The following is a 271,257-nucleotide window of genomic DNA, read 5'->3' as shown; positions in this document are numbered from 1 at the left end:
CTTCGTATTGCATTATGGGACAATAAGAATCAAATAATTGTAACCAGAGCAACTTGCCCACGGAGAGTAACGCCCTTTAGGGCGGGGTTGATACGAGGAGGGGATAAGAAGGGTGGAACGTGACCTGTGCAGTCGTCTTTGATATTTTCGGCGAAAATGTTTCTGTACTGCAAAGTAATTCAACACCGTCAAAGATTCATCATACGAATGCTACTTTTATTTGAGATGTTAACTGTTTTTATGCACATGAGTTGTTCTTTTTCATCCTAATGTAAGATTATTAATTCTTGCTTCGACTAACTTTTATTGTATAAACTGATTGACAAATTACACTTCATCGACGTGAATAAACGATTATTCTGCATTTGAACAGTATAGCCACGACATAAATCGTGTTCTTACTGTCTTTTTTTTTTTTTTTTTAAGAACAGATTAGTTGTGATGCACTTATGACCAAGTCATAATTAGGGTATTGCTGCACCCGATTGTGTCATTGTTCCAATGGTAGCTTTTGAATTCCAGACATAGGCATATACATTTCTGATCTTTCAACTAAACGGCAAACTTAATTGTGTGAATATTATTGTTCCAAAGTGCCATCCGTAGAATAAATTACTGGATTCATATTTGCTGTTTGTTGACCATAATAACCTAATTACGTATTCACTCATTTTGTTTAATCTGAAACTAATTGCGCTGTCGATAATCATATCAAATTGTTTTTTACAAGTCTGGAGGATACTAAAGACTCTTTACCTTCAAAAATATCTATTATCGAATAATGTTTAAATGTTCCCCAATGAAAACCTGTAAATATGTACACATAGCATTGTTCTGTTAATATTGCAAATACGAAATATAATTTGTATTCTCGAAAGGACTGGCCTCGACTAGCCTGCACGATATTGACGATTCTTCTTTTACCAACAGTGTTCTTTAACTACTATGGACTATTTTTTTTTTACTACATGTATATTGACAATGTTCGTTATGTTAGTATTTGGTAAATTTTATTTCGCTTCATTTCATTTAATTTCAATTCATTTCAATTCAGTTCACTTCAGTTCAGTTCAGTTCAGTTCAGTTCAGTTCAATTCAATTCGTTTCGTTTCGTTTCATTTCATGCTGCACATTGCTAGTGTGCAGCATGTGGTTACTTGTTCTCATTTTATCATACACATAAAATTATGTGAGAAGACTCTTCTGTACCCCGAGTATTAATAGTCATTCTCTTATGTTTATCCTTTAGTTTGGTCTTTAGATGTACCAGTGCTCCTCATCCTGTTCTCCACACTATGGCTTTTGTTGGGACCTACAAGTTGTACAGTCAACAAGCTTTGCTTTTTAGTTAGGTTCCTTCGTATTTCTCTTTGCATTCTTTTACTTTGATTGAAAATGACACATCGACCGCTATGTACTATGCATATGTTTGTATTTCTATTTCTTTTTGTATATATCCAAGCTGGAAATTATGTATTATTATATTTTGTTATATTTTATGTATTTTCGATCGAGAAATACGAAAAATAAAAAAATAGAAAAGAAATAAATTTCTGAGTTCAAATGCTGCCAAAAACTTACGTCATTAGACAAGAAAAAACGTAATTAATCTATTCGAGTACGCATGAACCTGATATTATCATACTCTGTACCATGATACTATGTCATCAAATAATTAATAGATAAATGCATACATAGATTGACCGTCTACGTCAGATGATCAGGATTATTTTGTTTGACCCCATGTGAACCAGTGGTACATAACGGATACTAGAACAATAAACTAGAATAATCAAAGTTCCCATGTTTTCCCCTGATGTTACAGCATAAGTAAGTTGAATTGAGTTTGTCGTTGTTTCCTTGTCAGTTCATGTTATAACGAATCGAATATGGTATATGGTAATTATATCAAAGATGAATATGATTATGAACATATAACTGTATATTTTTTTTTATTAGCCTTCTGTTTCATTGCTCCCCCCCCCCCCCCTTGGAATAACTCTCTTTTTAGATTCATAATGTTTCATCAGTTGAATTAATCGAAATTCTTTTCAAAAACTCATCCTGTTAATCAATTGTATTCTTTTTTTCTGGAGGTGCACACGGTTAGTTGCGATTGTATCACATAATTGTGTCTTCTTCTTTTTTCTCGTTACTGTTAATTTTGTTTTGCATTGTCCTTTGGTTATCGAGTTTGCTAGCTTTTTTGTTTGTTTGTTTTTTGTATGAATAAAGCACCAGGGGACTTTCCAAACACTCGTATTAAGGGCCATAATTATAAATGATATCCTTATTATTATCATTATCATTATTATTAGGTGGCAAGTTCATAAACGCAATAGTGAACCCTAACTTTATAGAAATGTTGCTTTTAAATGTTGTAAAACACTGCTTGAAAAAGAGACATGGAGGCAGTACTAATTCGGGATAGAGATATTATGACGTAATAACAGAGATGATAGTGACGGAAGTGCACGCCTTACCTGAAAAAAAAGAAACACAAGGAAATTATACGGCCTACCCTATGTTATATTCGATACCCCCTCTAAAGGCAACGAACATGCTGATACAGCAGATAAGTACACGTATCTGACGTTTCAAAGCACTTTTTGTATGTATACGTCATTGTTTGTTCATTTAGGTCTACAAAACATATAGTTTTTCCCGCCAATTTCGTTAAAAATATCATTTATTTTCATTTTATGTGCATTCAAATTCTTATCTTTGAAGTGGTGCAGTGACTTTGGTCCAACGATTTTACATTTAATGCTTTCAGATTCGTTTCTAGACACCTAAATTAGTTGTCCCAAGTTTTAATTCGGATGTGAGCATTCAATTTCGTGTCTGGGCACGGATTTCCAAGTTTGTGCATTCAAATTATATGCGTTGGGCTCGATAAGCACTTAGAAGCACTTTCAATTTCGTTTTTAAGCGAGCGATTTTCACAACTGAGCATCCAATTTCGTATGTTCAGCTAGTCATTGAATGTGGCTTTTACTTTTTATCTTAATTTACGTATTTTCAGCATCATGATCAGCATTTGTTCAATTTGAACATCCAGTTTGTTTTCTTTTGCTAAACAAGTTATGTAAACGTCAATATAAAATCAGTTTCGTCATGTCATCTCATAGTTGTCTTTATCTCTAATTTATTTATCTTTATCATTAAGATCTTCATATTGTGTTTATTACAGTCTTCATTTGACACCTTTATTTTTATCATGATCATCATACAGCTCCCTGATCTTTATCTTATATACTAAATTGGTTGTATCATTCTGTGTGATCCACATGTAGACTTTTTAACATTCAGTTTAAAACGCAGTACACGTATAGTACTTTTTAATGGACATTGTACAGATTTGATTTGAAAGTTCCAAGTTTATGAACTTGTTTGCCCATATCTGAATTTGAATATTCCGAAAAAGCTGGCGACAGGTGTAGATTAAGTTGAATAACCATTGCCGAAAATGGAGTATTCGTATTCAATGAATTGGAACGCGCAAATGCGAAATCGGTTGCCAAATTAGTCAATTTGAAGGATGAAAAACGATTTTGAATGACCGCATTTTGACGTCTGGGCAAATTTGACGAAAATGAATGCTTCTAATATGAAATTTAATGACAAAACAATGATTTTGGCCGGGGAAAATTATTATATATGTATGAATTCCTATATATGCATATTTCATCACGAAAACAGTAAATTAGGTTCGTAATAATTCTGTATTCTTTTCTCATGCACTCGTCATGTTATCAAAAGATAAGATCAATGATGTGATATGTAACTCTAGCTATGTGACTCATTAAATCTGACGTAACAGAGACCGGAAAATGAATCCGTTTGAACAATACCATATATTTTTCCACATGCACACTGCACACACACACACAGTTTATGCAAATGTGTATTTTGATTTGATATCATTCGTTGCTATGTTCCACTTGAATGTCCAAATATACGAAATGAATATACGAAACATGCCATTATCTCCTGTGAAGGACGCACTTGAATCATTACTTGAATGTCCACGTATCCAACAAAATAACTGTTCAATTATACAAATATTATTCAGATATACAAAATAAAATAACTCCTGTCAATGAGTGCACTAAACAAGTGTGAATGAAATCTTTTATATAAAAATACAACTTTTCATCCCATCTCCCCACAGCACAAAATTAAAAATGTCACTTTATACCCACACATACACGCACATGCACACACTATACAGACACAGATCACTCATGCCATTGCATAACCAGCCAAAAGTCTGCTTATTTATCATTATCAAAATCTACAGGCAAAGTCGGATGGTAGAGATCGAGCAACTGGCCCAACCCGTCGCCACAGTCCAAACATGACGTGTTCGGAACCAGTATCATTCAATCGCGTCCACGAAATCACATCATGAATCATCGTCCAAGAAAGTGGTGCTTCGACTATAGATGGCGGTGTGTACAGTTTAATAGAATGCTCTGTTTGACCTCAGTGCCGTAGACTGCCCTGTTTGACATGTTCAGTCCATTCATTGTGTGCCGTTGATAAAATAATTGCGATCCAGCTAACGCACTCTTTCACGACTCACTTGCCGCCACCTCCCACACCCCATTCCACCCCGCTAATGGTTATTGTTCGTTTTTCCAAAGGTTCGTTATTACAAAAACATATGAATTACGGCCTTAACCATACCTTTAGATGTTCGTTAATCAAAAAACATAAAAGAAGGTGCATAAACTAACTAACTTGCTTCTTAACTGAGTAATGACCTTTATTATAGCTCCCGGAATGAGATAACGACTGTGAAGCTCAGCGCAACTGCATCGACTCAATACAACCTGCATGTACAAGTATATGCGCTGTCATTGCAACTATGTCATGCATGTGCATCGAGGCTCTGTTACCATGGCGCAGGGTGGTTCTGCATGAACATGCGAAGAACCCTGTCTTGCTCTTTTAGACCCCGTTTACAGTGCGAGGCCGGGCTCGGCCGCGGCTCGGCCGTGGCCGAGACCGGCCTCAATTGCGCGGCCGAGCCTCGCAATTTTGTCCGTTTACACTGCTGGGCTCGGCCGCGCTTTTGATTCAAACCTTTAAATATTTTGTCGTAGTGGCGCTCTGCTTGTAAACAAATGCAATTTGCTATTGTCTGGTTTTCAGACCCTTTGCCAAATGAATTCCGTGGCGACGAAGTCGCCGTTCGGGCAAAGGCCTTTGCCGAAGGAAAGAATCCTTTGCAGGACAAAACCACCTTAAACTATACTAGTTTTCGACGTTGAGGGGGTTAATATCCTGAATAGCGAAAGATACAGACAGAGGGTTTGGAAGCCAGACTAAAATTGGCCGCGCAATTGGCCGCGCATTTGGCCCAGTTTGCGTTTACACCAAGAAAAGGCCGGGCTCGACCGCGGCTCGGCCGCGGCCGAGACCACCTCCAGAGCGAGGCCAAATGCGAGGCCAATTTTGGCCTCGCATTTGGCCTTTTGCGCGTTTACACTGAAGCGGGGCTGGGCACGGCCGCGGCCGAGCCGCGGCCGAGCCTCGCACTGTAAACGGGGTCATAGTCTCGACAGTCATACAAGAAGGACATCTTATATTTGAGCAGACAGCGCAACGATTGGCATCAAACGACTATTATTGAAACAAGGACAGGGAGTGTCTGTGCCTTTGCATTGCTCTTACGAGATACGCAAACCTTATTCCGTCTTAATCGACATGTTGACTCACGTGTGAGGTAATAATCTGTCTTTGTAATTAGTAATCATTCTATCGTGGAGAACATTTTGATGTGCGAACTATATTATACGGAGGATCATAACAGGCCAACATTTTCCCTCAGCATTTTGTATAATCCTGTCCGCATGACGCTGCACGTGATTGACTAAAATGTTGCATAATAACCAGCGCCCAAGTCTACAAGGTAACTCTTCCATGTGGTCCAAACTACAGTGTATTGTTATGAAGCAAATGGCGGCAGATTCGTGCAACCGTTTAGAACAATGCACGTCCTTTGCACTGAGCGAAACACGGGATCCATGGACTTTACACGCACTTGTCTAAATACAGGGCATGTGGTTTGCAATGTCTCTCCATAAAGGGGGCAGCATAACAGGTTGCATTTTACTGGAGGAAAGATTTTATGACAAACAACCCAACGCTCATTAATATTCATATCTGCACTGTGGACGATGTCTCGGCCTTTTCTTGTTGAAAATCCTCCAAATTTCATTGTGGACGATGTCCCAGCCTTTTCTTGCTGAAAATCCTCCAAATGTTAGTGGTCATATTGTACTCGAAACTAACACACACGCATGAGCGGGGAAAAAAAAATCAGCTTCGGAGCAGGGAATATTGACTGTGGAACTGAAAAGACCAGATAGAAGTTAAATCGAGATTGCACCTTGTTACTTAAATATTGACCTCGGGCTCAATGTAAAGTGGGTCAACCGTTGGTGTAAGGAAAAGCAACCTGGGCCAGGGAAGGGGCGTTGTCCGAAAAGAAAATGTAATATACACTTGTTGATTCTTCTTCTTCTCCTACAGTCGAATAAGAGAAATCCTGCAGTGTATTCTCAAAACTTTTTCCAATGAGCTCTATTTTGCACAAGAAAGACCATTGGCGTCTTCGTTGTACCAGGTCGCTTCCATGCCTTTATGAATAACCTCAAGTCGCCTTTGTACCTTTCCGTCCTGAGTAAGGCAAGTTTGGTACAAGGCGACAAGGCGAGTTGGACCCACGTGTATTCTCGTAAAAGAATGCCTTACCGATTTCGAGAAATCGCATTTTTGTCCCGAACATGGTATAACCAACCATCTGGTTGCACGGTTAGATCTCTAAATATCATTGAAATATGTCTAGATTAACATGTTCTTAGATTAATAAAAGTGCAACCATTCATATTGCCGGTATGTATGACGTACACGATTTCCGTTCATCATAATGCTGTTTGCCAGCGCATAGAAGCAGAGTTGTTAATAATGAGCTCTCTACTTTTGCTGGATTTTATAAAGCAACGTTATAACAAACAAACAAACAAGCAAACAAAAACGCACACACACAAACCCAAACGCGTTGTTTCAAAATAACACTCTCTTTGGTTTAAGTCTCCGTTCCATATGATTACTGAGAAAGGATCGAAAATGGCTTGAAAAAGGTCTTTTTTATGATATAAAGTGTACGTGTACAGTGCATCCCCTCTTTCTCGGAGCACTTCCGACCATCAAACAATTCCAAATAGACCAAGGGTCGTTGCTCACTTTTATCGTTTTTAAACATTATCTGTTAATTCAACAGACACGTACAAGTGAATGAACATGCATTTAAATGGTTTCTTATTATTGTTTGTAGCTTAAGTTTTGGGGCCAAGTGTAACACACTGCAATATGTCGACAAGTCCCGAAGCTAGCCGAACGCCCGAAATGGAACCCCTTCGAGTCACCCATGAATACTACCCGGTGGCCTACGGAGCCTTCTGCGGCTCTTGGGGTGCCAAGATGGACATGTACAACTCTTGGGCTGACGGTGTCTTCACCAAGAAAGGGATTGATCTGCTACACCAGGCGTTCCCGGATGTTGAGGAGCTGAAAGTTCTAGGAGTCGGCAGCGGAGCCGGTGAGACCAAACGATGGGATCTAGGTTCATCACGACGTAAAAATTTATAAACTTATACTTCTGCAACCAGATCATAATCTGATAATGTCATTTGATATCAAATTGTTGTGAGACAAAGTGAAGCCCAAGATACATCAATGGCAGCATAGAAGCCGTATATAGGCCTATTCTTAATCGTTTCAGGCATAATCCATAATGATTTTTGTAAACGCCATTATTGTATTATTGTATTATTGTATATACATTATGATTATGATCTTGATTATTTTGCATTGAATGACTGCAGGACAACGTTGGCTAGAATGAAGACAACTCTTCTGATGGTCGCAGCATTGGAATACAAAACTCGAAAAGTCAGGGAATCTCAGCAGGAAAAAAAAAATGACGCCACTCGTCACCCCCTCCCCTTTCTCTCTCTTACCAAAAAATAAGAAAATTAAAATAAATAAATAAATGTAGCTTTAATGATGCTGTGTCGGTTGTCATTGACAATCTTTACAGGTGAGGTAGACTGTTGTCTACTGCAGCGGTTGGCCCTGTCGTTTCCAGTCATTTTGAATACCGTCGTTGACCCTTCGTCTGAGATGACGTCCAGATATAACGACCTGGTTCAGCAGAAAAGGTCTTCTCTCTCAGGGGTCCGCTGCTCCTTCGTCAACGCTCTCGTGCAGGACTTCCTCGCGGAGCTGGGGGCGTCGGAAACTGGCGGGCAATCGAAGAAGCGGTTCCATTTCATACATGCCATCCACTCCCTCTACTACATGGACGAATTAGAGCGCGCCATTTCAGAGTTGTATTGGGCCCTCGAAGAGGGGGGCATCATGCTTATATCCGTTATGCCAGGTACGATAACATTAAAGCCATTTTTTAAAATTTGCAGATAAACAAAAACCCTGTTTTAGTACTTCCAAATATTTTTTAAATGTGAGTCAGGGATAGTAACAACCAATGTAAAAATGTTAATCAGTAAATTCAATGTTGAGTATCATTAGATTTAAATATGCAAAATGTGAACAATAGTTATGATAAAATTGTTTCTAGATTTAACGGTTTAAAGTTGTGGTTTGTTTGAGGAAAATAGGGTTATCTCATTATATTTTATGCTTTGTGGCAAAAAAAAAAAAAGATATATATGGTAGGATGTTTTGTGTTACAACTGACCCACACATATTCATCAAATGTGAGAACTCGGACATTTTTTAAAATCGCTACTCCCATTGGTATTATACCTTTAACGCGCTCGGGACCACAACTGTTCAAAATCCCACTAGGGTAAATTGCACGGTCATGATGACGCTTTGATATATTTCATGCTACAGTTAGTATACAATATTTTCCCTCGGTGTCTCCAATAGTATAATCGTGGAGTCAATTTCATGCTTTTCATTCTATTGTTTTTAATTATCATATTCGAGATAAAAGATTTTTAAAAACAAGAAGGGAAAATATGAGACGCGAATTCGTGGGGTGGATGCGATGTTGTAAAAAGATATCCCACAGGGACCGTACGAAGCAGCGCGCGATGTCAAAATTGCTTTGTTACATTTTACAGAGTTACTGTCACCGAACTTTTAGTTCAGTGGTTACTGTACGGAGCAGCGCGCGTTGCCAGAATTTCTGTGTGATGTCACAATTGGTGTATTACACTTAGCAGCGCGCGATGTCAGAATTGTTTTATGGTGTCACAATTGCTTTGTTACATTTCACAGAATGATTGACTGTGCTGAGAAGCGCGCGATGTCAGAATTTATGTGTGATGTCACAATACCACGCAGCGCGCGATGTCAGAATTGCTTTGAGATGTCAACAAAATCGCTTTGTTACATCATTTCACAAAATAGTGCACTGTTCTGAAAATGTCTTAAACGGTGGCGTCATTTTCCATATAGTAATTATATGGTATACGATGGAGTGTCAAACAGGCTAACATTCTCAAATAGTTGACAATACATGAAGTAAAGCTCTGTCATCCTATCACTAGATGATAAACTTTTTATCCAAAGTGTGATTGAAAATACATAAATCACGTGAAGTCCTTTCAACCAGTAGAGAATATTTTAAGGCATTATTTACCATTTGCAGATGAAACAAAAACCCTGCTTTTGTGCTTTATAATAGTTCTAAAATGTGAGTCATGGATAGAAACAACCAATGTAAAAATGTTAATCAGTTTAATCAATGTTAAGCATTGTTAATATATAATATACAAAATGTGAACAACAGTTAGAATAAAATTGGTTCTATAATAAACCGTCTACAGTTATCATGGTTATGGTTTATAGAGAAAATAGTCATATCTCCTTGTACTCAGTATGTTATAGGCTTTATTGCGAAATTTTTATATGGTAGGATGTTTCGTGATGCCATTGACCTACACATCTGCGTAAAATGTGATAACTCGAACATTTTTAAATCACTGCTCCCAATGGAAAACAGTACGATTAAATCAAAGATATAATACCTTATATTTAGAAACTCCAATGCCGTCTGGTCACGTGAACATCTTTGTCTATCCAGATCTAAGACCAGTGTCGCAGAACATGACATTTTCCAAATAGTACACTGTTTGTAAAATGATGTCACAAAAGCATTGTGCCACCGCAAGCTGCTTACTGCGATTACTTTGTGAAATGTTACAAGACAATAAGAACAACGCCGAACAATTCTGACATCTCGTACTTTGTGAAAAAGTACATATTTGTTATTAAGTTGTCTCATTGCTACCGCCCCCCCCCCAAAAAAAAAAAAAACACAAATACACTGTCATTGATCTCATTAGACTTTGATTCATATTAGAGAGACCTCTACTCATCATTATCTTCGTAGACAAGGGTTGCGGATTTCTTGAAGCCCTCTATATTGGTTATACGGAGTGTCTGACGGTGTTTTATTTTCCATAGTTGCTCAATTCAAAGCCGGAGAAATGGGGGGGGGGGGTTGCTGCTCGTTATTCCGAAGGTTCGATATTCCGAAGGTTCGTTATTCCGAAGGTTCGTTAATCCGAAACACGCAAATTCCCTATACCTAGAGGTTCTTTAATCCGAAAATGAAAAAGGGTTCGTTAATCCGAACATTTGTGGCGTTATTCTGAAGGTTCGTTATTCCGAAGATTTGTTCATCCGAAAATGAAATTCGGAAAAACGAACCTTCGGAATAAGGAATCTTCGGACTGAAGAGCCTTCGGAATAACGAACCTTCGGAATAACGAGCTGTAACCGAAATGGGGACAATATCATTACAATACTTTAATGAACCAGTCGGCTTTGGACAAAACCAAAACAATAGTCATTACCAGGTATGCCGCATACACGCTTTCTCTGCCTCATTTCAGTGTTCAGTTGCGTTACCTCTCCGTCTTCCTCTCTCTTGTTTTTGTTTTTGTTTTTGTTTTGTTTTTTTCAGCGGGAGGGGATTTTCCTTTTCCAATTTTACCTCCCTCCACCTTGATCACTGCAATTAAAATGTCAGAATTTGTAGGGTTCTGAACGAAATTTCATTTAAAGTTTCACTTAAGTGATATTTGTCTTCTTTTCTTCCTTTTTTCTTTTTTACTTTTATATACTTTACCGCGACAGATGACCACACACTCCGTCGTTTGTGGAACCGATTTCCTTTCATCGGAAGCGAACAAACCAATGGTCCGAAACTCAATAATTGGAAGTCCAGTGACGTCATCGAAGTTTTGAATAAGTTGGACATCCCCTTCTCCTGCTTCACGCGCGAGTGGCGACCAGACATGTCTGCTTGCCTTGACCCATCCTCGGATACTGGCAACAAAATACTGGATTTCATCACGCACACAATTCACTTCCGGGACACAGCGCCTGCGCAGCTGCAGGAAGACATATTTTCCTTTCTCCGGAGTATATGTCCTTCACCTCAAAGTCCAGAAAAGGTGGACAGTGATGCTGCATCAGAAGAGTGCACTGAACACGAGAACTGTATTGCCTTCATACGGGACTTCGTTTCTATATTCGTACAGAAGCCATAGGCTTGTTGAGCAAGTCTGTAATAGCTGATTATTCGTCCTGTTCACATAGGTAATTATGTATAGAGCATTGTGGTATGCCTTTTCTATGACTCAATGAATCTTGTCTATAGCATACATTTACTGTATTTCGCATCTAATTATTCATATTTCTGGAAAGATGAATGTATGATTTATGTCAATTAAACTATGAGCCAAGTACAACAGCCAACAGTTAGGTAACCATTATCAACGTTTCCGACTTTGTCATTCCGAAATTTGCATATCAATATCTTGCTCTGATTACGTAGCTGACAAAGAAAACTTCAAATCCCTACATTATGCTATCAGTAAAAAAAAAAAAAAAAAAAATTAAAATGATAAATATATATATATATATATATATATATATATATATATATATACATATATTATACTCTTTCTCCCTCTCCCTTTAATACGGGTATCTTTTGTTATTTTTTTTATAGAGTGAATATTGCGATGTTGTATTTCACAAATTATTCAATTTCTGGCCTCGTGTAAGAATTACATTAGATCACAAGATTGAAGAGATCGCATTATACAACTCCACAAAATCAAACGTACTGTATATGCGTCTTTGTAAAAATACACGGCCCTGATTTGCCCCGATTATCGTAGATGTTGTAGATGAAATATACGGCAGGAAGTTACCATCTCCGAGTACAAGCTGACCAGCTGGTGCCGGAGGCTATGAAACGAATAGATTGATTTATGTAGGATGAGTGAATAAAGAAATGAATGACTGGATTAATGAATGATGAAATTCTGCCGCCTGTTAGCTAACTTCCATTAAAGAGTCTGAGTCCATGTCACCAATTCTCCGTTCTTTCATTGGCTGCCAATCGAAAAAAAGAAATGTTTTGGGTTTTTTTTAGATTCTGTTATTGGTTCATATTCGGTTCACTCTCTTTCTCCTGCATACCTGCGTGACTCTAAATACAACCCGACACGAAGTCTACATTCGTTACCAGATGCGCGTGCTGTTACTTGAAACACCCAGAATGAAACATAGATGGGGGGGGGGGGGGGGGGTCGTGCTTTCTAAATAATCATCAACAGAAACATTGAAATCCAAACTGAAAACATATTGTATTCCTCTCATATTGAGGATAACATAACTGCAATTCACAATGTTAGGTAAAATGTGTTCCTTTTCAGGTATGTGTTTGCCTATATTAAATTGTTTGGTATTTTCTTCCCTGTTTCATACTTACGGCCTACATGTATTTTTCTTGAAGCACTATGGAAGCACCGAAGGTGGACCTGTGCGCTAATGGCCACTATCATAATAATTTTTGTTCTTATTAGTCTGAGACGTTGACCATTATAACAGCTGTAAAAATTAGGTGTTTCGCGCCTGCCTTCATTTAGTTTGATTCACATTGCAATTATGTAAACTCTTAACACCACTTTCGCGATCATACAGGCGGTACAATTCTATTACGTATTTTCTCTCCTCTCTAAACGAGGAAATAAGTGATTGGCTCTTTGATTTCATTGTATTCGTTCAAATACTTCAAAGTATATACCGTATAGTGGACGCGTTCATTATACATGTACTATATAACATTACAGTTGTATTGTTTTCGGTCAGGTATAGTGTAAGGCCTACATGCAATGGAAAGTGCAGAAATAAAATCAAACTGAACTGAACTATGCCGAACTAGTTATATGGTTTATTGCTTCTGTTCATATGGCATAATATATACCCGGAACCGAAATCAACCGCTTAATTTTCACAGTTTATTAATAAATATGCCATGGGTGTTTACTAGTACTTTTTCGTACATAAACTGTTGAAACAATTTTTAATGAACACAAAAAGTTGTGATCATCTCTTTGGTTGTGACCTTCAGACTCGTGCACAGTCTTTGCTGTTTTTTTTTTAACATTGTAATCAGCAGAAGCATGACTCAAATATTTTCGAAAACATGACAAGTTCTGATAGGATTTTGCTACATTTCATTTTGTCAGATTGAGGGAACAAACCTATAGGGACCTACATGTACTATACCATAAGACATACGGGCACTCAAATAAAGATTACAAATCAGTAAGTCTGCTTGAATTTGCTTAGAAGGGGGAGGGAGCAGATTGGCCCTTTGCTTTTGTCGTGACAAACAAAAATTATCTGACAAGTCATCACTGCACAAGATGTCCCTCCGGTCTTTTTTATTTTCCAACACAATCATGAAATTCGGAGAATCTCAATTAAAACCTTGCCTTATACTGTAGGTGTAAGTGTAACGCATTTTATGCAGAATTTTACGACTTATATCAAGAACCGACTGGATCCAGGTGACTTTTATCACTTTATGATAGTTATTTATGATAATTTGCCCCATAATTTGCTAACAGCAACGCTGCACCTGCCACAACAACAACAACAACAAGAACAACAACAAGTTTATCTGCACCATAGTGTTTGGTTGACACTGCATTTGAAGTGTAAAAGCTGTATTAATAATTGTTTCTTTGTTCTGTTCGTCAATACAAGTATATAGGCCTACACGGTCCCATTTATTTTCCTACGTCGATTCTGAAGTATGAATCATGTTATTCGCCTTGATAGTAGTAAAAACAAGAAAATGTCTTGAAAAGGCAGTGTGGGTACCTGTGTAGCGGGCTGTGGATTTAGAGAGAGTGATCGAGATTGATTGGTTAATCAGGTACGCCCCTACATTTAAAACAAGAATGATGCCAATACATATCACCGATTTATATTTCTTTATTCAAATCTCATATACAGTGGCACGATACAAAAGGCAAAAATGAATTATCATCACATATAAAATAAACTTCTGAGGTATAATTCATGTGTTTGTTTGTTTTTTTATTAGAACATTCATACAATCATATAAAGAATCACACTACAAGGTATTTACAATAATTACAAATGATTTGTGTGATTAAAACAACAAAATCACAGAACATAAAAAAGAGACTTAGCAGAAAAAAAAAATGAGAAAGAAAAGAGCAGAAAATTAATTTACTAATCGGATATTATCGGATTATCGGAAAAAACTGATAAATTTACAAGGCGAAGTACTCCTTGGAAAGTACTAGTACCATACGGGTTGCAGTTGACACGCGTGAGTTTTCTCTGACGGACCACGCCCATTTTGGGTCGACAAGTCCCACCCAGTTTAGTCTGGGCTCCGTCCCCTTTTCCTTGGTGCGATCATGGTCCATGGTGCGATAAACCAAGAGAGGGCGCAAATTTTCTGATTGCGATAATAGGGAGACTGCGCGCCCAACGAGGTGTTTCTCGGGTATCGCAGTTCTCGGCGTATCGCAATCCTCTGGTGTCACGCCCTCATACGGCTTGTCGCGCGTACACTGAATCACCCCTACGAGTAAAAAGAGTCCAGAAGCTAGACTACACCCAGTTAGGTGAAGGGGCTGGAGATCGTAATGGCATCAGCGCGGTCTGGCCCAGGTACCGCTTATCGTACATGTTCGGGGGGCCTTGGAGAAATTTTTATGCCGGATGCGGCCGCGGTACGGGTTGGTGCCGGTGTCGCTACGCACGCACGGACGGACGGTACGGAGAGAGAGAGAGTAGCGCCATCGCGCCAGCAGGAGTAGCTTCGATCACCGACTAGCTTGCTCTGACCAGAAATGTACCGAAATAAGGTATGATCAGATTTTATTTTATTTTTCTACATTGATTCCGGAATCTATGAATCATAAATTGTGCTACGTGTAAATAAAGTGTGGCTTGATTTAGCAGTAAAACTAGAGAATTGCTCGTGTAACCGCAGTGATACGCATACGTGCATTGATTGTGAAATGAGGATAGTGCTGGCAGATACTCAGTCCCTCATGCTGCATTTGATGTCGGGGAATAACCATGAGGTTGAATTGAGCTGACTGACTGATGTGATGAACTCGTAAGATATGATAACCTCACGATCGAAGAACACTCCATTTCATACAACTGGTATGCCCCAGCAATCATACCCATTACGCGTAATACTAACGGGTATGATTGCTGGGGCATATCACCAATAGTATGAAATGGAGTGTTCTTCGATCGTGAGCCTGTGAGGTTATCATTATCAATAGTGTATATCTGGAGCATGGAGCAAAACAATGTCCCAAATACATGTTATGGCAGGGGTACACTGAATAGAATGTAGTGGTGAACGAGGGCTGTATGTGATAGGTATTATTACTTGCATGTGGGGCAGAGTGCGGTCTCTTCATTCAGGCCTTCTTGCTTGGTTTAAACTACAGTTGAACCTCTCTTATCCGGCCTCCCTTTATCCGGATCTCTCTATTATACGGACACAATCTCGCCGTGATTTTTGTTTTAATAATTATGGGAGGAAAGGGGGATTCCTAACTCCTTGAGAACTCCTACACAAACACACATGAATTACATATTACTTCGAACATGATTAACATACATTACATCAAATTTCCTTCCAAATTGCTTACCTTCAGACATTTTAACATCCCCAAACATCCCCAAATGTAACAATGAATGGTTTTAGTATACACATTACTACATGTGGTACTACAATTCGCTACATCAGTACATGTGTATGTATATGTACGTGTATAAAGCATTGAGTCTCCCGTATCCGGCCAAATCCCTTATCTGGATGAGCCCCGGTCCCGACTTGTGTGGATACGAGAGGTTCAACTGTATAATAAATGGTATTGCATTATTTTCCGTACCTTTAACTTGAACTCATTTTGCAAGCATAGCTCACAGGGCCAGACACCAGGGTAGAACTTGCATTACCCACATGTGGAGAACAATAATTCAGTAACCTACTGAATTTACATTGTTTTCCATTGTTAGCAGTGGAAAGTTAAAGATAATAGAACTAATAATATGTACCAGACATTATCAAGAGGTTTATTACTAAGTGTATGAGCCCACCATGAACTGCGACCAGCAGCTCCAAACACGTAGCGTAATGGGGCTGCGGACTGTAACATTCAGGATCATGTCAGGGGTAGTATCGCAGATAAATATCAACTTGAAATCGAAAAATTTCTTCAATTTGAAGACTTACAGGTGAAGTTGAAGTGTTGACAACATGTAACATGCAACGTTTGGTTCTACCAATAGTCCCTTTCTGTTCGAATTGATGACTTAATGTGACTCAGTCGAGAGGAACCTTGGAGAGCTACACTGAATTGATGGCCAGCGCATGCGCACACAGACGTCTTATCTGGTCAATTGATTTGAAATTTGTGCGCATGTGATGTGTGCGCATGTGCTGGCTGTCAATTCAGTGTAGCTCTCCAAGGTTCCTCTCGACCGAGTCACATTAAGTCATCAATTCGAACAGAAAGGGACTATTGGTAGAACCAAACATTGCATGCTACCTGTTGTCAACACTTCAACTTCACCTGTAAGTCTTCAAATTGAAGAAATTTTTCGATCTTAAGTTGATATTTATCCGTGATACTACCCCTGTCATGATCCTGAAATGCTACAGTCCGCAGCCCCATTACGCTACGCGTTTGGGGCTGCTGATCGCAGTTAGGTAGAATGGTAATAGCAAGTCAATTTTTTTTTCTCATTCACGTTCATTATTGAATTTTGTACTTTTTCTCTTGTGATCTTAGAATTGCGCAAGGTTTACCAGCACTCCACAAAAAATGTCGAGCCTTGAGACTGTGCAGGCCTTGATCGTGCAGAACAGCATCGCAGCGATTCGTTTTGAGGTGGTGGACATCCATGGCATCAGCCATTGCAGACTTGTTGCGTCTCGACACTTCCGCGACAAAGCAGTAGACGGGGCCAGTTTCTGTCTGAGGGCCTTAGTCTGCGATCCCAAGGGTGACACATTCCAGGGCAGTGGCTTCCTGGAAGATGATGATTGCATCACATACCCTGTGTTCGAGACTTTTCAGGTGCTTGTCTGGTGCCAGAGCACTGCCAGGATCCTGGTGGAGCCCACCATCGACGGCAACTTGATGCCGCAATTTCCGAGGTATGTTGCTCGCAAGCAGCTGGAGAGGTTGGCCGAATTTGGTTATTCCCTCTTCTCATCCCATGTGTATGAATTCTATCTGGTTGAGGAGAAGACCAAGGAAGTGGTGGACAAGAGCTACAACTATGCTGCCACATCCAGGATATGTAAACTTGAGGCCTTTGTGAACCTACTCCTAGCTTGTCTGCCCAGGGCTGGGGTAGATGTGGAATGCATAGATTCCGAGCGTGCTCCCGGTCAAATCAAGGTCACCTACAAGCCGGCCTTTGGAGTTGGGTCAGCCGACAATGCCCACACATTCAAAACAATGGTGAAGGAAATTGCCAGGAGGAATGGCTATGTAGCAACCTTCATGAGCAAGCCATGGCCTGACCAGCGAGGGAGCGCTTCGTATTTCTGTCACTCCCTTTGGAGTCTCAAAGAACACAGGAATATGATCTATGACTCTACATCTGAGTCCAATCTCTCTGGGGTGTGTGAGAAGTGGATTGCTGGAATTCTTTCCCATGCCCAAGCCATCACCGCATTGATGGCTCCAACAGTCAACTGCTACAGTCGCTTCATTCCCAGCTCCCTAGCACCAATCAATGTCTCATGGGGCATTGAAAATTGCACCTGTGCCATACGTGTGAAGGTGAAAGGTCCCAAGGGTTCCCTTATTGAGAATCGCATTCCCTCAAGTGGTAGTAATCCCTACATAGTTCTGGCAGCAACTGTTGCCGCGGGGCTTGATGGGCTAGCCAGCAACATACCGCTACAGGCAGGCACTGCTGGTGATGCGTACGAGCAAATGGACTTCTCAATGGAGTTTCCAGAGTTGCCGACAAGTCTTGAACAGGCCCTGAGTGTGCTGAAGTCAGATGCTGTCATAACAGATGCTCTAGGGAAAGACTTCATCGACTTTTATGTAGCTGCAAAAACTCATGAGTGTGAGCTGGCGAAGAAGGCCAGTACTGGCAATGACTCCTGGGAAGAGGAGATGTACTTTGATACTTTGTAAGTCATGTCACTGCACGATGGTGTGTGCTGTTTCAAATGGTGCTTGCTGTAGCTACTTTATTACACAGCCAAGCTGGAGGTCTTGAATATAATTGTGACCGTGCATTACAAAACAAACAAAAAGTCGCACTCCTTGATTTTATGTGAGGACTCAAAATAGGTGAAATGGGTCAACTAAGTTAATCTTGAGTTTTTTATATTTCCTGAAAGAACTGTCTTTCTTCTACACTATTCTTTAGTTTTGGATAATAACACGAATGGGAAAGTGTGTTTTCCGCAGTTTTTCTTCAACTCCTTTTTGGGGGAGAATAGAATGATCAGGTACACTGTACGTATCAGAGGCCCCTTTTCATTTTTTGAAATCCTTTGTACACTCTTCACTTCCAAGTCTAATAACTTTTGAAAGGATAATACTACTGACTGCTTTGAAAGTTGGCATTAATCATGGACAGAATGTGTTAATAGAATGTGCTCAATTTCAGCTTAATCCTATAATCCCTTCATAGTTGTTGCTCTGATGTTTGTCATCCTGTGTTTTGTCCCTTTCATCGCACAGCTAGCATGGCTTGGTTAAGCGCTTGAATAGACCCTGTACCTCAGAGCCTCTTTTCTCAGTTCACACTTTTTCAGAGTGTGTGCTTTCTTTCCAGTATTTAGGTAGGTTAGGGGAGTCCATTTGAAATGAGTTATACATCATTTTAAAGCTTAGAGTCTGCTCTTTCAGAATGTCCCCATAACTAAAAATCTATGTCTGGCGACTTTTTATTGGTTTTGTGATGCAGGGTCACATATATGTATGGCGATATAGGCTACAAGTCTTTATCATGTGCACTTATTTTTCATCACAGATGCATAAAGTCTATGTAAATTTTAACTCAGTCAGATGCGAGTGAAGTTATGTTGTATTGACTGAGTATGAGCTACTTATCTTCTTGCTCAAAGTAGTTCCTTCCATTCCTTAAAGTTTGGAATTAAGCACTCAAATGTTTCTTTACGTCGAACAAAAACTTATCCGATAATCATTCAGTTTCTCTGTCATATGATGTGAAACACAAACCAATTATTGCTTCATTGTCATCATCACCTGCATGAGATGTGACACCACTGATTCTTGAGTCAGTCAAGTTAAAGAAAATTGTTCTGAGATGTTTGTCTTAGTTTTATAAAGCTTTGATTTTACGATATATGTATGTAGGTTAAGTCTGCACAGGGTTGATGTCAGCTATAACCCCATTTAGAGCATGTACACATGTATGCCAGAGTCTTGCTGGAACTTATATGCTGTATACAAATTTGTATGTAGTACAATGTAATTTATTCTCATAACCCAAAACGGTATTTGCCAAACACTCCTGCAAGTCTTTGCCGGGATTATCCATTTACAGTCATATGATTGGAGGCCATGAGCTTTGCTCAAATGCTTGATGTTGGTTGCATTTTGGGTCTCTGGTACCAGCTAACTCCAAACCCTGAATCCATATTGTAGTATTGTATGAACCAAGCCATGCAATCAGGTGCATAATGTAGATATACAGGATCCTACATTATACATAGCAACTGTCCAACTGATGAACATGCATTACTAGTTGACTGTATGACTATGTATGAATGACTTTAACGTGTTGAGGACGGATTGATTTTGCTACAACATGCATTTCCCATTGACACTTCCCCGAGTATACTTGGGACTCGTCCTCAATGGGTTAATGTTTGTAATCCAGCCACAAGAAAAAAAAAAAAAAAAAGTTTCTTACTCCACTCAGTGTTTACACATGGCTGGAATTTTCACACAAGGTCCAAAGGTTTCCTTGCATCTTTATTGTCTCTCACTGTCACTGAAAATACTTCGTATCAAATTTCTTGATGAGTACTCAACAATTTCAGGCATACTGTACAAAGGAAAGAGGGTTTGCACTAGTGCTGAATAGAAAATCACAGCTGTTCAATAATAGTGGCATTAAATGACTGCTCCTCTCTTAATTTAGTTGTCATTGAAAGTTCTGTGAATTATATAGTTTTTTGTTCCATTTTTCTTGATCTCTAAGGATGATTAATGTTTGTATTGATTAGTGTAGCAGCCACAGATGTAAATATCTAACATCATTATTGGTAGCGTTAGTGTATGTGGTATTTAGAAAGAAATAAAAATGAACCAGTGCAACACCATGAGATGACATCTCTCACATTAACATTTTTTTTTAAGGGTGGGATGATTAAAAATGCTTTGATTACAAATCATTTGTGTTGTATGTTCAACTAGTCGTGACAAAGCATTATTCTACAAATTGTATCTGCTACACTTCCAGTTAAAGGTTCGGCAGCAACCCAAACTTTTTATAGATGTAAGAAAAATCTGTCTTTTAATCATGATTGTAATCAAGATAATCAGGTCGCATCTTCAAGCAAATCACTGTAATCAAGATTGTAGAGTCTAGATTTGCTTATCAAGGTCCTGAGGTGTTTCAAATGTTTATTTGTTCAGTTTGTGGTGTGCACTTTCTGTCTAAAAGGCTTGACCTATACAACATCGAGGAGGCGGAGCCTAGCTCAATCCTACATCTACTTCAGCCCACAGACCACCCATCTGAATGTTTTGTAACTCAAGTCAAGATTACAATCATTATTCTCAAAGGTTATTATGAGAGAGATTTTTCTATCGTCTGAAAGAGCTCATAGTCTGCATTACTTCGACACTTTAAATAGTCTTCTGTGATCATAGATTTCCAGTTGAAATTTTGTTTTCAACCTATCACATGAATTCAGGTATTCCTCACATTGTATTTTATTGAAACCACACCTTTTGTTTTAATACTCTATTTTTTTCTTCATGTCATCATTGGATGTGTAATTCAAATGTATGAACTACACAAGCGTTTTGTTTCTTCAAAGCACAAAGCAGTACTAATCACATTTCTTTCACCTTTATATTTGATGATAGACAGTGCAGAAATGACAAATAACAATTCGACTGGAAGATTCATGTCTGGATAGGATATTTATGTGTTGTTGTTTTTTTATCCTTTTTCTAGACTGTCTGGTGAATGGCTATGCCCAGAAGGTTATTTCATTTTCATTGCTTTAATCTCACATGTGCCTATAGATTTTTTTTTTTTTTTTTTTATGAAAATACTTTACGTGTATAGTATTTGAAAGTGGTGTAAAACTTGATCTCAGTACAAAATATTACCTCTCAAATTATCAGCTGTCAATGCTATAGTCTTCATCAGCAGAATGACCATCACAATGATCGAGGCGAAGACACATCATTCTGCTGATGAAGGCTATATTGTTGACAGCTGACAATTTTGGAGGTAAATATTTTGTATTGAGATCAAATGTTTATCACCATTTTCAGACGAGCTTCTACTCTAACTAATAGCATGTATTCTATCAAAATGTGTGTGTTAATTTTTGAGTAGAAACTTTTTCTATGATGGAAGTCACATTCTATTTATTATGTCTCACAAGTACTAGCACTATCGAATGTAAGAGTATCACTGTACTTAAATGTTTATCGGCTTAGGCTACTAATATTACAGATATTATTATTATTATTTGACAAAGGCTGCACTACTTCAGCAATGCTATGTTTGACTGCACATTTTTGTGATTATGATCAATTTACTTTTCAAAGTATAAATGCCAACATAGAATCATAGCTTCGTTAGTTTTGATTGCTGGCTTGATTTTGTTCAAGCTCTAATTAGATTTTTCTCTCTTTTTTTATTTCCATACAAAGTGTATATCATCATTTTTTGTAATGGGTTGAAAGAATATTTATTACTCCTCTTGTCTGAAAGAAAAAGGCATGCAAACATACGTAAATGACCAAAGTCACAAAGTATAGTCGTCAGTGTATCATAACAGTTTGATGCACTGGTAAGTTTATGGTAAAGTACACCACATCACTGTCATTTCAAAACATAGGACTTCAGAGAAATTGGGTTACTATAGCACTGCATTGGCAGGCTTGATCAAGAGTGATTTTGGCACCATGATATGTGTAGAAATACATGTATACACTTATTGCAGTATAGAAAATTAATATTATAATTATTTAGATTTTATTAATGATGATGTTGGTGATGATAATAATTATAATGATAATAATAAAAAAGAATAAAGTTATTATTATTATTGTTGTTGTTGTTATCATTATGGATAAAGAAGAGGAGAGCAAGTCTAGCCAAACTCTAAAATAACACAAAGTTTGGCTAAAAACAACCTGGAATTTAGCATGTGAAATTTATATTCACTCTTCTCTTAGTTTTCTATTCTTCAGAGGTATTTGAAGAGACAGTTTATTCATATGCAATGTACATGTACCAAGTACAACGTACATCTGTTTGATATATTTATGTTCACTTGTCACCAACTAACCTTTTATGCATTAAAAACAAAAAACAAAAGACGCATCCACAATATTCTGTCTTGTTATGTGTTGCATTAGTGTTTCTGCAATAAGCAAGCTATGTTTTCCTTTTATGTTTGTTTTGAAGCGCTCAGTCTATGTATTCACATGTACAAAATCTATCACCAAGTGTGATTTTTGTCGAGCCCACCAGAGGTGTTGGGAGACTAAGGGATCGCCTGCGGCGCCTGTCCGTCCGTGACGCTACACAAACTTGAATAACTCTCTACCGAGGACTTCAATTTCAATCAAACTGGGAGGGAAGAGTGATTATACAAAGATACCGGTACACATTTTACCAAACATTTAGGGCACCTCAAGGTCAAAGGTCACAGGCAGAGGTTAATGAACTTTCGGGCCCAATGTTAAGTTTTTACGGCGCATTTCGATTATGGCTCATAACTTTTGATGTATATGTCCGTTTGTGACCAAATTGGGTGGTAGATGTCCCTTAGGGAGTTGAATGTCACCACAAGGTCAAAGGTCACAGACAGGGGTCAACGAACTTTTAGGGCCCAATGTTGTGTTTTTACGGCGTGTTTTGATTATGACTCATAACTTTTGATCCCTTTGTCCGTTTGTGACCAAACTTGGATGGTAGATGTCCCTTGGGAGTTGAAGGTCACCACAAGGTCAAAGGTCATAGGCGGGTCAATGAACTTCCGGGAGTTAGGAAACTTCTACGAGAATGGGTGAGACACAATTTGGCACTTGCCTTGTTCTATTATAACACTGTTATTACTTTGTTAGTACCCCACCTTTGCTAGGTGCCCATATATACCACCTGTGTCAAGAGGTCTTATCAGAGGGACAGTGTGGGTTGAGCTAGTTTTCCATGAGTGACAGTACATACTGTAAGTCCTACTCCCCCCCCCCCCCAAAAAAAAAAAAGAAAAAAAAAAAAAGACAACTGGACCCTCGGCAACGATAACTTTGAAAATAGTGAATCCAAATACAATTTCAGGGTATGAAATTATAACTTATTACCCACATCTTACAAAAAAAAAAAGAGAAAAACAGTTGATTTGCTTCAGTGGTAAAAGAGAAATGAGGATCTTTGAAGAGCATGTCAGGAATATCTTTACTCCAAGTTATGTCCATTGTGTTCACAGTTCCAAGAGCATCCAAGTGCTGGACTTGGATGACGTGCTTTACAACACCTTTTTCTGTGACCACTTAACCAAATTGAATGGGGTTTTCTGCAAAATGTAGGTTAGAAGTTAGTTTTATTCCCTGAAATATTCAGATTGTTGTAATCATTTTGAAAGTTATTAATGCGAAAATACGATTGTATTTTTTTTTTTTTTTGGGGGGGGGGGCGTACTGACATGTGCCGTAACATTTGAATCCCCAGGCCTCATCTACATATTATGACACAGTGTTCGTGATGTATCAGTGTAGTGAGTTTATCCATGTGGGTCAGAATGAGCGGAGTAGGGGAATATAGAAATTAAAGGCAGAGAATTTGAGTTACTTTAGTAATAAACAAATAAAGGAGAAAGAGAGAAATAGAGGAAGAATATTGAAATTTAGAAACAGAGAAAGTGGGTATATAGATACAAGTACATGTACATAAATAAATATGAATTGAGAGAAAGAGAGAGAGAGATGGGTATATGGATTAAGAGAGAGAAAGAGATAGAGAGACGGGGATAGATACATGTATGTACATGTACATTCTACTTTGTATATATATGATTTGAGAGATAGAGAGAGACAGAAGAAGAAGAAAGATAAAGAGAGAGAGAGAGTGGGAATAAGTACATATGTACATGATTTGAGAGAAAGAGAGAGAGAGGCAGACAGAGAGATTGATGTATATGAATTGAAAGACAGAAAAAGATGGGCATAAGGAGAATAAGAGTGGATATAGATATCAATTGAGAGAAAGAGAGGAGATAGGGAGGGTGGACATATTAATTGAGAGAGAGAGAGAGGGAGAGTGGGATGGAAAAATGAGTGAAAAATGAGATGAGTAAAGGAGAGACAGGTGCGTTGATGAGAAATGTGGTTTTGAGGCTATTGCATTTTTCGTCGCCGGTGCCATTCAATAATTCCGGAATCTTGCTAAATATCAAGTCTGCATTCTCTTCTCACAAACAACATAACATTGTACTATCAAAACAAATGATTGTAGCAGCTGGGATAACTGCATCTATGTGGGATGAAGCAGACAATAGACATTCAGCAAGGGAGGGAGAGACAGAAACAGAGACAGAGGGGGAGAGAGAGAGAGAGATGAGATAGGGAAACAATACCATAGAAGAATAATGTTTGGATTGATGCCTATAAATACCTAAATAATGCACAAAAATTCAATTCATATTTATTTATGTACATGTACTTGTATCTATATACCCACTTTCTCTGTTTCTAAATTTCAATATTCTTCCTCTATTTCTCTCTTTCTCCTTTATTTGTTTATTACTAAAGTAACTCAAATTCTCTGCCTTTAATTTCTATATTCCCCTACTCCGCTCATTCTGACCCACATGGATAAACTCACTACACTGATACATCACGAACACTGTGTCATAATATGTAGATGAGGCCTGGGGATTCAAATGTTACGGCACATGTCAGTACGCCCCCCCCCCCCCCCCCCAAAAAAAAAAAAAAAAATACAATCGTATTTTCGCATTAATAACTTTCAAAATGATTACAACAATCTGAATATTTCAGGGAATAAAACTAACTTCTAACCTACATTTTGCAGAAAACCCCATTCAATTTGGTTAAGTGGTCACAGAAAAAGGTGTTGTAAAGCACGTCATCCAAGTCCAGCACTTGGATGCTCTTGGAACTGTGAACACAATGGACATAACTTGGAGTAAAGATATTCCTGACATGCTCTTCAAAGATCCTCATTTCTCTTTTACCACTGAAGCAAATCAACTGTTTTTCTCTTTTTTTTTTGTAAGATGTGGGTAATAAGTTATAATTTCATACCCTGAAATTGTATTTGGATTCACTATTTTCAAAGTTATCGTTGCCGAGGGTCCAGTTGTCTTTTTTTTTCTTTTTTTTTTTGGGGGGGTGGGGAGTAGGACTTACAGTATGTACTGTCACTCATGGAAAACTAGCTCAACCCACACTGTCCCTCTGATAAGACCTCTTGACACAGGTGGTATATATGGGCACCTAGCAAAGGTGGGGTACTAAGAAAGTAATAACAGTGTTATAATAGAACAAGGCAAGTGCCAAATTGTGTCTCACCCATTCTCGTAGAAGTTTCCTAACTCCCGGAAGTTCATTGACCCGCCTATGACCTTTGACCTTGTGGTGACCTTCAACTCCCAAGGGACATCTACCATCCAAGTTTGGTCACAAACGGACAAAGGGATCAAAAGTTATGAGTCATAATCAAAACACGCCGTAAAAACACAACATTGGGCCCTAAAAGTTCGTTGACCCCTGTCTGTGACCTTTGACCTTGTGGTGACATTCAACTCCCTAAGGGACATCTACCACCCAATTTGGTCACAAACGGACATATACATCAAAAGTTATGAGCCATAATCGAAATGCGCCGTAAAAACTTAACATTGGGCCCGAAAGTTCATTAACCTCTGCCTGTGACCTTCTTGTAAGCGGTGATGTGGTGAATTTAATGAGCATGCATGTTTGGCAAAGTAGGCAATTACCCCCCCCCCCCCCAAAAAAAAGGAACAAAAACCAAAAACAAAACAAAACAAAACAAAAACGAAAATCAAACTGCCAGTCTCTGTAAAAGTACGGCCACTACTTACAACATATCATCTGCCCTTTTCATAAATGTATATTGAATTCAGATTTATGGTAACTTAATCTGTCAAGAGAGTCTGCAAAAGTACTCTGAATGCTGAAGGGAGTGGCTGCACCCCACATCTTTTGCTCTTAAAAAAGAAAAGAAAAAGAAAGCATAATTGTACAAACTCACAGCATCCACTACAAGTCAAATTTGCTTCTTCCTTCAAAATTTGAGAAGAAAATTTTCTGTTGATACAGGTCATGTTTTGACCTTATGCTGGTGAAAACATTTTCTTTTGCCGATAAAAGCATTTTGTGTTTGTCAGAGCTGAAGTGGTATAAGGACACCCACGTCTGCTAGACCTCAAATGTTTTCATAATAGTGTGGTCCAATTTCATTGTGAAAGTCTGAACTTATGTCCAGCTCATTAAACAAATTGCCTGTGAATATTGTAAGTATACATGTCTTAATTAAAAGCAAAAATAGCATACTAAAAGGAACGTATAAAAACAAGTTTATGCTTTGATGCAGATAATTATGTAACATTAATCTGTTTAGCCCTTAAAAATTCAGTCCAGCATACACCACTCTATTCTGAAATGTAACTTGTGGAAATTTGATTATAAATGGAAATGAAAAAAAAAATGATCACGTAACAATTCACACAGGCTATTGGTCGACATCCTTCACCCCAATGATTACTCCGTAAACCATGTTTACCACCAGAAAGAGACAAAAGCATGCATTCAGCAACAAAGAGATGAGCAGGAAAGGGAGAAGGAAGAGGGGATGAGAAAGGAAAAGGAAAAAGCAGAAAAGAACAAGATCGGAAGAAGAAAACTTATACAAAGTGAGGAAGTAAATGAAATACAGTCAAACCTGCCTTAGCGGCCACCCGTCTCCCTTGACACATTGTGTGACCGCTATTACACAGGTTTAACTGTAGCAAGCTGTATTTTCCCTTGCTGCATGTAAAGTCGGAGCAGGGAGGTGGGAAGTCTCTTCCCACCTCCCTGGTCGGAGCATGGCAGTCACGTTTCCTGCACAGGACGCAAACACACACATACAATTCATACACAACCGAACCTATAGCCCTTAGTCTTGAAAATAATGAAAAGCAAGAATAAACAAGATGATAAAGGGGACAGAGAGAACTTGGCTCGGCTCGAGATGACAAACCTGATAAGCTGGAGTCTGCCTAGCGCCTGTCAGTACAGTAAGCGCATCTGTTGACCTTTGACTCTTATGGACTCGCCGCGCGCGCATGACATACGTACGTAGCCTTGTACAGTATTATACAGCTATTTTGCGCGTCCGTGCTGAAAATGATGAGTGAGCCGAGTGGTGGGTGGTTCCACGACACACGGGAAGTTCTGTTATGAAAAGGAGCGACAAAACCCGAGAAAATTCTAAATTCAGTTTGTCTCATATTTTGGAGTAATACGACATGGTTGGTTGCTGATGAGAAAACATGATGATGCAGCTATAAATGGACGAGGCACAGACACCATAACCACACCCAAGAAGTAAAAACGTTGCTGCGCCGTGACTTGTTTGTGATACGGAACATGCACGTCTCGTATGCCGGACACTGAGGGGACCGACACAGCCAGTGAGAGGATGACGTGCCCGCTGCTGTCCGTGTGCGGCTCCGCCTGACCCCGACACCCGAGACGAGTGGAACTTGGTCTTTGGCATGGCATGAAACGAGAGTCGGTTACCTTGCTTACATCGATGCGACGTTTAGGCTAGCCAGCACTTGCACTAAACAGTTATTTACTTCGTTCTTATCTTACAACGCTATTCACGCGTTTAATGTTCCCATCTCCCATGAAAGCAGTTTGCCTCCCTGTTAAGGCTGTTTATGATATTAAAAAAATAAGGAATTGTACTGCACTGGACAATAAAGTATCTCTATTCTAATCTGATTTGACTTGTAAACGAATGTAGATAATACTATAGGCTAATACCTCTCATGTTATATCCAAATTCAGCTCTCACACAGTGCAGTGCCAAGTAAAACTCTTAACAGCGTTAGAGTGTTGTTCATACTGAAAGTTACAAGCTGACTTGACTTTCTGGATCATTACTAGTACGCATACTACGTACATAGAAAACTAGCTACAAACAATTAGCAATTCTGAATTCATGTCCAATGCAATACGGTGTACGGTGACCATGCATTTCATTGGGCTATGAAATGTAGAGTTTGGGTACATACTCGCCTGATGAATGGACTATGCAGACAGTAATACAGACTGGTAAAATTTTCTTGGCTCTGTGACCCTCTGGCTCTGCCCTGGGAGTCTACACATACCGCACCATATCGCACAAGTGACCCCATCACGTGCACTGTTGTGCAATTGTGTTACTGGTTACAGCACCCCGGGGTTACTAATAATACTCTGCTCCGTGCTGTAGTGAGTACGCTGTCATGTTACAATATATGGTGGCGTCTGTATGAGCACTTAGGGGTTGAATTGCTCAGGAATTCATGTGGTCTGTATGTGTACTGCTAGCTTTCCCATTTTCAGACTTGGCGGTTACATTACGCAGACAAAAGCAATGATGAAAGGGAGCATAAACTGTGATTGTAGAACTGCCAAGTGAAGAACCAAATTGTTATAGAGCATTCCATGGAGCGGCTTGCATGTGTGCACTAGCGGTGAGAATTTGGACAGTGGGCAGCTTATCTGATAAACACTTACTTCTCTCGCTCGTGAACACGGTTCAAACTCAAGATGAGCGGAAGTCGAGTGGACCTGAAGGTTGTACTCCTTGGTAGAGAGTACGGAGGAAAGACAAGCTTAGTGGAACGCTACCTTCACGATAGATTTCATGGTGACGTGCCGTACCAAAACGTGAGTGTGAGTTACACATCCCTTTTCATCCCTCTCTGCTCTTCAAAGAAAGCAGCAAGCGTGTGCACTGCTAGTGGCAATGGGATAGCACTGCGGAGGTGTGAAAGGCACGGACACTTGCTTGCCAATGGGCAGTTTCTTGTGAGCTAATGCATGCATTCCATATTCATTGGCAGAGAAAAGAATAATTAAAAAAAAAAAAGTTGATAAGATGTGGAATTATGGGCGTACAACAGAGGGCCATCAATTACCCTAGGTGCCATTCAAAATGCCTGGCCTTTTGTAACAAGAGTAAATGTTTAGTTCACAGATTTATACATATTCGTATTCAACAACAACTGAGGCAATAATTCCCCCCCCCCCCTCAAAAAAAAAGATAATAATACAATAAATGAATAAATATTTAAATGTATATTCAGCAAAAAGTCATCTGACCTGTACTGGACCAATGAAATGAATGCTACAATGGGAATATATGAGTGCAAATTGGTAAAACTTGTCAATAATGAATATCCAGAGGAGACAGAAAAGGTGGTCTTTATGGCCAGGTGACCATCACAAATGTGTTTATTTATTGCCCTTCTTGACAATAAAGTTAGTCGTTCTAATAGTGGGTGTTTACTTTTAAAGTCGGGCTTTGCTGAGCAATATGCTTGCTTTCTAACTGCAAAAAAAAAAAATAAATAAAAAATCATCCAACATTTACTATTATCACATGAGAAGTGGCGTCATTTACAGCACAATCATTTCTTTTGCTTGCTGTGCACTTTTGGAAAGCTAAACATTTCTGCATGTCTTCTAAAGATGATGTGGGATGTTTTTTACTGGATTTTTCAAAATATGAGGCAGTGCCTTGATGTACATTCAAGAAAAATCATATTTTTTGGTCATATATGCTCAAAACATACAACCTACATGTACACGTTTTTGTATACACATTCAAATCATCATAAATTTCTTTTTGCTTGCACAAGTTTGCTCTTTTCTTTTGATTGATTAGCTGCCTTTTTATTTTTGTTTTATTTTTTATATTTATGAAGTGTACATAACTTTTCTTTATATATGCCAAAAATGGAACAAGGAATTAGCCTTGATATTACATACCATGTACAGACATGATGTGAAATGACTGTGGCTAAGTAATGCCTAGTTCTGTGAATGACCATCTAACACTGCTAGCAGTGATCTGAGTGATGACAGGGTATGTCAAGTGAGAAAGGGGCAAACTCAACTGAATTCACAAATTATTTCTGCTCAGTCACATTTGGTGATATCATTTGACTGAAAGTTATGGTAATAGAATTATATTGTATTGTCTAAGGTTTAATGGGGTCCTGCACATGTTTTATGACAAAGAGGTGAATTGTCGTACAATTTATGAGGCAGAAATACATATTATACCACCATTGTATGTACAGGTATATTCAACATCTCGGTACAGTAGTTTATTTTTCAGTGATGTCTGACTAGTAGCTGAGAGTTTTTAGCAAGAAAATTCAGCCTTGTCTCAGCTGATCTGTTACTGAATAGAATACAGTACATTGTGATTCTGTTAAAGGGGAAAGTGGTATGATAGAAAATACAAATTCTTGTCCGCCATCAGCAGGAAATATGAGGCTCTCGTGATTAAGTCTTATAGCCAGAACAGCATTTCCTTCCTGAAACACACTGCAGGCCCTACATGTGAAAAACCAGTGTGGTATTTGATAAAGATGCAAGGTACTAATGTGAGTAGGACACTAATTGCAAATGTACTGTTTCAGTGACTGTAGGAAACAATATTCCATGATATGTTGGATATTACAGATGATGATCCAGATGGGTTATATCCTATTGAATATTTGCTCATTGCAAGCAACTTACCTGAATCTTTTTTTTAATCTAATTTTAGGGAGAATTCTTGAAAAGGATTACTTTCAAATTACAGTTAAATAATGTTAGTCAACATGATATAAAAAGGCAAGTTAAAAGCTTAGTCCATGAAAAGAAATAGAGATTTAAGCTAAAAGCCTAAAAAAGGTAAATATGATGTCTTCATGGTATACATTTTCATTAAAGACAAATTTTAGGCTTTCTTACAAGAAATGCATTATTGAGGGGAGAAATTTACTGATCTTCATGAAATATTGTAATTTAGTGTAGTCAGATAGATTCCACATAAGATGTACATTGTAGTTTTGCAACTAAAACTTCATCATGTACATCAATATGATGGCTGGCAAGCTATTTTCCAAATCTGCATTCACTTAAAGGACAAGTTCACCTTCATAAACATAAGGTTTGAGAGAATGTAGCAATATTAGTAAAACACATCATTGAAAGTTTGAGGAAAATCGGACAATCCGTTCAAAAGTTATGAATTTTTGAAGTTTTTGTGCGGTCACCGCTGGATGAGAAGACTACTGCAGTGTATGATGTCACATGCGTACAATGTTCAATATAAGGAAAATATAAAGAGAATTTCACAAACTTTCATCTTTTGAAAAAAGTACACATTCCCTTGACTCGTTACTGACATATGTTATGGGTAATATTATTCCCATTGCCTGTAGAAAGAGGCAAGTCAAGTGCTCTTTTATTATGTGAAAATATGTTGAATTTTCTTTACATTTTCTTTATACTGTTGTACTCATATGACATCATGAGCCTTAGTAGTCTCCTCATCCAGCGGTTCCAACACAAACATTTTAAAAATTCATAACTTTTGCATCGATTGTCCAATTTTCCTCAAACTTTCACTGATGTGTTCTACTAATATTGCTGCATTCTCTTAATCCTTATGTTTATGAAGGTGAACTTGTCCTTTAATGTATACTGTAAGAAACAAAACAAAACAGAAATTAGAAAATAAAAATGTATGTTCTGTATTAAAATTTATACATCTGTTTCCAGAGCTGTCAGTTAGTATCAGGTATACCTCTGAAACCCCTGGAACATTTTTTTTTTTCAAAGTCAAAAGTGGATACATTCTATGCTTAAGTACATGTACACTTGTAGACACAATTTTCATTTTAACAGTGAAATGTGTGTGTGCATCAGTATTTTTTTTTATCTATCAATGCAGGGTTGTTTCCCTGCATTTTTCATATAATTAAAAATAATAGATTGTATCAAAGAGATATATGAGAAACTACTTGACAGTACTTTATACATTCTCATTTTATTTCATATAATTTATTGTCTCATTGTTATGATCTGCATTTTTCCAACCTGCCATTTTTCTTTATTTGAATTTCTTCAGAAGTTTGCCAGTTCCTTGTGTCTTAAGCAAAATTTAATGGCAGTAGGAGTGTCAGCAGGATGTATCATGTTTGCTCTTTGTTTTGTTTTGTTTTTTTCTTTCAGACCATTGGTGCTGCCTTTGGAGCCAAGAAGGTGGAAGTGTATGACAGGACAGTCACCATGGGAATATGGGTAAAAATTATCATAATTTTTCAATCAACAGTAGATTTGTTTTATAAAATGTTTTAAAGGGAAGGTAAACCCAAAGAGCAATGTGGATTGAGTGAAAGCAGCAACATTAGTAGAACACATCAGTGAAAGTTTGAGAAAAATCGGACAATCGATGCAAAAGTTATGAATTTTTTAAGTTTTGGTGTTGGAACCGCTGGATGAGGAGACTACTAGAGGATATGACGTATGAGTGGACAACAATACATAGAAAATATAAAGGATATTCAACAAAAATTCACTTTTCTAGAATTATGAAAGAGCAGTGGACCAACCGCTTTCAGAAAGCAGGGGGAATAATTGCTGCCCTTAACATATGTCAATATCAAGTTGATGGAATTTGTAATTTTCATGAAAATTGGATTTTTGTAGTATTTTCTTTATATTTTCTTGATATTGTAGTCCACTCATACGTCATAACCTCTAGTAGTCTCCTCATCCAGCGGTTCCAACACCAAGACTTTAAAAATTCATAACTTTTGCATCGATTGTCCAATTTTCTTTAAACTTTCACTGATGTGTTCTACTAACTGTTGCTGCTTTCACTCAATCCACATTGTTCTTGGGGTTTATCTTCCCTTTAATGTACATCATTAATACAGTATATTCACAAGTGTGATGCTTGCCTTGATAATGCTTGATGCTAATTAATGCAGTTGTGATATATACTGTATGCCAAACCAAACCCTGTAGACATGCCCTTCCTAGTGGTTTTAAGTCTCTGTCAACAAAACAAGAAGTCCCCAGCAGGCTGTGGATGTTGACTTTCATGATTGTGTCAGAGCCAGTGTCCAATCGATGCAGATGATTGCACCGACATGTGATAATGAGTTTAATACTATGATTTGAATTGAGCGATTTTACAAAGAAAGAAAAGATGTCCATGGTCATCATATTTGAGACACTCTTCAGTGTATCCATCCCTTCTTGGATCGAATGAGGTAAAAATGATTTAGTGCTTTCAGAATATCACCTTACGATTCATATTTGAATAAGATTAGCCCAGGCTATATACATGTACATTGGAATGATCAAGAGCAGCCGGGGATACATCCTGATCAATGTACAGGCTCTAACCTACACCATCATTCCAGAAAAGTAAAAGTTAAGTAAAGATACTATTTAAGTAGACAGGAAGGACTATGCAAACGTAGTATTCTGGACAATTTTACATCTTACGTGCAGTGGCAGTAATATGGGTAGAAAGTAGATAGTTAAACTGTTCAGAGTTTGTATAAAATGCAGTGTGTAAGATCATTCAGAGATCTATTATGATTACAGAGATCACTGAGGTGTGAACTTCGAGGACAAAGGTGGCCTGATACTGTCGTGTAGAATCCTTCCAAACTAATGAGTATTTAGTGTGGAAGAAATTATTACATGCTGAGCTGTTGAAGTGAGACAGACCAACTAATGTTGCCCTAGCAACCACTTGTCCATTGCCAGCATGTATGAAGGCATTGTTTACCTCAAATCTCCCTTCTTTAGGTAATGTAGACCAGCAGCAAATACTGACAGCATAAATGTGTCTATGTGTGTGGACATTCTTTTCTTCAAACATTGAATATTCACTTATGTACAGTCATGCATGCTGATCTGTACCATCAGCATGTGAATTCTAGTGCTCTACAACAATTTTACAACTGTAAACCATATCGTGGAAGAATTACAAGTGTTCTTTATTTGATGTATTTTTAAAGCACCAATGAAACAAAACAAAATCACATCCTCACAGTGATTAAATGATAATTGACACAAAGGATTAGTCATAGTTTAGTACCTGCTTCAAAGAAGAAGAAAATGTGTGAATTCCAGCTGACTTGCCAAAGTTATTACTTAGATAAAATGTAACATCTGTAGTTTGATATATACCTGTACACTGCTAAGACAATTGTGCAAGCTCTTTACAGTGACCAAAACTCATATGCTGAAGTACAGTAACATTTAGTTTCCCTCAATTAAAATGGGCCCCTGTATTGGTCCAATGTTCCCTGATGTTAGCACTAACAAACTGGGTTTCTCCTCACAGGACACGGCTGGCTCCGAAAGGTACGAAGCCATGAGCCGAATATACTACAGAGGGGCCAAGGCTGCCATTGTCTGCTATGGTAAGGACACATGAACTTGGGAGATTACCCATTATTGATTTAGGATCATAATTACAATGCATAGTGAAAGAGAAGCCTGAAAATATTAGTTATTGATTGAAACCAAGAGGAATGCATTTAATTTCACTTTTCATGAAATAAGGGGTAAATATCATCTAGCAAATATAACATAAATTGCATGTAAAGTGAAGTAAATCCATATTATTCATTTTTATTCTGTTTTGTTGATACCTGTATGCTTATATTATTTAAGGTAAGGGGAAACATCTCTGAAGTACAAATCCTTACCAATTGTTCATTGGTACACAATATAGATTTTCAATAGTGAGAATTGGGGGTGGGGTTAAAATACTTCATTTGAAAGAGCTTCAGTTTTGATAATGATTCTTTGGAAGAATCATTCAGGTAATACCCATTTTTTGACATACAGAGTTTTCATTTTCATTTGGGTTTGTGAAACTATAATTGTCCTTGAAAGTCAGTTTTCTTTCTGATGTAGAGTATGGGGAAGCACTAATAGCTCTATGAGTTTCTTTTCAAATTATGTGTAGTTTCTTGCATTTTCATCTTCAAATACTGTTGGCCAGCTTGTGCAAATGCATTGTGACACTAACAAAAACAAGGAAAACATTTCAACAAGTGGTTGGTTGTGTGTATGTGTGAAAAAAAACAAAAAAACACACCGCAATTTGTTTTCCTCTTTTTTTTTTTTTCTAATCACATCTGTGATTTCCACTCTAGCTGTTAACCAGATAGTATGATTGGTAGCTTCCGTTGTGCCACACACATCAAACAGGGCTGCTTCAGAGGTTCAAAGATCAGATGTGTTTGCCTCCCAAAAACATGTCCCATGTAGCAAATGATCGGTGGAATAAGACCATGTACATTGACCCTTTATACCTATCATGTGCCCAAGTGCTCAGCTAAACTTTGCAAGCTTTTTCATCCCTATTCAGTAATCTATACAAACTTGACCAGTCATGAAGTTAGCAAGCCCACTCAGGTGTAGCAGTCTGGCTCAGTGCAACAGGAATTCCATGCTTATACAACAGAGATTATGGGGATAAGGTAATCTCTGTCCATTGACAATTTGTTTCCAGACAACTCTGCAAATTGGCATAGAAAGCACTCCAGTGTGCATGCTGAGCGGGGAACAAAGCATACATTTAGTAAGGGTTAAAGACCTTATACATACAGGTTCCATGACATTCGCTCCAGTGACAATTGCTCCCATGATGTATATATCTGCATGCTATCAAAGCCAAGCATAAAACCTACCCACAGACTCAACCCTAACACTACTCCTAATCCTCACATCAAACTAAACCTGAACCCTATCACAGCCCTAACCCTAATTCCTTGGAGAAAATAAGACAGGAGCAGTTGTCTCAGAAGTAAATGCTTTGTCGCTGTCCATATGAGCCTTGACAATCTCAGATGAACAGGTCTGCCTTGAATTATTTTATACATACTGAGTTTAGATGGAAGTACTTCTCTTTTTGAAGATCATTCAATCTTTATAGCCTTTGAGAGCATAAAATGTAAGGCAAAGCTCTGGGACAGAAAGCCGAGTTTGCCATTCTAACTTCCCTAAAACTTCAGCATCAACAATAAAACTTGGCCTTCAGCCCTGGGCGTTTTCTTTTAATAGGCAACTTTAAATTAAACGGAAAATGACATCACAGAGTAATCCAATACCTAGACATCATTTGTAACACGAACTGCGATCACCGCATGCTGTTCACATACAATCATTAATTATCTGGCAGTGTTTTTCCAAATCCTGAATTGCAGTTAGCACTGCTCTCTTGCTCTTAGTGCAGATACAAAGTCCAGCTGATAAGCGTCCTGTGTTGCCCTTGAGTGAAATGTTCATAGCAGCTTTACTGTTTCTGAAATAGACAGGTACTGCAGTTTAACTACCATGTCATTGAATTCATATCTGAACTTTTCCTGTTCGTAGTTTTGGGCACTCATCCTTGAATAAATAATAATAGTAAAATTAGTGATCCCAAACGTGTTTGCCATTGTGAGTAATATATCGCTGACCTTTTTTGGTGTGCGTTTTGTTTTGTGTCGTTTTTCATATTCTATATGTACATGTGACCTGTGGTTATTCATTAATTAATTTATTTATTTGTTCATTTATTTATTTATTTCCTTCATCATTTATTATAGTGTGAGATATTATACCACTACCTGTGCGTCCAGTGCTCTGAAAAAAAGGGGGGGGGGGTGAGATGCATTATCATGAACTTATATGATTCAGCAAATATTGGATTGTTCTTTTCAGAAGAGTAAAAAAAAAAAAAGATGGATCACCCATGCTGTATGGTGTACATACACACTTGAATTTGCATCCATCCTATTTATACTATTTTCATATCACAGCCATATGGTCAATGGATAGTTAAAGGGAGTATGAATGTGTAAAAAAAATTGGGGCATTGTAGCTTGGAAAGTTATACCTTGGTTCATTGCATGGTACTGATGAACTTCAATGTAATGAAATTCAAAGTTACTGTTTGGATAGAATGTAAGATTAGTGTCAAATGTCACAGTCATATCACAAAATTTGCCCCCAAGGACTAATTCAGCAACCTTTTGGAGTGTTGTGTATTAGATATATTTGATTTTATCAAGTTCATATCAGCAAAGGAATTTCTGCCATTGACCAATCATATTTCAGACAAAATGTATTGACAGCCATTATGGTTTGTAACCATAGATACCACGGTGATATGCACTGTGCTATTCTGAGGTATGTGAGTTGATATTAGTTGATTTGTAATGGTGATGTACCTCTAATTTCATGGGGTTCTTTTTTCTTTTTTGCCAGTAATTCTAAGATAAAGTTGATACTGAAACTGATACTTAAGAGCATGTGTATAATGAACATTAATTTCACATTATAGGTTCAAGGAGAATGTTTATGACAACAAATATTAATGTTACATGTAACCAGTGCTTAACACTGGTGCCAGTCCAACGGTCCCAGACTGGTAAAAATGACTGTTGGCCAGCAATTTTTTTAGGAATTGCCAAATTTATTGGCAAAATGCAAAACAAACAAACAAATCTGGGTATTTACTAGTCTGACAGGGACGGTCAAACCAGTAGAAAAAATGTGTTGGTGTGCAGCCCTGATGTATCCACCGTACATGTACCTTTAACAGAATCAGTCACACTGTATTATTGTATGTCTTTTTCTGGAACGCAGATTTGACGGACGAGCAGAGCTTTGGGAAAGCAAAATTCTGGGTCGAGGAACTGTTAAGAAATGAAGAGGTAAAGAAGCTGTTTAATCTTGTACAGTGTTTTTATGTTCCATCTTCCCCAGCCCCCACCCCACATTATTGAACAAAGAAAATATTCAGTAGGCGTGTCTTCATCAGCCCGAAGTTTCAAAATAGCGCGCTATCTTGTGGTTACCAAACTAGCCCGATGTCAAAATAGCACGCTATTTGTGTAGTGAAGATGCAAATAGCGTGCTATTTGATCAGGAAAATTTCCTCCAAAATCTTGGTCTAGTTCGTGAACTAGCACGCTAATTCGCGAAATAGCGTGCTATTTGGGGTGCGTCTCCATCAGCCCAAAATTTTTTTGATCCCTCCACGCTTTTGGTTGAAAATAGCCAGCTGGCTATGGAAGATTGCAGATTGTGTGTATTTTGGACTTGTTTAAACATTGCAAATTGTTAATTTCAGATAAGATGTCTCAATGGACAGAAGAAAGAGTAGCATTATTGATATCCCTTTGGAGAGAATATGCTGTACTGCTTACCACCCTGGTTGTAGTATCATACATAGGGTGATATAGGAGATTTTGCGCGGGGAAATCCACTTTCGAACCATGAGCTAAGCAGAGTAATGATGCAAAGTGCGCATGTGTCAATTTTCGGGCTAATTTCCCAAAGCGGGCTGTTCGAGCTGATGAAGATGCACATTCGCTGTATCGGGCTACTTTCCAAGACCGCAAAATTTCCCGCTAGTTTGAACTTTGGGCTAATGAAGACACGCCTAGTTTGTCATTCTTGTGCAGTCTGTGAATGTCCATCTAACCTTTTTAGCTCACCTGAGCCGAAGGCTCATATGAACTCTTGCAATCCTTTGTTGTTGTTGTTGTTTTTAAAGGGGGTGGGCAATTTTACAGGAATTTGTGGGAAAGATGCACAGCAAATTAGAGAAGAATGTAGAATGTTAGATAATTTTGTTGGATAGTAACATGGCAAACTCCAAGTGACTTTAGGAGGGAAGTTTTGGTGATTTTCTTGTCAGTTGTCTGTCAAATATGTTTTCTTGGAGCAAAAGAAAACAGATCAATTCGATCTTGTGACAGTAATGCCACTTTTCAGAAGCATAACCTGTCAAATGTAGACACAAAATTTGACAGTTTTTTTTGTTGAGCAGCATTTTCTTTATGATTGTGCTCAGAGTACCACATACATAATGTCAATCATTAGCCGAGATGTGAGGAAGTTGGTTAGTTGAGGATCTTTCCTAACAATTGGAGAACAATGGATGTTTGGTCGTTTGTTTGTGTAAGCTTAATTAGGAATACTTTGATGCAGTTTTTACTGCAGTGCAACCAGACAGAAGAGTTACCGATATTGAATTAATTCAACTCTTCAGTTTCGAGGGTATATAATACAGTAACATTCAGATAGGGATAAAACAATCAATCAATTGTCTCATGTACTCAAAATCTTGGCGCGCTTCTATCCATTTTGTTTCACTTCCTTTAATTGGGTTTCGCTCTTGGGGTGCATACTCTGCAATCAACATGTCAGTGAAATTGTGTGCGTCTGTACAGGATATCACAGCAATGAAACTTTGTCTGTACAGGATATCCCAACAACAATACTATTGCCATAACCTGCTTTGGGATTAGAGTTGATTATAATTTCCCTAATGCTTTTTGTTGCCATGGATTAATTTGGCTATTTGCCATGTATCACAGTTTTTCCAAGTCAGCTGGTAAGATTGAGATTTTAGAGCCCATCAGTGTATTTGAGAGCGGGAGAATGATACATAATCAAGATCGTAAAATTGAATCAAATTTGTTATAGTCAATAAAACATGGTAACAGGAATTGATTAGTTGTCTGGAAATAGATTTGTGAAAGGCTAATTAGTGTTGTCCGGAAAGGGTTTGAGCATGTCGCTGCAACATGCTCGAATTCTTGTGCAACATCCCCAAAAGCCAGCAACATGCTATGCAACATCCTCGAGAAGTGGCAACATGCTCAAAATAAAATGTACTCAAGCATGTGAAAAATATGTGCAAAATTTGAGAAACATCCAACCATGCAGAAAATCTGTGCACAAGTTATTAGACAGAATGTGGAACGTAAACAGCACAACAGGAAATGAATTATGAATTATTGTGGGCTATGCGCTCGTGATTTGCACTCAGAGCACGTACAATTTCTGCGATATTCTCACATTCAGAGCTTTTAACATGCTCAAATTTCATGTTGTGGACCACACTGCTGATCAGCCTTCTGGGGAAGAGAGATAAATGTGTGTGATGTTGAAATTTCTACACTAGAAAAGACACAAATCCCTTTAAAGATCTGGTAGCACCCACTGGGGTACATTTGAAAACCATGATTAGCACAGGCTTGCTAGAAATCGAATAAAATTTCACGTCATCAGCGAATATGTGCATTGAAGTGTGCGCTCACTGGTAAGTTTCGACTCTAGTGAGATTCTTGGCTGTGTGTGTACTTTATACAGTGTACGTAGAGATCAGTGATAAAGTTGTACACAATTCGTTACGGGGATGTTCGAATATAATTTGAGTCGGGTCTGCCTTCCATTTCTTCTTCTTCTTCTTCTTTTTCTTCTTCTTCCTCTTATTATTATTATTGTTATTATTATTATTATTATTATTATTATTATTATTATTATTATTATTATTATTATTATTATTATTATTATTGTTATTGTTATTGTTATTATTTTTTTGGACCAGGTAAAGAATATAGGATACATATCATAAACATTCCAAACATGAAACAAAAACCAGAATGAACATTACAAAGGAATACACTGTACTGTACATGTTACACAAAATGAAAATCAAAGGAATGGAGACAACATGAGGTATGGTATCCCCATGCTACAAGTTCTTTAAGTTCAGTTTTGCCAAGAAAGCAAGCATTGCTTAGAATCAAAGCTTGTTAGATTTCACTCTTCACCATGCCGTACAATTCTATATGAGAGGGCCTTATATGTTGATGCTATCCAGTGAACCTTGCATTTACGCAAATCTAGTTTATAGACACAAAGAAATAGTCCTGTAACTTTTAACACCTGAGTTGGATACTGTTTGTATTCAAAATGCACTCATGTATTCTGTGGAGGGATGCTTTTGGTAGCATGGTATTCTACTGATGAGAGATTGACTAATGTGTAACTAATGACAGATCTACTTCTGTGATATACAAATGTACATGTACACTGTACAAGATGTGCATCTTAAAGGGAAGATAAACCCCAAGAGCAATGTGGATTGAGTGAAAGCAGCAACATTAGTAGAACACATCACTGAAAGTTTGAGGAAAATCAGACAATCGATGCAAAAGTTATGAATCTTTAAAGTTTTGGTGTTGGAACCGCTGGATGAGGAGACTACTAGAGGATATGACGTATGAGTGGACAACAATACAAAGAAAATATAAAGAAAATTCAACAAAAATTCACTTTTCTAGAATCATGAAAGAGCAATGGACCAAACTCTTTCAGAAAGCAGGGGGAATAATTGCTACCCTTAACATATGTCAATATCAAGTTGATGGAATTTGTAATTTTCATGAAAAATGGATTTTTGTAGAATTTTCTTTATATTTTCTTGGTATCGTTGTCCACTCATACGTCATAACCTCTAGTAGTCTCCTCATCCAGCTGTTCCAACACCAAAACTTTAAAAATTCATAACTTTTGCATCGATTGTCCGATTTTCTTCAAACTTTCACTGATGTGTTCTACTAATGTTGCTGCTTTCACTCAATCCACATTGCTCTTGGGGTTTATCTTCCCTTTAACCTTCCAAACAAGTTCTGCAGTGCACTCAGAACTCCTCTATTACCCTCTGTCCATGTACATGTATAGCGTTTAGCACCTAGTAGCTCTGCTTTCCATTGTCAAGGATTGTAGAAGGTTGATCACAATTGAGCACACCAATTATTAATATTCCAGTTGCACATATCTGACTGGCTGACAGCCAAGTTACATTCAATCTCACGACTTGCAGTCAGTCATAGCTTTTAATAAAGAAAGGAATGAATGATTAATTGCCAGAAGTGACAGGATATGAAAGGTCACAGGTCATGATCAAATAGAATAAATATTTAAGTTAGCGAGCAGTAGCACTCACAGTTTTAAAGAAATTAATAAATAATCAATTGCCAAAAGCGACTGGGGGTTGAATGTCAGAGTCAAGCTGACAATGCAACTTTCCAACTGTAAATTCCATGAGGAAGGTAATAATGTTTTTAGTGTCAAACATACTGGATTGAAATAAGTTTGGAAATATTTCCTTTGTCCAAAGATGGTTCAAGGTCAGTCCCTTTAGCCAGTGGTAATGGTAGAAAATCTCACAAAATGTAAATGAAGAGCCATGTACAGTTTATACATTTACAGAATTATTTAATGATTTGCATGAGAAGGCAGAGACTTTCAAGCCAGCTGTGTCTGCTGTAGTCAAATTGCTCTTAATATTATTCCCTGTATCTTGTATGCGACAAAAATTTCTCGAGGTTTTTATTTTTATGAATTTCGCGAGTTACATGGGTGCCGTTCAGGAATATAAAAGTGTGCGAAAATATTAATTCTGATCTCACCGTGAATGTGACCTGCAAGCATACATTATACATTTCTCTGTTTGGTACTGGACTCCATGATCGCGAATTAAACCACTCACAATATTATCGGGAGTCCCAATGGGCGAAAAATTGGACTTGCTAAATGTATGGTGTATACATTAGTTTACTTCTGTTTTTAATATTCTATTTTTTTTTTCTTGTCTTGTGCAGCACTGCAAAATCTATTTATGTGGGACCAAAATTGATCTTGTGGAGGAAGACAGGAAATCAAGAAGAGTCGACTACCACGCCACAACAGATTATGCTGATGGTGAGTAGGAAGGATCCTTTCACTCCAGAAAAAAAAAAAAAAAATCGCATGATTTGTTTCTCATATTGAGTCAAAATGATTGTGTCAAGAATGACCATGTGCCACTTAATGCATTGTGTGTGTGTGTGCGTGTGTGTGTCAGTGTGAACAGTGAAAGTAATCAGTCAGGGAAGGGATTGTGTGTGTTGTCTATCAATAGCGTTCAATACCACTCACACTGGCCCTGAAAAATGGTGACCTTACCTGAAAAGTTTATCGTCAAATGTGCCAAAAGCCACCCCAAAACACTGTCAGATTGACTGCTCACTGGCGTGTAATATTTTCAGTACAAGATTTTCTATCGTCCATCATGATATGTAGTGTGTACCTTTCGCTGCCAAAAACTCTTGATATGTGTCTTGAATTCTGCTCGACATTAAGATTGCTCTTCACGGCCATGTTCCAGTATGCAAAACGTGCAGCGAGCTTGTCAGGCTGTTTTCATGTTAGTTGCAAGCAGTGGACTGCCAAGCTAATTACCCCATTTTTTCATCACCGCCAGCATTTTCATTCTAGTCGCTGTTGAGTCTTTTAAAATCAAGTGAAAACGATTATTTGTCTGTGTGGTGATAGTATTCACGTACTGAATTGGTCTTTGTGAATACTGGAGTTCTTGTATCGATCGATTGAATCAGTGCTGTACGATAGAAAACATGACAAAGACTTTCAGAAGTGACAGAAGGCAGCACCTAAGTACTTCTTTGCTTGTGTGGATGTAATTTTGTCACATCAGCTTTTTAGTCTGGATCAGATAATGAACGTCAGTAGCAGACTTTATTGATCTCATGAAACAGAGACTTCTCTCTTTTCTTTCTGTTCTTGCTGTATGAACTTGGCACTTCATCTCTCATATCTGCTTCCTTTAAAGGGATGGTATAGTTTTGGTTGAGACTGGGCTTCAGGTTTCCAACACTTTTGTGAGGTAAATGAGAAACGTCTAATGAAATATGAAAGAGCGTACAATTCTGAGAGGAATTCAAAGTTTATTTGATGAAAATTGGTTTTGAAATGGCCGAGATATCCAGAAACGAAGAGGTCTTAATTAAAGGTGGGACCCCCCCCCCTTTTTCCCTAGGACCACTTTGTTTTACTTTGTTTTTTGATATCTCAGCCATTTCAAAACCCATTTTCATCAAATAAACTTTGAATACCCCCTAAGAAGTGTATGCTCTTTCATATTTCATAAGCGTTTTCTAATTGTCTGGCACACACATGCACAAATCTGTATCCCCTATTTCACCCAAAACTATACCATCCCTTTAAGAAAGTGCCTTTCACTACTTTGAGAACATTGCTTTGGTTTACCATTGACCTATACATGAACAAGTACTGCATGACAATTAAAAATGATACCTGACGAGGATGACAAGATACTTTGTGTAGAGATGAAGAAAAAAAAAACCCTGTTATTTCTATGTTAGAGTGATTAATTATCTGTAGTGATTTTTATGGAATACGAAATGACAAGTTTGACAACCACGATATTGATATGATTAATTTTCTGCGCTTTTTCCTGGCATATGATATGGGATTGTATTTAAATTGCACACACACAAAATATATAAGTAGCATATCCTTGGTAGACTGTTGGCCGTATTTCCTCCTTGTGACATCACAATGGTCTGGTCAGAGATGCTGGATGGAAGCCAAATGCAGTATCCATGAGCTCGTATGTGTTATGATCTACAACTGTATGTGTGTGTGTGTGTGTGTGTGTGTGTGTGCGTGACTCTGTATACAGCTCCATTTTTCTGATCTTTGGAAGTGCCCATACTCTTACTAATGTGTTTCATTTTTCTTAGGTAGAAAGGGATACCCCCGAAATTAACATTTATTGTATGTAATGAATCTGGTACATGGTTATCATTGCGTGTGGCTTGGGTGCCCAAAAGTTGGAGGTGGGACTAAATATTATTTCATGAACCTGCAATAAGATATGTACAATGTACATTTACATGTGAACATAAGGTGAATCATGTTCAATGCTACTGCTGGTGTACATGCTATCTCAGCACTAGCACCAGCAGTAAATCTAGAACTTGAAATCAGTCAGGGATGGTAGGTTGACCTCAAGCTAGTGTTGGGGGTTGGTGTAAAATGTCATACTTAATTACTTACTCAGGGGCCGCGGAAGCGGGGGGGGGGGGGGGGTGGGGGGGCTGCAGCCCCCCCACACTTTTGGTTCGTCAAAAAAAAAAAAAAAAAAAACGAAAAAAAAAATTGAAAAAAAAAAATCTCAACACTCATGAATTTCAATTCCCAAAGATTCCGCCCTTAGATTCTTCCTGTCTAAGCGGGGGGGTCTTGACCTTGCCACCCCCGTCCCCCCCCCCCCCCCTGGTCCCGCAGCCCCCCCACACTGAAAAACGTTCCGCGGCCCCTGTTACTGACGTAGCTGATCAAAGTTTGAGACAGATGGATGCTGGGAATATCACTGCAATTGTTTTACTTGATATGTCGGCAGCTTTTGATACTGTGGACCATTCCATTCTCACCCAGACTCTCAGATCTGTTGGTGTCACAGGACTTGCATTAGAGTGGTTTCAATCTTACCTTACCAGCCGCTCACAATAAGTTAAGATCAATGACAGTAACTCTGATCCGGCTGCACTTACTTGCGGTGTCCCGCAAGGGTCTGTAGGTGGACCACTTCTGTTCTCTCTGTATCTTTCAAGGATAAGGTACATTTTTGAAAGACACAACATGATCACTGTTATGCAGATGATATACAAATATTTGTGTCTTTTTCACCAACCAGGATTAAACTCTCTTAAGAATTATGTATTGATGATGTTAAGGCGTGGATGGAAAGAAATGGTCTGAAATCTAACGACAGTAAGTCAGAATTTATTCTGATAGTGATCCAAATAGATGTTGTCTAAAGTGAATTCTGATGGGCAATTCCGCGGTTAGTAACGTTACATTTGAACAAATTTAGATATTTGTTTTTACCACTAAATTACCATTTATTCATTTCAAGTCAAAATTATGTCAAAAACATGTTCATCCTTCCCAGGTTTATGATACAAAAAAGAATGAACACAATCCAAGAAATATTAGAATTGCTATAGCAACTTAAAGGGCTGGTTAGTAACGTTACGAAAAAAGGACATGACAAAAAAATCAATGTCTTGTAACAAAAAGTGTGCAAAAATTCAAGTGAATTCAAACAAAGTGTTGCATTAATTTCAATTATTGCATCATGACAAATGTTCATGCAAATTTTTTAGCAGTTCGACCGATAATTTTTTAGCTAGACCCCCAAAAGCATGGTTAGTAACGTTACATTTGTCCGGAGTAATTCCGCAGGTCATTTCACCCTTTTGTAATTGACAAAATGTCACATGACTTCTGGAGTATTTAAATGTATTCATCTTTTACCCTTTAGCAAAACTTTGAGGAAAAAATTTCAAAGGAACCCACTGTAATTTGCATTTAAGTGAATTTCAGCGTCCCCAGTCCCACATGTACATTTTAAATGATGGTTTTAGATCTCACAAAATCAATGAATACGAAAAATAAAATCTACTGAATTTGAAAGACCCTAATGATTGGCGAACATCCATGGCATTAGTTGATACCTAGATTAAAGGGTAAGATAAAGAGGCACATTTCTTTTATCCATGTCATGTCCACCTAACTGCGGAATTGCCCTGATACATGTTATGTTAGAATTGGCAATAGTGATATCAAGCCTTCGAACAAAGTTTGTAATCTTGGTGTTGTTTTTTATACAAATCTTACATTCAAAGACCATATTTCATATGTACGTATCCCAATCTGTAAGATGTCATTTGCGTAACCTGGGCTCAATTCGGAGATATTCAACTAGATCAGCAGCAGAAAAACTGATGCATGCTCTTATTTTGTCTCGCCTAGATTTCTGCAATTCTCTGTTTTGCAGCCTTCCACAAAAAGAACTCTGTAAACTGCAACGTCTTCAGAATTGTGCCGCTAGACTACTTACTTTCACTAAGAAAACTGTGCATACTACCCCAATACTTCGGTCCCTACACTGGCTCCCTGTAGAAAAACGTATGAACTTCAAGATTCTTCTTCTTGTGTACCGTACATTGCACAAATTTGCCCCTACCTATTTTCAAAATACTCTTCATCTTCACCAACCACCATGAAATCTCCGTTCATCGAATTCGCAAAATTTACAGGTACCTCGAATCAAGCATAGTTTGGGGGATCGTGCTTTTTCATATAACCATGGGCCCAAAACTTTGGAATAGCCTGCCAAATCTCTTCGACAAGCATCTTCTATTGATGGTTTTAAAAAGAACCTCAAAACCTACCTTTTTGATTTAAATTGACAATTGTTTACCTGTACAGTATGTATATGTGTATGTATATTGTTTGTTTATTGTTCTTATCATCTTCTGTGATACTCTGTTGTAACGTGATACATAATTGTGTACTCTGTTCTACAGCGCCATGAGTATCTTTTTAGGTAGACTGAGCGCTTTATAAAAGTCTCTCTATTATTATTATTGTTATTATTATTATTACTGTGCTGAAACAAGCTCTACCATTTTTGTTGGTAATTCACATGCTGTATACCTCCATTTGTCAACACCAGCCCTGAAGGATTATCAAATCTATCATTTAAGTTCAGTGTTAGTTGTGAGTGATGACTATACATATTAGATGTCATCTCCACTCACATCAAGTGCGATGTATGTGCTTAAAGGTCCAGTTTACCTTTGGGAGCAGTGATTTCAAAAATGTTCAAGATATCACATTTGATGCATATGTGTAGGTCTGTTGAATCATAAAACATCCTACCATATGAAATATTTGCAATAAAACCTAAAATATAAGGAGATATCAGGGTTTTTCTCAGTAAACCGTAACTGTATACGGTTTAGTCTGGAAAAATTTTTATTATAACTATTGTTCACATTTTGTGTATTTAACAACACTTAACATCGATTATACGGATTCAAATTTTGACAGTGGTTGTTTCTATCCCTAACTCACATTTTAGAACTATTTTAAAGTACTAATGCTTTCATCTGCAAATGGTAAATTATGCCTTTAATTTAGGGATGCTGATGCTGACGTTCAGATAGAGCTCTGCAGAAATCTGAGCCTGGGAGTAAACTTGAGAATAAGACTGTTGTAATGTGGAGAAGTGATGAAATTTGTGACATTTGAATCTATGTATTTCCCCATCATCCATCTAAAACTATTTCAAAGCAGTCCTGGCTGCATCTTTTCATATGTGACCCTGTGTCACAAAACAAACAGAGAGACATCAGACATAGACTTAGTTAAAGGCGCATAGTCACAGTGGGTGCGGGGGTGCTGTCGATGATACTGCCGATCACTGTTAGCATTAGTACGAAGATTGCCGAAGTTGAGCTGTCGTCAAGAATAAAGCGCGTAGGTGTTGCTGGGTAACGCTGCCTTCGTTGTCTTCTCTGCGCATCACACAGTCTGTAGTAATGCCAGGGGTGTGTGCATATGTGCTTCTTAGTATGACATCACAAAAGAAATTTGCTAAAGCTGTCATCCCCCTCAGCTGAATCATGAGCTAAACTGTCATCGGACCACTGACTACAGTGGATCAGACTTCTTCGGACTCGGGGGGAAATGGGTCAAAGAGTAAGCGCTGAAGAGGAGTCGATAGCATAGGTCTCTATAGGAAACTTGCGCCGTGCACCCCCGTAGCATTCGACTAAACCACCGGGACTGTGTGACTTTAAGACCAGATTCTGAAAGAGTAGACTCCTAGCTTTAAAATGATGTATAACTCTTTGAAAGACAACTGGACCTTCCTAACCTGCCTAAGTAATGGAAAGAAAGTACACAACTCTGGAAAAGTGTTTATTGAGAAAAAAAGGCTTTGAAGTTTAGGGTCTATTCAAGTGCCTTTTATCTCACTAAGCTGTGCTCTGTGCAATGAATGGGACAAAAAGCAGGATGTAATACTCTGTAATAGCCACAATGAAGAGATTATTAGATTTAGCTGAAAATTTCAGCACCCATTAAGCACATTCTATTTGTGACTGATACCACCTTCAAATGCAGTAGCACTATCCTTTCAGACGTTATCAGAGTTGAAAGTGAAGAGTATGTAGCAGGTCTTTATGAAATGAAAAGGGACCTCTATTAAACACCTGATTACACTGTTCTTCCTTTAAAAAACGACTGGTCAATAAAAATTGCTAAAACATAATTTGCTGTTCGTTTTGTAAACCCAAACTGTCAAAAGAAGAATTGCTCTTTCAGAAAATATCAAAAACTGAAGATTGACTAGGTTCACCCATTTCACCTATTTTGAGTCCTCATGAAAAAAAAATTAAAGGAGTACAACTTTTTTTTTTTGATTTGTACCAAGCGCAATCACCTTTTAATCATTGTGCAATGCACATGTGATCCAGAAGACTTTATAAGTGGTGGTGTGAAGATAACGCTAGTGTCAGGGATCAATAGTTATGATTAGTATTACTTGTATTAACCTGACCAGTGGTGTTGGACTTCAATCTAATGCAGGTGTTTTGGAAATGACACCAGTGCCAACACTAGCACCAAACTTGATGTAATCCATGGACTCACTGAAATGTATATGGTGTATGATACAGTATGAGGCTGTGATTACAACAGAACATTTATAAGTGGATGTTGATATCATGGAGTTTAGAAACATAGTATATGTTCAGTCCAATATCCTCTTAAGGTGTGCTCGTGTATAATGAATGATCTAAGACAATGAAAATGTTTATTTCTCTATAATGTGGGAAGCAAATGAGATGTGAAAATATCATGTTATTCCATTCACATTTTTTCTCTTTCTCTTTGCAGAGATTCATGCCCAAGTCTTTGAAACATCAAGTAAAACTGGATACAACATAAGTGAGTAGATCATATTTTGTTGTTTGCCATGACTTCAGTGTGATGTTTAATCATTTAACATTGAACAGTATATTCAAGCTTCAAGTGGTTTATAAATTATGATCACATAAAATCAATGCAGCAACAATACATTCTAACAAGATACAACTGTAGTTACCAGGTAGGTGTATGCATGCATTAATGCACAATGATTCTGTAGGGTAAGATTTTGGCCATGGGATCAAAGGTCAAGTGAGAATGTTGAAATGTCATAGTTTTTCTCTATATTTTGAAAAAAAGCTCAAAGAATTGTCATGAAAATCGAATTACCAGTTGTGATTTTTGGAAGAAAGCTATGCAGCATGGGGTCAAAGGGCAAGGGTTGAAGGCCCAGTGAAAATACTCAAATTCCCAGTCTTGCTTTCTGAAACAAGTTAGCTGTCCGAATGAAACCTGATTCAATAAATGTAAACATTCAACTCATTTGTGGTTGTGCCAAACTTTCCAACATGTTTTTTGCCCATCATGTGAAACTATCATCTTACATACATTGTCAAGATGTACTATGGACCATTAGGAGAACAATGTGATATGGCAGAGGCATTTCTGGTTTGTTTGTTTGTTTGTTTGTTTGTTTGTTTGTTTTTGGGGGGTTTTTTTTGACAAAGTGTGATGCTTGTATGGTTAACCAGTAATCATGAATAAGAGAAAGAGGATGATAGTTGAACACATTTGAGGTTAACAAATATCAGCGGATAATTTTAGTTTTTCAAATTGATCATATTGTTTGGGCTCTCATATTTTATCCTTAATATTCTTTACTTTGCAGAGGAGCTATTCTTCAAGATTGCAAAAGACTTCGTAGATGACCCCAAGAACAATGAAAATGGTAAGTAATAAGACAATCATAATACTGACCCATAACCATACAGAGAATGCAGCAGTGTAGTTGTCAGTAGTTTGCTGCTAGTGCTACACATGATGGGCCTCTATCAATCAATTAACCAATCAAGTCACATAAAACTCCTGAGATAAATGAATAAGTTCTTTACAGCAGTCTTTATCTCTGAAACATGAGAGTATTAGACGTGATCATCAAAACTAAAGAGCATGTCTGTAGCCTCCCGATTCATGATCATGCGGTATGTTCAATTGACTTTCAAAAACCTTGAGTGTCTAGGTAGTTTCGAGAAAGTGTGAGGAACTGTCAAGTGGTTGTGTGGTAGAGCAGCATTGAGATGTTTTCTGTAATCTCTCTAATCCTAGTAGGTAATTTAATAGATGTCGTGCAGCACTCGAAGAAGTCTTGGAAAGTTGTCAGGGCTACTTGAAGTCATTTAGCTGCCTCATAAACTCATAGGAATTTAGACCCAAATCATTATAACCAGCAACACTCTGCCTGCATCACAGAGAGCTGCTTATCTTTCTGGACTTAATATATCTTGCCCTTTCCATAGTGCATGAACTTGAATTTCTTTTGTGTGTGTGTTGTAATGACTGTGAATATAAATTATTCAAAATATTCTAGGATTAGACTATATGTAGTATAGTCGTGCAGACTGCTTACCTCTACAACTCGTTCAATCAATGACACTCGATTTCCTACATGCATATGAAATGATGAAAAGTTGTATTTGTAGGGGAAAATTTGACACAGCTCTGATGAAATGCATAAGCGAGTGGATATCTTGAATGGCATCAAAAGTTTGCATGAAGAACTGAAAAATACAGATATGTATTTAAATGTTTACATTCTCTATTTATTTTTACCTCTTCCATCATACTTCTCTCCGTCTTCCACATGCTGTGCAGGAGATCAGGCAGAGCACACGTTAAGGTTAACAGAGCAGCAACCCAAGAAGTCCTGTCCGTGTTGACATCGGATGACGGACCCTTAAGCCTTACGATGTCTAGTCAGCAGAATCTTGAAGGACAAAATATAATATCATGTGTCTGTAAATTTATTGGTAATGCAGCCGCCTGTAGTTTCCTTCTTTCTTGCTTGGGAGCAAGTCGTACAGTATTCTCTGACAAAACATATCTAGCTTTGATAGTAATTTTTTGTGTGTCTTATAACAAAGTAAATCCAGTGATGAATAACTTGAGACAGAGGGTTATTAAAGGGATGGTACGGTATTGGTGGAGATGAGAAAGGGGCTTTTAACTTTTTGCAAGATACCAAGAAAACACTTATGAAATAGTACAGAGCATACCACTTTAAGAGGAATTCAAAGTTTAATTGATGAAAATCGGGTTTGGAATGACTGAAACAGCCAAAAACAGAGTAAAACAAAGCAATCGTAATAAAGTGTGGGTCCCACACTTATTAGAATCACTCTGTTTTGGATATCTTGGCCATTTCAAAACCAATTTTCATTAAATAAATGTTGAATTCCTCATGGAATTACATGCTCTTTTATATTCATAAGAGGTTTCTCATTATCTCACCAAAATATGTTAGAAACCTGAAATTAGGTCTCAACCAAAACTATACAATCCTTTTAAGGTCATTTTGCTTGATGGCATAAAAGCAAGTTGAGACCAGCCAGCTTGAAAATTCTTTATCTGATTCTAAGATCAATGTTTGCAGAACTTTCTGGCTACAGCTAAACTTGGTGCATCCCAAATTGCTAGGCAAATGAAAAATTATGTTTTGGACTCCATGCAAAATTTAACATGGAATTAAAATGCTTCATCAGTCTTCATTTTTTTGATGTGGTGGAAGCTCTGATGATGTGAGCTGTTCTGGATACAGACGTAAAATTAAAACATATTTCCAGTCAAATTGGTTCTTGTTGCATACAGAAGAAAAGGGGATAGGCTCACTGTGTGAGAAGAAGTGATAATTTATTGTACAGTATCATATTTTGTCACACTGTCAGAAAAGTAATCCCAATTTGGAACATTAACAATTTTTTGAGTATCTGCCTGACTATCTGTGTATCATGTAATCCTACACCTAAAGAATGCAGCATCTGTCTTTCCAGCATAATTGTGTATTATTAGTGTAACTTGTGACATTACTTTGAGTTTTTCATTCAGTTTCCCTCATTTTTTGGTGAGAGCATTTAGAAGAATGTGTTCAAATCATATGATGTGGACATCAGTGCATTTATCAGTGAGGGTTGTATTTTTACCTCATTACAGATCATGATTGACATTGTCCTTTTATTAATTCTGTAGATTGTAGAGGTTTAATCACAGGTTGCAGAAGATTGATCGTGATCTATGTTTAGGGAATAGTAGCAGATACAAACTGTTCGCTTACAAATATGCCAGTTCAAAGTTGTATTCTGCACATGGAGAGATAAAGGTCGATAAAAACAACAACAATATGAGACATGGAGTTGTAATGAGGAATGTCATGGACAGCACCTGAACAGTTTCTTTTTGTTACAGTGAAAGAGCATTTCAAAACATACAAGGGAGCTTGGTGGTGTAGAGGAAAGAATTACGTAAGTGGGTGATATCTAGATTTGCAACTGTTTTGTTTCAATGGCTAAATTCAGGGTCGTATACTAGTAAACCGTAGCTATTAAATTGCAAACTGGTCTATCATGGAAATTTTGGCTTACTTTCCCAGGAGACAAGATGTAGACTGTTCATGGTAATGCTATCGAGTAGAGTCATCTGTCCACAGTATCTGGCCCACTCCATTTCAGACTGGTGCCATTTATGTACCATACCACCTCTAGTAGACTGAAGAGAGCCACTGACAGCAAGTTTCATATACTACAGTAACTCGTGGCCAGATGCAGTTAGGCCATAGGTTCTGTTGCAGTGTGAATAGGGTTTCAATGCTATTTCCTTTGCTGCTGGGGATAATTTTCATGTGTGTTTATGCCAACATGATGCATAAGTATGACCCAGTGGTGGAAGATCTGGTAAAGGGATTTTGTTCGTCATGATTGAATTATTCTATTAATGACATATGCAGTGTTTTACTGGTGCACATACAAAAAGTTACTCTTACTATTGCATGGTGGAGTTTATAAAATTGCAATCTTATGGTCACATTTTGGGGAAGGGGAAAGCATGAAATTAAACAAATTAAGGTGTAACAACTGTGTGGTAAGTGGGAAATTCTTTTGTGTGTATCAGAGGTCTACAATGGACTTAAGTCAGCATCTTTGCTGTTCAATTAAACTTCTGTGGTTGTTTGATAAAGATTTTGCATTGTGTCTGCTAAAAATTTCACTTGCAATTGCTAAAGAGTATGTGTGCCATGCACATTCCAGACATGGTGTGACATGAAAAAGTGACCGAAACTGAAACCGATCAGCTGACATCATACCAGAGTTAGCTACCACATTGCTGAAGAAGACTGGAGTGAGACAATGTACCAGGGGGCAAAACCTGATACAATACAACCTCGTAATTACTTTATAAAGAAATCAGGGCTCTGTTTTATGAAGAGTTATAATTGATTATATAGTTGATTTCAATCCTAAGTCTATGGCACCCTGTGTGGTAAGGAAATTTAGAATTGATTATATCTTTTGATAAAACGGGGCCCTGTTTTATGAAGAGTTATAATTGATTATATAGCTGATTTCTATCGTAAGTCTATGACGGCCTGTGTGGTAAGGGAATATACCATTGATTATATGTTTTCATAAAAAAGGTGCCCTGATATAACAAAACCCTCTTATTATAACATAGTAATTGTGCAGATCCCAACTCTATATATTTCACCATTTTTGTACCCTGATATAATGAGAAATATGGCACAGCAAGGCAATTGCCATGGTTTTTAGGACCTCATTTTTCACAAGGTTCCCCTGTAGATGTATGTTTGTGCTGTAGCCAGTGGATGTGTTTGTTTATTGTGTTTCATACTTAGCATAAAGATTCCTAAAAAGGAAAAAAAAAATCCTGTGGCAAGTTAAGCTATAAAACTATGGTATGATAGATATTACAATAATGAAAGTTTGTTTGTCATGTAATGGTTAAAATAAAGAGAAGAATGGTAGAAGTATAAAGAAGTATGTGTACTGCCCTGTCATGCATACTGTGATGTTAATTCTAATTCGTCTGGTCCAGAGAAGATGGCTCTCATCAAAGCGTCGTTGCCAATTTGCACTGAGGCATTCCTAAGACTACAGTCAGCACCATTTAATCAGGACACGGATGTTCAGGAATCCCACTTTAGCAGGACATTATGACTGTGACATATCCAAGGCAAATCAATTTTACTGCTACAATAGTATTTAGCCATCGGTATTTTCAATAAAGGAAACCTTGCCAGTTTTTGAAACTACATACATAAAGATGTATTCAGCAAAAGCTTAGGATGTGTAGCTGCACAAAGTAGCATATAGTGCACCGTCATACCTGCTGCTGTGTCAACCCCTTCCCATATAAGATTCTGACACCTGTAGGGTTTGTACAGGACCAACCAGGTCCTTGGATGTAGTGTGTTGATTTTATGAAGAAGCGTTTGTGCTAAGTAGCAGACAGTTTGTAACTTACATGCAACTCCGCCTAAGTGGATGGTACCTGTGTCCAGTATTTCGTTGTAAGATGATGAAAACAAGTCCCAATTTACATTTATAGCCTTACATGTTTTATTCCTCTCTACACGCAGAAGTCAATTGCATTGTATCGCCTAAGTCAAATGTGTTTTCCTGAGGCCTGCCAAGATTGATTTATGCAGAGCTGACTGTATATCAATCTGTGCTTGGCATTTATCCTTGAGCAGTTGATTTCTCAAATCTTTACATGTGCATGTCATAAGTTTATTATTTTCCCTCCTTTTTTTCCCCATTTTTTATTTGTGATGCTTTTGCTTAATTTTTAGACCAGAGCAATAAGCCCCTGAAAAGCTCTTGATGTGTATCTGCAAGTGACAGAGCTTGAAATCATTTTGTGCAATTTCCTTGAGAGTGTTTGTGTGCAAACTGTGCTGTAACATTCTCATTAAACGGGAGAGAGTTAAGCTGTGTTTACACCATGTTTCCGGCAACCACGGCAGCCCCATTTCAGGCCACCGTGGACAGAACGGGATGGACTTGAAACAACGCGGTGAGACGGGATTGGCAAACGTGACAGGCCGTGACTGCTGTGGATGCTGTGTCAGATTTTTAGACTGTCAAAAAATTTGCCACGGCCGTCCCAGTGCTAATGAGAAATCTTGTATGCAGTGATAAAAACGGGGTGAACGCAATGAAACGGGGCGGCACATAATAGGCGGTAAAAAACGTGGAGGCTGTCCGTAGCCAGACGCAACTGAAAACATTTACAGTCTAACCTGACCAGACGCCGTGAGAACAGCATCTGATAGCTATATGTTCACCGGGGCGATGACTTGATCGAACAAGAGTAGAATACAAAGGGGGAAAAACAGGAGAATGTCTCATCTACCCACGACGTACTATGTTTCAGGCAAATAAGGCTGCCGTGGCTGCCGGGAACATGGTGTAAATGCAGCTTTAGCAATGGGCAGTGAAGAGTAATAGTACTGCTATGACCTATTCCTGGCACCTTGTGTATAAGAAAGTGATTCTCAACTATTTAGTTGAAGATATTTTGCCTATTACCATACCTTTTTGCAATGGACAGAGTTGTAATGGCTGTTACGTTCATAATGCTGTGATTGAAACGTTGAAAGAAGTAATGTGGTTGTATTTAGACAGCCTTCCACCACTTTTAGAGATGTATTGTGGTTTTTTGTTTTGTTTTTAGTGAAAACAATATTCCAGTTACTTCACTCTTGGAAAACATATATCTGCCCAATGCAGACATTTATGTAGGATTTTCTTTTTATCAATTGGGAAGAATAACAATATATCGTAGTCATGTCAAAGATACTCCCAAGCCAGTGCATTCAGCTGATGTGCCAAAATGTTCTGTGTTGGTATATTACGATAGTGGCATAGCCGCTAATATACCACTTAATGATATGAGCTCTCTTTTCAAGCCCCGCCCTATCCCTCTCTATCTATCTCACTGACACACACACACAACCCCCCCCCCTCTCTCTCTCTCTCTCTCTCTAGCTCTTTCTCTGTATTTTTGTTGATTTTTTTTTTTCATGGTTAACTTAGCAGAAAAGAGAAAATCTCTATGTCCCATGGACATTTTTTTTTTTCTTTTTACTCTCTGCTAGTTGCTGTAAGCAGTTTTACTTTGTATTTTTTGTTTGTCTTATGATTCCTCTATAGTGATGTGTGTCTCTTCCATAAATTTTGGACTTTTGCAGGTAAAATCCTAAAAGTATGTAATCTTTATAATTATAATCATAGATATATTTCACATATGCATGGACAGAGTACATGTTCTGGTTTCTAAAGTGCATTAAAATGAAAAACGGGAGATGCAAATGACAGGAACAATATTTGTTTTTATCAATTGAACATTGTCTGTTGATGAGGTCAGTGGAATAATTCCATGAAACTGAAGCAAACTCAGTTATTTGTAATTCTCTTCTTAATAGGCAGGTATATGAAACTATTGAATCATGTTGAGGAGCTGGTATACAGTCTGTACTGTATTACAGAGGACATGGGTGCACAACAAATTTGATGCTTGCTATTATTCGATTTTTGCCAATTCAAGTTTCTTTATTATCAATATCAAAACCATTAACAGATCCCCACTGACATGGAAGTCCATAGCATTGGTATTGTTTTTGCTGTGTTTCTGTGCACTTTTTCTTCTGTTCTGAAATGCTTTATTTTATCTGTAGGAAATTTTAGCTTCATTTGTCATTGTTATATTCAAGTATTAAGTGAAAAGTATACTTATGATTTTGTTCATTTGTCAGTCATATTTTTTCCATGTTCCTTCCATTGTACCATCCGTCTCTTCCATTCAATATTATCTTAAAGATTTGAATAATGTTATTTGAAAATTCAAGCAATTTATTTCTATTAATTGATTGGCATGTAATTAATATTAATATATCTCATCTATGTAATTAATATTAATTACATAGACAAGATATCAGCTATAGTCAATGATGATGTGAAATACACAGACAAGTGAATACTCTGTGAATTAGCACTCTTTCTTAGAGTTCATTATGCTTGCTTGTGAGGAATCACCATGGAAACAGATTGTGACATCATCGTCTGATGAAGATTTTGTTGGAGGGGTTCCTGTCCAAGTTGGAGTGCGCTTGAAATAGTGCTTTTTATTTCCTTGCATGCGTTATACTTTTATGTAGACTTTCAATGTATTGGCTTGTATGCTCCATACAATACATATCATCTAATATTTTGTACTAACATGTGTAATGCCTGCAATTTTTGTATACTTCTCGTCTAAATGGAATTCTGGGAATGATATGATAAAGAACAGCACAGCTGTGTGACCCATTTTAAGGCAGCATACTACATTTTTACGTAGCTCTTTGTGAATATGAAACACAGTTCTCGATACGAATGCAGGGCTGACATGTCTAGTGTTGTTTTTTTGTTTTTTTCACTTTTTCCCCTCTCCTTGCCAACTGGAATGGGTCACTTAAAGCATGCTTGATAAGCCACTGAAGATGATGTATTACTACTGGATATAATGATATTTGTTCGGTTGTACATGATATTAATGACAAAATTTATGGTAAACTCATGTAAAATGTATAAATAAAAGGCAAGAATGTATACGGACTCAAAAAAACCCATGACGTCAAGCTCGTGCAAGTGTTTTTTGTGTACGTCTGTGCCGTCGGAGTGAGTTCTTGAATATAAATAAGCCAGTTCAGAGTTAGCTCATGGGCAAATTGGTAACAAATTACTTTTATTTTCATGCCAGTCGGTTAGGGACACAATCTAATTTTCCCAATTTTTTGCACATTGTTTCAGAGTAAACATGGATAGTAATGGTAGACTACATTTATTATCATGTCTTACCATTAAGCAACGTTACATGTGCGTCCACTAGCATCCACTTCAGTTATTACTAATTTTGTGACATGAAATTTGTGACGATTTGAGGTTTGCTGCTTCCCATCATTGTCGATTTTCCAAAGGCAGTTAAGTCTGGAAGGCACCTCGGCGAAATAAAACCGAAATGAAGGAAACGGTTCTTTTGTCAGTGACGATGAACGATTACACAATCGTCATTGTCCAAACATCTGAATGTACTCATCAAGATGCACATAATCGGTTGGCAGTGATGCATGTAACGTCGGATCAAAGAAAGGACCTCCGTTTAGAGTCCATGTGTGTAGCAGGTCCACGACAGAATACAGCGTCGGCAAGACAGCATCATCTTTTTACATCAAACTGTCTTACTGTGATTTATCATCACCGCTGCCACTTCATTGTGTGCATCTTAAAATTGAGTAGGCCTACATTCAGAATGTTTGGACGAGACGATCATTGTGTACGTATCCGGGCAATTACCCCCAGAGGGCAATTACCCCCCCCCCCCCCCCCCCCCCAGCTAAATACTGGTTAGTGGTAAGGTAAGAGTTAAGATTAGGGTTAGGGTTAGGAGATTGGGTTAGGATTGGGTTCAGGATTAGGATTAGGGCCAGGGGAAGGGTCCGGGGTAATTGCCCAGGGGGTAATTGCCGTAGACCCTTGTGTAAACGTGCATTGTCACTGACAAAAGAACCGTTTCCCTCACCTTGGTCGTACCTGGCTGTCCAATGTTCCCTCTCAGACTCAACTGATGCGTTTGGATAAACATCAGTGATGGGGAGCAGCTGCAAACCTCAAAACATGGCAAATTTATGTCACAACATTAGTAGTTACTAACGTGGACTCGTGGACGAAAATGAGGGGGAAAATAGATTACAAATCACAATCAACCGGCTAAAATATTTTGGTTTCTCTCGTAAAGTATACGCGCACTTCGCCAATGAAATAATTGAGCGATAATTCCACAATAACCATACACTATGCATGCAGCTGCACACGCATATTTCTTGCATTAGGAGAGTTTCTTAGGCCCGTATATTCTCTTCTTTCCATTTAGTTTTTAGATTTTTCAAAGCGCCATCCTGTTTTTTCTTTTTTATCAAGGCTGGCTGTCGGCGGTTCAGATCAAAGCAGGAAGACATGTAAATGTTTAAAATGTTATGGTGACGCTTTTTGACATATACAGGTGCATGAATTAATTAACGAGCGATGAATATCCATGTGTAGTAGGTCCATAGTTGGTGTGTGGCAGAGGCGTTTTGAGTGATAGATACAGCCGCCATTTTGACGTACCCCGACCAAAAGCGGTTTTCTTATCCCGTGATGGGTAAGCGCATCATAAACTGCATATCACAACTCAAGTTCGTCACTCTTCAGTGGGTGGTTGCCTGGTGTGATATTTCTGTGTGACTGCGGTGCTGTGACTGAGATATGATAATGTTATTCCTATTTTACAGACTTTGTAATGATATTATGATACGTTTATTGTGGTAAAGTGAGGTTATGTCGATAAACACCGCCATTATAGACCTTGAATGGTGATCGCTTGCTAGTTCACAGAAAAAAAAAAAAAAGGAGGCGCGGACATTCGCGTTTTTAACATTAGTTGATCAAGTGAGGTGACAGCAGTTTTGCCAAATCGTGCTTTGGGATCAATATCGTCAAAATCGTTGAAAAAAAAAATAATCGTATTTAGCAGTTTAGATGAACAGTCGAAAGAAATTAATTCGCATCAGCCAGTTAGTAAATACAACTGTCATTACTTATTACTGGAATATCCTCCCATCCACATCTTTTCTTATACACACGTTTTCCATAGCCTGTATTCGAGATTTCATTCAAATCATGAAAATGATGATAATTGATAACCTTACCATAATATATCGAAATTGATAATTAAGTAGTCATAATAGTGTTTGACTGATAGAAGAACTGAGAAATCACAAAGTAGCTATATAAAAACAAATATACACACACATCCAACCCCCGCAGACACATAAGATTACGATTTGATGGGCTCACTGGGACGTGATTAACATGGTAAGCCTGTTGTGCAGAATCCTCTGAGTGTTTCGAAAAGAGATTTATGGATCTTTTTTTTTTTTTCCTCCATGCAACTCCTCAGATTTTGGAGAAAAAATGAATGATTCCCCCCCCCAAAAAAAAAAAAATGATTATATACAACGTCGAAGTTATTTTCTTACGATACAGTATACTCGTGTTTAACGATCTGTGAATGGGTGTGCTTTGAAGTGGAGCAGCGAATCAAAATGCAGGGTAAAACTGCTTTTCACAGTAAAGAGTAAAAAAAAAAAACAAGTAAAAAAACAACAAAACGCTGAAATACGCTTTTACGAAGTATATGTACTTTATTTTGAAAGATCAGAGCGGCTGAAATGGAGCCTGCTGTGTTTGATGAAACGTGAAGAATTCATATTCCTTTTACATAACTCCTCCCTTGTTCGACGTAATAATGTGCATAGCTGAACAATAACATCATTATTCTATGACAAAAAATTGTAATGGACAAATTTGCTGTAAGACAACATTGTGCACCTTTGCAATGCACCAACCTCGATGTTCACGTAATTTCTTAGTTGGCTAGACACTTCACTCGTTTTTAAAGCAGCATAATCAGTTTCCCCTACGTAACAATTTATGGAATTCGTGTTCAAACAAAGACTAAACTTGTGTTTAGACCACGTGACCCAAATGAATCCGTCAGTTGACATTTTTAGCAGGCGTCCATTTCATTGTTTTGTATTGAATGCAATAACATTTTTCTTTTGATACTGCCATACCATTTCATAAGCTTGCTGTCAGGTGGATGTGCTAGCAAGCACAACTATTTAGATAAGGATCAAATGAATAATCATACAGATGCTTATTTCAGTGAATCAACAATCCAAATGTCTGTTAGTACAAATTACCTTTTTCTGCTCATGCGCAAAGTAGAATTTTAGTTATACGAACTGGTCTATTGTGCTGAACGCAAATTGCTGTATATTATAGAGTTCATTATGGTTATATTTTTGTGAAGAGCCGCCGAGTGCGGTATTGCGGTATTTTCGTGGAAAGATGAGCAGTGTTTCAAATATTTATGGTATTTCTAGCACTGGCGGCTACATCAATGTATTTTCTATAATCTAGTGCGTCGTTTGCTCACGTGTTCATGAATGTGGTCTATATCGAAAAGTGGCGACGGCAGCAAGCTGGAGAACGGAATGACCGAAGGTGAAGTGCCCGTGTATCTGCTGGGAGAGGGTCTCAAGAGGGTATGAACAATGTATGTCTACTACTGTATCATATCGCTATTTGCAATGTAGGTGGCATGAGTGTATGTGTGATCTTGAAATGTTTCTGTTGAAGATGTTAACGCATGTTGCCTTAAAATGTCTTAATTATCTCATGCAATATGCTTGAAGTCGTTTAAAATGATGATTTACCATTTCATTTTTTAGAGTGTGTACTGTCAATATTTTGATTACTAATACAATTACTTTTTTGTTGATTTCACCACTGTAGTTTCATCTCTTACATTCTGTTATCAACTTTCTCAAACATATTTCGACAATCTCGATGCTGCATGGCTGACTGAACACTATTTTGAAAGCAAAATGAATTCAATCAAATGCATATTCAGTTCAGTTCAATTTAATGCCATATTTCCACTTTCTCAATTAAATTGCAAAATATTGACAGTAAAACAACAAGAATAGAAATCATATACAACCATGGGATTGAAGAAAGAGAGAGAGAGAAAAAAAACAACCCCAAACAAACCCAGAACATACTGAACACAAAAATGGTCATCATACCATCATGAAGTGTCACGAGGAAATATCAGAAGTATGATGGGGCCTACATGAAAGCTTGTAACGCTTGTAAAACTATAGGTCCCAAAATTCACATAGGCGTGGAATTATACGTAGAACGTATTATGTTTATCTTGACCGACTGAAATTATTCCAGTACAAAAATGAATATATTAGAATGAACTAGTAGACCACATAATATTGCTTCAACCACGACTTTACAGATTTCGTCATGTTTTAAAAAAAGGAATGCTATTATTATGTAAATGATAACATTCAGGTAAATGAAAACTGAACGTCAATTCCCTTGCTGAATGTGTGTGCTTTTTAAAGCAAACCTGACACGCCTGAGAAAATACACAATCAAAATTAAAACAAACAAACAAATCATATTGAAGGATTATGCCAAATAAATCGTTCTAACCAGGATAATAACCAGAAAACTTCGATTTTAATGATGTCTCTATACTTCCCCAATATTTTATTTGAATGAATTCACATTTAGCATGTATGATCATCATGCTAGAATAACAAAGTTTAATTAGGAAAAATACATACATTTCAGTGTCTTTGTGAGTCTGTTAGTTGTCTCCATTTAGAGTGTTGCATGAGGGGTCATCCCACAAAACCGACACCCATGAGTCATACAGCCCACAAGTCCTTGTATACAGCCCACGAGTTCGACACTAGGTAAATAAAGCCCATGAGACCGACACTATAGGTGAAAACAGCCCATGAGTTCAACAGATACAACACGGGGTGTCGGTCTCGTGGACCTTATTGTTTGCTTTGTGTCGAACTCATGGGCTGTATGACTCATGGGTGTCGGTCTCGTGACGTGCACCCGTTTATGACGGTCTGACAACTTCTCATGCCCACTATACTGCTGCGGGATGGTTGCTCACTCCTGCTGGTGCTAAAATATCTGTATAGGCCTACATAAAGAATAATTTATAAAATGGGAAACGTTCAACAGTCTATCCTCTCATATTAAAGTTCATGTATCAGTATTCATCGAGTAATAATATGATAATGTGACCATGAATCACAAAACCCATTTACTAACAGAAAGTCGCAGCCCTTGATTTTATATGAGAACTCAAAAAATGTGACAGGGGTCAATCAAGTCAATCTTGCATTTTTCATAATTTCTGAAAAAGTTATTCTTTTTCTACATTATTCTTATGTTTGATATCATAAAATGAATGGGAAAGTGTGCTTTCCGCAGTTTTTCTACAACGTTGTGTGTGTGTGTGTGTGTGTGTGTGTGTGTGTGTGTGTGTGTGTGTGTTTACAGTGTGTGTGTAGAGGAGTGTGATTAGGTACGTCTCAGAGACCCCTTTTCATTTCTTGAAAAATCCTCTGCACACTCTTCACTTTCAGCTCAAGTAACTTTTGAGAAGACGATGCTACTGCTTTGAAAGTTGGCATTAGTCATGGGCAGAATGTGTTGATAGGGCATGCTCAATTTCAGCTTAATTTGATAATCCCTTCATTGTTGCTGCTGCGGTGGTTTACATCCTGCTTTTTGTCCCATTAATGACACAGCTAGTGCGGCTTGGTAAAGATAAAGTGCTTGAATAGGGGACCCTGTACTTCGGAGCTTCTTTTCTCAGCTCACACGAATTTTCCAGACTGTGTGCTTTCCAATATCTAGATAAATAATTTTAGGAGAGTCCATTTGAATTGAGTTATAGGGCCTACATCATTTTAAAGCTTAGAGTCTACTTTTAGAATCTGCCCTTAACTAAAAATCCATGTCTGTCGAGTTTTTGTTGGTTTTGTGATGCAGTGTCATCATAATCTATGACCTATTAATATAGAGAAGTGGATGTTAAATTGTAACAAAATGTAAGCAAAATATGAATAGGCCATGCAGGTCCACAGCTTAGTGTGATTTCCGTTTTCATTTTAGAAGAACTTCCAACAGCATGCATTATAAAATATTAAAGGGTCACTCGCATAAAGAGAAAGTAAAACATACAATTCTAATATTCATGTTATATAGGAAGTTCATCATTATTATTGTGTATAGGTTTACGCACAAAACCACATAAACAGCCAAGAAAAAATATGGCTTTATATGGAAGTTTGAATAAAAATTCAAAGCATATTTCAATGTATTCAAAGATGCCAGACATGCAGTATGAAAAAGAAATATTTCTAAATATTATGTACGCAATATGAAGAAACGGCAGAAGTGGTTAATTCAGCATTGTTGACAGTTTGTCACTGAGCAGTGAATTAAAAGATGAAAAAAAATCTCTTTCCTATGAATGAAAAAGTGACAAAGTCTATCATAATGTAATCTATCAAACTCCACTTAAATATTCCCATTTAATCTATCGCCTCGAATGGCAGAATCCTGATTCCTCGTGAACACGCATGGGCCGGTGTCATGTTCTCGGATACTAAACTATCTCGCACTTTGCTTTAACTTTACTGAATTGAAAGACGTCTCTGTGCAAGAGAACGTAATTCCTGCAATAATCTCTTTTGGGCTGTCATAATCATTTTATCTGTAGGGTCCTAAATGCCGAAAGCAGTCAAAATGATGGACTCAACACAGTTAATCTCTTTCAGTATACAGGTGCATGAGTGAGCCAAATCTTAAAATACTATAATGTCATATTCTATACCTTATCGTATTAAAATCTTTTCTGGAGGGTGTGAGGATTTTCATTTCAATCACTAAAACAGTATGTCAATCGTAGAGTCTATACTCGCTCTATTTTAATTTAAGGGCCCCGTAGGGCTATGCCGGTAATTTTTGCGGGCAGTCGAATGTGGGTAAAACGATTGCATTGAATGCAGTGGCGGATCCAGAGGGGGGCGCAACCGGCGCACGCCCCCCTTTATTTTTCCTTAAAAAAAAAAAAAAATGAAATGAAACCCAGAAGTGGCACTTAGTTGCGCCCACCTCCCCTCCCCCCCCCCCCCCCCCTTTACAGAATTCCTGGATCCGCGCGCCCCTGGAATGTGATGTAGAATCGTTTACAAAATGGCGTAGGTGCATGGTTCAATGTCGTAGACCTATTGGTTTACCTCCATGATTTTTTATTTTCCTTGTGTACATCCTGCGCAATTAATGCTATTCACATTTTTTTCCCGGGCGCCTTGCGATAATGACTAAGGGCCTTTTGTCGACGATCTTTCATGCGGTTGCTCGAACGAGCTTCGAGCTGCGGCAGTTCGTTCACAGCGTCATTCTATGTCACTATTCTTGGCGTACGGGTCCTTCGGGGTCAGGACAAGGTCAGTCTGTACAGAGAGACGGACGGCGCGGCGATTTTCCGGATATCGACATATCTCATTGCATGTATAGTTGTCGTGCGTTCTACGCAGCACGGGGCCCGTGCGTGTTTCGTACTGTAGCTGCGCGGGGAAGGCGACCGTGCAATATATAGCGTGCAGTATAATACAGGCGCTCTGTGTACAACTAGATCTCTCGTTTGTTGATCGCACATTGGCAATTTGATACAAATACAACTAAGCATATTTACAGCATTGTGTTGCTAAAATACAACATGGCATCTAAAGCAAGCGGAAAGGACAAGCAATCTGGGGAGTCACAGCCTCCTGGAGCAGAAGCTGAGAGGCCTGGTAACGACCACGAAGACTACGAACCTGATGAAGAAGACGCCGACATCAATGAAAGGCTCGTCCAGTTTTTTGAGGACAGACCCTACTTCTACAACACCGCCCACGAGAGTTGGACCAACAAGAAGTTGAGGAATGCGGAGTTGCAGGCATTTGCAGAGACCATTGGCTGGTCCCGTAAGTAATTTTTTGCACTTTTATTTCAGAATAATCTATATGAAAATTGCCCATCTGAAAAAGAGTTAAAACACACTATAATGTACGTATATATGTATATATATATATATATATATATTATGTATGAATAACATGAATTATAATACAATGTATATCCAATATGTGTGTGTGTGTGTGTGTGTGCGTGCGTGTTTGTGTGCATTTCATGAAAACGTAAGGATTCAAAGCATGTAGCTGTGTTTTTAGTATAGACCTATTGTCAATATTAATTTTTTTCGTGAGGGAATTATCAGTGGGAGTGATTCATAGTCGAGTTATTTATGTTGAAGAGAGATTATTTGCAGTATAAATTGAAGAATGGATTTGATTGTGTTTTGAATTGCATTTGTACTGTTTTTGTTCAAGTTACACCCAGAATGTGTTGATTCATGAATGATTTGAATGAAATCAATCAATGTCAAGGAAAAACAAAATAGTACGCCTACAGTTATTTTGAGGGGAAAAAATAGACATAATTCGTTTGTTCAATTGTCTCTATGTACACACTATCTTGTTCTTTATACCTTGAACATTTATAAACTTTGCAGCGAGGGCCCATAGCTGACGGCAATTATATAGTAGTCTTTGTGTTCAGGCCTTACATGTTCTCGCATACTTTCTGTCTCTTATGTTTTTGCTTGTTCTTGTATATACACTGGTATATAAATTGTGGTTGTCGACTTGTGTAAAGCCAAGGAGGTTAATTCAAGAGATGGATCGAGTCACGCGAAACAGTCATGTATTTCCTTTGATTCCATCATGTTCGACTGCGGCCGCCACAAAAGAATTTTTGTAACACGTTTATAGGCCTACGCGCCAAACTGGAGCTGCCTCACATGAGTATACTCGTATAAGCTTAGAATGACAATTGATTCAGTGCCATTGCATAATCATGCGCCAGCTTCTATCTATAAGAAATACAATGTCTTTATCATACTGGTAAAGTACTTTTCGCCGTCCCTTATTCATGTATCCATATCAAAGATGAGCGATTATAGGCTACATTATATAGGATGAGGCACGGGGGATGCGCGAAAAAAAAAATGCGCAGAATGATGAAATACAAATTAACATTAAGCCTGCATGTTTTTGCACTATTCTGACACAATGAATGAAGAACCATGATATCAGTTAAATTTTGAAGTAAAGGCCGTAATCGGCAAAACTGATGAAATCGGCTTTCAAGAGAGAGTTCACAATGTACACTTCATCGAACACCTTTGCACCGGCCTATTTCTGGACGTGGTTTATTTTTGTGGCATATGCTTTATCATCACTACAGGTGAAATTCAATTTCATTTATGATACTTATAATTTGCACACGAGCAAAATATAGCCGATAGGAGTATTATGTAATTAGCGTTTAATCTTCAGATTGCTTAACGAACCCACGGCCGATCATGGAAGACATCATTAATGCACCTGTGGATTTTTTTTTTTCCACTCATCATAGAAATCTGACAGCTGTGTGAATAATTATAGCCACTTCGAACGCCATCTTATGAACCTTCTTCGTGTAGCCAATGTGCTTTTGTTTTGTAAATCTTTCAATTAATTATTATGCACGTTGACTTGTGGTTGATTCATGGTACACCAGGACATCCCGTATGTGGCCAAATGAATATAAATGCTATGCCAAAATCAGTACATTTTGTCATGGCATATATATTTTATAATAATTTTCTATGTCTTTAGATTTCTCGGATACGCTCACACACACACTCTCTCTCTCTCTCTCTCACGCACACACACATACACACGTACACAGAGGAAAAAAATCTTAAACCTTATAACGACAGACATTGGAATATACCTATCTATTCCCTATACTTTAATAAGCATACTTAACCCTATAAAGCCCAAGCTATTTTGACCCCTTCCAGCCACCCCCCCCCCCCCTATATAACTTCTTTATTATATGATGTATGACCGTCATATTTGGCACATGGATAGAGCAACTCATACTCTACAAGAGCATGTGGGGGCGCTATTCAATACAATATAAAGAAATATATGAAACCTATGATGTATTGCTTGGAGGGTATATTGATATCACATTTCATATTCCCAAAATATTGACATTTTGAGTTAGCAGATTGATAATATGATGAAAAAATGATATTACAGGCAAAGCTTGTGTGAAGATAACACAAAATGAAAGGGTAGTCTTTGGAAAATGCTGTATTTTTTATTATTTATATTATATCTATTGTTTGATGCCTATGTCATATAAAAAATAAAGGAAATAATAAGAAGACCATTCCAGGGTATTTCACAACCATAATTACTTCAAATTTTGGTCATTCAGCAATTTACAGCCAAGAAAACCCCCATTTCATCCATTATTATAATTATTGTTAACTGAAATTGGAACAGAAAATCATACAAAATCTGATGAACATGGTTGTCAGTTTACGGTTGCCATGGCAACCAGCAATATCGGACATACCTAAATTATATATCAAAATGTTCGCAATAAGATCTTAGGAAAAGTCACCAAATTTGGTTGAAATCGAGTAAAGGGTGTAGGAGTGGCAAACGAAAATATGGTGGGGGGCACAATGTGCCCCCCTTGGGCTGTATGGGGTTAACACGTTATATTGTAACAAAGACATTGCAGGAAAACTTGAGGTTTATCAGTCCAGGGGAAGGTGCATTCCAGTGTCTCTTATCATGCAGCACTTCAGTAATAATTGACAGATGATGTCACGGGTAGAATCTTGTTTTTGTTTTGTTTTGTTTTTGTTTTGTTTTGGTGGGCGTATCCAGGTAATTTGAAAAAAAAAATAGAAATATTATAAGATACATGTATATCTCACACATTATGATTTTAGATATTCGTTTGGCCACATTAGCGATGATCAGGCTATACAAGTCAAAATAAATTTGCACTGCACAGTTCCTTATTAAGATCAAGAAAATGATATTGAACTTTTTGTTCCTGGTTGTGTGTGCAGCTACCATGGTTCTTCGCAGGTGGAAGAACTGGCGGACTGATTACGGCAAACTCAGGCGCTCAGAGAGCGGGTCTAGACGTAAGGTGGTCAAGATGACCTGGCTACAGAGGTGGAAGCTCCAGCGTTTAGCCTTCCTGGCCCCGTTCATCGTCCACAGGGCAGATCAGGGGATCAAGGTGGGAAACAAGGTAAGCATAATTATAAGCCCTACAGATGATAAAAGTTGAACCTCATTACAAAGTGGTCAAAATGTATAACTGTAATGTATAAATGTACAACTATAATGTGTAACAATGTGATTTTGCAGGTCAAAACTCTTTATAATTCTTTGTTTTGCATATCCTGATATAGGGAGAATCCTGACGTCCATGTGTGTGTGTGTGTGTGTTTAAGATCTTATGACGAGGTTCTCCTGCATTGATAATTAATTGTGTGCACTCTTCACTCTTCCACCCTTGCACGATATTATTTCTTGCACGTTTTAAACATTCATGATTATGTTGTTGACGGATGTTTCAGGGTATCACATCTGATGTCACGACACACAGGCAGCTGCGAGATAGAACACCACGCAAGGCGCCCTACCCTACCATCCCCACAGAGAGAGAAGAGGCCCCGTCATACCGAGGATCCAACACTTCTACAAGTACAATGCGGAAGACTTCAACAAGTATAGATAGGCAAACTACACAGAGGAAGTCCATTGGGGAATCCCTTGGAGAAGTCAACTCCATCCTGTCGCAGCTGTTAAAGGAGAAGCGGAGGGACACCGTGCTCCCGGTGAAGGTACAACAACAGTTAATGTTGCACATTGTCGTGGTACAGATAGTACTTCTGCAGTACCGGACCCTTTGGTTCTTGTATCAGTCTCCTGTTTAAGTGAAAGAAACGGCCTAAATAGAAATTTCTTTTCGTTGAAATCACACGTGTTATATACAGTATTTACAAACGTAATTAATGGTAACTCTTCATGTCCGAGAAAAGAAAATCTAAGGTTTCAATGTAAGTGAATTAGTGCAATTATATTTCTGTGTAGAGATTGATATGGCTTATATTTTTCTCCTTCTTTTTTTTTTTTGGGGGGGGGGGGGTCGTTCTTGTTCTAACCGAAACAACCAGAATAAAAATTTGTATGCCATTTTATTTTGTGCATGAAAATAAATTTAAATCTAAATCTGAATCTGAAGATGAAGATGTAGTATAGTGTTTCATAAATGGTAGAGTTTAAAAGATTCTCTGTAATTTGAGACCATAGATACTTACACAAGTGTATCTTTCTTTTTTCTAAGAATCTTTAAAAGCATCTTAATTGGTAAATAACTTTCTTTGCTTTAAATCGTCAACACGTTTTGGAGGATTGAAGTTCTTGTTTAAATTCTTTCTCAAATTAACAATAATGTTTGTAATTTTCTTTCAGATTTTTCAGAGATCTAATGAATTTGATCTATTCCATGGAATTTTTCTCCAATAAAATAAACAGTGATCAAAGTGTCAGTTTCCTGACGAAATGACAATTTCTATTTCCCCAGACCTTGATTGGTTGAAATACGATATATACAATCTAACCTTCATTAGATCAACGAGTCTGCGGAGCAGTCATCAGAGAGGGAAATCTTTGCTGCATGGCTACGTTCGGTTGTCCACCAGGTCCCCAGCCAGCATTTCAGGTCCTTCCAGACAGAGGTGTTTGGAATATCCATGAAGTACCTGCAGTCCGTCAGCTCATCAGAAGTCTCGCATACCACTGAGCCATCCTCCGCGGCATCTGGTGGTAGCCAGGGCATCCAGCAACCAGACCACCCCCGTGCTGCCACGTTGACTCCAGCCACTCGGCATTGCGGCTCTCAGCCCAGGAACAGCTCTCAATCTCGGGCCCTTGATGCTCTCCTGCATCAACCTCCTCCCATCTCCCAGCCCAGCAGAGGCATCTCTGCCGGTACCACAGCAGGTGTCATCTCCCAGGCAACACCAGTCGATCAAGACGATCAAGATGCAGACGACATTTCACCAGTCTCATCCCCTGTGGTCCCTTTGGACATGGATTGTGTATAGTATAGCCAAGGTATACCCGTGACAAGTTGTGACTATGACTCTCTGTGGACATTCCTGCCAGTGAACTGACAATGGATATATGCGTTTTGTCTGTCAGACTTCTGTTACTCATTTTCATTCTTACAGCGTGTATTGTGACTACTTGTTAACCTGGTTTTGATGATATGAGTGAAACGAAATGCTTTGTATACTGTGAATTTTGTATCTGTCGTACATTACACTGTACCAACCCCCCCCCCAAAAAAAACAACAACAACAACAACAACAAAACAAAAAACCATGTACATATGTTATCAAATTGTGTATTTTTGAAAGGGGAGATGTTACAGTGGAGGTAAATGATTGTCCTTTTACAAAATCCCATACGTCATTTCATTGTACTATGAATCTTGTATCGCTGGTTCATTTGTTATTACTATAAAAAAGAGAATTCCATGAGAAGGCCTATATCAAACTGTATAGTATTTGCAAAGGAAGAGTTTACAGTGGATATACAGTGTACATGTACATATATACTTCTGTAGTATAAGATTGTCCTAGTACAAAATCTCATGCATCCGCTCATTGGTAAATTTATTTGTTTTTTGCTTGATGAGTTATATCAGGAGGCATTGTGGATAGCAAAAATACAAATATGAAATACATGTATGTATACCACACACAACCCCCTAATATAAATACTGAGTAAAGCTCCACATTGGTGTATTAACACACACCACAATCCCTCTTTCAAACAAAGCCAATGTTGGTTTGAAGGGGAAAAACTAGCAAATTTTGTTTTTCTACTCTTTGTATAATATTATGTACATACCAGTATGTGTATATGTGTTATGGTACATCTCTGCAAAACATTCTCAGAAAATGCACACATATCTGTGCGGGAGTGTGACTGTAACTTCCAATGTGTATGTTCATCTCTTCATTCACTTTTCCTCATATCAGTCATTGTAAGATAAGACTGATTTGACACTCCTTCCATTATAACAGAGTCACTCTACAAAAATATTTCATGTAAGCCCATATTCAAAGTTAATTTTTTAACCAATGTATAATTAAAAGGGGTAAACTTGATATTGACTCAAAGTGAACGTATAGTTTTCCCACGTATTTGCCTTTTTAAAATCATTTACATGCATGTACATGTTACTTCTGTTTTGGAGTAAGCTATGAACACGTGAAGAATATGAATAAGCAGTTTCTCGTCCAAAGGGGTAGATGGATGATACGTCAGGATCAGTTGAATCACTAGCTCCTCGGATTCTTGCTCCATTAACATTGCTTTGCAGAATGGGCTTCCTCTCTCAGAATGAAAGCAGGCTGTCACTGAATACTGTGTTGTTGCTGTTTGAGTTTATTTGGCGTTTACCATTTCCAAATAAGAATATTTACGTCAAATCTTTATTTATAAAATTAATTCAAATTTCAAATAGATGATTCATTGGTATCATTACTTGTATCATTATAAATAATCAAATTATACATAATCAAAAGATAATAACCTACACTCTAAGAAAAAAAGGTTCTTTTGAGCACCATTAAATGGTTCTCAGCACTGTCACAATAGCGACACCCTTTTAGGTGCTCGTGAGAACCTTTTCTAAATGGTGCTTGTCGGCACCTTTTGCAAAAGGTGCCCATTAGAACCTTTTTCCCGATGAAGTGGTGCTCGTGAGTACCATTTAAAAGGTGCCCATGGGCACCTTTTTGACTAAAGATGGGCACCTTTTTGACTCTTTTCAAAGGGTGCTTATGAGAACCATTTCATTGGAAAAGGTTCTAATGGGCACCATTGTTAAAAGGTGCTGACAGGCACCATTTAAAAAAGGTTCTCACAGGCTCCAAAAAAGGTGTCGCTATTGTGACAGTACTGAGAACCATTTAATGGTGCTCAAAAGAACCTCTTTTTTTTCTTAGAATGTAGTATGTGAATTGATGTCTGTGTATTTTTGGTGTGTTTCACATGCAGTGCTGGTAAGGTGCTTCACTGGCACCATTCTTAAAGGTACATTACCTATCTGCATTGAAAATGTGCATCACAAACTCATTTGAAATGAAATGAATTCATCTGAATTTCATCTCATCAGTCAAACATACGTTCAAAACATGTATACATATGTATTAGCAATACATCAGCATATCATACATTATCATTGACACTGGAAAAAAAAAAGAGCAAGGATAACACACCCATGCACACACAGTTTCACAAGCATGAATACATGTACATGACATTCACCAATATCTTTTCATGAAACATTACTCAATAACTGAAAACCATAGAAATTTGCTCTTTCACAAATTCGCAGAAATGTATTTATTCACCTTCACTTTTACAATCTAAAGGTGAGGTTTGTATTTGTCATGTTATCATCTGTCAAATATTCTTAACAAAATATTTTCATTATTGTTCACTGATTTTTTTCCACAATATTTGTCATTTGTGTACCGAGCAGTTCTTGAAACACCATCACACATCTCTATACAGATCATGAAATAGCAAGAGGTGCATCAGGCTTTTGAAATACATAACAAAATTTCTAATTCTCTGTGAAATAATTCCTGCATGGATGAGATACAGTAATTGTGTAAGTCATAAGATAGGCAGAAGGCAAGTACATTACCTGCTTAAGTAGTATGAGGAACTTTTTCCACATATTTGCTAGTTTGTTCGGTGTTGTTTTTTTTTTCCTTTTAACGCATATTTGTCCTAAAAGCAACTACTAAGGGCAGGAAAACAATTCCATTAAACAGGACCTTTGGTATTGTCACAGAAAACATACATTATATTGCTGGTACTGTATGATACTTCAGATAGGATAAGCTTTACACTTCTTCACTTCACTTCACTTCACATTCATAACGTCGAGTACTTGAATTAACTTATCTTTGTACATGTATACGAGTGACCTTTTTGTTGTTGTTGTTGTTGTTCTGCAATTTGAAAGCACCATAGACACATCTATACAACTGCAAATACAAGAAGAGTATCAATTCAGGTTAACGAAATCATGACTTCTGACAATTTACAGCATGTCCTACGAAAACACACACAAAAAAGAAAAGAAAAGAAAAAAAAAAAGAACACATTGTTTTATAATGAGAAGGAAAATAAGAATCCCAAGGGGAAAAGAACTAGGATACCACACCCACACAGTTTCACAAGCATGAATGAACAAAATTCCTCAACCATGATCTAAAATATATAACATTGGGAATCGATAAAAATTTGAAGAGTTTGATAGCAAAAACCGATTAGTCCATTTTTGAAGATTTTGAAGTACGGTCTCTGTCATAAAGTACAAAATACAGTGTAATACCTTTTAAATTATATATTGGTTACTACATATAAAGGTACATTTTTGAAGTTATGGTCAAAAGAAGCAAAAATTTTCTTACTGTTCTCTTTATTTTTCTTGACCTTTAATCGCAAATATCTCCATTTGGCAAATATGGACTTATCGGTTTTTGCGAACAAACTCTTCATTTACACTTTTTTTAAAAGCAGAGCAACAAATTCATTAGAGTAAACTATATGCAGGCCTAAAGCTGAGGTTTGAATTTGCTGTCCTATAACCTGCCTATGACAATAATATGTTGTTAGCATTTGTCATTTTGTTCACCAAATTTGCCAACAGTCTTTTAAACACCACACATATGTACATTTTGTATTTCTGCAAAAGCAATATAAACTGGTGACAAGAGGTGCATCAGTGCTTTGAAATAAATTACATAATCTTCAATTCTCTACACAATACGTAATTCCTGCGTGGGTATAAATGCAATTCAAAGTTTTACCAGTCTAGGTGCAAACTTTAAAAGTGTGCAGAAATCGACCACACAATGACTGGAGAATCATAAAGAGCATTTTCCTTTTGTGCTTTTAAAGTTTAGAACTATGAATGACTCCACTTCTCAGATTGGCATCTGGTCTGATCTCATTACGTCCACCCCCCCCCCCCCCCCAATACAGTTGATTCAAAGCTGTTAAATGCAAATTATAGTGAAACATTATCACTGGTACATTGAAAGTTGCAAATACTGTATTGGGATCATAACAAAACATGTGACCCTCCATCACACAAACCAACAAAAAGTCGCCTGACGTGAATATTTGGTTGACGGCAGATTCTGAAAGAGCAGCTATAAAATACACTATATGTCAATGCAAACGAACTTACCTACCCTATCTACATATTTCTCAAAGGTTTTCTCTGGCAGCATCAGTGTGTTTTCTTTGACTCGGCTCATTCTTGGCTAGCGTAGGTTTTTGGTCGATGCTGTCGACGGGCTATCGGGCTAAAACTGTCATTCTGATCGATGTATTCTTTTGGTCACCCAGCTCATTCTTGACTAGCCCATCGGTTCTGTTTGATGCTGTCAACGGGCTATCACAGGCTGTCATTCTGGTCGATGTATCGTCTTAGCCACACAGCTCATTCTCGACTAGCCCAGGGTTCTGGCTGATACTGCAAATGGGCTATCCCGGGCTCTTATTCTGATCGATGAATTCTTGTGGCCGCCCAGCTCATTCTTGGCTAGTGGTAAGCCTACGGTTCTGGCCGATGTTGTCAACGGTCTGTCACGGGCTGTCTCTCTGATCAATGTAGAGTCTACCTTTTTCCCTAACCGCACCAGCGACCCAAACACGTACGTACTGCTTCATCGTCCCGGCCAGAGTTACTTGTTCCCTGGTTTCTGTGCATGTTAGTGTGTCCACTTGCCTGATATATGAATTGAAAGATACAATAGACCTACACCGCGTTAATAAAACAATGTCATTGCTATAATTCGACAAACAGAACACGGCATTACACGGTGTGACTCCTCACTAAGAACAAGCCTGAAAACATACTGAAGAGATTTTGACCCAACAGTTAGGCCTACTGGGCTGTAGACAGACCTCTATTGGCTCTATAAAACGTTAACACTGACAGTTATACGTGTACATTGTAACTTATAAGCTTCTAACATAAGAATAAATTTCCTTATTGCATGTAGACGGTATAGACCTTACACCAGGGCGCTCCTTGTACACAGTTATCTTTGCGTTTGGCGTTTGGGCTATGTTTCGGAGTTAGTAGACTCTATTTTTAATAGGCATAGAAATGTCTAAACGTTACATGCATACCTAGCTAAGTAACTTAGCCCGGCCCAGTCGCTGTAAAAACGTAACAGCCATGCTCCGGCCCCGCACGGCGTCTGTTCGGGCTAGCCCATGAGCCATTATTGCTATGCCAAATTTCTAATTGTAAAGTGTCAGCTCAGCCTAACATGTTATTGATAGATCTGGATCTACTGTACCTGGTAAACATTACACAAGATAGCAGCTTCGATCAAATTAGATCTAACATTAGGATCTAGATAGTTAACCATTAACTGTTAAAGGTTAATCTCTGAGTAGGGTTGGGGGTACCACGTATCGACACCCTAAGGATCTGTAGCTTGTTTATTCTAAAAATATAATACAAATCCGTCTAATTCTTACCTCAAATATGCCATAAATACTGCAGTTTTGAATGTCGTGACCGTCTCGTTGATTATGAATCTCCGTTTTAAAGGGACTGTACAGTACTGGTTGAAGTAGGGATTCATGTTTTGAACATTCCTAAGTGAGATAATGAAAAGCCTCTTATGAAATATAAAAGAGCATGTAATCTTAAGGATTCAACGTTTATTTGATGCAAATTGGTTTTCAAATGGCTGAGATATCCAAAAAAGTGCTAATAATAAAAGGCGACATGCCCCAACTTTATTAGCATCTCTTTGTTTCACCTTGTTTTTGGATATCTCTGCCATTTCAAAACCGATTTTCATCGAATAAACTTTTGATACCCCTTAGAACCGCATGCTCTTTGACATCTCATAGAGTGGTTTCTGAATATCTCACAAAACGTTAAAAGCTAAATCTTCACCTCGACCAGAACTGTACACACCCTTTAAAATAGCGCAATTTTAGTGCGTGCGTTCCGTTTTCTTCGCGCAGCAAAAAAGGGAACCTTGCGATCGGCACCCCCTCTTCTCCATAGGTATACACGTGAATTTCACAGCATAGGTAATACACGTGAATTTCACAGGCCATAGGTAATACACGTGAATTTCACAGCCATGCGTCGTTACTGATCGGATGTGTAATTTTTGGCTTGGTTTGTTTGAGTTTGATTTTCGTTTCTTCGTTTGTATTGTTTTTATAGCTAATGACACTTAATCCCGCGCATACTTTTTCGTTCTATACGCAAACAGCCATGATACGCAGGGTGTCGATGGGAAGGTGCCCTGTCGATAGGTGGTGCCCCAACCATACTAGTCTGACTGAAAACAAAAACTGAGTGATGAATCTAGCACGTAACATTCTAACTTGATTTTGTACCAACGTCGAACGAATGTCATCTAAAAATGAGATAAAACCACATTAAAACTAAAAATCTTACCTCTTCTCCTAAATTGTGATGACTGCCATGGCGAAAATGAAATTGACAGTGACACGTTTCCAGTCCACTTTGTCAAAAGTAATGTCTAACGTTACCGGGTGCCGTTCGTTATGGGTGTGATGTGTTTGTGTAAGTGTCTACACTATACCGGTATAGCCGTCTGCCGCTGCATGTATTGCATTGGCACTCTGCCGCTATGTGTTGGTAGGTTTGCATAGGCGTAGGCGCAGGCAGGCAGCACAGGGCTACATAGCCGCGGCGGCGCGCCGCCGCGGTTACATACTAGTAGTCCTACAGTGCAGTACTAGTATGTGTACGTTTACACGTACGCATATCTGATCGAGCGCTAAAATTGGATGGTGGCAGCTGTCAGTTGGCACGCAGCCAAGAGAAGTCATTAGTCTAGGATAAAAGCAATATGTACTTTTTATTATCACAGCAGTAGAAACACATACAATATTTTTGTACCAATACCACAGTTTTGGTGATTTTTACATCTGACATTCGAATATACAGCAAGGGGAAAAATGAAAGTGGACCTAAAGATATTGTTTGACCTGCAGGAGTACCACAAATAACACTCGGGGACTGGGTCGCATACTAGCAAATGGTGACGAACGGAACCATTTCGATTGGGAACCATTTATAGGTGCTCATCGGAACCATTTTGCGAGAACCATCTGATGAGAACCATTTTGGAGCCGACGAGAACCATTTGAGAACCTTTTTTTCTTAGAGTGTACACGTAAGTACATTAAGTAACAGTCCCCTTCACAAGCCTCAGTTCGAGTTGCCCAATCGACAATGTTGTATTTTTATTTTTTATTTATTTTTTTTTTTTTGGCCAGCCCGGTTCGCTACCTTGAGCAGGCTTCTCGGCAAGGTGGAGGGTCGTGATTGGCTGTCCACCTGCATAGGACCACTCTAATTCACGAAAGGGGTTATAGCTCAATGCTCGAGATGAAACGGGACAGCCTATATATCGCGTGATTAGCCATAAACTTAACATAAAAATAAGTAAATCCATTCAGATGTTAAGAAAATATCTGGGCTATGTGCATTGTGCAGATTGTAGTTCTCTTGTTAAAATCACCTAAGGTGAATATTCTCGTCCTCTGAACATATTGAACGAGAGCACGCAGATACTTTGAGTTAGTAGTTCCTAGAAATATCAGAATATGATAAACATCAGTAATCTACTTCTACTAATAACATCTTTCTGTAATAATTTAAAGTTGGGACATTCACACTAACAGTGAATAATTGATTCAAAAAATATCTGGACAATGCGGGCACATTCCATTTTCATATAATTTTAATGTAAATAATTCATAATCTAATAAAACAAAAATTCTGCATTCTCAACTTGTGCACTATGGACTATTCTTTCCATTGGAAGGTTTTCATCACTGTTTTTGTATCCACTGTAGTGGAGATTCTGCTTCCCCCAACGTCATACAATAGACCAGTAGCTCAGTGGTATGGTTTCTTGTCGAGTCAATTCCCAGAGTATGGTTGTGATGCCAAGGATGACAATGTTTACAAGCAACTACAAGCAAAGATTTAGAAACCTCCTATAGACACTCCTGTACGTTGTTTGGTTTTGTATTTAATATTAAACATATAGCACACATCTAGTGTTCGATATCTGATATATCACATTCGTGATGAATGGTTTCAGAGTGATGGTTCTGCATGCATTGTATACGTCGAGAAACATATTTCTGATTCTCTGTTCGGTTAGAGCATTTCAATTATCTGATGTTTTCAGTCTTTCATATTTTAGAACGGAGTTCTATTCCCGGCATGTCTGCAGTAAATGCAGTTTGGCATCCTCTAACAGCCCTTATCTATCCCCTTGAAGCTGTTGTTTGCGTATATCCTTAAATGAAAAAAAAAAATAGATGTGAAAATGTGCAACTCTCATCCAACGTCCTAATTTGCTGCAGAATAGCTGCATCAACTCCGATCTGATCCAGCACTTTCGATAGCACTACAAAATAATGTATATACGAGATGTGTGCACAAACTGTACCTTTGTGGAACACACACATTTTCGTCATGTTTCCTGTCATATTAGAGCACAGCTTCTGAGGATCAAACTTCCGGTATAGGCAGTGGCTTGTATTATTTTTCATTTATTTGACAAAGAGACAAACAGTACGAGCAAGGAGATATCACCATCTCCTGATACAAGTACAACAATACAAAATACATTGTGTATGCATTGTATGCAAATACATTACACATAAGATGGTGCAGGAAATAAATACGGAAAGGACAGTACTTCATGCTAAAATATAAGAAAAAGGAAACTACATGTACTGCATGGCGGTCTTGGTTGCCAAAAGTGGTATAATAATGGATTTTTGCTCGAAAGCATGTCAGTTCAGACATGTAAGCATTGAGAATTGATATACAGTGTATAACGAAATATGGCATAAAAATATAGCAACATAAAGAATTATCTACATCTTGGAAGGGAAACAAATGGATTAATCACGATAATAATAACTATGTGTGATGTTGATATGTTTAATCGTTTGTATAGAACTATAATACATGTACAGTGTATAAAAATAAATTTGAAAATTACACACAAGTGTAATAAAAAGACTTATTGGAAGTAGAAATTATAGGAAAACTTTAACATAAAAAATTATAACTGATACTACTGTATTAGAAGCCATAAATTCGATTCATAAATACATCGTCATATCTATTCATAATTATGATATAAAACATAAATATTGCGGGAAACATTTAGTGATGATGGGTGGAGGTAGGCGTGCTGAAGTTAGGTGCGTATTTGCTTAGATAGGAGCTCATGTGTATTTATATAGTGGCAGCAATGGACTGAACCAAAACATGGCGAGGCGGTGCAAAGACTGTTGAATATTGCCAGCAAAGCTTGCACAGAGACGTGACTGTGATGTTGGGTAGCACCCCTTTAATTAAGGTTTCGGGCTTATTGCCCTTCTTCAAAATTTACAATGACAATAACAACATTATAACCAAAATCAGCCTCGGTGTTAAATCATACTAAACTTAACTAAACTTCAATATATTCAGTACATTCAAAAATGTACTAAACATAACAAATACAAACCATACAAAATTACACACATTTTTATATACACTATGTGTGTGTGTGTGTGTGTGTGTGTGTGTGTGTTGGGGGTTATTATTTGCTGAGGCTCGTTCCCATTTAATGTAAACTGCTAATACTCATTTTTAAACCATCCAACAACATAAAAACTTTCAAAATTTAATTACAATTTCTACACATTAACACACTTCTTATGATACGTACATACACACAGCATACGTGTACATTAAAATCTATATACACATAAATCTATTAGCCCACATACCTACTTACGTATCCCCACATTACTTAAATAGCAATTCTCTTCCCGTATATACATTTTATTACCAATGACTTCAAACTACCCGTATAAAACTCCAGCAATATAAAAATTAACAAAATACAAAATATAAATGGAAATGCGTACACTAAAAATGATAATGGAATAAAATGAATTCTAAAAATTGTTATTACAGAAAAGATTACTTGTACTAAGAGTACTTCTCAACCTTTGCGTTTGCTGCAATGCTGCAGACGTCCGGACCGTTGTCGAAGGGGATACCCGGATCGACACATCAACTATGGTGATTTTGCGTCCCTCGATGACAGTGATATCTGGTCTCTATCTTGGGTCCGGATCACCTGGTACGTTCTGATTCACGAAGAAGTCACCATGTTTGATGGCTCGCACCAGTCTGTCCTGGACAAGGTCATGTCGTCGTCTGATCGGTACCATGTTCTTGTGGCAATGATTGAGGACATGTAGAAGCGTCTCTTGGCTAGATCATCGACAGCATTTGGCGTCTGAGTCAGGTTTCCATCTCTTTGCTGCTGCGTTGGTGGTAAGGCAGTTGAGTCGGGCACGGTGGATAAAGTTCCAGTCGCAGAACCTCATGAACCTCTCGGAGGCGTGCCACGAAGAGCCGTTAGCAAAAATGATCGTTGGACAAAGACCTTGCCACCTTTCCTTGGTCAGGGAGAGATTTGAGTCTTTGGGCAGATCTGATCCTTTGCAACTGCCTCAACGCTGTTGTTACACCTTTTGACACAACTTCTGTCGTTCTTCCACTTTCTGGTAGTCGATACTCGACAACGACTGAGCTGCTGGTTGCACCACGTATCCTCACTTACAGTCTCCGCACAGCAGCTCTACCTCTGGACCAGAGGGATGATGCTTGACCAGAAGTGTCGGAGTTAGCCAGTGGTCCCTCGCTGCTGCCGGACAGATACTTGTCGATGTCTTTTATCAGTGGGTGCTGCATGTATCGTTCGGTGAACAACAGATGTGAGCTGTTTCGTTGCAACTGAACGGACCGTTGTGTCTTCAGATGACAGCACACGGACAACCTGTGTAAGGACCAGAATGTCTGCATCAACGTTGGGGTCGATGAATGCCAGCCCATCAACTTCTCTTGTTGCAAAGATGTACGAGTTGGCTGCACGTGTCGGAAGCTTGCAGACCTTATGTTCTTCGTGATGCAGGAACGTAGTTTGCGAAGATCTGACTTCAGGTAGTCGGCTGCCCTCATCACAAAGTTGAGACCTGGCAGGACGAAGGTCTTTATATGACGTCTATCTTCTGCCTCTGATGAGTTCTATGTGAGGTTGAAGAGCATCGCCGATTTGGGACAGCCCTGTTTTAAACCTGTCTGGATCTGTACAGCTTCAGTTTCCCCACTTGACGTTGAGAACGTTGTCGTAGCTTCCGTATAGACATCCTTCAGGAGGAGAAAAACGTCGTTGGGGACACCGAGAGTTTCAATGACGATGTACATTGCCTGGTGTGAGATGTTACCGAAAGCATTTCTCGAATCCAGCCATGCGATGGATGCCTGCTTCTGATTTGTCCTACAGTCCTTCAGAGCTGACGAAAGGAGAAAGGTGTGTTCATAGCACCCCTCACATGGACGGGCGCTCTTCTGCTCAGCACTGAGGAGATCGTTGTCACAGGCCCACCTCGTGATGCGATCTGCCATGCGACCTGGGACATTTTGGTTGACATAGATATCGCCGTGGTTGATGGCCCCAACGAAGTGTTGAATAGCATCGTGGCGACGTCTGATTGGTACCATGTTGGGCTGACAATGGTTACACCTAATAATGTTTGGAAGAGTTTCCTCGTGATTGAATTGACATCTGCTCTTGGCACAGGGTTTTCACCGCTTGGTGGCTGGCTGCGTTGGTTAGAAAACAGTTCAGCCTTGCACGGTGGACAGTGCCCACATCGTCTCTAGGTCCCTGTGAAAATAATTTGTAAACTTAAACAATTTAGTAGAAGAAAAGCATGGGAAAGAATGATGCAGAGAAATAGAGAGAGAGAGAGAGAGAGAGAGAGAGAGAGAGGGGTATATGGGAGAGGAAAATGTGCAAAGGATATTTTTTAGGTGATTCTTTCTTTGATTCACTTTTACCCCCGTAGGGGTGGGCCGATCCCGGAGGTACTGCAATACCGGGCCAATCCGTGGCCAGGATGGAGCAAGCCCCTATTCCATGGCCTAGGTACAAAATCAGTTTAATATACAAGCGACTCGGTGAGCCGCGTTTCAGATATTAAGCTGAAAAGAACAGATACTACACATGATCTTAGCCAAAAGGCCGAGAAGCGATACCGAAATATGATTCTTGGAAGAAATTGAACTCCAAATGCAAATATGTGGTAGCAGTTACTCAGTGGATTTCACCCCATATTTTCAAATATTAGTATGATCATAGCCGACCAGAGAGAAAATCATGTAGGTGTCTGTAATATTTCAAAATATTATTCATGTGTACGCATTGTCGTCACAAGATTCTGCAATAAAGTCCAACTAGATTTGGAATTTGTCAACACTGACAAATTAGGTGATCCGATCTATTCCGAGATGGCATCTGAGCAAAAGTTTGTTAATCTATTAAATGATTCATGCGACATGGTCTATACGTGTGCAAAATATTTCAAAGATAGGACAAGTAGTTACCAAGATACAGGACGAAGAAACATTTATGACCTTTGACACTAATGTAACTACAAAAGACGGTGTCTGATGAATTAATTGTTATTTTATGAAATGATGTGCATAACATGGACTAAGCATGTGCAAAATGTGGGGGTGAAAGGGCGTGTTTTTCTTGAGCTATTGCAAAGAAAGTCACCGAAAGAAAGGCATATCTCCCGACATTGAAGCTAAGCGTCAATTTCAACCAGGTCTTTGGACGTAATTCCGACTTTCAATAAGAATATGGATCACATGAACTATAGCCTAAAGTTTCATCTACAACATACTAAAATCTGGGAGAAATTCAAGGAAGGATAAATTAGCTAGTGCTCGATAAAGACAGTCATATCATTCTTCATTTCAAAAAAAAAAATGTACTCCCGTAGAGATAATACCTCATTTGCACAGCCAAAATGGTGTCCGACCAAAGCGTCGTTATTTTACAAAATGATCCATCTATCGAGGTCCATGTGTGTGCAAAATATGACGGTGATATTATATACTAATGAGATTACAGAATGAAGTATATTTGACCTTTGACCCCACTTTACACAGCCAAGATGGCATCTGAGCAAAAAGTTGTTATCTTGTGAAATGATTCTTGCAACATGTTCCTTATGTGTGCAAAATGTGGGAAAGAAAGGACGTGTATTTACCAAGATACAGGATTAAACACTTTTGACCTTTGACCCTAATTTACCTACCCAAGATGGTGTCGGAGGAAGTAGTTGTTATTTTATGAAATGATGTTCGGATGACATGAACTAAACATGTGCAAAATATGGGGTTGATAGCCATTGTTGTTGTTGATCTATTGCACTGAATTTTGTTTATTTTTTCACAAACACACACCCACGCAAACATATTAAAGATCCTGATCATTTCAGGGGGTGGCCGGGGCGCGTTTTTTTTTTTAGACGGCACAGATTGGGGCATGACGCGTATTAAACCTATGGAAAAACACGTTGGGTTAGGGTTAGGGTCTAGGATTAGGGTTAGGGCTAGGGTTAGGGTTAGGGTTAGGTTTAGGGTTAGGGTTTGATGGTTAGGGTTAGGGTTAGGGTTAGGGTCCCTAATCTGTGCCGTCTAAAAAAACACGCTGCCGGGGCAACAGATGGGGTTACACCCTGGCAACTCTTCTTTTCCATCTCTCATACTTCTTATGCCATTATCAGGACACCCTATACAATTTATTGGTCTATAGGTGGCGCTGTTCATCCTGTCGGTCTCGTGGGCCTTCTTTGCTTAGTGTCGGTCTCGTGAATCTCTTTTGCGTAGTGTCGGTCTCGTGAGCCTTGTATGCGTAGCGTCGGTCTCCTGGACCTTTTAAGCGTAGTGTCGGTCTCGTGGGCTTTGTTTGCTTAGTGTCGGTCTCATGAGCCTTTTGTACTTAGTGTCGGTCTCGTGAGCCGTATAACTCCTGGGCTTATTTTACTTGACGTCGAACTCGTGGGCTTTAGGTCCTATTTACTCAGTGTCGAACTCGTGGGCTGTATAACTGGTGGGCTGTATGACTTGTGAGCTGTATAACTTGTGGGCTGTATGACTCGTGGGTGTCGGTCTCGTGATGTGCACCCACTAAAACCATGGATATCAATAGTCTGAATCTACCTGTTCTTACGCAGGGTTTCCCCATTATTTGATTAACCTTTTCAAAAGAAGTATGAAACGCTTACATCGATATAGGAATAGGAATATAAAAACATAATGTATTTACAGTGCCTTATATTTTGTAGTATTTCTCCATTCCGCAAACAATATATTTATTTTTTGTGTGTATTATGTAGATAGGTCCCTGGGCTGTCACGTGCTCAAGCTTTTGCTTATAGTGGCAGTCCTTCCGCATAATTTCTCAGATAATTATTTGGAATTTTGGTAATACGAGTTATATTTTGTTAATGAAATTAATTTACACATCGATTTTCCTTCTTTGAATCATGTACATTGTAATCTGCTTACTGATATTCCATGTGATATTACTGAAAGAATCTCGATTTATGTATGAAATTGTGTTGGAAGAAAAATAAATCAAACAAACAAACAAATAAACCAAAAACAAAACAAAACAACAACAACACGAAGTCGATTGAAATGATTTGTTATATTAAATGACGTCACTGACTTGGACGAGGCCGTCATCGCGGTCGTAGGCAATCCAGAATGCGTGCGCCTTGTCGAGAATGACGGCGTCCGGCATGAGAGCCCTGGCCATCCTCAGTGCAACTGTCGCTAACGCACTTCCTGATTGACATATAGTTATTCCTGTGCGCGCCGAAAACTGAAAATCAAATATTATGTTAAATAAAACGTCAAAAAAATGAATTAAAAAAAATAAAAAATCAAATCAAATCAAACATAACGTCTTTACTCAGCTAACATATTTTTCATAAAACATTTTAATCAAATCATTGTGTCATATTATACACAATATTAAAGTTTAATTAATTGGCTATCAACCTGGTAGAAATAATACAAAGGGACATTTCATGCAGAGAGAACACATTGATGTTTGTCCTAAAAGACACAAAAGTAAAAATTGCAGAAATTGACAGTTTGTCGTTTTTGCAAACATCCTTTAAGATAGCAATGACAACAAAAGACCAATTTAACACGATAAGAGACACGAACGTAATAGCAAAAATAAGTTTTCGTCCCCTTGTATCTCTTTATATCCTCAAATTGGGAAACTAAAAGGGAAAATATGATTTTTTTTTGTCGAATCTTACTTTAGATGACACAGGAGGTAAGCCGCAAAGGTGATAAAATGGACAGATTATCTTTATTTCATTCGATTGATTTAATAATTTTAGAATTCATGAGACAAATTCAAGAACCACATATTATCATATGTAAAGTTCTTGATTTGAAATTTCCACAATCTTTATTAATATTACTTCTTTCTTGTCATTCAAATTTTGATTTGACAGAAGATTCTTAATTTTCTCTATTATTTTTTCACCTTGCTTTATCATTACGGGCTACAAAGTCATTATGCTAGAGATCATAGAATTATCTTTTAAACTTAATTTGTATTCTTTATTGTTTTGAATTGTCTTTTGTAGTCGTTGTTACATGGATGAGCACATGCGCATGAATGACAACTTGTCCATTTTTGCAATTTTAACTTTTGTTCTTTGGAAGAGAAAAAAAAGTGTGTTCACTCTGGGTAAAGTTTGCCTTTTTATTGACCTACCAGGTTGATAGCCAATTAAATGACCTCTTTCACGGTATATGAAACATTAACATTTAGTCAAATTTTCTATGAAAAATATGAACTTGAAAGTGTTCAGGCCCCTACTTTCCTTTTTGCTGAGTGTATTTGAGAACACCTGGAAGATGATACTGCAGAAGATGAACAACATTACTTTTTAAGAAAGAAGGGAATAAAAAATGATTTCCGAGAACTTTGCTATTTTAGTCATAGTCGTCGCTATTCTCTTTCCCCCCCCCCCCATTGTTTCTCATTTTTTATCACTGCAAATTTCATAAATTCTAATATGATACTTATTAACTGCATGCTTCAAAATTATTTCACTAAATTCAATACAATCCATGTATAACAACTGCTTCGTAAAGCGGCTGAAAGATGATTGTATTGTGCTTACCAATATGGTACGAGTCGATACGATTTGAGCCTTGAGCCAAGATGACGTGATGGGCGGCGCTCTCTGACGTGACCCGAAACCTGAGGTAAAATTTCTGAGCAATTGCAGCTGACGGCAGAGGCGGCAAAACGTAGAACTGCTCGGTGGCTTGACCACTCGATCACCCTTATCGAATAACAGGTCGGCATCTTCGAAATCGATGACTGCGTTGCGGAAAGCAGCGCATTGTACAGGTAAATAAATAATAATAACACAGTATTACACATTAAGGTTTTTTTTTTCTTGTTTGTACTGAAACTGTACGTAGTTATACTATAGACCATAGAAAACATTACCATACCATGCATTTAATTAGAAGAGACGGGTAAACTAGATGGATAAAGACGAGGTCAAACATGACTTTTGTTCAATTTTGCATCAGAATTGTTACAAAAACACCCGGTTTGTTTGTTTGTTTGTTTATTTGTTTGTTTGTTTCTTTGTTTATTTGTTTGTTTGTTTGTTTCATTTTCCATCTGAGAAAACGGCTGGATTGTCCATGTATTCAGCTGCACTATCTGGGGGTGTTTCATCAATATACATGTAGTCGGCGCTGACAACTGTCCGAAAAAATTGTCAGAAAATCCGTTTCACGAAGCTCTTATCCGACAAGTTTAGTAGTCAGTGGATATTCATTTATCAATCGAGTTGGACGAGCGAGCCTTCTGACCAATTAGGCCACGCCCACCACTCAAGGCGCCGGAAATAATGTTGTCAACAAATTTCATTCACACTGCCGACCGGCCGACCGTATACGACTTCTATAAAGTTCTGCATTGTAAACTAACGACTACGTTACCAACTGCATTGCACCTACCAAGTCCAAAATGAGCGAACTGGATGAGTTATCTGTAAGTCAATCTTCTAAAACTAAATAATTATCATTTAGATGTAGTAGTTTGACTTGACGTAGGCCTACCTCTTAAGAAATGAAATCCAGTGTTAGATCTAGAAGACTTGGATGACGACGTTAGATTTCTCGCATTTCAGTCCCACTCATTCATAAAGACGTTCGGTAGTACTACCACTAGTCGTGCCTAATTTCGGAAGCTGGTTTACAAATGAATCACCCCCACATATACCTACAGCTACCTGCAGTCACCAATATGTGCGTGTTCAGCACCCCTACGATCCAGTGCTATACCTATAACGTGATATTCTATCGGCATAATGGCAGCCGGCATAAGTTACTCGTGAAATAGACCCCACCACTGCCAGGCACTGCACTGCGTGTCCATATACTAGACTCTAACGTTTATAGTACAATAATAGTCAATATGTTGTACATCAATAGACCTAGTAGGGCCTAGTAGATTACTACGGCGGCCGGCCGGCGGCGCGGCTCGCCTATTAAGTATAACCCTCTCGGCCACCCTGTGGTGTTCCAGTATAAGCACGGTGGTGGGTTGTTGTTGTTGTTCGCTTCTTGGCCTTTTTGGCTAAGATCATGTGTAGTGTTGTTGTTCTTTTAGATTTGTGGAGCTCTCTGCTCTGCCGGGTGAGGTTTTCTTCCACAGTATAAATTATCAAATACTCATGAATGCGGCCCCACCAAAATGATCCCATCTGCCCTCCGTGTATATGAGTGGCCTAGGCCTTTGTGCTGATTACTGAGAAGCCTGCGAAACGTAGCGTACATAGCTGGGTTGGCAAGATATACCATTACAAGACAGCGCGCGATTGGCTGGTTGAGTGGACCAGTGCAAAGGACAGTTTATTATGTTCATTTCACGTATTATTTTTTACATTATTTTGTTTGTGATAAGTGTGAAAAAAAAAACCAAAGTGATGTATTAGAAATATAATGATAAATTGTTCAGTGTGAAATATTCGAGTTGTGAATGCGACGGCAAAAAAAAAAAAAAATTATGATTACAACAGCAACAACCCACCAAACGGCGTTTACGTTAGATTGATACAGCGGTGGGGCCGATTTCCACAGCATATCATCTTTCGTCCTCTCTTTCTCCCGTTTATTTCTTTGGTCTTCAACTTTTTATTCTCTGAAGGACTCCCTAATGTCCCTTGACTAATTTAACAGCCAAATTAACTATAAATACAACCTTACCTAACCCTAAACCCTAACCCTAACCTAACCTTACTTACTACCGCATGGCCATGCATGCAGCCGCACTGAGGTGGGGATGGGGCCTATTTCATGATTTGTATGTACAATGTATATTACCAACTGACACGGTTGCTCCTGCCAACTTCCAATTGTGAACTTTATTTCTATTATTTTATTATTTTTTTATTTGGTTAACTTACAAGTTCACAAAATTATTACTCAGTACTATGTAAAAGTACTTGTATCATTCAAATACCCTAGGGTCTATTGATTTTGACTACAAAATAGTTTAGCAGAATGTGAAATGTAGATGCACATGTCACTGTTCAGCTGTCAGAATGCAACTCTGTCTCTGCACTCTGGTCATACAGTTTCTCTATGTTTTTTAATCATCACTTTATTGATCCCATTATAATAAAGGAACAGAGGAGCAATGAGACAGAGGTAACAATATATCCAATTTAAAAAAAAAACCCAGAAAGAATAAAAGGCCCATGACAGGATCCTAGTAATGACCCATGCAGGGCAAGATGGGTTTAAAATAGATATTTGAAGAGTTTGTTTCCAAAACCGATAAGTCCATTTTTGAAGATTTTGAAGTATGGTCTCTGTTATAAAGTACAAAATAATACCTTTTGAATGATATATTAGTCACTACATGTAAAGGTACATTTTTGAAGTTATGGTCAAAAGAAGCAATTTTTGTCCCCGCCGAACGAGTTCGAGCAGGGGACTATGAAACGGGCTCCGTACGTGTGTGTGTCCGTGTGTCCGTCCGTCCGTCCGTCCGTCTGTCTGTCCGTCCGTCTGTGTGTGCGTCCGTGTGTGATCAAAATGTTCAATTTGCTACTTCTCTGTCATTTATGAGCCGATTTTGATTCTGTTTGCTTTATATGATAGCACTACATGGGAGCTTTGAAACTTCTACACAGAATTTCAGTTGTGACCTTTGACCTCGACCTTTGACCTATATTGTACATTTTGCTACAAAATGCTACTCCTTCGCCATTTCTAACCCGTTTTCGATTCCGTTTGCTTTATGTGATGGCACTAGGTGAGGGCTTCAAAACTTCTACACAGAATTTTGACTTTTGACTTCTTTGACCTTTGACCTTGATTTTGACCTATATTGTACATTTTGCTACAAAATGCTACTCCTTCACCATTTCTAACCCGATTTCGATTCCGTTTGCTTTATGTGATGGCACTAGGTGAGGGCTTCAAAACTTCTACACAGAATTTTGACCTTTGACTTCTTTGACCTTTGACCTTGATTTTTGACCTGTATTGTACATTTTACTACAAAATGCTACTCCTTCGCCATTTCTAACCCGATTTCGATTCCGTTTGCTTTATGTGATGGCACTAGGTGAGGGCTTCAGAACTTCTACACAGAATTTTGACCTTTGACCTTGATTTTTGACCTGTATTGTACATTTGCTACAAAATGCTACTTCCGGCGGGGACATATATTACGCACCGCGTAATTTCTACTTTTCCTTGTTTTCTTATTATTCTCTTTACTTTTCTTGACCTTTAATCGCAAATATCTCCATTTGGCAAATATGGACGTATCGGTTTTTGTGAACAAACTCTTCATTTGTATTTAGGTGGTCAGTATACTGTATAGCCATACTCTAACTGAAGACATATGTAGTGCTAGTACTACTACTGGTAAGTGTGGTTAATAGTAATACCACACCTATAACCTATGTGCTCAGTTAAAGCAAGCTATAGGCCTACTGACCACATCTACATACAACTCGTAGAAAAGATATAACCAAAATTGCATCTTGACACTAATAGCTGAAATGTGCATCTAAATTTCTAATTTTGATAAACTATTTTTGTAATAAAAATCAATATTGGAATGTTACAAGAACTAAGTACAGTATGTACATAGACCTAGACCTAGTTCTAGAGGTCAGAATACTTTTGTGAACTTGTAAGCAAAAATGTGAATTTGAAAAATAAAATGTGAGCAAATTTGCTCCCTTGGTAATATACATTGTAGGTGTAGATCTACACGTATAGATTTAGATTAGAATATCACGACATAGGTATAGATCTAGCACTGTAGGTATGGGTGATTTTTGTCGAGCCCACCGGAGGTGAGGGGAGACTAAGGGATTGCCTGCGGCGTCTGTCCATCCGTCGTCCGTCCGTCGTCCATCCGTAACGCTACAAAAACTTCAATAACTCTTTACTCTGGGCTTCAATTGCAATCAAACCTTGAGGGAATAGGGGTCATACAAAGTTTCACATTTTATCATATATGAAGGTCACCTCAAGGTCAAAGCTCACAGTCAGGGTTCAATGAACTTTAGGGCCCAATGTTAAGTTTTTATGGTGCGTTTCTATTATGGGTCATAACTTTTGATCCATAACTCCATTTGTGACTAAACTTGGATGGTAGATGTCCCTTCAGGAGTGGATGGTCACCACAAGGTCAATGGTCACAAGCATGGGTCAACAAACTTTTAGAGCCCAATGTTAAGTTTTTATGGCGCGTTTCTATTATGGGTCATAACTTTTGATCCCTAAGTCCATTTGTACTTAACTTGGATGGTAGATGTCCCTTGGGGAGTGGATGGTCACCACAAGGTCAGTGGTCACAAGCATGGGTCAACAAACTGTTAGAGCGCAATGTTAAGTTTTTATGGCATATTTCTATTATGGGTCATAACTTTTGATCCATAACTCCGTTTGTGACTAAATTAGGATGGTAGATGTCCCTTGGGGAGTGGATGATCACCACAAGGTCAAAGGTCACAAGCAGGGGTCAACGAACTTTTAGAGCCCAATGTTAAGTTTTTATGGCACGTTTATATTATGGGTCATAACTTTTGATCCATAACTCCGTTTGTGACTAAATTTGGATGGTAGATGTCCCTTGGGGAGTGGATGATCACCACAAGGTCAAAGGTCACAAGCAGGGGTCAACGAACTTTTAGAGCTCAATGTTCAGTTTTTATGGCACGTTTATATTATGGGTCATAACTTTTGATCCCTAAGTCCATTTACTTAACTTGGATGGTAGATGTCCCTTGGGGAGTGGATGGTCACCATAAGGTCAGTGGTCACAAGCATGGGTCAACAAACTTTCAGAGCGCAATGTTAAAGGGAAGGTAAACCCAAAGAGCAATGTGGATTGAGTGAAAGCAGCAACATTAGTAGAACACATCAGTGAAAGTTTGAGAAAAATCGGACAATCGATGCAAAAGTTATGAATTTTTAAAGTTTTGGTGTTGGAACCGCTGGATGAGGAGACTACTAGAGGATATGATGTATGAGTGGACAACAATACAAAGAAAATATGAAGGATATTCAACAAAAATTCACTTTTCTAGAATTATGAAAGAGCAGTGGACCAACCGCTTTCAGAAAGCAGGGGGAATAATTGCTACCCTTAACATATGTCAATATCAAGTTGATGGAATTTGTAATTTTCATGAAAAATGGATTTTTGTAGTATTTTCTTTATATTTTCTTGATATTGTAGTCCACTCATACGTCATAACCTCTAGTAGTCTCCTCATCCAGCGGTTCCAACACCAAAACTTTAAAAATTCATAACTTTTGCATCGATTGTCCGATTTTCTTCAAACTTTCACTGATGTGTTCTACTAATGTTGCTGCTTTCACTCAATCCACATTGTTCTTGGGGTTTATCTTCCTGTAAGGCGACAGACATACACCCCCTCTTGTGTCTGAATTTGTAGACTAGTTCCCCAATTCTGTTACGTGCAAGGTTAAAGTTTCTGCCAGTAGGTTCTTGACCCTCGACAGTCATTGCCCTTTTTATACGTAACTCCCCAAAACAAAGACCCTTTTGATTTATAGACAGGCAGCTCGGATGGACTGGCCGGAGTGATCATAACATTAGCCAGAAACAGCCATTGTGAGTCATCCACCGTCTGATGCAAGCGGCAATGTTGAAAGCCCAAAGTGTTGATATTTAGATAAATTATCCCAAACTCCAGGAGGAAACTTCTGCCAGATTTTTGTTCCATATTGAGTGGTGATGGCGTCGACTGTCTCCCAACCTGCCACACATCTGTCTTGACCACTATCCCAATGGAGCCCTCTAATGACTCGTGGTTTAAATGTCCAAGACAACTTGGTTAATTCCTGGAACATTTCTTGTATTAATCTGTCATCCCTTGTAGGCGGATCATGATACTTAGGACCAATGAGATGACTTATCCAAGATGACAATCATTTTAGGCTAATCTCAGGACCTCCCCAAAAATAATCATTATGGGATGGAAATATAAAGAGTAAGATTAAGATGAGGAGTGATGTGGGCGTGAAGTGAGCTGTTTTAGTGGGTGTGTTAATGAATGTGTAATGACCTATATATCCCCAGCCTTTACCCCAAATCCTGAGTGAAGAAGAAGTGTGGAGTCGAGTCGAGAAGCAGAGAGAGCAGTCCCAGAGCCGCCCCGGCCGAAGTCCCAGTCCCAGCCCCAACTCCAACCCTATCTCGGCTCCCGTATTCCAGTTCCCGTTCATCTCCACTATTCATCTGTAACTTACTAATTTTTCCGAAGCTGCACATCTTTGAAATATAGTCCAAGTTTCGACTGGAAATTGAACTTGTAGTTATCAACATCAGTAACTTCCTTCGAAACCTAAGCAACGAAAATCGGATTGTTGTGAACGCCAGTAATTTCATTCGGAACAACAAAATAATACCAGTTTTGTCAACGGGACTATGTTATCAAAACTCCACGCCTTCATCAATTTAAATACACCTATTCAAAGAAGAAGAACCCCAATCGGCAACGCCCGTGTTAAACCTGTATACAACGAGCAAAGGAAATCCAGCCCAGTAGATGCCTTGTTCCTGAGATGCCCCACTCCCCGAGCCGCCTCATCCCTGGAGACGCCCCATCCCTGCAGTAGACGCACCATCCCCGGAGTCGAGACACCCCATCCCTGCTGTCACCCGTGTCGTCAAAGGAGGACCTTCGCGTTCATGTTTTGTATGCACATTTCTTCGGACATTTGGACACTCGCGTCAAACAATAATAATAGTAAGTGGCCACACATACTAACTTCATTTCCCCACTAACTTTCCCTATCCCTTCCCTGAATAGAAACAACTAAAAGGTCAGTGTGTTTGAGAGTGTGATGTGTGTGAGAATTGATAAGCTGCCGATTGGTTATTGTATTGAAATGATCACATTTTGTTAAATAATTTATACCAACCTGTCTGTCATTGATATTTCACGCCTGGGTGGCGGGTGAATAAAGTTGATTATTGTGATCCCAAATTAATTTCCACAAACTGTTTTATTTGACTGTATTTAACTAATTAATTTTCCAAATTATTCTCTCTTTTTTTGGTGGTTTATTTGTTAACTCGACCCTCACCTCGGTAGTGGCGAGCTAACAGACCTAAACTTAGCCACATACCGTGAGTCTGAACTCCCAATAATTCTTGGCGAGGTAAGGCGTGTGAGGGGGTGCGAGATTCCCTTTAAGTTTTTATGGCGCGTTTCTATTATGGGTCATAACTTTTGATCCATAACTCCGTTTGTGACTAAACTTGGATGGTAGATGTCCCGTGGGGAGTGGATGGTCACCACAAGGTCAATGGTCACAGGCATACATCAACAAACTTTTTTAGAGCCCAATGTTAAGTTTTTATGGTGCGTTTCTATTATGGGTCATAACTTTTGATCCATAGGTCCGTTTGTGACCAAACTTAGATTGTAGATGTCCCTTGGGGATTGGATGTTTACCACAAGGTCAAAGGTCACTGGCAGGGGTCAACAAACTTAAAGGGCCCAATGTTAAGTTTTTATGGCACGTTTCTTTTTTGCCATAAATTTTTACCCTTTTTTATCTCCTTTTATCTGTTATATCTCTTTTTTAAAATCTGTTATATCCCATTCACGTACAATTTCTTGTACGCGAATGGGCGAGACACATTATGGCACTTGCCTTGTTGATCAAGAATATCAAGCCGTGGGATAGGAATTTATCAAAGGACAGTTTCATACATGTATGATAGTAAATACACACAAGGAAAATCTCCCTGTTTAGGTTGTTTTCCCATAGTTTGAAGTATGCGGTCCTTTGTAGTAGAACCACAAAGTCTACAAAGTAGATTTAGAATAAGGCCTAGGTCTAATATTACTTCAGATGTGTCCCTGTTTCTGTCAAATTATCCGAATTGAAATCAACCATTACTTATTACTTTACTAAAAGAGAAAGGTATGTATTCATGTTGGGCAAGATCTAGATTATTGTACACTTTGTCCTAGTCTTAGACTTAGTCTTGAATGAAGAGTCTACCATCAAGCATCACCCTAATTGCGACAGTGGCCGCATGCAGTGAGGCCACTGTTGCACTGCGTGCTTTACAACCAAAAATATGTATTTTTAACTCACCCGAGCCGAAGGTTCAAGTGAGCTATTGTGACTGTTGTCGAGCCCACCGGAGGTGAGAGGAGACTAAGAGATCACCTGTGGCGTCCGTCGGTCCGTCGTCCGTCGGTCCGTCGTCTGTCGTCTGTCCGTAATGCTATAAAACCTTGAATAACTCTGTACTCTGGGCTTCAATTTGAATCAAACTTGGAGGGAAGAGTGGTCATACAAAGTTTTACCTTTTACCAAGCATGAAGGTCACCTCAAGGTTAAAGGTCACAGGCAGGGGTCAATGAACTTTTAGGGCCCAATGTTAAGTTTTTAGGGCGCGTTTCGATTATGGGTCATAACTTTTGATCCATATGTCTATTTGTGACCAAACTTGGATGGTAGATGTACCTTGGGGAGTTGATGGTCACCACAAGGTCAAAGGTCACAGGTCGGGGTCAATGAACTTTAAGGGCCCAATGTTAAGTTTTAAGGGCATGTTTCGATTATGGACCATAACTTTTGATCCGTAAGTGTATTTTGTGACCAGACTTGGATGGTAGATGTACCTTGGGGAGTTGATGGTCACCACAAGGTCAAAGGTCACAGGCAGGGGTCAATGAACTTTTAGGGCCCAATGTTAAGTTTTTAGGGCGCGTTTCGATTATGGGCCATAACTTTTGATCCGTAAGTGTATTTTGTGACCAAACTTGGATGGTAGATGTACCTTGGGGAGTTGATGGTCACCACAAGGTCAAAGGTCACAGGCAGGGGTCAATGAACTTTTAGGGCCAAATGTTAAGTTTTTAGGGCGCGTTTCGATTCAATGGGTCATAACTTTTGATCCATATGTCTATTTGTGACCAAACTTGGATGGTAGATGTACCTTGGGGAGTTGATGGTCACCACAAGGTCAAAGGTCACAGGCCGGGGTCAATGAACTTTAAGGGCCCAATGTTAAGTTTTAAGGGCATGTTTCGATTATGGACCATAACTTTTGATCCGTAAGTCTATTTGTAACCAAACTTGGATGGTAGATGTACCTTGGGGAGTTGATGGTCACCACTAGGTCAAAGGTCACAGACAGGGGTCAATGAACTTTTAGGGCCCAATGTTAAGTTTTAAGGGCGTGTTTCGATTATGGACCATAACTTTTGATCCGTAAGTCTATTTGTAACCAAACTTGGATGGTAGATGTACCTTGGGGAGTTGATGGTCACCACAAGGTCAAAGGTCACAGACAGGGGCCAATGAACTTTTAGGGCCCAATGTTAAGTTTTTAGGGCGCATTTTGATTATGGGTCATAACTTTTGATCCCTAAGTCTATTTGTGACTGAGCGAGATGTTCCAAATCATTTGTTTGCTCGTAGAAGTATGCCATCATCCCAGAGGACTTGGGAAAGGACGTCAACTCAGTCTTGTCTCTGGTCAGGAAACATGAAACCTGTGGAAACGACCTGGTAGCACTCAAAGGCCAGGTAAGAACTTTCATCCCCTTTTAGATAACAGTTTACCTTGTTTTTCATCTGCCGTCTGTTGTGCGTCGTGCATCAACTTTTTGCATTTTCTTCTTCTTCTCTGGAACTGGTTGGCAGATTTCAACCAATCTTGGTGGGGATCATCCTTAGGGGGTAGGAACCCAAAGTTGTTCATGTGGAGCATGTGGCCCCCAGAGGGGCCCAGGGGGAGTGCTCCCAAGGTGAGAAAAGGGGGTAAACTTTTAAAATCTTCTTCTCCAGACCCTATAGCAGTACAGTCTAGATATGTTATATATACAGGTAAGTACATGTACCTTTAGTTATAAAGATTATAGTTTGTTCATGCTAAGACCCAAGATGATGCCATTTGGCCCCTAGAACAGGTGAAAATTTGAGAGGTGTGAACCAAGGGGTAAAAACACATTTTCATCTTCTTCTTCTTCATAACTAGTGGGCAGATTTCAATCAAACTTGGTGGGGATCATCCTTAGGGGTAGGGTCCTAAGGTGCTTCATGAAATTAATGTTGCTCATGTGGCCCCCAGGGGGAGGGCCCCCAAGGGGAAATATGGAGAAATTTGTGCTTTTCAATCAAGATTTGTGGATTTACAGTCAAGCTATATAGTATCTGGATATCTTTGTAGGTGAAAAAAATATAATTTGTCTATGGAAATTCCTAGGATAGCCCCCTTGAGCTCCAAGGGGAGGTGGGAGGGAAAGAGCACGTTTTCATCTTCACTTCTTTTTTTTTTTTTCTTGTTTAGGAAACTGGAAGAACTAAGTTGTCGGGTGCTGAAGTTCAGCTCCTCTGCTCCTATGTGAAGGAGCATTATGAGGAGCTTCATCCTAAGCGTGACAAACCCAAAGTAAGTATTCTTTAAAGTCTTACTGAAGAGAAGCGTTGAAGCTTGAATTGTCCTTCCTATAAGTAAGGTTTTAAAGATGGGATGCTGTTTGAGAAATGATGAATATAATTTGATTTCATATGTAAGGTCTTGAAATATCGTTTAAAAAGTTCTAAAGTGGTGAAGGACCATATGCTTTCTGTAGGCAAAGCAAATTTAGTGTGTTTTACTGAAAGGGCAAGTGCTCATTCAGCAGGGAAACATTCTCTTTATTATTACTATAGGACCTAATGTAATTGACTAGAAGCCAAGCTAGCACTTATGAAGATGAATCACACTTCATAATATAGGATAGGACTTCTCATGAGTGTCTACTCTAGCTTTCATGCACACTGTATAGTGATGAGTAGGTCTTCATCTTAAAAATTGTATAATGCACTTTGTCACATATGTATTTTGAATTTGTATGCTTGATTCAGACAAAAAGACGACTCCATGAAGCTTGGAACAAGGCAGCCGAGGTGATGGGAAGCCAAGGCTTTCCCCTCTCAAGAGGAAAGAAATCTCCTGGGGACCACCTCCGGGATCTCTGGCAAAAAATGCTATCCAGAGCTAAAAAATACAGGGATGAGCGAGCTATGACAGGTGAGAACTCTATATAATTCTTAATGGTATACAAGTCTGAGATGATTTGAACTAATGGCGATAAGGACATGACTAGTATGGTCATAGATATGAAGCCAATTGAAAAAAAAATGAATTACTAACAATTCCAATTTTCATTCCAGAGTTAAAAAAATTACATGCCAGTATAATGATTTAATGATTTCCAAATTTTGATGCTTAAAGATGGGTCATCCCTTTTTCATTCCTTCCCTGCCAAATGGCACAGAACATGATTACTTCCAATAGAATGGCAAGACTACTTAGGAAGCTACAACATTTATGTACTATTTGAAGGCTCTTGGCCATTAAAATCCAAATAATGCACTAAATTATTACCGTAACATATTCTGTGTACAAGGCATAGCTGTGTCCATTTATCCTCCTGTGGTTTCAGTATAATACTGACAGTTCTAACGAAAGATATGAATATCAGAGCTATCAGAAAGAAAGACTTACTAGCTTCTTTCACTTTATTATCTATGGCAAATATCAACACACTACATACATAACTTACATGAGTGCATGACACAAGTCTGTAAACCTAGACTAGTACAAATGTAGTTTGAATGTGTACGTTTTCGTAGTACGAAAAAAATATTTAAATCAAAACGGTCAATTTAACTCATCAAATTCAAAACTTTAAAACTTACAAGAGGTTTCCAAATTGTGTTTTCTTCAATACATAAGTGTTCTCACCAGTTTTTTGTTTTTTTTAAATGCTTGCAAAAGGGAAGGACTGTCTTTAAAATCATGTTTCAGGAGCGAAAAACAATTGAACATTGCAATGCACAATCAATGTGTGAGAAAGATTCATGTCTCATTGACGGAATATGTAATCTAAGCATATTTGCCAAAGTCTCTTTTAATCTAGGTAACATCAACAAATACATTTATATTAAATCTATTTTTTTTTGTAGGTTCCTTTTTTTCAACTATAACATGTTAAAAATATAGAAGAAATTGATCACCTAGGAGTGAGATACAATACAAAATAAATGACCTCAAAGATTGGAATTCAAATGAATTCAGACTTCTTAAATGCAACTTGCACTATCAAGCTCTCTTGAAGACACATTAGTATTGAGAAATCATATTTCTTAAATTTAATGTAAAATAGATTTCTGATTTTCTATGTTACTTATTTGTTTATTTATCTATTTATTTATTTTTTTTTTAAATTGTAGGCAGTGGTCCAAGACCGAGGTATTCCCAGCGACACGAGATGGTTCTGCAAGCAATCCCGTCTGCTTGTAAAAGAGGTTTCATGGGCAATGGGGCCAAAGCAGGGTGCATCATTGAGATTGTGAGTTTAATTTTTTTTTCTTTAACCCTTACACTTTCCTTTTTTAAACAGTTCTTTTGTCTTCATATCACAAAGAGTGTGATATTGTTGGTGATTGATTAAAAAAAAATAAGAGGAAAGATAATATACTCCCTGAATTTCATATTGGTCCAACTTAATTTCAGAGTAGAAATATGTGTAAGACAGTATGAAGAGTTGATTTTTCTTTTTTTCATGAAGAGTGGTGACCAATATAACAAACACATTGCTGCCCTGGGCCTCTGACTAAGAATTGTAGGTGTAAATTGCAAAATTTTAATGAATTGAATTAGAAAGAATAAAAATGTCAAGCTCTATATTTATGCAAAATAATAAATGTGAAAGAAAGTGTACATGTAAACAGAATTTGTAATTAGGATTTCTAAAGTTCAGGTGAGCATTCAGATGCTTGAAAGCTAGATGTGTAGTATAGTCCAACCTCCATTATCCTGTATTCTTCTCTTATCCGGAACTGTCTACATATCATCTGGACATGTGCATGCAGTGAATATATATTTTGTTATGCCTCCGCCATGAAGTGGTGCAGGAGGCAATATGTTTTCGGGTTGTCTGTCCGTCCGTCCTTCCTTCCGTCCGTCCGTAATGAATTTTGTGGACAGCGTAACTAAAAAACCTTTTGAGGTATCCTAATGAAACGTAACATGTATGTGTATTAGGGGGTGAAGTCGTGCTTATCAACTTTTGGGTGCACATGCTCTAGGTCAAAGGTCAAAAGGTCAAGGTCAAATACATAAAATTTCACTATTTCCACCATATCTATGCAATGCTTGAAGATATTTCCTTGAAACTTAGTGTATACATGTACAGTATTACCCAATTAAGATTCTCTGGTGAAAGTTTGGGATCATGAGGTCAAAGGTCAAAAGGTCAAGTAAAAATATTAAAACATCACTTTTTTCTCCGTAACTTGGAAATTGTTCAAGGTATCTTCATGGAACATAGTATATATACATGCACTGACTGGCAGTGATTATCAAGAGAATTTAGGGTTCATGGGGTCAAAGGTCAAGGGCAACACTTCAACATTTTACTGCTTCCCTCATATTCATGCAATGCCAGCAGGATTATTTTTTTTACACTTGGTTTATGCATGTATAACCTAATAGAAAATCTCTGGAAACTTTCTTTTTTTTTCTTTTTTCTTTCGCCTGAAAGGTCAAAAGGTCAAAGATCAAGGGAGAGTGCTGAACTAACTTTTTCTACCATATCTCAGAAGTGGCTCAAGTTATCTTGAAACTTTCTACATATTTATGCATGTTCTGCCTGACAGTGATTATCCTATGAATTTTAGGGTCAAAGGCCAGATGAAAAAGGTAACAATGTACTTTTCACTACAGGAATTGCACTTTTTATCCATACCTTGAAAATTACTCAATGCATAAACTTATGAATGGGCAAAGTCAACTTAAAAGTCCTTAAATCCCCAAATACATGCTCTCCTATTCATCCAATTAAACCTAGGTCAAGGAAGGTGAACATTCAGCACATTTGTGACAAACTTGTCATTTTAATATTTTGTCAATTTTGTGGAAATGTAATCACACATTGTCCACATGTACTATAAACCTATTAGGAGAATCGTGCATTATGGCGGAGGCATACCAGTCGCCGTAGCCCCATTTCTAGTTTTTCATCCAATGGTTATGATGACTAAACACTGATTTTAAACTCAGAACCCACACAATTTGCCTATACACTGTAATATTCTCTACAGAGTACACAAACATTGTTCATTCACACCAAATCAGTTATCCTACTCACAAACAGACTAGTCACCATATTCTCACTGTACTCTACTGTGTCGGCATCTACATACTGCCTTGCATTAATATTGTTTCTGTGAGATCTGGCATTAAAAAGCCTTGGTTTCAGTAATACTTTCTTTGTACTTATAAAATATTTCTTCAGTTATAAAGAATTCTGAGATGCATGAAAAATACAATGATGCCTATTAGCTTTCTTCATTATACAGTAATGTATTTTTTCAAATTCATACATGAGGATGATTATAATTAAATAGATATAATTTAAAGTTGATGCATTCTTTGTTATTTGATAATATGGGTATACTATATACACGTGTATACATGTATTTATATGTATATGTGTGTGTGTGTGTGTGTGTGTATATATATATATATATATATATATATATAACCCGGGTGTCCCAGAAAAAGCCGAACTGCTGATTTTCTATTTTTTGAGAATAAAAAAAAAAAATGTCATGTTTTTAATTGCATGTGATAAAATATCTTCTTAAATTTTCTCTCAAATTGGGAAATGTTTCTAAATTTCTTCAGATTTTGCAGAGATCTAATGAGTCTGATCTAAAGTATATTCCATGGAATTTTTCGTCAATGAAATATACAGTGATCAAGTGTCAATTTCTTTACATAATGACAATTTCTATTTCCCCAGACCTTGATTGGTTAAAATGCGATATGTAATCTTATCTTTTTTTAGATCAGCGAGTCTGCGGAGCAGTCATCGGAGAGAGAAATCTTTGCTGCATGGCTACGTTCGGTTGTCCATCAGGTCCCCAGCCAGCATTTCAGGTCCTTCCAGACAGAGGTGTTTGGAATATCCATGAAGTACCTGCAGTCCGTCAGCTTATCAGCAGTCTCACATACGACTGCGCCATCCTCTGCGGCATCTGGTGGTAGCCAGGGCATCCAGCAGCCAGATCTCCCCCCTGCTGCCACATTAACTCCAGCCACTCGGCGTAGCGGCTCTCAGCCCAGGACCGGCTCTCAATCTCGGGCCCTCGATGCTCTCCTGCACCAACCTCCTCCTCCTTCCATCTCCCAGCTCAGCGGAGGCATCTCTGCCAGTACCACAGCAGGTGTCATCTCCCAGGCAACACCGGTCGATCAAGACGATCAGGATGCAGATGACATTTCACCAGTCTCATCCCCTGTCATCCCTTTGGACGTGGGTTGTGTATAGTATAGCCAAGACATACCTGTGACAAGTTGTGACAATGACTCTCTGTGGACATTCCTGCCAGTGAACTGACAATCTTGAATGGATATGTTTTGCATTTTCAGACTTCTGTTACTCATTATTATTCATACAGTGTGTATAGTGACTTCTTGTTAGCCTGGTTTTGATGATATGGGTAAAACGAAATGCATACTGTGAATTTTGTATCGCCCGTATATTATTTTGTTACATTGTATTAAAAAAAAAAAAGTGTTCCTACCATGTATCAAATTCTGTATTTCTTTTTGAAAGGGGGAGTTTGCAGTGAAGCTAGGTATAGGATTGTCCCGGTACAAAGTCTCACATATCATTTAATTGTATTTGTAATACAAAAAAAAAAAAAAAAATCCATGTAGGTGAATAGACCTGTATTAAATTGTATATTATTATTTGTAAAGGGAGAGTTTACAGTGGATATACAGTGTATTAGATTGTCTTGGGACAAAATCTCATGCATCCTCTTAATAGCAAATTTGATTACTTGTTTTGGTTTTTGGTTTTATTTTTGGTTTTTATTTTGTCCAAGTACATATCAGGAGGCATCGTGGAGGGTAGAAATATAAAGCGTAAATACCAAATACAGTATACACTACAAAGTACCACACACAATGCCCCAAAAATATTTACTGAGTAAAGCCTCACATTGAGTCAGTTTATTAACACACCACCATCCCTCTTTTTAACACAAGGCAAGTGCCAAAATGTGTCTCGCCCATGAACATAGAAGACATTTTTTATGTAAAGTGAATAATTATTATGAAGTGGAATCAGGGTCAAGGGTTAGTACAAAGAAAGCTGTATATGATAGAAATATTCACAAAGGAAATGGCTGAAAAAAAGAACACAGGACAGTCCATTTGAGTCAGAATGTCATATGGTTACCAAAAAAAAAAAAAAAATGGTGTACATATACAATTTCATTGTTATGAAGAAAAAGGGAGAGAGAAAAAAAAAACTCTGTTAGGTGTAAACATAGTCAACAAAGTGTTGAGAGTTCAATCTGTGTGGATAAACATGGCTGAAATAACAGAACATACACAACTATACAAGGATAATAAAAGAGAAAGCATTAGCAAAGCTAGAATTCATTCAGTCAGAACAAAGATGACTGAAACAAAAGCGTCAATGCTTAAAACTGAAACTAGAAGTAAACGCTCATGCAAAAAAGAGTAAAGTAACAATGATTGAGCTGCAAAGAACATGCTTCAAAAAAGAGGAATAACTTCCAACTTCTAAAAAGTTAAAGGTGCATAGTCCCTGTAGCGTAGAGGGCGCTGTTGATGATACTGCTGATCACAGTTAGCATTGATACGAAGATTACCGAAGTTGAGCTGTCATCAAGAGTAAAGTGCGTAGGTGTTGCTAAGTAACATTGCCTTCGTTGTCTTCTCTTCGCATCGCGCAGTCTGTAGTAATGCCTGGGTGCGTGCATATGTGCTTGTTATTATGACATCACAAAAGAAGTTTGCTAAAGCTGTCATCCCCCTCAGCCGAATCATGAGCAGAACTGTGATTCGACCACTGACTACAGTGAATCGGACTTCTTCGGACTTGGGGAAGTGGGCCAAAGCGTAAGCGCTAAAGAGGAGTCGATAGCGTAGGTCTCTATAGGAAACTTGCGCCGTGCGCCCGCGTACGCATTTGACTAAACCACCGGGACCATGTACCTTTAAGTGAGAGATATATATTTGATAATTTGGCAATTTAACTTTCAGCTTGATACCCTTGAAAATCAACATGCAAATATGTGTTGGTTTACAATGATTTGGTGATTCCTATCCAGACAGGTTTGTGGTATGAAAAGTATGACTCCATAGTACCTTATTGGATGATATCCTCTCTCAGTAAAGTGTAGATATGATCAATTGTTGTTCCTCCATTAGTTGTAGGCTTGCTGAGGAGTTGTCTGCAGTTGAGATCATTCATCTGCCTCTGTAAGGCTTTGTAGGGAGGTGATGATGGATCTGCATTGACATTGAAATCACCCATTATGACTACGTCTTTGTCTTCAGACAGATACTCTTTCAGATTGAGCAGTGCTGACATGATGTTCCATGCAGTTTCCTTGGGTCTGCAGTAAATGCAGACAATGTAGAGGTTGACAGGACTTGCAACAGATGCTAGAGTACCTTCCACATTGCCAACATTCAGTGAAGTACAGGAGCTTGAAACCTCCTCTTTTTGAAAAAATGGCACTTCTATAATGAGATCTTTGCTGAGCATAATCATTGCGATACATCCTAAACCGAGGAAGCTGTACTTCAGTATCAGCATCCTTGGAACAAAGCTTGGTTTCAACAAACATGTTGATGTCTGCCTGCTGAAAGTTGTAATCTGCTTCAACATCATCTCTGTGTAGGCGGAGGCTTTGAACATTGTGAAAACAGATCTTAAAAACGTAAAACGTTCGTCCATGCTGTAAAGTGGGACAAAAGACAGTTCAAGTTTGCCTTCTGTTCGCAGACGCGTCATCTCTTGTTTAACCTCTTTTGACACCTGGATCTTGTCTGCATGGATGCTGTTGATAATGAACACATTCTGAAGGTTTGTGATTCTGCTCAAGGCAACATAGTGCAGATGGGTCTTTTTCTGATTTGGGAATTCAATAACTGCACTTTTCATGGAGTCTCCCTGACATCAATGGACAATTTTTGCCACGGCTAACTGGAGGGGAAACTGTCTTCTTAGAATTTTTGCATGTTTATACTTTCCAACGGGGAATTCTGTCGTGATAGTAGAAATTGTTGTCATGGTCTCATCTATACCATCGTGATACAGGTGTTTGGACTGTGAACGGAGCTGCTTTCCAATGTCCAAATCATCAAATTGAACCCAAATGATAGATGGAACAGTCTTTGCATGCTTGTATTCATACTGCTTTGTTATGCAACCTGCACCATTGGCCAAGCCATCAGATGTGTCCACATTTACTGTCATTTCCATCCTTAGTCCAATGGCTGTTTGAACAAATTTTCCTAAACCATTGCTTGGCCAGGATATGTTGGAGCATTTTCTTTTACCTTTTCCTTGACACTGCTGGGTACATCTCCAATGACAATATCTGCAGCCCCGATTATTACTCTGTCTGTGGTTGCTGTGATCAAAGCTTGATTGTTCTGTTCCTGGACTGATTTGTTGAAATATTTGATGTGAGTGGCATCAGCAGGGTACAGAGTATTGCTAGGTTGAATGATCCTTGAACTCAGCAGCGCAACATCATCCTTTGTTTGAATCCCTTCTCTCAAACGATTGAGACGCTCAGCAAAGGACTTGTCATCTCGCTGCCTCATTATCTCCGTCAACTCGTACATTCTGAAGTGATCAAGCCACACATTAGGAGATAATGGAGAATAATCTTGTGCTGATACTTGGAAGACCCATTTGTCTATGACTGGCTGTAGCTGGAAGAGGTCACCCACACAAAGAACATGGACACCTCCAAAAGGCGACCTATTCCCCATGATTTCTGGCAATCTCAAATTGATGAACTGGAACATGTTTGACCCACACATAGCAATTTCATCTGTGCACAGAAATCTGAGTTGACGATACTTGCAGCGCAGTGAGTTAAGCATATCATGATGTAGATTCTATACTTGAACCCCTGGTTAGCAGGTATATGGAAAGTACCGTGCAGAGTACTACCTTTTATGAGGTATGCAGCCTTTCCATTTGGTGCTGTCAAAAGAACACGGATCTCTTCTGGGTTTTGACCTTCTTTGGTGTTGTAATGCTTGACAAGAGCTTGATACAGAGAATGAAGGACACGTGTTTTTCCAACCCCTGCTCCACCACTTATAGAAAGATGAATTGTTGAGAATTTGCCGTCTTTGCTACATGAAGGATGTGATAGAATATTTCTCTTTGTTTTTGGTTGAGGGATCTCGCCATTCCCCTAAATTCCTCATCAGAAACCCGATTCCTGAGCGTTTCTTGGAATTGGTCACCAGCTGCCAATCCAAGATCTTCTCCCATATCGCTTTGCTTGTATAGATCCTCTGCATTAGCCTCTGCATTTCTATCATTGTCTTGATCCTGCTGATTTAGATGGATATTACATGGAGCAAGTGTATTTCCATGCTTTCATCTTCCTCATTTTTTTTTTCCAGTTGCTCCTCTGCATCATCCAATTCCTGCACATTTTTTTCATATTCTGCTTTCTTTGCGAGAATTTGTGCTTCCACCTGTTTGTATTTGTCTTCATAGGATTCCTGTCCATCCATGATTCTTCCTTCATTCCTCCAAGGATAAAAAAAAAAGCATGAGCATTTCTCTGTAGTAATTCTCAGGATCTTTCTTTAGAGAATACCTCCGATATCGGATTACTCTCTGGTGTTTGCGTCTTCTGACAAGTGATCCATCTGTGAGTCTGACATCACTGGATGCCATGCTCAGGATCTGGAGCATCATCCTCTATGTTAGGTTCATAGTCACTCTCAGGTAACTCAGCTGAAGTGCTTTCATTTTTTTTTTTTTTTTTTTTGCTTCTTTGATTTGTTGACTGAATCATAATTAGCCTCAAATTCTGCAAGACATAGATGCTCCAGCTCTTTGGGTCTGCAGGAATACCGTGATATGTTTCCACATTGATGTCCTCTGAATCATCTGGTAACCTTTCCAATTCTTCTGCAGACATCACGATGAATGGTCTTTCATCTGGTGGGGACGTGTTTATGAAACCAAACCCTCTACTTGACCTGAAATGCAGTTGCAATGCTAAGTAGGCTGCCTTTTAGATGTCTTTTTCTTGCAGGTGTGGCTGTGTGTTATAATATCTGACAGTTGCAGTTTGTGTCGCTGCATGAAATGAGGATTTGAGGAAAGTCCTTGCCAGCTATCAACAGACTGTTGCTTTGGCCGGTTCTTTACATGCTGACTTACACTTGCTGCCTCTTGTTCTGTTTTATTTTCATGAATGGTCTTCGATTTTAGTTGCATGTTTCCAGCCAGTTGTTTTTTAACTGGATTTTCATTAACAACCTTGGGGCAAACATGTACCTGTTTGCGTTGAAAAGAACTAAAGTTCTTTTAACATATACCACAAAATGAACACAGATGTTTTTGAAGATTGTGTGACGAAGAAAATTATTCTTTTGCATAAATTGCAAACTAAATGCAGTTTACAGGTGTGACGTTGCAGATGATCCTTTTTGGGGATTTTTTTTTTTCTACATAACTTGCAAATATAGCAAGAATGCTTGTATTTTTTTTTTTTTTCATGGCAAAAGTCCTTTCCACAGTTTGGTCATGTGACAGGAATATTTCCAAGATATGAGTGGGCCCCCTTGTTCCCAAGGAGGAAATGGAGAAAGGCTGGATCCATCATGATTTTAGTCACATCTACCTATGCAGAATATTTAGGAAGATAAAAAGAGATATAAAAGACAAAAAGCGATATAAAACATAAAAAGAGATATAAAAGGGTAAAAATAAATGGCAAAAAAAATATTAAGGAAGATGTACAGAGATCTACAAGACAAAAAGAGATACAACAGATAAAAAGAGATATAAAAGGGTAAAAGTTTATGGCAAAAAAGAAACGTGCTGTAAAAACTTAACATTGGGCCCTCAAAGTTCGTTGACCCCTGCCTGTGACCTTTGACCTTGTGGTGACCATCCACTCCCCAAGGGGCATCTACCATCCAAGTTTAGTCACAAACGGGGTTATGGATCAAAAGTTATGACCCATAATAGAAACGCGCCATAGAAACTTAACATTGGGCTCTAAAAGTTCATTGATCCCTGCCTGTGAGCTTTGACCTTGAGGTGACCTTCATATATGGTAAAATGTGAAACTTTGTATGACCCCACTTCCCTAGAAGTTTAAATACAGTTGAAGCCCAGAATAAAGAGTTATTGAAGTTTTTGTAGCGTTACGGACGGACGGACGACGGACGGACAGACGCCGCAGGTGATCCCTTAGTCTCCCCTCACCTCCGGTGAGCTCGACAAAAACCACTGTTGCTTTTGAAAAAAAAAAAATTATGTGTATGTAAGTGCATGTACATCTCTGCTTCGCTAAGATTGGCTATGCATGCAAAACAGACTCACAAAATGTTCACATGTCGGTTTTTAGTTTTCTATGAAATGAATCAATTTGATTTGACCACTCAAGATGTTGATGAATTTGCACACCAAAATTTATGTATAAGATTTATCTGGACGATAAATGGTTGTTCTTTGTGTTGAAGAGCGGAAGGAGATAAAATCATATCATCAATGATGAAAGCTGGACGATTAGAGTTCAATTTGACACAGGGTGGTGTTACTCCTAGTACTGCGTCCCGTGGATGAGGTGCTCCGAGATGTCTCGGGAAGACTTAATAATAATAAAAATGATGACAATAATAATAATAATAATAATGGCCACTTAAAAAGTGCTAAAGTCCATCAAAAATGACATAAAATGCAGCACTGAACTTCCGCATCAGAGTCCTGTATCTACGGCTGACTCCAAGTCCGCCCACTTTACGTTTATTGGCAGTATGCCTGGTCTTGAAGGCGCCAATGATGAAGCCATGTGCTTCCACGCCGTTACCAGCATCTCGGAGTGCCTTGCGGAGGGTGGAGTACTTTTCCACCCTGGCATTTGCGTTGATTGTGCAATCCTCTGGACCGTTGTCGAATGGCACAACGTCAATTAAAAATGATTGTGTTTTTGAATATCCTTGGATGACCCGTTTTGTCTGGGCGTTCCCTACGGAGGGTCACCTGGGACATTTTGGTTGACTGAGCCACTTCACGTGTCGGAAGCTTGCAGACCTTGTTTATGTTCTTCGTGATGCAGGAGCGTAGTTTGCGAAGATCTGACTTCAGATAGTCGGCTGCCCTCATCACAAAGTTGAGACCTGGCAACTATCTTCTGCCATGGAGCTATGAGCGATGTCGTGATTGTGTCAAGATTCTGTTTCAGCTTTTCGATTAGGTTTGTGATATTGGTGAAGCGAGGCATGCCTGTTGCTACTCCCAGGTAGCGGTACTGTTCTTCTTCGGATGGTAAACGTCCGTGGGAGGACAGTGGTTCCATGTCGACAGTTTAGGCAGAGTGAGGCACATATTGGTTGGCTTGAAGGAGAGATTCAAGATGTCAGCTTGAACGGAAGCCGTGGCCAGTAGCCCTTCAAGACCCTCAGGTGACTTGCTAAGGAGCACGAGGTCGTCAGTATGGGCCAGGATGGACAGCTGTTGATCGTGGACTGTCAAGCCAAGATGCTCATCTGCAGCTCGCCTCTGAATGGCTCTGATAATGAGTTCTATGGTGAGGTTGAAGAGCACCGCCGACATGGGACAGCCCTGTTTCACACCTGCCTGGATCTGTGCAGCTTCAGTTTCCCCACTTGGCATTGAGAACGTTGTCATAGCGTCCGTATAGACATCCTTCAGAAGGAGAACATTGTTGGGGACACCGAGAGTTTCAAGGACGATGTACATTGCCTGGTGTGGGATGCTACTGAAAGCGTTTCTCAAATCCAGCCATGCGATGGATGTCTGTTTCTGATATCTCCTACAGTCCTTCAGAGCTGACGAAAGGAGAAAGGTGGGTGTTCATAGATAGCACCCCTCACATGGGACAGCCCTGTTTTACACCTGCCTGGATCTGTACAGCTTCAGTTTCCCCACTTGGCATTGAGAACGTTGTCATAGCGTCCGTATAGATATCCTTCAGGAGGAGAACAACATCGTTGGGGACACCGAGAGTTTCAAGGACGATGTACATTGCCTGGTGTGGGATGCTACCGAAAGCGTTTCTCAAATCCAGCCATGCGATGGATGCCTGTTTCTGATTTCTCCTACAGTCCTTCAGAGCTGACGAAAGGTGAAAGGTGTGTTCATACTAGATAGCACCCCTCACATGGACGGGCGCTCTTCTGCTCAGCACTGAGGAGATCGTTGTCACAGGCCCACCTCTTGATGCGATCTGCCATGCGACCTGGGACATTTTGGTTGACATAGATGTCGCCGTGTTTGATGGCCACAATGAAGTGTTGAATGGCATCGTGGCGACGTCTGATTGGTAGGCCTACCATGTTGGGCTAACATGGTTACACCTAATAATGTTTGGAAGAGTTTCCTTGTGATTGAATTAACATCTCCTGGCACAGGGTTTTCACCGTTTGGTGGCTGGCTGGCTGCGTTGGTTAAAAAACAGTTCAGCCTTGCACGGTGGATAGTGCCGACATCGTCTCTAGGTCCCTAGGTGAAAATAATTTGTAAACTTAAACAATTTCGTAGAAGAAAAGCATGTCAAAGAATGGTGCAGCAGAGAAATAGAGAGATATGGATGGAAGAGGAAAATGTGCAAAGGATATTAATTTTTTTACGCGATTCTTTCTTTGGTTTACTTTTACCCCCGAAGGGGTGGGCCGATCCCGGAGGTACTGCAATACCGGGCCAACAAACAGATACTTTTCTTTCAATTTTATTCATCAAAACTCTGAACATATATACAATAATTACAAATGGCAAATGCATGAATATAAAATGAATCCTTTATTGAGAATCATACAGTACTTAAACTAAACATCATTGTCGATATAACTTTTAATGTCGGCACACTTTCAGCCTGTTTTAATACCTTGTTGCCCGAAATTGAGTAACTTTACACTCTAATGTACTGCATAATATATTCTTCTTGAATAAACGTTCAGGAATATGGAGTTAAGACTATAACCGTGACTTATTCTTACAAAAATCTATTGAGTAACATAAACAGTTTAAATATATGTACATTATTTACAAATTAAGGCAAGCATGTTGTGAGGTAGTGAAGACAAAAAGATCGTCACTTTTAATACCAGACTGAATTATTTAAAGTTGTTAATTTATTCATATAACACATTATGGCAACTTAATATTGATTTCTTGTCCTTGAACAGAACAGAATAAAGACCCATCTATCCATGTTTCTTTAAATTTGGCACTGGACATTCTTTTAAAATCAGCTAAAATACAAATTTGGATTTCCTCTTTAATCTTTGTGATCAACGCATCGTCCGACATGTGGCTTATTCTCAAAAATAAACGAACATCGGCGATTCCACATATTTTTTCGAGTGACAACGTAAATAAACCATATCCTTCCCCATACTCTTTGGTTTTTGACCGGAAAGGGGGTTCCGTACAAAACCAGTTTCCGATTTAGGGATATTCCAGGCCCTAGTAACCGCCTAGTTAACTCTGAAACCCAATAAATTATTTGATTAGTTGACCGACAGTCCCAAAACACATGGTCGTATCTGTTTTCAATCTTCGTACAATAGGGGCATACCCCATCACAATCCCCCAGCGAGATAACTTCTCGCGTGTGTACAGGGCTCCGTGTGTAGAGCGCCAGCTAAACGACTTCAAAGCATTACATAATATCGAATGTTGACTCATGCGCCACACTGAGGACCAGTCCCACGAGGGGTCAACGACCTCTACAAGCGGAGTAAAATCCTTCGACAAATTCACGATGTGGTCTAATCGTCCGCAAACACTAGCGAAGTTTGGATTTAGCTGAAACAGGACTGATATAATTGACCACGCCTGCCTATAATTCATAGACATAACATCGCTGTGCGGCACAAGATTAGACCACATCCGTGGAAAAATTCTTCTTAGCTTACATCCCATGAAATATCGAGTAAACAGAAAATTATACGAAACAGTATCTGTACCAGATAGATGTGGAAACATATCACGTATATACAAAGCATGCATTGTGTGACTCAAATTGTGAAGACCAAGACCACCCTTGTCTGAGCTCAGGAAACAAGGTTCACCAGAAACGAGTTCTGTCTTTTTCTGCCAAATAAACCTAAACACACTTTTGAGTATTTCTTTATAAAAGTCGTCTTCTGGGAGGTATACCCGTGATGCATAATAAAACAAAGAATATACACATGTATTTACAATGCCAACTTTCCCCAACATTGTAAGCCCTCTGTTTTCCCAAGCTGTGAGTTTTGCTATGGCTTTGTACAGAGAGACTTCCAAAAACAACGAATGCAATGGGCTTTCCCAAAACATACACCATTTATCATAATTTCATCTTCCATCCAAGTAATATCCCCTTTTTCGCCCCCAAAAGGCTCCCAACTTCAATCCCTTTGTCTTTCTAAGATTTAAAGAAGCACCCGTTGCTTTCTCAACAAGAGTAAAAGACTTAAAGTAATTGACAATGTCAGACTGTGACGTTGCCACGCAGGTGGCATCGTCAGCGAACTGTAATAATGTATGGATGCCCCACCCCCACCGGGAATGTGGAAACCCTTTATGTCCCTGTGCGACATGATATATCGCGCTAATGGCTCTATAAACAAAACATGTTAAGTGCCGGCGATAATGGGCACCCTTGTCGGACGCCTCGCCCAATTATCACCTCTTCGCTAAACTGGCCGTTGACAAATATACGGCTAATAATGCTTGTATATAAAATCTTTACCCAAGCAATAAACCGTTCTCCGAAATTCATTTTTGTCAAAACTTTAAGCATAAAATCCCAATTTACCTCATCACATGCTTTGTGCTGATCAATTGAAATGAGAGCACACGAATTCCCTCGTAGAGTTGAACAGTCTACAATATCCCGTATTATAGTAAGCATAGATTCTGATAAATTGACCTACCGGGGACAGAACATATTTGATGAATGTTAACAACATCCCCAATTACATTTGACAGTCTTAATTGTAAAATCTTTGCTATTATTTTGTAAATCTACTCTCAACAAGCTTATTGGACGTCTATTAACAGGATCCAAAGGGTCCCCTTTCTTGGGCAGTAAAGTGATAACTGCCGTTCGCTGTGTTTGTGACATCAACTTATTACAAAATACCTCATTATATATACTGAGTAAATCACTACCAATAACATCAAAAAATCGAACATAAAATTCTACTGACAATCCATTTATACCTGGTGATTTATTCTTTGGCATTAATGCCAGTGCATTTTTGATTTCAATTAACTCAATGGGTTTGTCCATTGAGTTTGATTTGTCTTCATTAATACTTTTCGAAAGTGAATTAATAAATACATCCTGTATGTTTTTATCAACAGTGGTGTCAGGTGTGTACAATTTAGTATAAAATTCATGAAAAACTGGAAGTCTATCATCACCCGACATAATGTTTCCTTGAGAATTTCTCACTTCTCTTATCAATTTAGACTCTGCGTTAGCCTGTTCTACTTTATGAAAAAAAAAATCCTCCTGGCCTTTCCCTTTCTTCTAAAAAATTTCTCTCTTGACCGAACAAAAGCCCCTCTATTTTCCTCCCTGAGTAAATTTTTAACCTCCTCTTCATGTCCATAAAGACACGTATTTTGTAGTGATTCCAAGCGCTGACGTCTCTCTCGAGCCCGCCGCACTCCATGCGAATAATAGATAACTCTTTTATGCGACTCTTTATATTTTCCCACCAATCTATATGATAGATGCATAACCAGGTTTTAAAGTTTGCCACATATGGTAATAAAAAATAAAATCTTCAACAACTAAATCATCTTTACACACTGAAACGTTAAACTTCCAATACGACTGGAATTTCGCAGTTTTCTCTCGTGGACAGCATATAATAGAACTCACAGCATCGTGATCCGACAGAGGAAAATTAATTTTTTAGACATTTATAATATCAAATTTATAACTAAGATATAGTATATCAATCCTTGAGCTTTGGCCTTTGCCAGGGTGAGCCCAGGTGTGGCCGGCTTCTAACTGATTACTTTCTGTCCACGCATCTATTAAATTATATAATTCTACGACATTAATCAACTCCTTCCTTCCTGCAAAACAAGATGAATTTAATGAGGTGCACGAACGATCTTTTTGGTCAATTACACAATTAAAATCCCCAAGAACCAGTGGTATATTGCCACGTATAGAAGAATAAATATTACTAAAAAATTCCACTCGTTTTCTTGGATCGTTGGGTGCATTATTGCAAACACGAAATGTATAGGTTGAAAAGGTACATAATATAGAACCAAGGCGGCCCTCGCTATCTTTTCGAATTTGTGTAGATGAACTGGATAAATTATCTGAGAAGGCTATAAGCACGCCCGACGTATGTTTGGACGGTGACGGAGAGTGGAAAACAGGTCCTCTCCAAAACTTTTTATAATTCATCAAATCATCTTCACTTAAATATGTTTCTTGTAACAGAACAATATTAAATCTTAAAATATTCAACCATGAAATAACATTTCTACATTTTTGAGTGTCCCGTAACCCATACATTAAAGTTAGTGAGCATATCTTGATGTTGAATGATATGCTTTATATTTGGAGGACACTAATTTCTCAAAAAAGTAATCATCGAAAAAAATGCGTGCCGTGCTGGCGCAAAATAATAGTCGGGGTGCTTGCTATTCAAATGATTTACGCTATCGCGCTATCGGGGGTTGTTACAAGTGTCATTGCACACTTATAGGGGCATGGAAAACGCTCGAGTGGGACATCTGCGTGACTGCTTTTAACGTGGTCCACAAAGTCATTAAAAACTTTGAAAGTCTTCTTACATTTGGGTGCCGTGCAGGCGACCCACTCTTTTCTCTCCGTGATAATATTGGTCGCCGCGATTACTTCACTCGCCGCCGTCACCCTATTCCGGGGCTGGGACGGGCTCGCTCCGTGCTTGGTGACGGAGCACGTTTCTTCACCTCAGTGAAGTCTTCTACCTCTGCCTCGGGGACCGGTGGCTTTACGTCTTCCGATTCCGGATTAACCCGCTCAGCCCATGATCGCTGGGTGTCCATGGCGGTGCCAGACTCTTCGTCGCTGTCGGAGTTATCAAACAGGCTTTGGGTAAAGCTCTTTCTTCCTTGTTCTCCGACGTCGACGGCCCTGCGCCGGTCTCGACTGCCTCCCCTCCTCCGGACACCCACGAGGTTGACTGCTTCAACTTATTAGCGAAGCTGATGGGACGGGACTTATAAGAGTGCCCCGACTTCCCACATGTGGTGCAGGCCAGCTCCTCGGTGCACCCGCCGGCGACGTGCCCCTCCTTTCTGCAGCGAAAACATCGCACTACTCTGCACTCCTTTGCTTCGTGGCTGTTCTGTCCACACTTCAAGCAGGGAGGTGGGAAGAGATCCCACCTCACTGCTTCAAGCAGGTCCGAGGTTGTCCCTCGTACCTCACCCAACACTCCCTCCCTCCGAAACTGATCGACGAGGGTATGTTGCTCGTCAGCTCCATCTTGTACTGTCGAATACCATTAAAAAGGCCAGGATAGTCCTTGTGGGTGAGGAAGCGTCCCGCCAGCACCTTGCCATACACGAATCGAACGGCGTTGTCGTCGACTTCATGGGGCACATGCAACACCGTCACAACCTTCATGGGTTTGGAGTAACAGTTAACTCCAACGTCCTCTCCTTGCAACTTTGTCACATACTCCTCCTTGATTTTCTGGTTTTGAAACGTAACATCAAATTTACTTCCTGACAAGGTTTGCACTGCCGTCAGGTGGTCAGACGGGTTAATTCCGTATTTCTTTAAACAATCAAAAGTACTTTCACCATCCTTGAGTAGTACTTGTACAGAGCAGTCTCGCAGAAGTGAGCGCTGCATTATGACACAAAAATATCCAGCCAAAAGGCTAGCAAGAAAACACCAAAGAGGCTAAGTCAAAAGACTTAGCGAAGAGAGATAGCCGCAAGGCTATATGAACGAACATGAGTAGCTTTAGCGGAGCGCTCCTTGTACCGTCTGTGTCCCGTAAGGTGCTCCGAGTAGATGTCTCGGGAAGACTTAATAATAATAATAATAATAATAATAATAATAATAATAATAATAATGACCACTTATAAAGTGCTGAAGTCCATCAAAAATGACATAAAATGCAGCATAACTTCCGCATCAGAGTCCCGTATCTACGGCTGATTCCAAGTCTGCCCATTGTACGTTCATTGGCAGTATCCCAGTATTGTCAGGTCTCAAAGGCGCCCGCATGATGAAGCCATGAAATGTGCTTCCACGCAGTTATCATCATCTCAAGGTACCTGGCGGATGGTGGAGTACTTTTCCACCCTGGCATTTGCGGTGATTGTGCAAGCCTCTGGACCGTTGTCGAATGGCACCACAACGTCATTGTGATTTTGTATATCCTTTAATGACCGTTTTGTCTGGGCGTTTTCTACGGTGGGTCACCTGGGATATACGAATAGTTATCGTTGAATAGTATCGTGGCGACGTCTGATTGGTACCATGTTGGGCTGACAGTGGTTCCACCTGATAATGTTTGGAAGAGTTTCCTCGTGATTGAATAACATCTGCCCTTGGCATAGGGTTTTCACCGCTTGGTGGCTGGCTGCGTTGGTTGGAAGACAACCTTGCATGGTGGATAGTGCCCACAACGTCTCTAGGTCCCTGTGAAAATAATTTGTAACCTTAAACAATTTAGTAGAAGAAAAACATGGGAAAGAATGGTGCAGAGAAATAGAGAGAGAGAGAGAGAGAGAGAGGTATACGGAAGGGAGAGAAAAACGTGCATAGGATATTTTTAGGTGATTCTTTCTTTGGTTCACTTTTACCCCCGTAGGGGTGGGCCGATCCCGGAGGTACTGCAATACCGGGCCAACCCGTGGCCAGGATGGAGCAAGCCCCTATTCCATGGCCTAGGTACAAAAATCAGTTTAATATACAAGCGACTCGGTGAGTCGCGTTTCAGATATTAAGCTGAAAAGAACAGATACTACACATGATCTTAGCCAAAAGGCCGAGAAGCGATAACGAAAAAGTGAACATGGACGGAATTGAACTCCGATTACAAATATGTGGTCGCAGTTACTTAGTGGATTTCACCGTATATTTTCAAAATTAGTATGATCTTAGCCGACCAGAGAGAAAATTACGTAAGTGTCTGTGATATTTCAAAATATTATTCATTTGTACGCACTGTCGTCACAAGATTCTGCAATAAAGTCCAATAAATGACTGGAAATCTTGGAAAAAGCACACTTTGCTCGTATACATGATCGCCCATACACGTTGTATATTTGCATGATAATAAAACCCTCTGAATATTGACCTCACGATATGCCTGAGCGAACGCGTACGTGCTCGCAGTGCGCACCATATCGTACCACTGACTACTACACTGTACTATCGATAGTCAACCAGACACGTCCCAATTATGTATAGTGCTTGCGCTATTCATTCATGGCTCTGCTTCTTGCAAAATAGGCCTATATAATTGTGCTCCTTTGACCATGTCAATGATCCCTTGCTTGACAGAGACGGGTAAAATTAGTAAAATTAAAGTTTGTAATGGAACGATACACTCAGCATGCTGAAAATGTCGGGCATTTTCTTTTCTTGATCTAACGACCCACTCGGGCAGTTATTTTCTTCTTAAGACGCGGTTAATTTCATTTTGTGTAAATGGAATGTATACAGCATGATATGGGTTCACGTATTCGTTGAAGCTGTAAGATATAATGTATTACATGTAAGCAGTATATCAAATGGCATGTTCTTTAAGCACGCACTTTGCGATGCAGTCTTCATTGAGTATAGTGCCTCGCACTGTCGGGTGTGAAGCATAGGAAATATAGAAGCAATAGTTCTACGAGTACTGTACTAAATATTCCAGTAGAATGTGTACACAATAAAGTGTTCGTTTCGTGTGGTCATTCGTTTGTTGACGTGTGTATACTAAATTTTGTGTCCATTATACCCAACCTATCTTTCGTGAGGTCTGTTTTAGTTTCAAAGTCGTGAAAGGCTTTGAAAGCATTAGGTTGACTCCACTTGAACAAGACCGTAAAATTCGTTTATCATAAAGAATGGTAGGATCGGTGGATCCATTGTGTTTGTGTGTGTGTGTGTGTGTGTGTGTGTGTGTGTGTGTGTGATCTACATTCTCTACCTTCTCTACGCACGCGCGCATGTCCGTGCTTTTTTCCTTTCTTCTTTTGGTCAAGTATCGATATATATTATGGAAATTTATCGATATATATCGATATATATTATGGAAAATCGATATTTATTAAAGAAATTTGTAATCGATTCATATTGACTGACACAGCGAAATTTGCCGCTGAATTCGAATCTGCACTTTGCGATTTAAATCGCCGGTGAATTGAAGCCACGCACAATTATTGATTTATCGCTTCACAACTAGGCCTCCATTGAAAACCTGCAAAGAAAGGATTCGCTGTAAACCTGGAAAGTGTGGGAGTCTGCCTATAGGGCGAGAAATTAAAGAGGAAATCCAGTCCAAATATAAGTTAGTCTGATAACAAAGAGTAAAATTTTACGAGTTCAACGGTAATAATTTGACTGAAATTTTGAAGTTTTGATAATTTCTCTAAAACAGTTCTTGTACAGTAGGTATGAATATGCAAATGAGTGAGCTAAACCCTCACAATTTTCCATTGATCGTGTACAAAAAAAAAAATGATGAAAATACAATGCTTCTGTCATTGAAGTCTGAAACATAACATTATTCCTGGTTAAATTACTTATAATGATCAGTTAGATATATGATGAGGATTTGAGCCTCGGGCACAATACCTGCGTTTAAATGAAAAACTGGAAATTTCAAATTTTAATGTACAAACTAAATGGTAAGTTGTGAGGGAATGACATGCTCACTTTGCCATTCGTCCATTCATATTGACTGTTCAAGAACTGTTTCATCAAAAGTAGCGAAACTTCAGTGTCATAACTTCCTTATTTTTCATCCAATTTTGATCTAATTTATATCATTGTGCCCGTAATATTTTACTCTTTATACCAGATTAACTAATATTTGGACTGCATTTCCCCTTTAAGGAGCAATAATAATAATAATACATATTAAGACCAAAAAGCATTCACGGATGTCCCGACTGCATGATGAAGTATATGAAAATATATAAGCACTGCATTATTGTTCAGTTTAATATAACCATGATGCATAAGGTCAATTTACTAATTAACGATAATGGTTTAACAAACTTAATTTTGACTTCTTGGTATATATCCCTCATGTGAATGAAAGGCACTTTCATTGAAACAGGCACAACATTCCGATTTAAGATGGACATGCATAGTGATGCACCCGATGAGGTATATAAAAAGGCACGGGAGAGGCCCTATACTGCCTGACATAAGGATCCATAATATGCCTACCGTGTATAAACATGACATCAGGTTACGGATTTCGATCATTGAACTCACGAATGGTGGTCATGAAGAGGAGGTGCGAAGACGGATCAAAGTGTACCAATACAGGCCTATAGTTCCTGCATGGTGTAGGCCCTTACATGACTCCTGGGCCCTGATTACTCCCCAATGTAAGCGAGCATGCATCAGAAGTGGTTGGCCCACTTCGCAGGCATGATGTAGCATATATTAGTATGTTTTTCCTGTCCATGCCAACACCAACACAGACTGTGGATGTGTTCCACCAAGGAGCTCCTTGGTTCCACTGAGGTGCTGTGATTTCTGCGCGCACGTGTGGCCTCACCCTATAGTCTCGTCATGTACCCTGTGATGCAACCAGGGAGGTGTGAAGGTGATGCAACCAAAAAGCCTCGTATCTACAGGTGCAGCAAGCCTCCCACCACCCCCACCCTTGCACGATGACAGATTTAGGGTTTTCCTGAAGTAGCATGCAGAAGGTGCACTAGGCGGTTAGTTTGCACGCCACAGGAAGAACAGTACCCGCACATAGAAGGAGCAGGGAGGTGGGAATTCCACCTCCCTCTCCCACCTCCCTCGAAGGAGACACTTTTCAGGTGACGCATGCTTGTGACGCCGATTTATCTTCTCTTTCGTAATGGGGAGGGGGGTGTGAATTCTCCCCGCTTTGGTGGGAGAGTCCACCCAACAGTGTGAACGCTGGTATCACAAGGAGGTATAAATTCCTCGGTATCGCAAGGGGTGATTGGGGGGACGCGGGAGAAGTGAGACGCCTCTCACATCTCAAAAAGTTTTGAACTAATCAGCTTCCATGTCTTATCCCTTATTAGGCATTTTTAAAAAGTTTTGAACTGATCAGCTTTCAAGTCTTATCCACTATTAGGCATTACATTTTTTGACATCAGAGTATACAAGCACATGGTAACACTGGCAGCTCTGCTAGCTAGAGTATAATTTTGGTTTGTTTGTTTTGTTTTGTGTTTATCACACTTTTTGGATATATTTGCATTCAGTGTGAAGTGCTTTCTGAATTCATAGTACAGTTTTATAGGAGGCATTTGGCACGCAATGCCTTATGAATTCCAAAAATTTGCATTAAAAGATTTTGCAAATATTATAGCATTATTGTGATATACTAGCTGCCATTTTTAATTTTGGGGGTGCTGGGGTGAACTGGGACATCATCACTGTCCCACTTCTTCCCTTATTCAAGTTATGATAAAAATATCACATATTTTCTTATTTTCTTTGAATTAGGGATCTTAAATACTTTTTCTTATAATATGGACCATGATGGATCACGTTTTGCGATGAGACTCTTCGTGATTGGTACACACATAGGGCCTACGCACTCGCACACACATTATTATGCTTCCAATGAGGCAGAACAGGGAGGTGAGACCAAGGAGGTATGAAAGAACACCTCCTTGGTGAGACTCACCTCCCTCGTTTCTCGCCCTCGGCGGAGTTTGTGGTGCGTCTGTCACAGTCAAAAGGACGACTCGTCAGCCTCTTGCAGTATGTTCCTCCGTAACCTGAGAATTGCTGTTGTGCCACTAAGGAAAATGTCTTCCAATAGTATCACCTCCGATCAACTGAGTAAATTTGCCGATTTTGGAAAGAAGATCGTCTGCATTGGTAGAAATTACGCGTGAGTAGTTTAGTACATTAGGCAAATGCAAAGTTCAAATGTTTGGTCCCACACACGAAAATCTGTGTGAGCTCCGGTGACGAGAGCCAGAGAAATTTCCGCTATCCTGGGGGGTTGGGGGCAAAAGGGGGGGGGGGGGGGGGGGCTAAATTATTTTAGGCTTCTACTGTAACTTCAGCTCAGCCCCTTATCTAATCCTAACCCAAACCCTAAACTCTACTAACGCTATGAATCCTAAAGCAATGTCAATGCACCTAAATTAAAACATATTAGTATTATTACTTGTACTCTGTCTGTATACACAGCCCAGTCGCTGCATGCACGGCGTCTGGTCGGGCTAATATTACTAATTCCTCTCCGATACATAGACCACTTATTTATTTTTTTTTTTCAAATTTTAGCAGGGTTAATTCGGTAAATTACATGCTGCTGTTCTTTCTTCTGAAGTTAGAAGCCTGAAATAATTTAGCCCCCATAAACCCAGGCCAGAATTGTGGAGATTTCATTTGATTTTAATAGATATAGACTAGAATCTAGATCTATAGACTTATCTAGATCAGCATCAACCCAACAACAAGAATATGTCTTAATTATCTGCTTCCTACTTTGTTTGGTAAAGACCACTTTTACAGCTGTCCGCATAGGGCTCCTGGCCTCTAGATTAGATTTGTTGATGAGCAGCAAAGAAATGATGTGGACGGGGGCAAGAAGCAATTTTTGTTTTTTTACTCGGCCTGTTAAAATAATCATTTTTTTTTTTTTTTTTTTTTTTTTTTTTTTTTTTTTTTTTTTTGCTTGTTGATGTGCATCTAGCCAAGTATCTCCCTGAATTTGATGTGTAAATTACCACAAAATCCACCTGTAGAGGAGTTGATGTCATGGCCTTGTGTCTCCCACCTACTTTACACACAAATCTGATTATTCAGTGATTTAGTACCAGTAGTAGATTTAATACACGTAGTGCATTAATTAAAAAAACAAAACAAAAAAAAAACAAAAACATTGGTATGGGCAACCCGAGTAGTATGCTCATGATTTTCTATCATGGTTACGGGGGTACTAATAAAACACCGAATGATAGGTGCTTAATAACATTGATGATGGGCAATTTGTCAATCAGTTGGAAAGAAGTGATCTTCCTAGAGCCTGTGAGCTTCACGAGTATTGCTTACGCGTAGTGCGTATGGTCTATTGCACTTATATTGACGTGGATATGGTCTATTCCACTTTAATTGACATGGCATAGGGTGTATATGCTTCGTTATTTGATATCATGATTCTTTAGATCTTATTCTCTCTGTTTACGTCAGCCATATGGTCTTTGTCACTCATTACATAATTGTTTTTGTATTTTTGGTCCCCATGTCTAACTTTTACAGAGAGCATGCTGCTGAACTTGGTAATGTGGTTCCCACAAAACCACTGATCTTCATCAAACCAACTTCATCATATCTGAAGGAAGGTCAAGGAAAGATTAAGGTATGATATGGCCAGTAATTCAGCTGTATTTGCAACAGTGGTCATCCTCAAATTAATTAATGACATGATGACAACCAGATCTGCAATATATCTTTTATCTGATGGCGACCAGGGATGACATCTGAAAGCGCTTTAAATCCAGGTGGAAAAGGTGCTATGAAAATATCAACTGTCGTTATCATCAGTATATAGTGGACTTTCGTGATAACGAAGTCGCGGGATCGGCAGTTTTCATTCGTTTATTTCGAAATTTCATTAAAACCGAACAAGTGAATGATAAAAAACATAGAGCAAATAATGTTGCGTCCTGAATTTTTTCTTTGTTGTAACCGGAATTTCATTATAACCTTGTTTGTTATAACAGGAGTGCTCTGTATTTGAAGTACCCGGTAGTGCATTTTGTATGTGTGTCTGCAGGGTCAGCCATAGTTCCAGGAAATCATTACCTAGGTTCATTTCAGCTCTTTTAATGTGTTTTATGTATTAAACACTTGAGCTCTTATTATTTATCTACATAAATAGGCATGGAGGTCTTCCTTTGTACTATGAATCTGAGTAAACTATACATTTTGTCACTGTGAAAAATATTAGGAATTGAGATTTCATCATGCGCAGAGTAAATGGGATTCCTTTATTTTTTCAGTAGAACTGCACTGTGCAAACATAAAGGCTAGTAAAACACATGACAGATCCCCAAAAACATAAACACATGCAACAACACATTCACACATTTGTAAAAATTGCTGATCATGTGACTTGTCTACACAGTTGCCACCAGACGCCACAGAAATACACCATGAAGTTGAGCTTGGAGTGGTGATTGGGCGACCTGGAGACCACATCCCAGAATCCACTGCCATGGACCACATTGGGGGATACACTCTGGCCCTCGACATGACGGACAGGAAGCTTCAGAGCGCCCTCAAGGGTAAAGGTCATCCATGGGCTCTTGCCAAAGGCTTCGACACCGCATGCCCCGTGGGTGGATTTGTTGACAAGGCTGCAATCAGTGACCTTGGCAATGTCCGGCTGTGGCTCAAGGTGAATGGAGAGATGAAACAGGATGGTTGCACCAAGGACATGATTTTCTCAGTGCCGCGCATCATCAGCTACATCAGCCAGTTCATGACTCTTGAGGCCGGGGACCTCATCCTCACAGGGACCCCCTCTGGTGTCGGGCCGGTGACAAGCAAGGATGTGCTTGAAGCAGGACTTGGGGACAAGTTACTGCAGATGGAGTTCAGTGTGGAATGAATGATATGTGGCAGATATAAAACGAGAATTTACTGTAAAGAGAAAGTTATTTTCAAAGGATAATGAATAAGATCAAGGCTTTGGATCTGCAAAACTGCAAAGTCAAACCAGTATTAGAAAGGATGTACTGTATTGAGGGAGTATGAATGTTACTTAAACTCATCCAATAGAGCTTCTCTTTAATTATCAGGACCTTAATGTGTTCTCTAATTGTCATACGATTTGACATGCTGCAATCTTCTTAGTACACAAGAAAAGCACTTGTAATGTGCCTTGAATTTGCTTGAAAGAAGAAATTTAGTCTGTGTTTAGATTGTTCTAATGCAAAATATGTTAGAAGATTGTGTCACAAAATACTGAATTTATGAAAAATTAATTTCTTGAGAACATGTAACTGGGGACATTCCATGCCCAACTACCTCCCTATTCCAACTAAGGGAGGATGATTTACAAGGGGCATAATTCTCCCCCTCCCATTGCTTTTCAAATGCCTCAGCAGATGACTCACTGCCATTTATAAATCTGATATTCTTTTTTAGATAAACATATTTCCATTGCTTTCTACTCCATACATCTGTCAACTTTTTCAATGTATTATTATTCTCTTTAGTTTTATATTATAAGGATACCTCATTATAACAAGCTGAGTTGTTCCTGTGAAATGTTTTCATTATATTGGGGATTTTGTTATATCAGGGATAATAAAGAACGCTACAGGAATGGGACCTGCAATTACCTTGTTATACTGTATTGGGTATTTTGCTACATTTGACCTTGTTATAACGAGGTTCCGCTGTACCTCATTTGATGAATCCTCTGTTTCGATTGGTTTAAAGGTGCATAGTCCCGGTAGTGTAGAGGGCGCTGTTGATGATACTGCCGATCACCGTTAGCGTTGATACGAAGATTGCCGAAGTTGAGCTGTCCTCAAGAGTAAAGCGCGTAGGCGTTGCTGAGTAACGTTGCCTTCGTTGTCTTCTCTGCGCATCACGCAGTCTGTAGTAATGCCAGGGTGCGTGCATATGTGTTTCTTATTATGACATCACAAAAGAAGTTTGCTAAACCCGTCATCCCCTCAGCCGAATCATGAGCGGAACTGTGATCGGACCACTGGCTACAGTGGATCGGACTTCCTCGGACTCGGGGGGAAGTGGGCCAAAGCGTAAGCACTAAAGGGGAGTCGATAGCGTAGGTCTCTATAGGAAACTTGCGCCGTGCGCCCGCGTACGCATTTGACTAAACCACCAGGACCCTGTACCTTTAAGTGAGAGATATAAATTTGATAATTAACCATGGCACCCAAACCGCCCCATAGTACTAAACTGCTGTCATTTAGTATGTACAGCTGTATGATGTTTGTATGTACATGTACTCCGCACCTAGCTTCCACAGCGCAGGTGACCTTGTCTAATGCAGTCGCAGTGCAAACAGCTAAATTGTATGGCAGCACCTGATGTGTGAACTGGCTTATGCAATTGACCAAGTAAAATTTTGTCTGATTTTATTCAGTATAAATGGATTTGGATTGTTTCTATTGAGAAAGAAGTCCCTGTCTGTATGTAACTTATACATTATATTTTATCATTTCTATGACCACATGCACAGCAGTGTACAGGTGTAGTTTTTGAATGTCAGAGTGCTCAAGAAAGGAAAATACTTTTTTTCCATAACTCAAAATCATTGGCTAGTGTTTAATGTATCGAGTAGAGATGCAGACTTGTTACCTGGGTGCTTCTTGTGAGATGTGTGTACTTTTAAGTATTTTTGATACAATTTAGAGCAAATAAAGTTATCCATTTGAATTTGATACTCTTGGCAAATTGTACAAACATATACCGTACCATCATTTCTGTAGAGGTAAACAAGTACCTAGGTATAGCTGAGCCTCTCTAAGAGGAGAGTCTGATCAGGGCCCTGTTTCGAAAATTTATATGAGAGCAACACTTGGTAGAATGGCATTTGTCATGGTAACAACATGAATCTAGCTTCCTGATTGGCTGTTGTTATTGTAAATGTACATGTACAGACATATACATTGTACATACAAATTTGTGAGCATTTGACTTTTCGGACAGATAATCGAGGAACCACTCCACGTTCAATCTTTACTCTTAGTCATAAAATGGTCAAACATCCAAAGTATACAATGTAGCATGAAGCCAGGAAATCCACTTTGTTTTTACAAATTTATTGCAAGAATTTATACATACGCTTGTCTTCCACATACACTGTATTTCATGCATATACAATGTCATTTTGCCACTGTTTTTGTTCAGATGATATATCTATGGACCTGAATTTCAAATAAATAATTCACACTTCCAAGAACTGTGATATCAGTCTATTGTAAACAATGTCTTCAGTTCATAAAAACATATCTTTAATTGAAGTGGTCTGAATCTGTAGCCTTGTGAAAGAGTGTTGTCTCCTAGAGATAATCTTAGTCTGGTAGATTTATTCAGCTACAGAGATTATACTTAACCCGTTGAGGACGGACTGATTTTGCTACAATACGCATTTTCCATAGACACCTGCCCGAGTATACTCGGGACTCGTCCTCAACGGGTTAAAGTTGGCAAAAGAAAGAACACAGGAATCTGTCAAATTTTGTATCATACGAGCGCCACTCCATCTTGTTCAAGGTGAAAAAGAATGTATAACTTTATGGACATTTATTTACATGTAACTTCAGGAAATCAATATCCATATCCAAGTTAGTTCATATCCATACCAAAGTTACTTCATCAATAGACATATTTTACAAAAGCAGTACAGTGTATAACAAAAGTGAACAACAAAACAGCTGCTCAAGGTACTAAATACAATGTAGCCTGTGATACTACACACAAGGTCTTGGCAGTATGGTGCACTGTCTTTGTTGGCACTGAACAAGAGAATAGTATGTTATAAATGTACCAAAAAAAAATACTCGATTGTTTCTGTGACGGTCAAATTAACTATTCCACTTTCAACAGGTAATCATGTACATGAAAGTTCCAAAATATCTACCCAGCATGATGACTGAGACAATACCATTGTACAACACATACAGATGTATATTATGGGTGCATCACACATCCTGTATGTGTGTATTTTTGATAGCATGAAGGTTATTACATGTAGTGTGTTCATATATTCATAAGAGGTGCACAGAATTTCATTAACCTCATCACAAATTTTGATTGACTCATGATTTCATCAACTGAGAACTAGAAGGACATGAACACCCACTTCACATTGGTTACTAGGCCTCTCATTCCCATTAGCAACCCGACTGCATACAATATCATGGACTTTTGAGATGATAGTCCTTAAAGAGTTAATTCTCATCTGGCAGTCAACTTTGGTTTACAGTGCAATCCTGTTATGATGAACACGATTATAATGAACATTCCTTACAAGGCACTCCCATCACAAACACAGTTATAACAAAATTTCGGATACATTCAATGATTACAATTCAGGGCCAAAAAATGATCATCTAGATATGTTCAAACACTTTATTTGTTCAGATACTATGACATTTTCTATATAACAAAAGAAAACTGCTGGTCCCAAGGACTTCAATAGATTGAGAGTTACCTGTATAACAAAGTAAGGATTTTCGCATTGATTCCTTCCAATATGATTTAACCATCTAAATGCTACTTCAGGGTCTTAAAATAAAACATCTTGGCTATATTATGCAGAAACCCCCATTCAGTTTGGTTGAGTGGTCACAGAGATATGTGGATCATTGTAACGCATGTCATGGGTCTAATTCTTCCAAGTTAGACACTGGGGTGCACTTGGAACTGCATAAGGTGTGAACACAATGGACAGAACTTGGAGGGAAGGGATTCCTGAAATGCTCTACAAAACTCCTCATTTCTCTTTGCCCATTGAAGCAAATTGGATGGGGTTTTCTGTGAGATGTGGGCAATTTTAATAGGTTGTAGTTTCATACCCTGAAATTTTTTTTAGATTGATTCACTATTCTTAGAGTTATCATTGTGGAGGGTCCCGTTGTAATTTTTTTTTTTTTTTTTTTTTTTTTTTGGGGGGGGGGGGGGACATAGGGTAGATGTTCTCCAGCAGATGCCTTTACATTTCATGTTGCATTTCATTTTATATACCAATGGTCAAACACTCATGGGGGATTCACTTGCTCCTCTGTTCCTTTGCATGATGGCATGTGTAATTAATTGCCACAAAAGTAGAAAACCTGACATGCAAGCTTTACAAGTAATCACCATTATTAGTCATTATTACAAACATGGTTATCCACTGTGTTTACATGAAGACAAGCTTGGCAAGAAATGGCACTGATCCTACAGAAATCCTAACTTCATTCAACTAGCAGTCAAAGACCAGCTCATCACTAAAAGGCACATGATTAATTATCCATGTGATAATTTTGAATGCATGATTAACACCCAAATAACAAACCACGAATTCAAAGAACATGTATAATCTTCACTTAGTTTTGTTCTAAAAGTAGTGTAATTTCTATTGTCATGTCAATTTGTTAATATTCTCTTTGTCATACACGTAGGCTTACAGCTATCAACAGCAGTACCTTCTTGCATAGATCATTCAGCTATTGCATCAATTGTTGTGCCAAAGCCTTTTTGTTTGTTTGTTGTTTTAAGATCTTGAAGAATGCCTTCTTAAGGAAAGACTTATTATGACTTTGGACACATCAATGAAGGCTGTTTATTGCAATGTCTCAGCTCGGACCAACACTGATCAATGCAATCTTATGGACTTTAGTAGCCGCTTGTTCCTGATTTACACAGAGGCAACTGCACATGAAACAGTGCTTCTGTTGTGTATGAACTGTCTTTAAGCAGCACATCACGTTACGTGGAGAGAGTTTATTTCACATACGCCTTGTAAGAATATTTCCAGGGATTGGGTTTGAGGTGGGGCTCCTTACTGGATACCAACACTTGGGTGGGTGTGGCATAAGGCACCATTGGTGGCTGGTACATGTGGGTAGTGCTGGTGGGTACGTCAATGAGACCCTCCTCCCGCTCTGGGAAGGTACGAGGAAACCGGCGGTGGGATGGAGGGTGTCTGGTTGGCTTGCCTTCGTACTCAGCCTGATAGTCTGTCTGGTAACACCTGTCCGGTGAGTTCCACGTCACAAAGTCCTTAGAGTTGTGCTGCCTCTTGGATCCATGCTCAAGGCGCTTTCCCAACCCCTGCAAACACATCAAAGATAAATTTTCATAACATTTTGAAGATTCTTTTCAATATGACATTAGATTGTTTATTCTCAATGCAGCTGACTAATAAAACCATTGGCTCATGATCTTAAATACAAAACTGTGCCTATTTGATAGATATCTAAGTAATGAATTAAGTAATGTACACTCTTTTGTCAATGTGGTAATTATGCTTTGATTTTGTTTTTTGTCCTGTAGTTTTCGGAGTACTGCAATTTGCTCTTGAGAAAAAATTTTGTGGATTCATCAGAAACATTACAATGTTGGGTTAAATTTTTTCAAGAAATGTGAAGTTTTTCATCTGATAATTCCACTCTATACAAACTTCCACAATGTATGTAGCATATTACTGCTCAGCATTGACACTTTTTTTACACGAGCAAAATTAATCAAATCAAAACACCAGTGCTTCATGGATAATGAAACTGCTTTGACTGATTTAGTGGCCTTCATATGCAATATTTACCCCAAATAATAGTACCACTAGAGTGGCCTTCAAATGACAAAGGGTGACTGTTAAAAATGTTCTTTTGATTATTGCAATTGGCAGTACACTTCAAATAATGGATTATACACTCAATAAGGTTGACAACACGTACCCATAATTACTGTGAATGGCAAATGTGTTCCCAATCTTCATTTGGAACACTGTTGAGAATTTCTAGGAAAAGTAATAATATGATGTGAACTTACATGACCAAAGTAGACGCCGTGGCTTTGGAAGGAATGCCTGTTGTCGTGCATGGAGAATGGATTGGAATGCAAGTAACTCCGCTGTGTGTGTGGGGTGGGGGGGGGGGGGAGGGAGATACAAAAAACAGCAAATTATGATTATGATGATTTTATTACATTCACAAGATGGAGAATCCATGAGGAAATCACAACCATCCACAGTAACTCGCATGATTTGTCTTTCCCCCATAAAGCTCACTAATCCAATTCATCCCTCCAATTCATCAACAGGACAGAGCAACTGACAAGGTAAATGCAGTTCTATTGTAGCCATTTTCATACTCGACGATAATGAAGGAAATATTGTAGTCCTTTTAAGTTAACAACACTGAATTTCTTAGAGCCGAACTACAAAGAATCCTTTGTGTCTCTACCCTATAGCTTTCTGTTGCGCCTGGAGTATGCAGATATGCAAACCTCAAATATGCACAGCTTGAATTCTCTGGTTTGTTGTCCCTATTTGCCAGTGATAAAGAATCCTTACAAAAAAATCTAATTTCTGTATCCAGATGATGATCTTGATTACTACCAAAATTTACCTTTACTCATCTGTTTCTTGTATCATTATCAATTTCTGTGTAAATTTCATCCAAATCCAATTACAAATTTTTTAATTATTTTGCAAACTGACAGACTAATCAACGCCAGCAAATAAAAAAAAAACAAACACAAAATAACACGTATGAACCTCCTTGGTGGAGGTAGTAACCTTTGATGGAGGATTTACCTCAGAGAGGTCATTGTAAGGCTGCGGAGGGGGTTGAGGTTTGTGCGAGACGTCTTCATTGAACTTGGTACTCAGCATCAATCCTGTTGTCGTGGAGGTGTCTCTCATTGAGGGCACTGCTGACCAGCCTCTTGTTTGGAACTGGTTTGGGAAAATTTAACAAATAATAACATTTAATATTCACATTAGTCGTAACTGTACTTGGTACCTGTCATCAATGACTTCTCTATTCACTTGTTTTGGATTTCAGATCAATTCGTCAAGCAAATGTGACAGACAGATTCAATAAGGGCATAAATTTGAGTATCCGATGTCTGTCACATGGACATTACAATTTTGAGGAAGAGACAGAAAATATTTAAAACATTTTCTGCCATTTAAGATTTACATAAAAACCATTAGAAATCCACCCCACATGTATACGCTTAATATAAACGACAAAAATGTACTGATCACCATCATGACATTTAATATTTTGCAAAGTCTTTTTTTTTTCTTCTACTTAAGTACAAGTAAATGATAATCCGAAACAAAACAGTTGATTGTCAAGGTCATAAAAGATTTACTTTGGTTTCATGAATTTACCTTACATTTTGCTCAAATGAATTGACAACTTGCAGCTTCATACAGAACCATCAATGTGTACTATTTCATTGAAAAGCACGAGTTTCATAAATCTGATTTAATTTGATTTTATAGTATAAGATAATTCATCAAATGGAAAAGTTTTAACAATCATTGTTTGATAATGTTAGCTGTGACGGGAACTAAATAACTCAACACTAATTGAAATGGTTATTTCCTGAGTTGCTACCACAGTTGCTGCCATTACTGCAGCTTCAAATAGTTGCAATTTTGTTATGAATTGGGATCCTTGTCTACTGGGCTCCTTTTTACAATTCTAAAGTCCAGAACAGTAGGAAGTAATTCCATGTATTACCTGTAAAAGTTGTTAGTCTTGCTTGGAATCCATTTAAAATGTTTCATCTTTGGTGTCATAGTGCAAAAACATCTCCAGCTATATTCAAATTCTGCCAATAAAATGTCTCTAACATGGCTTTTCAAGTGTTCCGCACTTTTTCTTTCTTTTTTTTAAATACCGTCAGATTTAACGAATCTGGTGAGAATTTGAGGCAATGTGTAAATTATACATACCCAGATGCCATCTTCACTGGTGGAGGGGGCGTGTGCTCGTGACTTGGGCATGCTTGCAAGCACAGATCCTTCTGGCGACAAGTCAACAGGGTTTTTTTTTCAAAAGGTTGCTCAGTGATGCCAAAATAGCTGTGAAAAGTAGAATGATACAGCATTTTCATTAGGTCGGAAGAAATACATGAACATTAACCCCGTTGTGGGGCGCTGTAACACATACTTCTTGGGGTCGCTGCGCACTGTTGCGTATACATGAATACATTGCATGTACTTCGAGATCTGTAAAAAAATTTATCATTTCAAATATCAGTTTGAACAAATTTACAAAGACATGAAGAGTTCTGTACTTCAAGTTGTGTTCTCACTTCTACATTTAGAAAGATTCTCTGCTCTGGCTCTAGACTGCAGCTGTAGTTCTGGATTTGAGTCTACCAATGAGTCACATATCATTGCCATGATCGATGATGGAGTAACTTAGTTAGAACTGTGCCTGTGTAGCCTAGGTCTAGTCTTTAAAAAAAAAGGGGGAAAAAAAGAAAAAAAGAATTAAAAGCATAAGATGCACTTAGGCAAAATATTCTCCAGTTGTTGAAGACCTAGACCTACATCAATTCTTGCAAACAAATCCGCTACAGATACCCTTCCTTTATAGATGCTACCAATACATCAACCCGGCCCGCAACGCTCCGCCTTGGCCGAGAGCTCCGGGCACCAACTATCAACACCCGGTAAGTGGCGCGGCGGCGATGTTCCGCACATACATGTAATAGCTGCCAAAGTTTCTCGTCATAATATCGTCAAACTTTCCAGACTTTACGAACTACGAACCTTTCAAAACTTACCAAACAACTTTTCAAATATTTGGTGCAAATTCCTGTTTACACAGTCCGACTCAGTGCTTAATCATTTGTTCCAAACTGGGATTTCTCCTCGACATTGTCTGTGACACTTTTAGTGAGGTTTCACGCGCCTTATTGTATGCTTGTTAAACACGCCTACGTCACAATAGTAGACTCGCCATGGTAACGTGTACACAATGGGGGCTCTTCCAGAGATACGAGTACACGTTGCGGTACACAGTCCGTGTTGTGCAGCGGAGCTGCCGATCGAGCGAGCAAAGGCGAGAGAACTCGGAAGTAGAGCGACGAAGCGTGAATTTCTAAATTCGGGGAACAAGGATGGCTAGATGCAGACAAACGAGATGCAAATGGCAAAGATACGGGCGATATAAGGTATGGGAACCTCTCGATCATTGGAAATAATTTTAAAACAGTGCACTTCAGCACCAGATGACAGCTTGTTCATGTTTTAGCTAGATTTTTTTTAAAACAAAATTAATACCAAACTACTTAATTATTTTGTACGTGATGTATACGTGTGTGTGTACAATGTGTATGTGCGTACAGATTGCTCGAGTTTCTAAATTCATTTCTAAATTCTAAATGCATAATTAGGCATAATCATGTACATTTTAAATGCCTTTCGAAATGTCTTGTCAGCGTGTTTGCACTATTAGATATATTATCATCAGTATTATTGTAATCATTGTTTACCGGTACCAATTTCGCTAGCATTGTGTGTGTTTATATATTCGTTTCATTTTCGTTTTTTGTTTTGTTCTTGTTTTTCTTTTTATCATGAATGAAATTCAGAGAAACCTCTGTACATGCATAGCTGTTGCCTCTAGGCTCTAGTTGGTACAACTTGTAGCATTATACGGATGTATTAATTCATTGTATGGAAGTGAACTTGTCTATCAGAACGGAACACGCATGCCAAGGCTTCAGAGTCGACAGCACACATTTTGTTGTAATGCAATACAAAGATACTGCACGGTACAAACAAACGAATTCAAGAATGCCTTAGTTTATACACATCGACAAATTCCAAATTTTACGAAGGGTATGACTACCTATAATGAGCAACACGTATCAAAGGTACACACACGCTTTGATTTGCGTGGAAACATAATGTGTACATGGTACAATGTATTCGGTGAAGCAGGCCCAGGGAAACCCCATTTTGGCAGCCAAAGACGATCATATTCGTACTAATCGGTTTGCCAGCACGAAACACAACAACTTAAGTAGGCCTAAGTGCCTGTAATCCTTATACATGAACTACCAGGTATACTCGAATCCAAATTTCACAAAACGACTTCTCTTCTCTCAGCGTGACACTTTATATATATAGTGCATGAGGCTGAATGCACTATAACAATATAAGCACCGACAAATTCTGAATTTGCCCCGAAGGCCAGTTATATTCAATGAGGCCGCAGGCCGAATTGAATATAATTGCCTGAGGGCAAATTCAGAATTTGGAGGTGCTTGGTACTTGTTATAGTGCAATAAGATGTCATGCACTATGTGATATATAAAATAGCATACATACCCAGGCAAGATAAGCCTAGATCATTTCTAACAGTTACACGTGTCTACACAAGCAATAATACCAGTTTCTTTGAACCTGTGTAGACAAAATCCTGAAGATCCAAAGTCAACTATAGAGTCTAGGGTCTACGTGGTTATATCTAACGTTTTCTAGGCCCTACGATAGGTTAGGTCTAGGGCCCTAGGGGCCCTGGCCTAACGTTTTTATACTAGATCTACGTACACTGTACGGTACTGTACGTCACTTACGAGCGACAGAGCTACAGTAGTTAACACTTGACCCTACAATAGGTCTAACACTAGCTACCATGCATCTAACAGTAACACTAACAGTAACACGTTAGACGCCCTACTTACTGCACTGTGGGTCCAGGACCAGGACTAGATGATGTTTTGTAGGATTAGGGATCTACTGGATTTAAACACAAGGCTCGTGCCAGGCCACATTGCTGCACATGCGGATTCCGAGAGTGTGTTGTGAATGTCGTAGTAAAGTTCATAGCGTAGCGTGATCAAAGAGCGCTTAGCGTATACTGTACACACCACACGCTGCCCATTTCCACGGTGCACTTCCGCGTAGAATGTACGGAGAAAGCGGCACAAATCTTGGGTTGACTTGCTCAGTAATATCCGTCGGATTGATTCTTTTTTCAGAACAGTAGGAGTCCAAAATTCGTAGGGCGTATTTGATGGCATCCTTTGTGTCCTTATTGTCTAAGATACTGTTTATATAGATCAGTCTCTTTAAAAGTAGGGAACCTGTTCATTTCAGCTTCCATGTTTAAATCTACCGCTGAAAGTCTGGTCCCATCACATAGCCAGCCTGCGAGAATTGAGAATAACGATAATATCGAGCAAAACATATCGTGGTTGTGGCGCAATCGTGTTGATAAGGTGCGGGATTCAAGTACTCGATGATTAAAATGAGGGAGCAAAAACCGATATCAAATCGATAGTGGGTTATCGTTTGCAATCGTTATATTTTGCGTGCACTATAACTTTTGTCGTGCACTGCCGGCCTGTATCATAAGTATGTATGCTATTTTATATTGTCTCTTAAGCCACGTGAACGTGCAACTTTATAGTGCACCTATCGTGACAGATGGGCAAGAGCCAATCAGCTGCGAGCAGGGGCGTCCATCCGTTTTCAGGATGGGGGGGGGGGGTAAAACTTGGACAAAACAACCCCATCAAAAACAATACAAAATAATCTCGGGCAACTGCCCGCCCCCAGGATCGACGCCCCTGATGACTGCGAGCGTTCATTTTCAGACTATTTACGAGGTGGTTGTGATTAAGTGATTTTTAAGTCAAACAGTGATTCTCCTGATGTTATGGGCATGGGGAGTTGGCATACATTCTACGGACATTAACAAACACAAGACACAAAGATAGTGCTATGTATTAATCAAACAGAACTACGCTAAGAAAGCGAGAAATTTAATTTTCTGTTGTCAATACATCGGGAATGAAAGTTGAAAACACAACACAGTAGCAGTCGATTAAAGGGATACTATAGTTTTGGTTGAGACCTAACTTCAGGTTTCTAATATTTTTGTCTTATGAACGGCATGTGTTGTTTTGTTTTGTTTTGCTTTTTGTTCAGTATTATTGCCTAAAAGGCAATTCAAGTGCAGTTGAAAGTTGGTCTGAAAAGGACTACAAAATTGTTAAGCACACCAATGAAAATTTGATCAAAATCAGATGAAAAATTAGGAAGTTATGAAATTTTGAAGTCTCGCTAATTTTCAGAGAGCACTTCTTGAACAATCAACGTGGTCGATATGAGCACCGGTACATATACATGCAGCAATAGTGTAGTGACAGTGTAATCCCCTCAGAACTTGCAATAGACTTTGTACATAGGTTGTTTGTTTGTTTGTTTTTTTAATTTCCCGTTTTCCAAACGCAATCACGCTCCAGTCTCAAATCCTGATATATCGAAGTGATAATTATTCTGAAGTTATTCAATCAAGAATAACTTTGTTTCATACTTTAATGACATTGAATTATGTCATTTTTTTATTCTGCACACGATTAATGTGAATTTGTGAGGTGATGACATCCTGAGCTCAATCACTTGTATATTCATATCAACTGTAGGAGAACTGCTTTGCAGAAATTAGCAAAACTTCACAATTTCAGTACGATTTTACCCTTTCTTATCAGACTTACTAACATAACTGGACTGGAATTCCTCTTTCAGAGAGTGAATTAAAAACAAGTTATAATGGCACGAAATCATGATTAGGTTTCACACCCACTAAACAATTTCCTCCTGAATCTACACCAACAAATTTCTCTGATACAAGTACATACCCAAGCGTATCCGGGCAATTACCCCCAGAAGGCAATTACCCCCCCCCCCCCCCACCCCGCTAAATACTGGTTAGTGGTAAGGTTAGAGTAAAGATTAGGGTTAGGTTTAGGGTTAGGAGTTTGGGTTAGGGTTAGGATTAGGTTCAGGATTAGGATTAGGGTCAGGGGAAGGGTCCGGGTAATTGCCCAGGGGGTAATTGCCCTAGACCCATACCCAAGGTATTCAATGGCTTCCATGTTTGCTATCCGAGTGAAGAAACTTGTTTTGACATCAATTCTTACCTAAGGGAGGGGTGGGTGGAGAGTGAGGGTCTGTTTAGTCTCTCCTATGGGATCGTTATGGGCAGGTTTTCCCCTTTTTCACTTTACACACACACACAAATGTATGACTTTGCTGAAACTGCGCACACGGAAATAAAGCCATCAATAGGTCGACAAAAAGAAACCATGTCAAGCCTCTATGTCGGATGGATTTCGTGGAAAATCCATCCTCATCAGTGATAGGTCACAAGTTATCACCATCATTTTATGTAGGTTTTCTGCATTGATATCTTTAAATAATCAAAGCTTCAAAATCCGTCAAAGCTTCGAAGCGAAAGGTGAGGGGACCTGGAATGTTGTGTTGTATTTACACTTCTTATAGGCGGAAGAAACTCGGGGGTGAATCAAAGTCTTCGTTAGTGTCAGAATAGGTGGAAGTAATTTCTGACTTCTCAGTAGATGTTACAGGTAGGGAAGAGTACTGTCATGGAGACGCCGTGCCTTGAGGTGAAGCCAACGTCTTTTATAGTAAGTGGATTCGGGTCGGAGTACGCCATCATGGGAAAGGCATCATCCCGCCTTTGCACGGTGATTGTGCCCGCGCGATATGTGATCCGGAAGTAAATAAATTGGTTCTCGTCTAGGGGCACGTCTAGGGGATGGTGGTCGAGTCGGACCTCCCCTTGACACAGCTTGCAGCGGCGGATCACGGTCTTCCGGTTGCCATGCCCGCCAATCACTGGAGTAAATCACGAAGAAAGAACATCAAAACTTAATGGTATACACTCACAGCCTTTTTTACTGTAAAATCCGATAATGGTCGTAACTCGTTGAAAACTTATGGACGAATAACTTACAATTACTTCGAGCTGTGAAATTCCGTATTTTATTATTTTTGAAGATAATTCAGTAACATACCTCTCTATGATATTAATTATAATAGGAACAGAACACGCGACCTATGTCCTATGAATGGCTAGGAACAAAAGTTTATCACACCCTTTTGAAGCTGCCATAAGCGATACCTTGTTCAACGCTGGAGAAAACACACACACACACATACACTTTTATGAATATAGTTTCAACCGATTGCGAAACATGAGCAGAAATCTCTGTACTAAAACAATGTGCACAATTCCTTCTTACCACATAAGCATTGAGAATTAGGGCTTCTGGGACTAACACTGGACAAAGGCTTTCTATAAGCTCAGTCGGGAGCACCGGTCTAGCAATCCGGAAGTCTAGGGTTCGAATCCCGACGGAATCCCATTTCCTTAGCTCTACTTTTCATAAATAAATTTATTTCTGGTCAGTTTCCCTTAGTTTTCGTTTAAGACAATGGCTTACATATCTCATAGAACCATCCATCTAATCCATCATTGGCGATGGTAGGCGAGAGACCGATCATGACATTGCTGGAAGCCCGGGCCAGGAACTCCAAATCGATGTCATTACTGTTATGATCAGGAACGAGCGGGAGGTCGTAGCGGTATTTGTACCTCGGTTTGGTCTCGAATACTACGTTGCCTGGTTTGCGAAAATGATAACAAATTGAGTAAAAGGTTTAAACCTTGATACCACCTTCTAAACTCCCTACATGTGTCAAATAGAGCAGACAGTATTATGCTAGCCACGAAAGGAGGCCACAGAAATCAGTAATCATGGGACAAACGGTGTGAGTTCCGTTCAGAGGGTAACGGCAATGGGATATAATGTTTTGCCTAGGGCCAGTAGGGGTATACCGCATATGCTTTTGAGGGATTCGATCGAACCGTTACTTATGAGAGTGTAAAGAAAACAATGATCCTCGCCAAGATACTTGACTAAAGCGGGTTACGTTGTTTGTTGTTGTTTTTTGTGACGGTGTTTTTTGTGACAGTTCCCTTTTGTATTCGGGTATAACAATCTGATCATGCTCGACATGTATGTTGATTCACCAGTCTAACTAGTTTCCAGAGTAAGTTTTCCCCTCTTCTCCTGCTGCTTTCCTTAATTCATTGGAATGTCATCTACCCCAGGTGACTTCCCACTGCGAATTTCTTTGAGAGTCTTTCCTAACTTTCCTACCTCTGATCTCATTTGCATTTGGTCAAATCAGGTTGGTTGTACACATAGACCACTGACAAAGTCTGATAGTGATACCACATGATACGGCCTTATACACTGGAGGGCCTATGTAAGGTAAGGCTCTCACAAAGGGCCTTGTCATTTTACCTCAGCATTCCCAGGCATCACTGGTATAACTGGGTTGAAGGGGACATGCTGGATGAAACATGATGTAAAAGATGTTTGAATAGCAACTCTTGCTGGAATGGCAACTTCACATAGCAACAACCAATCAGGAAGCTTGATTCTTGTCGTTACCATGACAATTGCTATTCCAGCAAGAGCTGCTATGATAGTAACTTTTTATGAAAATGGGGCCCTGGTCCACGGATGCAGGCGTTGGTTGCACTCGAACCCGAGATATTCTATTCAAAAGCCCAGAGCATTATTCAGTATACGTTAGTGCTCCTCTTTGCCTTCAAAGTAGCAAGGAAAATGAATTTGCGACTAAAAGTAGGCCCCGTTGGTGGTTGATGCTTGTTTTCTCGATGCATACCTACAAGGATTCCCTTAACTGGAAACTCGAACGTGGCGTCGTTGTGTGGCCCGCTGGAGTAGGCGATGGCTCGCACGGCGATCGGCGTTTGGTCTTGGTAGATCAAGAATGGGATTTGCTCCACGTCCGTGAACACTTTGATGAGACCACGGCGGTATCTGCGACGGAAAGAGAGATGATGAGTGAAGAGGAGGCGAGTCTACCGGCTAGGGATATTGCATTCTGTTTCTGAAGTCGGAGTGGGTTTTATACCCTTCCCCCGCCGTTCCCCCTAAGACAGCCTACATGTGGATTTTGAATGATTCCATGTAGGGCCTACCACCCTATCTAGATAGAAAGTCTTCCAACAATTGTTGATGTCATAAAAGTTCAAATAGGCACGAAGAATTATATTTGTCATATCGAGTGCTAGGTTGATACATGTGACAAAATGTGAGGATGTGTGAAACTCCGTTTGCGTTTTTGTTTGTTCGGTTGTTTGTTGTTTTGTTGTGTTGTTGTTGTTGTTGTTTTTAGATACCATGGATCAGAGTAAGATAACTCGCGAGCGCACTTAGGTTTTGTACCTAATGAAGAACTTCGTTTGGCTCCACTCATTAAGAATCTGGGGCGTGGAAGCTGTTTGAAGGGCGGGGCAGCATTCCACAGCGTTGTTACATCGTCGAATTTCGGATTCTGTATTGGACGAGCTACCAATAACTGTAAAAAAAGAAAAAAAAAATCATACGTAGGAAATCACTACCGGCAATTTTAAGCACACTCTACTCTGAACATGGAGAATCCAATAATCAAGTTCCATAAGATCTGGGTGAAACATAGATTAATACCATATGATAGCACGTATACTGCTCACAAAGAATACGGCGATTATAACGGGGCTTCCTTTTGTTTTAAGAAGAGACTGGACATTTTGAAATGTATTTTCCAGTTGATGTCAATAGGATACTGAAATTTATGGCTCACGAGGGACAATATAAATCGATTTAAGAATCACCCTAATGCACGTTTTGCGGATAACGGACAAAATCTGAGTAATCATAAGAGTGTGTACTTCTGGTTGTGTTAAAAAAACAGTATACACATTGATAAATTGTGAATATAGGAGATAAACATGGACACTAATATATTTTCCGTAAATCTAGTATGTTTAATATGGAAGTATGATAGTGAGCTGCATACGTAAATGAAAAAGGAAATGATTAAGGTACCCAACTTATACATGAAAATGGTGCAACACAGGCTGAACTACACACACACATACACACACACACACACATATATATATATATATATATATACATATAAAGCTGATTACTGCAGATAGTTCAGTGGTCAATATTGATGTCGACATTATGTTACGCTCAGCTCTTGAAGCAAAATTGACTTACGACCATTTTGGCGACCTTGGCTATAATATACGTGTACCATATTCTGTCGCACTGTTGTGGCTCCTCATGTTACGATTAACTGTTATAGGCTACTACATTTCTTAGGCAATGGACTCTCTTCTACGTTGAATTGTTTCAAATTCAAACAATTCCTCTATATAAGAAGGAAAAATGTGTTGCAAGGTTTCTCCGACATATTGGGACCCCCTAAAAAGGGTTTCCCCAAACCGACCTATCTCATAAGCTGCGTCATTGTCGGCCAGCCCGACCTCGGAGGCCAGAAGAATGCGGGCATCAGCCAGGGCTTGGACGTAGAATTCAAACTCGAATTCCATCGCAAATTCGACTGGTATCACAGGTAGCGTGTAGTGGTAGGAGTATGTGCTGTCCACGTGGTATATCAAGGAACCTGGGTCGAGAGAGGGAGATGAGAAACCAGGCAGACGTGAAAGAAACAGAAATACGGACTTAGAATTCGATAAACTGTACGGCATAATCCTCCATGAGTGCAATAAGAGAGCGAGAGGAGGAAGAGGGGTGACGGAGGAGCGAAGGAGAGAAACGGGCGGATACATGAAGACGGAAAATCAGAGTCGGACAGGCACGCAGAAAATTTCGATGGCCAAGTAGTCGTAAAAATAGCATTGTAGATGTATTACAAAGGTCTCTCCCAACAGTAAGTTGCTTCTGTGGAGTTCGCTAACCCTTAAAATTGGGACATCTTTTTTTTTTCCCTTTTTTTTTTTTTTTTTTTTTTTTTTGGTGGTGGTCGGATATGACAACGTATCAACACCTTTATTTCTATTTGTGCAGAACTTCTTCGTTCTCAGTGCACAAATTCACGAGAGAAACGTTAACTGTCGTAGTTGTTTGCGAATACCATCCCTAGTTTTGTTTTGTTTGGATTGGTTTGGTGTTTCCGGTGAACGCTACAAACATGACAGCTTACAAAATGTGTAAAACCAGAGTACTTGCAGAATATTACGAAATTGCCTTACAGTAGTGTAATATTGCACATATAAATAATACTATCATTCGTCTTTAAAGAAGTTTTGCCTCTGGATCAGTAATTCTTACAATAATCATCCAAAGCGGTATCCAGAGGCAATATACTACATGTACTATTGTTTTCTTATGACGACGACGATGATAACTATGGTTATTACCAATGTCTCGAGACTCCCATTTTTCATCAGACATTAAATTATTATCTCTCTTATAGGACTCTTCTCCTTTGAGTGTTTGCCAAACAGATACAGTGTATGGTACCAGACAATTTCTGTGAATCATCATCACTATCATATATCCATCATCATTAAAGACATCATTCATGAAAGTTCCTTTCCTCAATTGCATGATCACTATGTACCAAGTCCCTCATCAAAATTTGCGGAAATGAAAAGGCCAAAGGGTGAGGGGAAAGAAAGGTGCCTACAGAAATAAACGAAGACTGCCAGAAGTGCGAAGTATAGATAGAACTCCGCGGAGAATCGCTTTAGAGACAGATCAGATCCCATATAACCCTTCAATTACATGATGTCCATTTAAAAACTCAGACGAAAAAAGTTTGATTAATTTCATAGACAAACTTCAAGCTTTTCTTATTAACGTGAAGGAGAGTTTTGAATGTCGGTAATTACCACAATTTGAGTCGACATAAGACTTCGGGAACCACCAGTTTCCCACACTGCCGTGCCAAGTGCTTAATCCTATCTCATGAATTGTCAGCATAGTTGGGTCTTTCCACTCGATGTAAGGGGAGCTATCCCCTCCTCGGCCGGCCTGCTCGGAGAAATTATGGTGGTGCAGTGTCATTAATTAGACAAGACGTAACATAATGCACTAACAACGCTATGTAAATGAGCGCTACTTCATTTCAGACGTATTATGTGCAAAAAAAAAGAAAGAAAGAAAGAAAGAAAGAAAGAAATAGTCTGGTTGAAATGATGAATAAAAACCATGGATATCAATAGTCTGAATCTACCTGTTCTTCCGCAGGGTTTCCTCATAATTTGATTAACCTTTTCAAAAGAAGTATGAAACGCTTACATCGATATACAAAAACAAAAACAACACAAAGCCGACTGAAATGATTTATGTTAAATGACGTCACTGACCTGGACGAGGCCGACATCGTGGTCATAGGCAATCCAGAATGCGCGCGCTTTGTCGAGAATGACGGCGTCCGGCATGAGAGCCCTGGCCATCTCGGTGCAGCTGTCGCCAACGCACTTCCTGATTGACACATAGTTATTCCTGTGCGCGCCGAAAACTGAAAATCAAACATTATGTTAACGTTAAGTATAACGTCTTTACTCAGCTAACACACTTCTTTCATAAAACATTTTAATCAAATCATTGTGTCATATACACCATATAAAAGTTTATTTAATAGCTAACAACCTGGTAGGAATAATACAAAGGGACACTACATGCAGAGTGAACACATTGATGTTTGTCCTACAAGACACAAAAGTAAAAATCGCAGAAATTGACATTTTGTCGTTCATTTGCAAACAACCTTTAAGATAGCAATGATAACAGAAGACCAATTTAACACAAGGAGAGACATGAATGTAATAGCAAAAATAAGTTTTCGTCCCCTTGTATCTCTTTATATCCTCAAATTGGGAAACTGAAGGGGAAAATAAGAGTTTTCTGTCGAATCTTACTTCAGATGACACAGGAGGTAAGCCGCAAAGGTGATAAAATGGACAGACTAATTTTTTTTTTCATTCTATGATTTATGAATTTTAGAATTCATGAGACAAATTCAAGAACCACATATCATATGTATTTGATTTGAAATTTCTACCATTTTTATCAATATTACCTCTTTCTTGCCATTTAGATTTTGATTTCACAGAAGACTCTTAATTTTCTCTATTATTTTTTTTTTCGCATTTCATTATCTTTGCGGGCTACAAAGTCATTTTAGAGATCATAGAATGATTTTTGAAATTTAATTTGTATTCCTTATTGTTTTGAATTTTCTTTTGTAGTCGTTACATGGAAGAGCACATACGCATGAATGACAACTTGTCCATTTTTGCAATTTTAACTTTTGTGCTTTGGAAGAGAAAAACGAATGTGTTCACTCATGCGTAAAGTTTGCCTTTTTTTATTGACCTAAAAGGTTGACAGCCAATTAAATGACCTTTAACATGGTATATGAAACATTGATATTTAGTCAATTTTTCTATGAAAAATATGAACTTGAAAAAGTGTTCAGGCCCCTACTTTTTTTTTTTTTTTTTTTTTTTTTTTTTTTGCTGTGTATGACTATTTGAAACGCCTGGAAGATGATACTGCAGAAGATGAAGAACACTACTTTTTAAGAAAGAAGGGAATAAAAAAAATCATTTCAAGAACTGTGCTATTTTAGTCATAGCTCGTCGCTATTCTCGATTTTTTTCTTTAATTGTTTCTGATCTTTTATCACTGCAATTTCATAAATTCTAGTATGATACTCAGTAGCTGTTTCAAAATTATTTGACTAAATTCAATACATGTATATATTAAAAAACTGCTTCGTAAAGCGGCTGAAAGATGATTGTATTGCGCTTACCAATATGATACGTGTCGATACGATTTGAGGCTTGAGCCAAGATGACGTGGGCAGCACTCTCCGAAATGACCCGAAACCTGAGGAAAAATTTCTGAGCAGTTGCTTCCGGCAGAGGCGGCAAAACGTCGAAGTAAGACTGCTCGGTGGGTTCGGTTACGAGGTGAATGCTCGACCACTCACCCGTATCGAATAACAGGTCGGCATTTTCGAAATCGATGACTGCGTTGCGGAACGTAGCGCATTATACAGGTAAATAAATAATAACACGATATTACACAATTACCCACGGCAGTTTTTTTTTTTTCTTGTTTGTACTGAAACTGTACGTAGTTAGACCATAGAAAACATTACCATATGCACAACCAGAAGAGACAAGTAAACAGGTGGATAAAGACGAGGTCAGACATGACTTCTTTTCAATTTTGCATCAGAATTCAAAAACACCCGGTTTGTTTGTTTGTTTGTTTCATATTCCATCTGAGAAAACGGCTGGATTGTCCATATTCAGCTGCACTATCTGGTCTTTCATGGGGCCCAGTTGGGTGTGAGGCGGGACCACTTCACCGGGTTAAACATCCTGCTCTTTGCGATGAATGAAGGAATGGAGCGGAATCTTTTGTTTTACGGGCATGAGGTATGACTTTCTTACACACGGGAACTCTATTTCATGTCCCATCAGAGGGACTAAATGTTTTGCCTCTTACTAGTAGAGGGGACGATTACACACAACATTGCTCAATTTGACCCAGTCACAAATTGAAGGTGTATTGTAGTGGTACACCAACCTGTAGGCAGAGATCTACTACTAGAGTTTTAGTAGATAACAGTAAAGATGTAGGGCCTACTTTGAATTGGGCTATGGTCTAGAAGTTTTAGAACAGTTATTAATCTAACTTGAGGCCTAGCGTTACAGTACCGTGGGTGGCAAGTATATTAAGTATATCAATTGTCATTGAGGGAAAAATGGCATGCACCGGAATATAAAGTAGGGCCACTGTTTTGAAGACACATAACAGACCAATCCAGACGTTTTCTACAGACGGTGCACTCCCGTTATAACGTCGGAACGAACACGATCATGTTTAGTATAACGAAATTCCGGGTACACCAAAATAACATGAGACCCCGGGGGTCTCGCGATCGCGCTCACCCGAGTATCGCAAGTTCACCTTACACGCATTCTTGCAGACTCTGAGTCTCACCTCAGAACATTGCAAACTTGTGGCGGGGGGGGGGGGGGGGCAGCTCTGAGAGCTGGGGGCATGGCGTCTATCACACTGGTAAAAAAAAAAAAAAAAAAAAAAAAAAACCTGCTAAGTACATGTACACTGTAGTTAATAGAATGTTGGACTATGTCGTTTTGATGAAAAACAAAATACAATATAAAAACTTAAAGCTCTATCATTTCTGATTCTCCCCAAGAATATTATGAAATTAATTCCTAAATTTAGGTTTGCCCCCCCCCCCCCCCCTCTAGGTTTTATCCCCCTAGGAATGCTACTTGCCAAGTTTGGTGAAAATCAATTGTTGTTTTCAGCAAGAAGGTGAACAAATACAATTCATAAGGTCCCCTTCGGATCCCCCCCCCCCAAAAAAAAGGAGGTTCCTAAATCTAGGAGGTTTGCCGCCCCCCCCCCCCCCTCTAGGTTTTATCCCCCTAGGAATGCTACTTGCCAAGTTTGGTGAAAATCAATTGTTGTTTTCAGCAAGAAGGTGAACAAGTACAATTAAGGTCCCCTTCGGATCCCCCCCCCCCCAAAAAAAAGGAGGTACCCCTGATTCCGCCATGAACAAACTTGAAACTACACCTCACTGTCTACAGTCATCAATGTGCTAACTCAATGTATTAAATTAGCTCTATCATATCTGGTTCTAGAAAAGATTTTTAAAGATTCCTTAATTTTGGGGGGGGGGGGGTTGCCCCCCCCCCCTTGGGGGCCCCCAGATGGGACATGGTGCCCATATGAAGAAATTGAGATCCTACCCCCCTCCCCGGAGTAGGGTGTTGCCTGCCAAGTTTGGTGAAAATCGGTCATTCATGGGGTTCTCAAGAAGACAAAAATGTAAAAAAGTTTACGCACGACGCGTCGTGCCTCGGACGCCGGACGAATAGTGATCGCAACTAAATGTTAGTAGTTGCGAGTTCACTTGAGCCTTCGACTCCGAGTCAGGTGAGCTAAAAATTCAGGCCCCAATACCACCTTCTCAAGCCAAGGGTATGTTTTTTATTGTTTATTTGTTCGGTCACAACGAAATTTCGATAGAACGAAAGAAAATTGCCGGTCCCGAGGACTTCGTTACAACGGGACTTCGTTATAACGGGAGTCAACTGTATACAGTCTGTAGCAGGTTTTAAGGGCCTACTAAGTATATATCTATAAAATCATATGGCATGTAAAGGTCAATACTTTGCATTATAAATCAAAATGTAACCGTGTTAATGTTAGGTAGGCTAAGCACAAGTTCAAGTAAAATTAAAAGTAGACTGCCATTACAGAACGGTATGGAACTAGATTCTAATAGTAATACTATATAGGTGGTCTACCATAGGCCCTATCATTTTGATGTAGATTCTACAGTAGCTCCTAAAATACTCAGATTCCTAACAATCCAACATGGTAAATATAGCTAGTGTCGTGCCAGTAAAACACAAAAGACCTTACTATCGCAATCGATGCCGATGATGAAGCCAGTTACGATGAACAGTAACAGGGAATCTGGTGTCATCGCTGATGTAGGGAGATGGGAAGGAGACCTTTGGGTTGATTTTAATACCGGTACTGCCGAGTACTCTCAAGGAGGCGGAGTGATGACTGGGTGAAGACTGATGTAGTGATGACTCCTGTTGAGGCCTTCGTTTGTTTTTAACCTGTAGTTGTATGGACTATGGTTATTTCAAACGTTAAACCGTATGTAATTTATCACCTTTCAAGTCCACAGTAACGTTAGAGTCTAACGTTACACTTGCCTTGGTACTAGCAAGAGTTCGTCACTGTCCTTAGAGATGATACAGTAACTGAATTGAATGATAAACGTCCAACCGTTAGCATTAAGTAGTTGGTAGAATCCTAACTGCGACCAGCAGCCCCAAACGCGTAGCGTAATGGGCCGCTACGCGTTTCGGGCTGCTGGTCGCAGTAGAATCCTAAAGTTTAATAGACGTGTAACGTTAACGCTAGTGAGGTTGTCGTTATACAACTTATAGTTTGCTTGTGGGGTTGCTCTTAACAGTAACAGTAAATAACACTAACTGGAAACCTAGAACAATGTTAGTATTGTTAGCCTTAACTGTTAGAGAGTTTCTAACGTTAGTCAGATTAGACTAAATCAAAAAGAAGCGTAGTTTATAGGCCCTACGACGTTAGATATTGGTTTCTTAACTCCCAGGATCAAGGATCCGGCCGCTGATGCCCACACCGAGATGCCTAGCGCCTTGCAGCTAACACAAGTTATAGAGCTAACGATGGTAGAGCTAGCGCAACGCGCAAATCCCACGACACGAGTCAGCGAGATTCGACGTTGCTTGGATCGTGGAACACAAAAATGGGATTCAAGTACATCCCGATCCCACTAACAAGTTAGATCTACAAACCCGTGCTCCACTTTCCCGAAGAAAAATACGTCCTCCACACAGACCTCAAAATATATGACAAAGAGATACATACCGGTACATCGATCTTACCAATCTTTGCAAGTGCAAAGTCTACACCAGTACAGTCAGGCGGCATTAAAACGCAGGGTCTACGGGCGCAGCGCGGCGGCAAGGTTCCGCGCGCGAACGTTGTACTATGTCGGTCGCTAAAAACTAACTTGCCATGCATTGGGTGCAGGTGCGCAAACTACTACTAGTACAAGTGTAGTATGAAACGTACGTGCCGACGTACGTGTGCGCGCCTTACGCATAACAGTACAATGTACTCAAGTACTAGTAGTACAACTGTACAGTGTAAACCACAGAGTACCACAGATGATGATGATGATAATGATGATGAGGAGGAGGATGAGTATTCTACTCCTGTGCTATAGCGGATCCTAGAATCAACTGTGCTGATAAATGAAGTGCTAGCTGCAGTATCACAACAGCTAGCTAGGGTTGATTTTTCATGTAACTATATACAAATCGACACTGCATTATTTCCGATCCTCAGTACGTGAATAAAATCGACACAAGTTTATGCACCAGTATTAATCACAAAGCTTTATTTGATATGAAATTGCAAAACAAAATGAAATATTAAAAAAAGTCTCGCAGATTTATACACGAAAACTTGCCAGATTAAAAAGTGTCAAGAGTTCTAAACTGCGCACACTAAATGCATGACACTGCTGGCGTTAATTTGATTTCAGCTACTCCAAATCCTGGAAAAGAAATCCGACAAAATGCATGCTTGATGAAATCCCCCCCCCCCCCCCCCCCGAGATATATTGCTCGAAAGAGCAGGCACGCGCGGCCGGAGCGCGAACGCGGGCGGCAGCGCATATTTAGTGTGACCAGCGAAAAACATGGGATTACGCCTGAAGCGGCCTAAAATTACGGTTATATCAAATTGTCATGGTGTTTAATATTATGTCACATTACGTCCACCAACTGTGGTGCCTCATCAACTGACGAGCAAAAAAAAAAAAACAACACACAAACAAACAAACAAAACAAAACAAAAAAGTCCTCAAAAAGTCTATGCTCCCAACTGAACTGTGGCGCTCAATCACCATACAAACCCCCGCAAAAAAAAAAAAAAAGTCTTCATGACTTTTTATTGTCAATTTCGTCCAAAATCAGCTCACAAACTACCAAACCAACCAACCAAAAAGAGGAGATTTATGCCGACTCTGACAACAATGGCAACAAAGTCAGCGCGTACTCGTGCTAATACTGGAGTACGTCATTCGTCCATACCACTAGCCGCATGTGCAACAATAGCGGTGACCGAGCGCGCTCAAACTCGTGTTTTTTGTTTTGTTTTGTTTTGTTTTTGTTTGTTTTTTCGCAACCGTTCAGACGCTCCAAATTAGCGGGTTAGCGATTGCGCTCGGAAATTCGGGGTTTTTTTTTTTGCATCCGTTCACACGTACACAGAATCGAGATAACTGCCAAACTTAAAAACACGTCATGATAATGATCTGTCGCATAAGACACTGGATGAAAGTACATAAAAGTGGACTGAAGTTGACAATTTTCACAGTAGGGATACTGTCAAAACAAGGATATTTTGTTGTAGATGAATTTTAACATATTATTATACTACGACCTCGCTGACGTATATGACCTACTTGTAGGCCTAGGTATGCTATTGCTCACCTAGCTCTATCTTTACACACACACACACACACACACACACACACACACACATACATACACGCACAAAAAAAAAAATCAAAATAATTATTCCCACTGAATATCCACAGACAATGGCTGGTCATCAGACAAGTTCAAACATAATCTCTTCAATCACGATTGAGCTTCACGACACACTAGCTGTATACACCAGCACTGAAACTGGGGAGGCAAACATTCACTATAATTCTTGTTCTTACAAAAATATTACAAACTTTCAAAACCTCTCATCTCTCATCAGGGGCGGATCCAGGAATTCTGTAAAGGGGGGGGGGGGGCGCAACTTATATTTGTGGTGCCACTTCCGGGTTTCATTTCATTTTTTTTTCTTTTTATTTCTTTTGTTTTTAACCGAAAATAAAGGGGGGAGGTGCGCCGCTTGCGTCCCCTCTGGATCCGCCACTGCTCATTATAATCAATCAAGGATAGGTCTATAACTCAAAGTCCGGTTGTGTTTTGCATCTCCCTTTAATATGTCTACGGCCAAATGAATTTCACTCAAGCCCTGTTTTAACAAAAATTACCCCGACAACGTCTCAACAAGGTCAGGAGAACAAAATTCCTTGCCTCGGCAATAAATCTGTTGAAAAGCTAGAGCAAGGGGTACCATTATTCGAAAACCTCTACGGGTACGTTTCTACAAAGGGGCTGTGTCTACTATGATGCAACTATATCCCACCCACCGGCCAGCGCCATTGGTCAAGATTCTGTAAACAAAATGTATCTACAATCACTGATCTCAACCATGAAGACCAGGGCCCTGATTCATAAAGAGTTATAATTGATTTTATAGTTGATTTCTATCATAAGTCTATGGCAGCCTGTGTGGTAATGAAATTTATAATCGATTATATCTTTTGATAAAACGGGGCCCAGAGGTTACAATTCATGCACGTGTGTCAGTTATTCTCTGTGTGCAATGTTGCATCTGCGTATTGAGTGTATCAAAGGAATGTTACCGCAGTTGCGTTCTATCAGAAGGGTTACCCGGGTAATGTCAGGGCAATGTCTGGATGATGTTGCCGTAATTACCCTATCTGGTTAGGATAGAATTTGACAGAAGTTACCGCGACAACGTCCGAGGAACATTTTGCGGGGACCGTTTCAACAGGAAACATTGGGTAGAAAAAAAAAAAAAAAATACCCGGACTCTACCTGGCAACAAGGCTCTGTTAAAACGTGGCTTCAGAGCCTCTTCGGTGAAGCGAGCTAGCTATGAGTGGCAATACGTTGAAGGGGGGTGTTTCATAAAGCTGTTCTTAAGGTTACGAGAGACTTAAGAATGGCTGGTGATTAGTTCTTGTGTTGAATTATTTACATTTTGATAAGTATAGCACATCAGAACTGATCACCAGTCGTTCTTAAGTCGTTCTTAACTTTAAGAACAGCTTTATGAAACACCCCCATGGAGTGTTGAGGACAGGAAAATGGAACATTATGTCAGATTTTATTTGATATTTAATTTTTTTTTAATGTGTGTGTGTGTGTGTGTATCTGGGCTGCAACCTAACCCCCCCCCCCCCATTCTCTTTCTTGATCTTATTCAACATAAACAGGTATGGTATAAACTTTCACTCTAACCACTCTTCGCTCTCTCTTGTCTTACCATGTCATTAAATATTTCTCACATTTCTTCACTGAATATATTACAACTGCTTGCACACAATACTCTGACATAACAACTCTGCAAGGTATTCTGCTTTTAAAGAAACTTTATTTGGCAAATGTTATAAAACAACAACATGGACTGTAATCGTGCAGCTTATCATAAGCAGGCACAATTACCTGGTAACACTCAAAGGATGATGAAAAACTAAGTTTAGATACAAGGTCAAACCTCTTCACAATTTCCTAAAATTTCTCTTTATCGAAACTTCCTTGATGTAAACGATAAAAATCTCCTACACTGAGAGAGAGAACATTAAAAAAAAGAATTACTGATCATCAAGTTTTATTTTCAGCTACTTCGCTTCTTGAAAAGAGTAATAATGAAACATGCCAGGAAAAACTACTATTTTATGACAGATTGAAAGAGCTATTTGTCTTGCTTCTACAATGTCATACTGTCAATGTTTACAAATTAAGCACCATCTTATCTCTTATTTTAGCACAAAGGCCTGCCGTTTTCTTCCAATGAGCTTGCTACATATCTACATTCTGGTGTCTCTCTACACCAAAAAAGAAGCTGAAATACAATATTTCCCCTACAAGGTGCTCTTGAAAGGAAAAGGTGCATTTTCTTCTTGGCACAGTTCCACCTCTTGCTTGATGAATGGCATCATATGAAGATAATCATAATCACACTGAACTGATGGAAAGTGGACTTGTTCCTTTTATAGTCATCATCCTACCACAATTATAACTGATTTAGACACACTGAATACTTTATATGACAATTTCTGAGACTTATTGCTCTCTGTATATTTCTATTCAAGAGTAAGCTACAGCATCTCCCAAGTTCAGAGATTTTTAGCTGCACTCTTTCAATAGCCTGGCACATTGTTTAAATGTAAATAATAATAATAATAATAATAATAATAATAATAATAATAATAATAATAATAATAATAATAATAATAATAATAATAATAATAATAATAATTTTTGAAAAAACATATCTTCCACTACATCTATAGTCTAAGAAAGAGGAACTGAAACAGGCAACTAAACTAATTTGATAGAAGTAGATACATCTAAGTGACGACTACAAAATGTTTTGGATATTACTCTACTATCACTATGCAGGAGAATCAATGGAGAAAGGTTGAATTTCACACTGCCATTTACGCTTAAATAGGAAGCTTCTCTGTTTATAAATCACATTTTAAGCTTAACAGCATGGGTACAAGATTTTGTTTTCTTATTTCCAGTTCCTCCTCAGATAAAATATCTTGATTTCATGGTCTCAAATATACAATGTATGTCAAACCATTGGTACTGAAACTGTTTTCTTCCAAGTCATCTCTCTGACAGATTCAGTCAACCATTAATGAATCTGAACAAAAAAGAAAACTCTCAGCGATCCAAGACTCATTGCTAAGGATCATAGCTCTGCCTATGTCTTCTAAATTCCCAATGAGACACAAGGATTTTTCACTGCCACTGGTGTCACTAGCAGCAAAGAATTTCAGAATGGACTTGGAAAAGGAGTCTTGCGCTGAGAACTGCTATTTTGCTTGGCTGGCTGATGCCAAGCACTGCAACTTTCTACTCTGTGCAATGATTGCCAAACGATTTACTCAAGAGAGCCATGAGATGGCCCATGGCTCTCCATTGCGGGATACAAGACAAGCGGGAATCTTTTTCTGGTTTTCTAACCTCTCAGAAATCTGAAGCCACAGGTAAACTGTACCATGATTTGCCACTTTACTCTTCCCTAACTTCCTGTTCAGACAATTGATAAGAATCAAAGTACAAACAGCAACTCAACACAAGCGTACAAGAGTGGCTTGTTGTTGCCTCTCAGTAACTTCTTCACACTATTATTGTAATTTATTTCACCAATGCATCTGCTTCAGCCTCAGGACTCTTTTGTAAATGAACTGGTGAGTGTCTTAACTTCATCAAACTTTGAAAGAAGCTGCTTGCCTACCCGCAAAGATGCCACTTTGCCTGAACTCTGCCGACACTTTGTGAACCTTTTCTCAATCTTGTCAAGAGCTTTTCGTGAAGCATTTTACGAGGATTCCATGCAATTACATGTTTTCATAAATCCAACTCCCTCATACTTTCTGTTTCACATGCTGTTACTTACCTTCCGGAAAAAGAATTTCTCAACATCCATTTCCTCTACTTAGTCATTAGAAAGAACTTGTGAATGGTGCTGTGAAGGGACATTGCTGCCAAAAGCAAGAGAAGAAGTGGCAACCATAGCATTCACAGTGTAACAGTGACTTTTGGCCTGATATCCAACAAGCAAGAATGTCATCCTCATCCCAGGAGAAAGTAGAATAATGGAAGAGCCAGGAAGAATGGCTCTAAGAATATTCAGTCATGTCCTTATCTTCAGGAAAAGACAGCCAACAAAGACCCACAGGATACAGGCAACCCTTGACACTGCGAGCCTGCGACCAACCACATCAACCATAGTGAAACCAGAACACACAAAATCAACATTGCTAAGACAGGCAAACATAGAACAATGGGATGAGAAAATTTGAATGACACAAGCGAGGTCATCCAATCCCTGCGTGAAGATCAAAACCAGTCCATTTTTGTGGATGGTAGATTAATATAATTATGGTCACTGCTGATGTGTTGGTAGAAACACTAAGAAGTATTCATTATTGTATTATCAGCAGTTGTTGCAGTGGCAGCAGTATTTGTGGTTGTACAATGTAGCTGTGTTACAGGCAGAAGTATAAAATAGTGGTAATAGCAGTAATAGAGGTGATAACAGCAACACCATTATTTGTGTTAGCAACTTCTCTTTCTCCCTGGAAAGTCCGAGGAGACCATGAATTAATTACCATTTGGTACATTATCATTCTTGGAGGTACCGCCCTGGAATAGTGATCTTTGTACTTTGTACAACCTCTTCTTTTACTATGTAACTACTTCTCTTCATATAAACATTTAGTTTGAATTATGTAAGTCTGTTACCATGTATCCGCATGTTTAATTTCCTTATGAAACCACTGGCAAGTTTCCTTTCATATATCTCAAAAGTTTGAACTTCTTCTGGTTTACGTTTAGAAAATTATGCGCAAGTCTGTCTTTCACCATACTGCGGGGAGCAAGTGTTATATCACATATGAATTCACCCTGCTATCTTACACGAATGTACTGATTTTTTCATTTTGGACACACATGATAAAATATAAATAAAATATAATAGGAAACTCATAGAATTACATCCCCAATGACAACAAAAATGAAAAAACACCCTCTAAATTTGAGGAAGCAAAAGTCTTTCACACACATTCTGGCACTCCTTTATGGCATACTTTGAGCCCAAAGCCAAGAAAAAACTAGAAATGTCGCTTTGGCGACTGGTATGCCTCCGCCATAATGCATGATTTTCCCAATAGGTCTAGATAGTACATGTGGACAATGTGTGATTACATTTTCACAAAATTGGCAAAATATTGAAATGACAAGTTTGTCACAAATGTGTTGAATGTTCACCTTCCTTGACCTAGGTTTAATTGGATGAATAGGAGAGCATGTATCTAGGGATTTAAGGACTTTAACTCGACTTTGACCCATTCATACATTTAGGCATTGAGTAATTTTCAAGGTACAGGTGTGGAGAAAAAGTGCAATTTCTGAATTGAATAGTAAATTGTTACCATTTTCATCTGGCCCTTGACCCTAAAATTCATAAGATAATCACTTTCAGGTAGAACATGCATAATATGTACTAAGTTTCAAGATAATTTGAGCCACTTCGAGATATGGAGGAAAAAGTTAGTTCAGCACTTTCACTTGATCTTTGACCTTTTGACCTTTGAGGCAAAAAAAGAAGAAAAAAAAAACTTTCCAGAGAAATTCTATTAGGTTACACATGCATACACCAAGTGTAAAAAACTAATAACCCTGCTGGCATTGCATAAATATGAGGGAAATAGTAAAATTGTGAAGTGTTGCACTTGACCTTTGACCCCTGACCTTTGACCCCATGAACCCTACATTCTCTAGATAATCACTTCCAGTCAGTACATGTATATACTATGTTCCATGAAGATACCTTGAACAATTTTCCAAGGCACGGAGAAAAAAAAAAGAAGTTTTGATATTTTTACTTGACCTTTTGACCTTTGACCTTTGACCTCATGACCCAAACTTTCACCAGAGAATCTTAATTGGGTAATACATGTATACACTAAGTTTCAAGAAAATATCTTCAGGCATTCAATAGATATGGTGAAAATAGTGAAATTTCATGTATTTGACCCTGACCTTTTGACCTTTGACCTTTGACCTCATGACGCAAACTTTCACCAGAGAATCTTAATTGGGTAATACATGTATACACTAAGTTTCAAGAAAATATCTTCAGGCATTCAATAGATATGGTGGAAAAAGTGAAATTTTATGTATTTGACCTTGACCTTTTGACCTTTGACCTTGAGCATGTGCACCCAAAAGTTGATAGGCACAACTTCACCCCCTAATACACATACATGCCAAGTTTCATTAGGATACCTCAACAGGTTTAGATAGTTACCTTGTCCACAAAATTCATTACGGACGGACGGAAGGACGGACGGACGGACGGACGGACGGAAGGACGGACGGACGGACGGACGGACGGACAACCCGAAAACATAATGCCTCCGGCACCACTTCGTGGCGGAGGCATAAAAACCCCAAATAAATATCATAATCAAGATCGTCAATGTGATGTGCTTCATAGAATGATAGCATCAATGCAAGTTCTTAAAGAAAATGCACCAATAAGAGCCACAAGAATTATGTTTTGTATGCATCGGCAGCTTTGACAGAAAACATTCATTACTGGTAATCTACCATCTGCTTTATTAATGGTACTAGTCTTTATAAAGCATAGATATTATGACATATCAATTATTTATTAAAGCTTTCACACAGCTGTAAGACTTTTATCTAATCATAATACTGTCTCTGCATACATAATTTTTTTTTTTTTTTTTTTTTTGCAAATTAAGTAATCTTGGCCTGTGACTGGATGAAAAAGCAACATAAAGCAGTGACAACTGAGGTAGGTCACATGAAAAAAGCCCTCTAAGAATAAAATAATCACAGAGTTACTCAATACATTATGCATCTGATTATCATAGGTGTCTCTGAAAATACGTTTAAGAGACATATTGAAGGAATACGCATTTTATCTGTTGTTTTTTTCTCTTTAGTGAGCGATAAACACTACAGACAGTCCACGTATCTTTCAATTACAGCATATAAAATGATTTAAGCAAGGTGTTAGTTTTCATGAATATATATCATCAAATACTGAAGCACTATTCTACTAGTTACACAAACCTAGACAATGCATGTTAGTTGACATACGTGAAAATGATACAAAATTACAAGCTAAGAATCTCAATGAGTGTAACACTTTGGCAAAAAGAATGCAAATGTTAAAACAGTTAACTTTATCTGCAACTACAACAAAAAAAGCAGATCATTAATACTAAATGCAATAACAAAAATACATTACGCATTCATCTCCTAAAGCAGATCATTTCACTCATTATACACACTGAAAGCTCTTGAATGGTTGATGTTAGTAACGTATGGTCCAATCCTGGCATTTAGCAAAGGACTGTTGTAATTGATAACCCAATTTTTAACCTAAACCACAGGAACTTGCAAATGTTGTTTGTTTGTATTTTGTCCCAATAAAACATATATAAGCAAATCACATTTTAGATTTTATGAGAAACAAAAGCAATAAGAATGCTACAAATGTATCGCCATCAACAAAAAACCAAAAAAAAAAATGAAAATTGTTTCCTCATTATGTATGTAATGTAAATAAAGAAAGGTATGTAATAGTAAGTAATGAATTCAAAGACAATCAAATGGAGACTCTTTGCACTTGCATAGGGAAACTCCAGTCATTCTTTTCATTTTTCTCTTTGGAGTTTGAACAGTTTACAGCATGCATCTTACTTATCTTTAAATATACAGCATGTTTTCTATGAAACGATTAATTGAAACATTAACCTTTAATGATGATAAGGGCTTTTCATGATTCATTCTATCGAAAACTAACAAATGGCTAGCACACAAAGTGGTCCCCTACCCCCAAGTGCCCCAAAGGAGGCATTCAGGACCTGACATGGAGCAAACTTGAAACCGAATTCACAAACATGCTTTTCTGAACTTGAAGCACTTTAGCTTTATCATTTCTGGTTTTATACATGATTTGTTTTTCTTAACACAATGTACTCTCTAATCTGAAGATTCTTTATCTCCAACGTGCAATACCTGACAGGTTCAGTGAAAATTTGACAATGTGTCCATCAGAGGAAAATGAAAAAAAAAAAAACTGCATTTGCCCTTAATCCTCTTGTACTCATTCATAGCACACTCAGCACTAACACATCTGGTTCTTAAGGAGAACATTTTTAAAGATTCCTCATTTTCAAGGTTTTGGGGCATTGTGCCCTTTGAACAAATTGTAATCCAATCACTTTTGGTATGCATGCTACTTGCCAAGTTTGGTGAAAATCCATCATGGGGTTTCCCAGGAGAAGCCAGAAATGTCCAAAGTGTAGGCATGACAAATCAACTTGGCTCTTTGGCTAAGGTGAGCTAAAAATAGTGGTCTGAAATGCATGATGGATCAAACCACACCCTGACTGGATTTAATATGCCACAGTAAAGATCATACCGGGACACGAAAGAATGAAACATCAGAGTCCTTTGTTTCCTACATCTTGAAACAGAGGGAGAAAACAGGACATCTTGCAGTGCACCAGTCTCACGGAAGACATGGCTGCGAACGATCATCAATCCAAATTGGGAGATTGTAAAGAACAATCGGGGAGATACTTGTGCGTTACATGCATCTCAGTGGGTAAGAGATGAGTCCCGGAATCAAGAAGATCTCTATATTCTCGTATCTAGATATGGAGATATCACAGTTTTCAGAAAGACTCCTGGAGAATCGGAGGAGACTTGGCAGCTCTGTGAAGACAGGTCGACTGTGGTGCAGACAGCAAAAGAAACCCCCATCTGTTACTAAGGATGGCGGAATGACCTTTTCTGACACAGGGACCTTGAATCACTCCCTGTGACTGTGTTTGGGGATCCACATCAGTAACTTGAGTCAAGAGAGGGCTTTACTAGACACTTTCTGCCTTGATTGAAGGAAAGTAAAAGCAGAAATCGGACAAGCCATCTCTAATGCATGCATTCCAATGTATGCATACAAGATGACCCAAACAGATCCGAAGACAACCTGTGTTATACACAGAAACATGGTAGGAAGAATAGCATCTTCTCTGCCGCTCTCTGCCGTTTAGTCAACCTTACTCACTCTTATCACCCTTTCAAAAGGGGAGTGATATATCACTACGTGTGTTAGCAGACGTGTCAGCAGACATTCCTATTCACTATCAACTGTTAGTGAATCAGGCAGCCTTGGAAATACAGACGTGAATGCTCCAACTAGATATGTATGGAAGATTTCAGACTGTATGCTTAGAAGTGTCCTAGAACGAGTTTCAAGAACAAGAAGGATGCAACATCATCTCTCCACACAACTATCTCCTCTCTGGCTGTCTGAGAAGGATGTGTACGCATGAAGTTACGACGGAATACTTAGAAAATTCATCTTGCATGCAACAAAACACCACTATTCCGATTATCTGATCTCAGGAATAAACAGATTAGTGTGGATAAACCTACTTGCCTTCATATCCTCTCACAAAAGACTAACACACACAACAGATTTGATCATGTCTGCTATCATGAAGGAAGGATTCAGTCTTATTATACAGGCACAATCGTTGCTGAATGTACCATAATGATTTTGAAAGAAATTATTTGTGGCTTCTTACCACAGACAGAAACTAGAAATGTCGCTATGGCGACTGATGCCTCCGCCATAATGCATGATTCTCCCAATAGTTGTTTAGTACAATGTCTTCACAATGTGTGATGACAGTTTCACATAACTGGCAAAATATTGATATGACAGGTTTGTCAGAAATGTCTTGAATGTTCACTTTCCTCAAACTGGGTTTGCTATAATTGTCTAAGAGTGCAGGTACACATATTTGGGGAATCGAGGATTTTTACTTGACTTCTGACCGACCCTGTTATATGTTTATGCATTGAGTAATTTTCAAGGTATGAAGAAAGAGTGAAATTTAAATTACAGTACAAATTTTTTTTTTTCATTTAAACCTGACCTTTGACCCTTAACCTTTGACCTTTGACCTTCTGGCTGGAAATTTCCCAGAGAATCTCCATTAGGTAATACCTAGTTTTAAAACTAATAATGCAAGCACTGCATATACTACGGTAGTATATGAGGGAAACAGTAAAATTTTGAGTTGACCTTGACCTTTGACACCTGACATTGAACCATTTGCGAGAAAAGTGAAATTGTTTACATTTTCACCTAACCTTTGACCTTTTGACCTTTGACCTTATGACATGAAACTCTCTCTGGAGAATCTTTACGCAGTAGTACATGTCTACACTAAGTTTCAATAAAATACCTTCGGGCATTGCATAGATAAGGGGGAAATAGCAACATTTTTAGCATTTGACCTTGACCTTTTGACCTTTGACCTCCTTGCCAATGTCACTAAAATCTCCTCAACTAATTGCCCCATCATACATCATACTTGGACCAAGTTTGGTGAAAGCTGCTTCATCCAGTTTTGAGTTATCACATAAACATATATATTTTAGGATTTGACCTTGATCTTTGACCTCTGACCTCTGTCCGATTTCACTAAAAAACTAATCATGTAATTGTCCCATCATACATCATCCTCGGACAAAGTTTGGTGAAATTTACTCGATCCAGTCTTGAGTTATCGCGTAAACGGATACAATTTCATGATTTGACCTTGACCTTTGACCTTTGGCCGATTTCACCCAAAATCAAATCAAATAATTGCCCCGTCATACTCTATACTTGGACCAAGTTTGGTAAAATTCCAGTCAATATTTCTCAAGTTATCGCATAAACGAATGCGGACGTACGTACGGACGGACGGACAATCCGAAAACATAATGCCTCCGGCACCACTTCGTGGCGGAGGCATAAAAATAACCCCCCAAAACTAGAAATGTCGCTATGGTGACTGGTATGCTTCCGCCATACTGCATTATTTTCCCAGTAGAGCTATAGTAAATCTTAGTAATGTGAGATAACAGTTTCACATGATTGGCACCCCCCCCCCCCCCTCCGAAATGACATGTCTGAAAGTTTCATAGCAAAACCCCAAATGTGTTGAGTGCTTCTACATTACTTGAACCAGGTTTCATTGGGATAGCTAAATTGTTTTAGAAAGCAAGTATTTGTATATTCCAATGTTATGTTGTCCACTAAGTTGGCTTTGGGCAAAAAGGCGGAAGGACGGAAAGACAGAAAGATGGAAGGATGACAGATGGACAGACAACCTGAAAACATAACACCACCTCTGGCTACACAACCTGAAAACATAACACCTCTGGCTACACAACCTGAAAACATAACACCTCTGGCTACACAACCTGAAAACATAACACCTCTGGCTACACAACCTGAAAACATAACACCTCTGGCTACACTTTGTGGCAGAGGCACAATAACACTGAACAAGGTTGAGAGATAGTAAGGAATGCGATACCATAGTACTTACTACCATAAAGAAGTACACAATTATGGACGCAAGAACTATGTAAATACACCCCCAGACAGAAAAGCTTAAAACTAGAAATGTCGCTATGGCGACTGATGCCTCCGCCATAATGCATGATTCTCCCAATAGTTGTATAGTACAATGTCTTCACAATGTGTGATGACAGTTTCACACAACTGGCAAAATATTGATATGACAGGTTTGTCAGAAATGTCTTGAATGTTCACTTTCCTCAAACTGGGTTTGCTATAATTGTCTACGAGTGCAGGTACACATATTTGGGGAATGGAGGATTTTTACTTGACTGCTGACCGACCCTGTTGTAAGATTATGCAATAAGTAATTTTCAAAGTATGAAGAAAGAGTGTAATTACAGCACAAAATAGATTTTTTTTTTCATTTAAACCTGACCTTTGACCCTTAACCTTTGACCTTCTGGCTGGAAATTTTCCAGAGAATCTCCATTAGGTAATACATGTATATATTAAGTTTTAAAACTAATAAAGCAAGCATTGCATATACTAGTATATGAGGGAAACAGTAAAATTTTGAGGAGTTGACCTTGACCTTTGACCCCCTGACTATTGACCCATGACCCCTAAATTCCCTAGATAATCCCTGCCAGTCAGTACATGCATATGTACCAAGCTCCATGAAGACACATTGAACCATTTGCGAGAAAAGTGAAATTGCAACATTTTCACCTAACCTTTGACCTTTTGACCTTTGACCTTATGACATGAAACTCTCTCTGGAGAATCTTTACGCAGTAGTACATGTCTACACTAAGTTTCAATAAAATACCTTCGGCATTGCATACATTTGGGGGAAATAGCAATACTTCTAGCATTTGACCTTGACCTTTGACCTCTTGCCAAGTCACTAAAATCTCCTCAACTAATTTCCCCATAATACATCATCCTTGGACCAAGTTTGGTGAAAGCTGCTTCATCCAGTTTTGAGTTATCACGTAAACAGATAAATTTTAGGATTTGACCTTGATCTTTGACCTTTGACCTCTGTCCGATTTCACTAAAAAACTAATCATGTAATTGTCCCATCATACATCATCCTCGGACAAAGTTTGGTGAAATTTGCTCAATCCAGTCTTGAGTTTATCGCGTAAACGGATACAATTTCATGATTTGACCTTGACCTTTGACCATTGACCTTTGGCCGATTTCAACCAAAATCTAATCAAGTAATTGCCCCGTCATACTCTATACTTGGACCAAGTTTGATAAAATTCCAGTCAATATTTCTCAAGTTATCGCGCAAACGAATGCGGACGGACGTACAGACGTACGTACGGACGGACGGACAACCTGAAAACATAATGTCTCCGGCACCACTTCGTGGCGGAGGCATAAAAAACCCCTAAATTTAGACACTGATGTTAATCCTCCAATGAGCAGCAAGAAACACAAGGGTATGGCACTCACCTGAGTATCGCAAGTTCACCTCCAAGCATTCTTACAGACCAGGAAGAACAAAGCAAACTTCGGGAGCTGTGGGGGACTTTTAGGAGGGCATGATGTCAATTTGCATTCTCTATCACACTGGTTATACTACCTGCCACTTAAGAGAAAATCAAAATGTGAAAACTGGGCCCCTATTTGGTGCCGGTCCAAAGGGGTCACTCCTGGATCTGCCATAAACCTGAAAGCTCAATCACTAATCTATTTACTCAGAGCATTATTTCTCATTTTGTAGAAGAGAATTTTTAGCTCTGGTGAGCTACAAATAAACTTCTGCCTCCAGGGTGTTTCCAGTGGATCAAGACTTGTGGATGTCAAGACTAAAATCAGCACCATTAAATGATGCCTACACGTGTTACCCTCTATATCAACCTATTTATGCTGACCTGACTGAGGTATACACTTCAAATCCGATTAGTCCATTGCAGTTACTGTTTTTAGTTCTTGGTATCGGGGTGGCTAATGCTGCCAGATTCTTGAGCAATGAATGCACAGCCTGGAAAAACTGTATAATCCGACTTGGATTATTACAACCTCTCTATTAGAATTCAAAGGAAATTAAGAATTGAAGGAAATATAGCTCAACAAGTTGTAGATATGAGGAACATGTTAAAAAGCTACACAGCTCAAGGGGCACAAGTTAGGGTGCCAACTGTAGACAAAGGTTATCTTTGAGCAACTTTGCATCTCCTGCCCATAAGGATTATTCCTGCAAAATTTGATAAAAATCCAATTATGATTTTCATTAAGAAAATTGATCTTTATGACATAAACAGTTTATAGATTATACCAAACACAAGGTAACAAAACGCAATCACAATAGCTGATTTAGCTTTCCACTGCGCGTGCTAAAAAATGTTGCAAAGGTTGTGAAAGTTTTTTGAGTTTCTTCTTACGATGGGATGAAAAAGCAACATGGTTTCTGGTGTAACAAGCAGGTTCATACATATACGGAGTGACAGTCATCACTTGATGACATATAGCATTGACAAACTTCAAACCAATTCACAGCCATTGGTGGTTCACATGCAGATTGGTTACGAACTCTGGAAATACGAGACTTGTCTCTGCCATGAATACAGTGCAAGTGGCTGGGGCTTATTACCCTCTCAACAGGAGTGGTATCCTACAGAAAAGAACTGACTGTATCTCCCTGTGAACATGTACCCCTTGTTCTCACTGTACTAAAATCCTCTCTCCTTAGAGAAGAATGAGTCCTCGACTTCATATAAATGCAATGGAATTCTCCACTCATTTCCAATCTTGATTTCTGACTTCCTGTTAATATGGCTGCCACAATCCCAAAGCAAGCACCTACTGATACTCTACAGTGAACATCTAACTGCAGCTGCAGATGGGTGGTTTAGGAAAGAGAAAGGAAAAGGCATCCAAAATATTTGGACAAAGACTTGGAAACAATCTTTTCATGATTGCCATTCCTTGGTGAAATGTGTTCCTCTTAATATATTTGTCTACACCACAAGAACTGAAAACAGGTGCATGCAGAATCTGTGCCCTCCAGAATCTGGTATAGCCTTCACAACAGTTTTTTGTGCAAAGAATACCACTGCACTAATTACTTTGAGGAACAACATAATAAACTAGAAATGTCGCTTTGGCGACTGGTATGCCTCCGCCATAATGCATGATTTTCCCAATAGGTCTAGATAGTACATGTGGACAATGTGTGATTACATTTTCACAAAATTGGCAAAATATTGAAATGACAAGTTTGTCACAAATGTGTTGAATGTTCACCTTCCTTGACCTAGGTTTAATTGGATGAATAGGAGAGCATGTATCTAGGGATTTAAGGACTTTAACTCGACTTTGACCCATTCATACATTTAGGCATTGAGTAATTTTCAAGGTACAGGTGTGGAGAAAAAGTGCAATTTCTGAATTGAATAGTAAATTGTTACTATTTTCATCTGGCCCTTGACCCTAAAATTCATAAGATAATCACTTTCAGGTAGAACATGCATAATATGTTCTATGTTTCAAGATAACTTGAGCCACTTCCGAGATATGGAGGAAAAAGTTAGTTCAGCACTTTCACTTGATCTTTGACCTTTTGACCTTTGAGGCAAAAAAAGAAGAAAAAAAAAAAAACTTTCCAGAGAATTTCTATTAGGTTACACATGTATGCATACACCAAGTGTAAAAAAAAAATAACCCTGCTGGCATTGCATGATAGGAGGGAAATAGTAAAATTTTGAAGTATTGCACTTGACCTTTGACCACTGACCTTTGACCCCATGAACCCTACATTCTCTAGATAATCACTTCCAGTCAGTATATGTATACTATGTTCCATGAAGATACCTTGAACAATTTTCCAAGGTATGGAGAAAAAAAAAAAGAAGTTTTAATATTTTTACTTGACCTTTTGACCTTTAACCTTTGACCTCATGACCCAAACTTTTACCAGATAATCTTCATTGGGTAATACATGTATACACTAAGTTTCAAGAAAATATCTTCAGGCATTCAATAGATATGATGGAAATAGTGAAATTTTATGTATTTGACCCTGACCTTTTGACCTTTGACCTTTGACCTCATGACCCAAACTTTCACCAGAGAATCTTAATTGGGTAATACATGTATACACTAAGTTTCCAGAAAATATCTTCAGGCATTCAATAGATATGGTGGAAATAGTGAAATTTTAGGTATTTGACCTTGACCTTTGACCTTGAGCATGTGCACCCAAAAGTTGATAGGCACAACTTCACCCCCTAATACACATACATGCCAAGTTTCATTAGGATACCTCAACAGGTTTTGATAGTTACCTTGTCCACAAAATTCATTACGGACGGACGGAAGGACGGACGGACGGACGGACGGACGGAAGGACGGACGGACGGACGGACGGACGGACGGACAACCCGAAAACATAATGCCTCCGGCACCACTTTGTGGCGGAGGCATAAAAAGAAGAGATGCGACTGCTTTGCCTCCGCCATATCACATTATTCTCCCATAAGTCTGACACTATCGATGTACACCTTGACAGTTTGAGATGACAGTTTTGAGATAACAGTTTTACATGAATGGTAAAAACTTGAAACGATGTTTGAAAATTTAATGGCACAACCCCAATGTGTTGGTATTTATACATTCCTTGAAACAGGTTTCATTTGGATGAATGAATTGTTTCAGAAGGCAAGTATTCACAAATTTGTGCATTATCATTTGACCTTCAACTCTTGCCCTTTGACCTCATGGCCCTCATCTTTCTTAAAATAATCGCTATCTGGTAATATTTAATTTTCATGGCAACACTTTGAGCTATTTTCAAAAGGGGGGGGGGGAATGGTGACATTTCAACATAATCATTCAACCTTCAACCCACGTCACAAATCCTTCCTTACAGAATCATTGTGCAATAATACATGTAAGGTATAGAGAAAACAGGGCTATGTCAGCATTACATAACAGATTTGACCTTTGACCCCTGACCAAAAAAACTGAGAGAGAATGATTGTTAGGCAGTACATGCATACACACTAAGTTTCATGCAGATAACATGAGCCATTTCCAAGATATGGAGAAGAAAGTGAAATTTTAGCATTTTCCTTGACCTTTGAACTTTGACCCCACGGCTCTAAACTTTCTGCAGATAATGTTTGCCTGGTAGTTCAACTATATGCTAAGTTTCATGAATATACCCTCAGACACTACAGAGATAAGGGGGAAAATAGGGAAATTTTAAGAATTTGAGCTTGACCTCTGGCCTAAGATTTCCAGCATGCACTCCCAAAAGTTGACAGGCACAACTTTGTCCATTCAGACATGTACATACATATGACAAGTTTCATTTGGATACCTCAAACAGTTAATTTATGCTGTCCACAAATTTGATGAAGGATTGAAGGACAGATGGAAGGATAGATTGACAGACAGACGGATGGAAAGACGGACGGACAGATAGAAATACGGACAGACAACTTAGTCCACTAATACATACATATGACGAGTTTCATTTGGAAACCTCAAATGGTTAAGCTACGCTGTCCACTAAATAGATTATAGACGGAAGGTCAGATGAAAAGATGGAGGGACGGACAACCCGAAAACATAATGCCTCCGGAGACACTTCATGGCGGAGGCATAAAACAAAGTAGAAGATAGCATGATGAAATAAGAGTAATTGATCTGCTGAATGCAGTAAATCAAGACATCTCAACCTGTATGAGACCTTGACTTTTTGCCTTATACCTGTATCATATCAGCTTAATGATTGACAGTTTTGTTTTCAATCTTTTCTACAAACTCTTATTTCTATGGGACATTCCAAGAGAAAGCTATGGACTGAAATGATATCTAAAACCAGAGTTATTTACTTTTAACCATAATACTTCAGTGTAATGTCATGTAAATATTTTCTTTATTTCTATCCTATTAAGCAAATCATGTTACTTCTGGACATTCCTGTTTGAAGTTATGGATAGAAATTGACATCTTACAACAAAAGTCCAGTATTCTCTGACCTCTTACTCATTTTTGCCTTAAAGTGTCATCAGCCTATTTACTCATTGGACAGAGTTCCTGGGCTATGTTTTAAATCCACAACTGACATTTACTTCCGCCAAGGAAGGAGATTATGTTTTCAATAGCGTTGGTTTGTTTGTTTGTTTGTTTGTCTGTGTGCACGGAAACTCACAAAGTTGTGGACAGATTTGGATGAAACTTGCAGGACAAGTCAATACTGACAACAAGGAACATATAATTAAATTTTGGTAGTGATCTGGGAATTTTTATGGATTTTGATCATTGGCAGATGGGTCAATGAACTCAGGAGTTCAAGCTGTGCGTATTTGAGGTTTGCATATGCGTTATATAGTGCGTATGCAAACCTCGGGCGAGGCGTCATGCAGCTGGAAGCTGATGACATTAACAAAGGCTTCTATATTGGGAAATTAGATGATTTGCAGCATGTGTGTATGGGTAATCAGCTCCTTGGCGGAGGTCTGCGCTCTCAGAGTGCTCTTCTAGTTTCTTATATCATGTTGACGAAATAAAGAGCATAGAAATGGACAGCTGGACAGAGCGGCTAATGGACCCACCAGGTCAAGAGACAACAGGTTCAAAAAAGCAGGAGAGTCAATCACATCATTTGTAAGATTGAAGATGTAAAACGTCAACACCATTGCGACACATCCGGTACCTGTTCTTCCTCATGTAAACTTACTCATTTCAGGCTGCCTGACTCAGTGGTGATCTTGACCTTGAACTTGACTTCTACCCGTTGCGGCACCAAGTTCCTTCATTCCAATTTCACCCAGTCATGATCTTTCCAATTCATTTCACCTTTGATGTTTGTTTGTTTTTTTTTTTTTCCATCATGTATTAGAGGTTATGCGTTTTAAGAAACTGACTTGATTTGACTCCACTTAATTACAAACACAAGGCTAAAACTAATGATGCTCATCAGAGATTCAAGATACATTTAACCTTACTGTAACATCTCTATCCCTGTCATGCTCATTGATTGAAAGCTTTTAAATGAACCGTCAGTACATTTTTATGGGCCTCACAATATCACGGGAGGGAATTGCTTAATGTGGTGAAGAGGTTTTTCCTTTTTTTATCATCTGTGATGAAAATTTTTAAAGTTATTGCCTTCAAGCTCTGCTTTTGGGCAAGAGATGAGGATATGGGTGTGGGACAGACGTATGTTTAGAATATGTTTATTCACCCAAACACCTGGAAATTATCCCTTTTGAGCTATAATACTTTAGGCCTATAACAAACAGAATGTCAAGTTTGAAAGTCTGTCTTTTGGGACACATTACCCCCTAGCAGGCCCAGCTGGGCTACCACTGCAATTCAGTATCGAACTACCTTACAATTTGGTTGCACGATTTCTGCTGTCAACAACAAAATCCTCTCACTAACAGATTACATACTCTTCCCAAATTGTTACTTCCAATCTGGTCATTACAATTTAAGTCTAATCTAGTAAAAAAATAAAATAAAAATGGCGCTTCGATCAGCAAAGTCTTGGATCATATGAAAAACGACGAGCCTACTGACAAAAGCAACAAAATAACTTTCACAACATACTAATGATACAAAATACAAACTGATAGGAAAGAGTCGGCGTCAGCAGTCTTAAATAATGTCAAATGATGACGGAGTCAAATGCAAGGAGAGTGAGAAAATGCTCAAAGCTAATACAAGCCTCGCTAGATTCAAAGAGTTGTGCAGAAATGCATGGTTATTGCATTGTGCGGTGCAAAAGGACTTAAATCTCCATCACATCAACCTCATCTCTGACAGAAATTCCTTCCTCTACACATAAAGAGGGAGACAACTGATTCTCTCTTACTCTGAAGGGTAAAGAAATCATCAATGGTGGTCAAAACTGTCTGCAGAATGTAGAAAGCAGGGGAGGGGGCGGTGAATCTCTTCCCTCATACCAAGTTGGAAAGCAAAGTGTAGATGAGTTGCTTCCAAGCAGCAATGAGAGACGAGGTGAGAGGTGGTGGAGTCTTAGGTGGAAGCTCCCTTTGCCCTCAGAAGCTGGGCCTGCAGCATTGCCAGTTGCTCCTCCATGTACTTAATCTGGTCTGGGCTCATACCGGGCGGGGCACTCTGGGGGGGATTCCCACTTTGGGCGTGGTCGCCAGCTTGTCCTCGAGCACCCCTCACAGCTTGTGGGTTGGAGGATAGGGAGCATGGCCCACTGGGAGACTGGTTGGGCTCTGACGATGATTCCTTCATGAGGTTAATGATCTCCTGCATAAATATGGACATACATGAGAGTATGATTACATTTAGTCTTGGCACCAACTGATAATGTATCAAAATCTACTGAAGGAGGTTGTAGCTGGGTCCATATTATTCAAGATTAATATTCTCAAGTTGTTGATAACAAGAATTGTTGAGTTAGCCCATAGTGGCACCTCGTATGACTTTGCGGTGTCTCATACACACAGAGTTGCAGTTAATAACTGAATGGCAATGATGCCAACCTAGTGAACAGCACTCCAGTATTCTGAGGCCTACAATGCTTCTTGGGCTTCTTTAGTAATTCCTAACTTCCCTGCATCAGACATTCATAGTTATACAATTTAGGAAAAATAGTATTGACAGTGAAACCTGTGGTATTTTTGGCAATAAACAGTACAGAAATAATGCTGAAAAGTGATAGCTGGCATCTCTGTTACACCGATACAACATCTGGCATATCCTGACATCAGCATCTCTATGAACGTCTTCCCTCACCCCTGAGATATTTAGACCCGTCGAGGCATCCTCTAACTCGACGTAGGCGGTGCTGTCCCGAAACTCTGTCACCCTGGCTGTGACGGCCTTGGTTCCCATGCCGGTCATTTCCTTCAGGCTGGTGGTCACTTCTTCCTTCCACGGTCCAGTCTCACTCCCAAGACCTGATGTGAAGATGAGAGAAAAAAGAGCCAGAACTTAATGACAGCAAAGTGCTGCAGCCGGTATCCATCACTTGGTCTACTCCCACTTGGTCTGATAGGCATTTAGTCTCAACCCACATGGTCTAACCCTGTTTCATCTACAACCAGTTCGTCTAATGACTATTTAGTCCAATTGCCACTTAGCCTCATTACCAGTTGGTCTACTTCAAGGTGGGCTATGTCCATTTCGTCTAATACCTACAGTTTATTAGCAAAGTGGAAAAAAATCAAAGGAGACAAAATTGCAATTAGACCATCTGGTAATTAGACGAAATGATAATTAGCCAAATTGGGCATTAGACCACGTGAGAATTGGACCAAATGGGCATTATACAAAACTGATAGTAGACCATGTGTTTAGCCGTAGTGGTGTTAGACAAACTGGGAAATAGACCATCTGATATTAGACCAAGTGGCAATAAACCCGGCCACCTCAGTTCCTTGTCATGTGACCTATCACATGACCTGACCTGACACATAGTGATAATGAAAGGGAGACCCCTCACAAGTTAAAACTCAGTCAGAGCGGAGGGTAGAGTCATCCAAATCAAAGAATCTGGGATGCCAGTTAGAATGTAAGAGGACTTGAAAACCATCTACAAGAAGCTGGTTTGTATATGAAAGAGCCTGAAATTTGAAACTGCCAGGGCCTGAATTCAGGCTTTTGCCTGGAAACTGGTATTCCTGAGGAATGTTTCATTTCAATCTTTTATTTCAAATAAGCAAAGCATAAATATTTTTAAAAAAATAAATAAATTAAAAAAACTCTGTTTAACTTAGCGAGAAATAATGTCAGCATTCTACTGACAAAGACCAGAAACTAATTTCATAACAGATGTTAGGAGAGCAACTCTTGCTAGAATAACAACTGGTTGTAGCAACAGCTATTCAGGAAGCAAAATTCTTGTCATTTCAACACTTACCACTGCAGTATGAGTTGTTATCATACCAATTTTTTCTTGTAAATGGAGCCCAATTCGCTTCTATTGCAATAACAAGAGACACACACACACACACTCACACACACACTCACACACACACACACACACACACACACACACACAAAATTTTGGCTCCGTTGTTTGGGAAACATGCAAAGATTTGAACAAAAGTGATGAGATGTGCCTACTGAGAGAAGACACTTACCGGCTAGACAGCATCTGACTGACAGACAGGGGATCGTTGCAAGCTCCTTGTCGATAGGTCTGATGGTGGCCTGCCCCACACGCTCCCTGTTACCAAAGTCAATGTACTGGAGCTCAAACTTGTTGCCAGGCAACTCCTCCAGGACAGCTGCCCGATACCATTCCTTGTCCTCTGTTAGGAGCACATAGGAGCAAGAAAAAAGCAATTTATTTCAACCATCTGATATTTTTCACTTTTATCTCCTTTAAAGGGAACACAAACCCAAAGAGCAATGTGGATTGAATAAAAGCAGTTATATTAGTAGAACGCATCAGTGAAAGTTTGAGGAAAATCGGACAATCGATGCAAAAGTTATGAATTTTTAAAGTTTTGGTGTTGGAACCGCTGGATGAGGAGACTACTAGAGGTTATGACGTATGAGAGGACCACAATATAAAGAAAATATAAAAGGAATTCCACAAAAATTCACTTTTCTAGCAAAATGAAAGAGTTCTTGACTAACCGCTTTCAGAAAGCGGGGGGAATAAGTGCTACCCCTAACATATGTCAGTATCAAGTTGATGGAATGTGTAATTTTCATGAAAAATGAATTTTCGTTGAATTCCCTTTTTATTTTCTTTATATTGAGGTCCACTCATACGTCATAACCTCTAGTAGTCTCCTTACCCAGCAGTTGCAACACCAAAACTTTAAAAATTCATAACTTTTGCATCGATTGCCCGATTTTCCTCAAATTTTCACTGATGTGTTCTACTACTATTACTGCTTTCACTCAATCCACATTGCTCTTTGGGTTTACTTTCCCTTTAAGTGCCCCCTACAGCATATTTTCAAGCACTGTACATTGATCTTGTTGAACGTGTCATCAAATCACATGGTTATAAACTCATGCTGAATGACAGTAAGACTGAACTGTTATTGATTGGCACATCCAAGCAAATATCTAAACTTTCTTTTGATGGGATATCGGTTGGAAGTACCGTCATAAAGTCATCTTCCACTGTTAGGAATCTTGGAGTGTGTTTTGACACACATCTGAACATGGAAGCACACATCACAAATGTGTGTAAATCATCATACCATATGATATATAACCTTAGACGTATCAGAAAATATTTTGATGAGAACAGTATGAAATTGATTGTCCAGGCATGTATTGTTAGTAAATTGGATTATTATAATGTGTTATTATATGGACTCCCTGATTCTCAAGTTGGGCGCCTGCAGCGAGTCCAAAACTCCTGTGCAAGGCTTATCTGTAACAAATCTAGGTTTTCAAGGATTACTCCTCTTCTGAAAGATTTACACTGGCTTCCGATTTGTAAATGAATATTGTCTAAGATCTTGTTGATTGTGTATAAGTCACTTATCGGTCAAGCCCCCAGTTACATATCTGAATTATTAGTGCTTAAATCTCATCGACATACTCATAATTTGCGCAGTTCTAAGGACACTCTTCTTTTACAGATTCCAACATGTAAAACAAAAGTAACATTGGGAGACAGAACATTTGTCTGTGCAGCTCCCAAACTCTGGAATGATCTACCATTAGAAGTCCGGAAATCCCCAACAGTAGCAGTCTTTAAATCACGACTCAAAACACATCTTTTCATTTAACTGTTCGTTATTATCAAGCACATCAGAAGCTTTTGCAGCGCAGAAGAATATATGTCTATAGGTTTTGCGCTTTATAAATTGATATATTATTATTATTATTTCAAAGTGATATCCACATATTCAATCATTCATTCACAATGTCACATATATCTATTGCAGAGCAGTTACAGTGACTACTTAAGGTTCATTTTCGTGGCTGATCATAGACCACACCATCAACCATTAGTACAAACAAGCAATGCAAAAGAGATCACACATTACAAAATATACAGTAAATGTGCCATGGTTTACCCTAAACAATCTTATAATGCATCCTTAGAACCGGCAATTTTCTTTCGTTGTGTCCAAATTTTGTTATAACCCAACACACAAACAATAAAAATACATAGAGTGGATAATGTTGCAGCCTGAATTTCGACTTTGTTGTAACCGGAATTTCGTTATAATTGTGTTCATTATAACGGGAGTGCACTGTATACACCTACACATACTGAACAAGCAACTGACATCAGCCTAGTGTCATTACAAGTTTAAATCCTGGTTGGGAGGGGGGGCGGGTAAATGGAAGAGGACAAACCTGAAAACTGGGCACAGCATAGATCTCCCACTCTGGGCTTGAAGTTTGGCTCTACTGGCTGGCTTCCAGCTTTCGCTGCTCCTTCTGTCACTTTCAACCTCCTTTCTTGCACTGTAATGACAAAGACCAGACAAGGCTCATGGGTCCATCCCTTATTTCATTTTTAGCTGTATTTTCTTTAAGAAAATTTCTCCGTATGGTTTAAAAGCAAGAGATGTATTTAAAAGCAGAATACCAATACAGCAATATTTTTCTATCATCCCTTTCCAACGTCAAGGCCAATTTTTGCTGATAGTTCCTCGTGTGGTACTACACGTGGCCATCATGATGTTACCTATGAACACTGCTAATCCTTTATCACTCCTAACATATTTGCCTAGTTTTTTCTACCATAAAGTATTTCAAATCTTCCATGATGACCATTATACATATGATGCACAGGACAGAATGAATCGGTGAGAATTGGATGCGTGAGTATAGCTTTGGAACTGTTTACACTCACCAGTGCAGCGAGTGAGTTCTAGACTGTTTCCATTTGAAGTTAAACAAGAGCATCCAATTCTCACTGATCCATGAAATAGGCCAGTACATCATTCATTTTATACAATGAGCCCGTAAATTCATGAAATTGAACTTTTTTCCCTGTCATGCATCCGGAACACCTACACAATACTATATATGGGTTGAGCTCTGCATTAACATTCTACCAGATGCATGGCCATGCAATCGGATTTTTCCGGACACATGGCTCAGGGTTGATCAGTAAAAATCAATGCATGATATTTGACCAATCAGATTGCAGAGATTCTAAAGCTCATGTTATAAAAAATATGCTTACTCTCCACAAATCCCACATATCTGCCTAGTTTTTTCTACGGAGAACTATTTCCTAGACGACTATGAATTGCTTAATGATACAGACGAAATACTCACCTTCAGGGGTACCAAAGAGACCGTAGAACTCTGCCGGGCTGACAATCTCTGTGGCGATGTACTGGAGGTCGCATTTCAGTGGAACCGCTTCTCGTAGAAGGTCCGACAGTCGGTGATGCTCCACCCTTGGAGCTAGTCCTGTCGCCATGGCGACGTCCTCTCCTGTGCTGGGAATGGCAACTCTCAGGTGGTATGTGTCATCCACCTTGCTGGATACAGTCGCCATGAAGAATCCCTCTGTGCACTGAGCAAGACACTGAAGAGTTGCAGTGGCAACATCTTGGGAGATATCACCAGGCGGGATGTCTGGGTTGATCAGAGAAGAGATATAATGAGATGGAGACAAAAAAAGAGCGATTCAACCTCACTACCAAAGTACTTTACTTGCCTATGCAGATACAAGAACATTGTTTCACACTGGCAGACAAAAGATGATATTGGCACGGAAACATTTTAATTTTTTTTTTCAAAGGAGGATACAATCTCAATGCAGATGCACTATTTCAGAGAAGAGAAGATTGAATGCTATGAAATCAACATATGCTGTATTCAACAGCAATTACAGAAGCATGTATCACATTTCCAGACTTGGAATATGATTTTGCAAGCCATTAGATTTGCAATTAACAACCACAGCCAAGGAATGACAACTTTAGTATTATTCCTTTTTGAGACACAAGGAACTTCTTCCACTGAATCTTTCTGAAGTTTTGCTACTCAAAAATATGAAAACTTTGAGATGGACAGGCAGGTTATGGCTCTGGACTAATTGATAAGAGAACAAGAATACCAGCATGGATGGCTACTAGGTCACTTTCCTATTCTTAGTTACAGGACTACTCTGGATGATTTTCAGACTTTAATATTTGCTGAATTATACATTGGTAAAACTGGGCACAGAGTCTCATATCTTAAAGTGATTGGGATGAGGAATAAGAATGTTTTTAAGATTCATAACAAATCACAATGAACAAGGATGATGACATGGTAGCCTCACCATAGGCATGCATGAGTGGGGTCTCAAGGAAGTAGAACAAAAGAAGAAAGCATGCATAAATTCTTCACAGTTGAACTTGCTAAGTATGCTGTATTGTAATGGAATCACACTGCTACATTTCTGAAATATGTGAGCCACTTATGTCATCATATTTATTCAACATAATTTGTTTTGGGTTTTTCAGAGTAATAAATTTCTCCACTCTACGACCACAATGAATTCCACAAATCTATACATGGAGCAGTCAATTTATGTGAAAATATGAAAATCATCTGGAATTCCCCTTTAGGTCTAGTTCAACAGATGGCTGTCCACAGAACTCATTTCACCTGCAAAGGAGGCCTTGAAAGACTGTCTTGGGAAATCTATGAATCGGGCGGGGAGAGGACACATCCTCGATGCACTGATGGTCTCACAGTTCCCAAAGTCGATGTATTGTACGTCATACTCTCCATCTCCATTCGCAGACATGACGTGAGCCCGGTACCACGTATTGTCCTCTGGATTTAATACAAAAGAGATCATCATGTTTCAACTGATGAAGATGAAAGAGCAAATACCCCCAAAGAGAGCGACAACGGATGGTGTGCGGCACTACGACACACAACCTGCGTAGGTCAATTCATGGTTCACAACTACCTCCCAAGGTAGCTTGAAGAGTTACAAGAGTAAATTAATTACAAAAATAAATAAATAATGCACTCTTCTCGTTAAGAGCTGTGCATAACTATCAAATAATACCTCCAACTATTCATTCCCCTTATCTTTTGGAGACAATAAAAACATATATTCTTGTGTTAAAAACTGACATTAATTTCAGTGCATTACGAAAGATATCTCTCAAACTTGCCGGGATGGGCAACTGAGCACAGGCCCCAAACTTTCAAGAGGTGAAAGCCCATTCAATTCACTTGTTTAACCTAAAAATACACAATAAAAAAACACAGAGCGAATTATGCTGCGGCCTGAATTTTCACTTTGTTGAAACTGGAATTTTGTTATAACCGTTTTCATTATGATGGAAGTGCACTGTACCATGATTACCGTTTTGTCTTGACCAAAATGGTTACAAGAGAAATATGGGCTACAACAAATAGAGACTTCATCATATGGGTGGGTGGGGGAACACTGCCTCACCTGTGAAGCGACCAGTGCAGACTTGCCCTACTTTGGGGATGAACTGGCCACTTTCCTGACTTCCAAGAGCTTCGTTGAGGGCACGGTAGAAATTCTCAAGCTTCTGCTTGTCTGCAACAAAGTAGTCAGACATTGGACAAGAGGTCATAAATAATTGAAAAATGACTTGATAAAACTAGGCCACTTCTTTGGAAATCATACAGAAAGTATTCAGCTTTCATCAGCTCTCATCAGAATGATGACTTTGTGTAAGAGACAAAAATATCTAAAAGCATTTTAACAACCAAATTTCATATTTTGTTTTGTGTAGTGTTAAATAGCATTGGTATGGTAGATAAAAACAAAGATATCATGCCACAGAAAATATGATAATCAATCTCGACTAAAATACAATCATGATTACATTCTTCCTCTTCCACGAGGTAGCTCACACTATTCATGTTCTGCTACTGAGTTTCTGATCTAAAGCCTGTTATCTTTCTCAATGACAATCCATGGGCCTCATCTAGTCCCGTGCATAGTAAATGCTACAGACGAAAAAAAAAAAAAAAAAAAAACACAAAATCATCAATCATCCATTTATATATCTTTTATTTTATAGGAAATGAACACAAGATAATGTAAAATTCTGAACATTTAAGACACCAAGACTAATTCTTAGTTATTTCTTTTTCCACCAGTTATATTCTTAAAACTAGAATTGGTCGTGTGCATTTTACTTTTTTGAATTTTGCATGAGCCAAGAGTCACGAAATTAAAATGCATGTGAAAATTATTGCCTACACTATATGCCTTCAATGCTAGCGGCATTTCGCAAAAATTTCATGCCGCAATAAGGCCGTCAGCTCCAATTTGCGAAAATTTCATGCCACAAAAATATTTTGCTTTGCAGCACATTGCATGACACGTCAATGGAAATTTGAATTTGTCATATAAAGCACAGACAACCGGTATGTAAAATTGTAAATTGAGACTGCAAGCTTTACACAGACTTTATGGCTTGTTTCTGAAAACAAAACTTTCTTCTTGTTTTCACAGTAAGACATTAAAGGACAAGTCCACCTTCATATCGTCGCTGGGGTGACAAGACCTCATATCTCAAAAATGTCAATTTTTTTTTTTTAGCTAAATGGTCAAATAATGGGTCAAGTGATGTCTTGGCCAAATCCTAACTGTCTTACTCCAAAAATGAAGCCACCATGACATGTCAAAGAGAAGGCTTTCCCATTCACTATAGTGCTTTGGCCGCCATGTTTTTTCGCTCTCCTGAACATTTGACAATTTTGAGATACGAGGTTTTGTCACCCCAGCGACGATATACATGTGGATTGAGTAAATGCAACAATATTAGTAGAACATATCAGTGAAAGTTTGGGGAAAATCATCACTGCTGGATGAGAAGACTACCAAAGTGTATGATGTCACATGCGTACAATGATAATAAGGAAAATAAAAAGAGAATTTCACAAAACTTTACTTTTTGAAGAAAGTGCACATTTCTTTGACTTGTTACTGACGTATGTTGAGGGTAATATTAATTCCCCCGCCTTCTAAAAGAGAGAAGTCAAGTATTCTTTTGTTATGGGAGAAAAGTGAAAATATGTTGAATTTTCTTTATTCTTTCTTTATATCATTGAACACATGTGACATCACAAGCTATAGTAGTCTTCTCATCCAGCTGTGACTGAGCAATAACTTCAAAAATTCATAACTTTTGAACAGACTGTCCAATTTTCCTCAAACTCTCACTGATGTGTTCTACCAATATTGCTGCATTCACTCAACCCACATGTCTGTGTAGGTGAACTTGTCCTTTAAGCTTTTCTCAAAGAAGTGAAAAGACTCGCTGATTCTAAGCTTACTCTCATCATCTACCAGCTGGCAGTGGAACTCCCTGGGGTCGATGTAGTTGTTGATGGCTATATTCACACGTTTCTCTCCAACTGGGACTGTTATCGTCGTCAGCGATGATATCATGGGAACTGAGGATGTTCAAAATGATGTATGGGACAAAATATTTGTGACATTCAATCTCATTCAGCACTGTTGTGACAAGTTTATCATGTAACATGACAGATACCCAAGTTTATTCTTACCATGGAGAGATCATAAGTAGACAGAATCTTATTTGGCTTTTCTTTCCTTACCTTTCTTGTACATTCACCTGAAACCAGTCTACCACTTCTTTTGTACTAAGTAATATATATATTCATGCTATTTGTCAACTAGAGCAAACATTGAAAAGTTTGTAGTGTGGGAGTTTTGTGCATTTTGCAGTCAGAAGCTATACAAGTAGGAAAACAGGAAGTTCTACACAATGTATTTTGACTGCAAGATTTCATTTTGGTACGCAATACAGGTCTAAAGTGAGATAAAAGATGTGAAATTCATCTCACTCGACAAAGCACAAAATTTTCACATCACAGTATTCAGAGTAAACTCCTCTTGACTTCTCTTAAACACAGTTTTGTTATTTCAACTCTTCAACCAACCTTCAATTCATGGACTGTACTATTGGTAGGTAGCACCACTCAGAGAGAGGGGGAAAAATGCACGAAGATAATGTGGCTTGGTACAAATAAGATCTTCTATTATTATGACAGGACTAGACACCACTTGGTATATAAAGATATGGACTGCATCTAAAAGCAGTGTGGATAAAATTGCTCAGAGGAATCTCAACTCCATGCTTTGACCCAAGGAGCTTGCTCCAAAGGTAATAGCATGGAGTTGAGATTCCAAGAGATTATATCAACAATGCCTCAAACAAATGCAGTCAAAATGTTTTATATTTTAAGGAAATTTAGTAAGATTTTAGTCCATCCATCACTACAGTGAAAGTCATTTCACATATCACATCAGGCACTGCCGTAACTTTTGTTTTGTGATCGTATCAGACAAGGATCATTTCTCGCATCATGGGAGCCAAGCCTTTACAGCACATGATACTTACATACCAAGAGTGCAGTTTAGTACTGTGGGCTGTTTTGTACTATGGGGTGTTTTGTACTATGGGGTGCTTTGTACCATGGGGCAGTTTCGGTACTATGCGACTACAGGACTTTGTTGAATTTTTGCTTCCAATGTTAACCAATCAGAATGGAGGATTCATCAAATGAGATACTAAAAGAAGAATAAATCACACTAAAACTGAAAGATGATAAAGTAAAGGAAACATACCACCCTCGTTCCCGTCTGCGATTTTCTTTGGCCACGCAACATCCTTTTCCACCAACACATCACTGACAGAGATGAGACCTGGACAGTTGAAAACGAAGCATTGGCTTTTGATACAAATACACTATGAGACTGAACATGACTACCAATTACGACTCACAGATGTAGATATATATGACATCTGTTTCCAAAGAGAATCAAAGTTAGTCAATACATGTATATACAAAGTTTCATGAAGATTCTTAAATGAATTATGAAGGAAAGAAGCAAAATTTTAGCATTTTCACTTCATCGTTGACATATGATTCAAAACTTTCAATACAGAATCTTAATCTGGTAATACATGTGAACTAAGTTTCATGAAAATTTCATGAAAATATGTTCAGGCATTGCAGGAATATCAGGGGAAAAAGTCAGTTTTTAGCCTTTGACCTTGACCTTTGATCTCAAGCATGTTTGCCCTAAAGTTGATAGGCACAGCACTGCAGCAAGCAGATGATAAAAAAAAAAATCTTCAAATATGGTCACCAAGTCAGAGTAAAATGGTATACAGTATAGTGGAAAGTTTGCTACAGTGGAAATTTTTGCATATTTTACAGAACGTAAAGCTAGCATGAAAATAAAAATAGACAAAATATTTGCTTGTTATATCAATGTATTATTAATCTTTATCTTTGATTTATAGCTGGGTATATTGTAAGGGTGTGTAAACTTGCATGTATGTTACCTGCAATTTTCTCTCTACTCCCTAGTCCAGTCGTGTAAGTGGACTTGCTGTCGTAATGCATAAAAGTTACCGTATGCCCTAGTATGTACTGCCAAAGCCCTTGGCTGCTATGGCAGCAGTGAGCTGTTTGAAGTCCTTTCTCAATTGTCAGAACTATTCCCAAAATTATCTTACCCAGCATAAGGCCCCCCCCCCCAAAAAAAAAAAGAAGAAAAAGGAAACACAATCATTTCCATTCATACAGTAGTGTGTGAAGCTCATTGCTGTCATAATCTAGCACTAATACAACCAGCAACTTGAGTCAGTGGGTAGGCTAGGTTCACACCTTGTTTCTCATCCTCCAGTTTTAGGATGATCTGGTAGACCCCCGCCTCCTTGCCAATGAATGCTGCCCTCATCTCCGGCTTCTCGGTCAGCGATCGGAGAAGTTTGCCACTGGCCGGTGTCCACTGACCGGTGGTGCTGCGGGGCTCCACGCCTGCAATGGCGCAGTGGACACCCTACAGGGAGGAAAGATTCTTGATTTGAGGAAACACTGAAAAAAGTTCACACATGTGCAAAGAAATCAAAGAAGGTGAAATAGATTTGAAGATCTTTCATCAAGGTGCCCAACAGTTATCACAAGTTCAAAGGTCAATAGTTCATCCTGAGGTTCTGCTTTGCATGGCAGATGAACTGTCAATGATTTTTTTTTTCCAAGTTTTGAAGAATTTGCTCTCTATGAAAGATTATTCCAATTAGAGCAATAAAATTTCACAGTACTCATAGTTCTTCTCAGTAAATGAGTGCTGAAATCCGCCAAATCAAAATATTTATAGTGGTATATATAAAAGCAAAAATATTTGCATGCTTTTATTTTCGCAGTAGCTTTTGGTTACGTGAAATGTGCAAATGTCCACTTTTACAGTAATGGCAACTCTGCAATCAGTGGTAACTAACATAGCTACATTATTCCACAGCCAATCAAAACCAAGAAATCACTCATGGTTTTCCACTGGTTTCAGAATTACCATTTATCACAAAATTACAACAGTTTAATGCAACAATTCTCAGGAAAATGAGGAGATATCCTAAAGGGAAGACAGTGGAGATGGAGATTTGAAGATGGAGACATGAAGATGGTGATTTGATGACAGTGACCGACCTGCACTGGAATGGTTATCATCTCTGCAGTGGCCGGTTTGAGGTTGCGACGAGGGACGTCCTCACGGTTCCCAAAGTCCACCAGGCGCACTGTGAAGACATCTTGACCTCGGTCTGACAGAATGGTTCCTCGGTACCAACCCTCGTTCTGTTCACTCTGTACCAGGCAAACCATTTCTGGCTGTGAGGAAAAAAAATACATGCCCATTAAAACCAATTTTCTATTGAAAAACAAAAACAAAAACAATTAGAAATGTCGCTATGGCGACTGGTATGCCTCCGCCATAATGCATGATTCTCCTAATAGGTCTAGATAGTACATGTGGACAATGTGTGATAACATTTTCACAAAATTGGCAAAATATTAAAATGACAAGTTTGTCAAAAATGTGTTGAATGTTCACCTTCCTTGACCTAGGTTTAATTGGATGAATAGGAGAGCATGTATTTGGGATTTAAGGACTTTAACTTGACTTTGACCCATTCATACATTTTAAATTGAGTAATTTTCATGGTATGGAGAAAAAGTGCAATATCTGTATTGAATAGTAAATTGTTACCATTTTCATCTGGCCTTTGACCCTAAGATTCATAAGATAATCACTGTCTGGCAGAACATGCATAAATATGTAGTACGTTTCAAGATAACTTGAGCCACTTCCGAGATATGGAGGAAAAACTTAGTTCAGCACTTTCACTTGATCTTTGACCTTTTGACCTTTGAGGCAAAAACAAAAGAAAAAAAAAACTTTCCAGTGAATCTCTATTAGGGTATACATGCATACACCAAGTGTTACAAAAAAATAATCCTGCTGGCATTGCATAAACATGAGGTGAAAAAAAGGTGAAGTTTTAATATTTCTACTTGACCTTTTGACCTTTGACCTTTGACCTCATGACCCAAACTTTCACCAGAGAATCTTAATCGGGTAATACATGCATACACTAAGTTTCAAGAAAATACCTTCAGGCACTGCATAGATATGATGGAAATAGTGAAATTTTATGTATTTGACCTTGACCTTTTGACCTTTGACCTTGAGCATGTGCACCCAAAAGTAGATAGGCACAACTTCACCCCCTAATACACACACATGCCAAGTTTCATTAGGATACCTCAAAAGGTTTTGATAGTTACCCTGTCCACAAAATTCATTACGGACGGACGAACGGACGGACAACCCGAAAACATAATGCCTCCGGCACCACTTCATGGCAGAGGCATGAAAATACACAATATGGCTAAACATGAAATACTTTCTATAGCATAATACTATTCCCAATGAACATTACCTATCCCTGAATAATGCTTAACTTAAGGGATCTCCAACTACATAGTAAACACCAATATCCACAGCTGTTATGAAGCAAATTCATTGACTAGTTAAAACTGCAGTTGATGTTCTGCACACATATGATGCTGACTTCTGGTAGTGGGGAGGTACAGAAAAATGGGCATACTGCAAAATTGTCTACACCCTATACCTACAGATTCCAGTCATTTTGATTTGCAGATTTCATCTTTGGTAAAAGAAGCAATATTAACTGACAGATCCAGTGACGGTCTGTATATCTAACACAACTCAAATGACTATGACCTGATAAAAGATTTGATCATGTATAAAAAGAAATGATGGTGCCACTGGTGTACTTGAGTGAAGTTGGAATTTCACAAATCATGATTACCGGTAATTACGGAATTTTTGTGTATCTCATTGATTCCTATCAGATACAGCAACCTTTGATTAGAAGCAATTTGCAATGAATTTCCCTTTCCCACCGTACCTTGGGATCTGTTAGGGCACCGGCAGTCCTCACATGCTTGTTGATCATCTGCTGCAGCTGCAGGTACTCCTGTACATGGCTCTTGACGCCAAGCTGTACCCAGACCGACCCTGGGTGAGACGCCGCTGTGACTATCACCTAGGAAGGCAAGAGACATTTTGTAACATGCCATGAACTCTAAACAGAAACCTTGAACTAATTGTGCAGCCAGCAGGCAACTTGTTCAAACTTGCCTAGGCACTGTCTTTAGGAATAGAAGAAAAGGTAACAACCTTTTTCAAATCTGGCCCTGAGACCTCATTTTAGATTAGAAGGCTAGAAGGTGATTTCGCAAATTCATCAACTTACGATGTATTTGGGCACCCTGTTTAGAGAAAAAAGAAATCTTTTACATCTAGCCCAGGAGACTGATGGCAAGCTTTATATCTGCAATGCATATGCCGAGACAATGCTAATTAGGCAAAAAATGGTGTTCTGCACATGCATGAAACAGCTGTTTCCATTGTCCAACCCTGAAGTATGCAATGTCTTACCATTCATGTCGCAGACCTAAGGTAACTACTAAACACTTGCCTAGGTGCACTGAGACAAGTAGGCACGTTCATATCTGCCAACCCTGAGACTTAATAAATCTGAACAAACAAAGACAAATTATTTACAAATCGGAACTTTCATAAATTCTATATACTTTACTATTAAGAGATATTTTCAAAAAATTAGAACACACTGAAATTAATGCGTTTTCTTTCAGTGAAAAATCTGAATATTCAGATTAAAACTGAACAGTTGGCAGGTGGTATGCATGTTGGTGTGTTACAGCAGGCTGCCTTCTCGCCAATCTCATTCTGAAGAACGCACCTTGGGAAAAATTTTTCAAGTCACCTTCAGATTATTTATTTATTATCCTGAATGAGGAAACTATAGATGTAAGTTTGAACAGGTCTCCTTCTTGCAGTTTTCATATCTCTGTATTGAATGCATGACCCTTCTGGATGGGAGGCGCTTACTGGCTGACATGAAAATCTCAAAGATAAGATTTGAGGTGAAAACAGAGGTCACGCCATTAGTAACTTAGCGACGCTGTTGATCACATGTTTAGAATCCTTGTTATAATACTTCATCACATTCAGTTATGCTACACAGCACCAATTTTAATCAAACATACTGTAAATCCAGAAGTTTTCTACAACCCCCCCCCCCCCCCCCCCCCCCCCCGTGCTACCCATATACCCATATCGATATAAACATGTGTCAAATCTATTGTGTAAGTCAAAATTTGCACAAGTCAAAGGATTTGTCTCTAGTCTCTTTGGATTCAACTGAGGTGGGGCTGACTTTATTGAAATTTTCAAAGAAATTTTTTTAGTCTCCTTCCACTATGACTGACTATTAAAGAGACCCTGTGATTACCAATTGTTCTTCAGGTCTTGGTTTCACGTAGACCAGGTCTTTGGCAGACAGCGTATACGGTCCTGATGACGTATCAGCTTCAGTCTGGTCACTGCGGGCAAAAAAGAACACCAGTTATTTTTAGGCGAGTTGTATTAGGGAGGTGGACCACCTCCCTGGTTGTATCAGTTCAAAAAAATTAGTTCCATAAAACTTATGTCTGTGGTTTGGGGCTGTATATTCTATTACAGTTGTTATGATTCTTGGATAGTACTTATTTGCATCCTTTTCTGTTCATATGTAACTGCTACCTATACACAGCCCACTTGCAGTAATAAAATGACAGGGCTGTACCAGGGTGGTGCACAACACCAAAGCAAACACAAAGTGAAAAGGGCAATTGCCTTGGGTGGGTGATACCCGACATTGTGTCTGTCACCTCAAACTCACTAACGACAATCTTCATTAATTAGACTTCATTTCTATGTTATCGATATTGACATACATTATTCACAACTTACTGAAAACGAAGATTATATGTAGTGTGTGCAAAGGGTACATCGTCTCACTGACGGCCATTTTGAATAATCGGGAGTTCATGCAGTCGGAGCTGCACACCTTTGCACCACAAAGTGGTTCAATTATGTTTCCAACACTACTGTTTTGTGGAAAATGCATGCATTTGGCATATAATTTCATTATCTTTTGTAACTATCACGTGGTATGTTACCTTGGGTTTGCTTCAGTGATGCTGTAAAACTAGAAACATTCGCGGCATGCATCTCCTGCAAAATGCAGCCAACAGAATTTTATCGTGGTGTGAAACATTCGCCAATGACCTCTAGCATTCCACGCATTGTGTAAGCATAACACTCACGTGTGCATTCTCCTCCTCCCTTCACGCATCCTAGCTCCTCGCAAAGGTTCCGTTCCCGCGAAATTTTCTGGTTTTACAGTATAAGGGGAAAGCATAAAGGATAAACATAATCACTGCGTGTGGAAGAACAATCATTGGTAAATACCTTGGCTGATTTGGTTTGCATTTGTTTTTGTGACGAGCCCAGTCTTCCTTCTGACACTTGATGGAGCAGTAGGTCACATAGCACTTTGAACAGTGCTTCGTGCCTGCATGAGGGGGGAAAGAATTCTCAGCGTAGTAAATGCCATACAGTAGACAGAGATTTGTCATAAATGCAGATTTGTTTTGGGAGACACTCATGCTTACACAAGACATAGACCATTTTCAGACCTCCCTACCTTTCTGACTAAAAATAAGGTTGATTTGGCTCAAAAGTAGGTAAGAAAACGCAGTTCCCATAGGAGTGTGTTGTAAAATTATCAAGAAAAATAGAAAACTCCCCTTAAAACAAGAGCTGGGAATGGTTAGAATACAGATTATTTCTTCCGAATTCAGAATGATTGGGATGTCTGCATCTTTGAAAGCTATGGGAAATTGTTCAGGAGTATGCAGATCGTGTTATTTTAAGGGCCTATCTCAATGGAGGAGACTTTGCTGCATAGTTCAAGTCTTGTACACAAGTGTTGCAGAGAGTGAAAATGATGTATTGCAGGGTAAAAAGAAAGGAATGGATTATTACCCGCCTTCCCACAAGCTTCACAAGGCTTGGGTTCTCCGGGGGTCTTTCTCGACCTCTGATCTCTTGGGCTGCCAGACTGTCCTCGTGGACTCCGGGGGCTCCTGGCGTCGTTGGTGGTCTCAACTCCTTTGGACATGGGCACAGGTTTGACTCGTTGGGGGCTAGCTGATGGGTTCTTGGGGGAAGGTTTCCCAAAAGCACTGGGACCTGGACTTTGTTTGAATCGCTGCGGTGGTTGTTCCTTTTCTTGTCTCCCCTGAGATGGAGGTGTCTTGTCGGATTGGCCAAGGTCCTCCCGCTGGTACTGGTTAGATTTGGACGGTTTCTTTCCAGACTCAGTCTTCTTACTGGTGCTGCCTTCGTTGTCGTCCACTTTCCCATTAAAGAGGTTGCGCACAATGGGCTCTGAGGTGCCAGACTTCGGGTGGGGTGATTGGCCGTCGCTTGCATCTGACTCCCTACCCCGGCTCCTCCGACCGCCACCCATGCCAAAGAAGGGGAAGAATGGGTACATCATGGGAGAGCTGCCCTCCTCCATGTGCTCCTCCTGGAAGTGGCCTGTGAAAGCCATCCAGAGCCGCTGGCACTCCTCGCAAGGCATCCCCATCATCGCCATGGGCGACGGAGACGGGCTGTGTGCAGAGCTGCCACTCTTCCTCCTTCCCTCCCTGTGGTTTCCATCTCCATGTCCATTGGATGCGGGGGCATCACCATCGATGTCGTGGCTGTTGTTCATGGCACGCTTGCTGCTGTTACTGCTCACAGACGGGGAAGGAGATACCCTGCCATTCATACTGTCATGGGCATCACCAGATTCATCAGGTGTCCGGATTGGTCTTGGTGGCTTGAACCTAAAGTGGGAGAACACAGGAGATGAGTAAAACATGGCAGAATATCACAGAAAATACACGACATCAGCATTCCCCTTGTATTTGCGGATGATGAAATGTCTCTTAGATCTCATTGTGGGAACATTATCGGGGGGGGGGGGGGGAAGACTTTCTGTGAGTTGGCATGGGATGGGCAAAATAGCCTGCTGTTGAATTTTGTAGTACCTCACAAAGAGCAACAATAACAATAACCTTCCCTTTTCAGCTTGGAGGTGGTAAGACATGAATAATAAGACAAAAGACAAATGCTTTTTTTTTGTCGACGTTTGTTTGCCAAGTCCTTGTGCTGTGTTCAAAGCAATGGTTGGAAGCAAACAATAGAAAAATGTTTTATGTAAGTAATGGTTATGCACTGGTAGCAGGCAAGTATCTTGAATAACTCTTCTTCATAATCATTATTACCCCTGATGAGAGACTTGAGCGGAGGGCTCCCTCGCTAGGTTGATGCGAAGACAAAAGTTCTTCAGTCGATGGCCGTTAAGCTGCCGGATAGCCTTCTCAACATCACTCACAGAAGCAACAGTCACAAAGCTGAAAGAATGCAACAAAAACATGAACAATTCTAAGATGCATGTCATCTTTGGTGCAATTCTTCTCCTAAGGGAAAATTTTTCCCTGCACCAGAAAATGGCTTCTGGTCATATCATTAACATTAAAAGCAACATTCTAGCTCTAATTTACTTTAACGAATGAAAAATGAGACATAAAACTCATCACTGAGACGAGTTAGGTGATACGTCAGATTTTATATCAGATAATTGCAGATGAAATCAGTATGTTTAAAAATGTAAAAGGTTTTTAGAATAAAAATAACTGTCTCCATGTATACAGTGTACATTTGACTCTCATTTGCACCACTAAGAGGAAGACATACAGACTGGAAATTATGTTGAGATACGTTTATCGTGCCAACTTCTGTGCACACAAAATTTAGGCACATTTGGACAAACGGTTCCTGTGATACAAAATAAGAACTGTCGTGAGTGTGTCTGTGTTACAAGCTCAGTGTATTGAGCAAGAGGACTCTGATATAAAAAAAAAAAATTATAAAAAAAGAAATAAATCATGAAACCAAGTATCTATCTTAAGGGTCATCTTCACATTCAAATTTAGCTTTTAAAATGTCAACTTTGACCCTAAGTTGCATAACAAAGATGGCACTGCATCAACTTGATGATATTACATATTACTATCAGTTGGTCAAGTGGCATGAAAGGTAGACTCTACCAATTTGATCATAACACATTCCCATTGACATAACATGTAAACATGACAGTTTGGACATATCTTTAATCAAAATTTCCCCTATAATTACATCATCAAAATGAAAAATTAAGAAAACTGTCTCATAGACAATTGCCTCAGCTACAACATGCTGAAGAAAACTGAGCAAACATGACAGAGATAAGAGCTAAAAATGTCAAAAATATTGTCAAAAACCAAAACTCACTTTGACTTCAAACGACAATATGACATAGGGGGCATTTCATCAACGAGTTCGTCGGAGTTTTCACCGACAAATTTGCTATCAGCCAATCAGACGCAAGGCTTTCATTAGCTTTTAACACTTGTCAGTGTAAATCCTTGCATCTGATTGGCTGATAGCAAATTTGTCGGTGAAAACTCCGACGAACTCGTTGATGAAACGCCCCCAGATCGACAAGAAATGACATCTATATCTACACTTGCAGCACATTCAATAAACATTAGAAGTAACCAACCGTTCTGAGAAGCTATGGTGGAGTAAAAAATGACAATAAAGTCACAAGGGGATATTAGCATGAACACAGAATCTGTAAAAATAGAATCTGTAAAAACAATGCCTGCAGTACCACAGAGATAGAGGCATAAAATACTTGTGAAGTTATAAAAACACACAGAGAACTGGTGAAGTAAGATGTGGTGTCATAATTGAAGGGGTCGGTGCAATATAGTGCTAACCCACACTTTTGTAAAAATTGAGTTACATGCATTTACATAATCCTTATCCTTCACTCTAACCTCCGTTAAGATATCATATTTGAATTCGACCAATAAGATGGTAAAAAAATTCATGCATTCATGTTTTATTAATGTACAATGTATGGACTTTCCAAACATTCAACAGCGATTATCTCAAAATGACTATTGTGTGGGTTAGCACTATATTGCACCGACCCCTTCAATTATGTAAGTTATTCAATCAATATCAGTGGCTTATTTCAGATTGTTAAATTTCTTCTTATCTTCATCCCTTCATCCCTTGGAAATTTTATCATTCTACTTGCTCAGTTCATAACTCACTAAAGGATTACATGCAATAAAGGAAATGCAGAACTTATCACAGATTAGGGAGACTTTGAAGTACAAGTTATGCCTAAAATATGCCTGGTACTCTAGCTCATTCTTACCTAACAAAGCCAGATGCTAGTAAGTCCTCACTTTCCTGGGCCATAGTTTAGAAAATACGCACATGACAACAGATTGCCTCCCATTCAGTGTGAATTATGCTGAACAGGCATACCCGACAGAAAACAACGACAAGCGCTTGTCTGAGAATGAGTAAGCATCCCTGCAACGCACTTGGCAATCGCTGGGAAAGGAAGTATGGCCATTGCGCAACTTTCACTGTAGGGTATTCCCCAATGAAAAAAAAAAATAATAATATTAAAATCTTTGACGTCATTCATACCTAGTGTATCAGTCCCACACATAGTAATTTCAGTAATTTCTGCAAAGTAAGGACAAGATTGTTGCAGAAAACCACACAAACACACACACACATTTTTTCAAACATTGGTTTACCTCCTGGCAGTTGTGACTATGACTGCATTTGTCATTAGCTACATTTACATTGTACTGCAAAATCAGAAATATTGGAGGCATGAAACTTTCACTTATTGGAACTGACAGCCTTTTTTCTCTGCATAAAACTTTCATAAATTGCTGACACTTATAAAATCCCCCCCCCCCCCGGTTTTTTAAATTACTTGTTACCACTATTGGCATTTTCATCTATAATTTCAAATTTGTTACATCTACCTGTAATTCATTCAACTTATCTCAGAATATACATAGTAGCTTATGTTACATCATTTCAGGATGATCTCAACCTGAAACATTTGTATCACTCAAAACAATCAAATGAATAAATTACCTTGACAAAATACCTTGATGTCAAAGCAAAGTTTACCTAATTTTACCAAAAACCCATGCAAGTATTGCTTGAAATGAATTAATTTGGGATATGCCAAGTTTCATTAGATAGTGGCGGCGGGGGGCTTTAACAAGAGTTACTCAGAATACAATTGTTATCTCAACATAGTCACAACCATCATGCCATATGATGTCTCTGTAAAGGGACAGTCCATTCAGATATTGTGTGAAAACAGATAAGTTGATTATTGAAATTTGGAAAAACAATTGGCAAAAGAAAAGAAGATACAAATTCGAATTATAAAAGTTCAGAGAGAAACACAAATTGGAAACTTTTTGTGATTTTGCTGTTGAGCTGCTCTCCCTTTGGTTAGTACACACAAAAATTCACCAGTTTCAATTTTCTCATGAGAAACATTTCTTTAGACTTGTTTTTAGTAGACAGGAGAGTATACATTTTTGTTTGTCTCCCTCAAAGCATGACATCTGTTTGTGCCCAAGATACTTTTGTGTACAAAACTTAAGGGGAGCTGCTCAACAGCAGTATCATACAGACTTTGCCAATTTGCCATACTCTCAGAAGTTTGGTAATTTACATTTAAGTTTTGTATTACGTGTCCACATTTTTCTTTTTAAAATTATTTATTGATCTGCTTTTCTGATTTTCTTCTTTCATATCAAGCAACACAATGCTAGGTTGAAATATTCCCTTCAATATCTACATTCATAATGAGCAAAAAATGAACGAGCATTTTTTTTTTTTTTTTTGGGGGGGGGGAGGTGAATGAAGGTTGAACTCTTTCTCCTGTCTTGCAGGAAATATTAGTATGTAATGACTGACTTTCCTGAACAGGATTATCATTTAAACTAGAAAAGCACTCTGAGAGCTCTAACCTCCGCCCAGCAGCTACTTTCCAATGATGATCTTGTTCTTCCATAGCTAAAGAGATGTCAGTAATTTCCACCCATTCATATACATCCTGAAAATTGCCCAATTTTCCCAATATATAAGCCTTTTGTTACATAATCAACCCTCAGCTGCGTGGTGCGCCTTGCCCTAGTAGAAACTAGAGCGTGCACTTTAGTGTGCGTATGAAAATCTCAAAATGCTCAGCTTGAACTCCCAAGTTCATTGACCCTACCTGCCAAAATATTGAAAATCCTTCATAAAATCCATAAAAATTTCCGGATCACCACCAAAATTTAATCATCTGTTTCTTGTGTCATTCTCAACCTTTCCTGCAAGGTTCATCCAAATCCGTTTGCAACATTTAGAGTTATTTTGCACTCTGACAAACCAACGGAAATGAAAACATAACCTCCTACCTTGACAGAGCTAATGAAACTAAAAGATTATTAACCAGAGAGATGAAGATACATGTATGAGGTAAGAGTTTTCTTTAACTGTTTGCCCTCTATAAAAACAAATGGAACAAGATTTCACTCTTCACGCACTCAGCTTTGCCTCATTAAATAGAGCGCCTCATCTTTCACCTCATGCTAAACCTTCTACCATTGCACTTGTGACCATTCTCTACTTGTACACTAAATTCAGACAATGTGTGACCCAGTATTTCAAAGGTTGGTTCCAACAACAAGGCAATCGCCAAATTGTGTCTCGCCCATTCGCGTACAAGGAATTAATATTTTTTATAACTCCCAGAAGTTAATTGACCTGCTTATGACCTTTGACCTTGTGGTGACCTTCAACACCCCAATGGACATTTACCATCCAAGTTTGGTCACAAACGGACAAAGGGATCAAAAGTAATGAGCCATAATCGAAACGTGCCATAAAAACTTAACATTGGGCCCTAAAAATTTGTTGACCCCTTTCTGTGACCTTTGACCTTTTGATGACCTTTAACTCCCCAAGGGACATCTACCGTCCAAGTTTGGTCACAAACGGACATAGGGATCAAAAGTTATGAGCCACAATCAAAATGTGCCCTAAAACATAACATTGGGCCCTAAAAGTTTGTTGACCCCTGTCTGTGACCTTTGATCTTGAGACGACCTTCACCTCCCTAAGGGATATCTTCCATCCAAGTTTGGTCACAAACGGACAAAGGGATCAAAAGGTATGAGCCATAAATGAAATGCGCCCTAAAAAATTAACATTGGGCCCTAAAAGTTCGTTGACCCCCGTCTGTAACCTTTGACCTTGTGGTTACCTTCAACTTCCCAAGAGACATCTACCATCACCCAAGTTTGATTGCCATTGTAGCAACATGTGCTGAGTTACGTGTGATAAGAGTCTTGCAAGTAAACTTTAATGTATGACCTCAAATGACCTTTGACCTTATCATGTGACCTCTTACGGCACCATAACATGAAGGTACCCCCAGTGCATCCATCACCCAAGTTTGATTGCCATTGTAGCAACATGTGTCGTGTTACGTGTGATAAGAGAGTCTTGCAAGTAAACTTTAACGTATGACCTCAAATGACCTTTGACCTCATCCTGTGACCTCCAACGGCAACATAACATGAAGGTACCCCCAGAGCATCTATGACCCAAGTTAGGTTGTAATCAAAGCAACTTCTGTGAAGTTATTTGTCAAAAGAGAGTCTTGCAGGTAAACTTTAACATAGAAAAGAGAGTCTTGCACATACTCTTTAATATATGACCTCAAATGACCTTTGACATCATCACATGACCTCCGACAACACCATTACATGAAGATACCCCTAGTGCTTCTATCACCCAAGTGTGGCTGCCATTGCTGTAACAGTTGCCAAGTTATGTATCATAAGAGAGTCTTGCGGGTAAACTTTAACATTTGTGACAGACGACGGACGGACAGACGCCATTTGGATCCCTTAGTCTCGCCTTCACCTCCGGTGGGCGAGACAAAAAGTGCACGGCTAAACAACGACGGCGTGCAATGTACTTTTGACAGCATGTCACATGATGAGCAATCAACCAATTGTAGAGCTAGAGTTGTTTTAGGTGTTTTTTCTTTTTCTTTTTCTTTTTTAAGAGACCATAGACAGTCTTGCCAGGACTGGAGTTCTGAAACTGAAAGTTGGACATCATGTCTTCATGCTTGATTCAAAGCAACTGCTCTGGGCTGAAGATACTGGAATACTGTACGCCATATATTTAGCGAGTCTAAATTTTTGTGATTCAGGACTTCCCGACAATTTCGCGAGTGGGTAAATTCGTGATCGTGGAGTTTTAAGTACTGAACAGATTATGTATACGTGGAAATCACATTCATATCGGGACCAGAGTCAATATTTTATTTGCGAATAGGAGCTGACTCGTAAAATTTGCGAAAATAAAAACATCATGAAACATTCGGCGTATCAGTCCTGAGCCAGCAGTTCAAATATAAATATGCAGCATAAAGAAAAGGCATCATGGGAAGACTGTATTGCAATGGCTGCCCTGATTATTGATATCCTGACATCTTTGAAATACTTCAGAAAACGTTCGTACAACATGCTCTTGCAGGCGGCCCTTTTCAAAGAAAAGTATAAAGCGGCTGAAGACATCTTCGGCTGACCTCCATAGTATCTCGCTGTGTTCAGACGATCCCCCGCTTCTCGGAGAATGTCCCATTTGCAAGGACTTTCCCCCGCAATCCCATCCTGTGAACATTCAGTGGGATATTTCCCGCTCCCCCGACAAGCCTGTAGAGTCTAGTAACAAAATTCTGGCGGAGGACTGACCTTGATCTCTCGCACAGCTGTTTTCCTCAGAAGTGCATGTGCTCAAAATGTGGTGGCAAAGTGTAGGCAACCAGGCGCTTTACACGTTGCTATCGTAAAAAATTTGCAATTGCGTGTCCTACAGCATCACATATGGTGACCTAACACACAGCTGAAACCACCAGCCAAGAGTTTGTCCCCCTTTCAGCGGCGATTCTAATGCATGTGTGGATGGTTGAGTGTTAAACTCTCCACATTGTCTCCGCAAAGCGGGGGATCGCCTGAATGTAGGGTGTGTGGAGGATTCAAAATGCAATTCATTAGTGTCCATACTTTTTCCAGAAATTCTATTTTAGCAGGTCTGTGTCTGTCATGGTCTTTCACAGTGGGCAACAAATGAAGATCCACTCAATTGAAGAACCAAACACCTGAAGATCATGATGCTATCACCAGACTTTTGAAGATACCCTAAGGCTGCGTTCACATAGAAGTATTCGGTATTCGGTATTCGGTATTCGAGCACCGAATACACCATCACCCGCACCGTCAACTCACCATCCCATGTAGTGAGGATTTCTTCCTCCTACATCGCAGCAAATCTTATTAACAATTTCTAAACTGCATCAGAATGTCAGTCTACATGCTTATTTTTGCTAAAGGGCAAATCCAGACCAAAATTGTCATTATTTCATAAACGAGAGACAGTATACGCTGCAAGAAAATCGAACAAGTTCGATTCCCACTTTGCTATACTTTTCGCAGGTATTCGTACTTTCGAATAGTGCCCTCTTATGTGAACCTGTGTGAGGAAATCCTATCGTTCGATTCAAGCTATTCGCGTGCCCTCAAAAAACGAGCCCGAATACCCGAAGCTATGTGAACGCAGCCTAAGGGCAGAAGTCCTACATTATATCACTCTTTGTTCTTTCTCTAGCTCTTTGTCTGTGCTAAAAAAGTGCATTGTGGGACTTACCCAAAGGTGAACTGCCGATCCCCCTTGGCTGGCATGACATAGGCATTTCTAACTTTGACGACTGAAGAGAAGAGACTGGTAAGACCCTCCTGTAAGAGAAAAGGAAGCATGATTGTTGGGGCCATGGAATATTTTGGGGCTCTTTTTTTTTTACAAGAAATATTTTAAAAATGAATTTTAAAAAGGGGGTATAAGTGACCCTTGACCTCTACTCAGCCCTCAGCCAGCCCCATTCACATACAAGGAATAAATATTTTTTATAACTCCCAGAAGTTAATTGACCTGCTTATGACCTTTAACCTTGTGGTGATCTTCAACACCCTAAGGGACATTTACCATCCAAGTTTGGTCACAAACGGACAAAGTATTCAAAAGTAATGAGCCATAATCGAAATGCGCCACAAAAACTTAACATTGGGCCCTAAAAATTTGTTGACCCCTTTCTGTGACCTTTGACGTTGTGATGACCTTTAACTCCCCAAGGGACATCTACCATCCAAGTTTGGTCACAAACGGATATAGGGATCAAAAGTTATGAGCCACAATCAAAACGTGTCCTAAAAACATAACATTGGGCCCTAAAAGTTTGTTGACCCCTGTCTGTGACCTTTGGCCTTGTGACGACCTTCACCTCCCCAAGGGCCATCTTCCATCTAAGTTTGGTCACAAATGGACATAGGGATCAAAAGTTATGAATAGTTATCAATAGTTATAAACGAAATGCGCCCTAAAAACTTAACATTGGGCCTTAAAAGTTTGTTGACCCCTGTCTGTGACCTTTGACCTTGTGGTAACCTTCAACTTCCCAAGAGACATCTACCCTCACCCAAGTTTGATTGCCATTGTAGCAACAAGTGCTGAGTTAAGTCTGATAAGAGAGTCTTGCAAGTAAACTTTAACGTATGACCTCAAATGACCTTTGACCTTATCATGTGACCTCTTATGGCACCATAACATGAAGGTACCCCCAGTGCATCCATCCCCCAATTTTGATTGCCATTGTAGCAACATGTGTCGAGTTACGTGTGATAAGAGAGTCTTGCAAGTAAACTTTAGTGTATGACCTCAAATGACCTTTGACCTTATCCTGTGACCTCCAACGGCACCATAACATGAAGGTACCCCCAGTGCATCTATGATCCAAGTTAGGTTGTAATCAAAGCAACTTATGTTAAGTTATTTGTCAAAAGAGAGTCTTGCATGTAAACTTTAACATAGAAAAGAGAGTCTTGCACATACTCTTTAATATATGACCTCAAATGACCTTTGACATCATCTCATGACCTCCCACAACACCATAACATGGAGATACCCCTAGTGCTTCTAACACCCAAGTGTGGCTGCCATTGCTGTGACAGTTGCCAAGTTATGCATTACAAGAGAGTCTTGCAGGTAAACTTTAACATTTGTGACGGACGACGGACAGACGTCATTTGGATCCCTTAGTCTCGCCTTCACCTCCGGTGGGCGAGACAAAAACCCAACAGCCGCTGATCATTATGGAATAATTCTGCGCTTACTTCCACCTCCTGTTAATCCCGCAACATCCTTCTTTGCATTCATGCAGAATCCTCCAGATTATTAAGTCTATTACACTGTACAGTTGACTTTGATAGATATAGAACAAAGGAAATTATGGAATTCCCATCTTTCTCATGTTTTACCAGAATTAGGTAGTGATATTAGTTACTGTCAAAAGAAAATGTAAGATACCACATACGTAGATGAGGTGATGATGTCATGGCCACAAAAAAAAAAATATGAGATCTGAGACACCTTCAAGAAGTGTTTAATGGCATGATAATTAAATATGCTTCTTTCTCTTTCCTTTTGCTTTAGTATCATGAAAGGCAAAGCAGAAAGCAGAATTATAATATCACTGAACAAGTTTGCCTGTATAGAATTTATGAATGCTTTTTTCTTTTGTTCTGCTTCCTTGAGCATCCAATCATACATTCATACATGAAGCTGCTATGTCATCATCCTCGTTCATTGTGATTTATTATGAATTTTGTAAATATCCATATTCCTCACCTCAATCACCATAAATTCTAACTAGTCTCCATACCCAGTATAACACATTTATAGATGTTCAGATGGAAAAATCTAAAAATCATCTGGATGTCTCCTTTAAAGGGGATTGTTGGGCTAAGGAAGATTGAATCTGTTTTTGCTTTCAAGACACATGCCAATGTGATATCTATGACATGGCTATGATTTTTGGGAAGAGAAACTCATGAAATAATTTTCATGGATCTGATCAATACTTTATCAAACATACAAATAAATATATGTATTTTTTTTTTTGAAGTACATGAATACTCATAGAATTTATAAAAATGAATAAATGAAGCAAAATGCAATGCAACAGATGCAAAGAAGACCAAGATGAGAATACTCACATTAGTCATTTCTGTTGGGAGTCCACCGACATGAAGTTTGAGGTTTGGTGGTCCCGCCCCTGTGTGTCCACGTGATTCACTGCAGAGGTGAAACACAAAACTGGCCATGGTGAAAACTGTTATCAACTTACACTTTATGCCCATTCTATTCCACAACATATTTCAACGGTCAAAATCATTATATTTTACACTTTCCTTTATTCTAAATTGTGACACTTGTTATATCATCACACTCCAGAAAAAGTCACCAGTTTATGTGCAAGAGACCTTGTGGTCTGCACGAAACAGTTTTGTAAAGTTAGAAATGTTGCTATGGCCACTGGTATGCCTCTGCCATATCGCATTATTCTCCCAATAGGTCTATGGTATATCTCCACAACATGAGACAGTTTTCCATTTCTTATGATTAGCAAGAAATTGAAATGGGATGGTTGACACTTTGAAGGCACAACATCAAAATGTGTCGAGTGAATACATACATAATTATATTCCTTGAAATGAGATTCATTCAGAGGGCAAATATGTTAAAGAGAGCAAGTATTGGGAATTTGAGCATTTTCACTTGATCTATGACCCCATAACCCATTGTATAAATAATCATTAATTGGTACTGTACATTTCCCCATAAAATATTGCACTTATAACATTTTAGCATGACCATTGACCCTGGACCTTTGATCTTTGACCCTGTGACCCAAAACTTCCCCTCCAAAAGAATCACTGTCGAACAGTAAATTTAAGTTTTATAAAGAAACAATTGTACCTTCAGCCATTTCAAAGATATGGAGACCCAAGTCAAAGTTTAGCGTTTGCATTTAACCTTTGACCCAATGGCCCTATAGATGCTTTCCAAAGAAAATCTCTTTCTAGTAGTATGCAAGTTTCACCAAAATACCTTCAGGCATTGTAGAGATGGGTGGGGGATAGCAAAAGTTTAGAATTTGACATTGACCAATGACCTATGACCTTTGACCATAGACGCATGCACCCACACGCTGATATGCAGCTTTGTCTGCTCGTTTATTTAGAAACCAGGCTTCATTTGCATACCTCAAATGGTTCTGAACATTTCACCATCCACTACATTGAATTCAGAGGGACACGAGGACAGACGGACAAATACATGACATAATGACCCTTTTCGTGAAGGAGGCATAAAATTAGCTTATTGGAATTCACAATGAACATGCTCAAGAGCAGATACACAAACCTATGTTTTAGTATGAATTCACCACTGATGCTTGAAATACCAATGTTTCATTTTAACACAAATGTGGTACCAGTACACCATCACATTACCCATATAAAGACAGTAGATATTTACCAGAAGAAAATGAATGGAAAATACATTTTAGCAATTTTATATATAGCTTTTACAGTTTCAAATTCACCATTTTTTCTCTTTTAATCTTCTTGTCATGAAATAGAGCAAATTATATGTATGTCAATGTCGAGTTTAGTATACTGGAGAATCAATATCTGCTAAAAATCAAATGAAGCACTCCGAGATCAGAGCGCAGACCTCCGCCACGCAGCAACTTTCCACTGATGATCTTGCTCTTCACAAAGAGATTTTTCTCCTCTCCACCGCTGGGGAAAAGCCTTTTGGGCTCTTCCATAGAGATCAGTGATTTCCACTTAAATACCTGTGGTATGCATGCTGAAAAATCACCCGATTTCCCAATATAGAAGCCTTTGTTATGTAATAAACCCTTAACTGGGCCGCCCTAGCATAAACTAGAGCATGCACTTTAGTGCTCGTATGAAAACCTAAAAAATGCGCAGTTTGAACTCCCAAGTTCATTGACCCCACCTGCCAAAATATCAAAAATATATCGAAGGTAAACATTGCTTTCATGGTGATGCATCATAAATGACACAGACTCAATGCGACATATGTGATGGTCTTACTTTCCGCCCAGTCCCATGGCTGGACCTCTGTTGTAAGAGTTGAAGCCCTGATTATGAAAGTCCTCTTCCATTGGGTTCCAAGAATCCATGACGGGCTGCGAATTGTAGTGTTGGGGCGTGCTGTAGCGTGGGGGTGTGTTGTAGCACGGGGGCGTGTTGTAGCACGGGGGCGAGCTGTACAGCTGGGGAGAGGTGTATACCTGGGGCGAGTTGTAGAGTGGGGGCGAACTGTCGGCAAAGATGAGACAGAAATAAGACCAAACATATGAGCACTTCCATTGCAATGCACAATAATAATACACTGGGCTACTTTCTCAAGCAATCATGGTATCATTTGTAAGAACAATTCCCTTCACTGTCATTTTGAGTTTCACTGATCTTGACCATCAACAATCTTGACCACAGATGATCTTGACCACCAATCAAGGATTGGTCCTTTACCCTCTCTGCACGAAGGAAATGGTTCCAATTTATACATCCATCAGAACATTATTTTTTTTCCAGTACCATTATCATCAAAGCTAGTAGAATCCATGGCCAGAAAATACCAGTTTTAGCTAACTTTTGTGACCTTGACCTTGACTATTTGAAGCACTTTATCATATCTGCCAATTTACACATGATTATTCAGGTTTATTTTATGATCTGAATGCTTAATCAAATTACATCATTTCTTATGTTTTTCATTATTTTGGAGGGCCATCAAAAACACTTTGATGATTTCGGTGGCCTGCGACATACATGTTTTATAGTGTCGAGCCTTGCTGTACACTGTATGTGACATTTTAAGGTCAATAACATTACATCCTTTTAATGTAACATCATCATGTATTACAGACTGAAATAATATCAAGAGATACGTAGGCTTGTCAAAACAGGAGGTAACAGTTCCAGGAATGAACAACAGAAAATGATACGCAACAGTCACAAAACAATTTGTAGTACACTACAGCATTCAAAGCTTATTAATAAGAAGGTATCACCACACAACAAACAACTTCACCACAAATATGTAAACAAACACATTTCATGCAAAATCAAAGTCACTTCAGTAATTGTGCAAGCAAACTTAAATCCATACATCTTCAAAACATGTTTCTCAAATAAATTATGCCCACTTGTGGCTCACAGGTAATTTTCAAATAACGTTTTGCTCAATTCTGTTCTTATGTGTTAACATAACGAATGGTTTAACCTTTGAATGCAACTGAGGAGGCGGAGCATAGTTTTGACTATGTTGCCATGGTAAGGACCAATGCCAACCAACCAGTTGAGTGATTGACAGGTCATGGATGTGTGACAGAGCTCTTCAATATGGAAAGTCATTTGCAAAATAGGAGACTAATTTCAGTCTTAACACTCCTTGCTTTGAAGTGTGTGAGAAACACATTTCAGAAATATGACAATAAAGGAGTTCTTCGAAAACACTTTCATTCATCTCCTGACAATTTCACTGAGACCATGCACTGATTGTTTATCATTATTATTATTAAATGCATTTTCACATGCAATCTCATTATATCAAAGTAATCTGATGATGAATCTCTTGATTACCATAAAAGTTGCTAATCTATTTGTCTGGACAATGCCTTGATCCACTGAAGGTGATTAGTTCTATCTTGAGCCAATTTATAGCACAAAGTGAGGGGAAGATGAAACACACACACATTTCATTACCACTACGATGCTAGTGCTGGACACTAGTACAGAATGAGTGTCATCTCCTGACAATTTCACTGAGACCATGCACTGATTGTTTATCATTATTATTATTAAATGCATTTTCACATGCAATCTCATTATATCAAAGTAATCTGATGATGAATCTCTTGATTACCATAAAAGTTGCTAATCTATTTGTCTGGACAATGCCTTGATCCACTGAAGGTGATTAGTTCTATCTTGAGCCAATTTATAGCACAAAGTGAGGGGAAGATGAAACACACACACATTTCATTACCACTACGATGCTACATAGTGCTGGACACTAGTACAGAATGAGTGTTGAAGTCCCAGGGTGCACTGATTTATTCTGAGGCTGCTTGCCCTCAGCAAAGTTCAGTAAAAATAAACATATATATGCATGGTAAAATTTGCATATATTTACATATTCAAATTAAGAAAGAGAACCAAAGAGGTAAAAGAATTGAAGGAGGCCAACTAAAATGTAAGAGCTTATTTACCTAAACTACCAATGAAAGGAAGTAAGAGAGAGCTAGCAACTTGCTGGTGAATACATAACACAACTATATAGAAATGTCGCTATGGCGACTGGTATGCCTCCGCCATAATGCATGATTCTCCTAATAGGTCTATAGCACAGGTGGACAATGTGTTATTACATTTTCACAAAATTGGCAAAATATTAAAATGACAAGTTTGTCACAAATGTGTTGAATGCTCACCTTCCTTGACCTAGGTTTAATTGGATGAATAGGAGAGCATGTATTTGGGGATTTAAGGACTTTAACTTGACTTTGACCCATTCATAAGTTTATGCATTGAGTAATTTTCAAGGTATGGAGAAAAAGTGCAATTTCTGTATTGAATAGTAAATTGTTACCATTTTCATCTGGCCTTTGACCCTAAAATTTGTAGATAATCACTGTCAGGCAGAACATGCATAAATAAGTTTCAAGATAACTTGAGTCACTTTCGAGATATGGGGGAAAAAGTCAGATCAGCACTTTCACTTGATCTCTGACCTTTTGACCTTTGAGGCAAAAAAAAAAAAAAGAAACAAAAAAGAAACTTCCAAGAGAATCTCTATTGAGTTATACATGCATACACCAAGAAAAAAAATAATCCTGCTGGCATTGCACAAATATGAGGGAAATAGTAAAATTTTGAAGTGTTGCCCTTGACCTTTGACCCCTGACCTTTGATCTCATGAACCCTAAATTCTCTAGATAATCACTGCCAGTCAGTCCACGAAAATACCATGAACAATTTCCAAACTACGGAGAAAAAAGTGAAATTTTTATATTTTTACTTGACCTAGTTTTGACCTTTGACCTTTGACCTCATGATCCCAAACTTTCACCATAGAATCTTAATTGGGTAATACATGTATACACTAAGTTTCAAGAAAATATCTTCAGGCAATGCATAGATATGGTGGAAATAGTGAAATTTTACGTATTTGACCTTGACCTTTTGACCTTTGACCTTGAGCATGTGCACCCAAAAGTTGATAGGCACAACTTCACCCCCTAATACACATACATGCCAAGTTTCATTAGGATACCGCAAAAGGTTTTTTAGTTATGGCAGGGAGTCCACAAAATTCATTACGGATCATGGACGGAAGGATGGACGGACGGACGGACGTACAACCCGAAAACATAATGCCTCCAGCACCACTTCGTGGCGGAGGCATAAAAACTTGAACACAAGAGATATATGAAATTAATGCATACTGAAAACGTCAATACTTTCACAAGATTAATCTTTTTTTTGCACTGAGCAGCTCAAAAACATATTCTTAGGTTCAACCCATTCAAAATGGGCAGATAAAATTGTGTATATTTTCACAGGTTTTAGAATTTGCGCTAGCCAAAAAATAATGTGAAATATGCAGTTATCAATGTTACATACTGCAAAAACTGAACTGCGTTTACAGTACATCTGTATAGGAAAGGAATGATGGTGATGGGGAAATAGCTTAGATGTCCACTAAGAAGTTGTGAAAACCTAAGGGGCCAATACAAACTGAACTAAATAACAAACCTGAACAAAAATGGAGTTTACTTTCAACTGAACTGTCTACATTACAATTCACCTTCAAGTCAGCCAGAAATATTTCTTTAATAACCAATCAATCACTGGCATAAATGACAGTAAAAGAAGCAACTCAACAAATTACGTCAAATTTTATCATGCATGAAATAACAAACTGCAGGCTTTTAGTTCAGATTCAGGAATTGATCAACATAGGGTAAAATCCTTCGACAATTTGTTAAAGGGGAATTCCACACCAAGGAAAAGTTAGTTTGACAAGAAATGAGTGAAAATCTATTAGAACAGGGAAAATTTCATCAAAATTGTATACAAATCAGGGATGTTATGTATTCATGAAATTTTGCTAATTTATGCAACACTCCTTAAATAGTCCATATGAGAATGCGAATGAGTGAGCTGATGGTGACATCGGCACACAATTAAACATGTAATTTGTTGTAATTAACTCACAAAATTGTGAGGCGACGACATCATCAGCATATTAAGATCAATTTTTTGTGAATTGCTCTGCAAAAATTAGCAAAACTTCATAATCTCACAACTTCCCTCATCTGTATCATATTTTGATACAGTTTTCGCTGTCAGTGTCATGCTTACAAAATTTTACCCTCTCTTTCGGGACGAACTTTTTAACTAGCCCAGAATTCCCCTTTGATAACTGAAAACGATCACAAAAAACAACTGCAGAAGATGAACTGCACACTCAGCTGGTTCCAATCTTCAACATTCTTCTTGGTGGGTGTAATGGGCACAGCCAGCACACAGCCATACCTAGGGAAGTGTGAATATCTGGAGTACTGCATGTCATCCATTCAGTAGGCCAGGACTTGCACGTGCTCACTCTCGGCAAAACCAGTCTTGATTCTCACCTTTATCTTTCCATTCAAGATGGGAGACCCTCTTTATTCTCACTTTTTTCGCTATGATGATATAAATGATAAAATGGGGGAAATATTCTCACCGAATGAAGTAAAATGTACAACAGGAGTTGACAGACCAATTAGGAGTGAAAGGGAACACCATATGTGCAGTCCTGTCAGCCAAATCCAAATAACCGTCAGCTCAGTCAGAAGACTCACAGTATGGTCAGTAGGACTACCCCATGGCACTGAATTGTTCGACCCATTACTGCAGCTCCTACAAACGTAAGTTGATCAGCAGAAATTTAATGTACACTGCAGCTGCATTGTACATTAACTACTAATTAAATGCACGAGAGAAAAACCAGGATTTTTAATTTTTGGAGGGTTCGAGTAAGGCAATTTCTAGCTCAAGCATCTTAGACTGAGCCACACAGATTGCTGTATTTTTTTTTTTTTTTATTGGCACTCGATCACCCAAATCCATGATTGATTAATGGATCAAGGGTTTACCAAAGGGCCTCAGGTGTACTAGACTAATTATACCAGTTTGCAGCAATGCACTTAAACTGCACCCTTGGAAAAACTTCCACTCTCTGTGAAGAATCAGAAGAAATCATATGATCACTCAGCTCATTGTATTTATATTTCACAAACGTGACTCACTCAACAAACAGGACACACATGAGCTCATTTAGTGATTTGAATGGTCAAGAGCGAACGGAGGAAGTGAAGTCAGTGTGTCCCCCTTTGCATCAAGGGATAACCCGGTATGTCCCCGTTCGCGACAGGGTGTCCAACTTTGCAGCAGGGGAATGTTCCGGTTTGCGGCATGAGGCGATAGGCAGTACGCACAAGAAGAGGCTAGGAACAGCACTGCAGATTGCATGCATGCAGTGAATGCATGTCTGACATGCCATCTGATCCAAACCTGAACATGTGCCCTCTATCATAGCCCTGTTTGCAGCCTTCCCACGAAACTTTGTGAAATCGTTCATTTTAGGCCAACATATTTGCAGCAATCAGGTGCAGAAGGCCACTCTTCAAGCAAGTCGCCATTTAATGTAAGCCACGCTCTGATTGGCCAAGGGACCCTTCCCAACATGTTCACTTTGATTTCTAATTAGAACGTACAGATACTGGATACACTTACAGTTCCCAGTGTACGTGCCCGGCCACCTGGGCTGGGGTTAGCCTAGAAGTAAATTTAGAACAAAAAATTATCCCTGTCTGCAGCATGCAACAGGCTATCTATCAATGAATGAAAAATAGCCCCTGCCACACAAATAATGCCAAAAAAATAAAAATAAAAAAATAGTCACCCCATATGAGCAGTAAATACTACAAACTACAGAGTGTGCCACAAACAGGGTAATCAATCATTTCACCCTCTCTCATTTTTATTAGTGGAAAAATTATTTATAAAAAATAGTCACCCCGTATGAGCTGTGATTTACAATTCACTACAAAGTGTGCCACATATCAGGTAATAAATTATTTCACTCTTTCTCATTTTTATCAAACAAGCAACAATCCACTTTCCTGTCTGTACTAGGTATGAATATAAAACTTGATAGAAACGCACACCCAACGGTTAGAATCTAAAATAACGTTAGATGACAGAGCAGAGGTCAGAGCGGATGTGCGACACAGGCACGGTTCAGTTTTATGGTAAGAGTAAACACATGCCAACAAGCAACAACATCCGTCATCTTGACACATCAACCCAACGTGAATATTCCGAATCCGGTCAAAACGTCCCCGGGTCAAAACGTCCCCGCCGTGTTCCAACCAAAACGTCCCCGGGTCAAGTACCAGAACGTCCCCGCTTTTGTCCGCGCGCGCTCTGTGGGTCAAATGCACACATTCATGAAGAAAATACACTCTGGCGCATATGGACGCTAGTGTACCACACAGGTACCGTACTTTCACACCTGTCGAATGACCTCCAAACATGCACAAACTCACCCTATCCAGTAACCTAAATACTTGCATCTGAGTGAGATTCGAGTCCAGTAGAAATGGAATTCTCACCATTTTTTTTTTCTTGTCACTTATCTACTTATGGGAATAATCTTGATCGCAACTACTCGCTCGGCGATCACTGCGTTGCATCGAATTCGCGTTGCATACCTGTAGGAGCAGACACCGCGCATGGCAGCACAGCTAGCTAGCAGCGAGCTACCTAAATGCTGCTCTAAATAACACAATTTCTTCACATTTACCGTTATGAATTGATAAGTGATACTTAGATTTTATTAAAAATTTATGACATAGAACATTTTGACCCGAACACGTTTTGGTGCCAGCTGGGCCCGGGGACGTTTTGGTCGTACCCGAGGACGTTTTGGTCGTACCCGAGGACGTTTTGGCTCGGGGACGTTTTGACGTGGGGACGTTATGACCGGTAAGCGAATATTCTATATCGCCCATCGCAGCATGCACGCACGTGGCCGAGCGAGACAACATGCTTTCCCAGGCCTAGGCAAGGGCATTAGGCACTGCACTGCCGGTTGCTGATCGCCACTCAACATTCGTTCGATTCACCAACAACACTCGTTTACACTAATCCAACAACAATCTGCATTCGTGCATGCGCTTCAGTCGCTCATCACTGTGGGAGCAATGACGCAGATTAATCTTGACAATGATTCAATTCAGTAAATTATTGTTTACCCGTGATCCAACGCTCGCTGGTGGTGTATGCAGCTGAACGAACCTGATTGTTTACAAGCCGTGCCTCTAGCTAGCTTGCCGTTGTGTATGTACGTACCGTGCCTGGACGTACGGGCCTGGAATGGGGTAACTTGCTTGGGTTGGGTAACGTTCGCGTCATGCATGCAAGCATGGCCTGATGGCGATGAGCAGCTAGCTACATACACATAATAACGTAGAACCATGGAGCTACTACCAAGGTGTGTAATAGCTCCTTGGTAGAACAGTGCGGCGGCCAGGATGCGCGTACGGCGGACGGACACGTGCTCCTCAAAATAAAAAGTGCATTCTAGCCATAGAGCTCTACATTATATTACGTAATACAGCTCTATGATTCTAGCTCGGATCGCTTCCCCACCTTTAAAAAAAAAAAAGTAGGGGCCTCCAATAAGTTGGTGAGAAAATATATGGCTATATAATAATATATAATTATATATAATATAATATATATGGCTATATTATAATCTATATCATTGAAAGGACTGGCCTCGACTAGCCTGCACGCTATTGCCAGTTCTTTTTTTGCCAAACTATAACTATTAATTGTTGTGACTTTGTTGAGGATGTTTGTTTGTTTGTTTGGTAAATAAATCTCATTTCATTTCATTTTTCATTTCAATATATTCCACCCCTTGGTTGAACGTCAAAGTTATGAGTGTTGGTGGAAAAAAAGAAGCACGATGTTTGGAACCCGCCCAAACGCTTGCCAATTCATGTATTATGCAATATCCGTACAAATAATATGGGAAAATGTCGACGCAACAACACTTATCACAAAACTGAAGCACATTATGCGGAAAGGGATTCGGGGATGCTGGTTGGTTACCGGTATTATCATCTCCTTCCAGGGAGGTGAGAAGAAACACTTCCCTGCTCCTACTGCTCAACAGCATCCATATAATTATCAAAATCAGCCTATGTGGTCAGACATGCCCATAACTCAAGATTTTACACGACATACTTGTAACTGTGATTTTACATTAAAGGGTAATATACTTTTCGTTAAAGGGCAAGTTCACCGTCATTAACATAAGGATTGAGAGAATGCAGCAATATTAGTAGAACACATCAGTGAAAGTTTGAGGAAAATTGGACGATCGATGCAAAAGTTATGAATTTTTAAAACTTTTGTGTTGGAACCACTGGATGAGGAGACTACTAAGGCTGGTGATGTCATATGAGTACAACAGTATAAAGAAAATGTAAAGAAAATTCAACATATTTTCACTATTTTTCGCATAATAAAAGAGCACTTGACTTGCCTCTTTCTAAAGGCAATGGGAATAATATTACCCATAACATATGTCAGTAACGAGTCAAGGGAATGTGTACTTTTTTCAAAAGATGAAATTTTGTGAAATTCTCTTTATATTTTCCTTATATTGGTGTACGCATGTGACATCATACACTGCAGTAGTCTTCTCATCCATCGGTGACTGCACAAAAACTTCAAAAATTCATAACTTTTGAACGGATTATCCGATTTTCCTCAAACTTTCAATGATGTGTTCTACTAATATTGCTACATTCTCTCAATCCTTATGTTAATGAAGGTGAACTTGTCCTTTAATTGAGACCTAACTTCAGGTTTCTAGGAAATTCAGGTGAGAAATTGAGAAACCTCTTATGAAATATGACAGATCACGGTAATTCCAAAGGGAATTCAATGTTTATTTGATGAAAATTGTTTTTGAAATGGCTGAGATAGGCATACCCAAAACAGAGTAATCTTCAGTAAAAGGTGGGACCCACCTTTTGTTTCAATCGCTTTTATATTTTGATTTGCTCTTGGATGTTTCAGCCATTCCAAATGCAATTTTCATCTAATAAACTTTGAATTCCTCTTAAAATGGTATGCTCTGTAACATATTCTTGGTATCTCGCAAAAATTAAAAGCTTAATCCTCGCCTCGACCAATATATGTCTATAAGTATAGTTGTACAAGAACCTTAAAAAGGTAAGACCTATACCTGTTAATGGTGACCATGCAAACAGAGGTCCCGTTATAGCCTCGTGGTTCGATTCAATTAACCAACCATTATTATAAAGTTTTGATGATCTAGCTCTGCAATTCATGGAAGATACAATTTTGATCGAGCTAGATGTCCGTGTTTATAGAAGAGGTACACGATATCTAAAGACACACGAGCGATATAGTTTTCTCTCCAGATGGAATTTGAATTTGAGAAGGAAAAAGGTAGAATCAGATAATGTATAGTCCAAAAATAATTATCAGTATATTGTTGTCACTTTATCAACAATATCATGATGAAAATAATAAGAATGATAGTAATTGCATTTTATTATACATAATGACATAGTATTGCTAACAAATTATTTATTACTGTTATCATTATGATTAATAGGGTCCTTATATTATCTATATTTTATACTTATTGCAATCAGTATGCATATCTTATTTTGCTCAGAAAATGAAGGAAAAAACACGGCGAGTATACAGCGGTCAACACGCAACGATCTTCCGCCATACAAAGGTCCTTCATTATCATAGCTGTGCTTGTGTTTGTCCTTCAAGACATTGTCGATATAAAGTTTTATTTGCAAAATACTGCCAAAGTCATTATATTTGAACACTCTTTTCTTGACGCTTAGAATTACTTTTACGTAAAGTTTCATATCAGAGAACACTAAAACAAAGAAATACATTGAAAAGAGCTACTTTTGTATTTATGAATAGGATCTGTGCTCTATCGAATTGGGGCCTGAGACCACCTTGGTTATAATTCCTATTATTAAGACGGTTTTGTTATATCCGACCTCTTTATTATGAAGTTCCATTACACTGAGCTTTTGCCAAACATTCAAATCATTGGCATTTATTTAAAAGAAAATGATGTTATTTAGTCATTTATTTGACTTCGACTTTGTTTTCATGATTGATTTGCATGACTTGAGTGAGGACATGAATGCTGTGCCACTTGAAGTGCTCTTGTATAAGATAGGCCTATAACAACTGCCTAAGGAGTCTCAGAATGGGGTGGGGAACTGCAGCACGCCCCTCCCCCAAGCACCCCTGCCCCCACTTTTGGCTCTTAAAAACAAAAAACAAAACAAATAAACAAAAAAGAGAGTGAAACATTAATTGAATGGTGTAATTTATTGACTGATATACCATAATTTTAGTTTAGAATTTAAAAAAAAAAAAAGACTGTCGACGGGAAAAAAAAACACGCACAATCATACTTACTTATATCACACACAGACGGACGCGAAAACTCATCACTTTCCAAAGATTCAACCCTAGCATTTCATTGATTTTAGTTGTGCGTGTTTGTGTCTGTGTCTGTGTCTGTCTGTTATGTGTGTGTGTGTGTGTGCCTTATAGGGCCTACACTTTCACCAACCTCAGGCACTGACACTCCCTGCCCCTTCCCCTCCCCCCCCCCCCCCCAAGAAAAAAAAAATGAGAGAAATGAATACGCAGATTTTTAAATAAAACATAATTACACATTCATTGGCCCGTGACAAACGCCTTCAACTAATAACTGCTCCATCCAGGGTAAATAAAAGTAATGATACATTATTAGGTCAAACTGAAAAAACAAAACAAAACAAGAGAAAGATATTTAAAAAATAGCCATGAAGTCATATACTCAAGTTTTCGAGGAACATTGATATCAGAACAGAAATATCAGTTAAACGAATAAACGACCGCTGTAAAAATAAAACATCTGTGGGCGAAGTAAGGAATTGTTTCGTGTTGTTGCAATATGAAATGAACAGCTTCTCAAAAGTAGCTGAATCCACTTTTCATTTACTGATGAATTTTGGCTTCTACAGATCGAGCCCTCTATGTCGCTGGGCTTGCACAGCCATAGAGCTCAAAACGGTTTCTGGGCTTCTATGTTATAGTACGCCCTCTATTGACTAGGAAGATGCTGAGATAATTATGTACGTATAGGCCCTATAGGGTTCACACTTGTAAATAAAATGGAATGTATCGTGCCAAAGATACCAAAATAAATAAAGAAAAAAAGTCATTAAAAATCATTAATGCAGTTTGGCAAAAAAGTGAATATAGCTCTAAATATTGAGTATGAATTCCTCTACAAACTGCTTTTTTGTTGGAAGATGAAAGCTTTTCTCAAGGAATTTGAAGGGACTATATTTCATTGGGTGCATGTACACAAAACAGGTGTTTTTTGAGTGACAAGAACTAGTAGTCTGGCTTTGCGGACCCCTGGACAGAGTTTGAGCTGAAGAACCCGCCTTGGAATAATGAAAGAATATATCTCACTTATCCAGGTTAGAGAAAATAAAACACCTCATTTCTCCCAGCTATTTAACAGATTTTTTTTTTTTGGGGGGGGGGGGGATTTGAATTTTAACACACGTCTCTATGGGGAATTATTTACCCCTGTGAGCCCTATATGTGCGTAGCTTTTTCCAGCAGTTTATAGGGCAAAGTACATTATACTCAGTAGAGAAGGCCGGGTACCTTCGAATGTGCTTCAGATAATATTGAATAGCACTTTGACTATATAAATGTATTTCATTATCATCAATGGCGATGAGGCACAAAAAGAACACTAAAGGACACATGTAGAAGCTGAAATAGCAAAGAACAAAGGGTGAAAAGTAATCGTCGAATGAAGAACGAGAAGGAGAACTAGGTAAAAAAATAAATTAGACAAGTATACGAGTACATCTAACGTCAGGTTCACGTACTAGAATTATGAGAACGAGCGCAAAGAGACTACGAAAGCGAAAGCAAAAATATTTTTCTTTGCCTTTGAAACCGAGGCAAAGCAAACGTACACTTCATAATAGGTCTAAACATAATTATCACACCAATATAAGAGGAATGATAAAGATAACAGGTCAATGCATTCCAGTCATGCAGGCAACATAGTTGACCAGCATTAATTTATTTTTTGTTTTGTTTCAAAGCTAACATATATTTATAAAGAACTTTTAACTATATCTTCAGAAAGATCATTCCAAAGTGACCGGGGTCCGGTGAATGCAATTTTCTGGGCTAAAAGACTATGTGAAAGTATAACACCGCGTAAATATTCTAAAGAGAATGGAAAACGCCCCTAAACACAAAACAACCACAACAACAACAACAACAACAACAACAACAACAACAACAACAACAACAACAACGTGGAATGTGAGCTTATTAATCTTTTTGTCTCGTGCACGGAGTATGATAAGTATCGGGTTGCATGTTTGTTTGTTTGTTTGTTTGTTTGTTTGTTTTTACAAAAAACGTAATGGTAGATAATGTCTGGCAAGTCGTTGGTAGATGATACATAAATATGACGAAGGGATATATTAAAAACAAATGAAAAAATTCTTTGCTTACAATTAGAGATATTTTGTTAGCTTGAATCCATACTTGAACTGATTTAAGTTTTCTATCCACTATATAAGGGCTTTTGTGACAAGAAAAATGTTGGAATTTCGGCAATCATAGAAGAAGGGACATGAAGTTTGACAAAGTTTTCAAGTAAATCACGCCAAGAATGAATAAAAGCGGGCCCGAGGAGGAACTCATAAGATCATGATTTTCCTGCGATGTACTTCAAGTTTCTAATATGAACAGAGAATTACGACATAATTTCAGCAAAGAAGCCTTACAACAATTAAATGTCTACCCTTCTAACGCTAAATCAGTACGTAGGCCTATGACAAATATATACATGTATTGGTTATTGCGAACAGGCAATGTTTGATAATTGTGTCGCGCATTCAATGTTAGCATTCAATTCTCTCTATCATACCCGTGGGAACCTCAGACAATTTGTCAGATCTGAACACTTATATGACCTTGCACAACTGTATTTGCATAGATATTCTGGACAGCTATTGATTGCACTTCACGTGAATGATACAATATTGTTTTGTACATGGAAGACATACCGTCTACATCTCAAAATAACACAGACATTATATACAACAAATAACTGCGGATAACGACACGGGCGGATGATTTCACCTAATGATCTCCATTATAATATCGCATTCAGCCATTTCATTAATAATATGTCTCACGCGATCTTTACACTCCGTTGCCTGTGATTCTTCTCATATACAGCCCGACCAGACGCTGTTAATACGCTGTCGCTACTTACAGCGACTGGGCTGTGTATACTTCTCATAATGGAAATAATGTGGAGTCGTGAACTAACACAGCGACTGACTTCGAAGCACTATGTTAACCATCAACCTCTAGAAGAGGTAAGGGGGTAATATTCAAGATCAGTCGATAATTCCACTCTGTATTAATGTTTATCTGTCGATAAAGTTTAGTTAAAGGGAAATGAATTGATCATACCACATAATTTCTCAGTGTTTTCTTTCTTTCTTTTTGTTTTGGTAAAAGCAGGCCCTGCACATTCCTTCCACACAGTAGTGTTAGTGAAAAGTTGAGGGCGATATAATATGATTATCCTTGCCTTCTGAAAGAGGTAAGCAAAGTGGTCTTTGTGTGCTGGAAGAATGGCAACGTGTTGAATTTATACATTTCCTTTATATCGTTGTCCTACTATGACATCACGAATTGTTGAGGTCTTCTTATCATGACGAAACTCTAAGATTCATAACTTGGAAATGTCTGAAATTCCTAAAACTTCATTACCATGTTTCACTTATATTTCTACCAAAGGCGTAAATCCATACTGAGGAGTGGGGGGGGGGGATGATCGGCGATAGTCACCATCACCACAATTACAAGCCCATAACCGAACCGGCGCAGCCTTGAGGGGGACGGGGGGTGAGAGAAGCTTGGTAACCCCCCCCCCCCACACACACACACACACACACACACACTTTACAGGGATCGGATGTCTCACTCTTTTGCATGAAATATAAAGTGGGAGGAGAGTGATATATTTCTGACAAACTGTTACAAGCGAGCTTGAAAATTGTGACATTTTACAGTCCCAAAACTGCAGTTTGTGACTGTATTTTGTCCGCTTTGGAAATTAAGGGGGGCACCGAGTGAAACTGCTGGCAATTACTACTGACAGCAACATCAAGAGAATGGCATAACAATTAAATGCGAGCGAGCGAAGCGAGCGAGCTTGAAAATGTTGACATTTTACAGTAAAAAAAAAAAAAAAAACTGCCGTTTTGGGCTGTATGTTTTTCGCTTTGGAAATTAAGGGGGGCGCACAGGGCGCAACTGCTGGCAGTTCGTACTGGCAGCAACATCAGGAGAATGGCATAACGATTAAATGTGAGCGAGCGAAGCGAGTGAGCTTGAAAATTTTGACATTTTACAGTCCCAAAACTGCCGTTTGTAGCTTTATTTTTAGCTTTGGAAATTAAGGGGGAGCACCGGGCGAAAACTGGTGGCAATTACTGGCAGCAACATCATGAGAATGGCATAATGATTAAATGCGAGTGTGCGAAGCGAGCGAGCTTGAAAATTTTGACATCTTACAGTCCCCAAAACTGCCATTTGTAGTTATATTTTTCGCTTTGGAAATTAAAGGGGACGCACCGGGCACAACTGCTGTCAATCACTGGCAGCAACATCAGGAGAATGCCATAGCGATTAAATGCGAGCAAGCGGAGCAAGCGAGCCTTAAAATTTTGACATTTTGCAATCCCAGACAATGTCGTTTGTAGCTGCATTTTTTCGCTTTGGAAATTAAGGGGAGGCACACCGGGCGAAAACTGCTGGCAATTACTGGCAGCAACATCAGGAGAATGGCATAATGATTGAGCGAGTGAGCGGAGCGAGCGAGCTTCAAAATTTTTGACTTATTACAGTCCCAAAACTGGCATTTGTAGCTTTATTTTTAGCTTTGGAAATTAAGGGGGGGGGCACCGGGTGAAACTGCTGGCAATTACTAACAGCAACATCAAGAGAATGGCATAACAATAAAATGCGAGCGAGCGAAGCGAGCGAACTTGAAAATTTTGGCATTTTACAGTAAAAAACTGCCGTTTGGGGCTGTATTTTTTCGCTTTGGAAATTAAGGGGGCGCACAGGGCGCAACTGCTGGCAGTTTGTACTGGCAGCAACATCAGGAGAATGGCATAACGATTAAATGCGAGCGAGCGAAGCGAGTGAGCTTGAAAATTTTGACATTTTACAGTCCCCCAAACTGTCGTTTGTGGCTGTATTTTGTCGCTTTGGAAATTAAGGGGGAGCACCGGGCGAAAACTGCTGGCAATTACTGGCAGCAACATCAGGAGAATGGCATAATGATTAAATGCGAGCGAGCGAAGCGAGCGAGCTTCAAAATTTTGACTTATTACAGTCCCAAAACTGCCGTTTGTAGCTATATTTTTCGCTTTGGAAATTAAGGGGGGGAGCACCGGGCGAAAACTGCTGGCAATAACTGGCAGCAACATCAGGAGAATGGCATATTAATGTGAGTGAGTGAAGCGAGCTTCAAAATTTTGACATCTTACAGTCCCAAAACTGCCGTTTGTAGCTATATTTTTCGCTGTGGAGATTAAGGGGGGAGCACCGGGCGAAAACTGCTGGCAATTACTGGCAGCAACATCAGGAGAATGGCATAACAATAAAATGCGAGCGAGCGAAGCGAGCGAGCTTGAAAATTTTGGCATTTTACAGTAAAAAACTGCCGTTTGGGGCTGTATTTTTTCGCTTTGGAAATTAAGGGGGCGCACAGGGCGCAACTGCTGGCAGTTTGTACTGGCAGCAACATCAGGAGAATGGCATAACGATTAAATGCGAGCAAGCGAAGCGAGTGAGCTTGAAAATTTTGACATTTTACAGTCCCCCAAACTGTCGTTTGTGGCTGTATTTTGTCGCTTTGGAAATTAAGGGGGAGCACCGGGCGAAAACTGCTGGCAATTACTGGCAGCAACATCAGGAGAATGGCATAATGATTAAATGCGAGCGAGCGAAGCGAGCGAGCTTCAAAATTTTGACTTATTACAGTCCCAAAACTGCCGTTTGTAGCTATATTTTTCGCTTTGGAAATTAAGGGGGGGGGGGGAGCACCGGGCGAAAACTGCTGGCAATAACTGGCAGCAACATCAGGAGAATGGCATATTAATGTGAGTGAGTGAAGCGAGCTTCAAAATTTTGACATCTTACAGTCCCAAAACTGCCGTTTGTAGCTATATTTTTCGCTGTGGAGATTAAGGGGGGAGCACCGGGCGAAAACTGCTGGCAATTACTGGCAGCAACATCAGGAGAATGGCATAATGATTGAGCGAGTGAGCGGAGCAAGCGAGCTTCAAAATTTTTGACTTATTACAGTCCCAAAACTGCCGTTTGTAGCTTTATTTTTAGCTTTGGAAATTAAGGGGGGGGGGGGCACCGGGTGAAACTGCTGGCAATTACTGACAGCAACATCAAGAGAATGGCATAACAATTAAATGCGAGCGAGCGAAGCGAGTGAGCTTGAAAATTTTGGCATTTTACAGTAAAAAAAAACTGCCGTTTTGGGCTGTATTTTTTCGCTTTGGAAATTAAGGGGGCGCACAGGGCGCAACTGCTGGCAGTTTGTACTGGCAGCAACATCAGGAGAATGGCATAACGATTAAATGCGAGCGAGCGAAGCGAGTGAGCTTGAAAATTTTGACATTTTACAGTCCCCCAAACTGTCGTTTGTGGCTGTATTTTGTCGCTTTGGAAATTAAGGGGGAGCACCGGGCGAAAACTGCTGGCAATTACTGGCAGCAACATCAGGAGAATGGCATAATGATTAAATGCAAGCGAGCGAAGCGAGAGAGCTTCAAAATTTTGACTTATTACAGTCCCAAAACTGCCGTTTGTAGCTATATTTTTCGCTTTGGAAATTAAGGGGGGGGGGAGCACCGGGCGAAAACTGCTGGCAATAACTGGCAGCAACATCAGGAGAATGGCATAATGATTAAATGCGAGTGAGTGAAGCGAGCTTCAAAATTTTGACGTCTTACAGTCCCAAAACTGCCGTTTATAGCTATGTTTTTCGCTGTGGAGATTAAAGGCATAATTTACCATTTGCAGATGAAACAAAAACCCAACATTAGTGCTTTAAAATAGTTCTAAAATGTGAGTTAGGGATAGAAACAACCACTGTAAAAATTTGAATTCGTATAATTGATGTTAAGTATTGTTAAATACACAAAATGTGAACAATAGTTATAATAAGAATGCTTCCAGACTAAACCGTATACAGTTATGGTTTATTGAGAAAAATGCTGATATCTCCTCATATTTTAGGCTTTATTGCAAAAATTTTATATAGTAGGATGTTTTGTGATACAACAGACCTACACATATGCATCAAATGTGATATCTTGAACATTTTTGAAATCACTGCTCCCAAAGGTAAACTGGACCTTTAAGGGGGGAGCACCGGGCGAAAACTGCTGGCAATTACTGGCAGCAACATCATGAGAATGGCATAATGATTAAATGCGAGTGTGCGAAGCGAGCGAGCTTGAAAATTTTGATATCTTACAGTCCCCAAAACTGCCATTTGTAGCTATATTTTTCGCTTTGGAAATTAAAAGGGACGCACCGGGCACAACTGCTGTCAATCACTGGCAGCAACATCAGGAGAATGCCATAGCGATTAAATGCGAGCGAGCGGAGCAAGCGAGCCTTAAAATTTTGACATTTTGCAATCCCAGAAAATGTCGTTTGTAGCTGTGTTTTTTCGCTTTGGAAATTAAGGGGAGGCACACCGGGTGAAAACTGCTGGCAATTACTGGCAGCAACATCAGGAGAATGGCATAATGATTAAATCCGAGCGAGCGGAGCTAGCGAGCTTCAAAATTTTTGACTTATTACAGTCCAAAAACTGCCGTTTGTAGCTTTATTTTTAGCTTTGGAAATTAAGGGGGAGCACCGGGGGAAAACTGCTGGCAATTTATGGCAGCAACATCATGAGAATGGCATAATGATTAAATGCGAGTGTGCGAAGCGAGCGAGCTTGAAAAATTTTGACATCTTACAGTCCCCCAAACTGCCATTTGTAGCTATATTTTTTGCTTTGGAGATTAGGGGGGGGGGGGGCGCACCGGGCGCAACTGCTGTCAATCACTGGTAGCAACATCAGGGGAATGGCTTAGCGCTTAAATGCGAGAGAGCGGAGCGAGCGAGCTTTAAAATTTTGACATTTTACACCCCAAAAACCGCCGTTTTTAGCTATATTTTTGCGATTTGGTTTGTCCCACTTTTATGGGGGAACCATCCCCCCCCCCATCGACGCCTCTGCATATGAGGGACCTTTTGTTAAGTGAAAGATATGCTGCACACTCTTTGACAAATTAGGGAAATATACGTCAATCTCAACAGTGTACTTATCGAAAGGGATCCAGTATAGCGGAGCTTTTGCATGTTTATGATTGCAATTCAACGATTTGGTGCAAAGTTCTGGCGGTATTTGGACAATAATTCCATTAAGAAAGTTCGAAATTTGTCCTCATCTCGGAAATTGCTTGGGGGATAAATGATTTGCCTGCCTAAACACTTTCGTAGGGGCGGGGCAAATGCCCTTTGCCCCCCCCCCCCCCGAGATATTTTCGACGCCCCTGATCTTCCCTGGGTATACCCACAGATGTATCTTGACTGAATTATCAGTCACTGTCGTTCCTCATGAATGATTCAGGAAATGGAGGGGGTTCAATTATGGCAATATAGTTTTGTTATTGTTTGTTTGTTTGTTTTCGTACATATTTTGCAGATGGTCCCAAGTTACTCTCGTCTTAGCATGTTTATATGTAGGCCTACACTATTTGACGTTGTCAACGTCTGAGCCATACCTTACAGTGTATGTCCATGTCCGCGAGCGAGCGAAGCGAGCGAGCGCTTGAGAAAATTATGCATTCGATTTCCTACAAGATAGAATACTGTTCAGCTCTGTTACCTGTCTGAAGGCCGGCGTACAAACGTCATGCAATATGCCAAAATTGATACAATCACATTTCTGCTTCCTCCATTTTTTTTCTTCAAAATTCAGGGGGGGATGATTGTACAGGCCATCCCCCCCTCCTCCATTTCAGGGGGGGATATATCCCCCCCTCCATCCCCCCCGGGATTTACGCCCATGATTTCTACAGTCCCTCAATTCGCATCATATTATTTGGGCTCCATCCCCCTTTAAATCGACTCAACTTTATTGAAAAAAGTTTTATTAAAACAGGGAGGTTTAATTTCATCTTGATTAAGTCATTAAAATAGGAATATTATTAAAGAGGCTACAGTTTCAAAGCTTTCATATTCCAAGAAGTGACAACACTAACCATTACATGATGCAAAATGAGGGGCTGCATCGTTTCACATTGATGGAAATTAGTCAGCAATACCTAAGGCTTGGCTGTGAGCAAGTCCAACTACTTCCGCTTAATAAAAGTACAACTACACCACCATACAAATTTCTAAATATAAAACCATTAAAAGAATGAGTCCTTGCTCTTTATGGTCATTGCATATCTTGGATATCCAATTCGCATGTCATGCACTCCCCGAGTGGTTTGTCTATAGGTCGAGTTTTGGCACTTACCAAAGAAATCTGAAATTTTCTAAAATCAAAGGAGAATGACGAACTTGACCTTCAAGATGCTGGGGTCTTTTGTGTGTGTGTGTGTGTGTGTGTGTGTGTGTGTGTGTGTGTGTGTGTGTGTGTGTGCGTGTGTGTGTGTGTGTGTGTGTGTGTATGTGTGTGTGTGTGTGTGTGTGTGTGTTTTCCTCCTCTCTTTTTCTGGGGGGGGGGGGGGGCTTTTTTCGCCCGGGCTTTTTTCGCCCCCTCTCTAGACCCCGCCCATTCACAAACCAGGATGTCGTTCAACCGTGGACAGTCTATCCTGCACGTGGACACCCCACGTGTGTTATTGTTTGTCCACTTTGTGAATAGCAGCGCCCATCCTGTCACGGACCAATGCACTGACCAATCCATTGTGTATAGCTCCATGCGTAGACGAAGCTGCGCAGTGTATTCGCTTCGACTGCAAGTGCTTTTTTTTGTATTATATTGTAGTTTTCAATACTGCTGCATGACCATTATCAAACTGTTCATCTCTTATCATTTAATAAATTTGTGACGTAAACACGTCATCTTCCGCGCATGGGACCTTACAGGAAGGATTTGGCGCATTCTTTTTCCCTGTGTGATAGTTCGCCGTTCTGACAGTCCCGTAATTTCTATAGCGTCTGAAGGAGACTGATAGCGTTCTCAACCCACCCACCCACTTGAATGGCCCCCACAGTTGAGATGTGATTTATTCTTTCCCTCTACTCCCACTCCGGACAGTATAAGCACAAGAGATTCCAAGGAGGTATCCTCATTCTCATAGAACGTACTATTTTCTCGATCTTTGACAGATCTCCTTGGTACAGGAGCAATAGCTTGACACTGACAGTTACTGAGTGGGATCTTCCAGTTGCACATCACTGAAATCAAGATTTGGTTGTGCAGAAGATTGAAGAGAACAGTGCAAGAGACATCCTTTGCGATTCGGAATCTCGTGAGTATGGTAAATATACAGACTACTGAATTCAAAAAGAGTATTTATCCTTCTCGTGATGTAGGCGGATGATCGAGGACAATCTATTTTATGATTATTACATGCATGGCAGGTGTCACTTGGATTCAGTGAGGGTATACCCTATGTAGTATGAATTCAATCAACGTAATGGCATACATGTAGCATACCGCTATAGCGGTATGCTATGCCATTACGTTGATTGAATTCATTATGATAATGCAAGGATTATGTCGTACTTCACTGTTTAACTCAAACTATATACATATATTTGTATATATCTACAATATTCACCTATCTATACATGTTTCTATGTATGTATGTATGTATGTATGTATGTATGTATGTATGTATGTATGTACAATGTATGTATCTATCTATCTGTCTATCCATCCATCTATCTATCTGTCTATCTATCTATCTATCTCCCTCTGTTATTCGATACAGCTGTAGTATAAATTGAACATTGAGGTATAGAGGAGCTTTTCCCATTCGCCTATTGATGCGTTCTGCGCACATTCACGTTGAATGTTCAGTGTGTGCACGAAGCTATGTGTGCTATTCATCATCATCAGTGGACTGACGAATATGATTTTATTCATGTCAGTTTTCTTTGTGCCTATACAACAATACCATGTCACCGTTTGGGCAACTGCGCTTTTCGCAGTATTGAAATTGTTCTTCATCTATAGATATGCACTATAATGTTGTAGATTTCGCGAGAAACGCCATACGCCATAACGTCATCATCGCGATTGGACCAGATCTCTGCAGCTATAACATACTGTATATCTGTTTAAAAAAAAATACTGCCGTATTGTTTACCGTTTATACCTGGTTGTGAGCTTGTGGTAGAGGGAAATATTATTTTTGGATATTCATTGCAGATGACAGCAGATGATCGAAGATGACATCGAAAGATAACAATTCTGTTGAGCTTGTAAGCGTGGTCGATTCGAGGGTGGATGAGGAAAAACACATCGCCGGACAAAATGGCCACAAGAAGTCAACGCAAGTCGAAATCAAAGGTATTTCAATCCATTACCAGCTTTGACTTACAACAACTAACAACTTAGCAAGCAACTGAAGTAAACTCAGTCCAGAAGAAAAGTCACATGATTATATAGGCTGTTTCGGAATATCCGTTTGAAGGTTGCACCTGTTTAGTAAAGCAGCCTAGTGCTGTCTGATCTTTATGATGGGAATTACACGTCTCACGAACGTCTCACTGACTTTTTTTTTAAACCAATCCTTCTATTTCTCTGACAACATGACATCATGTGATTTGCATCAAATCATTGTGGAAACATAATGAGTAACGAAACAGGTTATCACTCCCAGGGAGGTGGAAGTATTCCCTTATTCAACGAGGTGATTTTAGTGGCGTATTATGGACATAATGATTATTGTTCTGCCGACATTTTGTTATGTATTCTCCCGGTTTTACTAGTACTTTATTCTTGTCATGCGAGTCAATTAGAACATGCATGGACTGACTCGAGTTCCCCCACTTTCCAATCTTCATTAGTTTGGTCGGTTTTTTTTTTCAGCTTTCATCTCAATGAAAAAAAGAAAAATTCTACAGTCATGATCCTGTTCTCATTATAGAGTATAATTATCATGATTAATAACTATACACAATAATCTTCTCTATTTGAGTAAGCTGATATTAAAGACTGAAGCTGCTTATGTCAGCACAAAAACTGATTTCGAAACTTTGATGGGAGCTTTATGTTGTTGCATGTTGCGTCAAAATAATGATGTGACTGGATCCCAATGGAAGAACAGAATCATTATAATAGCGAATCTGAAATGGGCAATCCATCCATTTTGTCACCTTTCTTTGATTTATGTATGATTCATGTATTGTTCTGTGTACTTTTTAATGTGAAATGCAGAATAAATAAACAAACAAGAAACCAAAGAATTACGAGATAATCAATATATCACTTGTGCTGTCAACATGACGTTACATCGCAAGATAAAATCGTTTCGAAAGATTCATGTTGTCGCGAAGCCACGATCTATAAATTAGGCAGATCGGTCAAACGAGACATAAGGGATCCCAGTATTATAAGCATGCTTGCGGCCTTGTTATCAACTAGATCTTATCCGTGTGCTTTGTTATTTTATCCTGAGGGAAACGTATGCCTATTGAGTGATTACGTAACTCCTCGTCCTTTGAGTCGGACATCGTGGTCTTGCACGCTTTTTTTTTTTTTTTTTTTTTTTTTTGGTGGCGAGCAAGTACAATGTAATTGGACACAGCATCATGCCTAACCCAGAGTGATAACTCTATTCCCTGCTATTGATATATTAGATTTCAGTAATTTAGAAACAATTTAGTGACATTTCGAAGCATTTCTTAAATCCTCCCCTTGGTCAACGAATGACCGCTGGCATAGCTGTGCTATCTGCATTGAAATCTAATTTGGCAAGGTTTTATGACAGCTGGCGTGCTAGGTCTGTTGCTAAGACTGGTTAATATTTGATGATTGCAAAATAAACGAGTCCAAGGCTGAAGATGAGTAACGGCTTAAAGGGCATCCAAAATGTTTCCAAGATTATATTAAAGGCACAATTTACCATTTGCATAATGAAACAAAAACTCAGTATTAGTGTTTTAAAATAGTTCTAAAATGTGAGTTGGGGATAGAAACAACCACTGTAACAATTTGAATCCGTATAATATATGTTAAATATTGTTAAATACACACAATATGAGCAATAGTTATAATAAAAAATGTTCCAGACTAAATCGTCTACAGTTATGGTTTAATGAGAAAAATACCAATATCTCCTTATATTTTAGGCTTTATTGCAAAAATCTTATATGGTAGGATGTTTTGTGACACAACAGACCTACACATATGCATCAAATGCGACATCTTGAACATTTTTAAAATCACCGCTCCCAAAGGTAGACCTTTAAAGACCAGTATACCTTTGGGAACGGTGATTTAAAAAAATTTTAAGATACAACATTTAATGCATATGTGTAGGTCTGTTGTGCCACAAAACATACTATCATGTAAAATTTTCGCGATAAAGCATAAAATATAAGGAGATTTCTGTATTTTTCTCAGTAAACCGTAACTGTAGACCGTTTAGTCTGGAAACATTTTTATTATAACTATTATTCACGTTTTGTATATTTAACAATACTTAACATCAATTTTACGGATTCATATTTTTACAGTGGTTGTTTCTATCCCTAACCCACATTTTAGAACTATTCTAAAGCACTATATGCTATGGGTTTTTGTTTCATCTGCAAATGGCAAATCAGATGTGTATCATTTTACAAAAAAGTTTGTCGATGTCTTGTGTATCCATGAAAGCCAGAAACAGAATGAGAAAACATTGTAAGTGTAATGTATCCACAAGTTTAGAATGTACGAAGTTTTCCTGATGTAGATGCACCAAATCATTTTGTCATAGTATAGTATTCTTATAATCATGTTTGTTATCCATGTGACAATCACTTTTTTTCTGACGAGAAAACTTTGCAGCACACATAATAGGGCCTAAACTTCCAACGCAAAGGCGAATGAGCAGAATCTATGTTGTGACATGCGTGTGCTGGTGACTAGTTTGAATGAAAGACTATTATAGGATACATGCATCTATCTTGATATACTATATTACATGACAATGGCTGATGACATGCATTGTTATTCCCTCCTGAGAGTTACTGTATTAGCCAACGAGGAACCATCACTGCTGCGTTCACACTGTCATCTTCTAAGTAGAAATTGTAGTTTGCACGTGATCAGAACCGAGATTATTTTGTCAGAAAGATGCTCTTGCATGGCCACGAAGTTCAAAACAGCTAGAGGCCGCCCATCAAGGAGCCCTCCAAAGTTCTGGATTTTCTTGCGGTTTTTTTTTTCAATTTTCTTTATTCATTTCTTGAACCATAAGTTCCGCGGCCCCTCTAAAGCAAAACAGACAGAAATAATTTATGTATGCGCAGTACATTTACTATACATGATATAACTTATAACCACTCTGTGTCTCTTTCTATAAATCTTATTCATTTTTCCCATGAAATGGTTTTGTGTTGTCCTTTTCAGTAGTCGGGGGAGGGGGAGGACAATGCACATAGTAATTTCCTTTTGTTCAGTCATTTTTTTTTCTCATCTATAATACGCAGTCATTTTTCCCATAGGTTACGTCATACACTGAAATCGTTTCTATAAGTTCGTTCTCTTCATTTATTCTTGTTAAGATGTGTTTTTGTATCTGTATGAGTGTGCATTTATCCCACGCAGGATTGAAATAGAAGTGGCTCACGTCGAACTTCATTGTTTGCTTTCCCAGATGTAATTATTTGATATAAAGCCCCGGGTCATGCGGCTAAGAGCACAAGTGTTATTGCACGGGGTTCAAATAGGGAGCTGCTATACAATCTAAATATTTGAATTATGATCTTGAAAAGTTTTATCGCAATTTTTATTCCCTTGAGTGTACTTGATAACCAGAAAGACCGATTGTGCAGCGATCATCCTTATATGTACCTGAAGATGATGGTTGCGAAATCTATAGTTATGAAATACAAAAGTATGAGATAATGTGAGTATTCACATCAGATAAGAACATTGCATGTGATAGGGGCCCCCTCGATGTCTCCTTTGACTTATCAATAAAGAGATAATTTTATGCGGAGAAAAATTAAGAGGTGCAGAAGAGACGACGACCTGTTACAACCTTATATAATCAATACAGTTCCAAATCTATTTCATTTCATTTCATTTCATTTCATTTCATTTCATTTCATTTCATTTCATTTCTATTCATTCATTTAGGCCACATATCCAAATGATACAAAATTATTGCAAAGTAGAATTGACGATTTGAACAAGAAGGTGCAATGTCATGAAGGAAATAAAAAAAAATAGTACAGTTGTACGTTGTATAACAAAAGTATAATACATACACACCTGCATACAAACACATATGAATCTACGTAATATAAAAACATTTTGATCTTCATGAAATCACTTTGAGTTGAAATAGCACAAGATAGTAAGGATGGAGGGAACTTAAAAAAAAAGAGCCTGTTCAATCTGTCAACCGACTGACATATCAAAATTAGCCTAGTCTAGCCTCTGAGATGACAGTTTTGTAGTTAATTAAGTTTTCGACAACCGGGTTGCAAAAGGACCAGTGTGACTATAACGGAATTTACATAAACTGATACTATTACGTTAATGCTAATGATGATTATTGGTAATGTAGAAGTAATGATTATGTAGTTGTGATAATTCATGTTTCTATTAGGATAATAATCTGCAGAGGCCTCTTTTCAGGACAGACAAACGTATAGATCAAACAAAAACTTCATAAAAATTTCGATCAGTCACTGTGACTTGACGATGAATAATGACGCTTCAAGGAATTTGATAAGAAGCACAGCTACAGGCAGCTATGCATGGTCTAAATTTACTGTGCATGAAAGAGAAAACTAATCCAGGAAAACCATTCTCACCTAAGTTTATAACTCGTGTGATTTCGTATATCTCAAAATATTATAATTTATTCTTCCGTTTTGATGATATAGTTTTCAAATCCACAAGATCACATTTGGGAGGTCATAACGTGCTTTCGTAGACCCATGACCAAATCTTCCTCACCTTGGAGTAATGTTCATTGCTCCGAATGTTCGTTAATAAAAAAAATTGTTTAAAAAGGGGGAAAAAAGAAAAAAAAAAGACGCGTACAAACAAACCTCCAGAATAACGAAACTTATAGATTTCGCTTCGGGAGAAACGAATTCCTTCGAAATAACGAACCATCGGAATAACGAACCTTCGGAATAAGGAACCTTCGGAATACCGAACTGTAACCGTACCTTCCATCTGCACACATCCTCTCTTACAATCCTTTGCATTTCTGGGCCAATTTTCCTCGCGCCAAGAGCAAGATGTACACAGCGGTGCATGTAAATGTGTACTGAATGGATTGGGTTCGGATTGAAATATATAATAGACTTCTACTCCACTTTCGTTACCGCTGTGAAAAACTATAGTCATAGTCATGCATTCCAGTTAATTTCAGTGTGATATTATATATTTGTAACAAAGTATTAATGGCTGAAAAACAACTCTAGGACAGCTAGGTATACGTGCAATAAATGAATAATGTGAAGTAAAAAACAAACAAACAAGCGTAATCCAGTAGGTCGGCGGTGATAATAAAAAAAAAAAAAAAACGCTAACTGGGTTAACATGCATATAAGCCTAAGAGCCCTCTTCAAGGACCGTGAAACGGGAGGGGGGGGGGTGGACGCTGGTTTTAGTCTAAAATATCTAAAATCTATCCTCATTATCCCTCTCTCTTCTGTTTAAATAACAATGGCATTATTCCACCTCATTTTCCCGTCAGTGACGAAAAACTCCAATATATACATACCATATCATTGTAAAAACTGTTGATAAAAAAACTTTGAAAATGACGTTAATCTGTTGTTGCTTTTGTTTTTGATTTTAACTCGTCATATTGTTTCCTCTCCATAATAATTCATTGGTGAATGCATAACATACCTGTCGTGTTGTGATTTTTACGCCACTGGGAAACGTGATGGTTCAACTGGATTTTAAGTTCACATTGACAGTATTGTTAAATGCTAACAGCCAACTTCCTGTTCAAGCTCGTTCCACAAACGGCACTCACCCTCATTATGGATTTCTGTTCAAAGTGCACGAAATTGTGTATAACCGCAGTTGATATAATGACGAATTTAGGCTGATTTATGTGGTTTTTCACGTCCTTGAGAGTTTCAGAAAGAATAGACTTTGTGATCCGAGAGAGGATGTCAAAGTCCCACACGCGCAACTGCATGTAGGCCCTACATGTATCATTATACATCACACAACTACACAACTGCAACCCGCTCCCGATAGTTTTATGATAATTATCTACGGTCAATAGACAAAGTCTCGTTTAGAACACGTTGTTACGTACAAATAATCATAGTTCATAGCGTTAAAATTGTTGGACATTTATACTGTCGCCTGATCAGGGGAAAATGGTCACCAGCATTCGATGGTCTGAGTCACTTCTACGATACTGCATAATATATGAATGGGTTATAAACTTATTGTGCAAATAGATTGTTTTGCTGGCAAGTAATTTTGAGGACGTCTGATCGAGGATCTGGCTTGACTTCTAGACAAGATCCGAGGAGACTGGAGGTGTGGCCCTGCCTCAAGTCTATAGCGTCACTGTGAAAAGCGAGGAATGCAAAGTGGTATCGTACGCTCTAGATTCCCCGTGCATACAGGTAAATGCAGCGCGATATGACCTGGATCCGGCGTATAATATCCCGACATTCCCGCATAATGCTATAGAGAATAGTATTGTTTTGAAATAATAGCTTTGCATGTCTAAAGGAACGTTCGAAGGAATGTAATTGTTTGTCGGTCTATAAGCCTATCACTTCATCTCTCTACCAGTGGCCTTTACTCTTCTAACCTTCGTTCCATGAAGTAGTTTCGTCTTTAAGCATGATTGAATGTGAACTCATCATATTGTGTGCTCGGATATGACATGATTGACTCTGTTCTGCGTGTGTGCATCATTTTGTGAACATGTGTGTGCACGTATAGGTAAATTTGTACTATGTGGGCGGGGGGGGGGGGGGACTGAGCTATATCGGGGCATATATGTGTGAATCAAATTTTAGGAAAGGTCTGTGAAAATAGATAAAGCTCTTTGAAGAAAAAAAAAATACAAAACGTAGTCGATCTCTATTAGGAAGAAATGAAACATTTCAGAACACTGTGGTCTTTCGTTCGAGACTCCTCTGTGCGCTGGTCGGGCTGGCATGTTCGCTGGTGGTATTAGGGCCTACAACTTTCTCCCGTGGATTTGCGAAGATAAAGGGTTACTATAATACATGTTATGTTTACAATTTGTTATTCCGAAGGTTTGTTATTCCAGTAAAGGTTCACTTAAAAAATGAAATAAGGTTCGTTATTCCAAGGATTTATTTATCCGAAAATGAAATCAGCGGTCCGTTATTACGAGGGTTTGTTGATCCGAAAACGAAATAAGGTTCGTTTGTAAGCACTTTTTTCGCTTTCAGATAAACAAACATTTATTTTGATATTCCGATTATAGAGGAAACTTCGAAATAACCAACCTCTGATTTCATTTTCAGATTAGCAAACCTTTGGATTAACAAACTACTCACTCATTTTCGGATTAACGAGTCTCGGGCATAACGCAATAATTTAATGTTCGGATTAACGAACCCTGTGTCATTTTCTGATTGATGAACATTAAGTATATGGAATTTGTGTGTTTCGGAAAAATTAACATTCGGGAAAGAGAATCTGATTTCATTTTCGGATTAAAGAACCATCGGAATAACGAACATTGCTCGATGTCAAAGCTGATGGGAAAGAAGCACATAATTAAGTAACCAACAAGAACAATGGAACTCTCCTCCTCCCGCGACACTCAACACCATAGCATGATTTCAAGTTCGGGTTTAACGCAGGTAATGGCATTAAAATAACACTAACTTCTAACACCAGCACTAACACCGGACATGAAATCATCCATAGTGTCATCAGGTTGAGCGAAAATGGTATCGCAAGCTGTATAGAAGGGGACTATGACTGTAGGATCATTACGACAGTGATGGCGGTGGTAAAAGAAGTCTCATGAGCTACAAAGCCGAACACCGTTTGATTATAGTAATGAAGGTTCTGATGCCGTTTGGTCAGTGCGCAATGAAGTAATGTGAATGACTTCATTCCTCTTTGCTATTTAACGTACACCGTTTGCTCCATTGCCTTCCTTGAGTAATCTCCAACGTCAAAGGTCATTCTCCCTTACTTGAATTATGGACATGGCAAGATACACAGTCGCAGCTCTGTTTCATTTAGCAATGGTACATGACGAACGAGGTACACGATTTATTACGCCCCAAAGTCCAACGTCCTGCATACTGCTTTACTGTGAAGAGTCACGCAAGATGTGATGTAAATCAGTGATTGAATTGTTTATAGGGAACCAAACGTGCCGATGCGGTGAATTACTCCATGTCGAGAGCGACGGGTTAATGTTCTACCTGTCATGATGTAGATTGTTTGTTTTATTCCTTGCATGACACACACACACACAAAAAAAAAAAAATCATCACGTGTATCAACACTATGGACTTCAACATGTAACAACTAATATGTATCTTATCTTGTAATTCGCTCCGCCTATAACAGCGGGTTAAGTGTGTCGGTTACAGTGAATCGTCTGTGTATCGATCCTTTCTCGTAAATCTGCGAAAGTGACACAGGTCTACAGAAAAGCTGCCAAAAGCTGAGCAATTGAGATTGTTCATGTTCAGATCAACTTGTTATTAGCTGTTTCTTCATTGTGTAACAGATAGAAAATATCACGAATGCACATCGTCTGCTCTTAACCTGTGTTATCGGTACAGAATCATGAGGACGACATCCGTTGATAAATTACCCGAAGGTTTAGAATCGTCTTGGGTGTATTATCAGTCGACGTGGGCGGGAAATTTCGCCTTTACTTATGTTTTTGATATTCATCAATTTATTTGTGAGTATTTCCATGATGTCATAATTCTGTCAGATCGACCGTTTGAACACTGTTTTGTTCCCTTCCGTTTTTTTCAAATGCTTTGAGTAAATCAAATTAAGTACGTCCTGTAGCATCAAGGAAATGTCTTTCTACTACACGTTGATCAATCCTTTTTTAATTTGCGTGTCTGTGTTACTGTTGTTTTATATATTCGCGGCCATGCACTCGTGTCAGTAATGAAAGATGGCAGTCATATTAGCGATTGGTTACTTTACTAATACTTGCACGCATATAGAAAATTCTCTCTCTCTCTCTCTCTCTCACGCACACACACACACACACACACACACACACACACCCATACACACACGCAGACTCGCGCGCGTGCGTCTACAAGAGTTATCCCATTCTGAGTACTTCTATTACTTTCATACACATCCACACAATCATATACAAAGAATAACACGAATAATCATATTGCGATTACTTTTTATATCTACACACAGATTCCAACGGCACGGGGAAGAGTAATGGAGTATCTGCTGCTTCCTTATCAACACCATCCAGCCTCACGAAGGTGAGTGAAAATAATACTTCTGCCTTCTTGCTTATATCCCAATTTTCCATTGAATCTGTGTTAAGTATCACGTCTGTTTACATCACATGAATGCCCGATTTTTTTATGCTATACAACATTTTAAAGAAGACAATTCTTTCATGATTTCTTAAGAGCAACTTTAAATAGACATTATAACACTTAGGTTCAACTAGAATAGAAATGTTATAAGCATCGTTGTAACTCTTTAGTGACTTAAATTTCACCATTTCAATTGTAAAGACACTGCATGAGAGACGGCAATGAACTTGTTAATCAAGTCGCTTATCTATTCGCAAATGACAATTTCTTGAGGGATAGTGACTGAAATCTCAGCTAATATGGGAGGAGATACAAACGGTTTTTATCATATATTTCTACATTCGTAGCAGAACTGTAGATGCTGTTTTGTTCTCAATATTCCTTTGTTGTTTCAGTCGGCAGATACCGGCTTCAGATGGGACGTTGTGGGATGGGTCATCGGTGTTGTCTTCATCACTTGCATCCTCATTGCCATGATCTTCATCGGAGACTACCGGGGATGGGATGCAGACTCCGGATATGATCACAATCTCAGCGAAAGCTCGCAGGAAAGGTTCCTTCCGGAACCCTTCGAGGAAGAACCCGGCGTCCCAGGAAGACACGGGTCGGGGGCCACAGCTAGATGGTACTACTGGCAGCTGCCGCCCGATGAAGTCACCGCACTCACCCGGAGTATCACCTGGATCTGCTACGTCTTACACCAGCTCTTCATGTGGGGGTGTATCTACTACGCTCAGCGGAGTAAGAATCTTTACCCGACTCCTGGAGACCCGAAGTACTCGACCAATATGAAGTACTTCAACTGGATTCCTCTGATTGGCAACATGGTGTTCCATGTGTTTCATCTTGGGCAGACACATTGGACGTACGACGCCTTGGCACAGGACGTCTCGGAGGCGAGCTCCCAGGGTTCTGTGATCATGCTCCTCATGTTTGTCTTGATGATTGAGTACAGGAACCGAGGTATGGCGTTCGGGTGGCCTTCGAAAGACGACGTCGGTCGAATCAGCAACAAAGTCCGGCTTCCATGGGGTCCACAGGAACTCATTCGCAAATACCATGGCTATGCCTTCTCCTGGGCTGCAATCTTCACGTTCTGGTACCACCCGATGGAGAACACTGTTGGACACGCCCTTGGGTTCACTCACACTTGGATGTTCATGCTGCAGGGAAGTCTCATGTACACACAGGTCCACCTGAATCGCTACTGGCGCCTTCTCCTTGAGGCATGGGTAATCATCCACGGTACGGTGGTTGCCTGGCAAACCGGTGGCCCAGCCCTCAACGGCACAGCGCTCTACCCAATGTTCATGTTTGGCTTCCTCTGGCTTTTCACCATGACTCAACTCTTCGGTCTTCCCATTTGGAAACTCCTGCCGCGCTGGACCTACTTCTTGCCATTCATCGCATACATTGGCGCCGGGATCGGCGCGTATGGCTGGGTGTTTTACGACAAGGAAGGACGCTACTGGATCCGCATGAACGAGATGATTCGAATTCCAGCAACCGAATATCTCTGCGTCCTGATTGCCTGGTTTGTGATGTGGTTCTTCCTCTGGGTCGAAAAGAAAATCTCAGCTGAGAAACTTAATCAGCCGTTCCAGACTCCTAGTCTTGTCAAAGAGATCCTGTACGTGTCCGGTGTCGTCTTCATCTACGCTCTAATGGTAGTCATTGCCGTCCTTGTACAGGTCCTCGACGTCAAGATGGATCTGATCGCCCTCATGGTCATCTTCGTCCTCATCTTCACTGTCGGAGTAGCAGTGACCTGCATGTTGTTGAAACAGATCATTCCACCTGCCGATTACACGAGTGACATTCCAAGCAACAATAGTGGTGCCAAGGTGGCGCCAGAATTTGACAACGCCGCGTTTTTGGCCGACACGGAAAAGAAGTCTTGAGCTATGTTACATCACCGACGTGTGAGTGTCTTTGACCACTTGTCCGACCAACACCAATGTGAAACAATGAAGTCTTTTATGCGTGTTCAAAGCATTTCCACTTGTTCTATTTTTGTAGGGTGCCATTGTCGCGATGACCTGTCGAAAAATCAGATTTATCAAGACAGTTTTTGTGGTGTATGAATATGCTATCGTGTCTTTTCTTGACTGCAAAGTAATGTGACCTATCACACATCAGGAAAATCTCTTCTTTTATTCTTTTGGATGATAATCTACCTCGATGATACGTATCTCAGAGTAAAAACAGCATTGCCCCATTATAAGATGTAGTTTATGTGCTTATATTACACGTTGACCACTAAGAAACAAAGATGTCGAAGAATTTTGATGGTTTTTTTTTTCATTTTCAAGATGTATCTGATGCGGCATAAAAATACTCGTGATGAGAGGTAATGTAGAAATCTGCATTACTAACAAGATACTAAACAACAATAAAGGAGAAAAGGCACATGAACATTTTAGACCCGCCGCAATTCTTTCTATTTACTGAAAACAGTGCATCTATGCCATGGATATTTGCAGTTGTGTGTTCGATTATGTGATACCAGAGAAGTAATACAACTTCAGTCTCTTGCGATGAATACATCTGCACATACATGTACCAAAAAGTACTGTGATTCCTATGTAGTTGTAAATACAACTGTAATGGACATTGAATTTTATTCCTTTTGTTTTGCTTTGATTTTTTGTGCCCATCTGAATGCTGCTGCTGTAGTGCCTTAATTATTCCTAACAGTAAGAAAAATACATTATTCTTGTGCACACGTCTGTATATGCTTTGGCATGGTCGTGCATAAAAGGGGAAATTTTTAACTTACGACAAAACCATTAAGAATTCGCCTTGTTAAATCTTATATGTGTCTATAGGATCTTTATTTGTGTGTATAAGTTTAACTTAGATAAGTTAAAAAAAGATAATAGTGCAATTCATTCAGGAGGATTTTTTCCCTTACTTGACGTGAACAATCCAAGATAAATGCATACTTTCTTTTTTGAAACACATTTTTTTTTTCGTATTAGATTTGAAAGTAACTTCTCTCCCGAAAAGAGAATGTTTTGAACTAGATAAGCAGCAAAAACTTTTAGATATTTTGTGTGAAATCAGGTCAAACCAGGGTCAATTTTTAGTTTACACCTCGAAAAGAAACTTTGCTATTTTTGTAGTAATTCAGTGATTTGTAGTAATTCAAACACTTACCATTTTTACTAAGGGATGTACATACGACAATGGTTAAATGATGGTGAAGTTATTATGTCAATAATGAATAATTATGATAATTTTATTGAAGTGCTTTTCAGGATTGTGATACATTTTATTGTCGATAAAAATGAATTGTGTAATGACAACATACATTAATAAACCGCACATATTGTGTGCATCTGATACCAAAACAGTACTCTACAATGATGTGAAAATGTATTTAAAGTTTATTGATAAAGAGTGGAAATATACAAGTCATTGAAATACGGCTGTTTGTTGATTCTGTATTGCATTTTAAATCAATTTCTGACACCCTGTAATTGTTCGTCTGATGCGTGTATAATGCTTGGCAGTATTATATATATATATATATATATATATATATATATATATATATATATATATACATTCTAAGAAAAATAGGTTCAACTTTCCACCTTTCAGACCAAAAAGGGTGCAAGGTCCAACCTATTTTCTTAAAATGTAGAATATAATATATATATATATATATATATATATATATATATATATCCTACATACAATAGACATACATACATAAATACACATACATTTTCCGGAAAGGAGGAACAGTGAGAGGAATAATGATGGCAAAACTACTCACCGATTTCTTCTTCCTTTCTCATATCTAACATATATATATATATATATATATATATATATATATATATATATATATATATATATATATATATATAATGTGTGTGTGTGTGTGTGTGTACACACAGTGTACAGATATAGTGATATTTCAGTATACTTCATTCATCATCCCACGATACAATGTGTTTCGCATCGAGCAACCAAGTAGGTCTCGAACACGAACACGTGTCACCTCAATACTTACAATTTCTCCTTTTTTACTCGCTCGGATTCAGCGGTTATATAGGTCCTAGGTATAGGATTTCTTAAATGGAAATGAAATTCAAATGTGTGGATTGAGAGAATGCAAAAATATTAGCTGAATACCCACAGGTTTCAGTACCACCATGCATGGCTGGATAATTATGAAGACCATAGCAATTTAACATATCAAAATGATACTAACATAACATAATGAAAGAGCTTCTGGATTACCTCTTTTAGAAGGAAGGGGAGATAATGTTACCCATAACATAGTGTCAGTGACAAGTAGATGGAATATATTGTTTTCTAAAAGAAGTGAACTTTGATGGAATTCTCATCATATTTTCTTTATATGATTGCCAAACTGTGACATCACGAATTATTGTAGTCTTCTTATCTATTCACGATTGTATCGAAGCCTTGAACACTCATACCTTTTGAGGGGATTGTCCGATTTTCCTCAAACTTCACTGATGTGTTTTACTAATATTTCTGCATTCACTATATATATATATATATGAAGATTGGTCTGCTCGGCATCTTGATGATAATAAGTAAAACAATTAGTAGAAGAAGAACGCCGTCAAAAAATAAATCATAGATCTTGAAGATCTTAAAAACGGAGCATAGCTCTCAAAAACTGAAAGGCGAAGTCACACTCTTCATCAGTGCCCATGGTGTGACAACAGATCTTAAAGATCTTACGGGTTTGATTAAGATCTTTTGTCACAGTAGGGAGAATTTTTGAAAATCTGTGTGTGAAAATGGCGTTTTCTTGCATCTAAAACACCACTATTTTTGGTATAGAGGTCATTGCCATAAATAGAAAAAAATGAAATTACAAGTTAAAAAAAAAACAAAGATAAGATAAAAAAAAAAATGGTCCCCGGATTTTTTTTTTTTTTGGGGGGTGCAACCCCCCCCCACCCCCCCCCCCCTTTAGATCCGCTTCTGAATATCACTGTTACCCTGAGGAAGATCCGTGCAAGGGTCGAAAATTTGGTTTACAAATGAGAAGTTGGATTCTAATGCATTATGTCAACTTGTTTGTCTTCATCGTCTCTCTCTCTCTCTCTCTCTCTCTCTCTCTCTCTCTATATATATATATATATATATATATATATATATATATATATAATAGCTTTCATTCTCTTCTGAACTTGCCGTGACGTCTAGTCTTTTCCTTCAGAGAAAACTTCAAACTATCGGTCCCAGTGTAGCATGCTCACATTAAGCATCTACCTTCTAGTGTTTCCCCAGTGTACACTATAAATCCAAAACACACAATATATAAGTAAATACACCCTATAGCAGTTCTTTAAAAAAAAAAGTATGTCCACTCTCTTAGCAGGGCTGATTTTGTTCAAAGAAAATTATATCAAGTGCAGCTGACCTACATGTCACATTGCCACGAATTATCTTCTTTTATACTTCTCTTCCCTTCACTATCATCATTGACGCAACAGCGTGAAAGCTCTGAATGATCATTGCACATTTTCCTTCTATTTCTTAATCACTTTCGAAGGAAGACTTTGGTACTAGAGAAATGAAAGACGTTTGAATTAATGGTCTGGGTGAATGGTACCAAAGTATAGTGGAAAGAGTGCTAGCCAGTATCAGGACCATTGCAGAAGAGGTAGCACATATAGACTGCTACACATCAATATAACTTGTCATGAATTGTTTTTTTCTTCAGGCCTATTTTCACTTCCTCTCTACCAGACTAATATAACTTCATAATTGCAATATATATATTGCAATTATGAAGTTACATATGAAGTTACATATTACATATATGTCTATATATATATATATATATATATATATATATATATATATATATATATATATATATATGTGTGTGTGTGTGTGTGTGTGTGTGTGTGTATGTGTGTGTGTGTGTGATTTGCATTTCTCCCCAATTGGTTCACCTGTAAAGGCAGCAAAATGTTTTCCTGGTAATGGTTCATAGAGCGAGAGAAAACGTCAAGCCTGGTGCTTCACGTGAGCCTCAACGTGTTTCGCTGCATACCAACAAGGGATGAAGAGGCCTTCATTGTGGTGGACACGCTCGATGTATCTTGGGTATTCATTGTTCCGTCGTCTTCTCAATGGCAATCAATAACCCATTCCCCTAACTGATTACAATAACAAAACTAAGAAAACCTTTATAGATTCACTTGATCGCACCTCACGTTGAGAGGATCGCTCTCTTGGGGTAGACATGCCGATTTACATAACCATTCTGGGTCATAGTACACGGAGATTGAAGTGTGTTTACTCTTAGGACTTCGGCGTATTCTTACTGGTAAGTGATATATACATATTTCATATCAATCTTTTTAAGTGGCATTGTACAAATTTTACCCAAACGTTTGAATTGTTTTGTACTTTTAGTTAAGTGTTTTGCGAATTGTGTAGTGCTGTCCTTACGAGACCAATAATCATCGTTATTTTAGAAGGTGAATTTGCTACAATCGAATGCCATCAAGACAATAGTGAGCGAGAGATATCAAGATAATGTTCAAGGTGAAGTTATATTAATATAATACTAGCAAAATATTGAAAATGTAAAAAATAAAAATAAACGGGCGAAAGCTCGTAAATATTCGAGTTAAGAAAAGCGTAGCCTGGCACTAAATCATTTCTCCGTTTATCACTAAACAATGTCTACTGAGTTGCATATCATCATGAGATTTCTCTATCCTTTAATACACATAAAATATTGGACTGCATTTAATTGAACTACTAACGAAATAGAACATAGGTATACACAGAATCTGCACATGTGCAAACGTGTGTACCACGGAGCTGGTAAAATAATAGAAACTAACACCAGCACTGTAGCTAATCAAAGGCATTGTAGAATAACCTTATTGTTTGATACCAATGAAGTTCATTACAATAATATTCGTGTCATTCTAACGTGTTCTGCGGAAAGCAAAGTTTTCTTCTTCTCAAATTTCTTCATGACACACTGGCACCACGTGCAATTTACTACACATCAGAATCTCAACCTGCAGCTGCTGTATGATTGACATACAGCCCTCTTGTATTTCACTATTACAAAGTTCGGCCATTTCTTCAAGCGATGAATGTTAAATATTTTTCCATCGTTACATATTGCATATTCCGATATAGTTAGGTTCTCCCATGATGCAAGATCGACCAATGTTTATTCAAACATTTTTATTCAGAGTTATTGTTTGTCATTTCTATATTTTTTTGAATTGAATTGATAAGGTTTATTGTTCCTGAAATTAGCAGCCCAAAGGCTGAAATACATTCAGTTTACAGAGTACATGTACAGTGTGTATATAGATAAAAATCACAGTGCTTCACAAATAACATTTGAAGGTGTTTACAATAAACATATTGAGAAATTATACATAAAAATCACACAACTGTTAATCTAACACAACAAAAACTTACATACATGTATTGGTACATCAACGGAGAAAAAAAAACTACTCAATACAATCACTTTCTTTTAAAACTCTGGATTATGAATATTAAAAAAAAAACATAATCTAAGCAACAACAACAAAAATTCATATGTAGGGGTGTACAAAAATGAGGAGACGTTATTACACAGCAATTACACAACTTCTCACCAACCCTCGAGCTAAAATTACCAAAATATAAAAAAAATAAAAAAAATCAATGACATTATTAAACACCAAAAGCACCTAACATAGTATAATTCATCAAATGTTGCATTTATATTTTACTATATTATATCATAACAGAATCTATATAACAATTACACTTCATTTCTTTCCACATACATGTATTGCCAGAATAAAATCATATGATTACATGTATACAATAGATTAAAATTGCACTTTCATATTCCTCGTAATATAATTATAGTTGTATGTATCAAGATATCCATATACCATCATGCGTCATAAAAAGTGAAAGAAATGTACCTTAAAATGCAGTCTGATAAAAAGGGTGGGAGGGAGAATAAAGCCTAAAAGGCTTCTAGACAAACAAAAGCAACCTCTTCATAAATCAGTTACTGGTTTTGTAGTTAAAAAGGGAAAAGAGTATGAAAATAGAAAGAACAGCAAACGTGTGTGGAAGAAAATTGGGGACATCAAACCTTGCAGCTTTCACATACAAATATATAAAACAATTGCCTTTGACGAAATTTAAAAACATGTGATTCCACAATAGATTCAAAATTGCACTGTGATATATACTCATAATTGTATGCTTGTATGTACCAACATATCAATGTATCTTATAAGTCATGAAGAGTGAGAGAAATGCGCCTTAAAATGCAGTCTGATAAAAAGGGTAGGAAAAAAAAAAAGAAAAAAGGAAAAAAGAGAGAAAGAAAGTTAAGCCTAAAAGGCTTCTATAGATAAACAAAGATGACCTTTTCATAAAACAGTGACTGGTGTTGTGGTTAAGGAGGGAAAGAAATTTGAAAAGAAAAAAGAAACATAGGGAGTATATACAACAAACATGTGTGAAAGAAGATAGGAAAAAACCAGTCTTTCAACTACAACATACATACAACAACTATAACAAACTAAATACCATAGGAAAAAAAAAACTTATTGTTTGTTAAGAAGGCGAACAACAGATGGAATAGTGGATCTCCGATAACGTTCAGTTCTGCAAAAAGGAGTGTTCAGGGCATGAGAATTGCGAAGTTGACGTGTGGAAATCTGATTCCTTGGAGGTGGCAAGAAGTCTCTATGGCGGGGGGAATGGAGAAGACCACGTCCGAATGAATGGAGGAGCTGCTCATACCGGGACGTTAAACGTGGGATTTGTAATTCATTGAGAGCGTTTTCATATGAGGTGTACTCATTGCCTAGGATGATGCGACAAACGCGTTTCTGAACTCTTTCCAAGGCATTAGCCTGTCCTTTGGTTATGTTAGGTGCCCAGAGAGGTGACGCATACTCAAGAAGAGGGCGAATATAAGATATGTCGCTTCCTGCTGTTAATGAAGTTCATAGCATGAGTTTGTTATAAAATACCAAAAATCATTTGCAGAAATGGCAGAAATAAAGTCTTTCCTCAAATAATGCAGAGAAAAAAAAACAATGTTTATAATGCGCAAAAGTAATCCATATCAGGTACTGCAGGTGAATCTATAGATACGAATGATAAATCTGTGCAAATCAAAATAAATGGTTGGCTGCCGCTCAGAAAGGTAATATCCCGATAGGCATCTCAAAACAAACAAACAAACAAACAAACAAATCACAACCGAACAAAATATCACCAGTTTGAAATAATTATGCCAAGTAAATATAGAGAAGTAAATTTCTTCAATTTCAATTTCAATTCATTTATTTTCATTCTTCTTTTTCCAACAAAGCATAACACAAAATAAATCAGGAATTGCATCATAAACACAAACATTTGCCTTTGCAATAGATAAATGATACCGATAAGCATAAGAGCACTTATCCGTCACTGCTTAGAGCACACATGTATTTTCGAATCACTCTATTAAATACCTTACAATTGAGTAGAACGATCCTCTTCTTTCACTATCATTGCAGGCTAGTCTTTTATATTGGCATTAAGTTACTTTGAAAATATCTATACTTCTCATTTTCCTTTATTCCATGTAAAAGATACACGGTCCTGAGCGAATGTCTGTCAATCCATCACTTTTATGCAGTATATCTAGCAGTTGTTTTCATTCATTATATATGATTCAAATCTTCATATCAAAATAAGATTTTCACAGACTGCCTTCATGATTGAACTTAAATAGCCTATTTTGACAGTCAATTTATTTGAAAGCATAGTGTCTTTAAATCTTGACCAGAATAAAAACATAATATTTGAAAGAAAATAGCAAAATAAAACAGTTGATATCAACCATCCTAGTGCTGGTAAGTCAAGCTTGAACTGTGGTTCTTTGATTAGCCTTATGAACCGCCTTCATTCAAGGGATTGCATAACAGGATAAACAATAATTGTCATTTGTATACAAAAAGAGAGCACAGTGTTCTTCCAAGACAAGACACACAGCCTATCGAGTTTGTCGGGGTACATGCAAACACGTCAACTTTAAGCTCACCATTCAAAATATGTATTATAACATAATACGTCATGCCTTTTTCAGATATCAGTAAGAAAACAAAAACAACAAGGAGAGAGAAACAAGAAAAATACTAGTCCCAGGGAATTATTATTTTATAAATTTTATGTATAAAGGGAAGGTGAACAATGAGATCATTAAGCACTTTGTAGTAATATCGGAGGATTGTTGTAAAATCAAATAATTTCGGCATGCCATGCAAATATAACGCGTAGAGGAGAAGTCACCGTAGGCCTACTGATTTGATAAAGGGGCCCTGAAATCCAAGTGCACGTTGATTTGTGTTGATTTATGATACCCTCAACATCACCTTTGCGGTGAAACGAATATCTAGAAACATTCCGTATATTTTTACCGATTTTTTTTTCTTCTATTTTTCTTCAGATTACTTGGGAACGCCCACAAAAAATCCTTCCAAACCAATCAATATTGATATTCTTCAGATGACTTCATCTGTCAATCATTGCTAAAGTACTGAAATGTTTCACAAAAGACCTTGGAATGCACCTTCCCCTCGACTCAGCATGACTTGCATGTTCCCTCGCCATGTCTTTTGTTAGTCACATTAATAGGACAGAAACATGCAAGTTATGCTGAGTCGAGAGGAAGGTGCATTCCATTGTCTTTTGTTAAACATTTCAGTACTTTAGCAATGATTGACAGATGAGGTCATTTCAAGAATATCAATTTTGATTGGTTTGGAAGGATTTTTTTTTTTTTTTTGTGGGCGTTCCCAAGTAACATGAAGAAAAATAGAAGAAAAAATCGTTAAAAATATGTGAAATGTTTCTAGATATTTGTTTTACCGCAAAAGTGATGTTTAAGGTATCATAAATCAACACTAATCAACATGCATTTGGATTTCAGGGCCTCTTTAACGTATATTGTTATTCATTTGTGGTTTATTACCCTGGTGCTGAAATCATGACAAATCCAATTTATCATATCTTTTATCTTTTTATGGTCTTACGTCGGTTCCAAGTTGCAAAGGTTCAAAATAATTCCACTGTGGCATGTGGCCTGAAGACCGAGTAAATTGCTGCGTGAGTTTGCAGAGTATTAAGAAGGCATGAGTACATGTATTAATTAGGCATGATTGAATGTTTGAGGATTGTCACATGGGTTCAATAAACGAATACAAAGCCCAAGTAGAGAAAAGGACAACGACGGGAGATGAAAAACACCTGTGGAGATGTGAGAAATTGGTTTACTACGCCGGGATAGTCGTAAAATGCATTGTGCGTGAAATCGTCGCTTTTTAGTTTATTTTGACAAGGGGTGTTGTATCCTTTTAAGTGGTAACTTGTGAGAAATCTACTTCTCATACATGACTCATTCATAACTTATGAGAATTTCATTCTTGAATAGAATCAGTTAAGAACTTCACTGCTTGAGCTCTGCAGGAGAAGTGAACAATTTGATATCTTGGTAAAAATAACTCTGATCACTCTCTATATTATTATCATAGCTACCATTAATGTCATATTCATTATTATTTTCTCCTTATGCTATTGCTGAAACGTAATCACCATCTGCTTACTATTATTCAAGGTTGGTTATCATACTGCAGAGAAGATATCAACTATTTTTTAATATCATGGAGTTGCTTGATTCTTATTGTTGTGCAATGTGTCCTAGCTCAATCTCTGCGTTTAGAGAGTAAACGACCTCTGTAGGAACGTGTGATTTTTCAGTTCATTCCTCAGTACATGGACAGCAATGTTTGAATAGATCTGGAAGAACTGTATTCACGATTTGCAAAAAAAAAAAAAGCGGAATAAAAAGAAATTAATTTAAACATCTATTTTAACAATAGAAAAGTTAGCATAAGTTAGTAGACAGAGTATACGAATAACTTGATAGATATCAAGAACATTTTTACAATCTTGAATCTTTAAGCTCACGTTATCAAGGCAGGCTATATCAAAAATTGATCAAGAATAATCATGGGAATTCCTCTAATTTATCACTGAAAAAAAAATGTATTTATTTTTTCCTATATGAGTAAACTTGAACATTGGCTCTAAGGAGTAGTTCTTAACAACTGACGGAGGTCTGGCAGAAAAAAAAAAGGAGAAAGCATACAGTGAACTGACTTTTTGAAGAGTTATTAAGACCCTGAATTTTTCTTTTGGGTTGAGGGGGTTGGGAAGAAAAAAAAATCCATTCTACGTTGACTAACATTCTCGGAGAAAGAAACTGGAGCATTATCATTCACGATTATCTAGTTTTGAATCCCTAACGATTAGTTTGTGGCTTCATGATGCCAAGAAGAGGAGGGTTCCTGAAAATAACCTCGTATTCTCGTTGAGGGCGCTCTGCAGTTTAACAACATAAATGAGTCAAAATGTTTGATATGATATATCACCAACTTTAGAATCATACTTAGTATTATGAAAAAATTCTAAGATTGGTGCATTGTATCAATGACCATGAATCTGGCACCAGTAGTGAAACACACACACACACACACACACACACACACACACACACACACAAAGCCAAGACACCTCTGAAGAAGAGATATGTTTAGTATTTGAACTTTTAATCACATTTTTCAGACTTCTGGATCGCATTAAAGGAATGCAGTGTGTTATACGTGGTCCTTCGTCGTGTCACTTGGGCAAAGTAGGTTATTGTCTTTGGTGACAAGATATATCGTTGTGCTGGGATAGCGTGTATACATGTGTTTGTGTGTGTATGTGTGTGTGCGTGTGTTTGTGCGTGTACATTTGTGTTTGTGTATTGTTGCGTGAATGAATAAAGATTATGTTAATGAATAAAGATTGTTGAAAAAAATGTGTGCATGTGTGCGCGAGCGCGAATTATACATGTTTGTAGAATACTTGACAGGTATTTAACGCCTTTAGTCCTTTTGGGGGAGAGCCAATATGAGATCGACTTTAGTCTTTTGTGTAAATTCACGATGTGCATTTTCTGTAGTTTAGCGAATCACCTACATAGATTAATCTCCTTTGGAAGGGTGTGGTGAGTTGGGCAGATAGCAAATTGACGTGCCAACAGTCGAAAACCTTCAACACACCAAGGGATTCACTTTCAAACAAAATTACTGTCAAGACATTTGCTATACTATCTGCAAGAATAGACAGCTAGTCGTGGAAAATCTCTCCTGGTTGCCTTCAGTAAGTTTTTGCGTTTTCTACATTATGTTGAGAGTCTTCTTCGATTTTCAACAATAGTTCAAGTGATTTCGGCTGATGCCCTTGGGATTAGAAAACGGTGTAAGTAGTCACGCAAGCTCTATTATGGTATTTCTTTACTGCGATTAGTGTTTGTTGTGCCTTGAAACACGGTTTTCACAAAACAGCAGGGGTGCTTTCCAGTTCCACCATTGTCTGGTACAGAAAATACGTGCGTATAGCATCATTAAATTCATTGAATTGCACAGATCTTGACGTGCTGTATGCCTCATCTCCGCTACTGATTGACAAAATGTTCAGTATGATGTGATTGTGCAGATTCGTGTCTAGACAGGTTGACGAGAATTTCCGTGATTTCTAGACATATTAGTGCCTGGTCCTTCCGTCGTGATAGTTTTATGGTGGTACATTCATGCATAGTGTTCATCATTGTCTCTTCTCGTTTCAGAGATATATCAACTACTAAAGCATGACGGTCCCTACAGCAGAAAGCACTGAAAAGAAGAATAAAGAGGTAAGAGAAGCTTTTTTTTCAAGAGTTAACATTACTTACTTTACTTTACTTGTAAAGGGTGATAACTGCTTTTACAATAAATCTCTGAAACTTTGTCTTAGTTTCATTTCCGATTATGATCAAATCATCAAAAATACAAAGCCAGCAAGAGATAAAAACGATTTTGAGGAGAGACGCTGGCGTAATCGGATTTTAGACAAGTAATTGGGCTGTATTCTATCTTCTGTAGTCTGACAGTCAGTACTATAATAGCAAAATTCAGGTGTACCGGCTGTTTGTTTGAAGACCTACAGACTGAGTTGATTTCTGACCTAAGTTTTATACGAACTAGGGGAAACAGGATAGACGTACGCAAGTGTGCCATTATCTTTATATTACGACAATCGAGCGATACGGGTTTGGAAAATGAAAAAAAAAATAATAATAAGTGCATGCGTGACATCGGTAACACTCTTGAACCTCAGAACACTTATGTTGCATATATTCTCATTGAAATGATTCGCAAGTGTTTCGTACAGCGCAAACACAACATAAATTGGAATATAATTATATACAGTGTGTACAATATTCCATACCTCATTTTATTAATGCCACTAAAACGTCAAACGGTTGCCAACATCCAAATTACTTCTTTCTTCATCGATCTTTTGACGTATTTTTACAGTTCATGATCTCTCAAGGCTGAACGCTGTGCAATCATCAAATAACTTTGTCACATTTGCAGGGTCTGGAGGCCAAAGTGTTTCCCTGGGATGTCGTCGTCTGGTTGGTTGGTGTCATCTTCATTGGCGTCTTCCTCCTCGGCGTTGTCTACATCGGCAACGTTCGTCGATGGGACGCCGACTCGGGGTGGACTCACAACACCAGCGAGACCTCCGCCGTTCGCTTCCTCTCTGAACCCTACGTGGAGGAACCCGGCGTCAGGGGTCGGTACGGCACCGACGCCGGTGCAAGGTGGTACTACTGGAAGCTGAAGCCAAATGAAGTGAGTGTTCTCACTCGGGTCGTTCCCTGGCTGTGCTACGTTCTCCATCAGCTCTTTATGTGGGGTTGCATCTACTACGCCCAGAAGCTGAAGTTGATTTATCCTCAGCCTGGAGAGCCAAAATACTCTTCGCGCATGAGAAATTTCAACTGGATCGCTTTCATCGGTAACATTGTGTTTCATCTGATTCATCTGGGTCAGACCCACTGGACTTACGATGCTCTGGCTCAGGATGTCTCTGGTCCAAGCAACATCGGATCAGCTATCATGCTGCTAATCTTTGTCTTGATGCTGGAGTACCGCAACCGCGGGATGGCGTTTGGGTGGCCTTCGAAGGATGACCAGGGTAAGATCAGCGAGAAGATGAGACTTCCTTGGGGGCCTCAGGAACTGATCCGGAGGTACCACGGGTATGTCTTCGCCTGGGGAGCTATCTTCACTTTCTGGCACCATCCAATGGAAAACACCATTGGACACGTCATGGGTTTCACGCACACCTGGATGTTTCTGCTGCAGGGAAGTCTAATGTATACCCAGTTCCATCTGAATCGCTACTGGCGCCTTCTCCTCGAGGCATGGGTAATCATCCACGGTACGGTGGTTGCCTGGCAAACTGGCGGTCCAGCTCTTAACAGGTCGACGCTCTACCCTATGTTCATGTTTGGCTTCCTCTGGCTCTTCACCATGACCCAGCTCTTCGGACTCCCACTTTGGACCAAAGTTCCAAAGTGGACTCGAGCTTTTCCCTTCATCGCCTACCTCGCCGCGGGGATCTATTGTTTCGGATGGGTGTTTACCGATCGACGAGGGCGCTATTGGATCCGTCTCAACGAAATGGTACGAATTCCCGCCATTGAGTACTTCTGTGTCTTGTTCGCCTGGTTGGTGATGTGGTTCTTCCTCTGGATCGAAAAGAAGATCAAAGCTGACCGTGCGGACGAATCGTTCCGACCGCCGAGTCCCGTTAAGGAAGCGTTGTACATCTGCGGCGTCGTCTTCACCTATGCCATCCTCATGGTCGTCTCCGTTCTCGTCCAGCTGCTCGACTGGAAAGCCGGCATCATCACCCTGATGATGTTTTTCATGCTTTTCTTCGCCGTTGGAGTCGCCGTTTCTTGCATGCTGCTCAAACAGATCCTGAGACCGGTTTCGGTTGTTGAGAAGGAACCCCTGGAAGACAAGATTCACTTGTCGATGAAAGTCGCACCAGAGGCTGATAATAAAGCGTATTGTCCCGACAATGCAACAGAAGCTCAGGTAGCTACATCTTAAAGGACGAACAGAATGTATCCTTGGACCATTAAACTTAACTCTTTTATGCACCTTTCTATTACAATGATAGTCTGTTTGCCATATACCATGAAATGTAAATGAAGGATACAGAAGAATAGCTTGGCGTTATGCCAGCAGTTGTACATATTCCATGTTCATGCAGATGTATAGTGTGTATTATATAGATTCAGGAGGTTCCAGACCCATCATTCTCAGTAACCTGAATACTGTATGAAAGCTTTCTCCCAGTCAAAATTCGGCTATACGTGTAGTAAGAATTAAAGAATTATGCGATTACATGTATTTTCAATACCGTGTACTGTTTGCCGCTTTCAGTAGCCATGCAATTTTTTTACAGAATTGCTGCCTGTATGAATTGTGACAGGTTCGAGATACAGTATGCTGCGTGTGTAATGAGTGAATTCGTTTTTATATCAAACAGTGCGATACAGGAAAGTGTGCTTCTAATCAAGACTAAACGGCGATATCAGCTTATCCAATTACACGAACATCGCTTTCTAAAAACATGTTTGTCACGATCTTAATTTTAGAGACTAATACCGATTAAATCTGTATTGTATTATTTCTTACGTATGTATGTATGTATGTATGTGTGTATATAAATGTATGCATATCCAGGGTATACATGCATGTATGATTACATGTGATATTTGTACTCTCTTAGTGGGGTATAATTGTCTTTACTGAAAGGAAGCATAACTTGATCGAGATGTAAATTGGAGAAGTTGAGCGAGAGGTTATAAAGATGTTGAAATGAGAGAAAAGTAGAACATTGAATACAGAATGGGAGATAGGAAGTAAAAAGATGTAGTATGTAGTAAGACAGAACTAGAATATAGAATACAGAATGAAGTGTGTCTATATAGAAAGAAAGGGAGAGAGAGAGAGCGACGCGTGAGTATAGATACGAGAGAGAACAAATTGTATTTACCGAACTCGATCAAATATCAATTTGAAGTATAAGGTCGTATTCATCCCCACTGTCATTAGTATCCTTCGTATATGTGCTGGTTATTGAAAACGATTTACAGCTTTGAAAATAAAAGAGATGCAACGTCATATTCTTACGCTCTTGTTTATTTTATGTTTTAATTTCGTTCCTTGCTTAGGCGATATGTTTGCTGCCATCATGAAACCAGAATTGTTCACATGATTGTCTTTGAATCCTTGACCGGCAAGATAGAAACATGACAAGTCCTACTCAATAATGATTATTATAATTGTACATCTGCCAAATTATATGATGCAACGCTGGTAATTGCAGGTGACTAACATTTCAAAACATACCAGGGGCCCGTTGCATAAAAGTTACTATTATGGTAACTTTGCCATCCTATGGTAACTACCATGGCAAAAATACTCAACAGCCAATCAAAATCAAGAATTCCATGGTAGTTACCATTGGATGGCAAAGTTACCATAATAGTAACTTTTATGCAACGGGCCCCAGGACATATTTTACAATTACGACAGGATGTCGTATGATTTGTCTTCAGTTTGCAAGATTTAAAATAAATAATAATTGAAATCTAACAACATTAATCATGTGAAGATTCGTCTTTGGATATACGTGCTGTAGAATTAACAGATTCACTCATATTTAAGAGTGATGACATCCCCTTCAGTGGTGCTAACACTAAAACTTCTTGGTCTTTCAGAGGATCCATTCCGCGATCCTTACATACTTTTGTCATTGTGTCATTTATACATCGCTATTAGAATGGAATCACAGGTATAAAAATAAATTGTCCAAAAATGAAACCACACAGGCAGGAACATGGTGCTGAGCCTTTAGTGCATGCAGTAATCAAGAACCACAAGCAAAAAAAAAAAAAAAAAAAAAAAAAAAAAAAAAATGGGGGAAAAATCAGCGTCGCCAGCTTGAAGCGTTCTTAGCATTTACTATAATTCATGCAGTACAAACAACCGGAAATTGTTAATGAGGAATTCGTAAGCATGTACCAGCCTACAAGTAGGCCCCCTACGTTGAGTAATTTTAGTAAGCCTAGTCTTTCATGAATGCTGTTTTCATTTTTTTTAATAGAATTCCTTGTGAATTAAATGTCGTTTTGAATAAAGAGCATAAAGTATTTTGCAAGTGCATTTCGGATAGCACATCGTTCCTTTACACAGGGTCATGACCCATGCCAGACACTCACACATACGTACACACATATCTTGTATATATCCCCACTCGTTAACACACGTCTGTATGCCGCAACAAGTACTAGGTGTTACAAAAAACATTTCTCACTTTTGATCCTTAATAGTTCAAAAACTAGATATCAGATAACGCTGGCATTGATATGAGCAATGGCTGAATAGTGTACAATTTTGTTCGAGGTGATTTGAATACCGGTATGAGAGCATGAATCAGTTTCATTAAATAGACAATTAATTTTAAAGTTAAGTTCCAGATTTAGGTCAAATATGGACCCTCTGTATAAAATCAAACCTTACACAGGAATCACCGATGTTTATGTGAGTGTGTGCTTACAATCACCCTCAACAATAGACATGAATACCACAAATACCACCTTTTCAGAACTCTGCTGATTGGTTTCTGATCCCTTGCTCTAAGGAACATAAATGCTTTATTAATAATTCATGATGGATCGCCCTAGGCACTGCTCGTCTGCATGCACATGAAAAAAAAAAAAACTAAGCACATGTTAAACTAAGCACATGTTTTTATGTGCTTGCATAAAATTTATTTTAGGTAGGAGTGATAGTAGAATTTCTCATGAATATGACTGTAATAGAGCATTCCAATCCTGGCCATCGTTCAGGACCAATTTCTAAGTGTTAACCAAACACTCCCATACACACCAATTGACACCTGTGCAAAGTGCAAGTTATACAGAGCGTTGAAAATAAAGCGAAATCTGAAACTTAACTTAAAGTTAAATCTCGAATTTAATGATACTGATTTATGCTTTCATTCTTTTAATAACCTCCAACAAAATTGTACACTATTCAGCTACCGCTCATATCAATGTCAGTGGTATCTGATTTTTCAATTTCAATTTCAATTTATTTTCATATTTCTCGATGAAAAAAATACATCAAATATAACAAAATTAAATGAAATACATGATATCCAGCTGGATACATACATAGAATATTGCAAATATATAAAACATATTGTGGTCGATCTATGGAGTTTGGAATATGTGAATGAATGCTAGAGAAATATGAAGGAACCTACTTAAAGCGAGCTTGTTGAGCGTAGGTCCCAGTTAAAATCGAGTTAAAGATTGAGATGGGGAGCACGGGTACAACAAAGACGGAAACATAGAGAACAACAAAATAAAAAAGTACAATTACACAGTTATGTAGCAAATTCTTCTCTAATGCAGGTTTGGGGTCGGATAAGCCACATGCTGTGGTCATGATATGTAATCAAATTCTCTTTTCTCTCTTCTGTAATAAAAAAAAAATGAACTAGTAAGGGTCAAAAGTGGAAAGGTTTTTTGTAACACCTAGTATATCATCGTAATCAACGCACCAGACTGATGTACAGTGTATTCATCTACTCTGTATACGCTGTTATTTTCGCGTACAGATATTTTCGTGAATGACGAGGTCACAGACATTTTCGCGAGATGCTGCTTTCGCGAATTGACACAGAGGCCTTCATAACGCACTACATGTACTACATTAGAGTATAGGTGACATTTTCGCGTGTTGTTGAATTCGTTGTCCAACTTAGATTCGCGAAATTCGCGAAAATTAAACCCGCGAGAAAATAACAGCTTATACAGCAGTATCCTTCTAATACTCCCAGCAGTGGTGGCAATGTTTTGTGCAGTGATGTTCGTGCGGACTGTAATTGTTGTTAAGTCATGATGGAAAAGTCATAAATGACATTGCATACACCAACTTGTTCACAAGGTTCCGTCTAAACGCCTCAACACGCACCGACTGATAAATTCGCCTTATATCCTTTGATATATCAATACACCGAGCCGTGTGACAATTTCGATGTTTATATCATATCATATAATATGATATGATATAATATAATATAATATAATATAATATAATATAATATAATATAATATAATATAATATAATATAATATAATATAATATAATATAATATAATATAATATTATATGATATGATATGACATAATCATTATTCCTCTCACTCACCATCCTTTCCCGAAAAGTGCAAGAGTTGAAAAATTGGTCTCCGCCGGGAATCGAACCCGGGTCTATGGCATGAACCTTATAACTACATATAATAGGCTTAAAACTAATTAAACCATACTAATCGAATTTTCTCGTGGTAAGAACCACTTTGAGTTCTACTGTAATTCAAATATTGTGGAAAGCCGTGCAATTAACATTGAAAGAGCCTTGTATGAGCCCATTGTGAGAAGGATGCCCGTTGCTAAGGGTAATTGCCACATGCAGACAATACAAGGCATGACGCCATTCTTTTTGGTGGAAGTTGACATGACTACAAAACACAACAACGAGCAGCATCATGGTTCAATGTATACATGGCTACTATTGTATCGATTTCATTCCTTACAAAGAACAAAATGGCGAAGCTCTGGCAGCTGGCTGTCCAATTTTCAACTGTGTTATAAATGAACCAGGTGCAGATTGGTATTTACAGGTGAACGCCTCTTTTTGAAGACCATTTCATGTTTTGCAAAGTCTGTGGTTGGAGAGGTCATTACAGACTAGTGCTAACTGTGAACTGGTTTATTATGGCTGGCATGGGGGATCCTCTGACAATTTTACGAAAAGAAGTAGAATGCGCCATTTGCAATGATCTGTACAGGAGGGTCAAGTTTATGTCATGCTAGCACTCCTTCTGCCAGGAATGCATTTGGAAAAGACGGTTTTCGAGTTATGATGATGACCTGGAATACACATTTTCATGTCCAGTGTGTAAAGATGTTACGGAATGTGAACCCTCCACACTAGAAGGTAGCTATTTTATTGACAATATGGCTGCTAAAATTCGAGGAATTGAAGATGAGCGGAAGAGAATGATATCATGCCAAGGAACAGACTGTGACCAAGACTCTCCACAGAAGGCTACCTTTCACTGCGAATCTTGCAGGGTTGCAATCTGCGCAACATGTGGGATGAGAAATCATCGAGATCCCCAGGAACACGAAGTGTTTCCATTTTGATGAAACTGTAACAAAGAGAAGGGCTGTTTTGCATGAACTCCTTGACTGGGGCAAGACTGCTGTGGCACGTCTTCAGGCAGACAAGGCAGCGCAAAAGAAAACACTCGACCAATATTTCGATGACATGGAGAGCAAGATTAGCACGGCCTTCACCAGGACCAGGAAAGAAATGAATCAAGAGGAATTGGTGATGAAGAAAAGATTGAAGGATATTAAAGATGATTTTGAATCTGCTCTGGAAAGTGAATCTATGATAAAAACGGAAGCAACGTGTTCGATTGATGAAGTAAATAAAATGGCTCAAACTTGCCTTTATCACGGCCATGAACTAAAGCTATTAGAACAGTTCCAAAGCATAAGCAATGATTATTTGCGCAACAAGGAAACATTGTCTAACGTGCCTAAGAACACTGACTCATGTATCACCAAACCCGAGAGCAATGTCATTTTTGAAAGCATTCCACTAACTGTCCGTGTGGGGATGATGAAGTATGTAAGAAAGTGGCCCGTGCAACATTTTCCTCTCGAAGGGAACAGGGAAACGGCCAAACCATCCAGTGTAATCACACTAGAGGATAAGAAAATAGTCATCGGTTTTCACGATAAGCCAAATGGAAAAGTCTACGAGAGGAGTGGAAAATTCAGTCACACTGTCGGAAACGAGCCGATCAGAGACATGACCCTTTTGACAAGAGATACCATCATTGTTCTCAACAACCAAGGACATGCAGCACCTCTGCCAAGTCGAAGCAAAAATAAGCGTAGCAAATATAAGCGTACCAAGAGGGTACTAAATCGGCACGATGCCAATACTGATACACCAAATTCAGTGGCGATAGATCACAATGGAAACATTTCACTGCTATACCGCAGCCACTTCGATACACTATCAAGAGATGGGTCTCCTCTAGGCACCATATATATCCCTTGACCTGAAGCACCAGCCATCTCAACTTCGAGTTGGAAAATCACCAGGCGGACAAACGACCGCGGTCCTGCTGAGAGATGGGGAGACTCTACGACTGCTTCATCTGGATCTCTCGGAGAAAAAGATCGTCAAGGATCGAGACTTGCCGTGTCTTCGACCTGATACTCGGCGATTCGGTACCCTTGACCGGGAAGCATGGGCGTAAATCCCGGGGGGGATGGGGGGGGGGGGATATATCCCCCCCTGAAATGGAGGAGGGGGGGATGGCCTGTACAATCATCCCCCCTGAATTTTGAGGGGAAAAAATGGAGGAAGCAGAAATGTGATTGTATCAATTTTGGCATATTGCATGACGTTTGTACGCCGGCCTTCAAACATGTAACAGAGCTGAACAGTATTCTATCTTGTAGGAAAATGTATACATAATTTTCTTAAGCGCTCGCTCGCTTCGCTCGCTCGCGAAGAAAGTAACATTGACATACACTGTAAGGTATGGCTCAGACGTTGACAACGTCAATATAATATAGGCCTACATGTAGGCCTAAACATGCTATGACGCGAGTAACTGGGGACCATCTGCAAAATATGTACGAAAACAAACAAACAAACAATAACAAAAACTATATCGCCATAATTGAACCCCCTCCATTTCCTGAATCATTCCTGAGAAACGACAGTGACTAATGACTCAGTCCGGATACATTATCATCTATAGATATGGGCATACCCAGGGAAGATCAGGGGCGTCGAATCTATAGGGGGGGGGGGGCAAAGGGGCATTTGTTTTAGGCAGACAAATAATTTATCCCCCAAGCAATTCCCGAGATGAGGACAACTCTCGAACTTTCTTAATGGAAAATTGTCGAAAAATCGCCAGAACTCTGCACCAAATCGTTGTATTGCAATCATAAACATGCAAAATCTCCGCTATACAGGATCCCTTTCGATAAACTTTGTACATTGCTTTTGACATTGACGCATTATTTCCCTAATTTATCAAAGAGTGTGCAGCAGATCTTTCACTTAACAAAAGCACCCTCATATGCAGAGGCGTCGATGAGGGGGGGGGGATGGTTCCCCGATAAAGTGGGACGAACAAAGGCGAAAAATATAGCTACAAACGGCAGTTTTTGGAGTGTAAAATGTCAAAATTTTCAAGCTCGCTCGCTCCGCTCGCTCGCATTTAACCGCTATGCCATTCTCCTGATGTTGCTGATAGTGACTGACAGCAGTTGCGCCCAGTGCGCCCCCCTTAATTTCCAAAGCGAAAAATTTATCTACAAACGGCAGTTTTGGGACTGTAAAATGTCAAAATTTTCTAGCTCGCTCACTTCGCTCGCTCGCATTTAATCATTATTCCATTTTCCTGAGGTTGCTGCCAGTAATTGCCAGCAGTTTTCGCCCGATGCGCCCCCTTAATTTCCATAGAGAAAAATATAGCTACAAACGGCAGTTTGGGGATTGTAAAAATGATGTCAAAATTTTCAAGCTCGCTCTCTTCGCTCGCTCGCATTTAATCATTCCATTCTTCTGATGTTGCTGCCAGTAATTGCCAGCAGTTTTCGCCCGGTGCGCCCCCCTTAATTTCCAAAGTGAAAAATATAGCTACAAACGGCAGTTTTTGGACTGTAAAATGTCAAAATTTTCAAACTCGCTCGCTTCGCTCGCTCGCATTTAATCATTATTCCATTCTCCTGATGTTGCTGCCAGTAAGTGCCAGCAGTTTTCGCCCGATGCGCCCCCTTAATTTCCAAAGCGAAAACTAGAGCTACAAACGGCAGTTTTGGGACTGTAAAATGTCAAAATTTTCTAGCTCGCTCTCTTCGCTCGCTCACATTTAATCATTATTCCATTTTCCTGATTTTGCTGCCAGTAATTGCCAGCAGTTTTCGCCTGTTGCGCCCCCCGTAATTTCCAAAGCGAAAAATATAGCTACAAACGGCAGTTTTGGGACTGTAAAATGTCAAAATTTTCTAGCTCGCTCTCTTCGCTCCCTCGCATTTAATCATTATTCCATTCTCCTGATGTTGCTGCCAGTAATTGCCAGCAGTTTTCGCCCGGTGCACCCCCCGTAATTTCCAAAGCGAAAAATATAGCTACAAACGGCAGTTTTGGGACTGTAAAATGTCAAAATTTTCTAGCTCGCTCTCTTTCGCTCGCTCGCATTTAATCATTATTCCATTCTCCTGATGTTGCTGCCAGTAATTGCCAGCAGTTTTAGCCCGGTGCGCCCCCCCCCCCCCTTAATTTCCAAAGCGAAAAATATAGCTACAAACGGCAGTTTGGGGACTGTAATAATGTCAAAATTTTCTAGCTCGCTCTCTTTCGCTCGCTCGCATTTAATCATTATTCCATTTTCCTGAGGTTGCTGCCAGTAATTGCCAGCAGTTTTCGCCCGATGCGCCCCCTTAATTTCCATAGCGAAAAATATAGCTACAAACGGCAGTTTGGGGATTGTAAAAATGATGTCAAAATTTTCAAGCTCGCTCTCTTCGCTCGCTCGCATTTAATCATTCCATTCTTCTGATGTTGCTGCCAGTAATTGCCAGCAGTTTTCGCCCGATGCGCCCCCTTAATTTCCAAAGCGAAAACTAGAGCTACAAACGGCAGTTTTGGGACTGTAAAATGTCAAAATTTTCAAGCTCGCTCTCTTCGCTCGCTCACATTTAATCATTATTCCATTTTCCTGATGTTGCTGCCAGTAATTGCCAGCAGTTTTCGCCCGGTGCGCCCCCCGTAATTTCCAGAGCGAAAAATATAGCTACAAACGGCAGTTTTGGGACTGTAAAATGTCAAAATTTTCTAGCTCGCTCTCTTTCGCTCGCTCGCATTTAATCATTATTCCATTTTCCTGAGGTTGCTGCCAGTAATTGCCAGCAGTTTTCGCCCGATGCGCCCCCTTAATTTCCATAGCGAAAAATATAGCTACAAACGGCAGTTTGGGGATTGTAAAAATGATGTCAAAATTTTCAAGCTCGCTCTCTTCGCTCGCTCGCATTTAATCATTCCATTCTTCTGATGTTGCTGCCAGTAATTGCCAGCAGTTTTCGCCCGGTGCGCCCCCCTTAATTTCCAAAGCGAAAAATATAGCTACAAACGGCAGTTTTTGGACTGTAAAATGTCAAAATTTTCAAACTCGCTCGCTTCGCTCGCTCGCATTTAATCATTATTCCATTCTCCTGATGTTGCTGCCAGTAATTGCCAGCAGTTTTCGCCCAATGCGCCCCCTTAATTTCCAAAGCGAAAACTAGAGCTACAAACGGCAGTTTTGGGACTGTAAAATGTCAAAATTTTCTAGCTCGCTCTCTTCGCTCGCTCACATTTAATCATTATTCCATTTTCCTGATGTTGCTGCCAGTAATTGCCAGCAGTTTTCGCCCGGTGCGCCCCCCGTAATTTCCAGAGCGAAAAATATAGCTACAAACGGCAGTTTTGGGACTGTAAAATGTCAAAATTTTCTAGCTCGCTCTCTTTCGCTCGCTCGCATTTAATCATTATTCCATTCTCCTGATGTTGCTGCCAGTAATTGCCAGCAGTTTTAGCCCGGTGCGCCCCCCCCCCCCTTAATTTCCAAAGCGAAAAATATAGCTACAAACGGCAGTTTGGGGACTGTAATAATGTCAAAATTTTCTAGCTCGCTCTCTTTCGCTCGCTCGCATTTAATCATCATTCCATTCTCCTGATGTTGCTGCCAGTAATTGCCAGCAGTTTTCGCCCGGTGCGCCCCCTTAGTTTCCAAAGCGAAAACTATAGCTACAAACGGCAGTTTTGGGACTGTAAAATGTCAAAATTTTCTAGCTCGCTCTCTTCGCTCGCTCACATTTAATCATTATTCCATTTTCCTGATGTTGCTGCCAGTAATTGCCAGCAGTTTTCGCCCGGTGCGCCCCCCGTAATTTCCAAAGCGAAAAATATAGCTACAAACGGCAGTTTTTGGACTGTAAAATGTCAAAATTTTCAAACTCGCTCGCTTCGCTCGCTCGCATTTAATCATTATTCCATTCTCCTGATGTTGCTGCCAGTAATTGCCAGCAGTTTTCGCCCGATGCGCCCCCTTAATTTCCAAAGCGAAAACTAGAGCTACAAACGGCAGTTTTGGGACTGTAAAATGTCAAAATTTTCAAGCTCGCTCTCTTCGCTCGCTCACATTTAATCATTATTCCATTCTCCTGATGTTGCTGCCAGTAATTGCCAGCAGTTTTCGCCCGGTGCACCCCCCGTAATTTCCAAAGCGAAAAATATAGCTACAAACGGCAGTTTTGGGACTGTAAAATGTCAAAATTTTCTAGCTCGCTCTCTTTCGCTCGCTCGCATTTAATCATTATTCCATTCTCCTGATGTTGCTGCCAGTAATTGCCAGCAGTTTTCGCCCGGTGCGCCCCCTTAGTTTCCAAAGCGAAAAATATAGCTTCAATCGGCAGTTTTGGGACTGTAAAATATCAACATTTTTAAGCTCGCTCGCTTCGCTCGCTCTCATTTAATCATTATTCCATTCTTCTGATGTTGCTGCCAGTAATTGCCATCAGTTTTCGCCCGGTGCGCCCCCCCCCCCCTTAATTTCCAAAGCGAAAAATATAGCTACAAACGGCAGTTTGGGGACTGTAAAATATTAAAATTTTCAAGCTCGCTCGCTTCGCTCGCTCGCATTTAATCGCTATGCCATTCTCCTGATGGTGCTGCCAGTAATTGCCAGCAGTTTTCGCCCGGTGCGCCCCCGCCCCCTTAATTTCCAAAGCGAAGAATATAGTTACAATTACAAACGACAGTTTGGGGACTGTAAAATGTCAAAATTTTCAATGCAAAAAGATTTCACCGTGGGAGGGGGAAATTCCCCTACCATACCCTCCCCCCCCCCCTCGCTTGCTTCGCTCCCTCACATAACCGCTCCTCCTAAGATCAAATCCTGTCTACGCCGGTGATAGGCCCCATTATTTAGTAGGCCTTCACAGTGTTGTCGCACAGGTGGAGCAAGAGCTGAAATACCTCGATTTAGTCATTCAATAATATATTGTGAATATTTAATTTTCTTATTGTTTTTTTTAAAGGGTGTGTACAGTTGTGGTCGAGGTGAAGATTTAGCTTTTAACGTTTTGTGAGATATTCAGAAACCACTCTATGAGATGTCAAAGAGCATGCAGTTCTAAGGGGTATCAAAAGTTTATTCGATGAAAATCGGTTTTGAAATGGCTGAGATATCCAAAAACAAAGTGAAACAAAGAGATACTAATAAAGTTGGGGCATGTCGCCTTTTATTACTAGCACTTTTTTTTTTTTGTATCTCAGCCATTTGAAAACCAATTTTCATCAAATAAACGTTGAATCCTTCTTAAAATTACATGCTCTTGCATATTTCATAAGAGGCTTTTCATTATCTCACTTGGGAATGTTCAAAACATGAATCCCTACCTCAACCAGTACTGTACAGTCCCTTTAAGAAAAGAAAAAAAAAATTCACCAAAAGTGTGCACCAGATCGCTGAATTTCAGGTCTAAAAATGCAAAATCTTCCACGTGTGGAAGAGGGATACCCCCCCCCCCATACCCTCCCCCCGTTCGGTCGTTCCGCTCCCTCTCACTGGTATTTAAAAAAAAAAAATGTTTTCATACTTTTAAGGTCTGATTTTCCGCCAAAAGTCATCTGACAAGCAAAAAAAAAGCAACAAGAATAAAAAGTCTTCATATTTTTGCTGCCGCTTTTCTCCCACTTTATATTTCATGCAAAAGAGTGGGACATCCGATCCCTGTAAAGTGTGTGCGTGTGTGTGTGTGGGGGGGGGGGGGGCACCAAGCTTCCCCCCCCCCCCCCCCAAAGGCTGCGCCGGTCCGGTTATGGGCTTGTAATCGTGGTGATGGTGACCATCCCCCCCCCCCCCACTCCTCAGTACGGATTTACGCCGTTGCCGGGAAGGACACTGTTTCATCGCCGACCTTCGCAGTAAAGGTTCCGTCACAATCAAGAAATACGATTCCGATTTCTTCTCGTACTGTGAAGAGATTGCTTCCGATCTGGAGATGGAAGTCGGTGAAGACGAATCAATCATTCTGTCTGCTCCAGATCCAACCTGCCTAATCCTGTGCGCACCCCGAGAGGTTTATGTTTTCTCTGAGAAAGGTGACGACGAGTCTTCTGAGGGAGATGACGACGAGTCTTCTGAGGGAGATGACGACGAGTCTTCTGAGGGAAATGACGACGAGTCTTCTGAGGGAGATGACGACGAGTCTTCTTCGAAAGATGACGATGGGTCTACTGAGGAAGATGACGATGGGTCTCCTACCTCTTAAACCTTTCCTTTATACAATCACACCATGCAAGTACATTACGTCCCAACAAGAACGGTGCATTTTTTTTCTCATACGAAGCTCCTTGTTCAGCAGCCTTTCTTTTATTTCTAGATCATTCTGTCTTCCCTGCAGACAAACGATTCCAATAGATGTTTCAAAGCCGAATCGATTGATTTGGCAGTATGTTATAGTATGTAAAAAAAAAATTGATATATTAGGTTACTCTGTTAATAATATTGCATTAAATAGTTTGCGTATAATACATGCATTCTATATAGTCCCTCAGAAAGAAATGCACTCAGACTTTTACTTGATTTACTTTCATCTGTCCTTTGATACTATATAAGAGTCTTTTAATGTCATATGGAAAGACAATCTATTAGTATTCTAGTCGCAGCGTTGTCTATCGATTAACTCTCTCCTCCATATAACATGTGAATCCATGTGAAGATTATTGCAGGTCATTCTGTTTTTTACTCACTCGCTCAATATATTCACAAAGACACGGTATGGAATCATACACTGAAGAGTAATTGTGTATAACGTTAAAGACTGGGATCGGAAAGTAGGTGGGTAGATCGTGAAAAGAGCCTATATTGTACTAATTAATACAATTTAGATAATTACCAGAGGTTACTTTGCCGTAGAACTTAAAGTTGCCTCACTTCAGACATGACGTTAGATAGGTCCGCATTTTCTTTACACTGCTTGTCAAAATATGACATTTCCTTGTTTTGTTTAAAATTTCACATTACAGGAGCATGAATTCATATTTCAGTAATTATGCCATTGGGTGCCCACAAGTAGAGATCATTATTTATAACTGCATTTCTCATCCCGTGAAAACTCCTGTGTTGTACTGTTTAAAATTTTCATAAGCATCATGAGTACAATGACCAACTTTAATAGTCAAATGGATTGCTTCTTATAAGATCACCAAATCTGGTAGCATAGTTTGTTCGTTGTAATGATTATTTCCTTAGTGACATTTCAGGGAGTGAGGGAGTGGATATAATTGGAGTTCAGTTGGTGTTGAAATAGATTACCTCATGGGTATCTTTCAATCTTTGCGAGCTTTTGTATTAACTTGCCTCGGAGTTGTGGGGTCCATTTCGTAAATAGGGCGACTAGCTTTCCAAAGCGCTGATTAAAGTATAGGTATACTCAATTAGGACATGTTTCGATAGGACACTTATTGTATTATGATATGGGTTTATGAATGTAACCAATCAGAAGCGTTGAAAAAAGAAAACAACAACAACAACAACAACAACATAACTTCACTGCGTGTTATCCAATGGCAGATATCCGATTGCTCATCAGCACCAACAAACTCAAATAGTCGTTTTTATTAAAATACAAAGTTCTACAAGGTGATATCATTGTTCATAGACTTTTTAGGAGGCAAATCAAAGTTCGTGATGTTGGTGAAAAAGCAATGCATTCTCAGGAATTTACAGTGTAGACCTAAAAAACATAATTATCTGGAAGCACCGATAGATAACCTCACTTTCAATGAATGCAGATGGGCTTATCTCTCTTTTTGTGTGTGTGTTTTCCCCCTCTTTCTTTGTTGAATATGATTATGCCGATTTTTTTTTTCCCGTTTCAACTATTTGATATTCTGACTTTGTATCAGCATGTTTGACTCACTCTCCAGTTGTATATACTTAATTTGTGTATGTACATAATGCACCATGCATTTCCATTATGTATTTCCATGATGTATAGATGGGTGTTGATTATTATTGGTGGTCGTGGGGGGGGGGGTGATTATGAGGCATAGCGGCAAATGAAAATTTAAGGAAGTGAAGATGAGATAAGATGACGACGATGATGATGATAAGGATTATAAACATATTATGTTTGTATTATTTCATCATTATTATTTTAATGAGAATTATTATACTGATATTGCGGAAGATAATTATACCACTGCTGTCATTGTAACGCAGTGATATTATTGATATTTGATTGATTGATTAATATATGACAGTTTGTGTGTGATGTGGTAAATAATTATGTATTTTGTGTTGAAGTTATTGTAAACTTCATTAGTTTAGTTGTTGTTGGGTTTTTTTTTTTTTTGTATCTCATGTACGTGTTCTAACCTTCCATTCGTTTTGAATGAAATGGTAGACCTGTTTTTTTTTTTTCCCTGATCGGGCCACCCAAAAAGGTCAGATGTTTGCCTTTGGGCCACCAAAAATAAAAGTTAGTGTGGAGCCCTGATAAATATAAATGAATATACATGTATATATATATATATATATATATATATATATATATATATATATATGTCATTTTCACACTGCCTTGAACTTGAATAAAGTTATGATTAAACAACATCTAATATTGCAGGGCGCCTTTGGGAAGGACTTTTGTGCAACTGAATAGACCAACCCTGCAGGACAATAATTATAATGAAGTGTAGTATAGAGCAATACGCATGTACGCTATGTATAGGCCTATCATAGTACCGAACTTCGCACCCGTGGGCAGGTGGGATGATTGTGTTGATAAACCTCAAACTTCAAGCTTCAAATGTGGTTGCGCCTAGTGCATGTTGCGTCTTTGTAAATATACCCTCTCACCCAATGTCAACTGTGCATTATTTGTATCGTAGGTTTTTTGGGTTTTTTTTTTTTTCGCAGCAGAGTTCACTGTGTGTCATTGTTAGTCAAGCGGATGGCCTCTAAAATATCCCCAATTCCACGAAAGATGGGTTGCTTATTGTAATATTTCCGCATTAATGATATTTGCAGGAAGTGGATACACTTTGAGTTCGGATAGTGGAACAGGATTTGAATTGACTGGGTCTGTTTTGTGAGATTTTGTATTATACAAATAAGCCGATTGCTTCTGAGTTGTTGGCTCCATTCCGTTAAAAGTGCGCCTAACTTTCCAATTGTTGTAAGTTTCGGTAATTGCAATTACAACAGCATCAGCCATGAAATAACCAATCAGCTTTGAGCATGAAAGTTTGTTGCTATGATGACAAATATCGCAGCGAAGACGACTTTGCATACTGCAATTTGGTATACTCTTTATAACTGTATATTCAGACGTAGTCGTGGTCGTACTGTAGTCGTAATGTAGTCGTCTGTCACAGCCAAGAATTTACATCTATTCAGATGTAGTCATAGTCGTAAAGTAGTCGTAATGTATTCGTACTGTAGTCGCCTGTCCCTTCCAGGGATTGGCATTGTATTCGGTATTTTCTTTAAGGTTGTCTATCCAGAGGTAGTCGTAGTGGTATATAAGAATGTATAACGTAGTCGCCTAACACGGCCAAGTTCCGGGCACTGGCGTAGCCAGGGGGGGGGCGATGGGGGCGGTCGCCCCCCCTAAGATTTGGACCGAGGAGTTGGGAGGCGGAAAAAAAAAATGCGTGTATACTGTATGCATGCACATGAAGCGGGTCTCCTTTGCAACCTTTCATCAAATAAGATATATTTTTTTGAATATTTCACTCAAAGTGTGCACCAGATCGTTGAATTTCAATTCAAAATATGCAAAATCTCTCGTGCTTGGGAGGGGGATACCCCCTCCCAAACCCTCCCCCTCTTTCCCGCTTTCCCTAGCTAAGTACACTTTTTAGATTAAAAAAAATTCTGAATAATTCTGAGTGCACAAGACTTTTCACTAATATTCCGAAAACTGAAGGTTCCCTCATGTATAAGGGGAATTTCCCCTTTTAATCGACCCTTTCCTCCCTCAGCCCCCCCCCCCCATCATTTTTTTTTTTGATTACCCAAATGTTGATTCCATCAAATATGCTTATTATGCGTATACGAGATATCTCAATTTCAGCCTTAAAAAGATACAAGCTCCATCGGAAGGGAAGAGTGGAGATAACACTCGCCAACGCCTTCTTCCTGTCCCCCCCCCCCCCCCCCCGCCATGCAAAGAAGTAGACTGTGGCTATACCAAGATCGCTTTATTTCAATTCTAAAAATGCAAAAGCTCCGCGAGCGGGAGGGGGAATCCCCCTTCCCCTAAGTTCTACCTCACTAGACTTTATACATACGCACAGATGGTGCACATTCGGAATAAGAGCTAAATTCCGTGATTTTAACACTTCGATGAAAAAGTGTTGCACCAAAAATTTGCACCAGATCGCTGAATTTCAGGTCTGAAAACGCAAAATCACCTTCGTGTGGGAGGGGATATGCCCCTATCTACACCCTCGTGTGCATGCTTTTTCTGTTTGATTGCTGAACAGACAGCGTTCATGATATTCAGTGTATAAGAATTAATACAAGAAGACTAGTGTGTTTGAATTATACTGTTTTATAGGCAAATTGTTCAATAATAATCTACAATAAAATATACGGCAACCTTAAACAAGTGGGACTGTTTCAACTCGTTAAAACACGCAAAAACATGCATCAAACTGCACCATTTGCAACATCAAAATGCAAAAAGTTCTCACCGTAGGAGGGGGGACACCCCCTCCCACACCCTCCCCTACCCCCTCGCTCGCTCCGCTCGCTCGGGTTCAGTCGAGTTCGTGATATACAGTGAAAAGAATTAATACAAGAAGTGTATCTAAATTATACCATTTTATAGGCAAATTGTTCAATAATAATCTACACTAAAATATACTGCTACCTTAAACAAGTGGGACTGTTTCACGTCGATAAAACGCGCAAAAACATGCATCAAATTGCACCATTTGCAAAATCAAAATGCAAAAAGTTCTTACCGTGGGAGGGGGGACACCCCCCTCCCACACCCTCCCCTCCCCCCTCGTTGGCTCCGCTCGCTCGGGTTCAGTCGCGTTCATGATATTCAGTGAAAAGAATTAATACAAGAAGTGTATTGGAATTATACCATTTTATAGGCAAATTGTTCAATAATAATCTACACTAAAATATACTGCAATCTAAAACAAGTGGGACTGTTTCACGTCGTTAAAACACGCAAAAACATGCATCAAATTGCACCATTTGCAAAACCAAAATCTAAAAACTTCTCACCGTGGGAGGGGGGAAACCCCCCTCCCACACCCTCCCCTACCCCCCTCGCTCGCTCCGCTCGCTCGGGTTCAGTCGCGTTCATGATATTCAGTGAAAAGAATTAATACAAGAAGTGTATTGGAATTATACCATTTTATAGGCATATTGTTCAATAATAATCTACACTAAAATATACTGCAATCTTAAACAAGTGGGACTATTTCACGTCGTTAAAACACGCAAATACATGCATCAAATTGCACCATTTGCAAAATCAAAATGTAAAAAGTTCTCACCGTGGGAGGGGGGTTCCCCTCTCACCCTCCCCTACCCCCTCGCTCGCTCCGCTCGCTCCGCTCGCTCGGGTTCAGTCGCGTTCATGATATTCAGTGAAAAGAATTAATACAAGAAGTGTATTTGAATTATACCATTTTATAGGCAAATTGTTCAATAATAATCTACACTAAAATATACTGCTACCTTAAACAAGAGGGACTGTTTCACGTCAATAAAATGCGCAAAAACATGCATCAAATTGCACCATTTGCAACATCAAAATGCAAAAAGTTCTTATCGTGGGAGGGGGGACACCCCCCTCCCACACCCTCCCCTCCCCCTCGCTCGCTCCGCTCGCTCGGGTTCAGTCGCGTTCATGATATAAAATATACTGCAATCTTAAACAAGTGGGACTGTTTCACGTCGTTAAAACATGCATCAAATTGCACCATTTGCAAAATCAAAATGTAAAAAGTTCTCACCGTGGGAGGGGGGAAACCCCCCTCCCACACCCTCCCCTACCCCCTCGCTCGCTCCGCTCGCTCGGGTTCAGTCGCGTTCATGATATTCAGTGAAAAGAATTAAAACAAGAAGTGTATTGGAATTATACCATTTTATAGGCAAATTGTTCAATGATAATCTACTCTAAAATATACTGCAATCTTAAACAAGTGGGACTGTTTCACGTCGTTAAAACACGCAAATACATGCATCAAATTGCACCATTTGCAAAATCAAAATGTAAAAAGTTCTCACCGTGGGAGGGGGGAAACCCCCCTCCCACACCCTCCCCTACCCCCTCGCTCCCTCCGCTCGCTCGGGTTCAGTCGCGTTCATGATATTCAGTGAAAAGAATATTTGAATTATACCATTTTATAGGCAAATTGTTCAATAATAATCTACACTAAAATATACTGCTATCTTAAACAAGTGGGACTGTTTCACGTCGATAAAACGCGCAAAAACATGCATCAAATTGCACCATTTGCAACATCAAAATGCAAAAAGTTCTTATCGTGGGAGGGGGGACACCCCCATCCCACACCCTCCCCTCCCCCCTCGCTCGCTCCGCTCGCTCGGGTTCAGTCGCGTTCATGATATTCATTGAAAAGAATTAATACAAGAAGTGTATCTAAATTATACCCTTTTATAGGCAAATTGTTCAATAATAATCTACATCAAAATAAACTGCTACCATAAACAAGTGGGACTGTTTCACGTCGATAAAACGCGCAAAAACATGCATCAAATTGCACCATTTACAACATCCAAATGCAAAAAAGTTCTTACCGTCGGAGGGGGGACACCCCCCTCCCACACCCTCCCCCCCTCGCTCGCTCCGCTCGCTCGGGCTCGGTCGCTTCGCTCCCTCGCAGACTAACCGCCCCCCCTAAGATGAAATCCTGGCTACGCCGTTGGTTCCGGGTCAGTTCTGACTCGGATGTTTTAAGAGTGTGTATATGTATTTTTTTTTTTACCTGTTGAGAGGTAGTCGTGGTCGTACTGTAATCGTAATGCAATCGCCTGTCACAGTCAAGAATTTGCATCTATTCAGATGTAGTCATAGTCGTAACGTAGTCGTAATGGATTCGTCCTGTAGTCGTGTGTCACATCCAGGAATTTGCACTGAATTTGATATTTCCTTTTAAGGTTGTCTATCCAGAGGTAGTTATAGTGGTATGTTAATGTAACGTACATGTAGTTGTCTAACACGGCCAAGAATTTAAACACATTATATTCGGTATATTTTTAAACATGTTGACAGGTGGTCGTAATCATTATGCAGTGGTAATGTAGTCGTAATAATTATGGACCTCTGTGACAGCTAACAGTTTATTTCAGTCTTGGTGTTCTTTAAAAAAAAAAATGCCTATTCTTTAAGACTGTGTAGGCCTATAAACAGACGTAATCATAGTCGTAACCTAGTAGTAATGTAGTTGTCTACGACAGTCAGGAATTTGCAGTGTATTTTGTATAATCATTTAGGTTGTATTGTATTCAGATGTAGTCGAATAGTCGTAATGGAGTTGTCATGCAGTCCTCTGCCACATCCAAGACATCATATTTTATTTAATTCTGGTATACTTAAGAAAACATGTATCCGGACGTAGTCATAGTCGAAATGTATCATGCCAAAATATAAAGGAAATTGGCAGAAAATAAACGTATCAAAGGAATAACTCGCTCTTAGAAAAAAAAAAAACCGATGACTATACTAACCTTGTGTACTTTCGCAATACGCACGTTAGCGTCAAACCGTTTGTTTGTATTTTCATTTTCTCGTCTGTGTTAAAACATAGAGGTGGGAATTCCCCTCGGTTCATAGTCCGAAAACACTCCCCACATTTTCATGCTGCATCAGGCACGTATGTTCAGAACCAAACAAACTTACAATGAATCCAACGCAGTGATCCATAATCCAGCCGTTTGTTTGAGCACTATATTTTCATTTTCTTGCTCCATTATGGTGGTTGGAATTCCCCATCTCCATCCAGCAGTCTTGGTGCCAAGTCACATTTTGAGCTTAACCTTGTTTTAATGTCTGCCCAATATTTTGTGGTGAGTTTACCGTATTTAGAAGGCGCTTAATCTTAATCTGGATATTGAAACCCACCCTAGAGGGTTTTCATATATTCAAGTTGGTCACGTCAAAATCTTGATTTTGTATTACATTAAAAAGATTGTGGGAATTTGAAAAAAAAAATACTCGTTTTAGAGTGCCATATCCGAATTTGGATGACGGAACTCTTACATCCTCTAGGATTTTGAGACATTCAAGATGGTCACCAGAAAGTTAAAATTTCCATATAACTCTTTTGAAAAGCTGACCCGTTTCAAAATGATTTTTACCCTATTTCGAGGGAACTGATTCTGAATCTTGGGGATTCAACTATTGCCCCCCCCCCCCCAGTTTTGAGATATCCCAAATGGCGACCAAAAATTGAAATTCAAATAATAAGTATTTCCTTGCTTATGAAAACATGCTTAATCCTATTTCGATTGCGAGGATGCTGAATCCAATTCTGGATTGTGGAAAATATTGCCCAAAGGATTTTGAGATATCCAATGATAAGGCCTCTAAAAGCTGAAATTCTAATTTAACTATTTCTTGTGACTTAAAAGAATTTTAATATACTGTATAGATTGTTTTACCCTATTTTGAGGGTGCTGAATCTGAATCTCTTTGAATCAAGTCTTTATCCCCGAGGGTTGTCCCTGAGATCATGACTAAAATGATGTTTGTATAATGCTTATGACTATAATGTTTGTATACATCCGGGATCTTCATTTGAATGCTTAGTTGATTAATAGCGAGCTTTAGATTTGCGACGCGAACGCTAAGACAACGCAGCCTCTCGGGTTATTGGCCAATGGAAACAGCTGTCACACGCATGTGCATATAACACAGTTTTTTGCCTAGTTATGGCATGACAGCGTCATTTTAGTGTTCGCGTGGCAGATTTAAAGCTCGCTAGTGAAACAAGGAACACGTGACGACAGATGTTGACATCAAAACTTTGTTTGTAAATGCAGATGCCGAATGTCGAATGACCTTAAAAATTTGACAGTGTATTGTACTAAGACAATAATACCTCTTATCACTTGTAATCTATTACACGTAAAGGGTCTTCAATCAAATTAGTTTGCAAAAGTAAAGCTTTAGTGTGTGCTTTCTTTCCCTCTACATTTTAACCAAAAAATATGTCATGGCTGATCAATTAAGGACCACCGGCTTTCATGCACGTACTATAGATTTGAGTCCCAGCCGCAGTGCAGTCCTCTGACACTACTCTCTATCCTTGTATTGTTGCCACGTTTTTGTGAGGAGACTTATCAATTCACCAGTCTTATAGGAGAGTCATATCATGTTCATGTAAAAAGAATCCCCTTCACTTCTCATAAAGAAGAGAGTGATATCTGGGTAAAGTGATCAGACACACACACACACACAACTGTTGATATCTGAATCTTCATCATTGAAGGAGGCAGATTATCCTATCGAAGGAGAAAACCCAAACACTTTATAGAATACCCATGTACACACACATACAGAAACATATACCTTTTCTATAAACGAGTTGTGCTGCAATTCTCCCAATTTTTTTTCTTCAAATTTCTGCTAGTAAACACAGACACAGACTGAGACATTTCATTCATTGGGTACATGCTTTTCTATAAATACTCAAATTATAACTCATAAATTGTAAAATGGCCCCACGTAGAGTGTGCATCAAGATATATACACACACAAACAGACCGCTACACACACACACACGCATGCTATTTATGTTGACATTCATTCTAACATCTTGAATGCACTGTTAGAAAGGAAATGGACATTGTTTCACTGAATGCTATACAAAAACGATCCATCTATTCCAAGAATAAAGGTAAACAAAATTGAACCCATCTCAGCCATCACTAAGTCTTCAACACTGTATAGATCGTTAATCTTAGTGACATATTATGAAGCATTAATTAAGAAATGTTCCTAAGAGGATATAGAAAACATTAGCCAATAGATAGTTCTCCACCAAAGAATATATATATATATATATATATATATATATATATATATATATATATATACATACATATATATATACAAGATAATGAACTTAATAATGTTGCGTGCATTTTGAATCTCTTTTTGAATGAAATTGTACACGGTACAGGAAAGTATGGGTTTAATCAAGACTAAATGGCGATATCTTAATATCAAAACACGAACATGTTTTGATATTAAGGTACACATGTCTGGTACGATCTTGTCTAGAGACTAGTATATGCCGACTAAGTCCGAATATTTTTATGTATGTCTGTATGTGGATATGTGGTGTATGATTGAATGCATTCCATATTTACTTTGTACTCTGTATTCTCTTATAGGTAATTGTTTTAATTTACACGAAGAGTAACACTCTACCCGTTCCATACGGGAACCTGGTGGCCTGTGTATTAAGTCTATGGTGATTTCAGAATTTAGTAAGGAACGGGTTAATCAGAATGCAAATTAGAGAGATAGAGCGAGAGAGATAATTGAGGATGTTGAAATGAGAGAAAACTAGAATACGAATACAGAATGAGAGGTAGGAGGCCGAGGATGTAGGAATAAGAGAGAACTACGAGAATATAATAATGATATTATGGACTGAGGAATGTAGAATGGAGAGAGAGAGAAAAAAAAAAGTCGTGAGCAGATACGAGAGAAAGCAAGTCGCACTTACCGATCTCGAGCAAGTGTCAATTTGAAATGATATATAAATCATCCTCACTGTCAGTAGTATCTTTCCTATTTATTGGATATTGAAAATGATTTAACGTTTGAAAAATAAAAAGATGCAAATATAAATTCTCACTCTCTTGTATATTTTCTGTTTTAATTTCTTTTCCTTCCTTGCGCATTATGTTGCTGACGTCTTGTCGCCAGAATTTGTTACTCAGTCTTTAAACCCTTGACGGGCAATATTGACATGACAACTTATACTGTGTAATCAATAATACAAGGTCTGCCAAAGATTGTAACGTTGGCTATTACAACGTGAAAAATAGACCGGTTTACCAAAATGTTCAAAAACGTAGTGGGAAAACACTACATGTTTGACATGATAGCTTGCTCCTGGCGACTAATAACCTTGTATGAGACTTCCTCGGCAATGCAAAACAACTATCAATTAAGGGAATGCAAACTGAATTTCATGTATTGAAGAAAGGAATGTCTAGTAGAAAGAGTCGAATGGAATAGCTGATCACCATGATCGAGGGAGAAACATGTTTAGCTTGAAGAAATTCGTTAATCGGATTTCTGAACTGAGCGCACAGGCAAGACACACTGTCTTGTTTTATTATGGAAAAAACGAATTAAATCTTAGGTATATTAAACATCAACAATAAAAACATGAAATTCTGAGGGTTCCTTCTGGGTTTCAGAGTATATAATTACGAAAAATGACGTCTTGACCCTTGACCCGACCAACAACGAACACAACAGCGATCGTATTCACCTAGATACACACATACACACACACACACACACACACACACACACACACACACATATATATATATATATATATCATACACACTCTCACTCACACACACACACACACACACACACACACACTAAGTGGGGGTTCCGCGCGGCCCTACAAAGCGGCATCACGTACATTCATAAAACAACTCTTACAAAAGAACACCAATTCTGAATAATTTCTAATGAAAAGATATCTAAAGTACTTAATGGCGTGTTTTGCTGATTTGTTTAACGTTTGAAGTTTGCAAACTTTGTCAAAATTGGCAACTTACAGCTAGGTTTCTTGCTTATTACCATGCATAGCTGAATGGATGGAAAACATCCCGTTACTAGTTTCCCAACTCATATATTCCATATAATTATGTGACGTAATGATCCAAAGACACATTCAGACATCTCGTACTCTGAATTCATACAATCATGTCAAATGTTGATGATGATGGATTTTGCATATGTATAGCGCCGGTATCCATCTTTAAGGACGCTCATGACGCTTGGTTT

General features: G+C 38.9%; 10 protein-coding genes, 1 long non-coding RNA gene and 2 other non-coding genes across 18 annotated transcripts; 7 read left to right on the top strand and 6 right to left on the bottom strand.

Annotated features, from left to right (window-relative positions):
* The first annotated feature begins 5,505 nt into the window (after positions 1 to 5,505).
* On the top strand, positions 5,506 to 11,919 carry LOC140242037 (histamine N-methyltransferase-like). The gene is made up of 4 exons (XM_072321786.1): positions 5,506 to 5,734; positions 7,349 to 7,612; positions 8,114 to 8,455; positions 11,188 to 11,919. The coding sequence occupies exons 2-4, from the start codon at positions 7,384 to 7,386 to the stop codon at positions 11,601 to 11,603; spliced, it is 987 nt and encodes a 328-aa protein (XP_072177887.1). The 5' UTR covers positions 5,506 to 5,734; positions 7,349 to 7,383; the 3' UTR covers positions 11,604 to 11,919.
* A 3,281-nt stretch (positions 11,920 to 15,200) lies between these two features.
* LOC140242033 (lengsin-like) lies at positions 15,201 to 18,915 on the top strand. Its single transcript, XM_072321783.1, has 2 exons — positions 15,201 to 15,257; positions 17,211 to 18,915. The coding sequence occupies exons 1-2, from the start codon at positions 15,243 to 15,245 to the stop codon at positions 18,576 to 18,578; spliced, it is 1,383 nt and encodes a 460-aa protein (XP_072177884.1). The 5' UTR covers positions 15,201 to 15,242; the 3' UTR covers positions 18,579 to 18,915.
* Positions 18,916 to 29,067: 10,152 nt separating this feature from the next.
* On the top strand, positions 29,068 to 52,374 carry LOC140241786 (ras-related protein Rab-24-like). The gene is made up of 8 exons (XM_072321536.1): positions 29,068 to 29,585; positions 32,925 to 32,993; positions 35,059 to 35,137; positions 38,358 to 38,425; positions 43,175 to 43,274; positions 50,127 to 50,177; positions 50,986 to 51,045; positions 51,969 to 52,374. Exons 1-8 carry the CDS (start codon positions 29,460 to 29,462, stop codon positions 52,031 to 52,033), a joined length of 618 nt encoding a protein of 205 aa, XP_072177637.1. The 5' UTR covers positions 29,068 to 29,459; the 3' UTR covers positions 52,034 to 52,374.
* Positions 52,375 to 83,592: 31,218 nt separating this feature from the next.
* On the bottom strand, positions 83,593 to 83,783 carry LOC140242191 (U2 spliceosomal RNA). The gene has a single exon (XR_011902132.1). It is a non-coding gene; the product is annotated as a U2 spliceosomal RNA (small nuclear RNA).
* Positions 83,784 to 88,557: 4,774 nt separating this feature from the next.
* On the top strand, positions 88,558 to 103,757 carry LOC140241979 (uncharacterized). Its single transcript, XM_072321723.1, has 6 exons — positions 88,558 to 88,646; positions 97,601 to 97,708; positions 98,472 to 98,573; positions 99,032 to 99,197; positions 100,403 to 100,521; positions 103,024 to 103,757. Exons 1-6 carry the CDS (start codon positions 88,623 to 88,625, stop codon positions 103,504 to 103,506), a joined length of 1,002 nt encoding a protein of 333 aa, XP_072177824.1. The 5' UTR covers positions 88,558 to 88,622; the 3' UTR covers positions 103,507 to 103,757.
* A 14,307-nt stretch (positions 103,758 to 118,064) lies between these two features.
* Positions 118,065 to 118,256, bottom strand: LOC140242186 (U2 spliceosomal RNA). The gene has a single exon (XR_011902127.1). It is a non-coding gene; the product is annotated as a U2 spliceosomal RNA (small nuclear RNA).
* Positions 118,257 to 122,169: 3,913 nt separating this feature from the next.
* LOC140241821 (oxaloacetate decarboxylase, mitochondrial-like) lies at positions 122,170 to 125,039 on the top strand. The gene is made up of 3 exons (XM_072321576.1): positions 122,170 to 122,306; positions 123,686 to 123,785; positions 124,554 to 125,039. The coding sequence occupies exons 1-3, from the start codon at positions 122,176 to 122,178 to the stop codon at positions 125,037 to 125,039; spliced, it is 717 nt and encodes a 238-aa protein (XP_072177677.1). The 5' UTR covers positions 122,170 to 122,175.
* Positions 125,040 to 127,212: 2,173 nt separating this feature from the next.
* LOC140241679 (testis-expressed protein 36-like) lies at positions 127,213 to 133,827 on the bottom strand. Its single transcript, XM_072321421.1, has 5 exons — positions 133,703 to 133,827; positions 132,864 to 132,992; positions 131,709 to 131,849; positions 130,943 to 131,023; positions 127,213 to 130,225 (listed from the first exon to the last, which is right to left on the bottom strand). The coding sequence occupies exons 2-5, from the start codon at positions 132,912 to 132,914 to the stop codon at positions 129,896 to 129,898; spliced, it is 603 nt and encodes a 200-aa protein (XP_072177522.1). The 5' UTR covers positions 132,915 to 132,992; positions 133,703 to 133,827; the 3' UTR covers positions 127,213 to 129,895.
* Positions 133,828 to 133,971: 144 nt separating this feature from the next.
* On the top strand, positions 133,972 to 233,389 carry LOC140241858 (uncharacterized). Of its 3 annotated transcripts, none has more exons than XM_072321611.1 (5): positions 133,972 to 134,092; positions 220,715 to 220,857; positions 221,763 to 221,903; positions 230,937 to 231,007; positions 231,463 to 233,389. In XM_072321611.1, exons 3-5 carry the CDS (start codon positions 221,783 to 221,785, stop codon positions 232,966 to 232,968), a joined length of 1,698 nt encoding a protein of 565 aa, XP_072177712.1. In that variant the 5' UTR covers positions 133,972 to 134,092; positions 220,715 to 220,857; positions 221,763 to 221,782; the 3' UTR covers positions 232,969 to 233,389. The 3 variants fall into 3 exon arrangements, with proteins under 3 accessions (XP_072177712.1, XP_072177713.1, XP_072177711.1); XM_072321612.1 differs by lacking the exon at positions 133,972 to 134,092 and adding an exon at positions 213,532 to 213,654; XM_072321610.1 differs by lacking the exon at positions 133,972 to 134,092 and having other exon boundaries at positions 220,661 to 220,857.
* LOC140241734 (uncharacterized) lies at positions 136,316 to 149,122 on the bottom strand. Of its 4 annotated transcripts, none has more exons than XM_072321482.1 (10): positions 149,074 to 149,122; positions 148,055 to 148,260; positions 145,392 to 145,610; positions 143,941 to 144,095; positions 143,464 to 143,605; positions 142,056 to 142,232; positions 141,002 to 141,134; positions 140,436 to 140,593; positions 139,181 to 139,360; positions 136,316 to 138,572 (listed from the first exon to the last, which is right to left on the bottom strand). In XM_072321482.1, the coding sequence occupies exons 2-10, from the start codon at positions 148,116 to 148,118 to the stop codon at positions 138,286 to 138,288; spliced, it is 1,515 nt and encodes a 504-aa protein (XP_072177583.1). In that variant the 5' UTR covers positions 148,119 to 148,260; positions 149,074 to 149,122; the 3' UTR covers positions 136,316 to 138,285. The 4 variants fall into 4 exon arrangements, with proteins under 4 accessions (XP_072177583.1, XP_072177582.1, XP_072177584.1 ...); XM_072321481.1 differs by having other exon boundaries at positions 148,055 to 148,275; positions 149,057 to 149,098; XM_072321483.1 differs by having other exon boundaries at positions 149,057 to 149,077.
* Positions 169,714 to 200,320, bottom strand: LOC140241921 (tudor domain-containing protein 1-like). Its single transcript, XM_072321667.1, has 19 exons — positions 200,132 to 200,320; positions 198,221 to 198,299; positions 195,819 to 195,907; positions 188,456 to 188,584; positions 187,164 to 188,014; positions 186,588 to 186,690; positions 185,587 to 185,677; positions 184,177 to 184,314; positions 182,393 to 182,572; positions 181,574 to 181,748; positions 180,525 to 180,602; positions 179,207 to 179,326; positions 177,345 to 177,455; positions 176,537 to 176,707; positions 175,211 to 175,516; positions 174,278 to 174,388; positions 172,084 to 172,254; positions 170,735 to 170,898; positions 169,714 to 170,245 (listed from the first exon to the last, which is right to left on the bottom strand). The coding sequence occupies exons 1-19, from the start codon at positions 200,218 to 200,220 to the stop codon at positions 170,000 to 170,002; spliced, it is 3,402 nt and encodes a 1,133-aa protein (XP_072177768.1). The 5' UTR covers positions 200,221 to 200,320; the 3' UTR covers positions 169,714 to 169,999.
* LOC140241690 (uncharacterized) lies at positions 200,350 to 206,396 on the bottom strand. Its single transcript, XR_011902095.1, has 3 exons — positions 206,318 to 206,396; positions 204,644 to 204,792; positions 200,350 to 200,359 (listed from the first exon to the last, which is right to left on the bottom strand). It is a non-coding gene; the product is annotated as an uncharacterized lncRNA (long non-coding RNA).
* An 11,390-nt stretch (positions 233,390 to 244,779) lies between the features above and the next one.
* On the top strand, positions 244,780 to 247,119 carry LOC140242024 (uncharacterized). Its single transcript, XM_072321768.1, has 2 exons — positions 244,780 to 244,844; positions 245,569 to 247,119. Exons 1-2 carry the CDS (start codon positions 244,800 to 244,802, stop codon positions 247,099 to 247,101), a joined length of 1,578 nt encoding a protein of 525 aa, XP_072177869.1. The 5' UTR covers positions 244,780 to 244,799; the 3' UTR covers positions 247,102 to 247,119.
* Positions 247,120 to 271,257: the final 24,138 nt, after the last annotated feature.

The sequence above is a fragment of the Diadema setosum genome, chromosome 18 (assembly GCF_964275005.1).
Source record: "Diadema setosum chromosome 18, eeDiaSeto1, whole genome shotgun sequence".
NCBI lineage: Eukaryota > Metazoa > Echinodermata > Echinoidea > Diadematoida > Diadematidae > Diadema > Diadema setosum.
The sequence above is the reverse complement of the archived record's forward strand: the minus strand, read 5'-3'. Positions and strand labels throughout refer to the sequence as shown.

Bases quoted from the DNA above. Each gene is read 5' to 3' on its own strand.
- LOC140242037 (XM_072321786.1), top strand. From the start codon at position 7,384: ATGTCGACAAGTCCCGAAGCTAGCCGAACGCCCGAAATGGAACCCCTT. The intron at 7,613-8,113 runs GTGAGACCAAAC...CAATCTTTACAG, and splicing joins AGGAGTCGGCAGCGGAGCCG to GTGAGGTAGACTGTTGTCTA. The intron at 8,456-11,187 runs GTACGATAACAT...TTACCGCGACAG, and splicing joins GCTTATATCCGTTATGCCAG to ATGACCACACACTCCGTCGT.
- LOC140241786 (XM_072321536.1), top strand. From the start codon at position 29,460: ATGAGCGGAAGTCGAGTGGACCTGAAGGTTGTACTCCTTGGTAGAGAG. The intron at 38,426-43,174 runs GTAAAGAAGCTG...TGTCTTGTGCAG, and splicing joins AACTGTTAAGAAATGAAGAG to CACTGCAAAATCTATTTATG. The intron at 43,275-50,126 runs GTGAGTAGGAAG...TTCTCTTTGCAG, and splicing joins CACAACAGATTATGCTGATG to AGATTCATGCCCAAGTCTTT.
- LOC140241979 (XM_072321723.1), top strand. From the start codon at position 88,623: ATGAGCGAACTGGATGAGTTATCT. The intron at 98,574-99,031 runs GTAAGTATTCTT...TGCTTGATTCAG, and splicing joins CTAAGCGTGACAAACCCAAA to ACAAAAAGACGACTCCATGA. The intron at 99,198-100,402 runs GTGAGAACTCTA...TTTAAATTGTAG, and splicing joins GGATGAGCGAGCTATGACAG to GCAGTGGTCCAAGACCGAGG.
- LOC140241821 (XM_072321576.1), top strand. From the start codon at position 122,176: ATGTTCCTCCGTAACCTGAGAATTGCTGTTGTGCCACTAAGGAAAATG. The intron at 122,307-123,685 runs GTGAGTAGTTTA...TAACTTTTACAG, and splicing joins TGCATTGGTAGAAATTACGC to AGAGCATGCTGCTGAACTTG. The intron at 123,786-124,553 runs GTATGATATGGC...TTGTCTACACAG, and splicing joins AAGGTCAAGGAAAGATTAAG to TTGCCACCAGACGCCACAGA.
- LOC140241679 (XM_072321421.1), bottom strand. From the start codon at position 132,914: ATGCCCAAGTCACGAGCACACGCCCCCTCCACCAGTGAAGATGGCATC. The intron at 131,850-132,863 runs GTATGTATAATT...TTCCCAAACCAG, and splicing joins CCAGTGAAGATGGCATCTGG to TTCCAAACAAGAGGCTGGTC. The intron at 131,024-131,708 runs GTAAATCCTCCA...CCACACACACAG, and splicing joins CTTACAATGACCTCTCTGAG to CGGAGTTACTTGCATTCCAA.
- LOC140241734 (XM_072321482.1), bottom strand. From the start codon at position 148,118: ATGACACCAGATTCCCTGTTACTGTTCATCGTAACTGGCTTCATCATC. The intron at 140,594-141,001 runs GTACAAAACCTA...TTTCCGTCGCAG, and splicing joins CAAACGAAGTTCTTCATTAG to ATACCGCCGTGGTCTCATCA. The intron at 138,573-139,180 runs GTAAGCCATTGT...GATTTACTCCAG, and splicing joins TGGATGGTTCTATGAGATAT to TGATTGGCGGGCATGGCAAC.
- LOC140241921 (XM_072321667.1), bottom strand. From the start codon at position 200,220: ATGGATTCTTGGAACCCAATGGAAGAGGACTTTCATAATCAGGGCTTC. The intron at 188,015-188,455 runs GTAATAATGATT...CTCCCACTTTAG, and splicing joins GCTCAAGTCTCTCATCAGGG to GTTCAAGCCACCAAGACCAA. The intron at 182,573-184,176 runs GTACGGTGGGAA...TTTTCCTCACAG, and splicing joins GTGCCCTAACAGATCCCAAG to CCAGAAATGGTTTGCCTGGT.
- LOC140241858 (XM_072321611.1), top strand. From the start codon at position 221,783: ATGACATCGAAAGATAACAATTCTGTTGAGCTTGTAAGCGTGGTCGAT. The intron at 221,904-230,936 runs GTATTTCAATCC...ATCTACACACAG, and splicing joins AACGCAAGTCGAAATCAAAG to ATTCCAACGGCACGGGGAAG. The intron at 231,008-231,462 runs GTGAGTGAAAAT...TTGTTGTTTCAG, and splicing joins CACCATCCAGCCTCACGAAG to TCGGCAGATACCGGCTTCAG.
- LOC140242024 (XM_072321768.1), top strand. From the start codon at position 244,800: ATGACGGTCCCTACAGCAGAAAGCACTGAAAAGAAGAATAAAGAG. The intron at 244,845-245,568 runs GTAAGAGAAGCT...TCACATTTGCAG, and splicing joins CTGAAAAGAAGAATAAAGAG to GGTCTGGAGGCCAAAGTGTT.